A 288,358-nucleotide genomic window follows, 5' to 3' on the forward strand; every position below is an offset into this window, starting at 1 on the left:
ATGGAGCCTCTGCTCCAACTAGCTTGTCAGACATGATTTTAACCCCTTCATGACATGCGCCATACATGTACCACACATGTCGTGTCCCCCCTTTGATGTAGGCTCCTGCGGTGAGCCCACATCTTTCCCGGGACATGTCAGCTATTAGGGATGTTGCGTGCTGGTAAATCCTGTTCCTCCCCTGCTGACTCTTTCAGTTAGGAGTTTTCGGACAGACTCTTCTGTATCCAGGGAGCTGTGAGCCGGCTACTATTTACAGAGTCGTAGTGATTGCCTCTCAGGTTCCCTTCCCTCTACTATGAATTCTGCTCAGTCCTTCAAGACAGCTTGAACAAAGAAAAACTAAAGAAAGAAGGCATCCAGAGTGCGAAACATGGAGAAGTCAAGTAAGGTTTTCCACATTTGCCTGTTGTGATTTGGTCTGTGCATAAAGTGTAGCAGGTGTCCTGACTGGGGACTTGCTGTGTAAGCTCCTGTAACCATATGCTGCAGAGATATCTGCTCTCTGTATTGTCCCATAGACACATATTCACACACTGTGACAGATGGAAGGAACTGATATGCACTTCTGTACTTTTATAACATTTTCCAGCTGGTAGATTAATGTCATTTTCACTGGTTTTGGGTGTTTTATTCTATTTCATGGCAATTGCTACTTTCGTTGCAATGGGCAACGATAACTTATGAATCTACTAATTATTGTTAACGGAAATAATGTAACTTTCAAGATAACCTGGTGTTTCAGGTCCACATAGTTTTCTAGATCTCCACTTGTTGTCAATGAATGGAAGCATTCCCATATACATCCAAAATCTTAAAAAATATCCTGATTATGTTCAGTTAACACAAGTCCTTGGTAATTGTAAGAAACAGTTCCAGAAAACCCCAATGAAACGTTCAGCTGTGTGAGCAGCATGCAATCCGGAAGGGTTTTAAAATGAAGAGAGTCTCAAGCAAGTTTTACACAAAGTATATTAGAAAGTTTTGCAGTTTTCTGTTTATTAATAAAATCCGAAGTGTCCTTGAAACGTACAATACTTGTCATACAATTTAATAACTCCGTCAGGAGTCTCCGTCGCAGATTCCATTGTACGAGGCAGGAAGAAGAGCAATACGCGGTGCTATTCTTACTGTCAAAATGATAGACACCACAAGGGAGTTGGCCAAAACCCAATATAGATGAACGAGATCTAACTAATAATGTGGGGTGCTTACAGAACATCTGAGTTCGTTCCTTTCTATCTAATCATTAGCAGTAATAGGTGCACATTAATTATAATTACTCTTCCTGTATAACTTCATCATCCCTATATCGTTGTACTGATAGAAGGGATTCTTGGTAAACAGCGCTTGACTAATAGAGTGCATGTGAGGCTCTAACCTCTATATATCACATGGGAGAAGCAGGAGACGGGCAGGGGACTGTATACCTATATTCATTCTTACTGTCTGCATTGCTTTCCTATTTTCCTCTTGCAAATTCTTGGTTAATCACTGGTATTTGGTTTGGAGAGGTCTACCCATCGCCTTAGATGCAGGAGTAATTTGGTTTGAAGTAAGGAATGTTTTAGAGTCAGTTGAAAACAGTGATGAATGAAGTCAGGGTCTGTGCTTGGCATTTGATTAGAGTATGTTAATGTTCAGATGGTGTATTTCAGTTCAAAATGTGAATTCAAGATGGTGTATTCCTCAGTTCAAAATGTAATTTAGAAATGACAGCTAACAGAAATAGTGGAGGTCAAGATAAGGTTTGGTAGACCAAGCAAAATTTCAGTGAGAGCTGTTCGTAGAATTGCTAGAGAGGCAAATCAGAACCCTCGCTTGACTGCAAAAGACCTTCAGAAAGATTTAGCAGACTTTGGAATTCTGGTACATTGTTCTACTGTTCAGACACACCTGCACAACTTTGGCCTTCATTGAAGTCATCGAATAAAGCCTCTCTTGCATCCTCACCATAAAATTCAGCGTCTGAAGTATGCAAAAGAACATCTATACAAGCCTGATGCATTTTGGAAACAATTCCTGTGGACCAATGAGGTTGAAATAGAACTCTTTGGCCACAATGATCAAAGGTATGTGTGGAGAAAAAAATAGCAAAGAATTTCAGGAAAAGAACATTTCGCCAACCATTAAGCATGCTTTGGGGTTGTATTGCAGCCAATGGCACAGAGAGCATTTCACAGGTAGAGTGAAGAATAGATTCAATGAATTTTCAACAAATTCTTGATGCAAACATAACATCATCTGTAAAAAGCTGAATTTAAAAAGAGCATAGCTTCTACAAATGGATAATGATCCAAAATCCACAATTAACTACCACAAAAGGCGCAAGCTGAAGGTTTTACAATGGCCCTCACAGTTCCCTGTTTATTGAAAATCTATGCCTAGACCTCAAAATAGCAGTGCATGCAAGACCACCCAGGCATCTCACAGAACTGGAAGAATTTTCTAAAGGAAGAATGGATAAAAATCACTCAAACAAGAATTGAAAGATTCTTGGCTGGCTAAAAAAAACATTTACAATCTTTGATACTTTCAAAAGGGGGTCCTACTAGCTACTAACCATACAGGGTGCCAAACTTTTGCATTGGCCCATTTTCCTTTTTGTAATTTTTAAAATTTGTTTTATATATGAGGCACACACAAATGCCATTTTCTTATTACAAATACGATGTCTTGAGAAAGTATTCACCCCCTTGGCATTTTTCGTGTTTTCCTACCTCAACCTGAAATTTCAGATTTTTTTTAGGGTTTGCATCAGTTCATGTAAAGAACATGTTTTCAACTGTGAAAATTTAGTTTTCTTTTTAATTTTTTATTTAAAAAAAAACAAAAACACAAGTCTGACCACAAGATTTTCAATTGGATTAAGGTCTGGGCTTTGACTAGGCCACTCCAAAACATTTACATGATTCCCCTTAAACCACTCGAGTACTGCTTTAGTTAGTTTTGGTTATTGTCTTCTTGGAAGGTGAACCTCTGTCCCAGTCTGAAATCACTGACAGACTGAAACCGGTTTTGCTCAAGAATATTGCTGCATTTTGTACCATCCATCTTCCCTTCGACTTAGACCATTTTCCCTGTCCCTGCTGCTGAAAAACATCCCCACAGCTTGATATTCCCACCACCATGTTTCACTGTGGGGATGGTGTTTTTGGGGTGATGAGCTGTGTTGGTTTGGTGCTAGACACCTTCCTCCATACATTTGGGGAGTCTCCCACATGTTGTTTGGCAAATTCAAAACAAGCCTTACAATTTTTGTGTGTAAGTAAAGGTTTTGTTCTGCCCACTCTTCCATAAAGGCCACCTTTATGGAGTATATAGCTTATGGACACATACTTCAATCTCTGCTTGGGAACTCTGCAGCTCATTCAGGGCTACCTTTGACCTCTCTGCTGCCTCTTTGATTAATGACCTCTTTGATCGGGGGGGGGGGGAGTTTTGTTGGGCGGACCTCTCTTGGCAGGTTTGTTGTGGTATCACGTTTTTTCCATTTGATGATAATTGGTTTGATGGTGCTCCAGAGATTGGGATATTTATTTATTTATTTTTTTATAACCCAACCCTGACTTGTACTTCTCAACAACTTGATTTGTTTGGAGATCTCCTTGGACTTCATGGTGACGTTTGGCTAGTGGTCTATCTTGCTTAATTGTGTTGCAGCCTCGGTGGTCAAGACTATTTAGTGCTGATGCACCACACATAAATCTGATTATAAAAATATTTAAACACAGACTGTAATGTAATAAAATAGGTAGAAACCTAAGGGGGTGGTGAATACTTTAGCAAGCCACAAAATATGGGGTAACTGCATAACTTCAATGATATATGCCCACTATTGTCTTTTTTTTGTATTTACCACTCTATATGGAAGAAAATGGTGCACTGGTTGTGCATGATGTTTCATTTCAGTAGTTTAAATTTCATTGGAATAATGACATCTATAAATAGGACAGATCTGATAATAACCGTCAACTTTCTTGGCTTATTACTGGACAACTCCTAAATCTCCTGAGAGCAAATGTATTAAGATATTTCTATTCTTTTTCAATGTGACCCTGTTAGCATCAAGAGGAACACATTATTGAGGTCATGTGAACAGTTACAGCAACATTTAAAACCACATGTTGGCATTGCAATGACCTTAGCTAGCGTGAGTTCGGTTTAGTTTAGCTTGTACTTTGGCATGATCTATATATATAGAATCATAGAATCGTAGAGTTGGAAGGGACCTCCTGGGCCATCTGGTCCAACCCCCTGCTCAAAGCAGGATTCACTAAATCATCCCAGTCAGATGTCTGTCCAGCCTCTGTTTGAAGACTTCCATTGAAGGAGAACTCACCACTTCTCGTGGCAGCCTGTTCCACTCATTGATCACTCTAACTGTCAAAAAGTTTTTTCTAATATCTAATCTGTGTCTCTTCCCATTCAGTTTCATCCCATTGCTTCTAGTCTTTCCTTGTGCAAATGAGAATAAAGTTGATCCTTCTACAATGTGACAGCCCTTTAGATATTTGTAGACAGCTATTAAGTCTCCTCTCAGTCTTCTCTTTTGCAAACTAAACATTCCCAAATCCTGCAACCTTTCCTCATAAGACAGGGTTTGCAGACCGGTCACCATTCTGGTCGCTCTTTTCTGAACTTGCTCCAGTTTGTTGATGTCTTTTTTAAAATGTGGTGCCCAAAACTGGACACAATATTCCAGATGAGGTCTGACCAAAGAGGAGTAGAGGGAAATTATGACTTCACGTGATCTAGACTGTATGCTTCTGTTAATACATCCTAGAATTGCATTTGCCTTTTTTGCTGCTGCATCACACTGTTGACTCATATTCAGTCTGTGATCTATTAGTATACCCAAGTCTTTTTCACATGTGCTGTCACTTAGCCCTATTCCTCCCATTCTATATATGCTTTTTTCATTTTTATTGCCCAGATGTAGTACTTTGCATTTCTCCCTGTTAAAAACCATTCTGTTAGTTGCTGCCCACTTCTCCAGTTTATTTAAATCTTTTTGAATCCTCTCTCTCTCTTCTCTAGTATTAGCTATCCCTCCTAGCTTTGTGTCATCAGCAAATTTAATTAGTTTACCCTCAATTCCTTCATCTAAATCGTTGATAAAGATGTTGAACAATACAGGGCCCAGGACAGAGCCCTGTGGTACCCCACTTGAGACATTCTTCCAACTGGATGTGCAGCCATTTACGACCACTCTTTGGGTCCGATCACTAAGCCAGTTATGAATCCACCTAACAGTTGCCTTGTCCATTCCATACTTAGTCATTTTTTCAATAAGGATTGTATGAGAGACTTTGTCAAATGCTTTGCTGAAGTCAAGATATACTATATCTACAGCATTTCCTTGATCCACCCAATCAGTGATACCGTCATAGAAGGAAATTAAGTTAGTCTGACATGACTTATTAGTTAGAAACCCATGCTGACTCTGTTTAATCACTTCATTCTTATCCAGGTATTGACATACATGTTGTTTAATAATTTGTTCAAAGATCTTTCCTGGTATAGAAGTCAGACTCACCGGCCTATAGTTGCCTGGGTCCACCTTCTTCCCCTTTTTGAAGATAGGAACAACATTTGCTCTTCTCCAGTCTTCTGGCACTTCTCCTGTTCTCCAAGAATTTTCAAAGATTATGGAGAGGGGTTCAAAAATTTCTTCTGCTATCTCCTTCAGTACTCTGGGGTGTAATTCATCTGGACCTGGAGACTTGAATTCATTTAGGTTAGCTAAGTGTTTCCTCACTATCTTTCTGTTTATAGATATCCTGGATTCTTCTATTCCCTTAATAGGACAGTGAATAACAGTTGATGTTGCATTTCCTTTCTGAGAGAAAACAGATGCAAAATAGGAATTTAAAAGTTCAGCCTTCTCAACATCCTGTCTTACCATTTCATCATTTTCATCCTGTAAAAATCCTATAGCATCTTTGACTTTTCTTTTACTTTTGACATATCCCCAAAATCCTTTATTATTGCTTTTGACATCTCTTGCAAGCCTCAGTTCATTTTCAGCTTTAGATAATCTGATTTGTGCCCTGCAGGTTCTGCAGACAGCATTATATTCTTCTTTAGATATGCCTCCCTCTTTCCATTTTATAAACATTTTTTTCTTCCTTTTTAGCATGTGCTTAAGTTCTGTGTTCATCCATCCTGGTTTCCTTAAATGCTTCCTATTCTTCCCTCTTTTCGGAATTGTTAACAACTGTGCTTTGAGAATTTCATTTTTCAAGATTTCCCATCCTTCCTGGACATTTTTGTCTTTAAGGATATCCAGCCATTGGATCCCTCCAATTCTCTTTCTGAATCCCTTAAAATCTGCCTTTCTGAAATCTAACCTTGACGTCTGAGTCTTCACAGGTCTTCCACCTCTAGTAATCCAAAATTCTAAAATAGCATGGTCGCTACCTCCTAGGGTCCCAGCCACTTTTACCTCCTCAACCATTTCCTCCCTGTTTATAAGGATTAGATCCAAGGTAGCAGTTCCCCTTGTTTTCTCCCTTACCTTTTGGAAGATAAAGTTGTCAGCAAGAGAGGATAAGAATTTCCTTGACCTGTTAGTTTTGCCTGAGAGAGATTCCCAACAAATGTCTGGATAGTTGAAATCTCCCATGACAACTATGTCATATTTTTTGGAGAACTTGGCCATCTGATGCATAAAGAGTTCATCTATATCTTCGGCTTGCACAGGCGGCCTGTAGTAAATGCCTACAATGGTGTCCTTTCCATTGTTCTGTCCTTGTATTCTTACCCAAACAGTTTCCACAGAACTCCCAGTCTCTGAAGCTTCAATCTCTGTGCAGATATACGCGTTTCGAACATACAATGCGACACCCCCTCCTCGTTTATCAAGTCTGTTTCTTGCAAATAAGTTGTATCCTTCTAGTCTTGTATTCCAATCATGTGTATTGTCCCACCAAGTTTCAGTGATTCCAATTACATCATATTTCTGTTCCTGTGTTAGTAGTTCCAATTCTCCTTGTTTGTTGCCCATGCTTTGTGCATTAGTATAGAAACATTTTAGTTTGTGATTGGTTTCTCTTTCTCCAATATTTTTATTAATTAGATTCTTTCGTCTTTGTTCTTCCTTTCCACTTCTAATAGCAGAGTTCTCAATAGCATTTGTCAGGTGTATGGCTTTTTCTGGTCTTTTGCTTCCCTTCCCATGTTGTTCTAGTTTAAAGCTCTCCTTACAAGCGTAGCAAGGCGACTTCCAAATACATGCTTTCCAGTCTTCGTAAGGTGCACCCCATCTCTAGCAAGTAGTCCATCGTATAAGTAGTTCACTCCGTGATCCAGAAATCCAAATCGTTGCTGACGGCACCATCGACGTAGCCAGTTGTTCACCTGCAGAATCTTATTCCACCTCCTTGTTCCATGGCCATCCACTGGGAGGATGGAAGAGAAGACCACCTGCGCTCCCAGTTCTTTCACTTTCTTGCCTAAGTCTTCAAAGTCTATGCAGATGGTTTCCAGGTCGTTTCTTGCGGTGTCATTTGTCCCCACATGTAGTAGCAGGAATGGGTAGTCATCTGTAGGTCTGAAGAGTCCTGATATCCTGTCAGACACATCTTTAATTTTTGCACCTGGAAGACAGCACATTTCTCTTGTAGTTATATCCGGTCTGCAGATAGCGGCCTCTGTTCCTCTCTCAGCAGGGAATCCCCCATGACCACCACTCTCCGTTTCTTCTTCACAACATTTTTCTTTCTCCATCCAGGAGGACTCTGAGGGCGTACAAGGTTGCTGTTTGTTGGCAAAGTCTTATCCTGATGTATTTCTTCATCGTTTTCCTGCGTGAGAGCCTGGTACTGGTTCCTGAGCAGTATGGGTGCTGACTGCCTCCTGATCCTCCTGCTTCTCTGGGTCACATGTCTCCATTCCTCTGTTTCTTCAGGTGCACTTCGAATTTCTTCTCTTTCTGTAACATGAAGAGATAATTGTGCTCTGTCCAAGAACTCTTCACCTTCCTTAACGATCTTCAACGTAGCTAACCTCTCTTCGAGATTTTGCAACTTTTCCTCCAACAGGGACACAAGCTTGCATTTGTGGCATGTGAAGTTTGGCTTTTCCACTGGTAAATCTGTGAACATGTAGCAAGAAATGCAGCTCACCAAATGGCTCCTGGCCTCTTCCATCTTGAGATTTCTTAGAAACGATGAAAGATGAGCCAAATTTCGCGCGCCTATCGGCGCGCGGTTTTTCCAATTTCCTCTTTTCAGCTGCAATGGCCAAAACCCAGTGATCGTTGAGCTCGCGGAGACTCTTCACTTATCCCAGAAGGCACTGGGAATATGCAAATGATCTCCTCAAGACTCTTCCCCTGGTTTTCCGATTTCCTCTTTTCAGCTGCAACGGCCAAAACCCAGTGATCGTTGAGCTCGCGGAGACTCTTCACTTATCCCAGAAGGCACTGGGAATATGCAAATGATCTCCTCAAGACTCTTCCCCTGGTTTATATAAACGCCTTGCCATGTCTGTCTATAACGGAAATCGCGGGTTGCTGTGGCCGCGACCTATCAGCGACAGGCGCAGCTGTTTGTAAGCGCTCAATGGGGCAGCAGGCCTTGATCTGTAAAAAAAGAGAATTAAAATTAAAAAAATGTTATTCTCACCTTCCGACGGCCTCCGATCTTCTTTCCACGCGCCCAGCCTCGCAGTCCCAGTAATCCCTTGCGCCTTAGACCAGAGATGACGTCACTGTCAGGATCCTGTCAGCGCCGGCGTGCAGCCTCCGCTGAGCAGGGACTCACCCGCACTGTAGGGAGGCCCGCGGTCAGGTACAGCTGGAAAGTGCAGATACACAGGACCTATGGACGCTGAAGTTTAGCAAGCAGTCACAGGACCTACGGTCATGTGACTGCAAGGGGGCGGGGCTTAACATCCTGCTTTCAGAGATGGCAGGACACTATACAGAAATACTCAGAGTCAGGCAAAACGGAGGTCATACACAGAGATATCAGTAAAGCACCAGGGATGAGACAGAACGGATAGTCAAGGCCAAGCAGAAGTCAAAACCAAACAGACATAGAAGGTACCCAGCAGAATCCAAAGCAATATCCAGAGAACAGACCGAGACGTACACAGAGAATCAAGCAACCAGAACACAGCACAAACACACTCAGGGGTCACCACACAATGCCAAGGGCGAAAGTATAACTGACGGGGATGGGAGCGTCCTGAGGCTATAAGAAGCCTATCCCAGAACCAGGGAGAGGCCACAATCATAGCCCCAGGTGTGCAGGTAAGCCTGCACTGGGATCACAACCTTTAACCCCAGGAATGTCAGTCATCAGCACTGGTTCCAGACATTAACCCCACGTGTGCGAGTCAAACCCGCACTGAGATCATGACAGACACTCTCGCGAGAGTGCAACATCGTCAGCGGTGTTTGGCACAATGCATTACTGGGACTGCGAGGCTGGGCACGTGGAAAGAAGATCAGAGGCTGTTGGAAGGTGAGTATATAACTATTTTTTTTTTTTTAACAGAGACCACGCATACCAGGAAAGGGGGGTGAGGGGGACCATGCATACCAGGAAAGGGGGGTGAGGGTGACCATATATACCAGCTAAAGGGGGTGAGGGGGACCATGCATACCAGCAATGGGGGGGAGGGAGACCATGCATACCAGGATAGGGGGGTGAGGGGGACCATACATACCAGCAATGGGGGGTGAGGGGGACCATGCATACCAGCAATGGGGGGGAGAGGGACCATGCATACCAGCAATGGGGGGAGGGAGGGGGACCATGCATATCAAGAAAGGGGGTGAGGGTGACCTTGCATACCACCAATGGGGGAGTGAGGGGGACCATGCATACCAGCAATGGGGGGAGGGGCACCATGCATACCAGCAATGGGGGGAGTGGGACCATGCATACCAGCAATGGGGGGAGGGGCACCATGCATACCAGCAATTGGGGGAGTGGGACCATGCATACCAGCAATGGGGGGAGTGGGACCATGCATACCAGCAATGGGGGGAGGGGGACCATGCATACCAGCAATGGGGAGGAGGGGGACCATGCATACCAGGAAAGGGGGGGTGAGGGTGACCATACATACCAGCAATGGGGGGGAAGGGGACCATGCATACCAGTAATGGGGGAGGGAGGGGGACCATGCATACCAGGAAAAGGGGGTGAGGGTGACCATACATACCAGCAAAGGGGGGTGAGGGGGGACCATGCATACCACCAATGGGGGGAAGGGGGCCATGCATACCAGGAATGGGGGGTGAGGGTGACCATGTATACCAGGAAAGGGGGGGTGAGGGTGACCATGCATACCAGGATAGGGGGGTGAGGGTGACCATGCATACCAGGATAAGGGGGTGAGGGTGACCATGCATACCAGGATAAGGGGGTGAGGGTGACCATGCTTCCCAGGAAAGGGAGGTGAGGGGACCATGCATATCAGGAAAGGGGGGTGACGGGACCATGCATACCAGGAAAGAGGGGGAGGGAGACCATGCATACCAGGATAGGGGGGTGAGGGGGACCATGCATACCAGCAATGGGGGGTGAGGGGGACCATACATACCAGCAATGGGGGGTGAGGGGGACCATGCATACCAGCAATGGGGGGGAGGGGGACCATGCATACCAGCAATGGGGGGAGGGAGGGGGACCATGCATATCAAGAAAGGGGGTGAGGGTGACCTTGCATACCACCAATGGGTGAGTGAGGGGGACCATGCATACCAGCAATGAGGGGGAGGGGACCATGCATACCAGCAATGGGGGGAGGGGCACCATGCATACCAGCAATGGGGGGAGTGGGACCATGCATACCAGCAATGGGGGGGAGTGGGACCATGCATACCAGCAATGGGGGGGGAGGGGGACCATGCATACCAGCAATGGGGGGGGAGGGGGACCATGCATACCAGCAATGGGGGGGAGGGGACCATGCATACCAGGAAAGGGGGGTGAGGGTGACCATACATACCAGCAATGGGGGGGAAGGGGACCATGCATACCAGTAATGGGGGAGGGAGGGGGACCATGCATACCAGGAAAGGGGGGTGAGGGTGACCATACATACCAGCTAAAGGGGGTGAGGGGGACCATGCATACCAGCAATGGGGGGGAGGGAGACCATGCATACCAGGATAGGGGGGTTAGGGTGACCATGTATACCAGGAAAGGGGGGGTGAGGGTGACCATGCATACCAGGATAGGGGGGTGAGGGTGACCATGCATACCAGGATAAGGGGGTGAGGGTGACCATGCTTACCAGGAAAGGGAGGTGAGGGGACCATGCATATCAGGAAAGGGGGGTGACGGGACCATGCATAACAGGAAAGGGAGGTGAGGGGGCCATGCATACCAGGAAAGAGGGGTGACGGGACCATGCATACCAGGAAAGGGGGGGGGTGAGGGGACCATGCATACCAGGAAAGGGGGGTGAGGGGGACCATGCATACCAGGATTGGGGGGTGAGAGGACCATGCATTCCAGGATTGGGGGGTGAGAGGACCATGCATATCAGGATTGGGGCATGAGGGGACCATGCATACCAGGAAAGGGGGGTGACGGGACCATGCATACCAGGAAAGGGGGGGTGAGGGGGACCATGCATACCAGGAAAGGGGGGTGAGGGGGACCATGCTTACCAGGAAAGAGGGGTGAGAGGACCATGCATAACAGGATTGGAGGGTGAGAGGACCATGCATATCAGGATTGGGGGGTGAGGGGACCATGCATACCAGGATAGGGGGGGGAGGGGTACCAAGCATATCAGGATTGGGGGGTGAGAGGACCATGCATACCAGGATAGGGGGGGAGGGGTACCATGCATATCAGGATTGGGGGGTGAGAGGACCATGCATACCAGGATAGGGGGGGAGGGGTACCATGCATATCAGGATTGGGGGGTGAGAGGACCATGCATACCAGGATGGGGGGGAGGGGTACCATGCATATCAGGATTGGGGGGTGAGAGGACCATGCATATCAGGATTATTGCATTATTATTAAAACTTCGTAAACAAACTACATACATATTCTAGAATACCCGATGCATTAGAATGGGGCCACCATCTTGTACATACATAATAGGTTATCTGTAATGTTTATGTGCATCCGTTCTTAAGTGAGGATAATCTGTTCCATGAACATTTCACTTCGGAAACTCCCCTCTCAATTCGAGAGCATTGGATTTCCAAAATTTAGACTGTTGGTTTCAGTTTCCCAACTCGAATGTGAAATTGTCATTTTACCCCGCTATAGTTGTGTTATACTTGGAAGGTCAATATGTTGGTTAACCATTTAGACAGATTTCTTTACCAGTTAATATCATCCTAGTTCTACATTTTCCTCCTATGTGGTATTAAATGGAAGAACATTTACACATTTAGGCCCCCATTCATCCAAGCTTTTTATGGCAAAAAAGCGGAGTAAAAACTCTTAAAAGCTGCAACATTTTGAACAACTATGAGTTGCGCAAAAATGTTGAAACTTTTAGAATTCTCACTCCAGTTTCCCCCAGCTTCACCAAAATGGGCAGGGGTTGGGGCAGGGTTTGGGCACGGCGGTCGCGTGATACCACAGCATAACACAAGAAAAAGTACCACTGTAGGGAATGCACACCACAATACTATATAAAAAGGCAAAACTTTATTAACAATAACAGTTTAAAACATACTTAAAACCAAAGCGAAGTTCCCCCCCATGTGATACCCCAGCATAAAATTATTGAGAAATTCCAAGATCTTTTCTTACACGTTATAACAGAGCTCAGCGGTGATGCCAAAGTAGCCAGAATGAGACGGGTGTTACGATCGTGGTTTGTGGAACCACTGTGCCACGGACAGCGGAGAGCCTGGAGGGGTGTGACTAAGCGATCACCTGACTATTCACTAGAGCCTCTGATGGTGAGGTTAGACTTGACTGCCGATGAATGCCAGATGCCACTCCAGGACAGACCAGCGGTCGCATAGCAGTTGGACCCAGAAGGACAGGCTGGATGGAGCAGCAGGCAGAGCTTGCATCAGAGTGCAGCTGACCAAGTTTGTATCCGAGTGCAGCAGACAGAGTTAGCGTCAGAGTGCAGCAGACAGAGTTAGCGTCAGAGTGCAGCAGACAGAGTTAGCGTCAGAGTGCAGCAGACAGGATTTGCACTAGAGTGAGGCAGGTAGGATTTGCATCAGAGTTCAGCAGGCAGGATTTGCATCTGAGTGCAGCAGACAGGATTGGCTTATTAGTGCAGCAAGCAGGATTTGCACTAGAGTATAGCAAACAGGACTTGTAGTGGTATGCGACCTTACACAATTTAGACTGAAACAGGAAGGTTGCTCAGGCACCTCCCCAGTGGGAAGGAAGCATAGCTGAGATGCCCTTATGGAATAATAGTTATTTTCCGGTGCTGCTTGTCCACCCGTCTGATGAATTCTGGTCTTGGTGCAATGTTTCTACGATAGGGGATTTATGTGACCGCGGTACACTATTATCTTTTGAACAATTGCAAGTTAAATACGATGTTCGGAGGTCGCAGTTCTTTCGATATTTGCAACTGAGATCAGCCTTTCAATCGCACATGAGATATGTGGGTATGAATAATGCTATCTCGTTTCTACCCTTGATAGGTATTCTCAAATCACAGGGTCCCCAGGGTCTCGTCTCCTCCTTGTACACATACATGCTGTCAGTAGGGGTGGAATCCGCCATATGCTCGGTTAGAGGGAAGTGGGAAAGGCTCATCCCTGATACACAGGGAGAGGAGTGGGAGGAAATTCTGGAGTCACCAACTAAGGTGTCTCCGTCCATTAACAACAGGATGATACAATTATACATTATAAACCAATCATATTTGACTCCGACTCGACTTTTTAAGATGGGCCGATTCCAATCTTCGGAATGTCTGAGATGCCATACATTAGATGCAGATGTTATCCACATGATCCGGCAGTGTCCGATTATAGCACATTATTGGAAAGAGGTGATATCATTATTAACTTCCCTGGTACAAATTCCTGTTCCCCTTGAGCCATTAGTTTGTTTGTTTGGGGTGTGGGACGACGAGACGTGGGGACACTATACGGGGATTTTCTTGCGGGAGACGTTGTTTATGGCACGAAAGGTGCTGGCACTGCGGTGGATGGGAGGTTCGGGTCCATCCCTTAGGGCCTGGATTGAATTGGTAAACTCGATTATACCATACGAGCGTACGCTGTACCAAAACAGAGGGTGCCCGGGTAAATTTGAGAAGATATGGGAGAGGTGGAATTCCTCTCATCTCACTTTGTAGGATGGAGATATTGCATAATCAAGAGCTAATTATGTGGACGCAGGCTGCAAATAGTTGTTTTGTAGTTATAGTAATGGTTTAGAGGTTTGACAGGCTTTATTGTTGAATAATACCATGCAGACTAATGTGAGGTAATTGACATTATGTTTTATTCTATAAACAACTGGTATACACACACTGCTAAAAATTAATGTTATGTGAAACATATACGTTTTTATATGGTATTTCTCATTATTTGCCAATTTGCATATTGTATACCCTGTCTATGGTTTAATAAACGAATTTAAAAAAAAAAAAACATTATGGGAGTAGCAAATTAAGAAAAATGGGAACTTTGTGTCACAGAGTGAGTGGCCCAGTATGACAACGATTGGTCAGTAACTCTACACCGATGGAATAGGGGAGAGGAAGGCCCTAACAATAGGGAACCAGGGACCGTCACCACCTGAGCTCCAACCTGAGCCTGTCCCTGATCTCACCTATCACCCTATGCAGGTCCTTACCCCTTTCGACATCAGGATACCTCATCCCTAAACTATCACCTCAAACTGCCCTTGCTAGTGCACTGGCCGGCTGAGGATGATAACCTAGCCACTACTGCTAAGAAACACAAGGGGAGGGGAACAGACACAGAAAGGATGAGGTAACAAAAGTACAGCACTTAGCTTACGCACCGCTGCAAACTCCACCCGACAGCACAGCAACAGGACTCAAATACACCAGACTTGGCTGTACACCAGAGAGCTGCTCCTGCTGGTTGGTCTCCAGAAAGCACCTGCATCACCAACAGTCAGCTGATGCATCAGGTGACCTTTTGAAGGAAGGTCGGAGTGGTCACCACAGACATCAGCAAACCAAGCAGCAATAAAATTACACCAGCAGGCCACTGGGCGGAAAAACTGACATTAACCCCCGATGGCCTGAAAGGAAAAAAAGTTTTAATATGAAAAGCAAAATCTGCCACAGATCCAAAAATGGATTGTGACAGTACTCCCCTTTCAATGAGGGGCCTCTGGACCCTCAACACCTGACCTTACCAGAAAACAGCCTACGATGAGGATGCCTCGATCCACCAAAGTTCACCTAGGCAGTCACCTGACCCTTAGGTTTATGGCAAACGCGGACTGATGGAAGTGACAACAACGTTTGCTCTGAAGGCGCCACAAATCTTCTGAGCGCCGACCTGGGAATGAGTTGTGTATGGGCATTACTGGGGGTAACTCCAGCTGGTAAGATCCCGGGCCGAGAATGGCCGACACGGCCCGATCACCCGAGAACTCCAGGCCCCAGCAGCACACTTCCATCTGATGTTTTTGGTGGACACCCATACGTACTCATTCACACACAGGTCCGGACCTGAACGTTTATTGCCACGCATGTGTCTGCCACAAGATGGTGAACTCCATACAGAACAACAGAGGTGTCCCACTGTGTCACCACACTCATACCCCCACTATGCTCAGAGGGAACCACCACCCTCCCCTGATCCCTCCTCCTAAGAGGACTCTGACACACAGGGTTATCTTGTAGTGATGGTAGAGTCTTGCCCCTGCTCCCTGGCAGCACCTCTGCTGCCCTCACCGGAGAAGAAGGGGTAGGTTGTAGAAGGACGGCAGAGATCGTAGCTCCGGGGCAGCAGTCCTTACACGACTGGTCCCAGCTGACTACTTCCCTGGACCGCCAATCTATGACCGGGTTGTGTTTTTTCAACCAAGGGAGTCCTAAGACCATTGGAGTTGGCATACCCTCCAAGACGTAGCACGACAGGGACTCTTCATGACAAGCCCCTATACGCAGGTGTATATTATCTACGACTTAAATCACCCTCCCTTGGCTGAGTGGGACAGAGTCAGCAGGTCATCAGGGGGGAGGAAACTGACATTAACCCTCAATAGCCTGAAAGGAAAAAATGTTTTAATATGAAAAGCCAAATCTGCCACAGATCCAAAAAATGGATCGTGACACTTTGGTTTCATGTGGCCATCAAGTACATTGGTTCAAAGGGTTATTGGGTTGCATGTAACTTTGGGGCAGGGCAGGCCTTGCATTCAATGCATAGGCTAACATTTTGGGAGTAGCCAATTAAGATGAATGGGAACTTTGGTTTCATGTGGCCATCCAGTACGTTGGTTCAAAGGTTTATTGGGGTTCGTGTAACTTTGGGGCAGGGCAGGCCTTGCATTCAATGTATAGGCTAACATTATGGGAGTAACTAATTAAGAAAATGGGTACTTTAGTTTTATGTGGCCATCTAGGACATCTGTTCAATGGGTGATTGGTGTGTGTTCAAATTTGGGGCAGGTCTTACATTCAATGCATAGATGATAACAGTATAGGAGACCCACTGTTTAATAATGGGAACTACAAAGCATAGTCGACTGATGACTCTCTGAGAATAGTGAGGACAAACTGCTGTTCCTTTAAGAAGATTAAAGTCCGCCTGATGGCGCTCCTCCTTTAACAGTCCCTCCTTCATAAATGAAACAGGATGTGTCTGATGATGAGTCACACAATATAAGCGGGGGTCTACTTTACCAATACCGATCAAAAATGCATCTCAGTTAGTGTGTGGTGTGAGCATTGTCTGATCGACGTGTTCACATGTGTGCATGTCACATGTGTGTTTTTAATCCGTTTTTTTCCTTGCTTAGCATGGTTTGGGAGACCCTACCCCTCTCTTGTGTGAAGTGCACATAAGAGCTGTCTCAGACCACAAGCCCATACTAGGGAGCGGCCTGTCTGAATCCTGTTCATATTAAACACTGTTCATATGTTCAGGTTTTCAATACATTAGATAGGGACTGCTTCGATAGGGGTTACGTTGACTTGGTGAAGCAGCTTGGTGTACATTTTTTTGTGCAAAAAAAAGTATCAACTAAATACCCTGTATTTGTTATCCAGCACTTGCTGATTACTGCCATTTTTTATTGCAGAGCATTTTTGCAAATCTGTCACTTATAATCATAGTGACTTGTTATGGTTTTCCAATGTGTTCTTAAAAAAATATTGTCCTCACGTGATTTTTCGCTAAGCTGTCAAGAAAAAATAAAAAGTAAATTTGACAACCCTAAAGGCATCCCTAAGCATAGTTATGACTTTGTGTGGCTTATATCTAAGAATCCCAAGAAGCTTGCAGTTCCAGAAAATGGTGGCACTGGATACTAAAGTTTTTCTTCTCAACATTTTTTTGTAGTGATATTATATTTTTTCTACTAGTACGGACAACTCCTGTCCTTACTTCTGGTGATTCTGGCACATGTGGACCCGTTGAATCCATGCATACCACACTTTACATTCATTTGTAAGGCAGACATATAATTTTATACTTCCTTCATAGGGGTTGTTGAATTGCAAATATGTAGCTGCTCATTGATCACCATGGATCTTTTCTAGAAAGAGCTTGTTGTCATGAGGCTACCAGTGCAAGGATCGGTGGAGTTCAGCGTTACAACTGTGAATAACCCTCCAATGGTTACCAAAGTGACTGTTGCCTATTAAAATTAGCCATTCCCCTCCTATCACAAAATCATCCATACAGCTCTGTTGGTAAATCATGCCCCTGCTGCCCTGAAGGAGACACTATGGGACATCAATAACCTACAACTCCATTATTGTCTTCCTACTAGAAAGGTAGAGGATGAGATCAAATATACAGTAATTATTGAAAACAGTCAGACTTGCCCTTGATGGCAAAGAAATATCATGATGGCTGGATGTAGTAGGTCTCCTATGAGAGCCCTAACCACGGCCCTGTCAGTCTTCTTCTCTACCTTTTATTAATATGTGTAATTCACATATGGATACGAAATACTGACAAAACTAGAGACTGAAATTAGCACCTATACTTGAAGATGACACAGTGACTAATGACGTGAATATCACAAGTAGAGCAGATTCCCGGGATGTAGAAACACCAAGACTTGTGTAATGGGGATATGTATGTTGCTAGGCAGCAGTTTGCATTATGGCGTGGGAGTGCTCGCAAAGGAATAAGTATACCATTCAGGACGGTAACATTATTCACCGTGTGCCACATTCAGCACAGAATGTAACATATTTCCAACCCCCGTGGCATTCATTTTCATTAGTAGCAGTATATGTGTCTGATCATAATATATATATAGCAGAACATTCACTGCTATTGTCCTGTCTCATGGTCCATAATTAAAAGTACAGTATGTTTGTACATTATCACAGAATATAATAACTATAAACGACAGCAGTAGTCAATCATTATCTATTGATATTGTGCCAACGCAGTTCTACAAATGCAAATTATTAGTATACGGTATGGCTATGTGTGATACTATACTTGTTGGAAGAGCAACATCTGTATGGAGTGCAGATACCGCAATGACATCCAAGCTGCTGAATGCAGCTCTTCACCAGGAGAGGATGGCAGAACTGTCAATTAGGAGATATCGAGACTTAAAAAAAGTGTGCCTAAGCAATAACAGGCATGTAGTTGCTAACAGAGGCAACTACCTACCTGTTGTACCCGGCATCGGTCAGTGACCACTCCTGCCAACAGAGCAGTGATTTGTCTTCCTGTTGACATGGCGGGACTACTGGAATCATGCTGATTGACAGCCGGCTTTCCCAAATTAGGAAGCGAGGAGCTGCTGTCGATCAGCATGACACCAGCAGTCCCACCCTGCTCTGTTGACATGATATCAGTGGAAGTCTGTGCCAGGCACAACAGGCAGGTAGGTAGCAACTAGCTACCTGTTAGGCTAGGTTCACATTGCGTTAGGGCATCCATTTAATGGATCCGTTAAACGGATACGCTAACGCTGATGTCATTTTTTACATCTTTTAGGACCTAGAGCTAACGATATGCGTTAACGCATGGTAGCGCTAAGGTACCATGCGCTACCATGCGTTAGCCCATACAGTTCTATGCACAGCGAACGGGTCCGTTCGCTGTGCGTTACTACCAATGCACCACCCAAAAACGCTGCATGCAGCGTTCGAGGGTGCGTCATGAATTAACGCATATTTAAAGCGCTGTGGAATTAATGGCGCTATATAAGCAATGCATAATAAATAAATAATAAATACTTGCTAATGCATGCCAATTTTGGCTTGCATTAGTATGCGCTACATTCATTGTGGGCAATGCCGGCGTTAACGGGTCTGTTACATAGCGTTAGTGCCGCTATGTAACGGATCCGTCAGCGCATTGCTCCCTAACGCAATGTGAACCCAGCCTTAGTGCTTTGGCACATTTGTTTTTTAAAGTGCCAGATACAGGCTTGGACTGGCCCACAGGAGAACAAGAAAAACCTCTGGTGAGCCCCTGTTCAAGAGTAGACCACCTCTTATACGAGCAGTACTTGGCACAATATACTTGAATCACTGTGTACAGACAAAGGTGTCATCTTATTCCATTAAAAATCTACCCAGTTCATTGTTATATAAATTTGTGATTGAGGATAACGTGAAATTTGCATGAAGCTAAAAAGTGGGGCCCTAGAGATGGTTACTAGTGGGCCCTTGACATCCCTAGTCCGACACTGCCCGAATGTCCCCTTTAAGGATCACTAGTGGCGTAACTTTCAGCTGGTGGGCCTCAATACAATATGTCCAACAGGGCTTTGATTAGTATTACTCTTCTTATATGGGCTAGAAGAACATATTGGGCCCACCTAGACTTCAGGGTTCAATTGCGTCTTCAACCTATGTACTCACTAGGGATCAGCTGATTTAAAAGTTGGTAAATTGGGGCCAGGAACTTTAAGCTTACGTAATGGCTTCTGACCTTTATTTTTATTACATAATACAATAACTGGTGTTATAGAAAATGTAGAAATAAAATCACAAATATTCTTCAGGTATGTGGAACATCCATGTAGCAATCACATGGTTGTGTGTGCGTGACCCATTCTGCTTCCATCAGTAATCCACCAGTGAAAGTGAAACTGTGGTCCTATAGATTGCATTTAGACAAGTTCACCTTACAGCTCAGCTATATAACTTGTATTAACCCCCAGACAGCAGACCGTAATTCAGGAAAATAGCCCTATCAATATTAAAATCAATGAGAAATTCTAGCATTCCAGTTTCCAGGTATATGTCTAGATTGGACCTATACTGCAGGAACAGGACAAATGGCAAGTAAGGTGATTATATTGACTGTGCCATTGCAAGAAACAGAATAAAAATCTCTAGATTATGAGAACAACTATATATGGGTTACATGTCTGGGCATTATGTATAAGGAAGAAGGAAATGTTACTGACTGCTCACAAGGTCAAAAAGATCATGTGACGTGAAATCCACCGTAGATCTTTTCTAGGAAACCATGACTTTCTAGAGCTCTGCATGTGCCTTTCAACTATATTGTATAAGTATTTATTTAGATAATATGCATTGTGGTACAATTTTCTATACTCTCTCATTTTTAATCATTATCTAATAAAGAAATGCATAGTTTAGGATAAATGGCCTGGCATGTTCAATGTTCCTGAGGTCAAATGTACATGACTTCTCAGATGTTGCATGCCTTTGAAGTTCTGGCATCATTTTGATGGCTTCCTGATGCTTATACTTGGCCAGTAAAGTGATGCCCCAAGCAAGTCTTTTATTATAAAGCTTCTTGGATTCCTTGCGACTTCTGAGTACAATAACTGACCCATTTTCCTCTTTTCAGCTTGTTCCTCCTTTGTAAGCATCGCTGCAATCCTGCTTAGCAACGTCTGTAAACACCCTTGTCTAGCGCAGATATTCACTAGGGGCTTTTATTCAATATACATTAATACTCTTACATTGACATGCATGTAAATAAAATGTGCATGATCAACAAGTTCTCATGTCTCTTTCCTATTATGAAGTGGTCCATAACACTCTCACTAATGTCAACTTACAAAAAACCTAAGAAGTAGAAGAGCAAATTGTACCTCCTAAACCTTTCTAAATATGGCCTTAATGCAGTGTAGTTTTATTAACATACAGAGCCTTGTGAAAGTATTCAGCCCCCTGGAACTTTCAGCCTTTTCCTACATATCATGCTTCAAACATAAAGATACCAAATGTAAATTTTTGCTGAAGAATCAACAACAAGTTGGACACAATTGTGAAGTTGAACGAAATATATTGGTTATTTTAAATTTTTGTGGAAAGTCAAAACCTGAAAAGTGGGGCGTGCAATATTATTCGGCCCCTTTAACTTAATACTTTGTTGCGCCACCTTTTGCTGCGATTACAGCTGCAAGTCGCTTGGGTTATGTCTCTATCAGTTTTGTACATCGAGAGACTGACATTCTTGCCCATTCTTCCTTGGCAAACAGCTCGAGCTCAGTGAGGTTTGATGGAGATCGTTTGTGAACAGCAGTTTTCAGCTCTTTCCACAGATTCTCGATTGGATTCAGGTCTGGACAGGGCTGCCACTAGGAATTTCGGGGCCCCATACTGGAAAAATATATGGGGCCCCCCCTTGAGACTCCACCCAGTCTCCACCCCCAGTTCCGCCTCCACCCTAGCTCCTCCTCCACCACGCAAACCTTCCAAAATCCCTCCGACCTTTCACTTCTAAGCTACTGGATTATCCTGAGCACTGCTGCCTTATGTTATCATTGCGCATTTGGTTTTCCAGCAGGTCAGGATCATCCAATAGCTTATATATACATTGCTACTGGGGAGTCGAAAGGGGAGGGGGAAGGAATCATTATACAATGATTCCTTCCCCCTCCCCCTTCGACTCCACAATAGCAATGTATATATACGGTAAGTACAATCACATACTGAAATGGTGGACAAACGATTACATGGACTTGTTACTTACTCACACAGCCAGTGTTGCTGCCGAGCCCACCACCCATTCAAGAAGAATCTAATGGTCGTCTCAGCCTGCTCACCGCTGCCGCCTCAGCCTGCCCACCAAATGAATGGAAAGTGTATATTATTGCATATATCATCACTGATTATACACTACAAAAAAATATCTTTATTGGTCATTAATAAAAACCGATAAATTATAGTACGTAAATACACCTCAAAACGTAACTGTAAGTGATTATGTAAAAAAAAATAAAATAAAATAGGAGTCAAGAGTAAAGGGCTGATCACCCCATTTAGTTTACTAACTTTTATACAGTCATAATTCAAAAACTCTTTAGGGTATGTTCCCACAATCAGTAAACGCTACGGTAAAGTAGACCCCTTAGGGAACTTATCTAGATGTGTGGTGAGCACTTTGAACCCCCAAGTGCTTGACAGTTTATAATGTAGAGCCATAAAAATCTAATTATATTTTCACAAAAATGATCTTTTCACACCCAAAGTTTGTTTTTCCCAAGTGTAACATGAGAAATTGGACCCTAACAGTAGTTGTTCAATTTGTCCTGAGTAGGCTGATAAACCCCATATAGGACTACGGGCTGAGCTGTACTGTAGGTGGAGACAGTCAACATGCTGGTACTGGTCAGCACAGTCTGTGATAACTAAAAGGATAGGACTATGGGCTGAGCTACAGGTGGAGACAGTCAACATGCTGGTACTTGTCAGCACAGTCTATGCTGACTGAAAGAATAGGACTACAGGCTGAGCTGCAGGTGGAGACAGTTAACATGATGTTGGTACTGGTCTCAGCACAGTGTGTGCTGACTAAAAGCATAGGACTACAGGCTGAGCTGCAGGTGGAGACAGTCAACATGCTGGTACTGTGCATGTGCCACACAGTATGTGCTGATTAAAAGGATAGGACTACGGGCTGAGCTGCAGGTGGAGACAGTCAACATGCTGGTACTGTGCATGTGCAGCACAGTCTGCTGACGAAAAGGACAGGACTACGGGCTGAGCTGCAGGTGGAGACAGTTAACAATGTGCCTACTAATCATGGATGCAGGAGATTTGTCCCCCTGGGCCCTGGCTCACCCCATCAAGCCCCCTGGCTCACTCCATCATCAGCCGGGCCTCCTGGCTACCCCCCCATGAACAGCCGGGCCCCTGGGTCCCCATAGGACCCCCTGGCTCCCTAGGACTCCACAGGATCCCCATAGGACCCCCTGGCTCCCCAGGACTCCATAGGATCCCCACAGGACCCCCTGGCTCCCCAGGACCTCACAAACAGCCGGACGGGCCCCCGGGTCCCCCACGAACAGCCGGGCGGGCCCTAGGGTCCCCCACGAACAGCCGGGTGGTCCCCCGGGTCCCCCATGAACAGCCGGGCAGGCCCCCGGGTCCCCCATGAACAGCCGGGCGGGCCCCCGGGTCCCCCACCATCAGCCGCTCGGGCCCCTGGGTCCCCCACCATCAGCCACCCAGGCCCCTGGGTCCCCCACAGGACCCCAATGTCCCTCATGATCAGACAGCAACTGCCTGGCCTTGCCAGGGCCCCCAGACTCCCCCCCATGATCACAACAACCGGCCCCGGGCCCCCAGACTCCCCATGATCAGCACAGCCAGGGCCCCCGACACAGACAGACATAAAAAGAATATTCACTGACTTACCTGCTCCCTCACCATCCACCGCACCATCAGACCGTCGCCCAGGGACCGACGTCTTCTGCTTTGCTGCAGCCGCTCGCCTCCCAGTCCCACGCCGACGCCATGTGCACACTGCTCTTCTGCTTGCTCAGGAATGAGGAAGTGAAGAGCAGCGTGTGACGTGAGCCGGGGGCGGTGCTGGAGTGGACCATGGTGCACTGGGGGTGGGGGAGAGAAGAGGAGGAGCCAAGCGCTGGCCGGACCTTCCCTGCTGTCTGTCACAGTGAGTGAATGTAACACCACAGGCAGAGCAGGCTGAGGGGGAGGACGGGGGGCCCCGAACCGCTGAAAAAATTGTAGGGGGGGCCCGGCCGGAACCCGAGCGGCGAGCGCGGACCAGGCTGCAGCCCCCAGCTTGCTCAGGCGCCGCCGCAGCCGCCGGGCCCGGGCGGGCCCCTCTAATCACCGGGCCCCATACAGGTGTAATGCCTGTCATGCCCTGATGGCGACCCTGGGTCTGGACTTTGACTTGGCCATTCTAGCACCTGGATACGTTTATTTGTGAACCATTCCATTGCAGGTTTTGCTTTATGTTTGGGATCATTGTCTTGTTGGAAGACAAATCTCTGTTCCAGTCTCAGGTCTTTTGCAGACTCCAACAGGTTTTCTTCAAGAATGGTCCTGTATTTGGCTCCATCCATCTTCCTATCAATTTTAGCCATCCTCCCTGTCCCTGCTGAAGAAAAGCAGGCCCAAACCATGATGCTGCCACCACCATGTTTGACAGTGGGGATGGTGTGTTCAGGGTGATGAGCTGTGTTGCATTTACGCCAAACATATCGTTTAGCATTGTTGCCAAAAAGTTTGATTTTGGTTTCATCTGACCAGAGCACCTTCTTCCACATGTTCGGTGTGTCTCCCAGGTGGCTTGTTGCAAATATTAACAACACTTTTTATGGATATCTTTGAGAAATGGCTTTCTTCTTGCCACTCTTCCATAAAGGCCAGATTTGTGCAGTGTATGACTGATTGTTGTCCTATGGACAGACTGTCCCACCTCAGCTGTAGATCTTTGCAGTTCATCCAGAGTGATCATGGGCCTATTGGCTGCATCTCTGATCAGTTTTCTCCTTGTTTGAGATGAAAGTTTAGAGGGACGGCCGAGTCTTGGTAGATTTGCAGTGGTATGATACTCCTTCCATTTCAATATGATCGCTTGCACAGTGCTCCTTGGGATGTTTAAAGTTTTGGAAATCATTTTGTATCCAAATCCAGCTTTAAATTCTCCACAACAGTATCACGGACCTGCCTGTTGTGTTCCTTGGTATTAAAGATGTTCTCTGTGCTTCAAACAGAACCCTGAGACTATCACAGAGCAGGTGCATTTATACGGAGACTTGATTACACACAGGTGGATTACGGTATATTTATCATCATTAGTCATTTAGGACAACATTGGATCATTCAGAGATCCACAATGAACTTCTGGAGTGAGTTTGCTGCACTGAAAGTAAAGGGGTCAAATAATATTGCACGTCCCACTTTTCAGTTTTTGACTTTCCACAAAAATTTAAAATAACCAATAAATTTCATTCAACTTCACAATGATGTCCCACTTGTTGTTGATTCTTCACCAAAAATTTACATTTGGTATCTTTATGCTTGAAGCATGATATGTGGGAAAAGGTTGAAAAGTTCCAGGGGGGCCCAATACTTTCGCAAGGTAATGTAAATCTCTTTGTTACAAACGATCCCTTTGTTACAAACGATCTCCATCCAACCTCACTAAGCTCGCGCTGTTTGCCAAGGAAGAATGGGCAAGAATTTCAGTCTCTCGATGTACAAAACTGATAGAGACATACCCCAAGCGACTTGCAGCTGTAATCGCAGCAAAAGGTGGCGCAACAAAGTATTAAGTTAAAGGGGCCGAATAATATTGCATGCCCCACTTTTCAGTTTTTGACTTTCCACAAAAATTTAAAATAACAAATAAATTTCGTTCAACTTCCCAATTGTGTCCCACTTGTTGATTCTTCACCAAAAATTTACATTTGGTATCTTTATGTTTGAAGCATGATATTTGGGAAAAGGTTGAAAAGTTCCAGGGGGCCGAATACTTTCGTAAGACACTGTATTTACACATTGCCATCTTCCCTGGTTTTGTCAGGAACACCGCACTGAACTTGCTCACTGACACAGTGCGTGTGTCCTGAGTAAAACAAACTGTGCTCACAGATACCTGTGGAGCGGGCAGCAGCAGAGAAGGTGTGTACTTCAGAACAGCAGGACCAGAAGCACGTGACTGCTGGGGGCATGGCCTAAACCTCAGAGAGCTAGGAGCTGCAGTAAAACTCCTAGCAGGGTAACTACGGGACAAAGTTACCAAGGGGCATAGACAGGGACGAAAACAGATCAAGCCGGGGTCAAAGCACGAGATAGCATGACAAAACCAGAGGATTAGACAGGAAGGATAGTCAGGATGTAGCCAATGAGTCATACACGGAGATAGATGCAAAGTACAAGAGGGGAGAGCAGAGAGTAGTCAGGTCACAGGCAACGAGTCATACACAGAGAGGGTAGCGCAGTACAGAATCAACAGGCAAACTCTCAATGGGGAACAGAACCGGGTCAGAACCATAAAAGCAAGCTATAAGACAACGAACAAGACAACACACTCGGCCAAAGGCAAAAGTATAACTGACGGGGATGGGAGTTTCTCAGGGGTATAAGAAGCTCTCCCTGAAGAGAGGCCACAATAATTAACCCCAGGCGTGCAGGTCAAAGCCTGCACTGGGCTCCAGACATTAACCCCTGACGTGCAGGTCAAAACCTGTACTGGGATCATGACAGTTTTCACTGGCATTCTGGTTCTCTTTTGTTTCGCATGATGGCTCCTCTCCTTTGCCAGTTCACACAGGGACTGATGTGTGGGCGGTATCAATGTAAGCTTATGAAGACTCAGAACAAGGCTCCATAGATATACATTGAGAAAGCGACTTCCTGTCCATGCATAACCCCCCTTGCCATTTGGCAAGTCTGATTTTAAGTCACGTGACCCAGAACTGCCCAAGAGAGACGTTAAAACCAGCAATCGGTAAGTATTTTAATAAAACTCCATTACACAATTGACATTTAAAAAGGTTATGGAGAAAATATTTTTTGTCAGGAGTGCTTCTTTAAGCACTGAGGAAACTGGGGGGATATTATAGCTAACAATGAGGCTGTGGTTGGCAGTTGAGGACATTTAGAACTATTGACACTGGGGGACCATGTAGGCTGGCACTTGTGTGCCTAATTCTCAGCAAAGTGGAGTTGTAGCTGACATTGGGGCTGCAATTGGCAAAGGGGAACATTGGACATGATATGTTTGTGGCTCATACTACATCTCGTTCTGGATGACACTTGGGCAATCCTTGCTCATTGTGTGGGCTTTCTCTGGAACTTGGGTAAAGTATTCAACAATTACACTATTTGCAAAAGTATTGAGATACACCTTTAAATGTCACCCTGTGACTGCATGTAAATACGGGAAAGGTACTCTGCACAGTCCCTATGGCTGGGACCTTAACTATGACTGCTCCCAAAGGTACCTATAAAGGTGAGGCGGTTTGGGCCACCAGCCTTACTGTTCTCATGTTATACCCTAAGCGGTCCCATCCCCCTCCCCAGGATACCTGGGACAGAAATGCTAGTTTATCAACACATAAGACAAACAGGGATAACAGAAAGCAAATAACATAAAACACTCACCCAAAGGTAGTAGAGAAGTATACAGGGAAGGGTAGGAATGTGCTAACCAAATGGGAATAGAACAATGATGAAAGCATAAACCCCAAACAGCATGCAACAATCTCCAGCAGCAACAAGGACGATGACGATTCCTAGCGACTCCAAGGAGCTAGGAATTAAAACTTTCACTGGCAAGGAAGAGACGATCTGGACAGTTTTTATAGGGAAAGGAAATGAGGAGAGAACAGTTCTGAGATGAAGCTGCAAGTTTCTATCCAGCATAGAAAGAGTTGTTAACCTCTTCAGCACTAAAGGAAACAAAATCCATTTAATATGAAAGACAAACGCTGGAAAATCTGCGATTCACAATAAGTAGTGATATTCTAACCCCAGAACCCCTAGGAGGACATGACCCACTTGTAACATTAAATCATTGAATTCAGGTTTTTCATGCATTGCCATTGCCAAAGCTGTATAAAATACACCCTGTAGCCATGATGTCTGCCTTAATAAAAATATAGGATGAGGCGTTCTAAAGAGCTCACTGATAACAGCATGGTACTTTAATATGAAGCCATCATTGTAATAATATTCCATGATCAACTGTGAGTGGTATTGAAAAAAATAGATATGTTTAGGAAACAGAGCAACAGAGCAGGGTCACCAACAGCTCCTTTGGCATTAACATCAGCATAAAACTGTTTACTGGGAGTTCAAGGTATGGATTTCCATGGCTGAGCAGCTGCATGCAATCCTTACATCACCAAGCACAATGCCAAGTGTCTGACTGATTGATGTAGAGCAACCGATGTTCTGTGGAATCATGTATCTCGCTTCTTTATGTGGCAGTCTAATGGATAAATCTGGGTTTGGCTAATACCAGGAGAACGCTAGAGTTGAAGAACTTAACTGAATGAACTAGAAGCTCTGTCTGCAAACCAAATCCTCTCATCCAACAACAGTGTCGGACCTGACAAATCTTCATCTAGACAAATAAGCAAAAATTCTCAGAGTCACTCCAAAATCTTGTAGAAAACCTTTCTAAAAAAAGAGTGGAAGTTGTTTTATCTCCAACAGGGGATCAAATTCATATTTATGACTATGGATTTAGAATGAGACGTCATACAAACTCTTGTAAGTGTAATGTGTAGGTGTCACAATAGTTTTCTCCATATAGTGTTCTGGCTTATGTATCACTTCTGCTTGAAATTATATACCGTAATAGCTATGAATGAATTCCTTATTTTTCATAATGAGTACATAATTATCAGTGATAACTCATATATCCATGAAACTACTTTCTTTTTTGAAATTTCTGCACATGGGTAAAGCTATGTAAAATATGGTAGGGGTTCGCCTTCCTGCAGCATCACAACATGAAAGAGTTTCATAAAATAATCTGTGAAATAATATGGATTTTTCTTCAGATGTTCCTGCTATCTTTATGTCCTTTGTATCCATCTCCCAATATTTTTTTCAGTGTTATTTAGTACAACCTCATGTATTAACCCTTACATGCCACTTTCAAAAGACTTGTTCATCTTTTGCTTAGAAAAAGGTTGCTTTCTTAGGCCATATGAGCACTTTGAGTAATTTCTTGCAGACATTTTGCAAGGTTTCTGCATCTCTTGGCAGCAATAACGTTGCGGAAAATTCCGCTGCTTTTTTAGTGCATTTTTGCATGCGTTTTTTTTCCGGTGCATTCAATGTGTCAAAAATGCAGACAAAAACGCACAAAGAATTGACATGCTGCAGATTTAAATGCACAACAAATCTTGGGAGGAAAAATACTGATCACGTGCACAGCTCTTCAGGATTCTCATTGACTTTGCTGGCATCAGGATTACATAGCAATTTTGAGCCAATTGTGCGTGGAAAAAAACGCACCAAAAACGTATTGTGTGCACACAACTTAAGTGGGATTTTTATCGCTCACCTTGTTTCATACCTTCAGAAGTCATCTGGAGGACCTTACATAGATAGAAAGCAGAGAGAAGAGGCAGCACTCCCAAGTTTCAATATGGAAGTATATTTTTAGGTAAAAGACTAAGCTGTAAAACGAAATGTCACATATTGCATTATAGAATACTCTACGTACAAACTGGAACTTGGGTGTGCTGCTTCTTCCCTTTGCTTTGTATTACTTCACTGGGTGGTTTGTTTGACGTTTTCTACCATGTGTCATGCACCCCATGTCATATATTGAGTAAAGCGTGCTGCTCAAACAATCTAGGTTTATATACATTTCATCATTTGTACGCTGGTCTGAATGTGCAGTTGTGGCCAAAAGTATTGACACCCCTGCAATTCTGTCAGATAATACTCAGTTTCTTCCTGAAAATTATTGCAAACACAAATTCTTTGTTATTATTATCTTCATTTAATTTGTCTTAAATGAAAAAACACAAAAAGACTTGTCCTAAAGCCAAATTGGATATAATTCCACACCAAACATAAAAAAGAGGGTGGACAAAAGTATTGGCACTGTTCGAAAAATCATGTGATGCTTCTCTAATTTGTGTAATTAACAGCACCTGTAACTTACCTGTGGCACCTAACAGGTGTTGGCAATAACTAAATCACACTTGCAGCCAGTTGACATGGATTAAAGTTGACTCAAGCTCTGTCCTGTGTCCTTGTGTGTACCACATTGAGCATGGAGAAAAGAAAGAAGACCAAAGAACTGTGTGAGGACTTGAGAAACCAAATTGTGAGGAAGCATGAGCAATCTCAAGGCTACAAGTCCATCTCCAAAGACCTGAATGTTCCTGTGTCTACTGTGCCCAGTGTCATCAAGAAGTTTAAAGCCCATGGCACTGTGGTTAACCTCCCTAGAAGTGGACGGAAAAGAAAAATTAACAAGAGATTTCAACGCAAGATTGTGCGGATGTTGGATAAAGAACCTTGACTAACATCCAAACAAGATCAAGCTGCCCTGCAGTCCGAGGGTACAACAGTGTCAACCCGTACTATCCGTCGGCGTCTGAATGAAAAGGGACTGTATGGTAGGAGACCCAGGAAGACCCCACTTCTTACTCCGAGACATAAAAAAGCCAGGCAGGAGTTTGGCAAAACTTACCTCAAAATGCCTAAAATGTTTGGGAAGAATGTTCTTTGGTCAGATGAGACAAAAGTAGAGCTTTTTGGGAAAAGGCATCAACATAGAGTTTACAGGAGAAAAAAAGAGGCATTCAAAGAAAAGAACACGGTCCCTACAGTCAAACATGGCGGAGGTTCCCTGATGTTTTGGGGTTGCTTTGCTGCCTCTGGCACTGGACTGCTTGACCGTGTGCATGGCATTATGAAGTCTGAAGACTACCAACAAATTTTGCAGCATAATGTAGGGCCCAGTGTAAGAAAGCTGGGTCTCCCTCAGAGGTCATGGGTCTTCCAGCAGGACAATGACCCAAAACACACTTCAAAAAGCTCTAGAAAATGGTTTGAGAGAAAGCACTGGAGACTTCTAAGATGGCCAGAAATGAGTCCAGACCTGAATCCCATAGAACACCTGTGGAGAGATCTAAAAATGGCAGTTTGGAGAAGGCACCCTTCAAATATCAGGGACCTGGAGCAGTTTGCCAAAGAAGAATGGTCTAAAATTCCAGCAGAGCATTGTAAGAAACTCATTGATGGTTACCAGAAGCGGATGGTTGCAGTTATTTTGGCTAAAGGTTGTGCAACCAAGTGAGGGTGCCAATACTTTTGTCTGGCCCATTTTGGGGTTTTGTGTGAAATGATTAATGTTTTGCAGACAAATTAAATGAAGATAATAATACCAAAGAATTTGTGTAAGCAATCATTTTCAGGAAGAAGCTGAGTATTATCTGACAGAATTGCAGGGGTGTCAATACTTTTGGCCACAACTGTACATAATTAGCAGATGTAAATATAAACCCATTTTTCAGTGCAGCTTAAATGGAAACTGTCCTTTCCAAAAATATCATCTATCTACAGATGCAGGGTTAGGCCTGTTTCACACTTCCGTATTTTCCCGTCAGTCAAAATCCGCCAAGTTTTTAAAAAAACGGATCTGCCAAAAAGGGGCGGATCCGTTTTTTTCCCCCATAGACTTACATTATTGGCGGATCTTGACTGACGGTCGTCCGTCCCACCCTTTTTTTTACGGATCCGCCAAGATTTTAGCGGCTCCCGGGCGGATGAGACGGACCCTGCAACATTTTTTGCTTTGACGGTCCGCTATTTTGAGCATTAACCCATAAATGCCATTCCGGGAGCCGCTAAAATCTCTCTCTCTCTCCCCACCTCACGTTCCCGCGTCCCGTCCGCTCGATCTCGCTCCACCTCCCGATCTCGCTCCAACTCCTGATCTCGCTCCAACTACCGGAATTTCTCGATCCACCTCCCGGCCGACCGCTCTCGATCCAACTCGCGGTCGCTTTAAATTACGCCACGTCGCTTCTCCCGTGGATCCTTCCTTCAACAACTCCGCTGCCATCCGTCCGTCAAGGATCAGTTGCTCTCATCCTTTGGCGGATTTCAACTGACCGCCGCCGACGGAGGTATGAAACAGGCCTTAACCTGCAGGTAACTTTGACAGTCTGCTGTCAATCACAGTGCCAGGGAGTGAGTAAGTAAAAGCACCCTTTAAAAGCCACCGGGGACCGAGCTGCGCTTAAGACTAGTGAGACACACAAGTCCCTGGCGGCTCCTTTTGCCCCCTCCCCCCGCGCCGCTGCCAGTGATTGACATGTCTTTGCCTATATGTGCACTTAGGCAGAGACCTGTCAATCCAGGGTAGTGTGTGGGGACAAGCCACCGGGGACCCACCTGTCCGACTAGGCTCATGCGCCACTCAGTCCCTAGTGGCTTTTAAAGTGTGTTTTTCTCTCTAATGCCGCAACGTTTCGGAGTTAAACATATCTGGCTGAGATTATACAGCCAGTACTAGCTGTCAGGTTAACTTTATACAGTATTTACCTACAGATTAACTCTATATCTGCCGATTTCTGGATGTGACAAGTTCCCTTTAGTCATTAGACTGAATAGGTATTACATTAAGATTGCTACTACACGTTTTCTGTAACCATTCATGGTCTTTTGTTCAAATACATTTTCTTTTTTTTTTTTAAGAATTTTGCATTCCATTCTGTAAAGAACACAGTATAACGGTGAGCAGCAGCCAAAGTATTCCAGCTAAAATATTTTAGAATATACTTAGGTAAGAAGCCAAAAATAATATAGTTTTGTTTAGGATAGAATGCATGTGATATCTGTGATTACAGCCCCAAGGGACATGATTTTATTAAAGGGGTTATGCAGGACTTTTATTATTTTTGTGTATGGGGCTAAGAACTTACAGGCAGGTTGTTGCTAATGACCTGCCTGTTCTGTACAGGGACGATCTCTGCCAGCTCAGCTGGCGATTCCCCTGCTTCATTTCACATCTCGTCACCTAGCAGCGCCTTCTCTTTCAGTCAACTCCACATTATTGATGGGGCGTCACTGGAGATGTTGTGCTGATTGATAGCCTGCTACCTGCAGTTAAATAGTGAAGAACCAGATGTCAATCAGTGTAACATCAGTGGAAACACCTTTCAACAGAACAGAAGAGAAGATGCTGCTTTGTCAAAGTGACCGCAGCAGAAGCCTCAGAATCATAGGCAGGAGCAGTTTGTGACCGCTCTGAGCCAGCAGAAATCATGGTTGGGCAGAACAGGCAGGTAGTTAGCAACTACGTAGGTATTAGTTCTTAGCCCCATACGCAAAAATAAGAAAAGTCCCAGCTAACCCCTTACATAGACCATCTAATCAGAATGTTACCAACATACTTATTTAGAAGCGTTTGAGTCCGCAGCTTGTATGCGGATGCGTCAGCGTGCGGCAAGAAAATACAACATGTTGCATTCGACGGACACGTCAAAACGCCGCACGCGGACGCATCTGCATACAACGCATGTCCCTGCGTACCCAATTTTAAAGATAGGTACGCAGGATGCATGCAGAAGTAGGCGGAGCTTTAAGGAAAGAAGTCCGCAGCACCGCGCTGCGGACTCAAATGCTAATGTGAAACCGGCCTAAGTAAGCCGAAATAAGAAAAGTTGCATGTATTCCCCAACCTCAATTAGCTCATATTTAGTTGCTATGCTAATAACAAGTTATGACACTGTTGTAGAAGTCATACCATGGTTACCACCTTGGGGGTCTTCTACAGATCCACATTAGGTGTCCCATCTGGCCTTTACTGGTAAGGCTACTTTCACACTTCAGGTTTTCGGCGTCAGGCGCGATCCGGCGTCGTGCCGGAACGCCGGATCCGGCAAATGTTTAGTAAAACCGGATGTGACGGATCCGGTTTTCTGCCGGATCCGTCTTTTTCTTGACAGACAAAACCGGATCCGTCTCATCCGGTTCATCCGTTTTTCGACGGATTACGCCGGATCCGGTTTTTAAAATTGACCCTTGTGGCCTTCCGAACGGGATTGGCTACTGGAAAACTATATATAGCATGTTCCTACAGCCCTTCTTTGACAGGTTGTAGAGGAGAAAGTGCAGGTTGGAGAGAAGAGCAAGTTATTGGCGAAGATGGATGTTGTCATTGGAAATATTTTGAAGAATTTGGCGGATTTTATAGCGGAGGCGAATCGTTTGAGGGTGATTGTTCTGGAGAAGGAGAGAGCGAGACAGCAGCGCATCAGGCATCGTAGACGACGTTTGTGGATCCACCCCATCACAGCCAAGAGAATGACGCGTGGGGTCTATTCTACACTCTGCATGGACCTTCGCCGAAACCCGAATACATTTTTTGGATATGTTAGGATGAAAATGGAGAATTTTGATTACTTGGTGGAGCACATTGCACACCTCATAAGAAAAGCGGACACCTATTGCCGCTTCTCTGTTTCACCCACAGAGCGTCTGATGGTGACTTTAAGGTAAGCCACATTTATTGGATGTGATCGCATCAGAGCACACTTTCACTGCAATCTTGTTGGTGGTAGTTTGTATCTCCAAGTGTTATAGCTCAGTTTTGGTATCTAATGCTGTGATTTAAAACTAATTTATTGTTTTTTAATTCCCCACAGATTTCTTGCAACTGGAGAATCCCTTTCGTCACTGCATTTCCAGTACAGACTCGGGATTTCCACCATATCTGGAATAGTGAAGTACACATGCCGTGCACTGTGGGACTCCTTAGCTGAAGAGTTTTTACCAGAGCCCACAACAGAGAGGTGGATTGAAATTGCTGACAAGTTTCAACAGATATGTCAGTTTCCCAACTGCTTGGGCGCTGTGGACGGGAAACATATCCGCATTGTAAAGCCAGCTGGATCGGGATCGGAATATTTCAATTACAAGAAATATTTTTCAATTGTCCTCATGGCCATCGCTGACGCGGAATACAAATTTATTGCGGTTGATATTGGGGCCTATGGCCGCTCCAATGACTCTCAAGTTTTCAAACTGTCTGCCATGGGGCGTAAACTGTATGGAAACACCTTCCAGTTCCCACCACCTAGACCGCTGCCGCAAACATCTGGTCCACCTATGCCATTTGTCTGTGTAGGGGATGAAGCCTTCCAGCTGTCAGAACACCTTTTGAAACCGTACTCTAGCAGAGGATTGACAAGACCAAAACGCATTTTTAATTACCGCCTCACAAGAGCAAGAAGAATGGTTGAATGTACCTTTGGTATTCTGACAGCCAAATGGCGGGTCCTATTGACTGCGATCAACCTCAAGACAGAAACTGTGGACGAGGTGATCAAAGCGTGCGTGGTACTCCACAATTTTGTTATCTGCAAGGAACCCATTTCCATTGAGGACACCTCTGAAGAAACCACCTTGTAAGATTACCATGACATTACCACTAGAAGTTCTGTGACGGTTTCAGTAATGAGGGACAATTTTGCACTATACTTTATGTCACCTCAAGGCAGAGTACACTGGCAGGATGACAGAGTGTGAAAGATTTGTGCCCAACCAAACTTGTGTACCTTCTGTACCAACAGTATATACCTTTGCCAACCAAAGTTGGCTATCTTGTCATGGTCTCTATTTTTAGCTTTAGGCCACAGGTGTGTACCTGGTTGTGTTTTATGCAAAGTATTTCACCTTTTAACAAAAGTTGTGTACATTGTTAGGAAATCACCAACAATAAACACAACTTTTTAGGTGAAATACTTTGCTTCAAACACAACCAGGAACACAACTGTGGCAAAAAGCTAAAATTTACCCACAGTTATATACCTAGTTTTGAATACCATTTCACCTTTTAAATACCCTGTATTTAACCTTTTTCGCCGCAGAAAGAAATGACAGACAACCAGTGTAAAATAATTTAACTTTTATTGAAAAATGTTTTTTTTAGTAAACTTTTTTAAAATTTTAATAAACTTGTTTAATAAAGCTTTGAAACTATAAAACTGAAACCATAAAACTGGTCATTTTTATTTAAATACACACATTATAAATCTGTGTAGTGTGTGGTGGAAATACTGCTGTAGGGGCTGCGGGACACTTCGACACTGGGAGTGTGGAGAGAGGACTGGGATCGTGGTGGGGAAGGAACAGTTAGAGGTGAAGGTGTGGAAAAAACTACAGAATGGGTGGACATGTGGGAAGCAGAAGAGGTGGTGGGTGGTGGAGTGGAGGGTTGGGCAGGGACTGTAGGAGCAGATGATGTTGATGGCAAGTTGTATGGGGAAGGAGTTTGGTACGGGGCAGGTTGCTGGAAGTGGGGAGATGTCTGGTACGGGGCAGGTTGCTGGAAGTGGGGACATGTCTGGTACGGGGCAGGTTGCTGGAAGTGGGGAGATGTCTGGTACGGGGCAGGTTGCTGGAAGTGGGGAGATGTCTGGTACTGGGGAGGTTGCTGGTACTGGGGAGTTTGCAGGTACTGGGGAGGTTGCTGGTACTGGGGAGGTTGCTGGTACTGGGGAGGTTGCTGGTACTGGGGAGGTTGCTGGTACTGGGGAGGTTGCTGGTGCTGGGGAGGTTGCTGGTGCTGGGGAGGTGGATGGTGCTGGGGAGGTGGATGGTGCTGGGGAGGTGGATGGTATGTAATAGGAGGGGGAGGATGGAAAGTGGCTGGAGGGGGTGTAGATGTAATAGGAGGGGGAGGATGGAAAGTGGCTGGAGGGGGTGTAGATGTAATAGGAGGGGGAGGATGGAAAGTGGCTGGAGGGGGTGCAGGTGGAGGAACTACTGTGGTGGGAGGAGGAGGTTGGGAGGTAACTTGCTGGAGAGCAGCGTGGCATGAATGCATTACATGCATCTGCTGGGCAGGAGAGAGCGTTTCCATGCGCTCCACAACAGACCTGAAAAAGGTGTGGTTTGGCGAAGATCTTGCTTCTGAATGCATGGTTTGCAGAAGTGTCTTCACCTCCAGAATGCTGGAGTTGATCTGCTGATAGCCTGCGGAGATTTTCTCTGACAAGACTTTTAGACAGTTCTGGAAAGATGCATTCAGATGCAAGAACTCTGGCGCATAAGTCTTTTCCTGACCCCTCTGCCGCTGCCGCCCAGTACCCGCAGGTGTACTAGAGGTGGCAGGGGCAGAAGGGTGGGGTAAAGGGAAAGCGATCTCCTCACCAGCAGCTTCATGTAATGTAGGCGGCCACGATGCTCCTGTGCTGGTGGATGGCACTGATGGGTTGAATGTGATGGAAGGCTGGGAAGGTGCAGATGTACCGGGGCAGTCGAAGTCTCCCTCGGTGCCGGTCTCCTCAGGGATCGCCTCAGAAGGGTCCAATCGTGCAGGCTCCCGAGTGCTGCTCACCGTGCTGTGGAATAAAGAGAAAAAAAAACAATTAAAATAGTGACATGGTATGGCCCTGGCTGAAAAAAAAAAAGTTACATCTAAACATTTTTTTGTCACATGTGGTGTGTAATATTTACCTTCTGGTGAGCATTGTCTCCCGGAGGAACGACAGGGCTCGTGCGTACTTGTACTTGCTCCTGCGTCCTCCAGATCCACTCGGGGCCCGCATCTCTTTATTGAACTCCTTCTTGAAACGATCCCTCACAGACCGCCACCGCTTCACAATTCTCTCCCCTGAAACGAGAAAGGACAAAGTGGTTAGTATACAACATCAGTGTTTCCCAAACTCCAGTCCTCATGGTCCCCAGGGGTCATGTTTTCAGGATTTCCAAAGTAAATAGAAATCCTGAACACATGATCCGTGGGGACCACGAGGACTGGAGTTCGGGAAACACAGGTTTAAATCAAGCAACCGGTACTGTATATACTTACGCTCTTTAATCTGGGCCCGAGCTTCGAGGTCCTCCCAGCGGTCCACAAGGAGCGAACAGATTTCCTCCCAGAGTCGTCGGGTAACGATCAGGTCAGCGTGGCGTCGGTCAGCCATATTCCAGAGCGGCTCCCTTTCTCTGACGAGATCAATGAGGCGGTCGACATCAATCCCTCCATCCTCACCGTCAGAGTCGGGAGCACGCTGTGAAGGCTGTTAAAGAAAAAGACAAAAATAACATAATTAGCCTCCACAAAAGAAATGAAATAAAAAGTGCAAAAAAACCAAAGCAAAAATATTTATACTTACACGCTGGTGACCGCCGCGTTGCTGTCGCCGACGACCCTGGGAGGCACTGCGAGGACCTCTTGGCCGAGCACCAGATTGGGAAGACTAGAGAAGAAAACAAAAAATGTTATGTCTTTGGATGTAGGCATTTGTTTGCTGTGTGTGGTCTGCAGAACATTGTTTTCTATGTGTTGTGTGTAGTGTGATGTTGTGTTTCTGCGTTTGATGCAAAAAACTTACCAATTGTGAGCCCACTCCAAGTGTCTGTCCACCCCTTCCTTCTTCTTCTGGGAGCTCCTCTTCATCTTGTGATTCCTGTTTTGAAATAAAAGGCAATGAATACACATATATTACAGAGATGATGGATTTTGGAAATAAAAACTTACCGTCAAACGCTGACGATGCGAGGGAGGGCTCCCAGAAGATGTGCTGTCTTCCTCATGGCCAGACTCCATGGCTGTGGGTGGTGTTTCTGCTGCTGCCATTGCTGCTGCTGCTGCATCTATTGGGCGGCTGTTGAATAAAGAGAAACAAAGGGCCAATGAATATCTTGATATTCCATAGCCCTAGTTTGGAGGAATGGGGGATTTGATAATTACCGTCTCTCATCTGCTGCTGGACTCCCCTCCCGTTGTTCAGCATGCTGCTCCATTTGGGGTGGTGCTGATGGTGCTGCTGCTGCAGATGTCTGCTGCCTTCTCCTGCTCCTGGTTCTTGGCTTGGGTGGCATGTTGGGTGTGGCTGAGGGTCCCATTGTCTTGCTTTTATATATGTCCTGTGGGCAGAGCTACTGAGCATGCTCAGACCAAAAAACCGGATCCGGCGCATTGCGGCGCTCATAGGCTTTCATTGTATGAAAAAGCCGGACACGCCGGATCCGGCGTGTCCGGCTTTTTCGACGGATACAAAAAACGTTACAGTCACCGTTTTTTCCAGACGCCGGATCGCGTCACATTGCCGGATCCGGCGAAAATCGGATGAAACGCATGGCCATCCGGCTCGATCCGGCTCTAATGCAAGTCAATGGGGGGGAAACCGGATCCGGCATTGCATTTCGACGGATCCGGTTTTAGTCAAAAGCGCCGGATCGCGCCTGAAGCAGAAAACCTGATGTGTGAAAGAGGCCTAAGCGCTGTCCTGGTATAGCATGTAACTTTTTCTGGGCGGCTCACTGCTGAGACTGTGTTTCACATACTATCAGTATGGCTCACCGCAATGATGGGGATTTTTTCTTTATGGTTTTCATCCTGGGCGCAGTATTGACGTTTTTATAAAGGCTATTCTGGCCCCCAATTTTTGAGATTGTACACACGCTCTGTTTGTTTCAGGGCAACTAGCATACTATTTCTATGTATATATATTGTACGGGGTCCATATACGCCTGAATATTCATTATATTTTCATGTATACTGTGACCAACCTCCATGTTTCCTCCACCCCTATGTGTATCTTATATTGTGTCAATTTTTCTATGGAATTTTTTCACCATTCATATATGCTGTAATACGTATGATGTTAATAAATTTTTGCTATTTCATATGCTCCTTTGCCCTCCTATTTTTCATAGTTACCACCTGTGAGAAAAGTTCCTAAGAAACAATCTCTATCTATATATCATGAATTATACCTGATTGGATCCTATGGTTCTGACTCCCACACTGATGGTAGCCTCGCAAGTAGAGCAGGGGTTGCTATTCTGTACTGTGAGTTAACGGAGTTTATAATATATTGAAAGGGAATCTGTCAGAAGGATTTGATATGGCAAAGAACTTCCTCCCTGAAGCTCCGCCCACTTCCATAGGTCTTCCGTTTATGTCCGCTTACTTCTGCCTGGGTCCTGTGTACCTATATTTAACATTGTGTATGCAGGACATGCGGATGTATGCGGATGCGTTGTTTTGACGCGCCCGCCGACCATGCGTTCCCGTGCAGTTGGCGGGCTCGTCAAAACGACGCATCTGCATACATCCACATGTCCTGCGTACCAAATGTTAAAGATAGGTACGCAGGACGCATGCAGAAGTAGGCGGACCTAAATGTAAGAAGTGCGGAAATGGACGGAGTTTCAGGGAGGAAGTATGCAGCCGTCCACAGAGCCCCAGTACACAAGTGTGAACCCAGCCTTATATGTGCATGTAGCTTTTTCAAAGACAAGTTGAGCAATACCTTTTCCAGGACAGTCTGTTCCTCCAATTATGAAATCACTTGAGTTGATTTGCAAATGAGGCTAAAGGGCTATGGTAGATCATAACCCTCTGTCACTCCAGCTCTATTCCTCACCCAGCTCTTCCTGCTTGACTGATGGTTCCTTTGTATGAAGTCACGCAGTATAGAAGCTGTCAGTCAAGCAGAACAAGGCAGCGATGGGCGTGGAATAGAACTGGAGTGACCAAGTCTTCAGATTTACAATAGCTCTTCAGCCTCATTTGGATATCAATGAAAATGCTGATTTCTCAGGAATGGACTGGCCATATAAAGTTATCGCTGTACTTGTCTGTGAAAGGGCTATATCAATTAACCATTATTAACTCAAGCTATGGCTTGCTGTAAACATTGAGAGGTACAACATTCAAGTTGTAACAGCCACTACTGAGAATTGCAAATCAGCTCTTGTGTTCTTGTTTGACATCCACTGATCGATCTGATATTGGTGACCTATCCCTAGCATAGGTCATCAATTAGATGCCCGGACTACCCCTTTAACAATAAATTTCCCTTATATAATAATTTAGAGTGTTATATTGTCCTTCAGTATAACGGATTTTCCTATTAAACTAGAGCTACGCTTTAAAGGGGACTATTTTTTTTTACTTGGTGCTTAAAAACTAGCAGGCAGGTAATTGATAACAGAGGCAGCTACCTACCTGCTGACCGCTCTTGCCAACAGTTCAGCTGCTCCATGTCAACAGAGCATTTCTTCTTTTGGGCTGCTCTGTCGTCGGGGTGTGACTGCCGACTGTCAACACGACGTCGACAGTTATGCCCTATCAACAAGCATAGTGGAAGAGAAGCCTCTGCTCTATTGACGTGATGTCACCGGCAGGAGCAGTCTGTGCCTGCTCTGAGTCGGCAGAGATCAGTACCAGACCTAACAGGCAGGTCGTTAGCAATTACCTACCTATTAGTTCTTAGGGTGCTTTCACATTGCGTTGTGTGTCCCCGTTCGCTCTGTCGTCAACAATGCAGTCTATGGCCCCATCGGCGCATACATCTGGACCTTGTTCTGAGGGGGATTTCAGATGTATGCCCCAACAGGGAGAAACAACGCAATGTGAAAGAACCCTTAGACCTATAGTAAAAAAAAAAATAATCCTGGATAACCCCTTTAAGCATTTTCTGTATATCTGATTTCTGTAGCTGCCTTCCTACTCTTGTGGTCACATCGCTTATGGCTCCGTACAACAGAGGTACCTGCATAAAAGTATAAATGGGAGTTAGTATGAAGAGTAGGAATACAGGCCAGTAAAGACGTCAGTACGAACAACTGAAGATGAAGACTGCTCTGAATAAATCCTCACAGTGAAGTGGAAAATTCTGAAACAAAGTTCATCTTTGACATATGCTGTGACATGTTTTTTTTATACTAAACTAGCTGAAGAGCCCGGCGTTGCCCAGACATAGTAACTAACTAAGGTTAGTTATAACAAATTATAATGATTATATCTATATATATATAAAGCTGAGTGTATAGTCCCACCTACTCCGCATAGCCATACTCACCCTAATATCCCACATCATCCCGTCAGCCAGAGCCACCGGACTACAGCCACTAATATCCCACATCATCCCGTCAGCCAGAGCCACCGGACTACAGCCACTAATATCCCACATCATCCCGTCAGTGCCACCAGACTACTACCCCTAATATCCCACATCATCCCATCAGAGTCACCGGACTACTGCCCCTAATATCCCACATCATACGGTCAGCCAGAGCCACCGGACTACTTCCTCTAATATCCCACATCATCCCATCGGAGCCACTGGACTACTACCCCTAATATCCCACATTATCCCGTCAGTGAGAGCCACCTGACTACTATCACTAATATCCCATATCATCCCATCAGAGCCACCGGACTATTTCCCCTAATATCCCACATCATCCGGTCAGCCAGAGCCACCGGACTACTACCACTAATATCCCACATCATCAAGTCAGAGCCACTGGACTACTACCCCTAATATCCCACATCATCCCATCAGAGCCACCGGACTACTACCCCTAATATCCCACATTATCCCGTCAGTGAGAGCCACCTGACTACTATCACTAATATCCCACATCATCCCATCAGAGCCACCGGACTATTTCCCCTAATATCCCACATCATCCGGTCAGCCAGAGCCACCGGACTACTACCACTAATATCCCACATCATCAAGTCAGAGCCACTGGACTACTACCCCTAATATCCCACATCATCCCGTCAGAGCCACCAGACTACTACCCCTAATATCCCACATCATACCGTCAGCCAGAGCCACTGGCCTACTACCCCTAATATCCTACATCATCCCGTCAGCCAGAGCCACTGGACTACGATTACTAATATGCCACATCATCCCATCAGCCAGAGCCACGGGACTACTACCACTAATATCCCACATCATCCCATCAGCCAGAGCCACCGGAACACTACCCCTAATATCCCACATCATCCCATCAGAGCCACTGGACTACTTCCCCTAATATTCCACATCATCCCATCAGAGCCACCGGACTACCACCCCTAATATCCCACATTATCCCGTCAGTCAGAGCCACCTGACTACTATCACTAATGTCCCACATCATCCCGTCAGAGCCACCGGACTATTACCCCTAACATCCCACATCATCCCATCAGCCAGAGCCACCGGACTACTACCCCTAATATCTCACATCATCCGGTCAGCCAGAGCCACCGGACTACTACCACTAATATCCTACATCATCAGGTCAGAGCCACCGGACTACTACCCCTAATATCCCACATCATCCCGTCAGAGCCCCCAGACTATTACCCCTAACATCCTTCATCATCCCGTCAGCCAGAGCCACTGGACTACTACTACTAATATCCCACATCATCCCATCAGAGCCACCTGACTACTACCCCTAATATCTAACATCATTCCGTCAGAGCCAACATTGTCAGGTTGGCGCTGTTACACTGATTAAAATGATATCTGGGTTGGAGAAATCCGTTTTGTGCTTCTTTTTTTAATCTGTGTTGGAATTTTTAAGTTAATGAGGATGCTTCATGCCAGACAAAGATAAGTTCCTGATTCTAGGCTCCCCCTGCAGTCTGTGTGAGAGGGTGGTCTTTGTCAGCACGGTAATAAATTGTGTTATTTCCAGCTGTACCGAAGGATGATAACACCATAGAAATGATAAGAATACTAATAGGCCCAGTTGCCACAACTGTCTACAAGGAAAACTGTTACTCATAGCAACCAGTCATAGCTCAGCTTTCATCTTTTAAACAGCACTGGTGAAATTAAAGATGCTTAGTGATTGGTTGCTATGGGCAACACAGGCAGTATAACCTGTTGTGGGCAAGAAGATGTGACTATGAAATATATATATTAGATATTTAATACATACTGTATATTAGATTAGATATTTATTATATACTAGATGGAGGCCCAATGCTATCGCATCGGGAGGGCGGTAATGTCACGATGGGGGCAGGCTTTGCAGCCTTGAGAATCTCTCCTCCCCATGTGCTCACCCATCTATTCACTCTCTCTTTCCCCATGTGCTGACTTCTCCTGTCTGTGCTCTCTTTTTTGTCCTGTTTACCCCATGTGCTATCCCTCTTGTCTGCTGTCTCTCTCCTTCCTGTGCTGTGTTCTCCCATCATGTGCTGTCCCGTTTGAGCTGTCTCCCACCTGTGCTCTGTCTCTCTCACCCCTGTACGTTTTCGCTCTCCCCTATCTGCTATCTTCTCCTCTCATTGTCTGTGTCTGACCGTGTACAGAACATACCACAGCTCCTGGGCAGGGGAGGAAGCAAAAGAAAATACTGATATTACAGCAGGAGATCGCAGAGGATACATTTTGTGAGGTAATATATAGTTAAAAACAGTCAGTGAAATATTTTACCTCACAAAATGAATCGTCTGTGATCCCCTGCTGTAATGTCAGTATTGTGTTTTGCTTCCTCCCCTGCCCAGGAGATGTGGTATGCTCTGTACATGGTTAGACACAGACAATTTTTAAAATGAACTTTCGTTCGTGGGAAAACTCCTTTGTCAGGTAGAGTAAATCAGACCGCCGTACGGCGTATACAGTGTGTTTGTGTGTGTGTGTGTGGTGCGATGGTGTTCCGCTGGTGGTACTGTGGCGCCCCTGAGACTCATTCGCCACAGATGTACTGCACCTTCTCCTAAGGTGTAGTGCCCCACCAACTAGGTAAGTTGGGAACTCTTTTCCACACTCCAACACCTGCACCCACACACAGGATAGTTCAGCACTGACCATATTGCGGCTTCATGCTTAGAAGTTAGCAGAGCACCTTTCATGGGTCCTTGCTTTGTAACACGAGATGTGCTGGGAGGTGGGTGGAGTTAGATATAAAAGAGTGGGAAAGTTTAGAATTGGAGGTCAGATCAGTCTGGAGGTCAGTCAGTCAGGAGAGTCTGAGGACGGATCCCTGGAAGAGGGATGGAGGAAGGAGTGCTGCTGCTGCCTCAGTGACCTGAGACAGCTGGCACGGGAAAGGAACAGAAGGAGAAAGACTTAGAACTGCAACCTAAGCTTCCATAAGAGAGAGAAGGAACAGCGCGGAACGAAGGAGTAGGAGAACAGAGAGGAGTTGTGGGTTGGAAGAGGAACCCTGCCTATAGGTTCTCAGCGCAAGGCAGGGGCCCGGTCCCCGAGGTAGTATGGACACTTATGGTTCTGCAGCAGACACCGGTGGAGTAGTTGGCTGTAAATGCACTACTCCCATCTAAGACTTGGGACACAACAGCAACACGGATAGAGAGCCGGGATCCAGGAGGTCCCTGATCAGGCTACAGCTGTCTGTCATACAAGTAGAGTTGTTAGGAACATCTGACAGGAGGAACTTCAGATTAACCACGGTACTGGAGCTCTTCACACTAATAGGCGCAATAGCGGAGTCGTTCAGGAAGGGTACATGTTGGCGGAGTGTTGGAGAGGAGAAGCCTGACTTGCCCGGGAGGTTGATTGAGTCTCTGCCCCGGAGGACACGTCACGGAGGCAGGCACCAGTTTGCACCACGAACTGTGAGTAAAGCTTTGGAACTACAAGCCCTGGTGTCTTCCAGTCATTGTGCGCCAACACCGCCAGCACCGCTACATCTGGGTATCATCCTTTACACTACCGGCGCCGGACACTACACCATCAAAGTGTCCCCACATCTACACTGCCCTGGGACAGCAGCCCTGCCTGTGGAGGGCTATACCAGCATTGCTGCATCCCACCATCTGTCCCAGAGGATCTGTCTGCAGCGTCGGCTTGACATCTCCCTTGCCGAACACCACAGGTGGCGTCACGAACTATTCCATTCCATTAACTACAAACCACCATTGACATTGGGCGCCCAGGGCCACGGACTGGGTCACAGCTGCCGTGATACTTTCCCCCTGACACTGACCCGGTACCGAGTACCCCACAGCCCTGGGACGGGGGCGACCCAGTACCGCGCAAGACAGAGGGGCGAGCTAGGGTTTTGGTTCGGGGGGGCGAAACTTCTGAGTGGATCCCTAACCAGGTAAACTTGATCATAACTGGGTGACGCACCCTAATAGTGGAGGAGAACCTCAGCAGATGACCGCGCTGTTGCTGAAAATAATCGCTATATAAAGTCCAACAATGATATTACTGCCATATGGTCAGTAGTAGATACCAGTCCTACCAAACATACTGTTTAAGAGATCACAGCACAGCTACAGATAATGACTTACAGCTGACATTCTTTCTGAAGGAATTGTTCATTTTCACGCCTTTTTCCATTTTGCCCAGACCGACAAGACAACTCCTCCAGCGAGGACTCGGCTACAGAGAATACAACAAAGACACATTTCACTTCTCATATTTTCAGCACTGTCCAAAACGGGACTATCTCCAACCTGCACAAACTCCTCATCCTGCTGATACCCCAATGCTGAGCCGCTGCTGCCGTATGTGTCCCTATTAATGCACCTGCTGTGTGGCCCTGTGTGACCTCTAAATTTTAAAGCAACCCTCTAGAAAATACTAAGGCCGGGAGCAAGTGCCCTAGAAAACAGTGCCCACATTTTGTCCCTTAGAATGTAATATTGCCCTGTGTGTGCCCATTTGACAGTCACAATAACCTAAGTTTCCCTATAACAATAAGTGCCCACTTTACATTTAATAATGTCCAGAGTCCCCCCTGTATAGATCCCCTATACACAATATGATGCTCTCTTATACACAGCATACACAGTATGATGCTCTCTTATACACAGCATAATGCCCCCTTATAGTATATATACTGACCCCTTAATATCCCCCAAAACTATTTAATGGCTCCAACACTGTATGATGGCCCCATCACTATAATCACCACACTGTATGATGGGCCCCTAGATAGCCTCCATATAGCATAATACACCAGATAGTTCTCAATATAGTATAATGCACTCCCCATAGGCCTCCACATAGTATAATGCACTCTCTATATTTTTCCATATTGTATAATGCACTCCCCATAGGTCCACCATCTCCATATAGTATAATGCACTCCCCATAGGTCTTCATATAGTATAATGCACTCCACTCCTCATAGGTCTCCATATAGTATAATGCACTCCCCATAGGTCTCCATATAGTATAATGCACTCTCCATAGGCAGACTCTATATTGTATAATGCATTCCCCATAGGCAGACTATATTGTATAATGTACTCACCATAGGCAGACTCTATACTGTATATAATGCACTCCCCATAGGCAGACTCTATACTGTATATAATGCACTTCCCATAGGCAGACTCTATACTGTATATAATGCACTCCCCATAGGCATTCTCTATACTATATATAATGCACTCCCCATAGGCAGATTCTATAGCGTAATGCACCCCTATAGCCACCCTCTGTAGTATATGCACCCCCATAGCCATCTTCTGTAGTATATGCATCCCCATAGCCACCCTATGTAGTATATGCACCCCCATAGCCACCCTCTGTAGTATATGCACCCCCATAGCCACCCTCTGTAGTATATGCACCCCCATAGCCACCCTCTGTAGTATATGCACCCCCATAGCCACCCTCTCTAGTATATGCACCCCATAGCCATCCTCTGTAGTATATGCACCCCCATAGCCAACCTCTGTAGTATATGCACCCCATAGCCACCCTCTGTAGTATATGCACCCCCATAGCCACCCTCTGTAGTATAATGCACCCCCATAGCCACCCTCTGTAGTATAATGCACCCCCCATAAACTAAATACTCCCCTCTCTGTCTCTTCCTCCTGATTCCTGCGCTGCTCCCACTCATCTCCGACTGCAGGCACCGAGTACTGATGTCATCGCGGGCCACCTCCCCCTCTGCCCCCCCCTGGTAGCTACGCTACTGGCGCAAGAGGCTGGTACCACCAGCAGTTTCTATATTGAGACACCCATTATTTGGGTGTCTCAATATGGCGGTCGGTGAACTTCCGCTGCTTGGAAATCTGGGATCCGGACACATCTTGACAGAACAGGATGTGAAGACTGTAACAACCCTGCTGGCATCACTGCATGGCCTCCCATTCCCCACTCACCAACTTTCTCACTGCTCCAGCCCATGCTGTGATTTCTGTCTACTGCCAGCTCCATGTTCTGTCTCCTGTCTGCTCCGTGTATGTTTCCTGTCTGTGTTTATAGGGGGGGCGGCGCCAGAACTCTCTGGTTCTTATGGAGTCAGGGTGCACCTGTCTAATCTGTCCCTGGCCAATTACCAAGAGGCATCTAGTATTTAGGGCAGCTCCACCCACTGGAACCTTGCCTGTGCACTGTGTTAACTCAGTTAGTTTCTTGCAGCTGAGCAAGCCAGGCCCTGTCCTATGTCTCGCCTTCTCTGGAGGCTTTATTGCTAATCTCTGTGTCTCTGTACTTTGCCTAGAACTTCTCTGTCTGCCCTCCAGGAGACTGTATTTACTGGTCTCTGTGTCTCTGTCCTAGCTTTGTCTTGTACCTGTCCTGCTGCCCTCCAGGAGGCAGTATTTCCTGGTCCCTGTGCTGTAGCTCCTAGCCTTGCTTAGTATCTGTATTTACTCTGGTCCCTGTGTCCTTCGTCCTGTTCCTTGTCTCGCACTATTTCCTTGTCTGTACTTTGTCCTACCTCTGTCTGTCAGTCTCCTTGTCTTTTGCTGCTTTCCCTGCTGTGGCTTTCCTTGTGTTCTCCTTGTCTGCTTGTGTTCCGCACTCTTGCGGCGCTCTGCCTGTACGCCGCACTCTTGCGGCTCTGCTTGAGCTCCGCTCTCTGGCAACACTTCCTGCTCTGTACTCTTTTCTGCTCCGTACTCTTGCGCTTCTGGTTCTGCTGCTGCAGAGCCTCTTGCTGCTCTCCAGCTGTTCCCCACAGTCTTGCAGTCCTCTTTCTGTGTGAACAGGTCCAAACCTGTTCCTTCAATCTCCACTCCTTCCTGCCTGTATCCATACCTGCACCTCCTGTGTGAACAGGTCTAAACCTGTTCCTTCATTCTCCACTCCTTCCTGCCTGTATCCATACCAGATCCTCCTGTGTGAATAGGTCCAAACCTGTTCCGTCATACTCCACTCCCTCCTGTCTGTTCCAGTACCAGCACCCCTGTGTGAACAGGTCTCTACCTGTTCTCTCATACACCGTACCTGCTTGCCCTATCTCTCAGCCATGCCATCCTGCCCTTGCCTCAGCTGTGCCAGCCTGCCCGGTGTCTCAGCCGTCACAGCCAGACACCACCCTGGAGTGGCACTTGGTAGCTGCCTGCCGCAGAAGCCTGACCGCACCATCAGAGGCTCCAGTGAAAACCAAGGCAGCTGTCCTAGTTACGCCCCTTCCAGGGTAGTCTGGTTTGTGGCACAGAGGGGCCACAACCCCCTGGCTCACGCCCACCAGTTAGGGCGTGAGCGTGACAGTTTGGAGTGTGACAAAGACATTACAAGTTAATTATATATATAAATTAGATATTTATTACATGTGACTTTGCACGTGGAGTGAGTGTGGCTATGCAGAGTGGGCGGGGCTATATGAAGTGGGCATGGCTGATACATACACACACACACACATACATACACTCAGCTTTATATATTAGATATGATAATTCAGATTTCAGTTTGTAAGGCTTGATTACAGATTTTGTATTAGTCTATACCTGATCAAGAGACCTGAGTAGTCTAGAAAGCTTGCAATTTTTTACCATCTTTTCAGTTATCCATTACCCCCTGATTACCGATGACGGAATAGTACGTCATCGATAAGGTCTCCCGCTTTGGGGTGGGCTCCGGCGGTGAGCCCACTTCAAAGCCGCAACATGTCAGCTGTTATGAACAGCTGACATGTGCCTGCAATAGGCGAGAGCGGAATCGCCGTCCGCCCGCGCCTATTAACTAGTTAAATCCCGCTGTCAAATCTGACAGCGGGCATTTACATAGCATTTCCGGCTGCCGGTCCGGAAATAAGCTCATTGCTGACCCCCGTCACGTGATCAGGGGTCGGCGTCATGTTGCCTGGACAACCAGAGGTCTCATAGAGACCTCTATGGTTGTTCCAGGCAGATGGCTTTCAGCGCCACCCGGTGGACGGCGCTGAAAGCATAGGAGTAAATTTGCTACATATGGGCGATCTGCTCATCGCCCATATGTAGCAGAGCCGATCGGGTTGCGCATGCTTCTAGCCTCCTATGGAGGCTATTGAAGCATGCCAAAAGTTAAAAAAAATGTTTAAAAATAAAAAAAACCTAAAAGTTCAAATCACCCCCCCTTTCGCCCCAATCAAAATAAAACAATAAAAAAAATCCCACATACACATATTAGGTATCGCCGCGTTCAGAATCGCCAGATCTATCAATAAAAAAGAGCAGTAACCCGATCGCTAAATGGCGTAGCGGGAAAAAATTCAAAACGCCAGAATTACGTTTTTTGGTCGCCGCGACATTGCAATAAAATGCAATAACGGGTGATCAAAAGAACGTATCTGCACACGTGGTATCATTAAAAACGTCAGCCCGGCACGCAAAAAATAAGCCCTCACCCAACCCAAGATCACGAAAAATGGAAACGCTACGGGTCTCTCAAAATTGCGCAATTTTGTTTTTGTTTTTTTAGCATACTTTGGAATTTTTTTTCACCGCTTAGATAAAGAGCGCATAGACATGTGTGGTGTCTATGAACTCGTAATGACCTGGAGAATCATAATGGCAGGTCAGATTTAGCATCTAGTGAACCTAGCAAAAAAGCCAAGCAAAAAACAAGTGTGGGATTGCATTGTTTTTGCAATTTCACCGCACTTGGAATATTTTTCCCGTTTTCGAGTACACGACATGGTAAAACCAATGGTGTCGTTTAAAAGTACAACTCGTCCCGCAAAAAAAAAGCCCCACGTGGCCATATTGACGGAAAAATAAAAAAGTTATGGCTCTGGGAAGAAGGGGAGCAAAAAACGAAAACGAAAAATCGAAAAAAGCTCCGGGAGTGAAGGGGTTAAAAGCTATCAATCACTTAGGACTCTCAATTCTAAAGATTCTTCTAAGGTTTGTTTACAATGCTATGGAAAATGATGTTATGGGGCACACGGCTAGTGAGGTCTGCAGATTGTTGCCCTTTATTACGCAGAACACTGAAAGAAACCAGTTTGGGGCTATGTCAAGGAGGGGGCTGTCTGCTGCAAATAAACAGCCCTGCAAACAAGCTGCCAAAATATTGGGTAAGTGCCCATGTGAAGGACGGAAACAGCTGGCTATCAGTCAGGCGACTACAGCGTGGCTCGGCTTACTACACGTCACATTTGTCACAGTATATGATTTAGGTTACAGAAATGGGCCCTTACGAAACCAAAAACAGCTACGAATTTTAAGTGAGATCACTCTTGATCTCTGTAATCCTGTCACTGAGAAGAGATAAGCAGATGATTTACTAAACCTCACAAAGAATAGAAATGTGCTAATGTATAGAAATCACAGAATATGTTGCGATAAAGCTTCCAAAACTCAAGACATAATGGTAAATGCGAAATCCAGACACTTATCTAATGGCTTACCATTGCTTTCCCAAAGCATGCTCCAGCAAGGGTTCGTTTGAGAAAGAAGGTCGTAAGAATGGTCATATTATTACTATTAATTGTTAAATTACCATTTTGACTCTGCTCTCTACTGTATTGGGAGGTGGGGGATACAGATACCTGCGTTTGTGATTGGCATTTATTGTGCACCTGTCCCATTTATATATCTTCTTGATGGCGCTTTCATCCCGACAGGTATCTGCACAGGTGATGTCACCAGCACAGCTCACCTCACAATACAAAAGTGGACAGATGTAGCCGATTGGCTTTTTTTTATTTTGCTGAACTGCAAAGTGATCAGTGGTCAATTAATAGCCTATTTAGACAGGCAGAAAGCATTTTGATGTGTACAGAACAATTGTTAAAACAACAGTTTTGTGTGCAATAGAATATGAAACTGAATTTTTACGTAAGCTCAAAATTATTGTCATTTGACAAATTAGCTTTTTTCTCATTTGTTCTCAGTCTATTTAGACAGGCTAATAATTGGGACACTAGCTTTCCTAAGATCACTCATTCCCTATCTGCCAGTGTAGGCACACCCTTGAGCTACGTTCCCACTATGAGTTTTTGGTGCATTTTTGTGCATTTTTGCAGCGCCAGGAAAGGTCAGAGGGGTCCAGCACCTGCACACTGCAGTACTTTACTCTGCCCTCAACAGGGAAGATAAAGTACGCCTGCGCAGGAGCCGTGGCAGAATTAAGGAGAACGCCATCTCTAGAAGATGGGAGGCCCCCGGGTGAGTATAATCTAACTAATTTTTATTACATCAGAACTGCATGAGCTGATGGCAGTGGCCGCAGCTCATTTTGGAACAATGAGGTGACAGATTCCCTTTAAAGTTGTTCACTGCATTCAGAATGATAACTAGATCTGTATTTCCTGAAGGAACTACAGATAGTGCTTTGAAATGGTGCCCGGGCTGCCCCTTTAAGAGAGACTTGCCTGCTGCCCCTGCAAGACTTTCAACTCAGGATTCGTTTTAACTGTGGGTGCCTCTCAGGGGCCACTTTGGCCTCAGGGTCTGATTTGGTGGGTGGGGCCCCTCAGGATCTGATTCGGTGGCCTGAGCTCCTCAGGGCTTGAATTGGTGGCCGGGATCCCTCAGGGTCCGATTTTGTGGGTGTGGCCCTTCAGGGTCCGATTTTGTGGGTGGGACCCCCTCAGGGTCTGATTTTGTGGCCGGGGCCCCTCGGTTCGATTTTGTGGCCGGGGCCCCTCAGGGTCCGATTTTGTGGCCGGGGCCCCTCGGTCCGATTTTGTGGCCGGGGCCCCTCAGGGTCTGATTTTGTGGCCGGGGCCCCTCAGGGTCCGATTTTGTGGCTGGGGCCCCTCAGGGTCCGATTTTGTGGCTGGGGCCCCTCAGGGTCCGATTTTGTGGGTGGGGCCCCTCAGGGTCCGATTTTGTGGCCGGGGCCCCTAAGGGTCCGATTTTGTGGGTGGGGCCCCTCAGGGTCTGATTCTGTGGGCAGAGCCCCTCTGGGTCCAATTTTGTGGGCGGGGACACATTGGGTCCAATTTGGTGGGCAGGGCCACTCTGTGTCCGATTTGGTGGGCGGGGCCCCTCAGGGTCCGATTTGGTGGGCGGGGCCCCTCAGGGTCTGATTTGGTGGGCGGGGCCCCTGAGGGTCTGATTTTGTGGCTGGGGCCCTCAGGGTCCGATTTGGTGGGTGGGGCCACTCTGGGTCCGATTTGGTGGGCGGGGCCCCTCAGGGTCCAATTTTTTGGGCGGGGCCCTCAGGGTCCGATTTGGTGGGAGGGCCCCTCAGGGTCCGATTTGGTGGGAGGGGCCCCTCAGGGTCCGATTTGGTGGGCGGGGCCCCTCAGGGTCTGATTTGGTGGGCGGGGCCCCTCAGGGTCTGATTTGGTGGGCGGGGCCACTCTGGGTCCGATTTGGTGGGCGGGGCCACTCTGGGTCCGATTTGGTGAGCTAGGCCACTCTGGGTCCGATTTGGAGGCCAGGGTGGCTCAGCCGCCGATTTGTAGGCCAGGGTCGATCAGCCTCTGATTTGGAGGCCGGGGCGGCTCAGCCTCCGATTTGGAGCCTTGGGTCACTCAGCTTTTGATTTGGCGCGCCGGCCCTTTAAGACTCATTTCGGTGCGCCGGCCCTTTAATAATCACTTTGGCGCGTCGGCCCTTTGGCGCACTGGGCTTCTAAATCCACTTTGGCTCATATTCTCTCTCAGGGGCATGCATCATGTGATGAAGCTAGATTTGCATTTGTGCTGTGGGTTTCGCTTTAAGAGCTGATATTATCTGCCAGAAACTGTGTCCTGGGGGGGTCATGTATAGTTCGTAGGCGTTGGCATAGTAACTGGGTGTGCCTGCGCATTTCAATGAGCTTAACTGCCATCTCAATCGCCTCAGGGCATGTTTTCTCTGTGGCAACATTTTCCCATTGAAATGCATTGAGGAAAATGTTTTTTCAAACGCAAATTGCGCAAAAACTACAAATCTGATCGACACAAAAATTACTTAGCACACCACTCATGGACGCTGGCTTCGAAACGACACCTCAACGGAGTCTGTGCGTGTAGCGGTTCAGGCCGCATTAATTGTGGAAATCAACTGTATAATGATAACTAGATGTGTATTTCCTGAAGGAAGTACAGATAGTGCTTTGAAATGGTGCCCGGGCTGCCCCTTTAAGAGAGACTTGACTGCTGCCCCTGCAAGACTTTCAACTCAGGATCCGTTTTAACTGTGGGTGCCTCTCAGGGGTCACTTTGGCCTGTGGGGCCCCCTGGGTCTGATTTGGTGGGTGGGGCCCCTCAGGATCCGATTCGACGGCCTCGGCTCCTCAGGGCTTGAATTGGTGGGCGGGGCCCCTCAGAGTCCGATTTGGTGGGCCCCTCAGTGTCCGATTTTGTGGGCGGGGCCCCTCAGGGTCCGATTTTGTAGTCGGGGCCCCTCAGGGTCTGATTTGGTGGGCGGGGCCCCCAGGGTCTGATTTTGTGGGTGTTGCCCCTCAGGGTCCGATTTTGTGGGTATAGCCCCTCAGGATCCGATTTTGTGGGTGGGGCCCCTCAGGGTCTGATTTTGTGGGTGGGGCCCCTCAGGGTCCGATTTTGTGGCCGGGGCCCCTCAGGGTCTGATTTTGTGGGTGTGGCCCCTCAGGGTCCGATTTTATGTGTGGGGCCCCTCAGGGTCCGATTTTGTGGTTGGGGCCCCTCAGGGTCCGATTTTGTGTCCGGGGCCCCTCGGTCCGATTTTGTGGGTGGGGCCCCTTATGGTCTGATTTTGTGGGTGGAGCCCCTCTGGGTCCAATTTGGTGGGCGGGGCCACTCTGGGTCCTATTTGGTGGGTGGGGCCCCTCTGGGTCCGATTTGGTGGACAGGGCCAGTCTGGGTCTGATTTGGTGGGCGGGGCCCCTCATGGTCCGATTTGGTGGGCGGGGTCCCTCAGGGTCCGATTTGGTGGGTGGTGCCACTCTGGGTCCGATTTAGTGGGCGGGGCCCCAAGGGTCCGATTTTGTGGGTGTGGCCCCTCAGGGTCCGATTTTGTGGGTATAGCCCCTCGGGATCCGATTTTGTGGGTGGGGCCCCTCAGGGTCTGATTTTGTGGGTGTGGCCCCTCAGGGTCCGATTTTATGTGTGGGGCCCCTCAGGGTCCGATTTTGTGTCCGGGGCCCCTCAGGGTCCGATTTTGTGTCCGGGGCCCCTCGGTCCGATTTTGTGGGTGGGGCCCCTTATGGTCTGATTTTGTGGGTGGAGCCCCTCTGGGTCCAATTTGGTGGGCGGGGCCACTCTGGGTCCGATTTGGTGGGTGGGGGCCCTTCTGGGTCCGATTTGGTGGACAGGGCCACTCTGGGTCCGATTTTGTGGGCGGGGCCCCTCAGGGTCCGATTTTGTGGTCGGGGCCCCTCAGGGTCCGATTTTGTGGCTGAGGCCCTTCAGGGTCTGATTTGGTGGGCAGGGCCTCTCAGGGTCCGATTTGGTTGGCGGGGCCACTCTGGGTCCGATTTGGTGGGCGGGGCTCCTCAGGGTCCGATTTAGTGGGCGAGGCCCCTCAGGGTCCGATTTGGTTGGCGGGGCCACTCTGGGTCCGATTTGGTGGGCGGGGCTCCTCAGGGTCCGATTTGGTGGGCTGGGCCACTCTGGATCTAATTTGGTGGGCGGGGCCCTTCAGGGTCCGATTTGGTGGACAGGGCCACTCTGGGTCTGATTTGGTGGGCGGGGCCACTCTGGGTCTGATTTGGTGGGCGGGGCCACTCCGGGTCCGATTTGGTGGACGGGGCCACTCTGGGTCCGATTTGGTAAGCGGGGCCACTCTGGGTCCGATTTGGAGGCCAGGGTGGCTCAGCATCCGATTTGGAGGCCGGGGTGGCTCAGCCTCCGGTTTGGAGCTTGGGGTCACTCAGCTTTCGATTTGGCGCGCCAGCCCTTTAAGACTCATTTTGATGCGCCGGCCCTTTAAGAATCACTTAGGCGTGTCGGCCGTTTAAGAGCTAGTTTGGCGCACTGGGCTTCTAAATCCACTTTGGCGCACATTCTCTCTCAGGGGCATGCGTCATGTGATGCAGCTAGATTTGCATTTGTGCTGTGGGTTTCGCTTTAAGAGCTGATATTATCTGCCAGAAACTCTGTCCTGGGGGCGTCATGTGACGTTCGTAGGCGTTGGCATAGTAACTGGGTGTGCCTGCACATATCAATGAGCTTATCTGCCATTTGAATTGCCTCAGGGCACGTTTTCTCTGTGGCAACATTTCCCCATTGAAAAGCATTGAGACAATTCATTCCAATGACGGGAAAAAAAAATTTCTAACGCAAATTGCGCAAAAACTACAAATCTGATCGACACGAAAAATACTTAGCACACCACTCATGGACGCTGGCTTCGAAACGACACCTCAACGGTGTAGCGGTAAAGGCCGCATTAATTGCGGAAATCAACTGAATAATAAGAATAAGTTAGCAGCGTTCGGATTACAAGATAGTGCTTTCTTCAAATATATATTACCCAAGCCTCTACTAGGGTTGCTTTTTAGATGTGATGTGTCAATGGCAGAATATTTGCTACATGCCCAAAATATTGTAAAGTTCAGGTGCATTCACGCATATTATCTATGGGTGAACGAAGTGTTAAAATAACACAATTTACTTGTGCCTATGACAGCTTGGCAGTGAGCGCTGTAATATCAGCAGTAGTCATTTGCTGACTACAAAGAATGAGATATAACATCACAATATCTCCGTACGTTCTATAAGGTGACCGACAATATTGAATACGTCAGCACTTTGCTGAAAAGTAAAAATATCTTCTGATATCAAATAAGTTAATTGGAGTATGCCAGTTCTAGGGATCTTCTCATACATCTGACATGTCTCATCTTAGATAACATGACCAAAAGGTATGCAATTGCTGCAACTACAATAAGGAGCAAAATTAAAAGAAAGCTTCATAGGCATTTTACACCATTTAACCCCTTCACGATGGAGCCCCTTTTCGCTTTTGCGTTTCTGTTTTTCACTTCTTCCCAGAGCAATAACTTTTTTATTTTTCCGTCAGTATGGCCATGTGAGGGCCTGTTTTTTGCAGGAAGAGCTGTACTTTTTAACAACATCATTGGTATTACCACCATATTGTGTACTAGAAAGCGGGAAAAAAATTCCAAGTGCGGTGAAATTGCAAAAAAGTGCAATTCCACAACTGTTTTTTGGATTTCTTTTTACCATGTCCATTAAATGCTAAAACTGATTAGCCATTATGATTCTCCATGTCATTACGAGTTCATAGACACCAAACATGTCTAGGGTATTTTTCATTTAAGTGGTGAAAAAAAATCCAAAGTTTGTTAAAAAAGAAAAAAAAAAGGCGCCATTTTCCGATACTCGTAGCGTCTCCATTTTTTGTGATCTTGGGTTGGTTAAGGGCTTTTTTTGGCGCGCTGAGCTGACATTTTTAATGTTACCATTTTGGTGCAGATACGATCTTTTGATTGTCTGTTATTGCATTTTAATACAGTGTTACGGCGACCAAAATAATGTATTTCTGGGGTTTTGACTTTTTTCTCTTTACGCCGTTTAGCGATCAGGTTATTTCTTTTTATAGCTTGTGTGATACAGTAAAGGGTGTTTTACTGGATGGGAGATACATTTCTCCCAGCAGATTAGTGTTTGGCCGGGTTTTTCCCTAAAGACAGGACCTGCGATGATGTCATGGTCACGTGATCAGCCCAGGTGATGGTTACCTCACTTGTAGGAGGGGTTATGGGCTAAGTAATGGAGGTTGGTGTTTGGCACATGGTGAGTGTGTTTGGAAGCAGGGCTGTGGAGTCGGTAAGCCAAACCTGCGACTCCAACTCCGACTCCTCAATTTCCCTTACACCAACTCCGACTCCACGACTCCGACTCCCACACATATTGCTTATATTTAAGTGAAAAATGTATTGTAGTACAATGTGAACCTCAGACATTTAATAATTTTTATGATCCAATAATCAAGATATTTAGATAGAACAGAATATATATTTATTGGAATACAACTTTAGAACACACAAAACTGTAATAAATTGTAAATATGTAATACACTATGTAATATCGATTACATATATACAGTACAGACCAAAAGTTTGGACACACCTTCTCATTCAAGGAGTTTTCTTTTATTTCATGACTATGAAAATTGTAGATTCATTCTGAAGGCATCAACACTATGAATTAGCACATGTGGAATTATATAATTAACAAAAAAGTGTGAAACAACTGAAAATATGTCTTATATTCTAGGTTCTTCAAAGAAGCCACCTTTTGCTTTGATTACTGCTTTGCACACTATTGGCATTCTCTTGATGAGCTTCAAGAGGTAACCACCGGAAATGGTCTTCCAACAGTCTTGAAGGAGTTCCCAGAGATGCTTAGCACTTGTTGGCCCTTTTGCCTTCACTCTGCGGTCCAGCTCACCCCAAACCATCTCGATACGGTTCAGGTCTGGTGACTGTGGAGGCCAGGTCATCTGGCGTAGCACCCCATCACTCTCCTTCTTGATCAAATAGCCCTTACACAGCCTGGAGGTGTGTTTGGGGTCATTGTCCTGTTGAAAAATAAATGATGGTCCAACTAAACGCAAACCGGATGGAATAGCATGCCGCTGCAAGATGCTGTGGTAGCCATGCTGGTTCAGTATGCCTTCAATTTTGAATAAATCCCCAACAGTGTCACCAGCAAAGCACCCCCACACCATCACACCTCCATGCTTCACGGTGGGAACCAGGCACGTAGAGTCCATCCGTTCACCTTTTCTGCGTCGCACAAAGACACGGTGGTTGGAACCAAAGATTTCAAATTTGGACTCATTAGACCAAAGCACAGATTTCCACTGGTCTAATGTCCATTCCTTGTGTTCTTTAGAACAAACAAGTCTCTTTTGCTTGTTGCATGTCCTTAGCAGTGGTTTCCTAGCAGCTATTATACCATGAAGGCCTGCTGCACAAAGTCCCCTCTTAACAGTTGTTGCAGAGATGTGTCTGCTGCTAGAACTCTGTGCATTGACCTGGTCTCTAATTTGAGCTGTTAACCTGCGATTTCTGAGGCTGGTGACTCGGATGAACTCATCGCCCACAGCAGAGGTGACTCTTGGTCTTCCTTTCCTGGGCCGGTCCTCATGTGAGCCAGTTTCTTTGGAGCGCTTGATGGTTTTTGCCACTGCACTTCGGGACACTTTCAAAGTTTTCCCAATTTTTCAGACTGACTGACCTTCATTTCTTAAAGTAATGATGGCCATTTGTTTTCCTTTACTTAGCTGCTTTTTTCTTGCCATAATACAAATTCTAACAGTCTATTCAGTAGGACTATCAGCTGAGTATCCACCAGACTTCTACACAACACAACTGATGGTCCCAACCCCATTTATAAGGCAAGAAATCCCACTTATTAAACCTGACAGGGCACACCTGTGCAGTGAAAACCATTTCCGGTGACTACCTCTTGAAGCTCATCAAGAGAATGCCAAGAGTGTGCAAAGCAGTAATCAAGCAAAAGGTGGCTACTTTGAAGAACCTAGAATATAAGACATACAGTATTTTCAGTTGTTTCACACTTTTTTGTTAATTATATAATTCCACATGTGTTAATTCATAGTTTTGATGACTTCAGAGTGAATCTACAATTTTCATAGTAATGAAAATAAAGAAAACTCTTTGAATGAGGTGGGTCCAAACTTTTGGTCTGTACTGTATATATATATATATATATATATTGTGTGTGTATATATATATATATATATATATATATATATATATATATATAAAACACTATGACTTATCTCAGCTAAGACAAAGCCTAGATCCTCAGGCTACATTCACACCATGGGCGTAGCCAGGATCAAACCTGGGGGGGGCAGAACCTCATACTATTCCGCAGAACCTCATAATGCACACCTCAGCTGCTGCAGAACCTCATACTGCACACCCCTACACTTGAAAATGAAGCCTGCACCTTAAGAAGATGTGGTGGTGATGAATGCAGTCTATTTATTCCAACTATCAATTGATGTTGATGTGTTACTGAAGACGAGCAATGCCTGTCCTGGGCGTCCTATTGGGCAGCTATGAGGTGTACCTGACTGGTGCTAAAAAAAAGGAGTGTTAGTCTGTGTACTACCCGGTTTTCATTCTTTTTGGTACAGATACGATATAGATAGACAGATATGGATAAATGGATTGATAGAGCAGATTTCTAATCTGCTTTTGCTATTGAAAACATTAGCTATGAGCTCAAAAACCTTTCAGGTGATGCAGTTTTTTAAAAAGATGATCGGCTTTTGCGGCTGAAAAACGTATCCTCAAAAAACACAGGAAAAACGCTGTGTGTGAATGTAGCCTTAGATCAGGAATATAACAGCCATTTATAGGACATTTCATAACTTTCCCAAATTCCTATGAAAAAATATTCAGCATATCCTGCATTGAATTACTGTACCCAATTTATTATATATTTTAGGAGTCGGAGTCGGTCCATTTTATACCGACTCCAACTCCGACTCCACCAAAATGAGCACCGACTCCACGACTCCGACTCCACAGCCCTGTTACAGGAACTTGGCTGGACTTAGCCTGATCTTGTACACAGAATCCCCATGCTGCAGGACTATAGCAGCAAGACTCTCAACAACCCTGGGAATGGCACCTGGCGGATGCCGCAGACCTGGCAGCCGCTTAGTTAAGCCTGTTCCATGCAAGGGGTGGGTCTGGGACCATTGGTTCTCCAAGCTGGAGTATATTTATGCTTTTCCTTACTTTCTGTTAATCTGCTGTTTGCAACGTCACATTAAACCACTGAAATTGGACTTGAAGCCTGTGTGTTGCCATGTTACTGCAGCCCTGCCATTACCTACCAGAGCGAATCCCTACACTTGGTAGATTGGACAATTCTGAATGCAGCGAAACCAAATATGTGTTTTTTTCTCTTATTGTTTTATTTTGAATTGGGCGAAAGGGTGGTTATTTGAACTTTTATATATTTTTTATACTTTTAAAAATTTTTTTTTAGTTTTTGCATGCTTCAATAGTCTCCATGGGAGATTAGAAGCTGCAGTTGTCTGATCACATCTGCTACACACAGTCAATCATCAGATTGCCTGTGTGTAGCAGAAATGCTCACTTGCTATGAGTGCTGACCATGGGGTGGCGCTCATAAGAAACCGGCTATGACAGCTATAGAGGTCTGCTGGAGAACTGTGGTTGTCATGCCAACCCATTGGTGACCTGCGATCACATGACGGGGTCACCGATGGGCGGGATTTCCGGTGCGCTTTCGGTAAGGCCGGTTTCACATTAGCGCATTTTATGCGCACGCACGGCCGGGGGTAGCTCCGCCCCCGAGCCGGCTCTCTGCCCGGCGTGCCCGCCCCTTCCTTGTAGCGCCGCCTCCTAGCGCACAGCGGCACCTGCGATCGGCGCACCCTATCTTTAGCATAGGGTGCGCCGATCGTGCGCAGGCCGTACGCTAGTTGCGCTTTGACCTGCGCTGCGCACCTTTGACGGTGCGCCGTGCGCGCCAAAATCGAACTTTTCGGATTTTGGCGCGCACGGCGCACCGTCATAAGTGCGCAGCGCAGGTCAAAGCGCAACTAGCGCACGACCTGCGCACGATCGGCGCACCCTATGCTAAAGATAGGGTGCGCCGATCGCAGGCGCCGCCGTCCGCTAGGAGGCGGCGCTACAGGCAAGGGGCGGGCACGCCGGGCAGAGAGCCGGATCGGGGGCGGAGCTACCCCCGGCCGTGCGTGCGCATAAAATGCGCTAATGTGAAACCAGCCTTAGCGAGAGTTAAATGCCGCTGAAGTGCCGCAAAACAGCTGACGTGCTGGGAAAGATATGAGCTCAGCGCCGGAGCCCACATCAAAGAGGGAGACATGACATGCGCGGTACATGCACGGCGCATGTCATGAAGAGTATGAATCCCACTTCTTGACAGAAAATGTGAGATTTTACAAATGCATTAATCCCTTCCTAAAATAGGAAGTGATTTTTTTTTTTTTTACCTTCGACTCGGAAAAACTCTTACTATAGTGCTTATTAATTCTCGTCTGGACTATAGCAACTCTCCACTAATTGGTCTCCCTTTTCTTAAACTGTCCTCTCCATAATCCATACTGAATGCTGCAGCCAGGATCATATTACTGTCCAACTACAACACCGATGCCTCCACTCTGTGCCAGTTGTTGCACTGGTTGCCCATCTGCTACAGAATACAATATAAATTTATCACTCTCTCTCAAAATATTCCACAAGTACCACCCTACATCTATTCCCTCATTTATTTCGATCACCCTACCTGTGCTGCCCTCCATTCCACTAGTGACCTTAGACCTAACATCCTCAATAATTCGAACCGCCCACTCCTGTCTGAAAGACTTATCCCATTCTGCACCAGTTCTCTGGAATGAACAACCCTGGACAATCCTATTAATTCCCAGTATCCATAGTTTTCACAGAGATTGCAAGGAAACGATAAGTTACTATGCCAGTTGGGGACTGCCATATTAGTACTATTGGGAAGCTAAGTCACAGGCAGAGACCATGATTTTGACTATATACTGCAATACTGAGGTACTGCAGTATATAGTACAAGCAAGGCTCAAGTCCTCTAAGCAGACTAAAAAATAATGTAGAGAATAAAAAACGTTGCAAAAAAACCCGTAAAAGTTAAAATTAGCCTCCTTTTCGCCAGTTAAAAATTAAGAAAAAACAAATAAATTAATAAAATAGAATGAATCAATCAGTACGGTAAACACCATAAAGGGGAAAAAAAAAACACATCATAACTGCAGTTTTTCGTCTTCTCACCCCCCCCCAAAAAAAAATGCAATTATAAGTGTTCAAAACCCTGTATGCACAATGTTGTATCAGTAAAAAATGGCAGCTCACCAAGCAAAACTCAAGCCCCCGCTCTGTTAAAAGTAAGAATGTTACAGGTCTAAGTATGGCAAAATTGCAAAAAAAGGGCAATTCTACATTTTTTTTTTTTTTATCATGTTCACTATACGGTAAAAATGACCTGGCAATATGATTCTCCAGCTCTGTATGATTATGCAGATACACAGGTTTCACTAATGGTATGTCCGCCCCTGTCTCCAGCCATTATCAGAAAACAAATAACACTTTCTTAATGCACATGAAAAGATAGTGACTCAACAAGTCAGCGTAAGCAATAAAAGGGTCAAAGGCTGGTATTAAGCCCCCTTCACACATAGTGAGATCACTAGCGATATCGCTAAATCGTCATAGATTTTGTGACGCAACAGTGATATCGCTAGCGATCTTGCTACATGTGACACTTACCTCCGACCGGCCTGGTCAATTTCTCATCATCGGCTTCCTGCTGGCGCCGACGAGCGACTCCATCCATGGATGCGGGCGGAAGACGTCACCCTCGCTGCGTGTGACAGGTAAGTGACGACCACCGACTGCTGCTGCATTGCTAGTGAGGTCTGCCACTGTGGCAGCTCACTAGCGACCATTTAGCGATGCACCAGCGATCCTGACCGGGTCGTATCGTCGTCGGGATCGCTAGTGCATCGCTAAATGTAACAGGACCTTTAGATTTACTTCTGTCCTCTACAGGTGGAGTATTCAAACTTACTCAATTATGCCTTTATGGACTTTGGGATGTTCACTGGGGCACAATCATGCAAGGACAGAAGAGGGACTTCCTGAAACTTCCTTGACAAGTTAAAGCGGGATTTTGGTCGTTTTGATTAAAACCATCAGTCTCTCCACCATACCTGATATCTAAAATAAATACATGATTGCAGGCATGTTGGGTAAAATGGCCACAGCAGCCTTTATTAGACATTACACACAAACTTAGGGCGCCCTCCAGTGTCGGACTGGGATGCCAAGGGCCCACCAGAAATATTGACTTCGGGTGCCCACTTTTCACCTGCATACACATATTCCATTACCCTCGTTCGCAAATTTACCTCTACCTCTATATAATAAACTGGGCAGTTTGGTTAATGAATGATGAGATGCTGCTTTTTTCTGTGCTTAGTGAATCAAGTGAATTATGCCAAGTACTGCCCATACAGTAGGGTTGGGGACCCAGGTCTGCACCAAGGGCCCATCGGGGGGATTCCCCTGTTACCCTGTGGGCCAGTCCGACCTGGCGCCCTCAACCCTGGTACCCCAAAAACATTATAAACAATGTAAACATTATATGAAAATAAAGAGCTGATATCTCTGGTCCAGAGGCAAACCCCACAACCTAATGAATTTTCCCCTGAATTAACCCCTTAACATCCAGAGGTATTTTTGTGTTTTCGTTTTTCGCTCCCCTTCTTCACAGAGCCATAACTTTTTGATTTTTCCGTCAATATGGCCATGTGAGGGCTTGTTTTTTGCTGGATGAGTTGTACTTTTGAACCACACCATTGGTTTTACCATGTCGTGTACTAGAAAACTGGAAAACAAATTCCAATTGCGGTGAAATTGCAAAAAAATTGCAATCCCACACTTGTTTTTTTGTTTGGCTTTTTTACTAGGTTCACTAAATGCTAAAACTGACCAACCATTATGATTCTCCAGGTCATTACCAGTTCATAGACACCAAACATGTCTAGGTTCTTTTTTATCTAAGTGGTAAAAAAAATTCTAAACTTTGTTAAAAAAAAAATTGCGCCATTTTCCGAGATCCGTAGCATCTCCATTTTTCATGATCTCGGGTTGGATGAGGGCTTATTTTTTGCGTGCCAAGCTCACGTTTTTAATTATACTATTTTGGTGTGTAAACAATCTTTTGATCGCTCATTATTACATTTTAATGCAATGTTACGGCAACCAAAAAAACGTATTTCTGAGGTTTTGACTTTTTGTCTCGTTACGCCTTTTAGCGATCAGGTTAATCCTTTTTTTATTGACCGATCGGGTGATTCTGAACGCGGTGATACCAAATATGGGTATATTTGATTTTTTAATTGTTTTATTTTGAATGGGGCGAAAGGGGAGTGATTTCAAGTTTTGTATTTTTTTATATTTTTAAAAACTTTTTTTTACGTTTGGCATGCTTCAATAGTCTCCATGGGAGACTAGAAGCTGCCATAAAGGGGGTTTTACACATAGCAATATCGCTATAACGTCACCGATTTTGTGACGTTATAACGATATCGCTATGTGTGATACTTACCTCCGACCGGCTCCCCCGCTGTCCATCGCTGATTGTGCGAGAATGTCCGGCTCCATTTCTCGTCGTCAGCTTCCTGATGGCGCCGACGAGCGACGCGTGGAGGCGGGCGGGAGGACGTCAGGATCGCTGTGTGTGAAAGGTGAGTATCGTGCACTGCGTCGCTGCTGCATCGCTGTGAGATCTGCCTGTGTGACAGCTCACTAGCGATCATTTAGCGATGCACCAGCGATCCTGACCGGGTCGGATCGCTGGTGCATCGCTAAATGTAAAGGGGCCTTAACCCGATTGGCTCTGCTACATACAGACGATTATCAGATCACCTGTATGTAGTAGAATTACTCACTTGCTATGAGTGCCGACCACTGGGTGGCACTCACAGCAAGCCGGCAGTGACAACCACAGAGCTCTCCAGAAGACCTCCGGTTGTCATGCCAACCCACTGGTGACCCGCGATCACGTAACGTGGGTCACCGGTGGACGGATTTCTGGTGCGATTGCCAGAAGCGTTTGTTAAAAGCAGCTGTCCGAGTTTGACAGCGACAACTAATGGGTTTTTACCCGCCAGTGGATCGCGATTAAAACAGCTGACATATCCCGGGAATGATGTGGGCTCACTGGACCCCACATCAAAGGGAGGGAGTCCAACTTCAGCGTAAATGTACGATCGATGTTGGAAATAGGTTAATAACACTTAACTAACACCCCTATAACAGAGGCCACTTTTCCCTAACAGTGCCTTCCCACCAAAGGCCATCATCAATTTACCAGCCTCTACCCCAGACCTATCCCCCCGCCACAGACCAGGCTACGTGACACCTTACAAGACCCGATCCCGCCAAAAATACAAAGTTTGCTCGATACCATTCCTCACACCCAACATTCACAAATTAGTACCGATTGCATTGAGATGGACACAATCCAACCTCATATGCTCCAACAATAGTGTCTTCAAATCCTTATGCCTTACCACTATACCACCGTTCCTGGCAACAAAACGTGCCACCACCTTAAAGTCGAGGACAGCTGCCGGAATACTCACAACTCCAGAAGCCTGGGACTGTGTTGAGCAGTGAATATTTATTTCATTTTAATAGCAGGCACAGTGTTGGCCTCAGCCAATGGCTTCCTGCTGCTGGGAGATCACGTTTGTCTGCTACTAAAGGGAATGAATATTCACTGGACTCCACTCCCATAGAGGGCTCACATGATCACCCGGCCGCTGCACGAACTGGAAACTGCGCCTAACACTGCCCGCTATTAAAGAGAATGAATATTTACTAGTCTCCAAACCCATGGGAATGGAGAATAGTGAATATTCATTCTCTGTAGTAGTGGGCACACGTGATCTCCCGGCCCCAGGCTAACACTGTTCCCGCTATTAAAGTGAAATGAATATTCACTGCTTGCCGCGCCCATAGTCCTTCCCACCTCTTGGTGCTGACTTCAGTGCATAGAGGTGGGAGGGATTATGGGTGTGTGGAGCAGTGAATATTCATTTCACTTTTACAGTGAGCCCAGGTGTTAGCCGCAGCAGCCAGCTCCTGCCTCCTGGGACCTACCGCTCCTCCATCTCCTCATCCACAGCAGGTACATTCGGACTATAAGGAGAACCTCGCATTTTCCTCCAAATTTTTAGAGTTAAAAAGTTTGTCTTATAGTCCGAAAAATACGGTATGTTTCACTATAAAACAATGCACAGTTTCAGAGAAAACCATACTTTAAGAGCCACTCTGGAGATTAGTTGGACAGGCGGATCCCGGGCGACTTCTCCCCACCTTAGACAATTGTAGCTTCCAACTTTGTAGAAAGGCTGGGGAGCCCATAGGGTGGACAGGCCTCATGACAATTTAGAGGGGGGGAGTTAAGGTGTTAACTTGTTTGAAAGTAAGCACGGGGTGGATTTTGTGGGATATGTGCAGGGAATCTGAATGGTGGGGGAGGAATTAGGGGCAGGGTTATGGGGGGGCTATATAATAGGAAAGGATGATTGTTACTGCCTGTTGCCTCCCTGGATCCAGCTGCATCAGGACATGAAGAAGACGGAGGAATGGCAGATCTGGCTGCGTTATTGGAATAGGTATATAAGGATGTTTTTATGTATTGTTCATAGGATTCCTTCAAATCAAGATACAAATAGGGTCTCAAATCAAAAATCATGTATAATCCCTATTAAAATTATATTTTATTAAGTACAAAATTAAAATAACCAAAAATTGGTTCACACCAGAAAAAAGTGACAACAAAAAAAACAAAACGTGCTCAAAAAACCATATTGATAAAACTATGGGAGTATTCTAGAAGTCCCTGGTATGTCATCTAAGCTCACACCTTCCTGGCTGCGGAGGTTGGCACCCTAGGGGGAACGTTGTGGCGCCCCCGCTCCACGATGGCTGTCCCTAGGGACCCTGATACACAGCCACTAGGGAAACCCTCTACCCAATTCCTAGAGGGACCCCTAGCAATAGACATAGACGAATCCTGTGTCTAAAGGGGACCCTAGGCCCCAAGAAGATTAAATCAATGAAATAGAACACATTAGGCAATTGGTGACAATACTTATGCAAGACTATTAAGGACCTTCCACAATCCAACTTTAAAAATGGTTTAATCACATTGATAGTGGATCATCAAGTGGACAGGTGATACAAAAGTAGCAATGTTCCCAAAAGATAAGACATAACTGACCTTAAATCTTATATTTAACATGGTGCAATCAGCCCTCAATTGATGTCCCAAAATAGTGAGACAACACTGAATATTGATCCCTAGTTAAACACAGTGCAATCGGCACTTTGGATGATATCCCAGGCTTACGCCCGTATTGTCATGTACTGATATTAGAATTCTCAGATGTTCAAGCAACGCTTGCATTTGTCCACTTCATTCAATAATGTGCAATCTGCACTGTGATACATAATCTCAGGACTCTGCCCGTGCTGCCCCAACAATATACATCTCCCCGCCAATACAATGCAATACTGCAGAGTGGTGAATCGTAGATGGCATCGGATCCTCCTGTCATTCCCCCTGAGTCTGACGACAACAGATCAACAGACAGACTCCAGAGTCCAGTGGTGAAGATGGCGAGATATCCACAGGAGCATCGGGGAATGAGCAAGTTCCAACGAGCAAAAGGGTGGCTATTCTGAAAATATCTTTGAGGGCAGTATCACACGTCCAGATAATTCCGGTACCGGAAAAACCGGTACCGGAGCTATCCGTGTCCGTGTGCATACGTATGCCATCCGTATGTTCGTGTGTACCATCCGTGTGCTGTCCGTGTTTTTGAAAAATTATTTTCAATGTTAACCCTTTGACTTTTAAAAACGCACACAGACAGCACACGGACAGCATCCGTGTGCGATACGTGTTTACACGGACCCATTGACTTGTATGGGTCCGTGTGATCCGTGCTGTTGCACAAAAACGGACATGTCAGCGTGTTTTGCACAGGGACACACGGTCCGTGAAAGCACGCTGACATCTGCATAGACACATTCATTCGAATGTGTCTACGTGTGTCAGTGTCTCCGGTACGTGAGAAAACTGTCACTACACGTACCGGAGACACTGACGTGTGAAACTGCCCTGAAGCAGCTTGGTGAGGAGACGTTGGTAGTAACTGATTTACCTGATGTGGAGGTTTTTGGGTATGGTGTGGGGGTCAGTAAAGTCGGGATAGCTACACGGGATACCAAGGGCCTTAATGTTGGAGTTCTGAATTTATGGGGTCAGTATTGGGGGCGTTGCAGTGTTCAGTAGAGGAGCAGGCAGTAACTGGCAAATCGCAATCTCCGCTGGGGGCTTGACTGGGCCCTGCGCGTTCCGGATCAGGGGATGGGCAAGCAACGGCGGCTGAGCAGCAGAAGAGCGCTTCGGCAGTGGTGGTGGAAAAAAGCTCTGGTTAAAAGGAGAAAGCGGATGAGGTTGTGTGTTTGGCTGACAGGGCTAAGCGTGAGCTATATGTCTTCCGTAGGACTGGTATCTACCACTGACCATATGGCGGTAATATCCATGTTGGTCTTTATATAGAGACTAGCTGAAGAGCCCGGTGTTGCCCGGGCACAGTAACTAACTATGGTTAGTTATAACAAATTATAATGATTATATCTATATATAGCCACATTCACAATAATATCCCACATCATCCGTCAGCCAGAGCTACCTGACAACAACCCCTAATATCCCACATCGTCCCGTCAGCCAGAGCCATCGGACTAATACCCCTAATATCCCACATCATTCCATTAGCCGGAGCCACTGGACTACTACCACTAATATCCCACATCATCCCATCAGCCAGAGCCACGGACTACTACCCCAAATATCCCACATCCCATATCCCAGAACCAGAGCGCTAAGTGGAACGGTCCTAACTTCCATACTGGAGATCCCTTTAAGAGAGGCCTGGAGTCAGTACCAAAGCGCAGAGTGGATTTGCCCTCACTTCCATACTGGGGATCCCTTTAAGAGGGGCCTTGGGTCAGAACCAGAGCGCTGAGTGGATTTGCCCTGACCTGACTTGCATACCAGTGATCCCTTTAATAGAACCCTGGGGTCAGAATCAGAGCGCTGAGGGATTTGCCCTAACTTCCATACAGGAGATCCCTTTAAGAGAGCCTGGGGTCAGTACCAAAGCATTTAAACGCAATTGCCCTGACTTTCATACCGGGGATCCCTTTAAGAGCGCCTGGGGTCAGAACCAGAACGTTGAGTCGAATTGCCCTAACTTCCATACCAGGGATCCCTTTAAGAGAGGCCTGGTGTCAGAACCAGAGTGCTTAGTGGAACAGTCCTAACTTCCATACCGGGGATCCCTTTAAGAGAGGCGCCTGGCGTCAGAACCAGAGCGCTAAGTGCAACGGTCCTAACTTCCATACCGGGGTTCCCTTTAAGAGAGGCCTGGTGTCAGAACCAGAGCGCTGAGTGGATTTGCCCTGACTTCCATACCAATGATCCCTTTAATAGAAGCCTGGGGTGAGAATCAGAGCGCTGAGGGATTTACCATAACTTCCATACTGGAGATCCCTTTAAGAGGGGCCTTGGGTCAGAACCAGAGCGCTGAGTGGATTTGCCCTAACTTCCATACCGGGGATCCCTTTAAGAGAGCCTGGGAACAGAACCAGTGGATTTGCCCTAACTTCCATACCGGGGATCCCTTTAAGAGAGCCTGGGAACAGAACCAGAGCGCTGAGTGGATTTGCCCTGACTTGCATACCAATGATCCCTTTAATAGAACCATGGGGTCTGAAGCAGAGCGCTGAGGGATTTGCCCTAACTTCCATAGAGGAGATCCCTTTAAGAGAGCCTGGGGTCAGTAACAGAGCTTTTGAAGGCAATTGCCCTCACTTCTATACCGGGGATCCCTTTAAGAAAGGCCTGGGGTCAGTACCAAAGCGCAGAGTGGATTTGACCTAAATTCCATACCAATTATCCCTTTAAGAGAAACTGGGGTCAGAACCACAGAGCTGAGTGGAACGGTCCTAACTTCAATACCGGGGATCCATTTAAGAGAGGCCTGGGGTCAAAACCAAAGCCCTGGATGGATTTGCTCTGACTTCCATACCAATGATCACTTTAAGAGGGAAGATGTGTCTATGGGATGGAGGATGTGTGATGGGGATATGGGCAGGAAGGGGGGGATTCATTTCTGTCATGTGCTCTCTGCTCCTTTCTGGGGGGCAGACAATGGCTGAGAGCTTATGCTCCCGAAGATGCTAAATTTCTCCCACCATGTCAGTGTCTGCTGAGGTGGATGAACTCTTTATGCATCAAATGGCCAAGTTCTCCCAAAAATATGACATAGTTGTCATGGGAGATTTCAACTATCCAGACATTTGTTGGGAATCTCTCTCAGGCAAAACTAACAGGTCAAGGAAATTCTTATCCTCTCTTGCTGACAACTTTATCTTCCAAAAGGTACGGGAGAAAACAAGGGGAACTGCTACCTTGGATCTAATCCTTATAAACAGGGAGGAAATGGTTGAGGAGGTAAAAGTGGCTGGGACCCTAGGAGGTAGCGACCATGCTATTTTAGAATTTTGGATAACTAGAGGAGGAAGACCTGTGAAGACTCAGACGTCAAGGTTAGATTTCAGAAAGGCAGATTTTAAGGGATTCAGAAAGAGAATTGGAGGGATCCAATGGCTGGATATCCTTAAAGACAAAAATGTCCAGGAAGGATGGGAAATCTTGAAAAATGAAATTCTCAAAGCACAATTGTTAACAATTCCGAAAAGAGGGAAGAATAGGAAGCATTTAAGGAAGCCAGGATGGATGAACACAGAACTTAAGCACATGCTAAAAAGGAAGAAAAAAATGTTTATAAAATGGAAAGAGGGAGGCATATCTAAAGAAGAATATAATGCTGTCTGTAGAACCTGCAGGGCACAAATCAGATTATCTAAAGCTGACAATGAATTGAGGCTTGCAAGAGATGTCAAAAGCAATAATAAAGGATTTTGGGGATATGTCAAAAGTAAAAGAAAAGTCAAAGATGCTATAGGATTTTTACAGGATGAAAATGATGAAATGGTAAGACAGGATGTTGAGAAGGCCGAACTTTTAAATTCCTATTTTGCATCTGTTTTCTCTCAGAAAGGAAATGTGACATCAACTGTTCTTCACTGTCCTATTAAGGGTATAGAAGAATCCAGGATATCTATAAACAGAAAGATAGTGAGGAAACACTTAGCTAACCTAAATGAATTCAAGTCTCCAGGTCCAGATGAATTACACCCCAGAGTACTGAAGGAGATAGCAGAAGAAATTTTTGAACCCCTCTCCATAATATTTGAAAATTCTTGGAGAACAGGAGAAGTCCCAGAAGACTGGAGAAGAGCAAATGTTGTTCCTATCTTCAAAAAGGGGAAGAAGGTGGACCCAGGCAACTATAGGCCGGTGAGTCTGACTTCTATACCAGGAAAGATCTTTGAACAAATTATTAAACAACATGTATGTCAGTACCTGGATAAGAATGAAGTGATTAAACAGAGTCAGCATGGGTTTGTAACTAATAAGTCATGTCAGACTAACTTAATTTCCTTCTATGACGGAATCACTGATTGGGCGGATCAAGGAAATGCTGTAGATATAGTATATCTTGACTTCAGCAAAGCATTTGACAAAGTATCTCATACAATCCTTATTGAAAAAATGACTAAGTATGGAATGGACAAGGCAACTGTTAGGTGGATTCATAACTGGCTTAGTGATCGGACCCAAAGAGTGGTCGTAAATGGCTGCACATCCAGTTGGAAGAATGTCTCAAGTGGGGTACCACAGGGCTCTGTCCTGGGCCCTGTATTGTTCAACATCTTTATCAACGATTTAGATGAAGGAATTGAGGGTAAACTGATTAAATTAGCTGATGACACAAAGCTAGGAGGGATAGCTAATACTAGAGAAGAGAGAGAGAGGATTCAAAAAGATATAAATAAACTGGAGAACTGGGCAGCAACTAACAGAATGGTTTTTAACAGGGACAAATGCAAAGTACTACATCTGGGCAATAAAAATGAAAAAAGCATATACAGAATGGGAGGAATAGGCCTAAGCAACAGCACATGTGAAAAAGACTTGGGTATACTAATAGATCACAAACTGAATATGAGTCAACAGTGTGATGCAGCAGCAAAAAAAGCAAATGCAATTCTAGGATGTATTAACAGAAGCATACAGTCTAGATCACGTGAAGTCATTATTGCCCTCTACTCCTCTTTGGTCAGACCTCATCTGGAATATTGTGTCCAATTTTGGGCACCACATTTTAAAAAAGACATCAACAAACTGGAGCAAGTTCAGAAAAGAGCAACCAGAATGGTGACCGGTCTGCAAACCCTGTCTTATGAGGAAAGGTTGCAGGATTTGGGATTGTTTAGTTTGCAAAAGAGAAGACTGAGAGGAGACTTAATAGCTGTCTACAAATATCTAAAGGGCTGTCACATTGTAGAAGGATCATCTTTATTCTCATTTGCACAAGGAAAGACTAGAAGCAATGGGATGAAACTGAATGGGAGGAGACACAGATTAGATATTAGAAAAAACTTTTTGACAGTTAGAGTGATCAATGAGTGGAACAAGCTGCCACGAGAAGTGGTGAGTTCTCCTTCAATGGATGTCTTCAAACAGAGGCTGGACAGACATCTGACTAGGATGATTTAGCAAATCCTGCTTTGAGCAGGGGGTTGGACCAGATGGCCCAGGAGGTCCCTTCCAACTCTACGATTCTATGAGGTGTTGTCAAGTGGGAAAACTTGCTCATAGCAACCAATCACAGCTCAGCTACTTTTATTTTAACCAGCTCTGGTGAAATGAGAGATGCTTAGTGATTGGTTGCAAGGAAAACTGTTGCTCATAGCAACCAATCATAGCTCAGCTTCTTTTGAACAGCTCTGGTGAAATGAAAGATGCTTTGTGATTGGTTGGTGATACACACACACATACATTCAGTTTTATATACAGAGATTATTTTCAGTAATATCGCAGTCATTTGCTGAGGTTCTCCTCCACTATTAGGGTGCGCCACCATAGTTGTAATCAGGGTTACCTGGTTAGGGGGCCCACTCAGAAGCTTTGCCCCATGAACCAAATCCCTAGCTACGTCTCTGCGCGACCTACTACATATTGGGATAGGATTTTGGAGATGGAAATAAGTTCAACTGTTTTTGTCTCTGAGCCACTTTGGCTGTAGAGCAGATAGACAACATTCAGTGTGTGGCCTCATTCCAGTCTGGAGACAAATCCTTCTACTAAAAAGGCTAATAACAGAAAACAGATGACAGGACCCCTCAGGTGGCGACCTCGCTCCAGGCTGGGGAGGAATCCTTTGTCGTCAACGTCGTGTGTGATTTCGGGGCAGACCACGTGACACTGTGATTAGCAGCCTGGAGACACGACGCGCCACCTGGCGGTGACTGCAGGCGCTGCAGCGCTCTAGAGGTGTCAGGCACCCTGTGCTTCCAGTCTCGCTCCTCCTCCTCATCGTCTTCTCGGATCTCCCACCCTCCGTGCACGTAATCCACACTGGACTCTTCCACAGCATCCCGGCCCTGATCCCTCCGAGACCCCGGCGGATTACACACACAGCCCTGAAGTGAGAGGACATGTCCGCTCCTGGAGCACAACGGGGGGTGTCGCGCTATTGGGGTCCGTGATCTGCCCGCTCTGCGCTGCACAGGCCGCTCCAATCTGGGATCTGGACTGTGCGATCACTAGCAACCGCTGCCCTCTGATCTGCTGTGACGCCCCCCGCAGGTATGTGGGGGAGGATGGTCTCGGATTACGGCTCTGGGTTCAGCAGTTTCACCACAGGTAAGTGCTCATGACAAAGAAATGACTGTGCCCCCTCCCCAGGACCCCACATGTCCCGACCCCCCGGGACTGCGCCCCGCTATACAGGGGACCGTTATATAACGCCCGTGGGCTGTACATCTCACACATCGCCGCTGCTGGGCGCCCTCCTGGACGTGGCAGGGTGCTGGTGTACGGCAGACCCCGGTGCCATGTAACAACTGCTTCCCACTGTCCATTGTGTGTGTGTACATGTGTCCTCAGGACTGGGAGGACAACTACTTCCGACTGTCCATTGTGTGTGTGTGTGTACATGTGTCCTCAGGACTGGGAGGACTACTACTTCCGACTGTCCATTGTGTGTGTGTGTGTACATGTGTCCTCAGGACTGGGAGGACTACTACTTCCCACTGTCCATTGTGTGTGTACATGTGTCCTCAGGACTGGGAGGACTACTACTTCCGACTGTCCATTGTGTGTGTGTGTGTGCATGTGTCCTCAGGACTGGGAGGACTACTACTTCCCACTGTCCATTGTGTGTGTACATGTGTCCTCAGGACTGGGAGGACTACTACTTCCGACTGTCCATTGTGTGTGCATGTGTCCTCAGGACTGGGAGGACTACTACTTCCGACTGTCCATTGTGTGTGCATGTGTCCTCAGGACTGGGAGGACTACTACTTCCGACTGTCCATTGTGTGTGTGCATGTGTCCTCAGGACTGGGAGGACTACTACTTCCGACTGTCCATTGTGTGTGTGTGTGTACATGTGACCTCAGGACTGGGAGGACTACTACTTCCCACTGTCCATTGTGTGTGTACATGTGTCCTCAGGACTGGGAGGACTACTACTTCCGACTGTCCATTGTGTGTGTGTGTGTACATGTGTCCTCAGGACTGGGAGGACTACTACTTCCGACTGTCCATTGTGTGTGCATGTGTCCTCAGGACTGGGAGGACTACTACTTCCGACTGTCCATTGTGTGTGCATGTGTCCTCAGGACTGGGAGGACTACTACTTCCGACTGTCCATTGTGTGTGCATGTGTCCTCAGGACTGGGAGGACTACTACTTCCGACTGTCCATTGTGTGTGTGCATGTGTCCTCAGGACTGGGAGGACTACTACTTCCGACTGTCCATTGTGTGTGTGTGTGTACATGTGTCCTCAGGACTGGGAGGACTACTACTTCCCACTGTCCATTGTGTGTGTACATGTGTCCTCAGGACTGGGAGGACTACTACTTCCCACTGTCCATTGTGTGTGTACATGTGTCCTCAGGACTGGGAGGACTACTACTTCCGACTGTCCATTGTGTGTGTGTGTGTGCATGTGTCCTCAGGACTGGGAGGACTACTACTTCCGACTGTCCATTGTGTGTGCATGTGTCCTCAGGACTGGGAGGACTACTACTTCCGACTGTCCATTGTGTGTGCATGTGTCCTCAGGACTGGGAGGACTACTACTTCCGACTGTCCATTGTGTGTGCATGTGTCCTCAGGACTGGGAGGACTACTACTTCCGACTGTCCATTGTGTGTGTGCATGTGTCCTCAGGACTGGGAGGACTACTACTTCCGACTGTCCATTGTGTGTGTGTGTGTACATGTGTCCTCAGGACTGGGAGGACTACTACTTCCCACTGTCCATTGTGTGTGTACATGTGTCCTCAGGACTGGGAGGACTACTACTTCCGACTGTCCATTGTGTGTGTGTGTGTACATGTGTCCTCAGGACTGGGAGGACTACTACTTCCCACTGTCCATTGTGTGTGTACATGTGTCCTCAGGACTGGGAGGACTACTACTTCCGACTGTCCATTGTGTGTGTGTGTGTGCATGTGTCCTCAGGACTGGGAGGACTACTACTTCCCACTGTCCATTGTGTGTGTACATGTGTCCTCAGGACTGGGAGGACTACTACTTCCGACTGTCCATTGTGTGTGCATGTGTCCTCAGGACTGGGAGGACTACTACTTCCGACTGTCCATTGTGTGTGCATGTGTCCTCAGGACTGGGAGGACTACTACTTCCGACTGTCCATTGTGTGTGTGCATGTGTCCTCAGGACTGGGAGGACTACTACTTCCGACTGTCCATTGTGTGTGTGCATGTGTCCTCAGGACTGGGAGGACTACTACTTCCCACTGTCCATTGTGTGTGTGCATGTGTCCTCAGGACTGGGAGGACAGCTATTTCCCACTGTCCGTTGTGTGTGTGCATGTGTCCTCAGGACTGGGAGGACAGCTATTTCCCACTGTCCGTTGTGTGTGTGCATGTGTCCTCAGGACTGGGAGGACAACTACTTCCGACTGTCCGTTGTGTGTGTGCATGTGTCCTCAGGACTGGGAGGACTACTACTTCCGACTGTCCGTTGTGTGTGTGCATGTGTCCTCAGGACTGGGAGGACTACTACTTCCGACTGTCCGTTGTGTGTGTGCATGTGTCCTCAGGACTGGGAGGACTACTACTTCCCACAGTCCATTGTGTGTGCACATGTGTCCTCAGGACTGGGAGGACTACTACTTCCCACTGTCCATTGTGTGTGTGCACATGTGTCCTCAGGACTGGGAGGACAACTATTTCCCACTGTCCGTTGTGTGTGTGCACATGTGTCCTCAGGACTGGGAGGACAACTATTTCCCACTGTCCGTTGTGTGTGTGCACATGTGTCCTCAGGACTGGGAGGACAGCTATTTCCCACTGTCCGTTGTGTGTGTGCACATGTGTCCTCAGGACTGGGAGGACAACTATTTCCCACTGTCCGTTGTGTGTGTGCACATGTGTCCTCAGGACTGGGAGGACTACTACTTCCCACTGTCCATTGTGTGTGTGCACATGTGTCCTCAGGACTGGGAGGACAACTATTTCCCACTGTCCGTTGTGTGTGTGCACATGTGTCCTCAGGACTGGGAGGACAGCTATTTCCCACTGTCCGTTGTGTGTGTGCACATGTGTCCTCAGGACTGGGAGGACTACTACTTCCCACTGTCCATTGTGTGTGTGCACATGTGTCCTCAGGACTGGGAGGACTACTACTTCCCACTGTCCATTGTGTGTGTGCACATGTGTCCTCAGGACTGGGAGGACAACTATTTCCCACTGTCCGTTGTGTGTGTGCACATGTGTCCTCAGGACTGGGAGGACAGCTATTTCCCACTGTCTGTTGTGTGTGTGCACATGTGTCCTCAGGACTGGGAGGACAGCTATTTCCCACTGTCCGTTGTGTGTGTGCACATGTGTCCTCAGGACTGGGAGGACTACTACTTCCCACTGTCCATTGTGTGTGTGCACATGTGTCCTCAGGACTGGGAGGACAACTATTTCCCACTGTCCGTTGTGTGTGTGCACATGTGTCCTCAGGACTGGGAGGACAACTATTTCCCACTGTCCGTTGTGTGTGTGCACATGTGTCCTCAGGACTGGGAGGACAGCTATTTCCCACTGTCCGTTGTGTGTGTGCACATGTGTCCTCAGGACTGGGAGGACAACTATTTCCCACTGTCCGTTGTGTGTGTGCACATGTGTCCTCAGGACTGGGAGGACTACTACTTCCCACTGTCCATTGTGTGTGTGCACATGTGTCCTCAGGACTGGGAGGACAACTATTTCCCACTGTCCGTTGTGTGTGTGCACATGTGTCCTCAGGACTGGGAGGACAGCTATTTCCCACTGTCCGTTGTGTGTGTGCACATGTGTCCTCAGGACTGGGAGGACAGCTATTTCCCACTGTCCGTTGTGTGTGTGCACATGTGTCCTCAGGACTGGGAGGACAGCTATTTCCCACTGTCCGTTGTGTGTGTGCACATGTGTCCTCAGGACTGGGAGGACAGCTACTTCAGACTGTCCATTGTGTGTGTGCATGTGTCCTCAGGACTGGGAGGACAACTATTTCCCACTGTCCATTGTGTGTTTGTGTGTACATGTGCCCTCAAGACTGGGAGGACTACTACTTCCCACTGTCCATTGTGTGAGTGCACATGTGTCCTCAGGACTGGGAGGACTACTACTTCCCACTGTCCATTGTGTGTGTACATGTGTCCTCAAGACTGGGAGGACTACTACTTCCCACTGTCCATTGTGTGTGTGTACATGTGCCCTCAGGACTGGGAGGACAACTATTACCGACTGTCCATTGTGTGTGTGCATGTGTCCTCAGGACTGGGAGGACAACTATTTCCCACTGTCCATTGTGTGTTTGTGTGTACATGTGCCCTCAAGACTGGGAGGACTACTACTTCCCACTGTCCATTGTGTGAGTGCACATGTGTCCTCAGGACTGGGAGGACTACTACTTCCCACTGTCCATTGTGTGTGTACATGTGTCCTCAAGACTGGGAGGACTACTACTTCCCACTGTCCATTGTGTGTGTGTACATGTGCCCTCAGGACTGGGAGGACAACTATTTCCGACTGTCCATTGTGTGTGTGCATGTGTCCTCAGGACTGGGAGGACAACTATTTCCCACTGTCCATTGTGTGTTTGTGTGTACATGTGCCCTCAAGACTGGGAGGACTACTACTTCCCACTGTCCATTGTGTGAGTGCACATGTGTCCTCAGGACTGGGAGGACTACTACTTCCCACTGTCCATTGTGTGTGTACATGTGTCCTCAAGACTGGGAGGACTACTACTTCCCACTGTCCATTGTGTGTGTACATGTGTCCTCAGGACTGGGAGGACTACTACTTCCCACGGTCCATTGTTGTGTGTACATGTGTCCTCAGGACTGGGAGGACTACTACTTCCCACAGTCCATTGTGTGTGTGTACATGTGCCCTCAGGACTGGGAGGACAACTATTTCCGACTGTCCATTGTGTGTGTGCATGTGTCCTCAGGACTGGGAGGACAACTATTTCCCACTGTCCATTGTGTGTGTGCACGTGTCCTCAGGACTGGGAGGACAACTATTTCCCACTGTCCATTGTGTGTGTGCACGTGTCCTCAGGACTGGGAGGACAACTATTTCCCACTGTCCATTGTGTGTGTGCACACGTGTCCTCAGGACTGGGAGGACAACTATTTCCCACTGTCCATTGTGTGTGTGCACATGTGTCCTCAGGACTGGGAGGACAACTACTTCCGACTGTCCATTGTGTGTGTGCATGTGTCCTCAGGACTGGGAGGACAACTATTTCCCACTGTCCATTGTGTGTGTGCACGTGTCCTCAGGACTGGGAGGACAACTATTTCCCACTGTCCGTTGTGTGTGTGCACATGTGTCCTCAGGACTGGGAGGACTACTACTTCCCACAGTCCATTGTGTGTGTGTGTACATGTGTCCTCAAGACTGGGAGGACAGCTACTTCCGACTGTCCATTGTGTCTGTGTACATGTGTCCTCAAGAATGGGAGGACTACTACTATCCACGGTACATTGTGTGTGTACATGTGTCCTCAGGACAGGGAGGACTACTACTTCCCACGGTCCATTGTGTGTGTGTGTGTGTACATGTGTCCTCAGGACTGGAAGGACAGCTACTTCCGACTGTCCATTGTGTCTGTGTACATGTGTCCTCAAGAATGGGAGGACTACTACTATCCACGGTACATTGTGTGTGTACATGTGTCCTCAGGACAGGGAGGACTACTACTTCCCACGGTCCATTGTGTGTGTGTGTGTGTGTACATGTGTCCTCAGGACTGGGAGGACTACTACTTCCCACAGTCTATTGTGTGTGTGCATGTGTCCTCAGGACTGGGAGGACTACTACTTCCGACTGTCCATTGTGTGTGTACATGTGTCCTCAGGACTGGGAGGACTACTACTTCCGACTGTCCATTGTGTGTGTGTACATGTGTCCTCAGGACTGGGAGGACAACTACTTCCCACAGTCCATTGTGTGTGTAGTGTGTGTGTGTGTGTACATGTGTCCTCAGGCCTGGGAGGACAACTACTACCCACAGTCCATTGTATGTGTACATGTGTCCTCAGGACTGGGAGGACTACTACTTCCCACAGTCCATTGTGTGTGTGTGTGTGTGTGTACATGTGTCCTCAGGACTGGGAGGACTACTACTTCCCTCAGTCCATTGTGTGTGTGCGTGTACATGTGTCCTCAGGAGTCAGAGGACAACTACTTCCGATTGTCCATTGTGTGTGTACATGTGTCCTCGGGAGTCAGAGGACAACTACTTCTGACTGTCCATTGTGTGTGTGCACGTGTCCTCAGGAGTGGGAGGACACCTACTTCCCACTGTCCATTGTGTGTGTGTGTGTGTGTACATGTGTCCTCAGGAGTGGGAGGACACCTACTTCCCACAGTCCATTGCGTGTGTGTGTGTGTACATGTGTCCTCAGGACTGGGAGGACAACTACTTCCCACAGTCCATTGTGTGTGGACATTGTCCAATTATATATATTTATATATTATGTTTGTGTACATATATAAAGATATTTATACACAGGTGAGCTATGTACATATTACATGCGTGTATATATTGTAGGTGACGGTGTGCCTAGTGTCGTAACTCCTATGGGGAGAGCAGTGCTGATGGTGCTGCCTACAGAACGGTGTGATTTCAGCTCTCCGACCTGTCACAAGTAGACTTTCTATCTGCCGGCTCTCTGTCCTGCAGAGGGCACGAGGGTCGTCTCCAGGGTTTTCGCTGCTTGTCTTGTAGAGGAGACTTCTGGTGTCACTAGGAGGGTCCTCACATTAGGAAGTAGTTGTGCCCATCAGTAGATCTGTCCCCTGATTGCTAAATGTTGATTTCTCCATGACTCATGGACAGGAAGTGAGGGAGTCATGTTGGCCAACAAAGGACTGTCCTGCTATTAACATTCCTTCTTGAGAACTTCATCAACTCCTAGAAGTGTGTCCAAAAACCTGGACGGGAGGATCATTCAGGGTCAATAATGTTTGATTGCCTTAAATTTATTGTTTATTACATTTTATGAAATTCTTTAATTTTTCCATTCCCTTTTGCATGACTGTTATGCTTCTCTTCTGTAGCTTTTCTGTTCCTCACCATTCCCAACATCTCTTCTTGCTGTCAGTGTTTTTTTTGGGCTACACATCAAGACAATACAAACTGTGCTGACCTCTCTGGCTGACGCCGGTCTCCTTACTCTGAGGGTCTTGGAGCCTGTGGAGGAGATAACATAAAGGGTTCAAATCCAATTATTGGGTGACATGGCAGGCACCTGTATCACATGGACACGGTTCATCGCTGGATGGAAATGATGTTTCCACTCTCTGACCACAAGCAGAGGTCTTGATCATGGTAGTACACAACGTACATCAGAGAGCTGCAGCGCTTTTGATGATCTGGTAATGATTTATGTAAGTGGAGAGAACCCTATTATCAGTGACCGTTCTCAGACGTAGCAATAATGATGGATCCGACAGTTTCCGATGATAGGAGCTGTCAGTATGTACGGTACTGATTGACAGGAAGTTGTCCTGTATCAGTCGGTGCTAATTAATCCTATAGATCATAACCAGTAGGGCATGGCTGTGATGTAGATGTCTAGACCCTATACCACTGGTTCCCAAACTCCAGTCCTTGCGGACCCCAACAGGTCATGTGTTCAGGATTTCCTGATGCCTTGATGATACTTCCATCACCTGTGAAATACTAAGGAAATCCTGAAAACATGACCTGTTGGGGGGCCGTGAGGACTGGAGTTTGGGAACCACTGCCCTGTACTATGTTTGGTCCAGGGCAGATCTCCCGTCTGTGACCTTCTTGTTTACATGCCGGCTCTGCTTGGATGGTCGCTGACAATTGTGATGCAGGTGCCTGCCTTGATCTGTTGGTGGCCTTCACCCTACAATCCTATTTAGCCCTAATTGAGTGATTGGCAGGATCACAGGCCGCTTTGTGTGCTGCCAGCAGTTGTGGAGTTAATGCCGGCTAACGGCTCATTGTTCTCTCTCGTTCATTGGCGTGTGCTGATTTTGATGGAGCTTGTTGTCGGTCATGGTGACTTTTCCTGACATTGGTGAGATAGTGAAATCTGAACTTGAAGCGTGTGATAGTTTGGGGGTGGATCTCAAGGACTATCTGCTAGATCTGCGACTATGGGAAATGCAGCACCATAATGCGGCTCCACATTGCAAAGGAAAGGGTTAAATTCAGCTAGAACTTGGGCCTTTTGGCCAATAACCCTTGTGAATATGGTGCAAGTCTTGTTCCACAGCCTCCCTATAGGACCCAGACACTGTATCAGTCCATAAGTCATGGAACTGTGCTAGTGAGTATGGCCATGTTCACACCTAGTGTTTTTTTTCCCCGTAGTCTGCTCTCTTGATAGTAAAAAATGCTGCTTTCAAAACTCCGATTTAGCTGCGTTCTGTTTGTACAGGCCTAATTTGTCGACAGTACGTGTTAATAATCCCCCAAAATGTAGCGTTTTGCATTACTTTATAAAGGCGGCAAAACGCTGCAAAAAACATTGCAAGATGCAGTCAGGAGAAAAAAATCAATGGGTGTATGAGGTTTCTAAGATCTCATAGCTTTTGCCGATAAGGTAAAAGCAGCTTAAAAACTGCTTCATGTGAACATGGTCGAAGAGAGGTCGCTGACAACGAAGTTCGCCTGTAAGGAAACTCATCCAGTGTTACATCTGGTACTTGGTGCGGTCTTATTACTACAGGTCTGCATGTGTTTGACTAGAGGAAGTGGGCATGGAGTGGGGGCTGGGATGGCGGGCGGGGGGGGGCTGTGTCGCAGGCCCAGACAGTGCAGCCCTGTTACTGGGATGTTTCTCATTAGCCTTACTGCACTTGTGGGGAACGTATAGAAACGCACATACGAGCCGCCCGCACCCAACATGGGGCATTACTCCTGCAGGCTCTTAATAGATCTGTGCTTGAAACCATTATAAACCCTCCATGGTGTGATGCCAATTTCACAGCTTATATACTGCAGGTATGAGTCTAATAGAAGGTACCGTATATGTGTTGTCTGTGTTACAGTAGGTATTTTGGAATGATCCATTGTTAAAGGGAATCTGTCAGTAGGATCATCCCCTCCTAAGCCGTCTATGTGGGCATGTAGGTCATTGGAAGCTGAATAAGATGGCACCTTGGTATCTGCAATCTGATGTCTTATTCCAGAGAAATCCACCTTTTACTTTGAATGTAAATGAGCTGTTCAGATCTTTGTGTCAGGCATAGGTCTCGGCAAGCATCTGCTTCAAGAGCTTAGTATGAATGAAAGGATTCATTCCAGAGTGAGGCATGTAATGACCGACAGTCTGCTCTCCTGATCTATATGTCTCACACTGGTAGTGAACCTTTTTGGGCGTATGCACCCAAAAATGATTCACAACAGAGCCCACGTGGTCTCCTTCTGCACCATTACAGTAAGTGGACCTGTTGGGGCAGTCGTCCGATTCCAGTGTTGCAGGGGATCCGGACATAAGCCCAGATGCACCTCTGTAGGTGCCCTCTTTTGGATGCAGACATAATGAGGTGTACGGTGCCTAGCTCAGAGCATGTCCTGGAGTAAGGAGCAGCGGAGTTTGGCCCCCATTGTTAGCACCGCTGTAGTGTATGCGGGACGTGCCGTCACAGCCCGGGGAGTCCCCCCATCCCTCCCTAATATACTCTGCGCTCTCTCTGCCAGCTTGCCCTGTCTTTCTGCACTGACCGGAGTGTCCTTACTGGAATATTAACTTCTTGGCTCTTTCATGGCCTTTTAGTTGTTTTTAGCATCAATTTAGAAAAAGAGCTGTGCAAGGTCGTGTTATGGGTTCACAGTGCTAATCCCTGGCGCTCCAGCCTCGGCCTACCGCCTGCATCTCATTTATCACCCACACAAATAGCGTGTGACCGAGGCTACCGTCCATAAGGGAAAATAATGACGCCGTCCAGGTTCCTCTGATGTAACAAATCGTGCTTATTCTCGAACACAAGTACCAAAGTGCCATAATGGTGCCATTATATACTGCCGGCCTCCCCGAGTCAAGAACACTGCCGTCTTGTGTTAAGGCCCTTTTACATTTAGCGATGCACCAGCGATCCAACCAGCGATCCGACCCGGTCAGGATCGCTGGTGCATCGCTAAATGATCGCTAGTGAGCTTTCATACAGAAAGATCTCACAGCGATGCAGCAGCGACGCAGCGCACGATACTTACCATTCACACACAGCGATCCTGCGTCCTCCCGCCTGCCTCCAGCGTCGCTGGACGTCACAGCAGGAAGTCTCAGCAGGAAGCGCCCGACGAGAAATGGAGCCGGACATTCTCGCGCGATCAGCGATGGACAGCGGGGGAGCCGGTCGCTGGTAAGTATCACACATAGCGATATCACTAGCAATATCGCTATAACGTCACAAAACCGGTGACGTTTTAGCGATATTGCTAGCGATATTGCTTAGTGTAAAACCCCCTTTAAACCACTCGCTCCTAATTAGGTTAAAAACACAATTAACTCCTTGTAAAAAAGCATTTTCCTTGAAGAAATAAAACTCAGGTGTATGGAAAACTCTGAACTGTTATATTCTGTCTCCTCTGTCAAATGTTTGTAAGATTTTTGTTAACCCCTTCACTACCAAGGGTGGTTTGCACGTTAACTCCCGGGCCAATTTTTACAATTCTGACCACTGTCCCTTTTTGAGGTAATAACTCTGGGACGCTTCCATGGATCCCTGTGATTCTGACATTGATTTCTCATGACATATTGTACTTCATGTTAGTGGTAAAATTTCATTCAAATAACTTGCGTTTATTTGTGAAAAAAAATGGAAATTTGGCGAAAATTTTTAAAATTTCGCAATTTTCCAACTTTGAATTTTTATGCCCTTAAATCACAGAGATACGGCACACAAAAAACTTGATAAGTAACATTTCCCACATGTTTACTTTACATCAGCACAATTTTGGAAGCAAAATTTTTTTTTTGTTAGGAAGTTATAAGGGTTAAAAATTGACCAGCGATTTCTCATTTTTGCAACACCATTTTATTTTTACGGACCACATCACATTTGAAGCCACTTTGCGGGGTCTATATGATAGAAAATACCCAAAAGTGACACCATTCTAAAAACTGCACCCCTTAAGGTGCTCAAAACCACATTCAAGAAGTTTATTAACCCTTTAGGTGCGTCACAGGAATTTTTTGAATATTTAAAAAAAAAAAAAAAAATGAACATTTAACTTTTTTTCACAAAAAAAAATACTTCAGGTTCAATTTTTTTTATTTTACCAAGGGTAACAGGAGAAATTGGACTGCAAAAGTTATTGTGCAATTTGTCCTGAGTAAGCTGATACCTGATATGTGGGGGGAACCACTGTTTCGGCACATGGCAGAGCTCAGAAGGGAAGGAGCGCCGTTTGACTTTTTCAATGCAAAATTGGCTGGAATTCAGATCGGACGCCACGTTTGGAGAGCCCCTGATGTACCTAAACAGTGGAAACCCCCCACAAGTGACCCCATTTTGGAAACTAGACCCCCCAAGGAACTTATCTAGATATGTGGTGAGAACTTTTAACCCACAAGGGCTTCACAGAAGTTTATAACGTACAGCGGTACAATTAAAAAATCATATTTTTTCCAAAAAAAATTATCTTTTCACCCCCAATTTTTATTTTCCCAAGGGTAACAGGACCCTAAAAGTTATTGTGCAATTTGTCCTGAGTATGCTGATACCCCACATGTGGGGGTAAACCACTATTTGGGCGCATGGCAGAGCTCGGAAGGGAAGCAGCGCCATTTGACGTTTTTGGCTGGAATTGAGATCGGACACCATGTCGCGATTGGAAAACCCCTGATGTATCTAAACAGTGGAAACCCCCCCACAAATGACACCATTTTGGAAACTAGACCCCCCAAGGAACTTATCTAGATGTGTGGTGAGAACTTTGAACCCCCCAGTGCTTCACAGAAGTTTATAATGCCGGGGCGTGAACATAAAAAAATCATATTTTTTCCACAAACATGATCTTTTAGTCACCAATTTTTTTATTTTCCCAATGGTACCAGGAGAAATTGGACCCCAAAAGTTGTTGTCCAATTTGTCCTGAGTACGCTGATACCCCATATGTGGGAGAAAACTACTGTATGGGCACACGTCTGGGCTCTGAAGGGAAGTAGTGAAGTTTTGGAATGCAGACTTTGATGGAATGGTCTGCGGGTGTCATGTTCGTTTGGAGAGCCCCTGATGTACCTAAACTATTGAAACTCCCCACAAGTGACCACATTTTGGAAACTAGACCCCCCCACGGAACTTATCTAGATGTGTGGTGAGCACTTTGAACCCCCAAGTGATTCACAGAAGTTTATAACGCCCGGGCGTGAAAATAAAAAAATCATATTTTTTTCCACAAAAATGATATTTTTTCCCCCAATTTTTTATTTTCCTAAGGGTAACAGGAGAAATTGGACCCCAAAAGTTGTTTTGCAATTTGTCCTGAGTAGGCTGTGTGAGGAACTGAAATACTTTCCCAGCACAGATGACTAGTTACCTCAATTTATGTTGTATTTACATGCAATGACCTTATCTGGTGGGGGAATATGTGCCTTTCTTTCTCTCGGCAGGGGGGCCACTTGGGTTCACACCACTCCAGACTGGCCGGAGACTTCACTGGCTGTGAATGCAATGTACATTGGTGAAGGGGGTTGGAATGTTGGATTTAGTTAGGGGGTTGGGAGTAGAGTTGAGAGACTTGATGGTGGAGTGCATTTGTGTCTGGGGATCTGAAGCGAAAGGAGCAGAGTTAAGGCCACTCCTGGAACCCATGAATGGACTATCGAACTTGGAACTAAGTTTTCTCGGGCTTCGGTCATGAGATCTATATTCCCCTAGGAATTATCCCATGGTCTATTTTTACTGACTTGTTGCTGATCCCATGGACTGGGGGCATTACATTGGGGTCATCTACCTGGACTTACTGAAATGCTTGTATGGATACAAATAAAACTTGTTGCATCGTTAACCTGCCTAGGTGATTACTAACACCCACAACTCAAGATCTTCACAGGCTGATACCCTATATGTGGGGGTAAAACACTGTTTGGGCGCATGGCAGAGCTTGGAAGGGAAGGAGCACGATTTGACTTTTTCAACTCAGAATTGGCTGGAATTGAGATCAGACGCCATGTTGCATTTGGAGAGCACCTGATGTGCCCAAACAGTGGAAACCCCCAATTCTAACTCCAACCCTAACCCCAACACACCCCTAACCCTAATCTCAGCCCTAACCCTAGCCCTGACCCTAACCCTAATGGGAAAATGGAAATAAATACATTTTTTTTATTTTATTATTTTTCGCTAACTAAGGGGGTGATAACGGGGGGTTTGATTTACTATTTATGGCGGTTTTTATGTTTGGCAGCTGTCACACGCTAAAAGACGCTTTTTATTGTAAAAATAGTTTCTGCATCACCACATATTGAGAGCTATAATTTTTCCGTATTTTGACCCACTGAGTCATGTGAGGTCTTATTTTTTGCGGGACGAGTTGACGTTTTTATTGGTACCATTTTCAGGCACGTGACATTTTTTGATCGCTTTTTATTCCGATTTTTGGGATGCAGAATGAGCAAAAACCAGCGTTTCATGAATTTCTTTTGGGGGGTGCGTTAACACCGTTCCGCGTGCGGTAAAATTGATAAAGCGGTTTTATTCTTCGGGTCGGTACAGTTACAGCGATACCTCATTTATGTCGTTTTTTTATATTTTGTCGGTTTTATGCAATGAAAACTATTTTATAAAAAATAATAATTTTTGCATCGCTTTATTCTGCGAGTTATAACTTTTTTATTTTTTCGCTGATGACGCTGCGTAGCAGCTCGTTTTTTGCAGGACAAGATGACGTTTTCAGCGGTACCATGGATATTTATATGCGTCTTTTTGATCGCGCGTTATTGCACTTTTTGTTCGGCGGTATGATAATAAATCATTATTTTTTGCTTCGTTTTTTATTTTTAATCTTTAAGGGGTTCGCTAAAGGGGTTAACTAATGGGACAGTTTTATAGGGCATGTCGTTACGGACGCGGCGATCCTAATATGTGTACTTTTATTGTTGTGTTTTGTTTTTTTTTTATTTCCAAAAAATGAATTTATATATATATTTTTTTTTCTAATTTATTTAGCGATTTAAAATTATTTTTACACTTTTTTTTTTTTTCAACTTTATTAGGTTGTCCCAGGGGGGACATCACTGTCCTGTGACAGATCGCTGATCTGTCACATCACAGATCAGCGATCTGTCACAGGCATAGACGCACACTTCCTCATGCCTGCGCTTTGCAGGCACTGAGGAAGTCAGCTCCCTGCAGGCCCCCGAAGGTCCACGTCGCCTTCTTGGATCCGGGGCCCTGTAGGGAAAGAGACCCCCGCAGCAGCGCTGCACATTGTGCTGCCGTGGGGGGCTCAGGGAAGCATGGAGGGAGCCCCCTCCCTGCCGATACTTCCCTTTAACCCCCGATAGACCGCGATCGTGTTTGATCGCGGTGTGCAAGGGGTTAACGTGTTGGGGGCGGTCCGTGACTGCCCCTGACACATTGTGCCGGGTGTCAGCTGTGATATTCACAGCAGGGGTGGGCTGTGGGCTCATTGTACTGTGTGGAGGTGGGCTGTGGCGGTACAGGAGCTGAGTAGCTAGAGCATATGAGTTATGAACAGCAGTGCATTCTTTGGTGTTGTTTAGCTGTTACTATGACTACATGGTTCAATAAGCCCTATTGTCATATACCGTACACTCCCTGACGGAACTTATGTCGCTTATCCATGTTAAATGATCAATATTTCTGCATTGATGGCAATTTATTTTCTTAACCCTAAACCACATTTCGGAGGGTTTCAGCTTTCAAAAGAATAATTTCTACAACCAATGGATGAATGTAACGTCAAGTTATAAGCTCTTCTTTACGTAACCTGGAGAAGCGGCATAACTTGTCAGGGAGCGTATATTAGCAGTAGCAGCTGATCAGCATACTTCATTCTGCTCAATAGGCAGTGATACATTTAAGCTAAAATAATATTATCAGAATTAATTTCAGCCAGTTTTCTCAGCCCTCCCCACAGTTATCAGTCTCACAGGTGGCTCCTCAGAAGAATGAATTGCCCACCCTGCTTTAGTATTTCTGTATGGCAACCTCCAAGCGAGGAGTAAAAGGAGATGGGCGTTTCTGGGAGACGGCGCTGCTCTTAGTATCCAATAGTCATTTTATTATGCGTTTTGAGTTCGTACCAAATTCTTTTTCAAATATACGCTACACACGGGTGTAATTTTTTACAAAGCGTTTAGTACGAACTTGAAACAGGAAATAGCCGCTATTAAATACAATCACCGCGCTGAGAAACTACTTCTCCAGCAGCCGTGCAGCCAACCAGAAGTGTCCATCTCCTTTGGCTCCTCCGTATATATGCAGATGAAGATTTTGTTGTATCCCCCGGCATAAGTGCAGCAGCTGTGTACACTAGGGGCACACAATACACAGCCGGGTCAGGGGAGCCCACCCTCTGCCGTATCATCCTATGTGCGCTGGTCTCTTTTTCCTCTTCTACAGCCTTTACATGAACATGCCGTCCTTGCTGGTTGTCACTTAGCTTTGCCTTTACTTGCTATACTATCCTGTACATGGCACTACGACATTACTCTGAGTACACTGGCAAGTTTTAGAGCAATTGGCAACCCTAAACTACAGTCTCGGCGTACATCACTGTTTGCTCATACATGGATGGTTGGTGATCTCCTCTGGTCACAGGCCATTCCCGCCAAGGTTCCCATACACACGGTTGGCCAAGCCTGCATGTGTTTTGTTGGTGACAGGAGAGGGAATAAGACGCTCGCAGACGTCTGGCAGTGACTCGTCTCACATGAGGACATAGATCATGGCATAGCGACGTGGTGCGTTGAAATCTGTAAACGTGATCCCTGTTTCTCCGGACATCTGCTGTCATGTTCATGCAGTTTACGTCTCATAAAGATGAGCACATTAACCCCAACAGAGCACTACACCCTTTTTCACTTTTAATTTTATGGCTGTTACTTTTAGCAGATATTCATGGATCAATACAGCAGGTCTCGGTGGCTGCGCGGCCGGGGTCTCGGTGGCTGCGCGGCCGGGGTCTCGGTGGCTGCGCGGCCGGGGTCTCGGTGGCTGCGCGGCCGGGGTCTCGGTGGCTGCGCGGCCGGGGTCTCGGTGGCTGCGCGGCCGGGGTCTCGGTGGCTGCGCGGCCGGGGTCTCCATTATATTGCTCGGCAGAGTACAAGCCATCATAGATGCCAGCCACTGAGTGTCTACTTGCTGCCTTGCTCTTTAAAAGTATCTGTCACCAGATTTTACTATACAAACTGCATACATTATTTTATACATCTCTTAGACCTGATGGTGCTGATGTTCTTACTTTAAACATTCATTTCTGTCTGGCTTTGTAATCCTGATATTAGAATTAGCATTTTATGACACCTTCTAAAAAGTGAGACAACTCATGAGTCCAGTTGTCATCTGCCCACCCAGCCAGACTGCCAGCGGAAGGTCGTGTACTCAAGGGTGTGAGATATCAACAGTAGCAGGGACGAAGGTTGTAGCTGTAAAAAAAAGACTGTACACCAGCCTCAACAGGTCTGAGAGGTATTTAATGACATATTCAGTTTGTGTTGTGAAATTTTATAAAAGATCTGTTTTTAAAGGAAGTTGCTCTAAAAGTAGGACATTAAGTGAAATTCTGAGTATTAAGTCCGCTAATATACAAAATCCCGTTGAAGTCTAGATTCACATGAGCCAAGCGCCCAAAGTCCCCTCCGGTTCCGACAGTCTGCTGCTTGTTGATTCAGCAGATATATTTGGTTGTGATCTGATGTTGTTAATTTATATGAATGCAGACGGGTAATCTAACCTCGCCATGAGCGTGTTTTTATGTCTGTATTTAGATCCACATGCAAAGCTAGCCGGTTAATGGAGACCTTCTAAAATGAAGTAAGATGCCAGAAACAGATTCAGTACTTGGCCTTGTTTTTCATCAGCTGTTTGTGGTAACCTCAATGTCTGCCTCCTATATGGATGCTGGTGATAAGTTATCATGCAGTGGAGAGGTGATCGCTACTAGATTGGCGGCGGTCCGACCGCTGTCCACCAAGTCACCAGAACGTGGCTCCCTTTCCCTTGTATGAATGGGAATGGTGATAGAAGGGTCTAATGGATAGAGCTGCGGGCTGTTCCTGCACTGATGATGTCTCCTCTGTCATTCACTTGACTGCTGTAGCCAATCGCTGACATTAGTGGTAATGTTTGTGTTTGACGTGTGACCGCTGAGACCGGTGATTGGCTGCAGTGGTCACAGGAATGCAGTCTGGTATGTGATTGCTGCAGTACTAGCAGGGGACATTTTAGTGGTGGTGCTGGAGAGGCAGGGGGTTGAATAACTTATCGGTAGTTTAACCCTTGGTAGCTATTACGTTTTAAATCTGCACCATGATGTATATCTGTGGGGATGGTGAGGAATAGCTATCAGCCAAGCATGCTGTTGATCGCTTATGAAAGTGGCCACTTTAGTGTATTCCTCTTTAGCATTGCAGACATTGGGAGAAATATATGGTGCATTTTCTGAATTCTTTGACCCAACAAATAGCTGCTGTCTCCATTGTTGTGACTTTCTTCCAGTGTTGTGACTCTTCCTTATCTCACTTAACTCTCTTTAATCAATGACGGGAACATGAGGTTACCATTTACAGATATGTGGTCTTTTAGATGCTAACAATGTATTTAGGCCACCTTATGTATTAGGGTTCCAGTAATCGGATCACGCGAACCCTTACAAGTCTTTGTGCAGGCAGATGTCATCTGAGTGCAGTCCGGCAGCCACAGACGCAGACAATGGAGAAGATGGAGAAAGTAAGTTCTTCATCTTCTCTGGACCTGTACTCCAGTGTTCTCATGAGAGATAATCTGATCACAGTAAGCTAACACTCGGCTCTCTTCCCATCTTCCCAGACTCTGACAGAGTTTGAACTGAGTGTCCTTAACATAATCTGCCCGATTCTCTCACTTGAGGGACATGCGCTCATCTGAGCCCAACCGTAGATTAATTTCGGCCCATATCGACTGTATGATGATTGTCTGATAGATAAGGATCCTGCGTGTCTGATTTCTGACTGTTGCTCTTTAAGTTTTTAAAAAAATAAGCTACCACCAGAATGTCTGGCATCAGGCTCTCTTATAGAGAACACAGGAGCGCTCCTCTGTATGGGAAAGTCGGTCATTATTGCTCCCAGCTGAAGGACACATTTTAAAGGGAACCTGTCACTATGAAAACACAGTCCAATCTGCATGCCCCATAATCTAGAGCAGAGGGAGCTCAGGAGATTATGATATAGATTTGTGAGAGAAGATTTAGTATAACCTGTGTTTTGCTCATCTAAACCTCTGCTGTTTCGAAGATTTTCGGTCGAGTGGGTGGTGCTATCAGTGTTTGACACTTACCGCCTATACAAAGAAAGCTGTCAATTATTGATAGGACCGCCCACTGGATGTAAAATCCTAGAAAAATCAGACAAATTATTAAAACTCAGGTTATACTGAATGTTTTCTCACAAAGCTATGGATGAATCTACTGTGCCCCTCCAGCTCCAGAACATGGTGCCTGCAGATTACACTGCATTTTAATGGTGACAGGTTCCCTTTAATTCTTCATTCACATAAGCACCATGGGTAGTTATTTTTACAACGCTTGAGGCAATTTTTTTTCACCTTGAGTAGAGATGAGTGGATCGACTCACAGGTGATGGGCCTTTGGTCCAGTATCCAGGTCTGTGGCCCCCAGCAGATAGATGGTAGACCTGCGAATCTCTTACCTTACTGCGCCCACGGCACAACATTTGTTTTGTCAGGGCTGACATGATCTGTACGATGTGATGTGTAGATGACAACGTACCAGTTCTTGCTATTCAAATGTCAGCGTGGATGCCATGAGATTCGCCGGTCTCCCATCTAGCTGCCAGGTCCTGCTGGACTGGATCTGCTCATCTCTGACCAAGACTGATCCTTGAAGAGCTGGGTGGCTCTAATCGGAGTTGAATGTTTGTTGTGGTTATTTTTGCAGTCTTATAGGACAGGATTGTGGTGTTATGGAGTTCTGCAACATGTTTTCTGTTCTACACAAGATATTTTCCAGTGTTTATAGACCACACCAGATGCTGACAGCGATTTGAAATGTCTGAATGTGAAAAATAGGTCGCGCGATCTGTGTAATATATGGATTTTATCCCCTGGATGCAGCCGGGCAGATAATAAGCAGGGGCTGCTCGCTCACGGACTGTCTCTGCAGTGGAAAGTCTCGTTTTGTCTTAGTGCTCACAGACATATAACAACTACATCACAATGATGCCTTTTATCACTGAGGCGAGCAATTGTTGGGAAGTGTCCTCACGACGTAGAACACTTTGTACCCACGTGATTGCTTTTCATGGCAGGAGAATTGGCTGTTTTGTCCTATAAAATCCCACATTCTTTTCTAGCTATACACAAACAGGAGGATTTCTCAAGCCAACAAGCTTCGAAAAAAGACCAGGCTCAGTAGTCATGTCCTCGTGATCTCCGTCATGTATGTATAAGGTTGTGGTCCTGGGTCACCTCTCATGAATGATAACATTGCTGCTGAAGCTCCGAGGGTTTTATTTGCATCAAAAATCAAACGTTTCAGCAAAGTGTGCCACAATGATTGTAATCCATTGAGGGAGATGATTTTGAAGTTGTCTGTTATGTTAGACTCCTGAAATGTACAATTTGCCGATGCTGTTGTATGATTTCTATATGCTTCCTTAACCCTTTAACAAGAAACTTGTTCCAGGTGAATGCGCGCGGCTTTGAGGTTTCCATGAAATGTCACGTAACCACCCACGGGTCTCAGATGCTCATCAGACTGGCATTGGGGAGACTGAATCGCGTAGAACAGGCTCTTCTAATGAGATCCCTAGTGTACAGCCATACAGGATTACATGTCTACATCGGCTCCCTGGTCTCGCAGGGATCAGGTGGTCTGCTTTCCTCCTCCTCCTCGCCTGTACATTCTTCCTGCTTGATTAGGAGTCTTAGCCTTGCAAAACCAAAGATTCTCAAAGAGCACAGCTCTCCTGACGTGTCTGTCTTAGTAAATACGTGTATGGTCCATGAAATAACACATTTGGTGTCTATTTATATGTATAAAAAAAAATAAACGCAAACAGTCCAGAACGGACAAGCACACCAACATATACAAGTGGATAAATAATTGGTATAAATTTTGTTATGTAAAAAAACCCTCAACGCTCCAAACATGAAATGCATTACTAGAAAAATTGTGCATTTAGAAAAGCTAAATGAATATACATATATTAGTTCTGCTTTTCTATATACACAATTTTTCCAGTAATGCATTTCATGTTTGGAGCGTTGAGGTTTCTTTTTTTTACATAATAAAGTATGTACTAATTATTTCTGCACTTGTATATGTTGGTGTGCTTGTTAGTTCTGGACTGCTTGTGTTTCGTTTTTCCTACTGTATACTATGTATAGCTATGTATAGCTATATAGGTGAGGTCCTAGCACCACAGATTCTGATTACTTGCGCATGGGTAGCTAGGACTAGACCAAGGCCATGTGTTCACTGGTCCATCAGCTGGGGGAAGCTGAGTGGCTTGTGTTGGAGATTGAGAGACAAGCCAGGCCCTGTGCCAAACTGCAAGTATCACTGGGGCTATGGACAATAGCTGTCTTGTGTGACCAAACTGAGACTATCTCAGCCGTATCTGAATAGCCAGATCACTAATGCTGAACAGACCGTGCCTGAGGATGAGCGTTGCCTGTACTGCTCTGTGGCTGGGGCCGTGATACTTTATTGTGCCTACCCAGAGAAAGGACGGTGTCTTTCCTTTTTTTATTGAATGTTTTGTCTACCGTACATTATGTCGAAAGTTTATGCAAGAAAATAAACTTGAACCTGTTTTACATGGAAACTTGTACCTTGGTGAAGCTCAGTGGCTACCAAAGAGTGTGAGCCTCTACACTAATATATACACACACGTGAGGAGAGCTGGGTGGTCTACTTTAAAGGCTTTGGGATGGTGATATACGGTATATATCTAACATTCAGTAACATATTGATACTGGGAGGTCCTTGGAGGCTTTTAGATAGAGAGTGGTACCTCTCGCATTCATCTAATAGTACCAGGTAGTGGTCACTAAGCAATTTATGGAGCTGTGCTCTTCTCTCTGTACAGCTTACATCCAGCCGCCGTAGCACAATATAACTGATTGGTGGGTCCATCGGATGTCAGACCCCTATGAGCTGGTGTTGGGATAGGTCATCAATATATTAGCCCCAGATCAATCCCTTTAACTATTTTCCTTAGTTTACCTTGTCCATAGCCTGGTTAAACTATTACTGCAAATCCTGTTTTTATTCATGGATAGTTGTACACCCCCACTCCTGTATGGGACCTCAACCAGGAATAGAAAATGTCTGCAATCCAGGCTACTGTCACCAAACCCCCATATAATTACAGCAGTGTTTTCCACGTGGCAGCGTTCCAGTGTTGTGGTCAGCCGGCTCTGCTCCCCATAGGAATGAGGTCATCCCGATGGTATCTAGTGTTACGTCTGCGCAGTCTATTGTTCTTACATATATTTGACCCCGTGCTGATCTTGGCCATGGCTGCGCTACACCAGTTGTCTGTTATTTGGTTGTGTGATGAAAAAAGCAGATGAGTTACTGCTTTAATAATAGAAGATCCCAAATGGTAATTTCTGCTGTGATGTAGAGGAGCTGGAATAATAGAAGAGCAGGGTAAAGCGAAGGTGAACCCGCGTGGCACCCACTGCGCCACTCTGCGCCACGCGCCGCAGCCCTCATTTAACCTCTTTAATAATAAACATACAGGCTTTTACTCTCGTCCTGCTGGATGAAGTCATGAAATATAAATGTTTGCAGCCACAAATGATGTCATGCCATTGTGATCTCCGAACGTAATAAGTATCAGATGGACGCTCGGCTCAATCTCAGATCTGGAGCCATTTACAGTTTGTCATTAGTCCTATGGACCGAATCTTTTGTCAGCTGTACATGACCACGATGTGGACTGAGCACATTGCCACCATCAGTGTGCAGGCTGTTATTAAAATTGCAATGAAAAGGAGACGTTTTGCAATTTTATTTATTTTTTCATCCGTGCAAATCACTGACCAAACACTGATGGTAATAACTGACACACTGATGCAAATCATTGATGAAAATCAGACCGTTTTTGCATATGAGAAATGTCTGAATGAGGCCTTATTCTGGGGACATCTTGCAGAAAGAAGTAAATGACTCCCTGCATTAAGAGATTGCCACTCAGCAATTTCAGGCAGTCCCTTCCAGAATGAATGGAGTGGTGGTGCACATGCTCTGCCTCCTCTCTAAGTCACATGGGAGCGCCCTGATCGAGTTCTTCTGTGGTGGATCCCAGGAGTCGGACCACCCCTGCTCACACATTGATGTCCTGCTCACTTGGTATCCACAAATCTTCCTGGAAACCCCCTTTTGAAGTAATGTCGTGCTGTTATTAGGTTGTTAGTAGAATGTAATGATTTGGTTTTGGAATGCTTGTGTTGTGTGTTCCCATCGTACGATCCTTTGGTTAAATCCTTTTCTTTTCTGTCCTCAGGCGCCGATTTTCCCACATCTGGGTGGATTGCAAGTTCACTGTGGCATCCTTCAGTCGCCCCAACTAGTGGCAGGACTGGCCACACACGGAGACACAGCATTACATCTGACAGTGGTGATACCGGCATAGGTACCTCTTGTTCAGACAGCCTGGAAGGTGAGTGCACACTACTCTCAATTTTCAGGTTACCGATGGCTATACACGTAGGGATTAGTAGTGTATCAAGGCTGTGTGACTGTTAAACGTGCCTTGGTGCTCAGGGCCCTCTTCTGAAGGATGAACATTGCTTCTAGGAATGCTACTATTCTGTAAAATTCATAAATCTGGCAATATCTGATCCAGGTGCTGGATTGTTGAATTCTTGACAATAGAATATATAAAGTTGACTTGTGAGCATAGAGAACCTGATTATGATCTAAAGTAACGGAGCAGAACTGTTACATTTTTATAATTGCTTTGCTATGCTTGCTCTTACTTATGATTGGAAGATCCCACAATATTTTGTAGTTTTATGCCAGGACAAAGTGTTAGATATTTTAATTTTCTGTAAATTCAGATTCTCATATTAGGGATTTTAAGTACCGGTAGTTTTTTTTCATACAACTGCTACACTTCAGTGACCGGAGAATAGAGGTGGATAGAAACGGCAAGAACATTGTAAATGTGATTTCTCAGTGATTGCACATGATAGTAAGTAGGACATTTTACTGGCCTGAGTAATCCCTTCAATTGTTGCTGATCCTATGGTTCTGGAGCCTGAGTAATACCTCCAATTGTTTCTGATCTTCTGATTCTAGAGCAGTTGGTCTTTTTGTTCTGTGTACCGCGTTTTCAACGTTATCTTGCTCCATAATAAAGGTGCAAACAACTGGGCGTACATCACAGAAATTCTCTGTTGGCATTTTCTTCTTTGTTGCTGGCCAATCAATACATGGAAGTGCCTATAGAAGTGTTCTGTGATGTACGTCCTGATGGTTGAGGGGCAAATTATACAATTAAAACTGGGGGACATAATGGAGGATTGCAGAAGAAATAAAACGAAAAGCTGTTCCAGAAGCAGTAGACCAGCCCCAATTGGAGGAGATGCTCATTTTCAATTAGTAAAAGTAGTCTTATATAGGACTTTTTATTATTATTTTTTTCTGTGGTGTAGTGAAGCATCACTCATTTCCCATGCAAAAATCAGTATCAGGAATCCAGGTGTTGGATCCCCTTTATAACGCAGAATGTCCTCCTAAGTCACTGTCACCTTGGCATTTAATACCTTGTGGGTTACCCCTGTTAGATGGAGCTGATATGGCATGTGAGGTGGCGGGCAGAATCTGTTTGTGATTCTGGTAGCCCACCATCTCCATTTGTGTACAGTTTGCAAAGTTAGATGCTAAAAAACTAAGTGTTCCTATGGTTTCATACAAAGCCCCAGGCAACTACTAATGCTGCCACCTTCTCAGCCGTGGGACAACATGTATGTGGTGGTCTTTCTGGAATGGCCCTGATCCCCAGGCCAAACCTGAGGCTACACATTGTTAAAAAGTTGGGGTTTGTCCCGGAGACATGTAACACATTTAAGAAGTTGAGTGAAGGATTTTGGTTTGGACAGAACAATTAGCGACAGGTCATGGTTTTCATAACGACATCTGCCTATGCTTTCTGGGAAGGTAACGGTTACTGGCGGCATCTCCACATGTAAGGTGGTGTAGCCTGTTTTTCATGTTTCGCTGCCTGCACAGTTATTTCTCTACCGCTTCATTCAGATGAACATTTGTGGTATTTTGTGCACACGCCGACAGCACCCGAGCGGCTGCCGACAGTCTGAAAACTGAGGCTTCCTGTTCCTATAGTGAGGCAGGAAATCTGCATTGTTCTGTGCCACGTTACCACAGGTTTAAGATCCAGGACCCTTCTGATGCCCCCGCTCTGATATTGGCACTGTAATGAGCTGGACATGTATCGTTACAGACGCTTTACGTAAGTGCTTTCGCCTCGTGACAGATGAGAAGTTTTGAATTTCTATTATTCTGATGCCCTGTCTACATTGGGATATTGAAACCGTTCGTGTAAAGAAGATGAAATGTGTCGGCTACTCGATTATTTGCCTTTAATTCAGCACTCCTAGTCTGATCGTTTTATGGACTATATATCTGAAGGGCCGAATTTACACAGCATTTTGTACTGATGTGTGTGTGTGTGTGTGTGTGTGTGTGGGATTGGGACAGTAATCAATATCACTAGATTTTTTTTAACATGATTCTTGTGTAGAGGGGTTGTAACAGATCTTACTTTTAAAGTGGATGATGCAGTTTATAATGAAAGTATGGTGTTTTTTTTTAATGGTTTTCTTTTTAGGACTTAAAAAGATGGCATGAAAGGGGTCGTTCAGTTGAAGCTAATTACTTATCTATGGTCATACAACCGGTGGGACCTGCACAGATCAGCAAGACGAGGAATTATTTTCCTTGATGGGGCACTTTAATGCCAGTTAATAAATGGAGGGGCAGGTTGGATGCCTGGTCACCTCTCCATTAATTCTTTATGGGGCTGCTAGAAAAAGCCAAATGCAGCAATTGACGGCCCCATAGGCAATGTTGAGTGGTGGTCAACCACCTGCACTGTCGCTCTACTCTGCAGGGATAAAAGTTTCTTGCTCGGAGCACTACAAAACATTAAAGGGGTAGTCCACTACTAGGGCAACCCATTCTTAAACTAAATGTTCTATCCTAATAAAATAAAGCCTATACTCGCTTCCCATTCCAGCTCCGTTCCAGTGGTGTCGGCACTCGTGGTCCTGGGGCTGTGATGCGGTGGAATGATGCGCGATGCCTGACACCCAATCAGTGCTGGTGTCCCTGTCTTTGCCTTCGGTCAAACTGAATATGAAGATGAAGTCCTGGATGAGCTGCAGCTTGGTCTTCCTCTTTATGTTTAGTTTGTCTGAACGAGGAGACAGTGACGCCAGCGCTGATTGGGCGCCAGTTAGTTCTTCTCCAGCCAATTGACTTCTGTACAACACTTATCTGCTAACTTCCTGTCACTCTCTGCTCTCTTTCATCTTCTGAAGAGATGCAGTTATAAATTGCCAACCCAGCAGCTTCCAGGGCAGGTCTCTTCTCTTACTGTCAGGAGCTATGTGCTTGTTTGAATGCCCTTTTAGTAATAGCGTCTTCTCCAAAGCAAACCAATGATGGTTGTCTGTTACACCAGAACTTGTGCCGGGCTTTATATTTCTACTAATACTACAGCTCTACTGCTCACCAGAGCTGTCACTCTAGGAAGAGAGCCCACCCCACCATAATCCAGGAAGTGAGGAGACTATAGAGTTGTGTGCTGGTCAAGAGCCAACTTGAGAAAACCCCTTGTTGCCCTTTTTTATTTATCTGTTTACCGTCTTCCAGTGATGGCTATATAACTGAACATTAGAGTAGTGACTTTTGTCGCTGACGTATTCAGTGTCCTCCTACACATGATACAGGCAGTGTAGGAGGCCGCTCTCCTTATGAATCATGCCCTAATAACAAGCCGTACCACTCAAAGTAAGGTGAGAATTCTTCACCGTACTGCGCTGTACACCACATTACTCTCAAGAAGGTATCATACTGAAGTTCAGATTTAATTTGAAGTTTAAGCAAAAAATGTCAGAAACCACAATTTCTGTAGCTCAACTGAGGTTCTGTATGGAAGCCTTCCTAGACGAGAAGAACTTCTGTAAGAAAATATTGACTGCTTATGGTGGCACGGCTGCATGAAGCCATGGTGCGGCTGTTGTGGCCTTTGTGGTATTGGTGAGGCTGACTATGTGACGACACATTGTCTATTAATTAGACAGACCCTATTTATATTTTGGCAAGTTTAAAGGGGCATATTCTTTGGCCTATTCCCTGATCACAAGGTGTCCCATTACTGGGGCTTCCAATGAGTCTCTATAAATTGTGCTGGAACCTGAAAATCCAGTCATGATGACATACCATGAAGCCTAGGAACTAGTCTCTCGGCACGTTATCGTGAAGCACAGCCTCTCCTTTTTCCTGCCAATCCAACACAAACTTTTCAGGTCTCGGTCACTAGCTATACTACTGGCATTGTGGCTGCTTGCTGAGAGGTAAGCTGATTGACTGCAGCGGTCATATACTGGCATTGGAGTATCTGCTCTGGAGCTGCGTGGCATTTGCTGAACACCTATAACCTGAGGTTTAGTATGGCGCGGAACATTTCTTTGTGATTTTGCCTTTTCGTTTTTTTAGTCTATGATGGGTAAGGTCTAGTGACTTCATATCCCCCTTACAAGTTACGTAATGAAGCAATAATATGTCAGAAAACCACAGGAATTTCCACAAAGGACTTCATGCAGAAATGGCATTTTTTTTCTGGCGTTCAGACTTGTTCCGGGATCTTCCACATATTCTACGAGCAGGGTTATTTTAGGGAAGATTGGTGTTTCCAGCCTTTGTATGAAGATTGCTCACATTAGCTGGGGCCTGGGAAATAAATAACCCAAATACACTACATGCCAATCATTTCTCTTCCTTGGAATTCCAGAAATGCCCATCCTAACGCCCAGATGATCAGTGGACAATAATGGATATTACATGTGCTGTGCTGGGAGGGCGGCCAGAAATCTGCTGCTTATTGACCTTCATGGGGGTTAAAGGCTAGTAAGTGGAAATCAGCATTTTTGCCTCAGTCATTTTAACACAAATGTTTTTTTTTCTTGTTCTTTTTGCTCTTAGTTATGTAACTTTCTCTTATATAGAAAAATCCGGCCATAACAATCCTCTCATGTCCTATACATGGGAAGATCCCTTTAATGACCTCTATTATACCTGATCCTGTATGTATGGGGCAAATGAAAACTATTTAGTTTTTTTCGGGGTCTTTGACATTGATGGCCTATTGTTAGCACAGAACATGGATATCACACTGGTGGTCTGGTACCATACACAGATCCGTATTTTTGGTAGTGGCTGATGACTGTGGCTCAGTCCCAAGCCAGTAAATGTGTGTGGGTGAGCTTGAGAGGTACAGCCTATGCATGGCCGTCACTATCAATGTCCGGGATAAGCATTTTCACTCTTATTGCTGATAATGCAAAGAAGACGCAACGACCTAATGGTGCATTTACACCGGCCAATACTAGGCTGTTAAATGAGATCAGATTGACTATATGAGTCGTTTAGTGCTCGCTTCATTGGCCGTGTACAATGGAGTAGTGATGAGGGAACATGCTCGTACATGGTGTTATCTGATCTTGCTCATATGTAGAGTTGAGCGAATTTCTTCGGGTCCCTGCTTATTCGGCAAGCTATAGCGCTTACTGAATAAGCTGCAGAGGGAACCCGGCTTCTTGGATCACTCCAGCACTACACATGCATGGAGAGCCCAACACACAGGCTCTCCATGTGCTGTGACAGTGACACAGCCGCGTCACATGCAGCTGCGGCGCCGATCAGCCGGCGCGCTCCATGTATCCAGGTTCCCTCTGCAGCTTATTCAGTAAGCGCTATAGCTTACCGAATAAGCAGGGACTCGAAGAAACTCTCTCAACTCTACTCATATGCCAACAGTGTCTTCGGTGTGCTTGAATCCTATGTTCGAGTCCCCGCAGCTGCACGACAGCAGAACACATGCAGGGAGTTCCTAACAAACAGACTCTTGAACAGCCGTGAGACATGCAGCCACGGAGAAGACTCCAACATATTATTCAAGCAGGCTGAAGTCACTCTGTTAGCACCGGAGCGTGCTCCAATAACACCTTCTCCGAGCACATTCACTCATCACTAGTATGGAGCAATTGCTAATACGACTGTGGTGTCCCCATACAGTATAATGGCTGCACAGTGAAAAAAAAATTTTGTTTTTAGATGGCATAAATGATCCAATCGCCCTATAAATGAGCGTTTTGCTCGTTCCTCAGGCGATCGATCAAGAAAGGCCTTCCTACAAGCTCTGCTTCTCTCATTCATGGCCCACTTTGCACGTAAGCAAATGGTCTATTAAAAATCTATATTCTCCAAAAACACCAATCTCTCCCTCCTGTTATGCTGGTGCACGCACCATACTGTCCAGATGTTGTACCTGACCTGAGCAGCTTTCCTGCCCATTGGGCAAGTGACTCCATGGCTGATGCCAGATTGGGACAAAACAATAAATTATAGAATGAAATGAAACTAAGTAAATGACACCAGCCTAAAATGACTCCAGACACTTTTTTGTGACTTCTGGGACTTTTTCTCCCATGTGGTGATACTAGAACAGACACCACTTTCCTTTTATCGCCCTGGGACTTTGTCTCCCTATAGATGTCTATCCGGCCCTATCGTATATCAGTATTCGGAGCGCCATCACTTTTCCATGCCGCCACATTGTGAGCAGCCATCTTTTGTTCCTAATGGGACAATATAGGGTTCTGATTGTGATACGCAGTCTAGCATTCTGACACTTCTAAAGCCGCATGGAAGGGAGCGGCAATGCAGAGGGAAACCGGCAGTGTAAGTAGTTCATGTCTATCCCGAGGTAGGAGGGACCCTCTCTAGAGACTTGGCAGGCTTATGTGACGCAGAGAGATAGCTGTGCCAGATGGATCAGCTTCTTTTTATTCACTGCAACACAAATACAATTTAAAGAGGACTCATTGGTCAGATCCCTTCTGATTGTCATTACTTTACCCAGAGGTTATTTGGAAAAAAACCTGATAGCTGACAGAATGCTGCTTACACTTGTGGTTCTTGTGAGACCAGTTATTCAGAGTTTGTTATTATAACCCTTTTCTAATCTGAGATATTTGATGTGATTTGTGTCAGATTGAACTGTACCATCTTGCACTGTATTCCTGAATGTAATCTAGGAATGTGACAGTTTATAGTGTAACAGTGTTACATAGTGGTGGCAGCCTCGGCTTCTTTGCTGTTACTTGGTGCTGGCATCCTCGGCTTCTATGATGTTACATATTGGTGGCAGCCTTGGCTTTTTCGGTGTTACATAGTGGTGGCAGCCTCGGCTTTTTCGGTGTTACATAGTGGTGGCAGCCTCGGCTTTTTCGGTGTTACATAGTGGTGGCAGCCTCGGCTTTTTCGGTGTTACATAGTGGTGGCAGCCTCGGCTTTTTCGGTGTTACATAGTGGTGGCAGCCTCGGCTTATTTTCGGTGTTACATAGTGGTGGCAGCCTCGGCTTATTTTCGGTGTTACATAGTGGTGGCAGCCTCGGCTTCTTCGGTGTTATATGGTGGTGGCAGCCTCGGCTTATTTTTGGTGTTACATAGTGGTGGCAGCCTCGGCTTATTTTCGGTGTTACATAGTGGTGGCAGCCTCGGCTTATTTTCGGTGTTACATAGTGGTGGCAGCTTCGGCTTCTTCGGTGTTATATGGTGGTGGCAGCCTCGGCTTATTTTCGGTGTTACATAGTGGTGGCAGCCTCGGCTTATTTTCGGTGTTATATAGTGGTGGCAGCCTTGGCTTTTTTTCGGTGTTATATAGTGGTGGCAGCCTCGGCTTCTTTTCGGTATTTCATAGTGGTCGCAGCCTCGGCTTCTTTGGTGTTACATAGTTGTGGCAGCCTCGGCTTCTTTTCGATGTTACATAGTGGTGGCAGCCTCAGCTTCTTTTCGACGTTACATTGTGGTGGCAGCCACGGCTGTGGAGTCGGTTTAAAATGGACCGACTCCAACTCCTAAAATATATAATAAATTGGGTACAGTAATTCAATGCAGAATGTGCTGAATATTTTTTCATAGGAATTTGGGAAAGTTATGAAATGTCCTATAAATGGCTGTTCTATTTCTGATCTAAGGCTACATTCACACACAGCGTTTTTTGCTGCGTTTTTTGAGGATACATTTTTCAGCTGGAAAAGCAGATCAGCTTTTTAAAAAACTGCATCACCTGAAAGGTTTTTGAGCTCATAGATAATGTTTTCAATAGCAAAAGCAGATTAGAAAAACGCCACACAAACTGACATGCTCATTCAGCCCAAAAACGGATCCTCACAAAACAATGTGTCTGAATGTCATATCTTGAAACCCATTGACTTTGCTGGGATGCCCAGAGTCACTGCATTTAACTGCAAAAAAAGGATCCGCAAAAACGCTGTGTGTGAATCATGGCCGTAGCCAGCGAGGGGCAGGGGGGGCACGCACCTATCAAAACTCCCTTGTATGCTGCCGTGCTCCCGTGCTGCATCGGCTCCCGACTGCAGGGGGCAATCTCTCCTCCTCTGTCCTGTCTTCTGCCATCTTCACCGGAGGGGGAGGGGTGCCTGCCCTGCACAGGATCCGATTCCTGGGCCCCGAGCTGGAGAAAGTGAGAGAGTTGTGCACACGCTGCAGCTGGCAATAAGAGATCGTCTGCAAGAGAGACATGCTGGAAATTTGATTGGAAAAGTGAGGAAATTGGTTATTGCCGCCAGAACCCCTAAATTTGATTCCATCTTGAAGAGACGTGCTGGGAAAGGGGCAATTGTTGATCAAGCCACTCGGTGGGGCAGCACTTATTTAATGATTGAGCGATTGCTTGAACTAAAATCGTTTCTTATAGATATGGCGAACCCTCAGGTAACCCTAAATGAAGGTCAATGGACACAGGTGGCTGAATTGAAGGAATTGCTTAATCACCCATTTACCGTGACTAAAAAATTACAAGCAGAGGATTTAACTCCTGGTATTTTCATAAGGGAGTGGAAGCACTTGCTATTTTACCTGTCCCAAAAAGGAGGTTTAATCGCAGATGGCATTTCTGCTTCAATGAAACGGAGAGAGACACAGCTATTGGAAAATTCTTCTGGCAGCTGTTTATGTGGACCCAAGTCATCGAATACTGCTTGATGATCAACAGCTTACTAAAGGAAAAGAAGCTCTGACTGAGGTAACAGTTAGGATGAGTGGCCTACAGGAGGACTGCCAAGCGCAAGAGGACTTGGGTCCTGACAGTGCTACTGCTGCCATATCTTCATCCTCATCAGATGAGGAGTTTGACTTTGATAAGTATTTGGATGACATGGAGCAGGCAAAGCGTTGCTGCAAGGAAAAGATTTCACTCCGTCTCCTATAGGAAGCAGATTGACCATATTTCAGCAAAATGTTTCACTTGCTCTCAAAGAAATAGAAAAATTCAACCATTCATCAAAACTGACTGTGCATGAGGCAATTCCTTTATACCTGGAAATTGTTAGAGATGTTGCCCATGTGGTTACGGCTTTGCCTCCAACCCAAGTTAGTGTAGAGAGGTTGTTCTCTAGCCTTAAAATTATTAGGTCAGATTTGAGGTCATCTATGAAGGAGGATCTGATGGAGGCAATTCTATTTCTTAGAACAAATTCATAGACTGCACAAATGTATTTAGTATGTTTTTGTTTTTTGTATTACATATTTACAATTTATTACAGTTTTTTGTGTTCTAAAGTTGTATTCCAATAAATAGATATTATGTTCTATCTAAATATCTTGATCATTGTATCATAAAAATGATTAAATATCTGATGTTCACATTGTACTACAATACATTTTTCACTTAAATATAAGCAATATATGTGGGAGTCGTGGAGTCAGTCGGTGTAAGGGAAATTGAGGAGTCTGAGTCGCAGGTTTGGCTTACCGACTCCACAGCCCTGGTGGCAGCCTCGGCTTCTTTTCGATGTTACATAGTGGTGGCAGCCTCAGCTTCTTTTCGGTGTTACATAGTGGTGGCAGCCTCGGCTTCTTTTTGGTGTTACACAGTGGTGGCAGCCTCGGCTTCTTTGGTGTTACATAGTGGTGGCAGCCTCGGCTTCTTTTCGATGTTACATAGTGGTGGCAGCCTCGGCTTCTTTTTGATGTTACATAGTGGTGGCAGCCTTGATTTCTTCGCTGTTACATAGTGGTGGCAGCCTCGGCTTCTTCGCTGTTACATAGTGGTGGCAGCCTCGGCTTCTTTGGTGTTACATAGTGGTGGCAGCCTCGGCTTCTTTTCGGTGTTACATAGTGGTGGCAGCCTCGGCTTATTTTCGGTGTTACATAGTGATGGCAGCCTTGGCTTCTTTGGTGTTACATAGTGGTGGCAGCCTCGGCTTCTTTGGTGGTGTTCCTTAGTGGTGGCAGCCTCGGCTTCTTTGGTGGTGTTCCTTAGTGATGGCAGCCTCGGCTTCTTTGGTCTTACATAGTGGTGGCACCCTCGGCTTCTTTGGTGGTGTTCCTTAGTGGTGGCAGCCTCGGCTTCTTTGGTGGTGTTCCTTAGTGGTGGCAGCCTCGGCTTCTTTGGTGGTGTTTCTTTGGTGGTGTTCCATAGTGGTGGCAGCCTCGGCTTCTTCGCTGTTACATAGTGGTGGCAGCCTCGGCTTCTTCGCTGTTACATAGTGGTGGCAGCCTCGGCTTCTTCGCTGTTACATAGTGGTGGCAGCCTCGGCTTCTTCGCTGTTACATAGTGGTGGCAGCCTCTGCTTCTTCTTTGTTACATAGTGGCCGCAACCTCTGCTTTTCGGTGTTGCATAGTGGTGGCAGCCTCTGCTTCTTCGCTGTTACATAGTGGTGGCAGCCTCTGCTTCTTCTTTGTTACATAGTGGTCGCAACCTCTGCTTTTCGGTGTTGCATAGTGGTGGCAGCCTCGGCTTCTTCGCTGTTACATAGTGGTGGCAGCCTCGGCTTCTTCGCTGTTACATAGTGGTGGCAGCCTCGGCTTCTTCGCTGTTACATAGTGGTGGCAGCCTCGGCTTCTTCGCTGTTACATAGTGGTGGCAGCCTCGGCTTCTTCGCTGTTACATAGTGGTCGCAACCTCTGCTTTTCGGTGTTACATAGTGGTGGCAGCCTCTGCTTCTTCGCTGTTACATAGTGGTGGCAGCCTCTGCTTCTTCTTTGTTACATAGTGGTCGCAACCTCTGCTTTTCGGTGTTGCATAGTGGTGGCAGCCTCGGCTTCTTCGCTGTTACATAGTGGTGGCAGCCTCGGCTTCTTCGCTGTTACATAGTGGTGGCAGCCTCGGCTTCTTCGCTGTTACATAGTGGTGGCAGCCTCGGCTTCTTCGCTGTTACATAGTGGTGGCAGCCTCGGCTTCTTCGCTGTTACATAGTGGTGGCAGCCTCGGCTTCTTCGCTGTTACATAGTGGTGGCAGCCTAGGTTTCTTCTTTGTTACATAGTGGTGGCAGCCTCTGCTTCTTCTTTGTTACATAGTGGTCGCAACCTCTGCTTTTCGGTGTTGCATAGTTGTTGAAGCCTCGGCTTCTTCTGTAGTAAGTCTTTAGAAGCTGCTATATGATTTTCCCAGAACAGTCATTGTGGAAATTGATGGCATAAATGTTGTGCCCCTGCTTTTCTCCCTTGTGTGTCTAAGCACATAGTAACAGTTCTGATTGTCCGTGTCCGGTCCTGACGGCTGTCTATGCCCTGCAGTGTTTCTTAAATTAACCGTGTGCCGATACGTATTAGTTATTGCACAGTTGCTCGTATATTGTCATCTGCCCACGACAATAAATATATATATATTATTCACAAGAGACCGAATCAGGTGTCTGTGACCTGAGGGAACATGGATCTAGCATCTGGAGTCTTATATAGGTTTTCTCTGATTAACACACTTTCCAGGTCTGTAGGTCTGCCATGTGAGCTGAAGGTGCTCGTTGGCATTATATACATGCCTCATAGCTGCTCACATTTCTCAGCTTTTTGTATCTATGCTTGCTCTTGGATCAAGCTGTGTAATTTGTAAAGTATTTTTTATATTATATTGTAAAAGGTGCTTAATTGTTTGATTTTTGTACATTAAAGCAGATCTGTTACTGGATGTTTAATGCAAAATGTATGCATCTCTTTTACCCTGGTGAGGCTGTTGTATTTAAAGAGAATCTGTCAGCAGGTTTTTGCTTTTTAATCTGAGGACAATATAAGTAGGGGCTGTATTGTTCACTTTCAATTAATGTTTTATCACCAGGAGATTCTCACTGCCTGGGTTACAGCTCTTGTGAGCCCTCCTCTGACCACACCCATTCCTCTGATAAGCAGCTCACTGTCAATAGACAGTGTAAAAAAAACGCTGTGGTGTTGGCAGCCTTGGTTTTCGAAGCTCTGCTACATTTACATACTCTAATTGTGTCAAAACTGCTGCACCCAGTAAATTGAGTGATACATCGCTGGAATCAAGCTACCTCTTCCTATATTATGCTGCTCTCAGATGAGTAAACCGAAAAAAAATGAACTGGAGTACAAGGTGGTGTCCATGTAAAATAGGATCATGTTCACACTGGCTATCAAACAGACAAAACCAAAGACAGAAAATGAAAAATACCCCTTTTTGATCGAAAAAGCATAAAAGCCATCCCACCAGAGTCTAGTTGTACCCAAATCGGCATGGTTCTAACCTCGAATTTTAAAACCTTACTATGCATCGTAGTGATGTCCTCTGTGAATAAGGGCTGAGCAGGACTGGGTCCCAAACATGGCCACACGGTTAGAACTTGGGTACACCTTGACATTGGTGAGATGGTTTTTTTACGCTTTTTTTTGTATTTAAAAACTGTGTTTACAAAGTACCTGATGTTTTATATATGTGCTATTGCTTCTACTTACAGCAGGGTATATGTTCATTTTGTTTCTGTCTTGGGTTTTGCTCTCAGATGAGTCAGCAAAAAACTTGTCAGATTCCTTTTAATTTTTAAATCCCTATTAGAATAGCTGTATAAGGCCGGGATCACATATGTGAGAAACACAGCCGAGTCTCGCATTGCAGGAGCGTTTGGCCGCATAGCAATACATGGAGCCGCACTCTCCGCTCCAGAGTGCCGGTGGCAGTGCCGGGTGTTAAGATGCGAGACTCGGCCGAGTTTCTCGTATATGTGATCCCAGCCTTATCCTGATATAGTCCAGCTATAGCAGGAAAATGTTCTCATAGGTCCAAGTGTATTCAGTCTCCACCTGCCCCGCCAGACAGACTGCTGCAGTTTGTACTAAGCAGTGGGAGATCTCAGCAGCTGGGTGGAAGGGCACTGAGGAACTATCAGTCTCAGTGGATGGAGATTGAATTAAACTCTTAGAAATGATTATACAGCTTTTTGTCTGTTTTATCTATTCTGGCTATTTTTTAAGTGTGGCTTCCATTGTTCTTCTCTTTACATAAAGTGTCAAGTGGGTGTTACCATTCCCCTTGCCAATGGGTGTCCCTACACAGTCAATGCTGATTGGATAGTGTCAGACAGTGTAAACACGCATTTCCAACACCCAGCTGTCAATTCATACATACAATTCTATTAGGAATAGAACAGCACATTTTTTAACAATAAAACAAATTAAAATTCTTACGCCTTAGAGAATACAAGTATTTGCTATCAAAGGTCCGGATAACTGGCAGGACCTCGTTAAAGGGAGTCTGTCATCAGGTAAAGCCCCCTTCACACATAGCGAGATTGCTAGCGATATCGCTAAAGCGTCACCGATTTTGTGACGCAACAGCGATATCGGTAGCGATCGCGCTACATGTGACACCTCCGAGCCGGCTCCCCCACTGGATATTACTGATCGCACGAGATCGTCCTGGTCTATTTCTCGTTGTCCGCTTCCTGCTGGCGCCGACGAGCGACTCCATGGATGCGGGCGGAAGACTTCACCCTCGCTGCGTGTGACAGGTAAGTGATGACCGCCGACCGCTGCTGCATCGCTGGTGAGATCTGCCTGTTTGGCAGCTCACTAGCGACCATTTAGCGATGCACCAGCGATCCTGACCGGGTCGTATCGTTGTCTGGATCGCTTGTGCATCGCTAAATGTAACGGGACCTTATCTCATCTGAGAGCAGCATCATGTAGAAAAGAGACCCTGATTCCAGCGATGTATCACTTAGCTTACTGGGTGCAGGAGATGTAACACAGAGTCTTTGTTGTAGCAGAGCTCAAAAAGCTAACCCATCCCACACCGCAGCTTTCTGTGTACATTGTCTATTGACAGTGAGCTGCTTATCAGTGCTGGGGGCGTGGTCAGACCAAGGCTCATGCAGGCACCAGTCTAGACAGTGATAATCTCCGGCTGATAAAACATTCTTCGTTGCAGGGAAACAGCACATAGCCTATAAGTAACAGACCGCTGCCCTCAAATTACATAGCACAAACCTGCTGACAGATTCCCTTTAAACAGTTGTCCATCTTGCCTTGTCTGCTTTTAATTTGTGCTTTAGGTTAGATAATGAGGGAGTGATTTGATTGGCTGCTGTGGACAAATGTCCCCCTTTTGTCTGGCCTAGTATTTATACATGATCACTTGTGTGCTTTTATTTGAATTGCTAATATCGGTGCCTTTTGTATGGCTGGAAATGATTCATTACTAAGGGGGCACGTGGTTGTTATCTTGGTACAGCAATCTCTTAAAGGAATGTGGCTGAAAGCATTGCGTAAGGTCTGTCCCTGCACATGCACATAGCCCCCACACTTCTGCTTTTTCGGCAAGTGATTGGGGGTCGACAAAAGTTTTACATTTAAGAAGGATTCAAGTGTGATGGAAAACAGATACAGCAAGGTTTTCTTTTTTCTATTACCATAAGTCTAGCTTGCTTTACCTATTCCCAGTGGAATGCCAAAAAATAGAGAATAGACTAATGGCAGAATTAAAATAAAGATATTGCTGGATTCAATCCATACAAATCAGAAACCACTTTTTCCCATGGAATAAATAGAAAATAGCGAAAAATAAAGCTGTCTGCCAAAAAATGTCAATACAATAAATGAACAGGATGGTTCAACTCCTCTGGATTAATAAACGTGCCGTCATTTTAATGTTGTTGGTTTTTTTTTTGTTTTTGTTTTTCACATATAACTAGATGTGTAATAGTGAAGCCATACAGGGTTGTTTTTCACAAATCTTTCACAGGGATGTTCTGAAAATGTCTAGAAAGTGCATCAACTTACTCATCCAGTATCCAAGCTCATCACTACTAACAATCTATCAGACCAGAATGTTGGGAATTGAAGCCAAATGTGGTCAATAATCATTGTCTTTTATCAGGGTTTTCTATTACTGAACTCAGCGCATTTAAGCGGGCCACGGCTAGTTGCCTCTGGGCACATCCGGTGTATCCCGTCATCTGCTCAGTCAGTGACTCCGATACACAAGCGCCAGGATGGGTGGTCAGGGAAAGGTCACCATTTAGGTAGGATGATTGGCGCTCTGGCCTGTAAGCCATGTTGCCTCTGTTGGCCTGTAAGCCATGTTGCCTCTGTTGGCCTGTAAGCCTTATTGCCTCTGTTGGCCTGTAAGCCATGTTGCCTCTGTTGGCCTGTAAGCCATGTTGCCTCTGTTGGCCTGTAAGCCATGTTGCCTCTGTTGGCCTGTAAGCCATGTTGCCTCTGTTGGCCTGTAAGCCATGTTGCCTCTGTTGGCCTGTAAGCCATGTTGCCTCTGTTGGCCTGTAAGCCATGTTGCCTCTGTTGGCCTGTAAGCCATGTTGCCTCTGTTGGCCTGTAAGCCATGTTGCCTCTGTTGGCCTGTAAGCCATGTTGCCTCTGTTGGCCTGTAAGCCATGTTGCCTCTGTTGGCCTGTAAGCCATGTTGCCTCTGTTGGCCTGTAAGCCATGTTGCCTCTGTTGGCCTGTAAGCCATGTTGCCTCTGTTGGCCTGTAAGCCATGTTGCCTCTGTTGGCCTGTAAGCCATGTTGCCTCTGTTGGCCTGTAAGCCATGTTGCCTCTGTTGGCCTGTAAGCCATGTTGCCTCTGTTGGCCTGTAAGCCATGTTGCCTCTGTTGGCCTGTAAGCCATGTTGCCTCTGTTGGCCTGTAAGCCATGTTGCCTCTGTTGGCCTGTAAGCCATGTTGCCTCTGTTGGCCTGTAAGCCATGTTGCCTCTGTTGGCCTGTAAGCCATGTTGCCTCTGTTGGCCTGTAAGCCATGTTGCCTCTGTTGGCCTGTAAGCCATGTTGCCTCTGTTGGCCTCTAAGCCATGTTGCCTCTGTTGGCCTCTAAGCCATGTTGCCTCTGTTGGCCTCTAAGCCATGTTGCCTCTGTTGGCCTGTAAGCCTTGTTGCCTCTGTTGGCCTGTAAGCCTTGTTTCCTCTCTTGGCCTGTAAGCCATGTTGCCTCTCTTGGCCTGTAAGCCATGTTGCCTCTCTTGGCCTGTAAGCCTTGTTGCCTCTCTTGGCCTGTAAGCCTTGTTGCCTCTCTTGGCCTGTAAGCCGTGTTGCCTCTGTTGGCCTGTAAGCCGTGTTGCCTCTGTTGGCCTGTAAGCCGTGTTGCCTCTGTTGGCCTGTAATCCGTGTTGCCTCTGTTGGCCTGTAAGCCATGTTGCCTCTGTTGGCCTGTAAGCCATGTTGCCTCTGTTGGCCTGTAAGCCTTGTTGCCTCTGTTGGCCTGTAAGCCTTGTTTCCTCTCTTGGCCTGTAAGCCATGTTGCCTCTCTTGGCCTGTAAGCCTTGTTGCCTCTCTTGGCCTGTAAGCCTTGTTGCCTCTCTTGGCCTGTAAGCCGTGTTGCCTCTGTTGGCCTGTAAGCCGTGTTGCCTCTGTTGGCCTGTAAGCCTTGTTTCCTCTCTTGGCCTGTAAGCCATGTTGCCTCTCTTGGCCTGTAAGCCTTGTTGCCTCTCTTGGCCTGTAAGCCTTGTTGCCTCTCTTGGCCTGTAAGCCGTGTTGCCTCTGTTGGCCTGTAAGCCGTGTTGCCTCTGTTGGCCTGTAAGCCTTGTTGCCTCTCTTGGCCTGTAATCCATGTTGCCTCTCTTGGCCTGTAAGCCTTGTTGCCTCTCTTGGCCTGTAAGCCTTGTTGCCTCTCTTGGCCTGTAAGCCGTGTTGCCTCTGTTGGCCTGTAAGCCGTGTTGCCTCTGTTGGCCTGTAAGCCTTGTTGCCTCTGTTGGCCTGTAAGCCTTGTTGCCTCTGTTGGCCTGTAAGCCTTGTTGCCTCTGTTGGCCTGTAAGCCTTGTTGCCTCTGTTGGCCTGTAAGCCTTGTTGCCTCTGTTGGCCTGTAAGCCTTGTTGCCTCTGTTGGCCTGTAAGCCTTGTTGCCTCTGTTGGCCTGCAAGCCTTGTTGCCTCTGTTGGCCTGCAAGCCTTGTTGCCTCTGTTGGCCTGCAAGCCATGTTGCCTCTGGTGGCCTGTAAGCCATGTTGCCTCTGGTGGCCTGTAAGCCATGTTGCCTCTGGTGGCCTGTAAGCCATGTTGCCTCTGTTGGCCTGTAAGTCATGTTGCCTCTGTTGGCCTGTAAGCCATGTTGCCTCTGTTGGCCTGTAAGCCATGTTGCCTCTGTTGGCCTGTAAGCCATGTTGCCTCTGTTGGCCTGTAAGCCTTGTTGCCTCTGTTGGCCTGTAAGCCTTGTTGTCTCTGTTGGCCTGTAAGCCATGTTGCCTCTGTTGGCCTGTAAGCCTTGTTGCCTCTGTTGGCCTGTAAGCCATGTTGCCTCTGTTGGCCTGTAAGCCATGTTGCCTCTGTTGGCCTGTAAGCCTTGTTGCCTCTGTTGGCCTGTAAGCCATGTTGCCTCTGTTGGCCTGTAAGCCATGTTGCCTCTGTTGGCCTGTAAGCCATGTTGCCTCTGTTGGCCTGTAAGCCATGTTGCCTCTGTTGGTCTGTAAGCCATGTTGCCTCTGTTGGCCTGTAAGCCATGTTGCCTCTGTTGGCCTGGAAGCCATGTTGCCTCTGTTGGCCTGGAAGCCATGTTGCCTCTGTTGGCCTGGAAGCCATGTTGCCTCTGTTGGCCTGGAAGCCATGTTGCCTCTGTTGGCCTGGAAGCCATGTTGCCTCTGTTGGCCTGGAAGCCATGTTGCCTCTGTTGGCCTGGAAGCCATGTCTCATCTGCTGGCTTTTGTGTGTTCGTGGGTCTTTGTCGGCATCAGGTGTAGACCCTTCCATTAGCGTAATTACATTCTTCACACATTCATGAGATTTTCCTATGAATAGACCCTGCTCCCAGGTTGGGGCTGGAGTACGGATAATCGCCTTTTGCTGGTCCTCCGGGAGCTGCAGGATGATTGTTTGTCTAAATCTGGGATCAGCGTGAGTCATCTCTGTGCTCCGGACCCCCGGCTAAGAGCTTTTTATCCAGTGCTGCGGTAACCTAGTGTTTTCTGACTGCAGTCCTCTTCTGGTTTAGTCTTCCTGTTAGGTCTTTCTGCTTTTTTCTCATGGAAGCTTAGCTACCAATGATTTAATATCTAAACTGTTGTCTTTTTCAAGCACAGATAGCTTTTACAGAACTAGCTTCCTGAATGCATTATTCTCCGCTTGGTGGGATCTGTGCCTGCTTAAGGAAAAATAAAAGGAGGAATTTGGCGCTATAGGAATCCTTTTTATTTTGTGTATCTCCATTGTGTCTGACATGGTAATGATCCCAATATTGGCTTTAAGGATATGCTCACTTACCTATGGCAAATCTGAAATGTGTTTATAAGGCAGCAGAAATAATAGGCAAAGATGTGTCGTCCGATCCTTATGGGTAGGCCCCATTCATCGGGCCAGTCTGTGGCTATCCTGTTCACCATCTGTAAGGACAGGGCTAATAGCCAGTACGTGTGGACTGTGTTTGAGCTCCTTGCTTGGTTGTCTGACCACTTTTTCTGCAAGACGCAAAAGTATAGTAGTCAATTTGTAACCACTTGCATGAACATAGCCTTGATCGCCTTCCGGTTTGCTGATCAGTAGTTGTTCAGTAGCCTATCTAGACAGGCTGACTGCACTTCCCGTGCACATACAGTGGGGAAAAAAAGTATTTAGTCAGTCAGCAATAGTGCAAGTTCCACCACTTAAAAAGATGAGAGGCGTCTGTAATTTACATCATAGGTAGACCTCAACTATGGGAGACAAACTGAGAAAAAAAAATCCAGAAAATCACATTGTCTGGTTTTTTTTCATTTTATTTGCATATTATGGTGGAAAATAAGTATTTGGTCAGAAACAAGCAATCAAGATTTCTGGCTCTCACAGACCTGTAACTTCTTCTTTAAGAGTCTCCTCTTTCCTCCACTCATTACCTGTAGTAATGGCACCTGTTTAAACTTGTTATCAGTATAAAAAGACACCTGTGCACACCCTCAAACAGTCTGACTCCAAACTCCACTATGGTGAAGACCAAAGAGCTGTCAAAGGACACCAGAAACAAAATTGTAGCCCTGCACCAGGCTGGGAAGACTAAATCTGCAATAGCCAACCAGCTTGGAGTGAAGAAATCAACTGTGGGAGCAATAATTAGAAAATGGAAGACATACAAGACCACTGATAATCTCCCTCGATCTGGTGCTCCACGCAAAATCCCACCCCGTGGGGTCAGAATGATCACAAGAACGGTGAGCAAAAATCCCAGAACCACGCGGGGGGACCTAGTGAATGAACTGCAGAGAGCTGGGACCAATGTAACAAGGCCTACCATAAGTAACACACTACGCCACCATGGACTCAGATCCTGCAGTGCCAGACGTGTCCCACTGCTTAAGCCTGTACATGTCCGGGCCCGTCTGAAGTTTGCTAGAGAGCATTTGGATGATCCAGAGGAGTTTTGGGAGAATGTCCTATGGTCTGATGAAACCAAACTGGAACTGTTTGGTAGAAACACAACTTGTCGTGTTTGGAGGAAAAAGAATACTGAGTTGCATCCATCAAACACCATACCTACTGTAAAGCATGGTGGTGGAAACATCATGCTTTGGGGCTGTTTCTCTGCAAAGGGGCCAGGACGACTGATCCGGGTACATGAAAGAATGAATGGGGCCATGTATCGTGAGATTTTGAGTGCAAACCTCCTTCCATCAGCAAGGGCATTGAAGATGAAACGTGGCTGGGTCTTTCAACATGACAATGATCCAAAGCACACCGCCAGGGCAACGAAGGAGTGGCTTCGTAAGAAGCATTTCAAGGTCCTGGAGTGGCCTAGCCAGTCTCCAGATCTCAACCCTATAGAAAACCTTTGGAGGGAGTTGAAAGTCCATGTTGCTAAGCGAAAAGCCAAAAACATCACTGCTCTAGAGGAGATCTGCATGGAGGAATGGGCCAACATACCAACAACAGTGTGTGGCAACCTTGTGAAGACTTACAGAAAACGTTTGACCTCTGTCATTGCCAACAAAGGATATATCACAAAGTATTGAGATGAAATTTTGTTTCTGACCAAATACTTTATTTTCCACCATAATATGCAAATAAAATGAAAAAAAAACAGACAATGTGATTTTCTGGATTTTTTTTTCTCAGTTTGTCTCCCATAGTTGAGGTCTACCTATGATGTAAATTACAGATGCCTCTCATCTTTTTAAGTGGTGGAACTTGCACTATTGCTGACTGACTAAATACTTTTTTTCCCCACTGTAGACTGTCATTGTGTTCGGCAGCACATGGCCTTTTTACACAGGACCATGTGCTGCTGAGAACAATGATTTTAATGGAGCCTAAAGAAGCACTCCTTTCACCAAAGCTTTTATCTTCTTATTATATTGCAATCACCATGTTATCTAGCACTGTGTACTTACAATTGCTCATTTTGCCTTTCTACCCAGCTAATTCTTCTCTTCTCTATGTAGAAAAAGGAAGTCTCTTGTCCCTGTATTTATCATCCTCTTTATCAACTCCTGATCCAGCTGCTGCCTCATCTCTTTTGCAGTAACTCATGACTCATGCAGGGATAATTAACTTCCTGTTTCTACATATAGCTTTGAAGGATTCAGTTAGGGTCCAGTTTCACATAGCGACGCAACAGTGATCCCGACAACGATACGACCTGGTAAGGATCGCTGGTGCATCGCTACATGGTCGCTAGTAAGCTGTCAAACAGGCAGATCTCTTCAACGACGCAGCAACGATCCGGCGATCCGTATAGCGACCTCGGCGGTCATTGGGACCTTGTCACACAACAGCTATTCTGACAACTCACGCCTGTGTCCCTGAGTTCTGCGTCGCCAACGAGGTCGCTCGTCGGCGTCAAACACAGCAATGCACTCTGGCCAGCGGGACGCCAACGATCAAAAAATGGCCCAGGACATTCGAGCACGATCAGAGATATCCAGCGGGGGGGGCGGTCGCCGCTGCGTGTCACATGTAGCGAGATCTCTGGCGAGGTCGCTGTTTGCGTCACAAAATCTGTGATGTTTCAGCGATCTCGCTAACGATCTCGTTATGTGAGACGGGGCCTTTAGTTTTTAATCACGTGATGTCATAGACCTAATGGAAAAGAGAAGAATTAGCTGGGTAGAAAGACAAAATGAGTAATTGTAAGTACACACTGCTGTACATTATGATGAGTGCAATATATTAAGAGGATAAAAATGTTGATGGCAAGTGATCCTTTAAAAAATCATTTCTCCTAGCAATCGAATGTCATTTTTCAGGTGTCTTAAATTACTTTGTCAGCCTGATTACAATATGTGATAATCGGGAAGTGTACATTCCCAGGAATACTCATTTACACTAATCGACCACTGCAAATGCTCCATTGTACATGGTGTTACTGCTGCACCATCAAATGTTCGGCCTGGGGGGGTTGCCGCACCTTTGCGTTTAGGATGACCTTCATTGTGACCCATCCCTTTAGTTTTGTTAATGTGTACATACGGTGAGATGGCCATTGTTTTCTATGTCATTCTCTCATTATTATGCCGGTCTTTGCCCCTCTATTCAGTCTCCTTTGCTGACCTGGTTATTTGTATAGATACCTTTGCCTTGAAATACAGGAATATGTTATGTTTTCCGGTTTGTGTGCCATATGCCGCGTATTGGTGCCGCTGACCCCCGCCATAGCAATCTAATTAGTCCTGATCCTCTGCTGCTGTCACATTTTAGTTGCTGCCTCCTCATAGACACTGTGGGCCGACTAGGTTGGGACACATTAATATTTCTTTTGGAAGGCCTACAAAGAGATTGAAATCTGTCGTCTGTTGGAAGTAATATTGCCATGAATATTGAATAAAACGATAATCCTTATAGCGGGTGCATTTATTATTTATGGCCTCACTTTGTTCTATTCCCTAATTAATGGTAGCCTGACGTGAAATCCCTGAAGAGAACATGTAGCGGGGAGCGTTCACGTTGCAATTCTGTAAAAACTAACTTTAGTTCTAGCTTCTATCTAATTTCCCTGAAGCTGAGCATATTTGCGGGGTCTTTATGACTGATTGTGCAGTGGATGTCTATTGGGGTACGACTGATGATAATGTTAATTTCTCCCGTGCCCAGTTTCTAAAGAGAGGTGCACACTGCATTGGAGAACACCCTACAGTGGCCACCGTCTGGACCTGTCCCTCCATAGGGAAACCCTTTGCAAAAACGAAAAATGATACTGCATGGTATATATTAGAACAATGCATGACATACGGATGGTAACCCATACGTGATCCGTTTTGCTGCAATATTTTTATTTGTTTCACACCGACCATTGGTCTGTATGTACGGTAATAATGTTCATGTTACCACCACAATGACTTTAATTTTTCACTAATCTGCATGAGACTCTAGTGATTAGTGTAAATCAAATGCAGAATCGACATGAGAAAAAAAAATTGCAATCTGCACTGCCCCGTAGTATAACATTGGGCCGAGTGCTCTCCTATAAAAAGCATCTGGTAGCACTCGGCCATGTTATACACTCGCAGAAGTGAGCTTTGTCTCATTACAAACATTTATTGCATCACTTGACCTCTTCTAATGCTGGCAGCTCTGCTACAGAGCTGTGCCTGATTATAACCAACATAGCACAGCAGAGATGACCCTGGTCTCATTACAAACACATTTGTAATGATGTCAGCTCTGCCCATCTAATCCACACTGGCTGCTTGTGACATGGAAGCGAAAGCACTAAGAGGCAACTGCAGTACATATCGTATGTGTTAGTACAGCAGAAGTCAACTTTGTTTTATTACAGTGTCCGCTCCGTTGTACTGGGTCGGCTCTGATCTCACTGCAGCGTGTGATTTTTAGAGCACTGTCAGTCATTACATGTCTCATACTAGTAACGCCTCCTTTCATTTACAGTAACCTCTGGAGGCAGATTCTCAGGGAGATCTGTCCCACCCATAGTTTTTAACAGCTCAAAAGAAAGATGTGGATTTCTTTGGTACAAGATATTGGATCACGGGTATCAGTTTATTCACCTTCCTATAGACTGCTTAGGGGGTTTGATCCTACTGACAGATTCCTTTCAATAACCCCGGTGTTACTTCTATATATACCTCCTGAATCGACTCCATTTTCAGCCCTGTGTCCACTTGTAGTCTTCTGACAGTGGGTGCAGCGTGAAGGTATGGCGAAGGTGCAGGACAGGAGTATAGATTTTTTTATTTTTAATTATTTCTGCAGCACCCTAGGGATGGTATGGGAAGAGCCTTTTCTGGTGTATGCTTTTAGCCTCATTTTTAGTTGCCATAGAGGCTATCAGTCTTAAGTTCTCATAAAAAATCTGGCGTTTTGAATAAGGACATTTTTGTCCGTACGAAAGGGGCCATTGATTATACTGATCTATACGTAGTCACAGTGTGCTCTGTCGTGCATCATTTCTGGCTGTAGTCACCAATTTGAGGTGCGCGGTAAGATGCAGTAAATGACGTATAGTCAGTAGCCCCTTTGGCCCATACACCTGAATCCTACTTTGCGGGAGGGGAGTGCTCGGACGGAAGGCCTGACAGGGAAGCTGAATGTAGTGGAAAACGCTATATGACCCCAGCCTTAGAAGGTTTATTTTCCTTACCTTAGTGTCTTTGTCCTTCTATATAGATTCAAATTTTGTCCTTAGTTGGTAGATGTTTTTCTTTGGGGGATGCTCTATAAAGGACAATCTGATTTGGCATACATGTGCGCGAGTTCAGTTTGGCTTGGTTATTATTTCATATAATGAGTGAATATAAACCAGTGAGGGAACACGCTCAGCCAATGAAACTATTTGCAGCTGTTAACGCGTTTTACATACTACATTACTGGTGACTTCCCAAACAAGTGAAGGGCTTTGTTCTCTGCTGCAAGGGGAATATTCAATGAAAGCGTTGACACCAGAATCATCAGCACGGCACACAATTTTGCATTGAGATGGTAATTTTAGGTTTCTTCTTCAAGTGGAGTAGATGAAATTTGCAAAATGTATTATGTCTTCTTACACCTACGGCAGGATTAAAAAGCATTTAGAAGGTTCTTTTCATCTTGGCTGCCTCCTAACTTCCAGCTTGCTGGGGTGATGGACCTTGGGGGTGGTAGTGGGAGGGGAGGCTGTGTGATCGATAGTACGTGTCCGTAGCATTGACGCACCACTGGCCCAGACTGTACTCTCCTATGTTGCCACATGAGGCAGCATTGCCTGGAGAACATCACAGGAGTGCAGTGACACTGAAGCTGGCCAGGATCAAGGGATGACCCTGAGCACCAGCGATCCTGCCCCACTTCATTAGGCCTCTTTCACACTTCAGTTTTTTGCATCAGTCATAATCCGCCAAAAGGACGGATGGCGGATCCGTTTTAGTACTGATGACAACGGGTGCCACCCGTCCGTTTTTTTGACGGATCCGACAAATGAAGAATTTTAAAGGAATCGCATCCGAGAGAGAGAGAGAGAGAGAGAGAGAGAGAGAGAGAGAGAGAGAGAGAGAGAGAGAGAGAGAGAGAGAGAGAGAGAGAGAGAGAGAGAGAGAGAGAGAGAGAGAGAGAGAGAGAGAGAGAGAGAGAGAGAGAGAGAATTTTTTTTGGTCCGGCACCCAGAAAGAATTTCGGGTTAAAACAGTGTCTGGAGGATCCGCCACAGAAAAAAACGTTGCAAGCTCCGTTTTGAAATCTTTGAGGATGGTGACGGACAGCAACTTTTGGCGGATCCGCAAAAAAAAACGGATGCAACGGACGGCAATCCGTCACAATCCGCCAATAATGAAAGTCAATGGGGAAAAAAAACGGATCCTCAAAAGAAAATTGGGGATCCGTTTTTTTCAAAACCTGGCGGATTGTGACTGATTGTAAAAAACTGAAGTGTGAAAGAGGCCTTACAGTGCTTAGTAGCCAGGACATAAAAGCTGCTGTTCTCTCGCTTCCTTCGAATGTATGTGAAATATCTCAAGGTGGGGAGAGTGAAGCAGCAGGGATTGCGTGACATAGGGAGAGTGAAGCAGCAGGGATTGCGTGACATAGGGAGAGTGAAGCAGCAGGGATCGCATGATGTAATGTCATGCAATCCCTGGGAGAGCCAGTGTCGACACTGCTGGAACGGCGTCGGAGGTGAGTAAAGGTGTTAAATACGACTCAAAAAGGGGTTTTAATAGAAGTGCTTTTTTTGGTTGAATGGATTAATCTATGCAAAATTTGACGACACTGCTAATTCATCAGATCACTTTAGTCATCTTTATACATTAGAAACATGGGACAAGTTTATCAAAGCTTACAGCATAACTATCATTAGTGTCCATAGCAGCCAACCACAGCACAAGTCTCATTTATTGTGCTGCTGTAGAGAAATGAAAGCATCACTGTGATTGGTTGTTATGGGCGACAAAGATTGCACCGGTTTTCATAAACCAGACCCCTTGTGATTGGGGCCTGCTCGTGCAGATCGCAATTAGGGCTTATGGTGGCCGAAGACGGGCTGCATTCCAGACCACGTGTTGTTTACTCATTACATACATTCACCCCAAAACTGGTCCTGGCATGTAGCCATGTTGGATATTTCATGGCTGCCAAGTCCTTCTACGCAGCTTTTAAGACAGGATGATATCATGCGATTGTCATGTGCTCTGCCAAGAGTGAAAAATAAATGGCCATTACTGCAGAGTGACCGTGATCTCCCCTCCATGGAACTGAAATGTGCATGGCCTCAGATGTCATCTAAGAGATCTCGGGAAGCCGAGAAGATGTGGACCATGTCCTTACAGGGGTTGTCCACCAATTGTAGACTTTTTCCCCCCATTAAATACATGTATTTGGATGTCAAATTAATTTGCGCAATTACCGTAGGTTTCATCAGACCTTTAGCTTTTTGTTTCCCTGTACTTTTAATTGGTGTGTGGTCCTAAATTAGATAAGCTGACAAAAAGACCGATAAAAGCTCTACAAACTTTCTTGTGAAGCTATGTTCATGTGTCCAGTAATGAGCTGTTCTAACGGATCATTACTGGACATGTGAACATAGCCCATGACTGTCAGAACAAGCTCACTGATGGATTCTCGGTTAACTCATTCAGCAGCCAGCAATATGCAGTAAAATACAGAGGCTATAGAAGGGAAACTGGGCTACATTTTTAATTAAACCCAATTGCAAAAATGATTGCTTTTTTTGCCTCCAAGATATGCATTTATAGAAGAATAACCTAGATCCCATGAGTGTGCAGCTGCCTTTAGACCTGCATTAGAAGAGGTCCTTTCTGTGCATTTCTTGGCTGTGCCTGTGTGTGTCAGCCGCTGCTCTGCATTGGCAGTGACGTGTCAGATTCAAGACCAGGCTTTGTGCTGTGAATTGTGCTATTCTATAAATGGCTGCACAGCTGTGCCATGTAACACGCTACCGGTCTGCCAGGAGGGTGGAACACAGCTTCATTGTCTGACACGGAGCTGCGGCGTCCCTGACATGTGCTCCTCAGATTGCTGCCGAACCGTCCTGACATTGACTGTACCTCATACAGACAGTATTGTCGATCACTCTTCTGTCCCCACCAGTGCCTGCCTCCGGTCAGCAGGTTATATAGCCTGGCAAGGAATCAACCAAGCAATGGGCACTGAGGAAATACTGACACAGATGGTTCAATGTCGCCTGATTAATGCTAAGGTGGCATCCAAGTTCTTGCTCCCTCACTGGAGGATGGTATACCGCGTCACACAGACATATATATATATATATATATATATATATATATATATATATATTCTACACACAACCGCCCACCCTCACAGTGTAACGCTCCCATGGCACCTGTGTCGGCAGCACCATCGCATCACTAATCTGGAGACCCACAGTGCGATCTGTGCTTCATAAGATTAAAAGGAATCTGGCAGCAGGTTTCTGCTATCTTATCTGAGAGAAGCATAATATTGGCAAAGATACCCTGAATCCAACAATGTATCACTTAGTTTACTGGGTGCAGCAGTTGTGACGCAATCAGAGTTCTTAGATTTAGCAATGCAGCAGAGCTGAGAAAGCTAACCCCACCCACACCAGTCTCTCTGTGTACATCGTCTATAGACATTGAGCTGCTTATCCCAGGAGGGGGCGGAGTTGGACCAGCTGCAGTAGTACAGATCATGATAATCGCCAGATGATAAAACCTTTGTCAGTAAACAGCATTATTGAAATCAGAATTTAAACCCCAACCTCATGCTGGCCTCAGATTACATAGCAAAAACCTGCTGACAGATTCCATTTAAGGCACAGAACAAGCCGAAATATCTCATTGTGTGACATACTGAGTACTGTCACAAATGGACATCTATTTTATCTTCTTGATTTATATGATCCTCTAAAATAAACTTCTGAAGTCACTTGAATCAAGGATTTGAGGGGACTGCGTTCTCAAAGACTTGCCTTTACACTGTCACCCCCGGCATCACTTACATACAGAGTTCAACATCAGAAGAAGCAGAGGCCAACCATTTATTTTACTCATTCTTATAGCACCATTAATTCCACAGCGCTTTTTTTGACTTTTTATCATGCTTTTGACGCTGCGTTTTTTGTCTCTTTTTGCTGTCATGTTTTAAATTAAACGGCTTTGTTTTTGAGACTTTTAGATATTCGGCAACACTTAATTGATACAGTCACATTGCATGGATTTTCCACATCTAGTGTAATTCTCTGGGGAAAATCCTTATGTAAAACTCTGCGTACCCACAAGAGAAATTGACCTGTGGATTTGAAGCTCAGTTTGCACAGCGGGAATGAAGTTTCTGTAAATCCCAGCCACTTTGCTGGAACTATCAGACTGTGTGCACATGTTTCTCCAGGATGTGCTTGGATTTCTGCAGACCCCCATTCACTTCTGCTCCCCCTTGTTGTATTTCTCACATTATAAATGGTTTTCTGATTAATGGCATGGTAAGATTCCCGGTCAGATCAGCTGTTGTGCCCACGTGTCGGCCATGGAAGCCTGCTGCTGTTGGCACATGGTTCGTATCTTGATGTTCCACATCGCAGAATGCCAAGTATTTCTATGTGTCTCTTCATTTCACACATTGGAAAAGTCCAGACATTCACGGCCTTTGCAGGGATTTGGTCTTGGGGAAGGCGAGGATTTCCAGTATTGCCCAGAGGTCATGAATGACATGGCTTCACGCCGACTGGCGGTGGAGGCGTTAAGTCCCTAGGGGGCATGGTATTACTTGGATTGATTCATTCTCAGTATTGATCTGTTCCTGCCATTACGAGAAGGTGCACAACTTCAGGTTTCCAAAGATCTGGGCTACAGGATGTGTAAGAGCGGATAGTGGCCATACGGCTACATATGACTTTCAGCAGCCTTCTTCCCTCCATTATACTGGAAGGTGGAGCACATATCGGTGATGTACAGATGAATGAATACGAGGCCAGTGCCGTCCTAGCCATCTTTTCACTGGGCCACAGTATGTGTAGGTACTGTGCCATCTTTTGTCCTAATAATACCCCATGCCAATCTGTTCACATGTCTGCAAAATGGAAGCTGATGAAAGGCAAGTATTGTAGGATAGTACAAAGTGTCACATCAGCTCACCACTTATGTGTTAGAGAAAAGTATCTCAGGAGACTGCCAGGAGAACTTTCCTGACCTCCCCATACACTGGAGTGCTTCCTGAAACTCTCCTGACCTCCCCATACACGGGAGCGCTTGCCTGAATCTCTCCTGACCTCCCCATACACGGGAGCGCTTGCCTGAATCTCCCCTGACCTCCCCATACACAGGAGCGCGTGCCTGAATCTCCCCTGACCTCCCCATACACGGGAGCGCTTGCCTGAATCTCCCCTGACCTCCCCATACACGGGAGCGCTTGCCTGAATCTCTTCTGACCTCCCCATACACGGGAGCGTTTGCCTGAATCTCTCCTGACCTCCCCATACACGGGAGCGCTTGCCTGAATCTCTCCTGACCTCCCCATACACGGGAGCGCTTGCCTGAATCTCCCCTGACCTCCCCATACACGGGAGCGCTTGCCTGAATCTCTTCTGACCTCCCCATACACGGGAGCGTTTGCCTGAATCTCTCCTGACCTCCCCATACACGGGAGCGCTTGCCTGAATCTCTTCTGACCTCCCCATACACGGGAGCGCGTGCCTGAATCTCTCCTGACCTCCCCATACACGGGAGCGCGTGCCTGAATCTCTCCTGACCTCCCCATACACGGGAGCGCGTGCCTGAATCTCTCCTGACCTCCCCATACACGGGAGCGCTTGCCTGAATCTCTCCTGACCTCCCCATACACGGGAGCGCTTGCCTGAATCTCTCCTGACCTCCCCATACACGGGAACGCTTGCCTGAATCTCTCCTGACCTCCCCATACACGGGAGCGCTTGCCTGAATCTCTCCTGACCTCCCCATACACGGGAGCGCTTGCCTGAATCTCTCCTGACCTCCCCATACATGGGAGCGCTTGCCTGAATCTCTCCTGACCTCCACATACATGGGAGCGCTTGCCTGAATCTCTCCTGACCTCCCCATACACGGGAGCGCGTGCCTGAATCTCTCCTGACCTCCCCATACACGGGAGCGCTTGCCTGAATCTCTCCTGACCTCCCCATACATGGGAGCGCGTGCCTGAATCTCTCCTGACCTCCCCATACACGGGAGCGCTTGCCTGAATCTCTCCTGACCTCCCCATACACGGGAGTGCGTGCCTGAATCTCTCCTGACCTCCCCATACACGGGAGCGCGTGCCTGATTGCTCCTGTGTTCTCCATTAGAGAGCCACTGGCAGGTTTACAGTATCTCTGCAGGTATTGAAATGGAACAGGCTGGATCCTTCACGCCACCATATACATTAGATGATCCGGTTTGGCTGACTCTTTTCTAATCTGTATTGTGGTCGTTAGGGTCCCCAGATATTATCCCGAATCCCACTGCTGGAAATTATAGTGAGTAGCTAAGAATTTTACAGCGATAGTTCATCTTTTCTGCAGCGCCACCACAGGGTAGATGAGGCATTACACAAAGCCCCTACCTGCAATTGGTTCTCCCATAACCTAGTCTGCTTGTGACTAATAGCTAAGTATGCAAAATGAAGTACACCCTCTATTAGTTTGATTAAAGAACATGGCTGACCCTCCTGTCCATGCATTATTTGTGTTACTGCTGCTTGTCCTCATTCACTTCAGTGCAGTTGATCTGTAAGGTCTATGAATGTGACCGTAAGACTGCCATTAGCAGGCTGATTAGCGGCTTAGTCTCCTGTAATCCTGTAAGGCGCTGCTGAGGACTGCTTATTTTAGGAGCTGAGTAGTGAGGGGCGAGCGTGCGCGGATAAGGTGTTAGCAGAGCATGCTCGAGTGCTAACAGAGTATCTTTGGCGTGCTCGAATCCTATGTTCGAGTCCTTGCAGCTGCATGTCCCATGGCTGTTAGACAGCAGGACACATGCAGGGAGTGCCTAACCAACAAGACGCAAGACATCTATATGTACAGTGGGGAAAAAAAGTATTTAGTCAGTCAGCAATAGTGCAAGTTCCACCACTTAAAAAGATGAGAGGCATCTGTAATTTACATCATAGGTAGACCTCAACTATGGGAGACAAACTGAGAAAAAAAAAATCCAGAAAATCACATTGTCTGTTTTTTTTTCATTTTATTTGCATATTATGGTGGAAAATAAGTATTTGGTCAGAAACAAGCAATCAAGATTTCTGGCTCTCACAGACCTGTAACTTCTTCTTTAAGAGTCTCCTCTTTCCTCCACTCATTACCTGTAGTAATGGCACCTGTTTAAACTTGTTATCAGTATAAAAAGACACCTGTGCACACCCTCAAACAGTCTGACTCCAAACTCCACTATGGTGAAGACCAAAGAGCTGTCAAAGGACACCAGAAACAAAATTGTAGCCCTGCACCAGGCTGGGAAGACTGAATCTGCAATAGCCAACCAGCTTGGAGTGAAGAAATCAACTGTGGGAGCAATAATTAGAAAATGGAAGACATACAAGACCACTGATAATCTCCCTCGATCTGGTGCTCCACGCAAAATCCCACCCCGTGGGGTCAGAATGATCACAAGAACGGTGAGCAAAAATCCCAGAACCACGCGGGGGGACCTAGTGAATGAACTGCAGAGAGCTGGGACCAATGTAACAAGGCCTACCATAAGTAACACACTACGCCACCATGGACTCAGATCCTGCAGTGCCAGACGTGTCCCACTGCTTAAGCCTGTACATGTTCAGGCCCGTCTGAAGTTTGCTAGAGAGCATTTGGATGATCCAGAGGAGTTTTGGGAGAATGTCCTATGGTCTGATGAAACCAAACTGGAACGGTTTGGTAGAAACACAACTTGTCGTGTTTGGAGGAAAAAGAATACTGAGTTGCATCCATCAAACACCATACCTACTGTAAAGCATGGTGGTGGAAACATCATGCTTTGGGGCTGTTTCTCTGCAAAGGGGCCAGGACGACTGATCCGGGTACATGAAAGAATGAATGGGGCCACGTATCGTGAGATTTTGAGTGCAAACCTCCTTCCATCAGCAAGGGCATTGAAGATGAAACGTGGCTGGGTCTTTCAACATGACAATGATCCAAAGCACACCGCCAGGGCAACGAAGGAGTGGCTTCGTAAGAAGCATTTCAAGGTCCTGGAGTGGCCTAGCCAGTCTCCAGCTCTCAACCCTATAGAAAACCTTTGGAGGGAGTTGAAAGTCCGTGTTGCCAAGCGAAAAGCCAAAAACATCACTGCTCTAGAGGAGATCTGCATGGAGGAATGGGCCAACATACCAACAACAGTGTGTGGCAACCTTGTGAAGACTTACAGAAAACGTTTGACCTCTGTCATTGCCAACAAAGGATATATCACAAAGTATTGAGATGAAATTTTGTTTCTGACCAAATACTTATTTTTCACCATAATATGCAAATAAAATGAAAAAAAAAACAGACAATGTGATTTTCTGGATTTTTTTTTTCTCAGTTTGTCTCCCATAGTTGAGGTCTACCTATGATGTAAATTACAGATGCCTCTCATCTTTTTAAGTGGTGGAACTTGCACTATTGCTGGCTGACTAAATACTTTTTTTTCCCCACTGTATATATGTGTCCATTGGTGGCCAACAGTCTGTGGCTTGGACCGCATTAGTAATGTAATGATTACATTAATTGCACCACTTATGTTAAGTTAATGACACTATAGAAATGTAGTAGTGTATAAATAATCTATACCTAATAAAATGTAAATAATATTGTCTTTAGAGGGGAAGCTAATTTATCTTCATACTAGTGTGTCTGCTTTTCATTGGGGTGAAACTTAAACCGTTGTAAAATAATGCGGTGTTTTCGCCTTTGACCTTAGTACAATTTTGTGTTACTCCAGTTGATTTCTTTGTTCTTTTTCCTCCTTAGATCATTCGACTTCCAGTGGTACATCCACATTTAAGCCAGTGAACCCACTGGTGTGTCTTCCCGCTGCCCATGACATGCCCTCTACGGCCAGGACGTCATTGCCCAGACACCGAGAGGACAAGCTGGACCCTTCCTGTTGGGATAGCGGCTATGCTTTGCCTGGGGGAGGTAGGACCTATGGCCATGCTGACACTCCGCTTGACATGAAGGACTCCAGGCCCATGAAGAAGTGGTCATCTCTTTCTAAATTGAGCACACCGGATGCTTTTGTTCAGGATAGCCGGGTGGACAAGCCTGGGTCAGGCCATAGCCTTGAGCGCATGGGTCGGGAGAGTTCTCTGCGCCAGCAGTCCTGCGCCTATAGGCCAGCATGTCTGCACTTTAGCATGGAAGCTCTTAAACTGGACGATAAGGAGGCAGATAAGAAGGATTTTATGGACATAGACCTCAAGTATAAATATGACAGCTGCAGCGGGAGTGACTTTACGAAATCTGCTCCACAAAGTAGGAGGCATACCTTGGATATGACCTACAGTGCCTTACCGGAAAGTAAGCCTTCTGCTAGTGACTCATATGTGCAGAAACACAGCTATTTTGGGTACCAGGCTGGAGCCCCCCTTCAGTCTTCCCTAAGAACTCAAATGTGGCTTTCAGATCAGCTCCATGCGAATTCTCAAGACAGGAGAACTCCCGAGGAATCGTGTTTGTCCGCTTGGAATCCATTAGAACATCTCCACCAGGACGAGGTACTGGAGACATAAGTGTGATTGTGCTGCCACCTTGTGGTCAATCCTTATTATTACAAGTGTAATTTTACCCTTCTTGTGTTGACAAGGAAACTGAAATCTGATTCTAGCAGAATGTTATTCCTTAGTTTGGCAGTATACGCGAATTGTAGAAATTTCTCAGCCTTTCTGTAATACACAATTCTCATGTTGTAAGCCACCGTTAACGGATTGGATAGCCGAGATCCTTGTGAACGGACAGTCAGTGGCGGAAAGAAACCATTTTATTCATCAATCATTTGATTAGCGTTGTATGGAAACTCTTAGTGCCTTCACTAGAAGCATTTCCTGTCTCATATGCCTAAGGTAGGGTCCACACGTGATGTGAACAGAACCGCCGGCTGCGGCAACAGTGATGGATGTAACTCTTGGTTTTAGCTAACTGAGACCGCCCTGGCGTGGTACGTGCAGTATTGGGGTCCACTCTAAGGCCTCTTTCACACATCAGTTTTTCGCCGTCAGGCGAGATCCGGCTTTTTTTTGTAAAACCAGAGCCGGCAAAATGCAATGCCGGATCCCGTTTTTCCCCATTGACTTGCATTGGCGCCGGATGGCATTGCGTTTCATCCGTTTTTTGCAGGATCCGGCTACTTGTCTCATTCCGGCGTCTGGAAAAAACGGCTACTGTAACGTTTTTTTGTCTCCGGCGAAAAAGCCGGAAGCGCCAGATCCGACGCCACAATGAAAGTCTATGGGCGCCATATCCAGAAAAAGACGGATTCAGCCTCCGCATGCTCAGATCCAATTGGCCAGCCCCCAGGAAACAGATATAACCTGCTAGACGGATCCGGCAGAAAAACGGATCCGTTTCTACAGTTCTCCAAAATTTATGCCGGATCCGTTTTTCCTAAAAATAGCCGGATCCTGCCTGACGGCAAAAAACTGATGTTTGAAAGTAGCCTAAGGGCTCAGTATGGCGGCACACAGGGTACTATGGGCAGTCCTTCTGTGGGGTGTCATTGCATTCTCTACCAAACAGCACATGATAAAATATGTCACTTGCTTTCTTTGCCCTACAGACCTTTATATAAATGCTTGAGTATGCCCATAGTAGATTAGGAGCTGTATTTTAGTGCTGTACAAACCTGATCCTTCATCTGCAGCCCTTGCCCCCTTTTTTTCAGCATTCCACCTCTGCCATGTTTGTTTTACTCCTAGTTTTGGCTTGCAAATACTGATGCATTAAACTGACCAAGTACTGCCATGGGAAGCGGACCTTAGGCTGGAGTTACACACCTTTTTCTTTTTTTTTTTTTTTCGTGTGGGATTTTTAACAACCTTTTTGTTTTTTCCAAATCTCAACGGGCAGATGATACGTTAAAAAGGGGCCTTTAGTCGCTGCCATTTGGGGTGTTGTTTGTTTTTCTTTTCTTTTTTTTCAAAACGTGCCTGCTCTGGGTATGGAGTTTTTTCCCCATTTTCCCTGACATTGGAAAAATGCTTGAAAAAATGTACAATATATGACAACATAAAAAAAAGCCACCAAAAATGGTTGAAGAAAACAATATAAACAAAATGCTCTAAAAAATTGGGGCGGGCAAATATTTTTCCTAAGGGGCCACACGAGAGACCGTGGTGGTTGTGGAAGGCCGAACCAATAAGCTGAAATTCTGCTCAATAGTAATATTAGCATGCAATTAATATAAATAATTATAACTTAATATTGAGCAGAATTAAGTATGCTGACATCCCCCTATATACCGTATGAGACCGCACACAGCTCCCATATATACCGTATGAGCCTGCACACAGCCCCCTATATACCGTATGAGACCGCACACAGCCCCCTATATACCGTATGAGACCGCACACAGCTCCCATATATACCGTATGAGACCGCACACAGCCCCCTATATACCTATGAGGCCACACACAGCCCCCTATATACCGTATGAGACCGCACACAGCTCTCATATATACCGTATGAGCCTGCACACAGCCCCCTATATACCTATGAGGCCACACACAGCCCACTATACCGTATGAGCCCACACACAGCCTCTCTATATACCGTATGAGCCCACACATAGCTTCTCTATATACAATATGAGCCCACACATAGCCTCTCTATATACAATATGAGCCCACACATAGCCTCTCTATATACAATATGAGCCCACACATAGCCTCTCTATATACAATATGAGCCCACACATAGCCTCTCTATATACAATATGAGCCCACACATAGCCTCTCTATATACAATATGAGCCCACACATAGCCTCTCTATATACAATGAGCCCACACATAGCCTCTCTATATACAATGAGCCCACACATAGCCTCTCTATATACAATATGAGCCCACACATAGCCTCTCTATATAGAATATGAGCCCACACATAGCCTCTCTATATAGAATATGAACCCACACATAGCCTCTCTATATAGAATATGAACCCACACATAGCCTCTCTATATACAATATAAGCCCACACATAGCCTCTCTATATACAATATGAGCCCACACATAGCCTCTCTATATACAATATGAGCCCACACATAGCCTCTCTATATACAATATGAGCCCACACATAGCCTCTCTATACAATATGAGCCCACACATAGCCTCTCTATATATAATATGAACCCACACATGGGCTCTCTATATATAATATGAACCCACACATAGCCTCTCTATATATAATATGAACCCACACATAGCCTCTCTATATATATGAGCCCACACATAGCCTCTCTATATACAATGAGCCCACACATAGCCTCTCTATATACAATATGAGCCCACACATAGCCTCTCTATATACAATGAGTCCACACATAGCCTCTCTATATACAATATGAGCCCACACATAGCCTCTCTATATACAATGAGCCCACACATAGCCTCTCTATATACAATGAGCTCATACATAGCCTCTCTATATACAATATGAGCCCACACATAGCCTCTCTATATACAATGAGTCCACACATAGCCTCTCTATATACAATGAGTCCACACATAGCCTCTCTATATACAATGAGTCCACACATAGCCTCTCTATATACAATGAGTCCACACATAGCCTCTCTATATACAATGAGTCCACACATAGCCTCTCTATATACAATGAGTCCACACATAGCCTCTCTATATACAATGAGTCCACACATAGCCTCTCTATATACAATGAGTCCACACATAGCCTCTCTATATACAATGAGTCCACACAGCCTCTCTATATACAATGAGCCCACACATAGCCTCTCTATATACAATATGAGCCCACACATAGCCTCTCTATATACAATATGAGCCCACACATAGCCTCTCTATATACAATATGAGCCCACACATAGCCTCTCTATATACAATATGAGCCCACACATAGCCTCTCTATATACAATATGAGCCCACACATAGCCTCTCTATATACAATGAGTCCACACATAGCCTCTCTATATACAATGAGTCCACACATAGCCTCTCTATATACAATGAGTCCACACATAGCCTCTCTATATACAATGAGTCCACACATAGCCTCTCTATATGCAATGAGTCCACACATAGCCTCTCTATATGCAATGAGTCCACACATAGCCTCTCTCTACAATATGAGCCCACACATAGCCTCTCTATATATAATATGAGCCCACACATAGCCTCTCTATATACAATGAGTCCACACATAGCCTCTCTATATACAATGAGTCCACACATAGCCTCTCTATATACAATGAGTCCACACATAGCCTCTCTATATGCAATGAGTCCACACATAGCCTCTCTCTACAATATGAGCCCACACATAGCCTCTCTATATATAATATGAGCCCACACATAGCCTCTCTATATACAATGAGCCCACACATAGCCTCTCTATATACAATGAGTCCACACATAGCCTCTCTATATACAATGAGTCCACACAGCCTCTCTATATACAATGAGCCCACACATAGCCTCTCTATATACAATATGAGCCCACACATAGCCTCTCTATATACAATATGAGCCCACACATAGCCTCTCTATATACAATGAGCCCACACATAGCCTCTCTATATACAATATGAGCCCACACATAGCCTCTCTATATACAATATGAGCCCACACATAGCCTCTCTATATACAATATGAGCCCACACATAGCCTCTCTATATACAATATGAGCCCACACATAGCCTCTCTATATACAATATGAGCCCACACATAGCCTCTCTATATACAATATGAGCCCACACATAGCCTCTCTATATATGCAATGAGCCCACACACAGCCTCCTATTTACAGTATGAGCACCAGACAGCCTACTACAGTCAGTATGAGCCCCCACATAGCCTCTCTATATACATTGTGAGCCCCACATTTCCTTTTTTTTTCACTCCAGTGAACAGTGAAGGAACCACTATAATTTTTAAATGGTTATATGTTGCAAAAAGCTTTCTCATTGACTTGAATTATAAATTGCACAACATCTTCAGAGGGAAAAAGCCAGAAGAATGGGACATGTCTCTTTTTGTTTAGAAACCTGAAATTGTTAATAAGACTTCTAAAAGTCTGACCATGTGCACAGTGAGCTGTTCATTCTTGTGAGTTTTCAGGCTGCTTCTGCAGGGGAGTCCTCCTGATGAATGCCTTTCGCTCACACATACCCTAAGGGTCGCTGTTTGGTCAGATGTAGAGCTGTAGGTGACAGACTAGTTCTCTGAATGACCTTGGTTTTGGCTGTTGTGCGGTGTCAGATTGTAGGGGAGCCTTTTGTCGTGGTCTCCGGATGGCGCTGTCTGATTTCGAGATGAAGGCTGGTGTACGCAGAAATGTTTTTCCCATATTCTCCTTCCAGAAATATTTTCGTACTGCTGCGCTGTGGACGTGATTAATGTAATAGGATTACCATGTAAATAGCAGAGATTGTTAAACTGTAATCTTTTATACAATTCCCGTCTTATGGGAGCCCAGTTTACAGCGGGCAGAGTAAACCAGTGTCACTGGGGTGACATTAATGGGTTAAACATTGGCAGAGAGCAGATTTCTGGTTACATTGATGACATTATACTCTAGTAGAGCTTCTGGGAACCCAGAACAGGGTCCACTCGTTTCCCGATTATCAACCTGCCTAAATAGGCCGATGGTCACCTGAAGAACCAGCAGAACACTACTTCTGTGAGTGAATGATTAATGGGCTTGTCCACTACTCGGACAACATCTACTCTGTCCCTATTTTTGCCCCTTGTAAAATAATAGCACCTATACTCCCCTCCGCTGCTGCCTCCATTCCAGCGGTGTTGGCACTGACTCTCCCAGTGATCACTCAGCAACGAAGGAGCTGCAGCTCTCACTTCCTCCGTATACATGCGATTTGTACAAAGGAGGGGAGAGTGACGCCAGTGCTGATTGGCCGCAGGGGTCATGTGACAAAGTGACGTGATCCCCAGGAGAGCCAGTGCCGGTACTGCCGGAACGGTGTCTGCATTGGAGAGGAGTATATTAGTGTTACATGGAGGAAACCTAGTGATTGAGATGGTATTGTTTGAGTAGTTGCTTGCTTGATGTGCTGACGCTATGTTCTCATCAATCGTTAAGTGTGCATGAAATTGCTATCTGTCTAAACAGGCTGTTGAATAGCCGGCCATGTTCTTACATGTCGCTGATTGGTGGTCATTCACCAGCTGATATCAGGCAGTCTAAATGTAAACCACCGCCAATCGGCTGCATAATCTGTTACGCTTAAAGCTTAAGCCATACAGGGGACTTGGCCTGGAGTACAGGTTTCAGTTTATTAGGTTTTCTGAAAAAGCGTCTAATTTATATGTACATGTGGGCTCCGGAGCCTGATTGGCGGTGCCTCTCGGTTAGCATGCTGATCACATAGTAGTGGGCGGCCAATGTGAGCGAGATGGAAGCGCAGCCACCTTGACACTTGTGTGTGCTGACTGCGCTCCTGCATTGCCGGTGTGGTCAGGTAATCACGGCAGGACTCTGGGCAATTAAGTCTAGTCATTATGTCAGCCAAGCTAAGGTGACATGCGCCGCATGAGGGGATGGATTGGTGCGCTGAGACCTGGGTCACGGCAAGGGGGCTCCAAGGAGCTCTGGTTTACATATGAAATAAAGAAGGGAGATCTATCCTGCAGGTATGTGTTTCACGGGCGCATCACTTTAGGGGAGGTAAGGCTCACTTTATTGTCTTGTTTGTACAGGCTTACCTGTATCTCCATTGCCTACAGAACAATCTAGATTGTTCTATGCTTGCAGAATATGCTTGTTCTCTGCAGCACATGGTTCTCTTTCACAGGATGATAACAGTGAAATTATCAGCACGCTAAATGGTCATTTCACCCGACAACTAAACATTTTGCTCATTGGTTGGCGGATCGGCAGCCTGTTGATTCTGAATGATTATCAGGAACAAGCATTCCTTGCCGGCGTGCCGATATCCTGCATTGAAAGTACACAAGAATGACATGTTGACTTTATACCATATAATGTAAAGAAAGCCTGCTATTAGCTATAGTTTAGCTTTCTGCTTGGTTGTAGGGCGTTCATATTACTAGGGCGCCTCTCTTATTCTTATCAGTGAGACTTGGTGGCCATGCACATTAGTATTATGTTGGCGAAGAAGAAGAATGATTGGGCATGCTGAAATAAAGAAGACCAATCGTTTTGTTTTTAGGCAATAAGCTGCTGCCAGGGATGTGTGCCAGCAGCTCGCACCTCTCTTCTTATCGAGCACACTATGCCAATCCTTCATGTTGGTGGCAGTCAGGAGGTCTACTGCCTTTACAGCCAGCTGTTGCCTAAGGTATATGGCCAGAATAACCTTTTCTCGGTTCATTGGGGGACACAAGAACCATGGCCCCTGCTAACATTTTTTATTTCTTGGTCGCTTCATTGGGGGACACACGAACCATGACACTCAGGAACCATGGTTTCTGCGCACCCCAATGAAGGCTACAAGAAATATATTTTGTGGTGAGTACCAAAAATCTTTATATTTTTCCACAACCTCACTTTTCCAATAACAGCCCCTCCGATGCCAGTGGGTGAAACTACTAACAATCCTTAGCATCTACAAAACATGCTTTCATTGTCAGATTTGGTGAAAATTGGGTAGTAAAATTGCTAAATGACAATGGATCCAATAGTGATCTGCTCTCACTCTGACGCGCCGTCCTCCCTTGGCATAACTAGTAAGAAGAAGTTACAATATTAGTGCTGGTTATGTTTACTTACAGTCAGTGGGATCAGAAGTCCAGGACCCCAATATGGCTGGGTTCTTCCATAGATGAATCTCCCCCCAATCACGTGAACGGTTACCTCTTCCTCCCTTGGCATGTTCGCACACAATGTATAATGGGAAACCAATGATAAACCCGTCCTATCCTATGTAAGATTATGTGGAGAAGATTTGCTGCAGATTTTTTTTTTTTTGGTTTTGCTTCTGATCTGTAGCAAAATTCATATGTTGTGGGGGAAAGAAAGTTGCTGTAGACATTTGACCTGCATTGTGAATTGGGAATCTGCAACATGTCAATTTAGGCTATGTTCACCTTGCGTTTTTGCTGTTATTTTTTTTTCTGCAGGTAAAACCTGCCAAAAGCTGCTACAAAAAAAAAGATGGTTTTGCTGCTTTTTGTTGTTGCATTATTTGCAGTGTTTTTGCTGCCTTTTTGTTGTCTATTTTGCATGCTGATAAAATTTTGTGTCTCCCCCCCCCCCCCACAAAAAAAAAAAAAAAAAAATCAAGATGCAACGTCCTTAAGGTTTTTGCACCAAAAATGCAGCAAAACCTGATGCCTGCGGTTTTTCATGCGTTTTGCGCTTACTCATCGTTTCCTATGGGTGAAAAACTACTGCATGAGATCTCTGAAATCTCATAGGCTTTGTTGGTACTGTAAAATGCAGCTTAACATTTGCTTACAAAATGCAGCAAAAACACAACGTGTGAACGTAGCCTTGTATTAAATTTTGTAATAAATGGAGTGACGTGCGTAAAATCCGCGCCAACATGCCATTCACAGAAAATCCACAACAACTCCCCAACATGTGAGCATAGCCTAATGGTACATTCACACTAGTTCTGATGCTCTGTATTTGAGAAAACCATTTGGCTGTCTGCGTAATGGTTAGATGGATGTATGTGAGGATGTAGATTGCTTAAAGGGAATCTGTCACCCCTTTTTTCGAATATGAGCTGTCGGCACCGATATCAGGGGCTTATCTACAGCATTCTGTAATACTGTAGATAAGGCCCCCCCCCAATGTAACCTAAAAGATAAGAAAAAGGAGTTAGATTATACTCAACGGGGGGCGGTCCGGTCTTGGGGTACCGTTACACCTAGCGACTCACCGGCGATCCCGACCAGCGATATGACGCGGTCAGGATCGCTGGTGAATCGCTGGATGGTCGCTAGTGAGCTGCCACTCAGGCAGATCTCACCAGCGACATCGCTGGGGACGGGGGTTGCTACTTACCTGTCACACCAGGCGATCCTGCGTCCTCCTGCCCAGCTCCACGCGTCGCTCGTCGTCACAGCAGGGAGCGCCGCAGGAAGTGGACGACGAAGAATGATCCAGGAGCTTCTCGCGCGATCAGCGATAACCAGCGGGGGAGCCAGTCGGAGGTAAGTATCACATGCAACGATATCGCTAGCAATATTGCTGCAACGTCACAAAATCGGTGACTTTACAGCGATATTGCTAGCGATATCGCAGTGTGTAACGGGGGCTTAAGTCCGATGCGGTCCGGCGCCTCTCTTCTTCTAACGGTGACGTCTTCTTCTTTGCTGCCTGTCGTGGCTCCGGTGAAGGTGCACTGCTCTGCCCTGTTGAGGGCAGAGCAGAGTCCTGTAGTGCTCAGGTGCCGGGAGAGGTCCGGCGCCTGCGCACTGCAGTATTCTGCTCTGCCCTCAACAGGGCAGAGCAGTGCGCCTGCGCCACGACAGGCAACAAAGAAGAAGATGTCACGGTTAGAAGGGAGGCGCCGGACCGCAACACCAATTGGACCAAGACCGGAACGCCCCCCCCGGTGAGTATAATATAACTCCTTTTTCTTATCTTTCAGGTTACATTGGGGGCTTATCTACAGCATTCTGTAATGCTGTAGATAAGCCCCTGATGTCGGTGCCGACAGCTCATATTCGAAAAAAGGGTTGACAGATTCCCTTTTGGCTATGTGCACACGTATGCAGAAAATTTCTGCATAAAAATCGGACTCCTTCCCAGAAAACGCGCACTTTTTTCCGTGCGTTTTTTGCGCATTTTTTCCGTGAGTCCCCAGACACATAGAAAATAGCTAGAAATGCGGAATTTTCCGTGAAATTAATGAGCATGCTGCGTTTTTTACGTCGAAGCGTTTTTTTCGTGGAAAAAAAACCGCATCAATATGCACAAAAAGTGAAAAATGCATTAAAATGAATGGGAAGCTTCTTTTAAGCGTTTTTTGGGCTGATTTTTTTGGTAAATCCGCGGGAAAAACGCGAAAAAAAAACCGCTGTGTGTGAACACAGCCTTAAACTTCCGTCTGCTGATACTAATGAACGCATCAATATGCACAAAAAGTGCAAAATGCATTAAAATGAATAAGAAGCTTCTTTTAAGTGTTTTTTGAGCAGATTTTTTTGGTTAAAAACGCAGGAAAAATGCGAAAAAAGCCGCTGTGTGGGAACACAGCCTTAAACTTCCATCTGCTGATACTAATAAACATCAGAATACTCTTTGGCTTTTATTAATTTATGGATTTTATCCCTCTTGTTATAGAAGTGAATTCAGAAGAAAAAAAGGACTATACAAAAGTGCAAGTAGTAGATGTGGGTGCTTCCTGGCATGCCTTAGTACTAGTGCCCTCTAACCTGTGAAGGAATAGCTAAGGTTATTACAGTAAATTATACGTTCTGCTTTCTGGAGACGACTCAAGGATGACAAATATATGCAAGCAGTTCTTTCCAGGATTCACTTCTCTATGAACTGGGATATGTAGATGGAATAGGTAAAGGTTGTTGAGACCAATCCAGTCCAACGTCCGGACAGACGATCCAGCATGGTGTCCGTCATGCCGGTGGTATGGTCACGTATGATGTTGTGTAATAGAGGAGCTCTGGTAGTTGGTTGAATGTGTACAAAGACCCATTGTCCTCTCTGTTGTCAGCAATGAGGAACCGTCTGAGGAAATGTCCTTCTAACTTGTACTTTAAGTCCCAGATGGTATATACCCTCTTTGATGCCATCGAGTGGTCATGATGCGGTATTCAAACTCCGGATCTCACAGTAGTTTTACCAGAATAAACAGAAGGAGAAGAACCATGATGATCAACACAAAATTGAGCATGAGGTTGAGGCCTCTGTTGTTGGCGAGATCCATGGTGGTCAGCCTCCGCAGTGAGTGTGCCTCCGGCTTTCTAGGTTTTCTTTCTCTAGGAAGAAAGTACATTTTATATATTTTCTGCTTAATGAGTTTCTGGGTCAAGAGACAGCTATCCTATATCTAAGTCCTTTCTTTCTCAACTCCATTTCACCGTGAACGTACTTGATGGCCCCTTAGAACTTCCCAAAATGAATAGTCTGTTAGTTCACAGTATACTGATGAGTTTGGTCAATAATAACTTCTACACATCCCCCATGTCCTGTCATTGAATGGCTTGTTGGAAATGTTACCTTCTAACCATATGTGACATTTCATAGAGTTGGCATGTGTCCTGTGATGACCGGTGAGTGTTTCCAATTATAACCCTTTGTGTTATGGTGTTTGTGGTATTGTTTATGTAGTTTTGGTGGGAGGAAATGGCCGTCAGACTCCTCTGGGACAACTTTTTATTGGAAAATTAGTTACCGTATGTAGGATTCATTCTTTTCATGAGCATTTATTGGCCCTCAGAATACTGTGTATGTGCAGTACCATTTACAGTAGCGCATATGAGAGTCGTCACATGGCATTAATGATGCTCCCATAAAGTGGAATAGTGTAATAATTTTTCAAACTGCTGATTATCTGTGGTTTAAAGCTCATCTGTTGTGCGTGCAGTCCGTTCATTGGTACAGAGAAGACGCTGAACGGGATGATATATAGGTTTGTTGGAAAAGATTCAGTGTAACTTGTAGTTTAGTCATTGAAATCCCTTGTATGTACAGGAGTCCAGTGGGCGGTCCTAATCCATGCCTGACCACTGTCTCTACATGCACAGTCATACACTGTCAATCACTAAATAAGACCGCCCACTGGACTCCTAGCTCTCTCACTCCAGGGATTTAATTGAATTAAAGGCAAGATTTACTGAAACGTTTCCCATATAAAAAAAAATATAGTGTGTGTATGTATGTGTATATGTATGTATGTGTGTGTATATGTATGTGTGTGTGTGTGTGTATATATATATATATATATATGTATGTATCAATCTGATCAGCTCCTCCTGCTCTAGAACATCCTGCCTGCAGATCAGACGCTATTTTCTATATGGACAGGTACCCTTTCAAAGGTGGCCATCCACATTTAAGGTTGTTCTGCCTGCTGAAAAGTTGTCTGGCAGCAACAAGTTGTCCAAGGATGAACAATGGTTAGTGGTTTATGGGTGCTAAGACTCCCCCACAGATTGCCTGTCTTGATTAGAGTGGTGGTCCATATGCACGATTGCTCTGCTCAACCTCTATGGGACTGCTAGTGCTAGCTGGGTACTGTAAATAGAGCCAGCTTTGAATACATGCGAGCGTGCTCAGATAAGGTGTTATCTGAGCATGCTCTGATTCTACCAGAATGTCTTCAGCCTCACGGCTGTTTGACAGCCACTACACATGCAGGGATTGCCGCGGGGACTCAACATATTTTTCAAGCACGAAGAAGACATTCTGGTAGCATCAGAGCATGCTCAGATAACACCTTATCTGAGCACGTTTGCTTATTACTATTTACAACCAACACACAGTTCGAATAGGGGAAAGAAGCCCCTCATTCTGGCAATCAGTTGTATTACTGGCGATGTACTACTAATTTTACTGTAAGTACAAAACTTTGTAGCAGGATTTCAAGGAAAAGTTGCTTTTTCCTTTTTTGCTTCCCCTTGATTTTTTGGATGCCGTTCATCAATGTGTTACCATGGTTCTTGAATAATATTTTGTAGGGTTGAACTTTTAAACTGGGAACATTTTTCATTCTCTTCATCATTTTAAGAATCCCAGCTAATGGTAAGACTGATTTGTGTACAGAGAAACGTAAGCCATTTGTCTCGCCTGATAAATGCACTTTAAAGGTATGTTCCCATGGTCAGTAAATGCTGCGGGTTGGACCCGCAGCGGCCAGATGTTACAGCGTAGTGGAGGGGATTTCATGAAATCCATTCTCCACTATGCGTCCTGAGACACCTCCGGCTTCCCTGTGAAGTCGCACATGCGGCACGTCTTTCCTGACCGCAGCATGTCTATTTATCTTGCGGAGACGCTCAGTCTCGCAGTGTAAATTACTCATTCACTATTATTAGATGCGGTATAACCCATTATCTTCTTAGTCACATGCGTATTAAGTGCGGGAATGTGTACTAATTTAAATAATGTTATTATCTTGTGCCACAGCCGGAAGTTAAGGCCCAGTGCAGTTCTCGTGATGAGCTGAGCTGATCGCGAGATCTGCCGTGCACGTGACTGCAGGGGATGGGGTTATCTCCGGTCATCAGCTTCAAGCTGTCTGGATGTCAGGCTGGATGATGGCATAATGCCACCGTTCAGTCAAAAGCATCCAGATGTAGCAGAGCTGGACTCCTTGTGAGACAGTATGTATATCTTCTCGGTGGACAGGTATGGTATATTGTTGCTTTTTTATTTAATTTCTCTTACAGGAAATCAAGGGCGTCAGTGGAAATAGGCGATGCAGTAAGTATGGTTTACTTAATATCTATTAATGGAGTCTGTGTCATTATTTAAATTAAAATTCTTTATTTTGGCTATATCTTTATTTACCATGTACCTATAGAATTAGTAATGGATAGGTGTCTTATTGAGGCCTCTCCGTTACTAATCCGTATGCTTGATGTCACCAGACAATAGAAAGGTGACATAAACCCCACAAATATTACCCCACTTGCCACCGCTACAAGGCAAGTCAGAAGAACCGGGTAAAGTGCCACAATTGGCGCATCTTTGGATGTACCAATTGTGGGTCAGCTGCGGGCTGCTATTTTTATTCTGGTGAGGGCCAAAATCCATGGGCCTCGCCAGCCGGAGAATACGAAGATGCAGCTGTCTGCTTTTTCCTTGACTGGTTAACAAAAATAGGGGGATCCCACGCTATTTTTTTTGGAGGGGATCCCTCTGTTTTTGCTAACCATCCAAGGTAAGCAGACTGCTGCGGCCTGCTATTATCAGGCTGGTAAGGTTCATGGATAGGTTCCTTACCAACTTGAAATACAAGTCCCAGTAGTCTGCTTTACGCTGGCTGGTTAACAAATATAGGGGGACCCGACGCTATTTTTTTAAAAAAATTATTATTAAAAAGGAGGGGGCTTCTCTCTGTGCTTTTCTTCGCTTCCTGTGTCATGTACGTCCGGCTGTGTCACAAGATTTACCTTTGTTTAAATTAGTACATCCACAGCGTCCAGATGTTACAGCATATTGGATGGGATTTCAAGAAATCCCATGCCCACTATGCGTTGCATGGCTGCTCCCGGCGGAGATTCACGTGTGGCGCATCTTTCCAGACCGCAGGGAGACGTTCAGTCTCTGCAAGATAAATATCCCCAGTACAATGTATTGGACGTAGTGATTCAACACGGTTCAATGAACACATTGGGATTCACCTGCGTTCAAAAAATTCTAACCACAGCATAGTATATGCCGTATGTAAAATAGGGGGCAGGTAGCTGAGGGATCAATGACCTGTCATAAGCTCATACAGATGAACATCTAATCAGAGCCCCACAGGCCGCCCCATATCATTAACTGAAAACTGAGAATAAAGATTATACCACAACCACAAGACGGATTTCATCACCAGGTATCCTATATTAATCAGCATAACGGCGCTGACCTGACACTGTCTGTAGGTTACTGTGCACAATCCTGCTGACAGGTTCCCGCTAATAAAATAAATAGCAATGTAGCTTTTTACCCTAAATTTTAATTATCACTGCTAGTCTTTCTAAACCGAACCTTCATTAAGGTCCGTTTATCCTGCCCTTATCCTGCTTTATTCACATGGACGTGGAGCTTTGATTTCTGGTGTTTGTGGATCTGTTCATTTTCATTATTGCAGGGGATGTGCTGCAGACAACTACACCCTTTTTACCTACATAAAATGCAATTAAGAGCCAAGGGTGAGCATGTTTGCCCAGGGCATTGATTGGGAACATACTTTCAGTTGATCACCGTGTTTACGAGCCTTTAAAATGTTTTACCCTGCAAGTGTTCCAATGCTCATTTAGGTTGCGGGTGGCCAACATGCACAAATTAACTGCGTGCTTGCCACTTACTATAATATGTCCAAGATAAGTCATCCAAGATGGCCATTGATGCTGGTGGGAATTTGGCACCACAATAAGGTCCATTTGGATTCATGAATAGAAAAAAGTTGATTCAGCTCACCCTTATATTGGTGTCCACACCGCACATGAATGGTTTTGTCCGAGCAAGGAAGCGTCTCTGCTTGACGTTGACTACTTGTAGAAAAAAGGTGTCCAGCTCAGGAAATAAAATCCAAAATCTTTATTGAAACAAAATAAAAAATAAGCTGCTTGATAACCAGTATATACTGAAGGAAGGAATGTCCTGAACGACTGGACGCGTTTCGAACACATGTAGTGCTCTTAGTCCTCAGTTTCCACTACACATGTTCGAAACGCGTCCTGTCGTTCAGGACATTCCTTCCTTCAGTATATACTGGTTATCAAGCAGCTTATTTTTTAATTTGTTTCAATAAAGATTTTGGATTTTATTTCCTGAGCTGGATACCTTCTTTTTTCTACAACCATTTGGATTCATGACAAACTGGAGACTTGTTTGACTCCATGGCGCTCCATCCATTCACATAACCAGAAGAAGTATGCTCCACATCAGTGACTACTATACAAGGTCATATGCCTTACATATTTCTGTAGGCATCTAATGCAGGACGGCCCAACTAGCCCTGGTCAGTGAAAATAAAGATCAGAGGGATTGGATTCTTACCTGTTCCATCCTTTTCTTCCCCACAAGGTGAAATTTCCCAGAGTTGTCTGGTGTCCTCTACCTACTTGAATGAACGTTCCTACATGGCCAATTCACAGATGACTATCGTGTATGTCTAACTATGGGCCCATTTAGATGAGCCAATAATCATGGGTAACCAGTGTTGGAAGCCTATAAATGCTTATTCCAGAATATCTGCTCTCCCGACTAGGCTTGTAAACTGCTGATCAGTCTTGCTCGGCAGGGGCAATAATTTTTAAGTTGACTTAAAAATTGTTATTGGCAACCCATCAACCCAAGTATACAGGAGGTGTTACCGAGAACAGTGATACTCTATGGAAACAGACTTATTGTATTGATGATTGTTCTGTGGAAGCATGACCGTAAATTTCCTCTGAACCCACGGCCCTTTAACTGCCGCTATCAGCTGTATCTAAGTGGGCTTGTAGAAATCAGAAGTCAAGAGTCATAGGTACGTGTGAAGTGATCTGTATTGGGTAAATGTCTCCTGGTACTTGTGGACTGGAGAGGAGCCTCCACTTATGGAAAGTCCCATAATTGGCACTTTCTTGTCATTTGACCATGTGTAAAATGTAGGCAAACCCCTAATCTCTTCCAGTAAAGATACATACATAAGACAGGAGTAACTCACTAGAAAGAAAAAACAATGTAACCCTTTCACTAAAGATGAATTACACTGGACGATCGTCATGAATAAGTGCTCCAAGGAACCCTTGTTTCTTGATAATCATGCAGTCTAAAAAGGCTGACGATCACCTGACGAATGAGCGAAACACTGGTTCATTGGTTAAAATGATCTTTTGGTTAGATCAAAAGATCATCGTTCTCGGCAGCATGTTGTTGTCTTGTGTACATGGGACCTGCACTGCTGAGAACAGTGGCAATTTCTGTCTAGGGCGACTTTTACCACTTCCCATGCCTTCCGCTCCCTGGCAGCTCATCGATATGCGCCCTGAACAAGCCAATACTGATCGGTCAGTGCACATGTGATGCCGGGTCCGCCGGTGTAAACAGGCTATTAAATGACTGCCCACTAGCAACCATTAGCACCGCGCAAAATAGTTAAAGGAGTGGATTTTGGTGTGTGGATCTCCCACTGTATCAGCTCAAAGGACAAGATGCAGACACTAGGTTCCTGAGAAATTAGTTACAAGAAGTCGTAAGTCAGATGTCGCATTATGTTGTGTGATCATACTTTTATTTAGGTGATATCACTCCATGGGGACACACTACAAATCCACACACCTATATTAGACCACATTATAGGCGGCAATGAAAATGCTACGGTAGGTTTATTGCGCAATAACATAAATGTCAATTTACAAGTGAAAAGAAATGACACACTGCATACAAAGCCAAGAACTGGTGCATGGTGGTAAATTTTACATCACATCTTTATAGTGGTGCTTGGGGGGGTGGGGGGCAGTATAGTCTTTCTGTTGGGGTATCTACAGCAGTGGAGAATCTCAGAGGAGCATCACAATGATACAGATGAGAAGAAGACAGATGAGAATCAGAGAAAAATTCACAAAGAGTTCCTGGAGGTTTCGGCGGGTCTGCGGGGTGACCTCAATGTTTGAGGCTTTCCTCATGGCAGATCTTATGTGCTGGACTTTATCCATGGCTAGAGAAGGACAGAGAGGTGCAGGTGATGGGTTATAGAAGTGCAGAAAGAGAGAGCGAGTGCTTCCCGTACACAGAGTGTAAGGAGGACCTTAGTCTTCTGACTGGAGATCCAAAGGTGAAGCTGAGTGAGCAGGAGAGTGAAAATTAGAAAACTCACAGTGACAGTGAATCATGCAATTAATACATGCCATTCCCAACTGAAAGACACATCTAACCATTTCCTTGCATTAATACTTCTCTATCCAATGACCGTGTAGAACTCCAGTTTGTCTGGATGGATGGTGGTGGCACAGTTAGCGTTTCTCCTATACTCCATAAACTAGCATTAATAATGTTAGTGTATACAAATAACCTATTCAACTAGAAATAGGACTATAGTGTCACCTACTGGATATAGCATTCCTAAAAGTCAATATTGACCCTTTAACAGGCCTTACATGACTGGATTGTAAGTCCCACCACAAACACTTGATTTGCAGACACGTTTTTCAGGGTTTTGGCTCTCATCAGATCTGATTTGGTTGCGTGTGAGACCTCTGACAAAAGGTCTAAGGGATATGGTTTGTCCTTATGCAGCGTGCCGAGTTGACCTAAGGAAACTTATAGGTAAGCAAACAGTGATCTGTAAAGCATGCAAATCAAAGCCCTAAATGTGGCCACTGAAGAGAGAGGTTCCTGGCTTTGTCTTACAGACACGACATATTTTACATTCTCGTCTGCTGCTTCCTTAGGCCAGACATAAAGGTTTATCCCAGTTATGTAGTGTTGAGCACTCATCTTGTGAATTTTCCTGAATGTTCTCGGCATTACATGTGAAGTATAGTGTAGTCTCTAGTCCATATTAGGCTACGAAACACATGCCATCAGTCTGGGCACTGTGATATTTCAGCTTTCTGCTGGATTCTCAGACAGAGACACAAACCAGAAGCATATATAGACTTACTGGTTCACATACATGTCTCCACGTTCACCTTGCAACACGAGCAGACCAAGATGGAGACTGATAGTGGACATATTTTCAGTGGGGTCTTGATTATAGCTATAGGATGTTTATTATTTTTACCTTTTTGAGAAATCTCTTATATATTATGAGGACATGCAACGTTTGCCATTAAAGATTTCCTCTCTGAATATTATGGTGATACATGCCACACAGAAGATCTGGTATCTAGTTACCTAAGTCTACGTAGACCAGGTGGCTAGTCTCAGGTCTCCTATTATATTTTCGCTAATCCCATGGTTCTGAGTTGTGTGCTTGTGCCCTCTAAACCCACATGAGCATGTTAGGGATAATAAGGGATTTTGAGAAGGTCACGAGTGGGGAAAATACGATGCTTAAAAATACTTAGGTCCTTTGTTCTGATGAGCCTTGGCGGCACTCCTGCTGTTATTCCTGGTAAACGTTGGATTATTGCATTAGCTGGTAATTCTAGCAGCTGCCCTTGAAGTTCTATGCTGCACAGTATCTCTAGGTCTGTAATGGACGGTCCCTTAGACATAGGTAAAGAGACTCTTGCTGTTTCCAAGAGGTGTATACAAGCAGTTTACTGTAGGACACTAGGTCTTGGTGGCATTCCTTCAATTTCCTCTATACCAGGGAAGGAAAGCTCGGAGGAAGCGGCTGATGTGTCGTGTGCATTTGACCAATACGACCTCTACACCCTGATGGGGTAACGCCACCAAATCCGCCTTATCACTGACGGGTCAAGCACTGAACCAGAATCTCTGATATTGGGTAATGGTGGAGGACAAGTATCTGATCCCTCAGCTTCTTGTAGTTATATAGCTGTTCTACCCTGTGCACTGTAAGAAGCTTCACCATGGTGACTTCATTTATTATATAAATCACTATGAAGATGCCTCTATAACAATGAATAGAATACCATCAACAATTCATAAATCACAATGTCAACCCTGGAGAAGTGAAAAAACCGGGCTATAGACCAATGGTATTATAAAAAGATATATTTTTATTTATCAAAAACATTAAAATGTATATGTGGCAAGAGAGATGTACATATCAAAAAAGGGGCGGAGGGACGCCCGGGGGACTCTACATCAACCACATGGTACGATTGCTTCATTCCACATGAATATTTATTATTGCTCCGTGATTAATGCTGTACCGCCAGTCCTTGTGTGCATATGCTGTCATTTGGGGCACATATTTCTAGCTATGCAGTAATTTATATCGCCATTATAGGATGTGATTGCCATTCAGACAGCATCCACATAGTTTTTGCCACAGTTTAGGCACTCGTATATAGCGGGTATTTTTGTATGTTATAACAATGACATTCTTTGGAGTGATTAGTTTACATCCCCACATGGGAATCTTTTATAAAATACACCATATATAGCGGTATTGCATTCCATTCATGTAGGTGTTTTTATAAGACACGGTTTTTGAAGTGGTATTTATTTACAACTTTGTTGAAATGTCAATATCCTTGTTGTTGATGGTTGTGAGAAACCTCATGGGTGATTTATATCCCTTTTTTGATATGTACATCTCTCTTGCCACATATACATTTTAATGTTTTTGATAAATAAAAATATATCTTTTTATAATACCATTGGTCTATAGCCCGTTTTTTTCACTTCTCCAGGGTTGACATTGTTATTCATGTATTATATGTAGAGGTATATCCTCCATACATACCATAGCTGTACATTACCCGACATTGATACATACATACATTATGGCTTATGTAGAGTTCAATTTGTGCTGCTGCCAGTGAGTGGAAATATTCCTACTACACTGAGAGGAGGGAAAACTACACTTATACACTGTGACAAGCACTTTTTCTGGATATCCTCCTAATTGTGGTTAGGAAGAAGCAGAAAAGCCTTTTTAGTACACATTAGCTGAATTATAATCCGGCTCGTACGGGCCGTTCCTCCCTATGAAAGGGAACTCTGCTTATTTCCTCTTGGATATGAAATGACAACTTCATGGAATTTTTCATCTCCAGGGAATTGACTAGTTGCAGTTCCTTTCTTATGGAGGAATTTTCCACCAAGCTGCCATATATTTTTCTGTGTCATATCATATTTAGGATTTTTTTTTTCTAATATGTTCTTTTCAGAATTTGGGTTGTGTCAAAATATTCATTACCAGTACATAAAAGGCAGTATGCACAATATGCCAAGTACTCAGCAGGTTCCTGGGCTAGACTATGACTAGAACAGAGAAAATGGTATTTAGATACATTGGCTATTATCAGACTGCTCCATTGCTTATAGAGGAGATGACCCGTCTCCTGTTTACCTTACCTTATTGTTTGGTGGCCGTGGAGAAGGTCTAGGTCAGTGTGCCTTGGGCTACAGCAAAGTCTTCATCCCACCCTTCCTGGAGTTGTGTGGCACCCTCTGAAGTTTGTCACTCAGTTTATGGGAACAATTGAGGAGGTGTGGAAGGAAGGGAGAGGGGACTGGCTATATAAAACAGATCTTTCGGAGGCCGGGCTATTGACATCACTGTGGAATGCTGCCTTTTGGATGTGTAGCAATTCGAAGCATTGTAGCAGTGAAGCCTCCTATTGATACTGTAGTTCTCAGGACTGAATATACAACTATATACAAGTGTATGTGTGTGTGTATATATATATATATATAATTTTATATATTTGTGTGTGTATATGTATGCGTGTGCGCTCGTCTCAGGACCATGTATATGTGTGCATGCTTGGGACCGTATGTTTGTGTGTATATGTATGTATGTATGTATGTATGCGATCTCTCCAAGCAGATGTTGCCTTTGGCCATATATAAACCCAGAACCCAGCATAGTAACAGTGGAAACTAGAAAGCATATGTCCCTCCCCCTGGATTTGCCTAGAAAATCATCTAACCTAAATATATTCACCTAATGATATTTTGCATGTATGGGGCAGTACTGCAGGGAAGGTTTCCCTGTAGTACTGCCCCATACATGCAAAATATTATCAGGTGAATATATGACTCCCCCCGCCCCCCATAACGGTACATCCACCTTGGTGGAATACCGTTCCCTGGTGTAACATCCATGATCAATTATAGCACCAGCATTATGAATGACATTTTCTGAAATCTCATCCACATACTGCAGAAATTGGCCAGACGTGTACATTTTTTATATTGATGTGGATTTCACTATAGATTCTAGCTGTAAGAATGGTACAGTGCCTTGCATAAGTATTCGGCCCCCTGGAACTTTTCAACCTTTTCCCACATATCATGCTTCAAACATAAAGATACCAAATGTAAATTTTTGGTGAAGAATCAACAACAAGTGGGACACAATTGTGAAGTTGAACGAAATGTATTGGTTATTTTAAATTTTTGTGGAAATTCAAAAACTGAAAAGTGGAGTTTGCTATTTCGACCCCTTTAATATAATACTTTGTTGCGCCACCTTTTGCTGCGATTACAGCTGCAAGTCGCTTGGGGTATGTCTCTGTCAGTTTTGTACATCGAGAGACTGAAATTCTTGCCCATTCATCCTTGGCAAACAGCTCGAGCTCCGTGAGGTTTGATGGAGATCGTTTGAGAACAGCAGTTTTCAGCTCTTTCCACAGATTCTCGATTGGATTCAGGTCTGGACTTTGACTTGGCCATTCTAACACCTGGATACGTTTATTTTTGAACCAGTCCATTGTAGATTTTGCTTTGTTTGGCATCATTGTCTTGTTGGAAGACAAATCTCTGTCCCAGTCTTGGGTCTTTTGCCGACTCCAACAGGTTTTCTTTAAGAATGGTCCTGTATTTGGCTCCATCCATCTTCCCATCAATTTTAACCATCTTCCCTATCCCTGCTGAAGAAAAGCAGGCCCAAACCATGATGCTGCCACCACCATGTTTGACAGTGGGGATGGTGTGTTCAGGGTGATGAGCTGTGTTGCCTTTACGCCAAACATATTATTTGGCATTGTTGCCAAAAAGTTCGATTTTGGTTCCATCTGACCAGAGCATCTTCTTCCACATGTTTGCTGTGTCTCCCAGGTGGCTTGTTGCAAATTTTAAACAACACTTTTTATGGATATCTTTGAGAAATGGCTTTCTTCTTGCCAATCTTCCATAAAGGCCAGATTTGTGCAGTGTATGACTGATTGTTGTCCTATGGACAGACTATCCCACCTCAGCTGTAGATTTCTGCAGTTCATCTAGAGTGATCATGGGCCTCTTGGCTGCATCTCTGATCAGTCTTCTCCTTGTTTGAGATGAATGTTTAGAGGGACAGCCGGGTCTTGGTAGATTTGCAGTGGTATGATACTCCTTCAATTTCAATATAAACACTTGCACAGTGCTCCTTGGGATGTTAATAGTTTTGGAAATCATTTTGTATCCAAATCCAGCTTTAAACTTCTCCACAACAGTATCACGGACCTGCCTGTTGTGTTCCTTGGTATTAATGATGCTCTCTGTGCATCAAACAGAACCCTGAGACTATCACAGAGCAGGTGCATTTATACGGAGACTTGATTACACACAGGTGGATTATATTTATCATCATTAGTCATTTAGGACAACATTGGATCATTCAGAGATCCACAATAAACTTCTGGAGCGAGTTTGCTGCACTGAAAGTAAAGGGGCCGAATAATATTGCACGCCCCACTTTTCAGTTTTTGAATTTCCACAAAAATTTAAAATAACCAATAAATTTTGTTCAACTTCACAATTGTGTTCCACTTGTTCTTGATTCTTCACCAAAAATGTACATTTGGTATCTTTATGTTAACAGCATGATATGTGGGAAAAGGTTGAAAAGTTCCAAGGGGCCGAATACTTTCGCAAGGCACTGTATTGTGTTCTGATCAGTATCCACGCTGTGGTTATAGTGATAACGGATAGTGTTTTTTCATGTTGCGGTATGATGGTCCATTCCCCAGGGCACTGGTCACATTCTGGATGGATACCCAACACTTATTCTAATGTGTAGCTTTTTTTTTCTCCTTTCTTTAGTCTTGCAGAACCAGATTTACATTGGAGTCTCCATTAAAGATTTGTGTAGGTTTTCCAGCTATATTACAGTGGGAAACGTAATGTCAGCTGAAGGTTCCCTTTTCATACCTTTCCTAAAAAGGAAAATTCATTAATACCACTACATTAAACAAAAACTTCTGAGACTGCTCATTCCGGCCGGATGGCTGCCATTAGTTCTGAGTTACCCTAGCAGGCTCATAGGATTATGTGTTGGGTGTACTTGTCAGACTTTTCAGATTTTTTTTTTTTTTTTTTAAATCCGATTAATTTTTATTCAACATTTTCAGAAACAAAAAAAGATTAATAATAAGATACAAACGTAGCAATCAAAATCGTAACCCATCGTAACCCCGTTTCTCAATACGTTTCATCAAGGAGATATCCAAGAGTCCTTTATTGTATCAGCGATGGTCTTTCGGATGCCATTCTGGTTTTCGCCTTTCCCTCCCTCTAAACAATAAATGCATCATAATAAATAAGGAGGAAAACAAGTACACATCTTCCTTCTTTAGATAAGGGTTATATCCCCATAGTCACTGCCAGCGACACTAGCCAGTTATCTAGAAAAAGAAGAGCATAAACCTCGTTCAATGCAATTTTCTCCTGGTGTGTCCTATAAGGGAAGCTCTGGATTTCTGAGGAAAGACAAATTGCCACTGCCAGCGGTTCCATAGTGAAGGCAAACAGCAGCGGAGACAGAGGGCAACCCTGCTTGTTCCTCTGTAGGGGAAAGGGTTCTGATTTAAGGTTATTAATTTAAATCCTAGCCTGGATGACCGAGTAAGGCCTCCTTCACACGTCCTGATATTTCCGGTACATGTAAAACCAGTACCGGAAATGTCCGTGTGTTACATACATGTGGCAATCGTGCGCCGCATCAGTATCACACGTTTTCTCAGTTCTCAGATTCTGGGTGCTGAAGACAGCTCACATCATTGTTCCCTGCTCTCGCTGCAGTCAGTGAGAGCAGGGGACAATGTTGAGAGTTGTATTCAGCCCCCGCTGTCTACATCGAGTGTAAAATTAAGAATAAAATAAAAAAAAATCACATTATACTCACCTTAATACCTAATTCCCAGAAGCCATTGTCCCCCGTAAACAAACAAAAATAAACAACAATATCCTTCAGTTCACCTTGAGGCCCATTCTCGCTGCAGCGAGTCATTCTCCTTTGGTTTTCAGCGTAAGCGGTCTCCTCAGGCCACCGCTCATGCTGTTGAGCAAATGTCGCATAGATGGATTACGACGTGGGACACTATGGATTCTTTCAACTTTGGAGAGGTGAGGGATATTATTTTTTTATTTGTTTGTTTTAAAGGTGAATAAAATGTTTTTTTTCTTTTTTTATTCTTAATTTTACACTTGATGTAGACAGTGGGAGATGAATGCAGCTCTCGACATATTCCCCTGCTCTTCCTGATCTCAGCTCGAGCAGGGGAAAGCGATGAGGGCTGCCTCCAGCAGTTGGCGTCGGGGATCAGCACGACTAGTACTGATGATTTCCAGGTGCCGGTACATGTCACACTGATGACACACAAATGTCAGCCATGTTTGATCAGTGTGCAGGACATTTTGCGGCCCATGCTGCTGCTAAAAATCGGACATGCCATCGTGTTTTGCCCATGGCTACTATAGAAACACTGACGTGTGCAGACCCATTCACTTTAACGTGTCTACATGTTTAAGTGTCTCCTATACGTGTGAAAATTGTGACCACATTTACCGGAGACACTGAAGTGTGAAGGGGGCCTAAAGCCGTTTAATCCATGAGATACATTTTTCCCCGAATCCCATATGAGATGGCGCACTCCAAAGACTTTTCTTATTTTAATCCATTTTTTTTTTTCATTTTAGTTGATTATATAAGTTTGATGGCCCTCACTTTATTTACTCTATTTACTGTCTGTATAGTTTATATAGTTTTTTTTTTAGCACAGAGTAGATGTCAGACCAAGTTAAGTTTGGCCCGCGTTCCAATGTATTTTCCCTCATTTGACTAATTGGATCATTTGTAGTTGAACCTAGCGTCATATACTTGAGAAGCTATAAAAGTAGTCGAGTTCCAAGCATAACAAAAAGCACTGACCATTGGTCAGTTTCCATCCTTTGAGTAGCACGTTGCAGCGTCCATGCCTTAATCTACTACAATTGACGTGCCAGCGTCACGCACTGAGCATTGCTCTGGCATGTGATGCGATGAAACCCGAAGAACAAACCGCTATATAAATAATTGCTAATGGGAAGACTCATTAGACAGGATGTCTGCTGGTTCAGATAGGATATGGTGGTGTTAATAACCTTGGTCACTTTACAACATAGGACAGAGAATCCGCTATAAAATCTTGGCGAGAGAGAGTTTTTCCCAAAAGTTTGCAGTCCAAGATTTTAATTGTATTTCCAGATCCAGTAGCACTTCCTATCAGGCATAGTCCATAACTACTTCTTGTGTCTGCTGTAGATATCTCCATGGGCGCACAACAATTCCAACACTGATGACATGTACTGTAGCCATCCATGAGACCTGTATATTTCAGGCCATATCGCTCATTAGCGTGCAGTCCCTTGAGGATAGGCATGACACTATAAATACTTTTAGTTGTCTGTCTGCACCTTCCCTCCGTGTGATAAAGCGCTTGGGTACAGAATATGAAGGTTATTTCAAGGTCAGTGGGTAAATTAGAGCTTGTAATAATTACAGCTTAAGGTAATACAAGTGTTGTTCCTTTTATATTTTTTATACCTTGCAGTTTTATTCCTTGGGTTTTTTTTTCCAGGTTTTCATGAGATTTTTTCTTAGTGCCTTTATTACACAACTAAATTGTACATAATCATAATGTGTTACCCTTGCAAGTTAAAATCATGGCATTTCATTGCATAAAGTATTAGAATATAAGCACCTCATAAAGGCAAGGTTTCTAAATCTGTGGATAGTGGTGTTTATATAGAGTTTCTACATCATCAGTATAGACCTTTGGGAACCCTGGGTGATGCCGTATTGGGTCTGCATGTGGCTATGGCCTGTTTCACACTTACGTTATTCCCGTCAGTTGCCAGCCACCAAAAAGGCGGAGAACGGATCCGTGTCCGTCGAGACACCAACGGGTGCCACTGGACCGTTGCTTTGATGGGATCCGCCGATGTAGGAATGTTAAAGGAACCGCAGGCATGAAAAAAAAAGTACCGCAGAGGTAGCGGGGCCGCGGGACCGGGACGAGCCGTGAGAGGACCGGAAGAGAGCGGGGCGACGGTAGGAGAGAGAGAGAGATTTTAACGGCTCCCGGGATGGCATGTATGGGTTAAAATGCCTCTCGGCCAGGCATGCGCACCTCAAAATAGCGGTCCGTCAAAGTAAAAAACGTTGCAGGGCCCGTCTCATCCGCCTGGGAGCCGCTAAAATGTTTGCGGATCCGTACAAAAACGGGTGGGACGGACGGCCGTCAGTCAAGATCCGCCAATAATGTAAGTCTATAGGAGGAAAAATGGATCCGCCCCTTTTTTGGCGGATCCGTTTTTTAAAAAAATTGGCGGATTTTGACTGACGGGAAAAAACTGATGTGTGAAACAGGCCTATGCTGTGTGCATGGAACCTTGTCGCAATGGTGAAAAGCAATAGATTTTCTTGGTTACTAGTACTGTACTGTAGTGTAAGTTGGTACACATGCAATGTGTAGGAGCATATTCACACTGTCCATTAAACAGGCAAAACCTAAGATAGAACCAAGATCAACATAGATCCTACTGTAAGTAAAAAGCAATAGTGCATATAAATAACATAAGATCCTTAGTAGACATAGTTTTTGAGTAGGTCTTTTTACTTGAGTTTTGGACCTTCTCAATTTGGGTACACATTGTTTCTGGTGGGATGGTTTTACTCATTATTTTTTTTTTTTTTTTTTTTTTATTTATCGCAAACAGTGTTTACTAAGTACCATATGTTTATATGCACTATTAATTTTTACAGTGTGTATGTTCATTTTGTTTCCTTTTTAGGTTTTGATACTCACACCTTTAGCAAAGACATGAGCGAGCATACTTGTTAGTAGAAGTACAATGTATAGGTACACATTCACACTGTGGCCATTAACAGACAGAACTTAGAATAAAACCAATGAGTAGATACACTGCAATAGTAAGTAAATATATAGTAATATATTTAAATAACATAGGGTACTAAGTTTTATCCCATTTTGGCCAAAAGGGCATAAAAGTTATCCGTCCATGACCAGGTGTACCCAAGCGGATGGTTTCTAACTCTAGTATCGCACCTCGCTATGTGTCAGTAGGCCTCAAAATAGACGCGGGCAGAGCCAGACCTAGATCTTATGATGATGAAAAATAGTAGGCACTCCAGTCGATATCGTGGTGCACGTGGAGGGAAAGATTCATCCAAGAAAAGAGGAAATCCCGGCACTCACGTGTGTTGATTTAATTTGCTTTATTCCACATCACAGCAAAACGTTTCATCTCATCCAGAGTCTTTGACAATTGACAAAGGCTCTGGATAAGCTGAAACGTTTTGCTGTTTGCTGTGATGCGGAATAAAGCAAATTAAATCAACACATGTAAGTGCCGGGATTTCCTCTTTCCTAGACCTAGGTCTGACTGTTTTGCTCCTACCTGTGAAAAAGCTAAAATAGACAAGATGCACTGCCAAAAAAGGAGCTCCCTCAGTTGTACAAAGTACAAAAAACTAAAACAAATCCAAGGACATGAGCCAGCAATACTTGTTAGTATAAGTGGAATATAGGTACACATTCATACTGTGACCATTTACACTCTTTTCATCAAATAGCGTCAACGAACTACCCTATGTTGGGGTCTCCCAAGGACCCAGGAGCAATTTGTTGACCAACAATGCTGTTTTTCCAGCATGATGGAGCACCCTATCGCAAGGGAAAATGGCACAGCGAATAAAACATTGAATTGTTGGGTCCATGGCCAAGAAACTCCTCCATTCTCAATCCAATTGAGAACCTGCCAATCACTGATTAGACAAGAATCGGTTACCATCAGTCAAGATTTGGCCCAGAAGCCGGAATCCAGCATGCCAGGGCGAATTGCAGAAGTCTTGAAAAATAAGTCAACACGCTAACTATTGAGTCTGTGCATAAACTTAATGTATTTTTCAAGAGAAGTATAAAAACTTATAAAATGCTTATAATTATACTTCAGTAACCATAGGTACATCCACTGGCGTACATGGACCAAAAACGGCCCCTGTGCAAGAACTGTATGTGGGCCTTTTGCAGACCAATAGCTCATCATAATGTACAATTTCTCCAGCTTTGTATGCAGGAATGGAGTCCCTTAACTCTTGGGCTACATTCCCATGATCAGGAAGTAGCAGCGCTTTCGATGCAGCGTATTTCCACTGCATTTTAATTGCGCAGGTAAATCCACATGTGTTAACTGAACAATGCGGATTTACCGTATCCAATACATATCTAGAGTGGAAATTGGCATGCTCGTAAACCCGCGCCGCAGGTGAGTTTATGCAGCGTCAAGTAGGAGCTCTATGGGCATGAGACTTCTATAAATCCCACCCATGGTACTTGTACTGTACAACGCAGCGTTTTTAACTCCGCAAGTGCCCTGCTATGCCTGATTGTGGGCACGCAGCCTTAGGCTCCTGTGCGGCTGCATATGTTGCGCCATATATGTCCGCCTCTGGGTACATCTGACTACAAGATCTAAAAAAAAACACTGAAGCAGTAAACTATGTGTAAACCAAAATTTGTTTCGTGCTCAAAAGTTTTGTCCATGACTGTATTAAGTCCATAGCTAAAATCCAGACGTTTAAGGCTCAGTTTTTTATTAAATAATGGCACATAGACCCAGGAAATCTGAGCATATATTCCTGATAAGCCACTATATATGCCTGTTAGGTCAATAGATGTCAAAGGGTATACAGCATATGGATCAGGGGTGTTTCTTGGTACATCAACTCAAAGTGCACACCAAAAGCTTAGCAAGATAGGTATAAAAAATATTAAAGGAGTTGCCCACTGTTGTGTTTTTTTTTTTTTACACATTAGTAATGGTCCCAGGAAGGTGCAACAATTGATACTTTCCTACCAGCACTGCTCCTCTGTAATCCACCCTGTGTCTTCCACAGTCTCCTGATTTTCTCTTCTGGCGTGGTGCTTGAAGTGACCACTGCAGCCAGTCACTGACTGTTAATTGACTGCAGTGATCACGTGACTCTGCTATTGCTGAGGAAGCCAGAAGACATACAAAGAAATGCAGAGGACTCGGTATGAAGTACGGAGGAATGGTGCTGGTCCAGTGGATGAGTACTGAACATTTATTGAATTGATTCTCGTGAATAGTGAACAAATTGGAAGTAAGAGTATTATCTATTCATTGCCTCTTATTTTTTTGTTATATACTTCCTACCACAAAAAATGTTGTTCACCTGGTATACTTTATACAGTGTTATGTTGTAGATGGGCTTCTCCAGCTGATAACATGTCTTTTTGCTTCTTTTTCACCTGTTTACCAGAAGCTGTTTGCCCCAGGGACCAGTAAGCAGCCTATGAATACACACGTGCGTTTCACAATTATGTAATCTCCTAAGTTCCATCTCTTCTGACCATACTGTTGTAGCGTTTTATTCTACAAGGCTTTCTACTAGTATGAAAAGTGTCCCAACATCTCCTGATTTGTCCTTTAAAGGAGATAACTTGGTCTCCTCCCAGATCTGTTTGCGTTGGAAAATAAAACCACTTGAACAGATTATCATTTTGAAAATGCTTTGCTCTGCTGTAAATCTGCTATAATTCGTGATGGCATGTTTTTGGCACTTGTCACATATTTTTTCAAATTAGTTTAGTGCTTATTTAATCTCCTAGTACTTGTGCTGGTAACCTAGTAAAGATGTGCCAGGAGTATATTCAAACTAAATCAGAACTTCAAGGGGCTGGCAAAAAAAGAGTAAAAAAATACAAATAAGGATTCAACTCTTCAAAACTCCTTCAAATCCTCTACGGTTCCCTGCAGGTATCTGCTTACTGGCTGAGCATGGCTGAGCATGCATTCGCTCTCTGAGAGAGGGGAATTGCTTGCAAATAATTAAGGCGTCAGGGCAGAGCGAAGACACCAACTTGCCTGGCCAACATCTACCTAATGTGTATGAGAACCATGAGGTAAAAGATTTGGAATATCCTCCCATCTTGTACATTTATGACATGACGACAGGATAGGCAATAAATGCATAATAGATGCTGGTCCCACCAATGAGACTTGTACCTTTCTCGACAACGAGGCCTTAACCCATGCTGCAGCCAGAGGCATTGTTATTCAGTTGTATCAAGTCAGATGCCGATTTCATCGACAAGACCCCCAATACACATCCATGAATGTGCAAGAGGGGAATACCTTTATGTATCCTGTTAGGCCATGGTCAGACATTCAGTATTTGGTCAGTATTTTACCTCAGTATCTGTAAGCCAAAACCAGGAGAGGAACAATCAGAGGAAATGTATAATAGAAACCCGTCACCACTTCTGGATTTATCACCCACTCCTGGTTTTGGCTTACACATACTGAGGTAAAAAAAAGTCACCAAATACTGAACATGTGCATGTGGCCTTAAAGCAAAAACGGTATTGCCTCCATTGAAAGCACGGATTCAGATACTGAGATAAAAAAGTCACCAAATACTGAACATGTGCATGTGGCCTTAAAGCAAAAACGGTATTGCCTCCATTGAAAGCACGGATTCAGATACTATTGTAATCAATCACCTGTCTGTGTACTGCACTGATGTACTAGCTCCTCCAGAGTTAGATATACTTTTTGTGGCTGCTCACCACATAGATGCATATCCTCTATTAACCCAGAGTTCATACATCGGGCCTTTGAGTTTTTTAGAGGGCAACCTCATATTGCACATGTTTTAATTGGTAACTGATTCTCTGGTGCTTGCGCTTCTTGCTCTTAAGCCCCCTTTACATTTAGCGATCCCGTCCATGATATGACCCGGTCAGGATCGCTGGTGCATCGCTAAACGGTCACTAGTGAGCTGCCAAGCAGGCAGATCTCACAGCGAAGTAGCAGCGGTCGTTACTTACCTGTCAGACGCGGCGATGAAGACGTCCTCCCGCCCGCGTCCACGCGTCGCTCGTCGGCGCCAGCAGGAAGCAGCCGTCGGGAAATGGACGTGGACGATCTCGCTCGATCAGTGATAGCCAGCGGGGGAGCCGGCTGGAGGTAAGTATCACACATAGCGATATCGCTGCTGCGTCACAAAATCGGTGACGCTTTAGCGATATTGCTAGCGATATCGCTATGTGTAAAACCCCCTTTAGGCTGGGAGTCACACTTGTGAGTGTGATGTGAGAAACTCTCATCAATACCCGGCACTGCCGCCCACGGCTGTGGAGTTGGAATAAAATGGACCGACTCAGACTCCTAAAATATATAATAAATTGGGTACAGTGGTTCAATGCAGAATGTGCTGAATATTTTTTCATAGGAATTTGGGAAAGTTATGAAATGTCCTATAAATGGCTGTTCTCTTCCTGATCTAAGGCTACATTCACACACAGCGTTTTTGCTGTGTTTTTTGAGGATACTGTTTTCAGCTGCAAAAGCAGATCAGATTTTTAAAAAACCGCATCACCTGAAAGGTTTTTGACCACATAGATAATGTTTTCAATAGCAAAAGCAGATTAGAAATCTGCTCTATCCATCCATTGGTGTTTCTCTGGAAAGAGAAAGTATTAGAAAATTAGTGATTGAAGAAGTCCTTAAACAAAAGGAAGATCTTAAAAAGACTCTCAAAAGACGCTTCATGTTTCTTAAAATGGATGCCTGCACACGTCACAGAGAGAACTATTTTGCCATCAGTGTTCGATATGTTTGTGACAACAAAAATTGTTACCAAGACACTGGCAGTAAAAGATACTAAAGCTCATCACAGCAGCCAGTTTCTCCAGGCCTTAGTGGAAAAAGTTCTGCAAGATTACGAATTAAAAAAAGAACAGGTTCTTGCTATTGTAACGGACAATGCTTCAAACATGACAAGTACAATTAAACTGATGAATGAGAGTAATGAACAACAGCTAGAAGAAAATTTAGGATTCAGTATGTTTGAGATGGAAGACCACAGTGCTGTTCATGTAACTGAGGAGCAAACTGATATTACAACAGAAGAACAGCAAAATTATACTGTAGAAATAGATGATTTTGTTGAAGCTGCTTCAAAACACTTTCTTATTCATCACATGCGCTGTGTTGTGCACACGCTGCAGCTGGCAATAAGAGAGTCTGCAAGAGGGACATGCTGGAAATCTGACTGGAAAAGTGAGGAAATTGGGTACTGCCGCCAGAACCCCTAAAATTGATTCCATCTTGAAGAGACGTGCTGGGAAAGGGGCAATTGTCGATCAAGCCACTTGGTGGGGCAACACTTATTTAATGATTGAGCGATTGCTTGAACTAAAACTGTTTCTTATAGATATGGCGAACCCTCAGGTAACCCTAAATGAAGGTCAATGGACACAGGTGGCTGAATTGAAGGAATTGCTTAATCATCCATTTACCGGTGACTAAAAAATTACAAGCTGAGGATTTAACTCCTGGCATTTTCATAAGGGAGTGGAAGCACTTGCTATTTTGCTTGTCCCAAAGAGGAGGTTTAATCGCACATGGCATTTCTGCTTCAATGAAACGGAGAGAGACACAGCTATTGGAAAATTCTTCTGGCAGCTGTTTATGTGGACCCAAGTCATCGAATACTGCTTGATGATCAACAGCTTACTAAAGGAAAAGAAGCTCTGACTGAGGTAGCAGTTAGGATGAGTGGCCTACAGGAGGACTGCCAAGCGCAAGAGGACTTGGGTCCTGACAGTGCTACTGCTGCCATATCTTCATCCTCATCAGATGAGGAGTTTGACTTTGATAAGTATTTGGATGACATGGAGCAGGCAAAGCGTTGCTGCAAGGAAAAGATTTCACTCCGTCTCCTATAGCAAGCAGATTGACTGTATTTCAGCAAAATGTTTCACTTGCTCTCAAAGAAATAGAAAAATTCAACCGTTCATCAAAACTGACTGTGCATGAGGCAATTCCTTTATACCCGGAAATTGTTAGAGATGTTGCCCATGTGGTTACGGCTTTGCCTCAAACCTAAGTTAGTGTAGATAGGTTGTTCTCTAGCCTTAAAATTATTAGGTCAGATTTGAGGTCATCTATGAAGGAGAATCTGATGGAGGCAATTCTATTTCTTAGAACAAATTCATAGACTGCACAAATGTTATTTAGTATGCTTTTGTTGAAAACTGTTTCTTGCCGCTTACATAGTTTATTACATAGTGTGTATATGTGCCTGTGTGTGTGTGTATATATATATATATATATATATATATATATATATATATATATATATATATATACACACACAGAATATGTAATCGATATTACATAGTGTATTACATATTTACAATTTATTAAACTTTTTTGTGTTCTAAAGTTGTATTCCAATAAATGTATATATATTATGTTCTATCTAAATATCTTGTTTAAGTAGCATAAAAATGATTAAATGTCTGATGTTCACATTGTACTACAATAAATTTTTCACTTAATTATAAGTCGCAGGTTTGGCTTACCGACTCCACAGCCCTGCTGCCGCCGGCACTTGGACCGGAGTGTGTGTCTGCATGTATTTCTATGCAGCTGCACACTCCGGTCCCGAGTGCTGGCGGCAGTGCCGGGTATTGATGCGAGAGACTCGCGTGAGTTTCTCGCATCACACTCGCAAGTCTGACCCCGGCCTTAGAGTATGTTTCTACCAATTCACCAATTTTCTCAGTAGGTTTTTGGTCCACTACAATAACCACAATAACCACATGAAAAAGTGCTCAGAAAATGCTTTTAAAGAATGTTCCTATTTATCTCTATGTAAAAATGATTTCATGTTCATATGCTTATTCTTTTAAGGCTTTGTGCACACGGTGCGGATTCTGCTGCGGATCCGCAGCGGATTTGGCCCTGCGGATCCGCAGCAGAACTGCAGGTGATGTACAGTACCATTCTAGCCTATGGAAAATTGAAACCGCTGTGCAGACAGTGTGGATTTTTCCGTGCGGTTTCAAATCCGCAGAAAGAATTGACATGTCATTCTTTTCTGCGGATTCTGAGGCAGTTTGCCATCTCCTCCATTGTGGAGGTGAAAAACCGCAGGGTAATCTGCAGGTCTTTTGACCTGCGGATTGTGAAAAATCCGCGGGTGAATCCGCACCGTGTGCACATAGCCTTAGGGTCTTACCTGTCTGAAGTTTCCAAAAATGTCAGGTAGTTGAAAGAAGTAATATGTACACTCTTCAGGCGGTTTCCTCTAGGAAGACTTTCCATACTTACGAAGTCAATAGGAATGCAAAAAAAAACACCCTAGACACCTGGGCATTTTTTTGAGCGTTTTGTCAGCATATTTCACGAAAAAAAATGTGTTTTATCCATTGGTTTAGTGGATGTCTAAAAAATGTCTTGAAATGGTTAAAATAAATGTTCTAAAACTTTTAAAGAAATGTCCAAAAATGTTAACGGGTTATTTAAAAAAAAAAAAAACAAAAACCTTTCAGGATAAAAAGAAAGGCAGGCATTACCTAAAGCAGTTTCCGCCTGAAAAAAAAAATCATGGGAACATAGCCTAACTCTCCCAAGAGCGTCATAAAATGCCAAAATGCCATTATATTAACCGACGACCATCAGCTGTATATATGTCTGGCACTGAGCCGGATGAGGTGTATGTCTTCTGTAGAGAGCACTTCCAAGAAAATAAAGATTAGTTAGGCTTTGTGACAAACTGAGAGTGACTGGCACCAGCAAAAGATAATGGAGTGGGGATACTAGTCATGGTCATTGAAGGTCAGAGTTGGCCTGAAAGGCAAAATGCTGTTCTGGATATCTTCTGTGATGATGAAAGCATTTCTGCTCTTGTTGAGTCTGACAGTTGTGAATAGTTTTCTAATCCTGTAACCTTCTCTGATCAGGGTGTTATAATAACAAAGTAATTACCCTAGGTGTTTATAATGATAAAAGTTTACTTTCTTGGGAGCCCCATAGATAATGGATAGATCTCAGTGGAACAATTGGCTTGTGGGTCAGCCAGCTGTTCTCTCTCCTCTATATACAAGGAAGGCTTGTTCTGCTGAGCACTCCTGTTTGAGAGGCACTGGCAGGATCCTATGGCAGCGGCTTATCTCGCCGAGAACAAAAGGGTCTGCAGTCCGAACTTAGACTGGCCAAATCCTTATGGTGGCTCAGTGGTTAGCACTGCAGCCTTGCAGCGCTGGAATTCTGAGTTGGAATCTCACCAAAGGCAGCAATCTGCAAGGATTTCTTATGTTCTCCCTGTATTTGTGTGGTTTTCCTCCGGGTTCTTCGGTTTCTTCCCACACTCCAAAGACCCAATGGGGACAGTGCCAATAATGTCTGTAAAGCCCTGTGGAATTAATGGCACTGTATGTGTGAGAAGATGGCGTCTGGTCACGTTCAGTGCATGTCTGAAGCCGGGAACAGAGGCGCAGTGGCACTGCCGAAATAAGCGGAGCATCTGCGGGAGATTTGCATGAGCTGGTGATGAGGCATGATAACATAGAAAGAGGGCCAACTATTGTGGGAGAAAACAAACACCCTATCGACTAGTCCAAGCCCTCATTAGCATAGGAAACGGGGACAATCTAAATGCTTTTTTATAGCATTTATTTAGCTGAATTGCGTTATACAGGGCCGGTGAGGCAGGGAGATTACTCATACATAAACATAGGTGGGTGCTGCTGGGTTGGAGGGCATGGGGCACCTGACAGGTTCCCTCTAATGGTGCATTTACAATGGCCAATTAGACTATCAGGACTGCCGAGTACAGTGCTAGGCTTTCTCCGGCAGTCCATAGACAACAAATGGAGCAGAGGTTGCACACGTCTACCTGCGCTCCATTGATAATGGGGCTCAAGAATCTTAATCTTGGGATTGCTGAGTGTCAGGACTAGTAAATCTGCTTCCATGTAGTCATCCATATTCATGAGCTCTCTATAACTCTGCTCCCACCACTGATTGTCAGCTTTCTGCCTATGTACAGTGTAAGCACAAAGCTACCAATCGGTGTTGTGGTTTTGGCAGGATTTTACACAGCCCGGCATTCAGAGAACTGGTAGATCTGCAGCAGATACTCAAAACTGCAGCAAGCAGCCTAGTAAGTGATGCATCATTGGAATCGGGGGCTTTTTCCCTATGTCATGCTGTTCTCATCTATTAACAAAAACGTGCTGACATATTGCCTTTAATAAAGATGTTCGTCATATATATTTTTACGAGTTAGCAATGCATCCGTTCTTCACTGTAGTTGTTACCAGAGTAGTTTTGTGTATGGCGTAAAATTGTGGAAACCCGGTGCACCCTGGCCTGCCCCATTACTGGATGGCTCCAATGTTGATGATTTCTATGTGCAGAGCTGTTCACTGGTGAAGTGTTAGTGGTGATGGGCTGATAATAGGAGCACTTGTATACAGAAGTGTTGCTAAACATAGTGTATCGTCTGATGTGACCCAGCTCGTGTGGAGCGCTACCCTATGGTAAAGAGTGACAGCTATACATCTGTGCAAGCAGATGAATGGAGGCCTGAAGATTGTTTTCTGCAGAAAGGCACAGGTTCAGTGCTGAGCTGACTTATTCACTGCAGACAATAACAGGCACAGAAACTCTGTACTGGACCTGGGGAGGGTGAGTAAGGCACGGTTTGTAATTTTTAGAAAATGAGGTGTTCCCGGGAAGGGTAAGTCTACTGTCACACTCCTTTATACATTAAAATTTCCATCGCCCACCATTTGCCAAATGGGGCCAAAAGTATGCTCTTTTGGCCTCCTTATGGCAATTGTTTCTGCATAGCATTTATAGGAACCTACACTCTACAATGCTATACACTCCTGTATGCTATATAGGGTCACCACAAACAAAAATGATGCCTTGTATTGTGCTTTTGTAAAGGTGAAGCCTAGGCGGCATCCCTACAGCCGGTGGCCGCCGTCGGGCATATACTTCCTAGATCCTGAATGTATATAGCCGACAGTGGCCACAGCTGCTTCATGTGATCCAAAGGATCGCCATCGTGGAAAAGAAGGGAAGCCTGAAGGAAAGGGCGGATAATATGTGGTCAGTGTTAGAAGAACTCTAGGCCATAACTTTCCCCATCTTCTAGTTTCAGATTAAATAACCAGGGAGTATTTTGTGATTTCCACTTACCAAGTCATAAAATCTGTCCTTTTTTCAGCCTCCAGATTCACTGTTGCGTCTGTATATAATTGTCCTGGAGCCCCGGGACAGAGTCCGTTCCCAGCAGTAGGAAGCATGATGGCATCAGCCAGTAATGTATGTTCTCAGAAGCTGTGTTTACATGGAACTTGGCACACTAGACATTTTCCAACCAAGAGACACTATCAAACTGTGGTCTTCTCAAAATACTCGTCACATGTATTGGGGCCATTATTCATCTGTGGAGCAGGTGAACATCTCTGATGGAGCTTCAGCATGTGGGCCACATCGTGCCCTTTGTATTGAGACTGACTGTCCAAATGCTATGACCACTCTTTTAAGCTGGAGTCACACATAGCAACTTACCAGCGATCCCGACAATATCATCAACATGTCAGGATCGCTGGTGAGCTGTCAAACAGACAGCTTCACCAGCGATTAGCACAGTGATGCCGAGCGCGCGGCATCGCTGTGTTCGTTAGCGCTGATGCCATGGATCCATGTAAAAAATAGAATTAAAATAAAAAAATATTGTTATTCTCACCTTCCGACGTCCCACGCAGCATTCCCGCCTCTCTTCATGCTCCGGTCCCAGTAATCCTTTGCGAGAATGACTGCGATGACGTTCGTTCTCGCGGGATCGCGAAGTCTCGCGGTCATTCTTGCAAACGATTACTGGGACCGTGGGCGTGGAGAGAGGTGGGATGGCTGCGCGGGACATCGGAAGGTGAGAATAGCAATAATTTTTTTTATTTTACAGCTGATCGCTGGTCTCCCGCCTGTCACACGCAGCGATGCGTGCTGGCCAGCGGGAGACCAGCGACGAAAAAAATGTCCAGAGGTTTCGTGCAGCGATCAGCAATACCGGCACGGGGGCCGGTCGCTGATCGCTGTCACACAGCGATCTTGCTGGTGAGATCGCTGTTGTGTCACAAAAGTTGTGACTCAACAGCGACATCGCTAGCGAGATTGCTATGTGTGACGGGGCCTTAAGTCTATAAGAGAAATTATTAATTTACAGTGAATGCCTGATAGAGAAAGAACCACATTCAGTACCAATCGGTCATCAATAGCAGATCTGTGGGGGTACGTATGATGACACCCCTACTGATTCGCTGTTTGCAGAGGTGGCTGGATGTGAACAGAACGGAGCCGTGACCGCACTGCTCTATACTTAGTTGTGGCTGATCTTGGGTACTGCAGCTCAGATCTTATTCACATCAATAAAAGCAGAACTGCAGTACTCTTGAATGGCCTCTACACAGTGTATGTAGGAGCTGTGCTATTCCGGCTCCTCACACTGTTTTGCAGAGGCCGGATGTAAACCGAACGGAGCCGTGACAGCACAGCTCTGTACTCTGTCGTGGCTGATCTCGGGTCCTGCAGCTCAGCTTTTCTTCATTTGAGAAGGGACTGAACTGCAGTACCTGAGAGCAGCCACGTCGGAGTGTATGACGCTGTTCCATTCCGGCTCCTCACACTGTTTAGAAAAATGGCTGGATGGAAATTGCTTATTGATGGATGCTGGCTTACTACCCCCCCACCACAGATTTGCTTTCGAAGGCCTATCCATCAATATCTGCAGCATGCAATAGACATTCCCTTTAACCATGCCTCCTAGTTATAAACACTAGTGTCGAAAGTCTCAGAATCAAAATCACTCACATTTATGTTGTTTTCCTGTATTTTCCTGCTTGTCCAGCCGCCAGCAGTACATTTATTTTCCCACCCTCGTGCTAAATGTTTGCGACACTTACTATAATCATAAAGCTTTTTTTTTTTTTTTTTTTTTTTTTTGTAGCTTAGAGTTTTTCTCTTAATGTGGTTATGTAACCCTGAGAATAATCAGCTTTTCATTTTACACTCAACACTTTCTAATCTTCCAGATCTAAGTAAGCCAAAGGTTCCTGTATATTTACTTCTCACACAGTGGGGGACACATCGTTGCACCTCGTACATTGCCGTAACTTATGTGGTAAGGAAGGTCGGGATTACCGGCAAGAAAATGGGAGTTTGCTGTTCAGGGATGTCGATTTGTGTAATAAATTAAAGATTTATCTCAAGCATTTAGTAGCTCAATATGCTTTGTTCATTGTCAATAGGACTTAAATACAATTGTATTTGGTTTCATGAAAGATTTAGGTGGAAAAAGTGGCTCCATATTTTCCCCTCCATTGTCTTGGTGATGGATAATATGACCCTATGAACGTTACCACCAGTTGTCAAAGCTGATCTTATTAGGTGTGTTAGTGGAGGGGACGCTGTGATAACCACTGTGGTTGTCATAAAGTTACGTCTAGAAAGAATGGAATAAATCCTTCACGGATTTCTCTGCAAATTCCGTGCCGCGGAAAGTGGGCGCAGATTTGCCATGGATTTCACCTTATGTATTGCACATAGTGTATATCCGTTGTAAGGATTGATCCACAACTCGTCAGCTGTATGTATTTGCGAATTCACCTGACCCAATCCCCATATCCGGATGGAAAAGCCGCAGCATTTCCTCCAAGTGTGAACATGTCCTAAAGTTGGAATCACAAATGTAGTTTTTATGTCCGTTTTCTTCTTTGAAGTGGCTTAGAATGGAATGGGAAATATAAAGGAATGATTTGTACATTTCCTTCCTGTTGGATCCAATTCTCACTTTGGCTCAAGAAGCTGAAACAAAAACTGAATGTGTAACTCCTGCATAAAAGCAAAGGCAAAACAAGACCCTTGGACTGGAACCATGGAAAGATCATTTGAGGGGGCCGATTTGTAATTCGAGTGGTTGGTTAGGTTTGTAAAAGGAAACCTTTTGATGTAGATTGTTAGGCCGTAATGGAATGCTCCTTGAATTGTCACAGGTACGCCGTGAGGCCCGCAGTGAAAATCCATCATTCTGTTAGCACTCATTTGGACTCCACATATTGCGCTATTTTGAAACGTGTCATCCACTAAGTATTTGGCAAGGCTGATCCTATAAATACAACCCTCTCTTAAGTGTGTATCTCATTTGTTCAAGCCTAAATACTTGACAACCTTTCCTGCTATATCGAAAGGTCACATTTTATTAGGTTTTCAGTATAAACATAACAGCCAGGATAAGAACTTAGACTAAAGGGATGGAAAGGATTAGATGATACATGTTGGAGACGGGTTATGATTAGAGTAAACATCGATTCGTCCTAGGTCCAAAATCTCTCAGCAAACAAGTTGTATGCTGATAACAGAAAATAAAGGCATTCCGTCTGGGAGCGAAAGACAGCATTTATCGGTCAGACTTCCCATGCCAACTCCATCCATGTGGCATTTCTGGCCCCTTCTTACTTTTTATGCCCCAGAGAAGGGGGGTGATTGTGCACTCCTGCTCGTGGCTGTTTTAGTGACACTATGGCTAGTGATCTTTAAACCCTGTGCAATATAAACATAATATTTGGTTGCCCCAATTTAAGGTACTACTGAATTATATTAGGCACACAGAAAGGGTTAACTATACACTATATTCTAGGAGGCCAGTTTAAACCCTGTGCAATATAAAATAAATACCTTGTCACCTCAATTTGAGGTGCTATTCTACTCAAATAGGCACATAGAAAGGGTTTATACCAGGTTACACCCTAGGCAGGTTGATTTGATCCTTTAGGGCTCACAGTATGGTTACGTTATGTAAATGAATATGTAAATGTGGAGAGTATTATAAATCGTTCTAATGTGGCACTTGTTATGTAACCCCACAACTATTGTATATTTATCGCTACTTTATTGACATTGTTCTATGTTAGAGTTGTTGGGTCAGGCGCGTCTTTTCAGCACTGTTGCACTTTATCTCCCCTGCACATGTTCCCCCACTTCCCTGTTCTGTCCATGTTTTCCAATAAAGGGATTTTTTGCTAATAATTTGGATCTGTATGTCGTATTTGTGTGGTTACCACACCCCCCTTCTCTGTTACATAACGACGGATCCCTAGTTGTCCATTTTCGAAACAGCATGTATTTACGAATATTCTTCTTTAGGACGCAGTTTTATATCTTTGCTGTAATATTATACTTTTTATGCCCCAGTAGTGGGATGAGTGCACAGAGAAACCTGTACTGCAGATTAGAGGCATTGGCAAGCATACTCCAGTCTTCCTACTTTTGCCTTGAAAAAAATATTCAGGGCCATAAAAGCCACATACCAAAGTATTGGCAACCTACATTTCCTGTGTTTTTCCAGACTCCTCAGTTAGTCAGTATTACTCGCGTGAGGATCGCATCACAATCCTCCGACTGGCCAGCAGCACTCCTGATGTAAGCGTGACATTTCTATGCAGCTGTCACTCTCGGGTCAAGAGATCCGCTGGCCAGTCCGAGGATTGCGATGCGGTATTTGCGTAAATATTACGGCAGTCTGACTACACCCTTAGAGATACGCTTCCTTCAGTATTTTCCCTGCTGTTTTGGGCTCATGGGTATAGAAGATATTCTAGATTTTCCGACTTGTCCAGTATCCCTAAAACCTGGTGTCACAGATTCCATTTTTAAATACTATTGATTCTTCAGTCCAGTAGTTTTCCATGTAGATATTCCCCCACCGATATCTTGTTAATTGAAATATATATTTTATTACGTCGCCAGATGTGATTGTTAAAATTTGATATCAGTTGCAACAATTGTGTCAGAGAATTTGTTTGCTATAATATTGTCTTTAGGACTGGTGTTGGCATGACATTTGTTTGGCTGACAGCTATCTCTCCTGCCACTTGTCTGAGAGTTCATATGTTTTTTTATGTAAAGAGGGAACAAGGCCTCTGCCAGACCCCCTGGCAACAGCTTATCTCCCCTGAAAACAAAAAGATCAGGTGTTAACTTTCCAACTGCCCAATATTTCTCTTCCCTGATAACATCGGCCCTGTAGCAATTGGTTGGTTGGCCGGTCCCACCAAATTGTGCAGTGAAAGATAATTTTATAAGTGCAGCACATGAACCTCAGGGGAATCCTATATATCCACTTTAACATCTTCCTTTTGACTTTTACACAATGTCTGTATAAATACACGTACCATAACAGTAAAGCTTGCTTGTTGGCTGGGTGCCATGAATGTACTTTACCCATATAGACGTGTGTACGTGTGAAGAGGGGGTCCTTGCGTTTGTCTCCAGGAATAGTTCTGTTCTGAAATTATTGGGTGAAATTTCCAACTGTAGTGAGATGTTCTGTTATTTCTAGACTTTAATCGGCTAGGGATGATGAGTGAATAGCTTCGGATAGGTGCTTATCCGAATATCTATAACCCTTCCTGAATAGCTGCCTCGGGAACCCGGATACCTGGAGCGCACTCAATAATCATCTGTTCGGTGCTGCAGGTGTCGCGGATGTGTGACAGTCACAATACATGCATGGACAGCCTGTTTGTTGTGACTGTCATACAGCCACAACTACGGCGCCGAACAGCTGATTATCGGGAGCGCTCCAGGTATCTGGGTTCCTGAGGCAGCTATTTGGGAAGCACTATAGCAATTCTGATAAGCACCTATCCAAAGCTATTAGATCAACCCTAAAGACAGTGGGTTTCCACTGTGCTACAGCCCACATACCTATAAAATAAATTGCTGAGTCTATCTTCCTAAGGCAATGTAATTAATTTACTCAAGTCACAGGGGGACAGGCTGAACCCCATGAAAATGTAGCCAGACATGGACATCTATTGGGAGAATCTCTCTCAATATTGTCCTCGAAAACTGAATAAAGGGTATGTTGTATGTCATATTAGAGTGCCATCCTTAATGCTTGACCCTTTGCATTAAAGGGAACCTGTCACCCCCCCCCCAGGCGGTTTTAAGTAAAAGAGCCACCTTGTGCAGCACTAATCAGGGTGGCTCTTTTATTTAGGGTACCTTCCACCGCAGAAATAATATTTTTTAAAATTGGTCAGACATACCTGATATTTGACAGGGGGGCAGGTCTTTCCCCATCTGACAGAGACGCCTCACATCCGTCACTCATGTCTTCCTGCATTTTTGGATCCGCCTCCACATTGTTCTTTTCAAATTCTGGTGCCTGCGCTGTCCTATTTATTCTTGGGCATGCGCAGTTACCATTGCCCATCCTCTCTCATGATTTCCTGGCCTTCCTATCGCGCCTGCATTAGTGCTGCACAAGGTGGCTCTTTTACTTAAAAACGCCAGGGGGGGGAGGTGAAAGGTTCCCTTTAGTATTTATGTGATGCTGTGTTTTCTTTAATCCACTATGGCAAGAGAGATTATTTAAAATGCATGAGCGGCGGAATGTGTCATACATGCTGAATTGATCAAATCCGGAGAAACTACATGGAAATTCACCATGGAAAATCCTCACCAAATCTTTGAATTTTGTTGCAAGTTTGCTGATGAGCTAAAATTAAAAAAAAAACAAAAAACAAAAAAAGCCTATGTATACTCAAATTCCCTGGTGATTCAGTGGTTACAAAATCTGATCCTTTCCAGTCGGTGAATCCTGGCCTACTGCGATGACATCTCATCACAGGTGTCACTGCAGGAGTCATATCTGATGAGATGTCATCACTGGAGGCTGGTGTGCATAGGCCAGTTGGGAGCCACGAAAGTCAAAAAAGGATATACAGATTTTTTTAATTTTGTTTTCCTGGACACCTGGGAATTCGTATCACAGATAATTTCCTAAACAAAACTTTCTTCTGCGTGTGCATGGCCTTTGCCCGCCTTGACATGACTGCATTCTGCTGCAGATGTATGATATGGGTTTTTTTTTTCCCTCGATTGAAAGTAATATTTGACTATGAATTCTTTACTACTGTGCATTTTGTGATGTGATTCTTCAAAACTTCAGTCTGGCGTGACAATTTTATTTCATCTAATGCAGGCTGGAGCGACCCTTACGCGGCCATCGTTTTCTTCATTGCCCCTGAGCCAAGATGTCTCCAAGTGGGAGTCCTTGTTGAAGAGCAAAGAAGGTTTACTACGACAGAAAGAGATTGTAATTGACAGGTAATTTCCTTTAACTTTAACTTAGGAGATTCATGCTATGTGTAGGTCTCTCAAGGTCCAAGCAGACTTGGGCAGTAAAAGATACAGATTTACCCCATAGCAGAAAGGATTCTTCGATTCTTGGACGTGAGTCCTGGAAAATGTTGAAAGCAATCATAAACACTTGGCATCAAGTGATCTGAAAAGCCTAGGAGAGATGGCATTTCTTGCTCCTTGTATTTTTAGCATCATCATTTATGAAACAATTATGATGACAAATTTCAGACACTAAATTCTGTGGAAACCATTAAGACAAATAACTTGCATATATCCATGGGTAAACATTGGGTTTGAGCATTGGTTTGGGCAGTATCATCAGACTTTAGCTCTACATTTGCAGCCAGGGATATTTCATAACCTATTCCTACAGCATTTAAAAGGGACGTGATATATATATATACAACTTTCTCCTATCCCTGCCGCTATTTAAAAAAAAAGACAATTTTGATGTTTTCACATTTTTATCTGATCTATCCAGTGTTATGCCAGCAACTTCCTTGCCACCTAAGGCATTCTTGCTATCACAGTCTTTTCTACTTCATTAGTTTCCAAGTCTTCTACAAATTCCAATATAGACAAAAGGGGAGACATGGATATTAGCAAGGTCCACATCAGTCACCTCCTTCCATAGTCTCTCCAATTCGGGGCAAGCCCAATATATGAGCATCAGGTCTGTCAGTGTATCTTGCATTTGGGCACTAGGAGTCCTCGCTTAACCTGAATCGTAGGGAAACTCTGACATTTTATGGACTTCGTTAAATATGTAGAAAAGTGACAATCTGTGTGCTTCACTTAATGACAGCTGTTGACCCTTTCTGAAATTTCTCTCTCAATAAGCCCTCTCATTTCTGATTTCATTGTACCGGATGAGAACATCCATTGTTTACACCCAGAAACAGAAGACCTGGCCTGATATTGTCCTATTGACACCAAGCATACAGCATGCTACAAGACTATATTCACATGATGTCGAAGACTGGGAATCTCAACTTGACATCTTGGGAATGCTTCCATGGGTATGTCCACTATTGGCGGGCTCCAGGGATTTCTTCATCTGCCCCACACATAGAATCATAGAATCGTAGAGTTGGAAGGGACCTCCTGGGCCATCTGGTCCAACCCCCTGCTCAAAGCAGGATTCGCTAAATCATCCCAGTCAGATGTCTGTACAGCCTCTGTTTGAAGACTTCCATTGAAGGAGAACTCACCACTTCTCGTGGCAGCTTGTTCCACTCATTGATCACTCTAACTGTCAAAAAGTTTTTTCTAATATCTAATCTGTGTCTCCTCCCATTCAGTTTCATTCCATTGCTTCTAGTCTTTCCTTGTGCAAATGAGAATAAAGTTGATCCTTCTACAATGTGACAGCCCTTTAGATATTTGTAGACAGCTATTAAGTCTCCTCTCAGTCTTCGCTTTGCAAACTAAACAATCCAAATCCTGCAACCTTTCCTCATAAGACAGGGTTTGCAGACCGGTCACCATTCTGGTTGCTCTTTTCTGAACTTGCTCCAGTTTGTTGATGTCTTTTTTAAAATGTGGTGCCCAAAACTGGACACAATATTCCAGATGAGGTCTGACCAAAGAGGAGTAGAGGGAAATAATGACTTCACGTGATCTGGACTGTATGCTTCTGTTAATACATCCTAGAATTGCATTTGCCTTTTTTACTGCTGCATCACACTGTTGACTCATATTCAGTCTGTGATCTATTAGTATACCCAAGTCTTTTTCACATGTGCTGTTGCTTAGGACTATTCCTCCCATTCTGTATATGCTTTTTTCATTTTTATTGCCCAGATGTAGTACTTTGCATTTTTCCCTGTTAAAAACCATTCTGTTAGCTGCTGCCCACTTCTCCAGTTTATTTATATCTTTTTGAATTCTCTCTCCTCTAGTATTAGCTATCCTTCCTAGCTTTGTGTCATCAGCAAATTTAATCAGTTTACCCTCAATTCCTTCATCTAAATCATTGATAAAGATGTTGAACAATACAGGGCCCAGGACAGAGCCCTGTGGTACCCCACTTGAGACATTCTTCCAACTGGATGTGCAGCCATTTACGACCACTCTTTGGGTCCGATCACTAAGCCAGTTATGAATCCACCTAACAGTTGCCTTGTCCATTCCATACTTAGTCATTTTTTCAATAAGAATTGTATGAGATACTTTGTCAAATGCTTTGCTGAAGTCAAGATATACTATATCTACAGCATTTCCTTGATCCACCCAATCAGTGATTCCGTCATAGAAGGAAATTATGTTAGTCTGTGGCTTTGTATCAGTCCTTGCACTTTCAGATGTATGGAGTGGATGGAATCTGCAGTAGAAATCCATGGCAAAGCCTACAGAAACTGTCGCGGGTCTGCCGCCCCATTAGTCTCATTATAGGGGATTAATCCTTGTTCCACTACCAGCTGTGATTTTCAGGCTGCACCCTCACGTACACCATTTGGATAGACATGCCATGTATTTAAGCATTTTTGTAAATCACATTGAAATGTATGAATGTAGTTTTAAGGGGGTTTTACACTAAGCGATATCGCTAGCAATATCGCTAAAACGTCACTGGTTTTGTGACGTTATAGCGATATTGCTAGCGATATCGCTATGTGTGATACTTACCAGCGACTGGCTCCCCCGCTGTCCATCGCTGATCGCGCGAGAATGTCCGGCTCCATTTCTCGTCGGGCGCTTCCTGCTGAGACTTCCTGCTGTGACGCCAGCGACGCGTGGAGGCGGGCGGGAGGACGTCTGGATCGCTGTGTGTGAATGGTAAGTATCGTGCGCTGCGTCGCTGCTGCATCGCTGTGAGATCTTTCTGTATGAAAGCTCACTAGCGATCATTTAGCGATGCACCAGCGATCCTGACCGGGTGGGATCGCTGGTCGGATCGCTGGTGCATCGCTAAATGTAAAAGGGCCTTTACTCTTAGCAGTGAGACAGGTTTTGTAGGCAGCTTTTATTTGCTTAAAACTGGGAAAACACCTTTAAAGGGATGGCAGTCTTTTTTAGATCGAATTCTCATTTATAGAAAGAAATGTTCATTTTCTTGTCCATGAGACCATTACAACATGGGACTCGTTAGTCCTAGGTGCCATCAGTCTCATAGTAGCATCCCCTAAACATAGAAGCAAGTGAGTGCAGTCAGGAAAATGCTTTCAATCATGGCGTATTTAGAAAAAGTAATAAGCGTTTAAGTATTTGGGTCACGAACCCGCTCAGCGTTTATTTGGAGAGTGATTGCACGCTGGTATGAATTATGCCAAATATCTGGACATGTGAGCTAGACCCTTGTAAATAACTCCTGTCTCCTGAGAGATCGGCCGGCGCACTGAATCCCCCTCGCTCGCCGGCCAGGCTTTACTGTTACAGCTTTTTAAGGCCAGGGAACAATGAGGGCTTTTTCCTAAGAGCTCCTTGTGCAGGAAGCATCTCCTGCTTGGTACTTTTCACCTCTGTGCCCATTACGATATGAGCCTGCCTCCTTGGAGCCGGTAGGTAATGATGGCTGATTCCTATCTGGCCACATGTCTTATCTCTGCATTGTGCTGTATCATAAGACCTATGGATCGTATCCTCATGTGCCATACTGATCTGCAATTCTATCATCTTGCAAATGCCAGTCGGATAGTGATCAATGTGAGTACACTATCCGTTTGGCATTTGCAAGATGATAATGCCACTGTAATGCAGTATACCCAGCTGTAGCACATAATGTGACACAAGTGAAGTATTTACACACATTTTGGAATCACAGCACGTTAGTGCAACTAATTTAGTTTTTAAAAAAGAAAACTATCCTTAAACTTAAAAATGTAAAGTGAAGTAAAAAAGAAATCCAGTCCCTCACTCCTTTCTCTTCTGAGGCTCATGTAATTATAATCTGGTTCACCATTGGGCTCTGTAGACCAGGCCTCTTCTGATGACATGGGTGACATGCTGCAGAGTCAACATGTGACAAAATGCCATTTCAGAGGGCCAGGGTACAGGGACTTGTGGTGGATCACCTTAGCGATACCACAAGAGCACCAAGTCAGTTAAATGGTCCCTGACATTTCATGAAACTTTGCATAAATCAACAGTGCAAGCAAATATAAGAAAATTTGTAAAATACCTTATCAGACAAATCTCTTTTCTCAATTTGTGAGCCACTAAGGTTCCTGTCACACCAAATGATGCACCAGTGATCCCGACAGCGATACGACCTGGTCAGGATCGCTGGTGCATCGCTACATGATCACTGGTGAGCTGCCAAACAGGCAGACACACCAGCGATCAGGACCAGCGAAGACGCTGGTATCCAAGGTAAATATCGGGTAACTAAGCGCGCGCATCGCTTAGTTACCCGCTGTGTACCTTGTATACCAGCGTGCTCGCGCTGAGAGCTGGTATTCAAGGTAAATATCTGGTAACTAAACGCGCGCGGCACTTAGTTACCCACTGTTTACCTTGGATACCAGCTCCCAGCGCAAGCACGCTTGTATCCAAGGTACACAGCGGGTAATTAAGCACTGTGCGCACTTAATTACCTGATATTTACCTTGGATACCAGCTCCCAGCGTCTGCTTACAGCGCTGGGAGCTCGCTAATCATTGGTCTTCCGCTGCCACACGCAGCAATGCATCCTGGCCAGCGGGAGACCGACGATCAAAAAATGGCCCAGGACATTCCTGCACGATCAGCGATACCTGGCGGGGGAGCCGGTCGCTGATGCGTGCCACACACAGCAAGATCGCTGATGCGTCACAAAATCAGCGATCTCGCTATGTGTGACGGGCCCCTTATTCCCTTCCGCTGTCTTCTGAACTCTACATCCACTCTGAAACAAACACTGTAATTTGTCTTGAGTTGACTTGCCAGCACATTGAGGTTCTGGGTTATACACCTCCTCTTATATGCTATGGTAAGGGTATGGTGCAGGAGCTCTGTAAACTCTCCGCACAGAGAGAAACAGGCAAATGGTGCTGCAGCTTGTTTAACCTCACTCCATTGATTGATTCACAGCCACACAGCTCAGTAGTTTTATAATTTCCTGCATTTTGTCTTATGTGCTAGAGAGAAAGAAAAGCAGGGATCCTTCACTTTCTGTGCGCTTTGTATGGGAGACATCATAGTAGATAGTTTCTTCCCACCAGTTTAGAGTAAACTAAGAATAAGAGGGCCTGCCGAGAAGAAACTGGTGAAAAATGTGGGATACGAATTATACTGTATAATGGCACAGTACTATGGTCTGTTATTCATAAAAGGACCTCTAGTGATCGTAAGAATAGGGAAAGTGACGTTTTACCCATGCGCATTGGACCCCTGGCGGACAGTGTACAGCCACATTACAAAAGAAGAATTTTGCACTCTCTATCATCCTGGCCACAGAATCTCCATTATGGGCATCAATGATTGACAAGTAGGTAGAGAAGACTTTGGCACTCAAGTGATGAAGAAGAAATAAATTCTTGCCATATCATTTTTATTTTGACTTTAACCAACCCATGAAAAACAGAAAAGACTGAGGTTTCCGCTGTTTTTATTCAAGATACATCAAAGTGTATACATGAAATTAATTATAAAAAAATCATACGTTCAATCATAATATCATGCAAAATTAATGATAAAGATTAAGTACATACAAAATATGTGAAACGGCAAGCATCATTAGTACATATAACAATGCATAGGAGCATCTGGGGATTCAATATGTGGCCATACTTACCAATCAAATAATAGTACAGTACTGTCTCTTTAAGGGTATGTAAGAGGTCTTATAGGAAACCAACACCCTCATCAAGGTCACAAAGATAATTCTAAAAGGATAGCCTTTGTCAGTACATATCATCCTCTCATGCCCCAAATAATAATAATCTTTATTTTTATATAGCGCTAACATATTCCGCAGCGCTTTACAGTTTGCACACATTATCATTGCTGTCCCCGATGGGGCTCACAGTCTAAATTCCCTATCAGTATGTCTTTGGAATGTGGGAGGAATCCGGAGTGCCCAGAGGAAACTCACGCAAACACGGGGAGAACATACAAACTCCTTGCAGATGTTGTCCTTGGTGGGATTCAGCCAGCGTATCAGAAAACACTGGGTACATCTTAAAAAATCCTACCCCTCTATCCATGAATTCTCTACCCCACCATTATGCAACAAAAGAACTGACAATCTAAAAAAAAAATCACCTTGGTCGTGCAGATATAGGCCCAAAAACGATGAGATTAATCCAGAGCATCCTGTCTACCCAACGGAAAGGAACATTCCTATGTGTAGGTTGCATTCAATGTTTGCGGTTTCATATATTTTATGTGTACTGAATTTGTCATTAATTTTGTCTGTTATTTTGATTGAGTGTATGACTTTTTGTTTTCTTTTTATTTTATCTATAAACTTTGAGGTACCTTGAATAAGGTTTAATAAAGCCCACCAAGGACAACATCTGCAAGGAGTTTGTATGTTCTCCCCGGGTTTGCGTGGGTTTCCTCCGGGTACTCCGGTTTCCTCCCACACTCCAAAGACATACTGATAGGGAATTTAGATTGTGAGCCCCCATCGGGGACAGTGATGAAAAATGTGTGCAAACTGTAAAGCGCTGCGGAATATGTTAGCGCTATATAAAAATAAAGATTATTATTATTATTATCGGTCTTTTCTGTTTTTCATGTGTTGGTCAAATTAAAAATAATATATCAAGACTTTTTCTTCTTAATTACGATTGTCTATCTACTTATGATAGCATCGTTCTTTAGAGCACCAACTTCTATTTGGCTGTGAGGGAGCTAATCTATCTTTCCTATCAATGGCTGATGACACATTTTCCATAAGCCTCCTGAGGAACCATATGACTGGGGGAAACGCGTAGAGGGCTGTGTGTAGCAAGGGATCCAGATGAGTAGACATTGAATCTGGGATGCTTGCTGTTCTTTCTTTCACTAATGTTGATAACTTGAGCAAGACCTGGCCTTTAGCACAATTTTTTTTTTTTAAAATATTTAAAGCTATTTATTGAATTGGTTATCCGTTTAGTCCCTGGTCTTACTGTTATCCTAAGATATTTATAGTGTGTATTAGGATGAGACAGGGTAAGCCATCGCTGAGTGCATATAACGTACAATATAGGATGCCAACATCCATGGCTAGGCAGGGCCACCTTTTTCAGGGCTGTGCAAGGAAAGGCATAAGTTTATCATTTTATGGCATAGGGAACATCCAACCTTTACTGTGGTTATTCTTGTGTATGTATATGTGTATAATCTTGACCATCATATTTTGTTTGTCTTTTGTGGGAGAGATTTGAATATTTAGAATAAAGGTAAATTTGTAAGGGTAAACATTTTTGAGTGCTGAAAAATGCATGATACAAATTATATTGTGTAATGGCCAGAAATGATTATTCCTCATGTACACACTCAGCGCAGAATATTGTGCAAGGTTACTTGTAACAACATGGAAACTTGCCTGCAGATTTCTTGTTTCATTTTCTCCTATTCTTAACAGTGACTCTGCAAGCAAGTTTGCATAAAAAATGGTGCTGTTTTGCTGAATTTTCTGCAACTTTCTCTGTTAATTTCTTCATCAGGTCCATTTAAATTTGAACCCTTTCCATAGGTTACACTTCATACCAGGGTTTTTGTTTTATTACTCTTAGTAGCTAAAGGAATGAAATGTTATAAGCCACTATTATTGTTGATGCTGCTATGTATACACTGTGTTCCAAATTATTATGCAAAAAATATTTCCTCATATTTTCTCTAAATTACCTATATGAATTGCAGTCATTGTTATTTTCCAGTCATCTAATATTCTAGTATAATTGCAATGTTTTTGAACAAACTGCCTATGAAAACAGTATATTTTTAAAAATAAGAAACACTCAAAATGCATGTTCCAAATTATTATGCACAGCAGAGTTTTCAACCTTTTTATTTTGAACAAATAAATGGTCAATTGTGAAATTATAAGCATTATCAGCTTATTACAAAATGAAATCAAACAGTTTTCAAGTCAAAACTTTATTCTAGATGATGTTACACTTGCACATAGGACCCCTTGTTCGAAAGAAGCTTCTGAACTCTCTCGTCCATTGAATTTGTCAGTTTTTGGATGGTTTGTGCTCCAATTGTTTTGCATGTGGACAGAATACCCTCCCAGAGCTGTTGCTTAGATGTGAACTGCCTCCCGCCATCATAGACACTCCTTTTGATGATGCTCCAGAGGTTCTCAATGGGGTTGAGGTCAGGGGAAGATGGTGGCCACACCATAAGTTTGTCCTCTTTTATGCCCATAGCAGCCAGAGATGCAGATGTGTTATTTGCAGCATGAGACAGTGCATTATCATGCATGAAAATGATCTTGCTGCGGAAAGCACGGTTCTTCCTCTTGAACCATGGCAGGAAGTGCTGTTTTAGAAACTCCACATAGATTATGGAGTTCATCTTTACCCCTTCAGGGATCCTAAAGGGGCCGACAAACTCTCTCCCCATGATTCCAGCCCAAAACATTACCCCACCTCCTCCTTGTTGGCGCCTTAGTCGTGTTTTCATGGGGTGTCCATTAACCAGCCATCCTCCACTCCATCCATCTGGACCATCGAGCGTTGCACGGCACTCATCGGTGAACAAAACAGTTTGGAAGTCAGTCTTCATGTATCGTTTGGCCCACTGGAGCCGTTTCTGCTTGTGTGCAGTGGATAGAGGTGGTCGACAGGATGGCTTACACACAGCTGCAAACCTCTGAAGGACCCTGTATCTTGTTGTTCGGGGGACGTTGGAGGCACCAGCAGCTTCAAAAACTATGACCAGGCATTTTTGCAGCTGCTCTTTTAACCTGATGCAATTGCCTGTTGGAAAGAGTCCTCAATTTTTCCTTATCAGCACGCACACGTGTGTGCTGGGAATCAACTACATACTTCTTGATTGTGCGATGATCACGATGAAGTGTCTTGGCAATGTTGATTGTAGTCAAGCCTTGACCTAAATACTCCACAATTTGTTGCTTCTCAGCAGCCGACACATCCTTTTTCTTTCCCATTTTGGCAAAAAATGTAGGCTGCTTAATAATGTGGAACAGCCTTCTTAAGTAGTCTTGCCTTTATTTGGACACACCTGCCAAACTAATTTGCACAGGTATCTGCAATTGCTTTCAGTGATATAAAGAGCCCTGACACACATCACCATCAATGAGATTAAATGACAAACCAAAAAATTCTAACCTTATCACTCCTAAACTCTTTTTGCATAATAATTTGGAACACAGTTTATTTTACTGGAAAGTTGCCATTGCCTTGTCTGTAAATATGGGTTTAAAAGTGTAATAGTTACTGACCATATGACGATAGAGTGCACATCGCCTAGGATAGCCTCTCCTGGATGGGATCTTCCCCCTCATATGCTGATGGCACAAGAAGAGAAGGTTGCAGGAGTTCAGCTGTAGATAGGACACTCGCGTGCATGTAATGTGACTACAAAATGCAAGAGCAAATGGTGCCGCATGTACTGAGCCACTCTCCTCTGTACAGATTGCATCTGATGGGGAAACGCCATTTTATTCTTTCTGTGCAAATCTGGAAGAAAAAGCCTCCATGTATCAACATTGAAATTATAAGCAATACTGGGGCCTAAGCACTACAATGACTTTCCAAAAATGGACAGAACAAGATGGAGCTATAATGTGCATGTGTGCATGAGGCCTTATACACCAGGTATATTCCTGGCAGTGTAGGAACTCGCCATTCTGTATTGGCACTAGGGAAGCCTGCAGTCTAGCTACCTAACCTATGAAAACCATACAAGAGGAAGCGAAAATGTCAGCGCTGATCATGTGGGAACTATTTAGTGTGTGCTCATGTTTTCTTTATCAGACACAAGTGTCATTCCCGGTGGTTAAGATATGGATTAGCAGATCACAGCAGCTGTGCGGTAGAATAAATGTGGAGCTATTTTTGTGTGTGCCCACATTACTAAAGAAATGCACGTGTTACAAAGCATTCCATTGTTGGCGGCCCCAGGTCAGTGGGATTAGGGCATCTGGCGGCATGCATCACATAGGTCTGCCTTTACTGTTCACTGCCTGATAATTAGGGGTCTGCATAGCGATGGTAAAAAGGATCCCAGTATATAGAGATATACATGTACCTAAATGTGAGTGGAGATGACTGGATTACAGGAATCATTTTAACTTGTTAGTCTTGTTCAGAATTTGAACAATTATGTTTATTCCTAGTATTGCTGTAAAATAAAGTCGTCATACGTCTACAATGCATGTTAGACATAATGCATTAGTGGTGTTGTTGTGTGTCCATTACCAGTGTCCTACCACTAGGTGGCAGCATCTACTTGTGTAGAATGGGATGGCTCGGACTGGTTTGGAAATCCACCTGTAAGGCTGTGTGCACACGCTGCGGATTAGGTGCGGATTCATCCGCGCGGATTTTGTAAAATCCGCAGGTGAAACCGCAGGTCAAAAGACCTGCGGTTTTACCTGCGGATTGCTCTGCGGTTTTGCCCTGCGGTTTTTCATCTCCTCAATGGAGGAGATGGCAAACCGCAGGAGAATCCGCAGAAAGAATTGACATGTCAATTCTTTCTGCGGATTGAAAACCGCAGATAATCCGCGCGGAAAATTCCGCACCGTCTGCACTGCGGTTTTTGATTCCCATAGGGAATCATGGTACTGTACACCGCAGCAGAAACTGCTGCGGGTCCGCAGCGGCCAAAACCGCTGCGAATCTGCAGCGTGTGCACACAGCCTTAGTGCTGGTTGTGTGTAGTTCAAGTCTCTCCAAAGGTAGAGGTTGAAATTTTTAAAATAGAAAATCAATGGTAAACGGTGCCCGGTTGTTACACATTGTTTTGTAAAATGCCATTTCAGGACAGAGAATTGTGTACCCAAAGTACCATCAAATATGTGTGTGTGTGTGTGTGTGTGTGTATGTATGTATATATATATGTGTGTGTGTGTATGTATATATGTGTGTGTGTGTGTATGTATATATATATGTGTGTGTGTGTGTGTGTGTGTATGTATATATATATATGTGTGTGTGTGTGTATGTACAGTGGGGCAAAAAAGTATTTAGTCAGTCATCAATAGTGCAAGTTCCACCACTTAAAAAGATGAGAGGCGTCTGTAATTTACATCATAGGTAGACCTCAACTATGGGAGACAAACTGAGAAAAAAAAATCCAGAAAATCACATTGTCTGTTTTTTTTTCATTTTATTTGCATATTATGGTGGAAAATAAGTATTTGGTCAGAAACAAGCAATCAAGATTTCTGGCTCTCACAGACCTGTAATTTCTTCTTTAAGAGTCTCCTCTTTCCTCCACTCATTACCTGTAGTAATGGCACCTGTTTAAACTTGTTATCAGTATAAAAAGACACCTGTGCACACCCTCAAACAGTCTGACTCCAAACTCCACTATGGTGAAGACCAAAGAGCTGTCAAAGGACACCAGAAACAAAATTGTAGCCCTGCACCAGGCTGGGAAGACTGAATCTGCAATAGCCAACCAGCTTGGAGTGAAGAAATCAACTGTGGGAGCAATAATTAGAAAATGGAAGACATACAAGACCACTGATAATCTCCCTCGATCTGGTGCTCCACGCAAAATCCCACCCCGTGGGGTCAGAATGATCACAAGAACGGTGAGCAAAAATCCCAGAACCACGCGGGGGGACCTAGTGAATGAACTGCAGAGAGCTGGGACCAATGTAACAAGGCCTACCATAAGTAACACACTACGCCACCATGGACTCAGATCCTGCAGTGCCAGACGTGTCCCACTGCTTAAGCCTGTACATGTCCGGGCCCGTCTGAAGTTTGCTAGAGAGCATTTGGATGATCCAGAGGAGTTTTGGGAGAATGTCCTATGGTCTGATGAAACCAAACTGGAACTGTTTGGTAGAAACACAACTTGTCGTGTTTGGAGGAAAAAGAATACTGAGTTGCATCCATCAAACACCATACCTACTGTAAAGCATGGTGGTGGAAACATCATGCTTTGGGGCTGTTTCTCTGCAAAGGGGCCAGGACGACTGATCCGGGTACATGAAAGAATGAATGGGGCCATGTATCGTGTGATTTTGAGTGCAAACCTCCTTCCATCAGCAAGGGCATTGAATATGAAACGTGGCTGGGTCTTTCAACATGACAATGATCCAAAGCACACCGCCAGGGCAACGAAGGAGTGGCTTCGTAAGAAGCATTTCAAGGTCCTGGAGTGGCCTAGCCAGTCTCCAGATCTCAACCCTATAGAAAACCTTTGGAGGGAGTTGAAAGTCCGTGTTGCCAAGCGAAAAGCCAAAAACATCACTGCTCTAGAGGAGATCTGCATGGAGGAATGGGCCAACATACCAACAACAGTGTGTGGCAACCTTGTGAAGACTTACAGAAAACGTTTGACCTCTGTCATTGCCAACAAAGGATACATCACAAAGTATTGAGATGAAATTTTGTTTCTGACCAAATACTTATTTTCCACCATAATATGCAAATAAAATGAAAAAAAAAACAGACAATGTGATTTTCTGGATTTTTTTTTCTCAGTTTGTCTCCCATAGTTGAGGTCTACCTATGATGTAAATTACAGACGCCTCTCATCTTTTTAAGTGGTGGAACTTGCACTATTGCTGGCTGACTAAATACTTTTTTGCCCCACTGTATATATGTGTGTGTACGTATATATTTGTGTGTATGTATGTGTGCGTGTATATATATATATATATATATATATATATATATATATATATATATATATATATATATATATATATATATATATTGTGTGTGTGTGTATATATACATATATATATAGTGTATATACTAGATCAGGGCTTTGTTGGGGGTATTATCATCAGTTTCAGGAAATGAAAAAAAAAAAAAAATATATATATATATATATATATATACATACAGTACAGACCAAAAGTTTGAACACGCCTCATTCAAAGAGTTTCCTTTATTTTCATGACTATGAAAATTGTAGATTCACTCTGAAGGCATCAGAGTATGCAAAGCAGTAATCAAAGCAAAAGGTGGCTACTTTGAAGGATCTAGAATATAAGACATATTTTCAGTTGTTTCACACTTTTTTGTTAATTATATAATTCCACATGTGGTAATTCATAGTTTTGATGCCTTCAGAGTGAATCTACAATTTTCATAGTAATGAAAATAAAGAAAACGCTTTGAATGAGAACGTGTCCAAACTTTTAATCTGTACTATGTATATATATATATATATATATATATATATATATATATATGTATATATATATATATATATATATATATATATATATATATATATATATATATATATATATATATATATAGATCAGGGCTTTGTTGGGAGTATTATCAGTTTCAGGAAATTTGCTGATAGGTATACCTATCTTGTCTTGTTGATGTACTCCGTGTTACCATGTTGTATGACCTCTGACCTGAAAATGCCTTCCACAACCTCACCTTCTCACCTTTGCGTAACAGTTTGGCTGTTCCTCACCCAGTGTTTAGCCACAATATACAGCTGGTTTTCATTTAATGAATGTGTTTCAACCTACAGATAAAAATGGTTACTCCTCATAGACCTGACTAAAATCTCTGACTGTGCAAGTGTACCTAGAATTGAGGCCTTTCTGGGTACACCCAATATTCATTTGAGGTAGATTTCTTTTGTTCATTCACTTTGCGTTTTGTTAATTGATATGAGTCTATTAACACTTTTATGTTTGAAAGCATTCTTAAGGGGGTTTTACACTAAGCGATATCGCTAGCAATATCGCTAAAACGTCACTGATTTTGTGACGTTATAGCGATATTGCTAGCGATATCGTTATGTGTGATACTTACCAGTGACCGGCTCCCCCGCTGTCCATCGCTGATCGCGCGGCTCCATTTCTCGTCGTCAGCTTCCTGCTGTGTGAGACGAGCGACGTGTGGAGGCGGGCGGGAGGACGCAGGATCGCTGTGTGTGAATGGTAAGTATCGTGCGCTGTGTCGCTGCTGCATCGCTGTGAGGTCTTTCTGTATGAAAGCTCACTAGCGATCATTTAGCGATGCACCAGCGATCCTGACCGGGTCGGATCGCTGGTCGGATCGCTGGTGCATCGCTAAATGTAAAAGGGCCTTTACTGTGCAGCATTCTTCCGGACTTGCCTACAACGTTTGTACAGTATATGTAATATGTATTGCTGACTCTCAACCTGCGGAGATCAGTTTGATAAATTAGCATATATAAAAAGTGCAACTAAAATGTCCTTTGTTTTTTTTAGGCAAAGACAACAGATCTGCCACTTACAGCAAGCTATCAGGGGCGGTGAGGTGCGCACCCATCCAGCATCCACAAGTCCTGTTATGAATGGACAAGACAGCTATGCTCATGGAATCAAGGTAGCCTCTTCTAATATTTAAAATCTGATGTTAAAAATCTGGAAATGAACAGTGAGGTTATACCAAATGGCCCCCACCACCTAATTGTCACATTCACAAGAATTGGTGATGCCCTTCTTTGATGCAAGCTCAGAAACTTGAGTGCTTTATTTTTGTCAAATAATGCTTGTAGTAAGCAGGATCTGGCTTGATCTGCATCGGGTGGAGCCTTTGAAATGCCACTGTCCATCTTTAACAGCAGCATTTAAAGTGCATGGACTGGGAAGTGCAGTGTTCCACGCATGTGTTGGCCCCAGCGTGGCGCATTCACGAGCTGCCAATGGGTTTTCTTAACAACGGGGTCTTCTGAACGCCCTCATGCCAGTCATACTTTTATAAAAGCCAGCCTGTGGCTAAACTCCATAGGAAGCCATAGCTTTACTATAGCTTTACTATACTGCGATCCAACGGTATCATAGTATTTAGTGTAAGTGTTTGGGCAATCACAGGTTTAAGTCTCCCTAAGGGGACTGACAATTAGAGTAAAAAGAAATGTTTTAAAATACATAAATAAAAGTTTGAACCTCCCCATTTTTCCTCTATTAAAATTAAAGAAATGGCAAAAGCAAAAAGAAAATAAACATTTGGTATTGCAGCTTCTGTAAAAGTCCCATCTCTCAAAATGTAAAATGAATTGATCTGAAAGGTAAAGGCTGTAACGAGAATAATAATCAAATTGCCCAAATTGCGTTGTATTTTTTGTTTAGTTGCTTCTCAGCCCCCCCCCCCAAAAAAAATGAATAAGTGATTTTTCTACTCCAAAATTATATCAATAAAGACGCTCGTCACTCAAATAAACAAGCCCTCACATAGATTCACTGACCAGTACATGAATACATAATATCACTGCACGTGGACTATTTTACCTCATCATATTGTATGCTAAAATAAATTGTCATTTAAAACTTCAACTTATCCCGCGAAAAACAAGACTTAGGGTACCGTTACACTTAGCGATACACCAGCGATCCCGACAACGATATGGATCGCTGGTGCATCACTAAGTGGTCGCTAGTGAGTTGCCACACAGGCAGATCTCACCAGCGACATCGCTGGGGTCGGGGGTTGCTACTTACCTGTCAGACGTGGCGATCCTGACGTCCTCCCGCTCGCGTCCACACGTCGCTCGTCGGCGCCACAGGAAGCGCCCGGCGAGAAATGGTCCAGGGCCTTCTCGCGTGACCAGCGATGAGCAGCGGGGGAGCCGGTCGGAGGTAAGTATCACATGTAGCAATATCGCTAGCAATATCGCTGCGACGTCACAAAATCGGTGACGTTACAGCGATATTGCTAGCGATATCGTTATGTGTAACGGGGGCTTTAACTACTAATATATCGACAGAAAAGTAAAAGATATAACTCTTGGAAGACTGGGGGAGATAAAAACGAAAGCTCAAAAATGGAATATAGTCATGTCTGGAAGATGTTAAATAGACTTTGCATGATTGGGTATTATGGACAAAAAAGACCATTTTTGTTTGGGAAATTTTGATAAAATAGTAACTGTTCTTGGTAAGTTGTAAATACTTTTTCTATTTTGTGACTTTTCCAATGGTTCGCCTCATCGGAATTCTAAATATGGAGTAGCAGCCATTTACTTAGTTGTCATTCATTCTTTCTCCAGAGTTCCCCATGTGAGAGCTGTAAACCTCTACAGAACTTCACTTCGGAGAGATTGAATCCCCTCCTTCGAGAGAGAGGTGAATTCGAAGGGAAACTTTCTCCTGGTGAAAAGGGTGTCACACCACTCAATGAGGCCCTGAAACCGAGCACTCTCCGACCCAGCGATGACCTGAAGAAGATGGAGGAGAAGGTACAATGCTCTGGTAGTAATTGAGGCAGAAACCATTCATCTGAAAACAAACGAAAGTCCGACTGGAGATAATGAGCTAACCTAGCACAGGATTATCACGTTCTCCTGCTTAGTTAGGCCTGTTTCACACATCAGTTTTTTTGGTCAGTCAAAATCCGCTAAAATGGCAGATAACGGATCTGTTCCTGTACTGACCACAACGTTTGGCACTGGACAGTTATTTTAACGGAAAACAACGGATCCAACGGATGGCCATCCGTCAAGATCCGCCGGTAATGCAACTCAATGGGAAAAAAACGGCGGATTTTGACTGATGGACACAAACGGATGTGTGAAACAGGCCTTAGTTGTGACATAAGTATTTCCGGAAAGCTATTAACAGAAAATTATCTATTGTTTAAATCATGTTTTTGTGTATAATTGTATATTCTTTTTTTCAATGTTTGCCTGTTTTTTTTCTCTATCACAATCTGTGAAGAATTTTACTAAAAAAAAACAAAAAATAAAACATGCAATTTTCACACTGGGGCTTTTTTTTTTGTAAAAGTCTAACTTCCTGTTGTTTTAGGAAACAACACATGTACATAGCTACAATAGGGCAAAAGTGATAGTGAAGGGAAAAGGGAGCAGGGTCAGGTGTGACATAGCTTATTGTAATTGGTGGATGCTGTGTAATCAGCTGTGCATAGAGGTGTGACCTGTGATTGTAGTCCTGCCTCTGATAATATGGAGCCTTGCAGTAAACGTTTTTGGACATTACAGGAAGTATCTGTCTATTAAAGCTCCAGTGGCCAGGTTATACATTTTAATATTGTCATTCTGCAAAAAAATAAAAAAAAATGAAAATGCATAAAACCTGATTTAAGCAATAAATAATTTTCTGATGATGGCTTCCCTTTAAATTCCTAAACCCAGATATCCCTCCGCTCTGAAGTAGCAAATGCATGTTCATGAAGACATTTGCTCTTGATTTTCACCGTGTCTTGTAAAAATAAAATCCATAAACCTGTTACTGTGGGAGAAAAGCTCCGCAGGTATCTGACTGTTATCATACGATGAAATTGCCAGCTCTGAATTGAGATCCTGATTAAAAGAACGCTTGCTATAGACTTCTGAGTGTGCTGCTGAAATACCACTGATTATCTATGGAGCGAGATTACCTTCATGGCCAATCAGGGATTACTCCATGGCTGCACTCGCGGCTTTCATGCCATTGTAGGATGGTGGTAAGAAGACGAGCGCTAGCGTTTTCCATTATAGTTGGGGCCGGGGTTATGTCTCCTTATGCTTTCTGTTTTTTGCATAACTATTAGACATTAGTGCTTGATGAGCATTATGATATACTGTGAGTATCTAGGAAACATCTGTTGTGATCAGCCGTGCTGAAACATTTCTATGGTCCCGTACGTGTGAGAGATTAGTCTCTTGTTTAATAATGTAGATGGAGGATGTGCTGTAAATACAGAGCACGCTTCGGCTTTGCCTTTTTTTTAAAGTTTCCCTCTTCTTTTCTAAACATCCAGTCAACAACTTCTTTGGTAGGTCTTATATAAGGAAGTCTGAGAATATGACCATTACCACGTATAAGGGTATGTTTCCATGAGCCGGATTACATCCTGAATTGCTGCAGATTGGACGCTGCATACAGCCACAGCGTCCAGATGTTTCAGCATAGTGGAGGGGATTTTATGAAATCCCATCTCCACTATGCGTGCAGGGACGCTTCTGGATTCCCTGCGTACCCGGACATGCATACACCACAGCATGTCTATTTATGTTGCGGAGACACTTAGTCTCCACAAGATAAATAGCCCAGTCTATGGATACGATGCGGTATCCCCACGCGTACAAAAGGGGGCAGCGCTTTGGGTGGAGTGGGGTTTCCGCAGCGTCCAAAGCGCTGCAAGTACGCTATGTGGAGACTCACCCTAAAAGACAGACACTCAGCTATTTTATTTATTTTTTTAGTATTTTTAAAGGCATCAATGAACACATGCTGAATTACCGCGCTTACAAACGCTGGCACAGCTTTGGACGGTGCAGACATTTGCTGTGTCCAAAGTGCTGCCTTTTACGGAACGTGGAAACATACCCTATCATTTTGAATATCTGGAACCTAAGAAAATCTGGTTCACAGTTCTTGTAAAACTGTACGTAGAAACCTGAAGAGAACAATTTGTGGACCTCACAGTACTTTACCAATCGTCTGATTTGCAGAAAGTTATTTTTGCAAGATGCAGAAATTGATTTCCTGGCACAGACATTTCATCCAAAAAAATTCTGCCATAAGTGAATCCACCCATCTATTCCTAGCTGCTATATATGAGCCAAAAAGAGCTAAACCATGAGCCTAATCTTCCACTTACTACCCCTCTTCTTTTTTTTAACCAGGGGGTTATTTTTTTAGTGCATTTGCACAATCTAGCTTCTCTTTATAATGGCACATTTTACATACGGTAATCTATAAGGCAATAGAAGGGATCATGTTGCCAGGAGCAATGTCTCAGTTTTCTTAGGGAATCATAGAAAGACCCAATGCAAAGTCAGCCTGTTCTGAAGTTTAGTTTCCAGTGACTACGCAGCGCTTAAAGGGGTATTCCCATGTCCAAGATCCTATTCCAATATGTAGTACCGTAGTTGTAATAAAAATATTAGCAAATACCTCCAATTTGAAATGTCGTACAGTTCTTCTGATTTGCTGTCGCTTACCCCATGTGCAGGACATTGCAGTAGCTTAGGTATCCCTGCACATGGGGTAAGCGACATAGCGAATCAGAACAATTATACTACATTTCTAATTGGAGGTATTTGTTAATGTTATTATTACACCTATAACATAATGGGATCATGGAGATGGGAATATCCCTTTAATGATAAACTAACAGTAGTACAATTTTTCTTTAATGTAACTTAATTTCTTTGCTCAGTCACATGACTTGACATATCTCTTCTCTTTTTTTTTTAGGCTTATTAGCGTTTGACTCTAACTAGATTTAATAGAAATATGGATATTCATTTAATTGTTTGAATCTTACACTTAGATAAAAACTCGAGACAAATACATTAACAGCCTAAGGAAGAAATGTCAAAAGGAAAATGAGCTTAACCGGGAGAAGCAGAGGCGGATTGAGACTCTGGAGAACTACGTGGCTGACCTGCCAACGCTTGATGATGTACAGAGGCAAAGTGAAAGGGTACGTAGCTTATTCATAGCAATCTCCTGCTTGGTATGTGCTACCGCCGCAGCACGACTTGCTTTATGAAGAACTCCTGCTCTATCTGTATTGGGGATGTCAGAGGTGCGCCCTCCATTTTTCAAATTAAATTGACTCTAAAGTTCAGTAGTGGAGTTTGTTCTAAGCTTTTGTCAATGAGCAGAAATGCTCAGCTTGTGAAATCCTGGTGATGTTGTGTTTTGGGCACCTGCCTAGAAACATGTCTGCTTTTAAGCAGGCAATTTGTAAAGGGTGAACATTGTGGGTACCGTGAGCACCCACTTAAAGTTCCCCAAGGCAGAATGGAACTGTACACTTAGATGCCGAATAGCTGTACTTGTGTAGTCTCTGTATAGTTTGTACTCATGGAAAGAAGGAGAACGTTGATGGATCTATACATCAGGATCCATACATGGACCATGAATTGTGGATGTGTGAAGCCGTAGGGTTTCTAATAGACCTTACATGGACTGCTAAACAGAAGTAACATTAGATGGCAGTGCTGCAATCATCAGTTTGTGACTTGTGCTTCTGACTGTCACCCTTTTTTGAGATATCATATAATGATATCATTCAATTGTGTGTCACATAAGGATTCTCTAAGTACTTTTGCTTCCCCCTGACCCCGCACCTTTCATGCATATATACCTTTTTTATATCGGTTCAGATGCGACCTGATCCAACCTGCAATATAAGAAAAATAGGTTTTATTACACTCACCCGGGGCGACGGTCCAGTCCGATGAGAGCCGCAGGTCCTTGCATCATGGCCCCCCGGCATTGCTCTTCTGCGCAGACGTACTTCTCTGCCCTGTACTGCAGTGCGCAGGCGCTGGGCCTCTCTGACCTTTCCTGGCGCCTGCTCACTGCAGTTCTTTGCTCTGCCCTCAACAGGGCAGATCAGTACGCCTATGCAGAAGTGCGATGCTGGGAGCGTGAAAACAACAGGAGGGCGGCATCTCAAGAAGATGGTAGGCGCTGCACCTGCGACACCCATCGGACCGGACCGCATCGGACTGCCCTCCCCAAGTAAGTATAATAAAACTTATTATTATCTTTCAGGTCGGACCGGGGACTTATCTAAAGCATTATGGAATGCTGTAGATAAGCCCTGAAAGGCAGCGGCCATCTTATAGCTGACGAAACAGGTGACAGGTTTAATAATTTAATAATTTGAATTTCTTAGCTGGAGCCAATGGTGCAGTGAACACATGCAGCGATCAGTCAAACCCATCTATGGTCACCAATGTGCACATTAGATTTCAGTAATGCAAAGATGTTAGCTGCAAGCTAGTCCACCTATTTCACTGCAGGTGGACGGATTTGCTCTGCTGCATTTGGAAGCGCTGTCTGTGAATTATAGCTGTAGGGCATCTGTTAGAATTTAAAGGAAGCTGTGTCACCCCCCTGCACTGCCCCAAAGATTAGAAGCAGCGGCTAAAAGGAGGATAAAAGTTAATTTTCTCCTTAAGGCCGCTGCTCCAGTCAGGCTGCTTTTACACTTGCCGTGTTTTTTGCAGGCCTTCTCAGATCGCCATTTTTCCCTGTTATAACAAATTGCAGTGAAAAAAAAACGTTGATCCGCAAATATGGTGAACCATTGTTATAAATGGAGGCCGTGTCCGTGAGCCGTATAAAATATCAAGCAAGTTCGATATTTTTTCACGGCCGTGTATACGGCCCTCACGGCCATACGGCACACGGCGTTTCAATGTATTTTTGCTGCCCCATAGAAATCTATTGGGGCCGCAAAAACGGCCCGCAAAAACACGGCAAGTGTAAAAGCAGCCCTGCCAGACATGGACATGATTTTACTGCTATTTACCTGCAGGTTTACCCCAGATCTGCTGTTAAATGCCATTTCTGGACAAGAAATGTTTCCTTTAAAGAGTTCTGTCCGTATGACTGATTCAGTTATAGAGGACCTCTTGCTGGATTTTGTTTAACTTAGGCTACTTTCACACTTGCGTTTTTTTGCTGCGCGTTTTTTGAGCACACAAACGCATGAAAAAAACGCATCATGCATTTGTGTGCGGTTTTTTTGCGGGTTTTGGTGCATTTTTTTAAAAAACCGCATGCATTTTTTTGCGCATACATGCACACGTATGCACACCCATAGACTATAATGGGTGTTTTGCTGTAAAAAAAAAAAACGCATCGCGTTGCGCATGCGTTTTTTTGGGGCAAGTCGGACACACAAAATGCAACAGGATGCATTTTGTGCGCCCGAGCGCACCCTACAAAAAAACGCATGCGCGTACAAACGCATGTGTATGCGCACCCATGTTAAAGTATAGGGAAAAAAACGCATGCGTTTTTTTGCGCTAAAAAACCGCAAAAAAAAAAACGCAAGTGTGAAACCAGCCTTAGCATACCTCCCCTAATTTGTGCTGTCCTACTGGTTCTAGAACAATTTTTCTTTTTTTTTCTGCGCCCCTTCCTTCCCTGGTATTAACTAACTGCGCTTCATTTCCCTTCATCCAACTGGGCGTATACTACAGAACTTCTCTGTGGGAATTTCATTTTTCACCGCTTGATGCTGGCTAACAAAACATGGAAGTGCCTACAGAGAAGTTCTGTGGCATACATCTAATCGACTGGACAGAAAATCTGCATCTTTATTACTGTGGGGCATAACTCTGGAAAGGAGGGACACAGAAGGAAAATATAAACTGTTACAGAATCAGTGGAGCAGCACCAAATAGAAGATATGCCCAGTTTAAATTAATTTTAAAAAAAAAGATTGATACATTGGTTGAAAGTTATTTACGACATTGTCAGTTTGAGTGCATTGCCTCTGTATAACTGGAATGACGTAATGAACCTGACTTAATGGCTTGTCTAATGTGTCTAAAGCTACAGGTATTAGAAGAAGAAAACAAACAGTTGAAAGACACCATTAATTGTCTAGAAAAGCTCGCCAATGAGTCCAGAACACAGTTTCGAGAGAAAGAAGCACAGACAGAGTGTCAGAAACAGAGGGAAAAAGAACTGGTTTTCACAGTTCAAAGGTAAGACCCATCATTATTATATATATTTTTTATATGTAAGACAATGCATGTTTATTTTTCTGGGGTAATCATTCTTCCTCCACCAACAACTTTCCCATACTGTGGTGTGAACAATGTCTTAATGTATATATGTAATAGTCAGACACTACAATGACTATCTCACAGGTCTGCATACGAAATTTTGATGGATTTGATGCTTTTTGTTAGCCAGCTAACTCATCTTGTTAATATAACATGGTTTTTAAACATAAATTACCGTAATAGAAATATGATATGCCCAGCACCAGTTACATTACTATATACGCAAAGTTCTGTGTGGTCTCATGTTGTATACCGCAATGACCAGAACTTGGTATGACTGCAGCAGCCACTGTAAGCTGAGAACCAGCAAGGAGGATAGTGATGCGATACTAGAACAGCAGGGCTTAAATACAAGAGCATACATTTTATGCTTATTTTTCCGTGTTTGTGGCTGTGGGCAGCTTTTAAATAACTTAAGACCTTTTACATGGAACTTATTAGATTCATGCTGCCTGAATCCCAGGAAGCCTGACTCAGACACTGGCGGTGTGATTGTAGCCATATGTTTTAGGCCATGTGCACACGATGCAGATTTCCAGCGGATGCGCAGCGGATTTTGCCGCGCAGAAATGCTGCATATCCGCATTGTGATGTACAGTAGCATGTTAATCAATAGAAAAAAACACGCTGTGCAGACGCTGCAGATTTTTCCGCGCGGTTTTCTTGTGGTTCAAAATATGCAGCATGTCACTTCTTTTGTGCGGTTTTCCACCTGCTCCATTCTCCAAATCCGGGGGATTTCCGCAGGGTAAAGCCGCACAAAAACAGCAAGAAGGAAGGAAGAAATCCGCAAGAAAAATGCAGGTCATTTGACCTGCGGATTTCTTCAATTCTGTGCGGAAAAATCCGCAGGGCAAAAAAGTACGTGTGCACTTAGCCATACTTGGAAATGCTACGGATAGTCTAATACAGTCCTCAAATGTCTTTTCCCGTCCTACTTCAGTTTATTAACAAGTCTCTCCATGCACGTGGGAAACCCCTGACAAGTGTAGGAGGTTGGGGAGAAGCCGGATGGGGACCACATCAGACTAGACAGGTGTCTCCTTACAGTACTCTGCACGCTTTTCAAACTGAAGCGCCATAGTAAAATATACTTGGCTGCAATTGTTCTGCCAGGCTCTGATCCTTGATGCCTGTAGTTCGAGCAGCATGAATCTAATGACAGGCTCCCTTTTAACATGAAAATAATAAGGCTAGAGGGGATATTTAAGTTATTGAAGCGCTGCATAAGAAGAGACTGCAGTATATTTGAACTCCCTTTCGTTTATTCGCTTGCTTCTCTTAACCTATTTAATGCCTCTGTCAATCTCTGACAGCAGCATTTAAAGTGGATGTCCAGGACTTTAAAAAAAAAAAAAAAAAAAGGTATGTAGTTGATAACAGAGGAGAAGAATGGGAATGTGGAATGGCGCATGGTATAACATGTCTGTTGTACCCGGTGCTGGTTATTCACCACTCCTGCCAGAGATTCAGAAGCAGTCAGTGAATTCCCCCAATTATGCAGAGGAGATCAGGCTGTGAATCAGCATGACACCAGTAGTCCCGCCCTGTCAACAGCGAGTAGCTTAATCTCTGGCAAGAGCGGTCCTTTAACGTCGACAGGTACAACAGTTAGGTAGCTGCCTCTATTAGCAACAACATGCCTTATGTACATATATGTGTGTGTGTGTGTGTGTGTATATATATATATATATATATATATATATATATATATATATATATATATATATGTATGTGTGTGTGTATATATATATATATATATATATATTTATTTATTTATTTTTAAAGTCCCGGATATCCCCTTTAAGATGCACAATTTGAAAGGTGCGCCATTCCACATTCCCATTCTTCTCCTCGTTCCCCCCCCGCTGCCTGCTATGACTTCTCTCCTGTGAAGTCCAGCCTATGACCATAATTTTCTCTATATATTGCAGTATATAGAACAAGCAGTGAGATAATCGCAGGTTCAAATAAAAATAATAAAAAAAAATGTTGAATCGCCCTCTTGTTTTGTACCCCCCATTAAAATGGATATTAATAAAAATTAAATATATTCAATATATTTGGTATCCTTGCATCCATAAAAGTATGATCTATCAAATTACAAAATTAATTAATCTTGAACACCAGAATTGCTTTTTTCCATTACATCTCTGCAAAAGAATACAATAAAAGTTAGCAAAACATTGCTTTTATGCCAAGATGATACAAATACAAACCTCAGCTTTCCCTGCAAAAATATCAAACAATTCAAACACTCTTTTTTTTGTTTTTTTTTTCTTTTTATGACATTCATTGCGTGATATAAATGAGGCGGTAACATGATTCTATAGTTCGTTATGATTCCAGCAATAGCAAACTTGCCCGATTTTTAGTTTTGTTTTGTGTTTGATATACCGTACATATTTCTGAATTTGCGTCACAGCTTATAAAATTTTAAAAAATATATATTTTGGCATTGCTGTAATCATACTGACCTGAAAAGTCATGTTACCTTCTCATTTGCTGTATATCACGCAATGAATGTCCTAAAAACAAAATACTATCAATTGCGTTTTTTTCACCACACTTTGAATTATTTTTCCCAATGTATGGTAAAATAACAGCACAACTCGTCCTGCAGAATAACAAGCCCCCTTACTTCTACTTAAACAAGAAAAATGTAAAAAAGATACACGTCTTGGGAAAAAGCGGAGGGAAAAAAAAAAAATTGGCTACAGCAGGAAGGTTAATAAGACATTAGGTTAGGTGGCCTCTTATATGTCATCCTGTTTTCATATGCATGAGCTAGTTATCATGTGTCTTGCTTGACCCCCATAAGTTGTATTACCACTATTGTTCTTACAGCTTACAGCAAAAAGTCCAAAAATGTTTGGAGGACGGTGTCCGACTTCCAATGTTGGATACGAAACAGCTACAGAGTGAAAATGAACGGCTCAGAGAGCAAACTGAGCGTGCTAACAAGGTAAGGTACAGGAATCGGGGGCCAAACATGTCATTCTTACAGTTTTCTCACATTTGACATTGCACAGCAAATTTTGGGGTAATGCCAAACCAGCTTACTAGCATTTTAGATAATTAGAGGGAACAAATTTTTAAAGACAGACCTCATATTTAATAAATACTAAGATTTATAATTCCTTCAATAAAGGGTGTCATTTTGAATTCTACTATTATTATTTATTTTTCTTTAGGTAATCGACAATCAACAAAGTCAGATTGACACTATGGCTGCAGAAATACAGGTTAGATTGATCAAAAAAACAACTATAGTTTCTAAAGTTTTATTTCTTAAATAAAACTATAACATTATAACATGAAAATAACTGCTAAAGAGTCTGATCAATGATTTGCTAAATCAGGGAGGATAGTGCCTTTCAGTGTAGACGTCCACCTTTGGATTTCATCTTATATTTTTAGATAATCGGCAGGATTTCTGCTATGTGCTTGTCTGTTTAGCTTTAAAGAACCCTACTCTGCAAATACAATTTACCTGCCATTTTGTATTAACATATAGATCATGTCACAATTAACCCCTTTCTGACTGCTGACGGGATAGTACGTCAGCAGTCAGACTCCCATGCTTTGAGGTGGGCTCCGGCGGTGAGCCCACCTCAAAGCCGAGACATGTCAGCTGTTATGAACAGCTGACATGTACCCGCAATAGGCGTGAGCGGAATCGCCATCCGCCCGTGCCTATTAACTAGTTAAATCCCGCTGTCGAGCGCTGACAGCGGGCGTTTAACTAGAGCTTCCGGCTGCTGGGCCGGAAGTGAGCTCATCGCCGACCCCATCATGTGATCGGCAGTCGGCGATGCATTGTCTGGACAACCAGAGGTCTCAGAGACCTCTATGGTTGTTGCAGGCAGATTGCTTTGAGCGGTGGCTGGCGCTCAAAGTACTGCAGTAAATCTGCTGCACATGGGCGATCTGCTCATCGCCCATATGTAGCAGAGCCGATCGGGTTGTGCATGCTATTGGCTATTGAAGCATGCCAAAAGGAAAAAAAAATAAAAAAAAAACCCCTAAAAGTTCAAATCACCCCCCTTTCGTCCCATTCAAAATAAAACTATTAAAAAAAAAATCACACACATACATATTAGGTATCGCCACATTCAGAATCACCCGATCTATCAATAAAAAAAGTATTAACCTGATCGCTAAATGGCGTAGCGAGAAAAAAATTAAAAACGCCAGAATTACGTTTTTTTGGTCGCTGCGACATTACATTAAAATGCAATAACGGGTGATCAAAAGAACGTATCTGCACACAAGTGGTATCATTAAAAACGTCACCTGTTTTCAGCACAAAAAATGGGCTGAAAAACTCGGCATATACACGAATATATACGGTAAATACTTGATTTCAAAAATATAAAATTTGACAAACACAACATATATAAAAGGGTTGCCTCAAACGAGTTACCACTTAAACAGGGAGAACAACTACAGCAGCAGGGAAATAATTTAATATACAATTAGCCATATTTGGCATTCAAAATAATGTTTTTAATGTCCATTTACCAAACTCCATGCAGGTAACTTGTTCTTAGAACTATTATTGTTATCACCGGGGTCAAAATTTCAGTTATTTGCACAAAACTGCAATACAATATTTTCAGTCTGGACCTTGACATGCAATTAAATGAAAGAGAGACCGAAACCATTCCCTGTCATATCAAAGGCTATCCTTTCCCTTTCTGTGACACCATAACCCAATGACTTGAGAAAGGCTCAGAGCCGAAACGTCGCCTGGCCTAGACGTGGGTTGAATAAATTTTGCACATTTTTTCTATCATGATTATGGAGTGCTGGCTTCGTTTTTTGAATTTTGTATCCTATAGTTGTACATAGATTCATGTGCCCAATTCTAATTTAATAGCTGCAGTTGCAACAGTATTCAGTTGCATATTGCAGCACATGTTGCACATATTGCAGCGGTATGCAATCACAAATACCGTATATACTCGTGTATAAGTCGACCCCCTTAATTTTGCCACAAAAAACTGGGAAAACTTATTGACTCGCGAATAAGCCTAGGGTGGAAAATGCAGCAGCTACTGGTAAATTTCAAAAATAAAAATAGATACCAATAAAAGTAAAATTAATTAAGACATCAGTAGGTTAAATGTTTTTGAATAACCATATTGAATCAGGAGCCCCATGTAATGCTCCATACAGTTAATGATGGGCCCCATAAGATGTTCCATACAAAATGCACCCCATATAATGCTGCACAAAGGTTAATAATGGCCCCATAAGATGCTCCATAGAGTAATATGCCCCATATGCTGCTCCATAAAGGTTATGGCCCCATAAGATGTTCCATAGATTATGCCCCATATGCTGCCCCATAAGATGCTCCATAGAATACCCCCCATATTCTGCCCCCATAAGATGCTTCATTGTATATGCCCCCATATGCTGCCCCCATAAGATGCTCCATTGAATATGCCCCCACATGCTGCCCCCATAAGATGCTTCATTGAATATGCCCCCATAAGATGCTCCATTGAATATGCCCCCATATGCTGTCCCCATAAGATGCTCCATTGAATATGCCCCCATATGCTGCCTCCATAAAATGCTCCATTGAATATGCCCCAATATATTGCTGCTGCCGCTACTGCAGGTATTTAAAAAAAAAAAAAAAAAAAAAAGACATACTCACCTCTTGTTCCTGGGGGCCAGGTGCCGGTGTGCTGAGCAGGCGGAGACACCAGCACGCTATGGGGGACAGGTGTCGCCGCTGGCTCAGGACCCGGCACCTGAGATATTCACCTGTCCCGGTTCCAACTCTACTCGCTGCTGTCTGCCCGCCGGGTCCTTCTGTCAGTGACGTCAGACAGCAGAGGGCGCGCACTAACCATGTCACCGCGCCCTCTGCTGCTTGAACGTCACTGACAAGAGGACCCCGCGGGCAGACAGCGGCAAACAGCGTTGGAACCGGGACAGGTGAATATAGCATATAATTACCTCCCCCTAGTGCGTCTCTGCAGCCCTATTCTCCCACGGTCTTCCTTCCTTCCTTCAGCGGTCACGTGGTACCGCTCATTAAAGTCATAAATATGCGCATATTCGTGACTTCAACCCCTTCATTACCAAGCCTATTTTGACATTTTCCAGGGAGCGCTATTTGACTTTTGGAATTGAAAATTAGCTCCAATCGTTATCGGACACCATGTCATGTTTGGAGAGCCCCTGTGTGCCTAAACGGTGAAAACCCCCCACAAGTGACACCATTTTGGAAACTAGACTCCTTATGTAACTTATCTAGATGTGTAGTGAGCACTTTGAACCCCCAAGTGCTTCACAAAAGTTTATAACGCAGAGCAGTGAAAATAAAAAATAATTTTTCCTCAAAAATTATTTTTTAGCACGCTATTTTTTATTTTCACAAGGGTAACAGGAGAAATTGGACCACAAAAGTTGTTGTCCAGTTTGTCCTTAGTACACCGATACGCCACATGTGGGGGGGAACCACTGTTTGGGCGCACGGCAGGGCTCAGAAGGGAAGGAGAACCATTTGACTTTTTGAAATGAAAATTACCTCTAATCGTTAGCGGACTCCATGTCGTGTTTGGAGAGCCCCTGTGTACCTAAACATTGGAGCACCCCCACAAATGACCTCATTTTGGAAACTAGACCCCCTAAGGAACTTATCTAGATGCATAGTGAGCACTTTGAACCCCCAAGTGCTTCACAAAAGTTTATAACGCAGAGCCGTGAAAATAAAAATTTTTTTTTCCTCAAAAAGAATGATTTTTAGCCAGCAATTTTTTTTTCAACAAGGGTAACAGGATAAATTGGACCCTAAAAGTTGTTGTCCAGTTTGTCCTGAGTACGCTGGTACCCCATATGTGGGTGGGGACCACTGTTTGGGCACACGTCGGGGATCGGAAGGGAAGTAGTGGCGTTATGAAATGCTGACTTTGATGGCATGGTCTGTGGGCGTCATGTTACATTTGCAGAGCCCCTGATGTACCTAAACTGTGGAAACCCCCCACAAGTGACCCCATTTTGGAAACTAGACCCCCCAAGGAACTTATCTAGATGTGTGGTGAGCACCTTGAACCCCCAAGTGCTTCACAGAAGTTTTATAACGCAAAGCTGTGCAATTAAAAAATAATTTTTTTTTCCTCAAAAAATGATTTTTTAGCTCGCAAATTTTTATTTTCACAAGGGTAACAGGAGAAATTGGACCCCAAAAGTTGTCCAGTTTGTCCTGAGTACACTGGTACCCCATATATGGGGGGAGCCATTGTTTGGGCACATGTAAGGGCTCAGAATGGAAGTAGTGATGTTTTGAAATGCAGACTTTGATGGAAAGGTCTGCGGTCGTCGTTACGTTTGCAGAGTCCCTGATGTGCCTAAACAATAGAAACCCCCAAAAAGTGACCCCATTTTGGAAACTAGACCTTCCAAGGAACTTATCTACATGTCTGGTGGTATTGAAGCATAAATAAGTGCCGACACCCAGCTTTCCCTTTGTTCATATGTTCCAAATTATCCAGCTACCAATACATAGAAAAAGAAAAGGTACGTATTACCTAAATCCTTGCTGCAGAAAGTGTGAACGCCAAATGGCACGCCGTCTGCCTGCACCCCGACTCGCGTTTCGCCCGTGGACCCCCAGGATGAAGCATGGGTGAATCGCGCGTCAGGGTGCAGGGAGACGGCATACTATTTGGCGTTCACACTTTCTGCAGCACGGATTTAGGTAATATGTACCTTTTCTTTTTCTATGTATTGGTAGCTGGATAATTTGGAACATATGAACAAAGGGAAAGCTGGGTGTCGGCACTTATTTATGCTTCAATACCACTGCAATATGTGCAACATGTGCTGCAATATGCGATTGAATACTGTTGCAACTGCAACTATTAAATTAGAATTGGGCCCTTTTTGATTTGCATATCATTAGGTTTGTTCACGTAGCCATTGGGTTATGGTGTCACAGAAAGGGAAAGGATTGCCTTTAATTTGTCAGGGAATGGTTTCAGTCCCTCTTTCATTTAATTGCATATTAAGGTCCAGATTCTGTGAAAATATTGTATTGCAGTTTTGTGCAAATAACTGAAATTTTGACCCCCGGTGATAATAACAATAGTTTTAAGAACAAGTTACCTGTATGAAGTTTGGTAAATGGACATTAAAAACATTATTCTGAATGCCAAACATGGCTAATTGTATATGAATTTTTTTTCCTGCTGCTGTAGTTGTTCTCCCGTTTAGGTGGTAATTGGTTTGAGGAAACCCTTTTATATATGTTTTGTTCGTCAAATTTTATATTTTTGAAATAAAGTACTTATCTGATTTTATTCAAATATGAGTGACACTTTGCTCCTTGTTTAGGATAATGGGCTTAGGTGTTGTGCTTACTGCCATTTTGTAGTGTAGACCTCCATATACAGTCATATGTAAAAGTTTGGGCACCCCTATTAATGTAAACCTTTTTTCTTTATAACAATTTTGGGTTTTGCAACAGCTATTTCAGTTTCATATATCTAACAACTGATGGACTCAGTTATATTTCTGGATTCAAAAGAGGTTTATTGTACTAACAGAAAATGTGCAATCTGCATTTAAACAAAATTTGACCGGTGCAGAAGTATGGGCACCCTTATCATTTTCTTGATTTGAACACTCCTAACTAATTTTTACTGACTTCCTGAAGGGCTAAATTGGTTTTGTAACCTCATTGAGCTTTGAACTTCATAGCCAGGTGTATCAAATCATGAGAAAAGGTATTTAAGGTGGCCACTTGCAAGTAGTTCTCCTATTTGATTCTCCTATGAAGAGTGGCATCATGGGCTCCTCAAAACAACTCTCAAATGATCTGAAAACAAAGATTATTCAACATAGCTTTTCAGGGGAAGGATACAAAAAGTTGTCTCAGAGATTTAACCTGTCAGTTTCCACTGTGAGGAACATAGTAAGGAAAGGGAAGAACACAGGTACAGTTCTTGTTAAGCCCAGAAGTGGCAGGCCAAGAAAAATATCTGAAAGGCAGAGAAGAAGAATGGTGAGAATAGTCAAGGACAATCCACAGACCACCTCCAAAGACCGGCAGCATCATCTTGCTGCAGATGGTGTCACTGTGCATCGGTCAACAATACAGCGCACTTTGCACAAGGAGAAGCTGTATGGGAGAGTGATGCGAAAGAAGCCGTTTCTGCAAGCACGCCACAAACAGTCTCGCCTGAGGTATGCAAAAGCACATTTGGACAAGCCAGTTACATTTTGGAAGAAGGTCCTGTGGACTGATGAAACAAAGATTGAGTTGTTTGGTCATACAAATAGGCGTTATGCATGGAGGCTAAAAAACACATCATTCCAAGAAAAACACTTGCTACCCACAGTAAAATTTGGTGGAGGTTCCATCATGCTTTGGGGCTGTGTGGCCAATGCCGGCACAGGGAATCTTGTTAAAGTTGAGGGTCGCATGGATTCAACTCAGTATCAGCAGATTCTTGACAATAATGTGCAAGAATCAGTGACGAAGTTGAAGTTACGCAGGGGATGGATATTTCAGCAAGACAATGATCCAAAACACCGCTCCAAATCCACTCAGGCATTCATGCAGAGGAACAATTACAATGTTCTGGAATGGCCATCCCAGTCCCCAGACCTGAATATCATTGAACATCTGTGGGATGATTTGAAGCGGGCTGTCCATGCTCGGCGACCATCAAACTTAACTGAACTGGAATTGTTTTGTAAACAGGAATGGTCACAAATACCTTCATCCAGGATCCAGGAACTCATTAATAGCTATAGGAAGCGACTAGAGGCTGTTATTTTTGCAAAAGGAGGATCTACGAAATATTAATGTCACTTTTATGTTGAGGTGCCCATACTTTTGCACCGGTCAAATTTTGTTTAAATGCAGATTGCACATTTTCTGTTAGTACAATAAGCCTCATTTGAATCCAGAAATATAACTGAGTCCATCAGTTATTAGATATATGAAACTGAAATAGCTGTTGCAAAAACCAAAATTGTTATAAAGAAAAAAGGTTAACATTAATAGGGTGCCTAAACTTTTACATATGACTGTATATTGGCCCTTTACTTTCCTGACTGCTGGATGGTGTTTTTTTCAGTAATACCCCTACATTTGGAGTTTGGAGAGTGCCCTATTACCGTAATTCTGTGCAGAATAACCTCCAAAATGTTAGCACTCTCTGTGCTCAGAGAAAATGTATCTTCTACAGTATACAGTAGTCTATGTACCGGGCCTCAAGCCGCAATTCTTCATCATTATTAAGGTGTTAATTTGAAATTAAACTGCGGCAGCATTATTTTTTTTTACCCACAGCTTGATGTTTTAATACTTTTATGAAAATCAATAAACTTGAAATTACAAAGTTACTTTGAAACTAGGATCGGACATGATTGCTTTTGGGAATACCATAAACGTGTGCATAGGCAGCTAACGTTTCAGAAGCCTCAGAAGTGTTTTTTTGGCCAATGATTAATAACAGGAGGGATTTGGGTGTGTAGTTCATTATTCAATGTCTGGAAACATGGCCTGAGGTGGAGCAGACTCCTATAATTACCTGCCAGAGCACCAAGCTGTCCGCACTGCTTGATTAACTACATATTGTGTCTGTAAATCAGGTATTGCATGTTTAAATATTTTATGTAGGACATTCATCGGAAGTCTTTAGTGCTGGGCATTGAAAAATGCTAAATTTATTTAGCCACTTATCGCGCTTTATCAGGACATTGCAAATCAAAACAAAAACTATTTCTGGTTCTGCATAGGGGGACTACGAAGTTATGTATGGGAGGAAGACTCCTGCAGTGACATGAGGTCTGCTGTTCTATACACTGGACTTTTTAAGGATAGAAAGATGGTGTATAGCTCCATACTTTGGTACTTGACACCTACTGCAAAGCAGAGCTTTAAGACCCTACCCAAGCTGACCTGTATACTTTGACCAGCTAGTCATTACTAAATCACAATATTTTCATGCATATTTAGTTGTATTTAGGTCGGCTCTCTCAACTATTGATCACATGATTAAAGCTACAGTCCAATCAAAATTAGGCAAACCCCATTGCAATATTGGATTTTCAGGAAAATTTACAAACTTTATCGACATTCATCACAAAATGACACTTAATGACTACTACAGTCACAATTATTCAACCGATTCATATCAAGCGTATATAATAGTAAAAAATCTTTGTTTTATTATGACCTGCTGCAAAAGTGATACCCGTTTCTGCCAGTTTTCCTGAAGAATGTTAGCCCATTCTTCATAGGTAGTGGCCTCCAGTTCTTAAATATTCTTGGGTTTGCATCCTCCAATCATCATCTTTATCTTCCAACAAAGACTATCAAGGGTGTTCAAGTCAAGAAACTGTGACGGTGACTTCAGAATCTTTAAGGACTTCTGAAACAAACCCTTGGTGTCATTTGAACTATGTTTGGGATCACTGTCCTGTTGGAGGTTCAATGATGCCCAAGCTCCAGCTTTCTTACAGAAAGCATAAAATTTTCTCCTAGAATTCCTGGAGAATTGATTAAATCCATCATGCCCTTCCCACATTGCAGGTTTCCAGTGCCAGAGGAAGCAAAGCAGCATTAGTGAGCCACCACCATGCTTCATTGTAGGCAATGTGTTCTTTTCAGTGTATGCTTCATTCTTTCTCCTCCAAACACAATCATCTGATCCATAGTCCTGAAATTTTGCATGTATTTAAGACACTTTATTTCTTGTGCCTTTGGGTCAATACCGGTGTATGTCTTGGGAGTTCGGGCAGGAAGACCTTTAATTTTATTTATGCGTCAGTTTTTGGGACCATGCATTTTCCGTTATTTTTAGAGACAGATTGGAACCATTTCAGTCTATGTACTTTTTATGTGACCATTTTTTTTAATTGTTTGCAAAAATAGAAAAGAAAAAGGAAAATTATCCTACTTTGATCCGTGTTGCAGAATCATGTGAAATCTGCCTGGTTTCACACACCAGGTTTTTTTTTCTCATACAAGAACGTGTTTTTCTATTCAGGGGGTTGAATAATCATTCAGAAGTCTTTAAAAGTGACATTTTGTGATGAATATGGAAAAACCACTTGTTTTATTAGTTGTGTTGAGCTGGGTACATTGTCCTTGTTTGATTCATTCCAAACAGAAGAAAGTTTGTAAATTTTGCTAATAAACTTAATTCACAATGGGGGACGGTAGGTTGAGTAATTTTCCTTGCCGCTGTATATATACATGATTGTTTCTTTTTCTCTTTAGACTTTAAGAGCTAAGTTATTTCAAGAAGGTTCCTGTATTCAGGAGCTTGAGAAGACATTTGCAGAACAAGCAGACTGCACACAGAAGCTGCACACGCTTTCCATGGAAGTATGTCATTGCAACCTATTAACAATATATCAAGGTTTTGTTTATTTTTTTAACAATAAGGTTATTTGTGGAGGTTTTGTCAGGAAAGTGACTGTGGATTATGCTTGTTCTTCCACTGAATATGAATTTGCACATTGTAATAGTTTAATAATTGCTATTTTGTATTTTATTCTTAGAGCATTGCATGCATGATAACACGTACAGACAATTATTATTATTTTTGTTAACACTTGGCAATGTTTAAATCTGTCAGAAGGAGACATTGTATTGAGTTTCCTTACCTCACTCTTTTGTTTGCTAGAAACTTTGGTGATGCTATGGCGTTATGCCCACAGTACGTAAATGGCAGTGGTGCCCTGTATTAATCATCTTAAAGCTCTTTTATTATTCCCTAGTTAACCCATAAATGTATTTGCCTGGCAATGTTACCAATAAAATAAGTGTTTCTGAGCATATATTTAAAAGTTTTGTGCCGGAGTGGCTTACCAATGGCTCATTAATAGGATACACCATTTAAACACTCTTCCGTCACCTGGAACTATTTTATGTGTCAGAACACCAACCCCGTACTTTGCTTAGTGACAGCTGTAGATAAATACACGTACTGTAGTTCTCATACATCGCTTAGTTCCGACTTTTGCCAGAGCGGTTTTCAGCTAATTGCTACGGATGTCAGGTGTCGGACCCCAACTGATCTCCTCTTGATGGCCTGTTCCATGGATAAACCATCATTATGTCATTTTTGGACAACCTTTTTGAAATTGTAGCATGTTTCAAAACTAAAGCATGCGGGATTAGAATAGCCACATTGCACTTCGCAATTTCTATGTGCAGGTTTTTTTTTTTATTTGTTAGAGATTAATTTTGTAAAGGGGAGTAATGATAAGTGACGCGTTACAGCACTTCTTAAAATCCCTTTAAGTTATAAGGTTGCTACATACAACTGAGATGAACACAAACTATTGGGTGGTAGTGTACTATAAAAAAAAACGATTATTGGTGTTTAAAGTAAAACTATGCTTTGGGGCAACATTTAGCCATTTAATAGAACAGTAAGGCTACTTTCACACTTGCGTTTGTTTGCGCTGCGTTTTTTCCCCCCTATACTTAACATGGGTGCGCATTGTCATGCGTTTGTACACGCATGCGTTTTTTGTAGTGTGCGCCCGGGCGCACAAAATGCATCCTGTTGCATTTTTTGTGCGTCCGACCTGTCTCAAGAAAACGCATGCGCACGCAATGCGCATGAAATTCACCCAAAGCCCATTAAAGTCTATGGAACGCTGACGTACGCATGATCATGCGCACGTAAGCGCAAAAAAAGCATGCGGGTTTTTTTTGCAAAAACTATGCGCAAAAAACCCCAAGAAAACGCATTAAAACCGCATGATGCGTTTTTATGCGCGTTTGCACGGCGCACGCAGCGCAAAAAACGCAAGTGGGAAAGTAGCCTTAGAATGAAGGCTTCCTGATGCAATCACAAAGTCCCAATAGATATTGCAGCGTTCTAGCATATGCAATTCCAATGGCTCAAAAAAGTTGGAACAACATATTTCTACACAAGTTGGAGATGTCAACTCAATAAAATATCTCAAATGGATTTTCTAGGCACACAGATTATTAAAACATTGGAAAGGCTATGTGACCTGAGAAACTTCATAATTTACTTGGTCAGAATTCTGCTGTGTTCCTGAACGGTCACATGTGGTCCTCTGACATCCAGCTCCCTACTTCCTACTACCTTTTGTTCAAAGTACAGTGATTTCCTGCCTGTGCTTTCAATATAGCCTGTCGCTCAAGCACAGTTCTGCATGCAGGAGGTAGGACTCGGCTATTAGCATTCAGAGCGGTGCTCTCTGAAAAGTGATGTCATGGAGGCATAGACAGTGATCGTTGGCGAGTTTTACAAGGAGGTAAGGAGAGCAGATGCTAAAGAGGCATTGCATCGGCCAAACAGCTAGTAATCTTATCAACTAGTGACTACGGTCAAAGGGGTTAGTGTTCTGGACCTTCCAATAGAATAAATGAAATGTCTCCGCATTGATCCTGTGCATTGCCAGTATCTGCATTTGTAAGGCTATGTTCACACTGCTGCAGTGTGTTAGTGATTCCGTCTGAATCCCACAAAAAAATGGATTTGGACAGAATCGCCAGAATACATTGCAGAAATTCAGTCTGAACAGTGCCATAGAGTCTCAAAACCATGCATACTAGTGATGATAGGAGGGAGAATCTGTGGACAATGAATTATTCATCTTTAGACTGTATAAGAGTCTCAGGATGGTGCTTTGTATGTGAACTGTATGGCTAAAGCTGTATACCGTTCTGCCTCCTGGAGGCACAGAGGGAGAGCTGGTAGTAAATGTAAGCAGCCACAGACTACAAAGATGGCTGCAAGATGCTGGCGGGGAACTAAAAAGGGAAGGCAAAAGTAACTGTATGTGGAGGACTCATTACAGAGGCAGCCAAATGGTTGTTTTTTGTCATTTTTTTTTTTTTTGGTGCCCTGAAAACCCCTTTAATTACCATTTTTTCCTTTCATTTTCACGCAGAATCAGAAGTTAAAGGAAGAGAATACTTCTTTGTGCAAGCAGCTGGAGGAGTTACTCGTATCCAGACAGCCACTGTCGGAGAAAATGCCGGTGGCCGAGCAGCTGTTTAAGGAAATGTCCCAATGTCTGTTTGACTTGAAAGCACTCTGCAGTATTCTAAATCAGCGCATACAGGGCAAGGAGCCCAATCTTTCTCTGCTCCTGGGCATACGTTGTAAGTTATTTCAAATGTGAGACTATCTAATACAACTTATTCTCGCTGCTGAAGTATTTTTCCAGGTCTATGCAAAAAATCATATTCTTCATTGCTTACACTTTGTGCTTCAGTTACCTCAAGATCCTCTGTTTCTGAATATGTGCAGAACAGTTAATTAAAGGAAACAATAGTAAATGGTATAAAAAAGCATAACCCTGATCACCTCTTTAATTCTCCACCTATCTTGCAATGATCGTGTGCCACACTTTACTGGCATAGCTTCCGGGCTGTGGTGCCATCAGTATGGTCAGGGTGGCAGTTAAGGGTATTTATTCCTTAGCACCGTTTTTTAATGGTGCCGAGAAATAAGTGTATAAGCTCCGCCCAGCATCGGAAAATCTTTGGGGTCTCTGCTACCGGGGGTAGCTGAGACACCAGAAAATATGATTTGGATTGTTTTTTACCTTCTCCAGTCACGTGATCGCCGTTGTTCACCGAATAACTGCTATCACAAAAGAAAAAAGTCCGATTTTCCATTCATTTCTCTCTCCTCTGTTATAATCTAGCACATCAGAGGAGAGAGAAATTTGGTCCTCCAGTACCTCCGCCATCCCCGGACCCTCCTGCTCCATCCCCTGGCCCTCCGCGTCATCTTGGAAGAAAATGGCAGGCGCATGCCCAGTACGTCCACCACAATCTGCCGGCCGGTACCTGGCAACAATAGATTTTTTCCTATTGGTTCACTTTGATCACTGTGATAGATCCTATCACAGTGATCAAGAAAGAAAAAAAAGTAAATCAAACCCCCCTTTTTCACCCTCTTAGTTAGATTTTGCTAACAAAATTGTAATTTTTGTCATTCACTGCAGTTAGGGTTGGGGTTAGAGCTGTGGTTTGGCCTAGGGTTAGGTTTGTGGTTAGGGGTTGGTGTGGTTAGTGTTGGAGTTAGTGTTGGAGTTAGTGTTGGAGTTAGTGTTGGAGTTAGTGTTGGGGTTAGTGTTGGGGTTAGTGTTGGGGTTAGTGTTGGGGTTAGTGTTGGGGTTAGTGTTGGGGTTAGTGTTGGGGTTAGTGTTGGGGTTAGTGTTGGGGTTAGTGTTGGGGTTAGTGTTGGGGTTAGTGTTGGGGTTAGTGTTGGGGTTGGGGTGGGGGTTTGGGTTGGGGTTGGGGGTTGGTGTTGGGGTTAGAGTTGGTGTGGGGATTTGAGCTGTGTGGGGGTATGGGATATGGGTTGGGGTTGGAGATAGAATTGGAGGTTTCCACTGTGTGGCCACATCAGGGGTTCTCCAAACGCGATATGGTCCCCACCATCGATTCCAGCCAATTTTGCGTTCGAAAAAATCAAACGATGCTCCCTCCTTTCTGAGCCCTGCCATGTGTCCAAACAGTGGGCACAACAAATTGTGTTCCATTTTCTCCTGATACCCATGTGAAAATAAAATTTTGGGTCTAAAGTAATATTTGGTGAAAAAAGTTTAATGTTAATTTTTTCCTTCCACATTTCTTTAGTTCTTGAGAAGCACCCGAAGGGTTAATAAACCTTTTGAATGTGGTTTTGTGCACCTAGAGGGATGCAGTTTTTAGAGTGGTTTTACTTTTGGGTACCATATATACTCGTGTATAAGCTGAGTTTTTCAGCATATTTTTTTTGTGCTGAATATGCCCCCCTCGGGGGAGCGGCAGAGCAGCAGGTCACAGGAGGCAGGAGCCGGTGGCTGTAACTGTACCCGCTGCTGAAGAAAAATGAATATTCACTGCACTAGCAATGAATATTCAATTCTCTTATAGTGCACACAGTTACAGCTGCAGTGGTCGGCTTCCAACAGCTCCTGCGGCCGGCCGATCACATGTCACTGCTCATTAAGGTAATGAATATTCACCTCTCTCCACTCCAATAGGCGTGGAGTGAATATTCATTACTTTAATGAGCGGGAACACGTGATCGGCTGGCCGCAGGAGCTGCTGGCACCAGAAAAAGATGCTGTGAGAGCGCGCAGGGAAGTTAAGTAGGATTTTTCTCCTTTGCCTCATTGGGGGACACACATACTGTGGGTGTATGCTTCTGCCGCTAGGAGGCTGACATTAAGTGAAAAAAAGAGGTTAGCTCCTCCTCCGTAGTATACACCCTTGCCCCTATTGCGGGCGGAACTCAGTTTTTTGCTTAGTGTCCTTTGGAGGCACATACGTCTGGATGTCTCCAGACAATTTTTTTTTTCTCTTCCCATGAAGATGAGACAGGGGCGACGGATCCTATTGAAAGGGTCCGATCTCCCCAAACCATCAACGGGCGAGCACACGTTGAGTATCGTCTCCACGTATCCTTTCCCGCACTGTGGGACATATCTGTGTCTTTTTCCCCAGACTTCTATTTTTCTTTTTTATTGTATGAAGATAAGGCAGGGGCAACGCATCCTATTGAAAGGATCCGATTTCCCCAAACCATCAACGGGTGAGCACGTGCGAGTGTCCCTCCACGTATCCTCTCCCGCGACGTGGGACATAATGCCTTAGCCCTGTCCACCCCTAGGTATTGAAACCATGGGCTTGCACAGAGGCACAAGACTAGTCTGTGCGGCCCCCACTGCTCCACCAACGCTAGATGGCGGTGCTGCATAGCGGCGGACGGTCCCTCTCCTCGACCCTGCAGGGGGGACGGAGCTAGGGTGCCCGCACCGTCCAGAAAATTGCCCCATCCCCTCTACCTGGTGCGCTGGATCTGTAGCGGAGGTTATCGCAGGTATGGAGGACCTGGGGAGGGCCCTGTGGCAGCGTTCCGGGAGCTCCATTGAGAAGGCTCCAGGCGGAAGGTTGTGCTCACCTGGTCCAGCATTTCCTTTCTTCCCTCCTACCCCCCCAGGCGGGGGCCGCCAGCGCGGATGTTGGTCCATGGAGCGGCTCAGAGAAGGGCCGGCGGGATCTATGATTCTATGATTCTATGATCGCCATGGTTGCGGGGCCGCCAGCGCGCAGGCGGGTGGGCAGGGGTAGAAATTTAGCCCGCGGCTTCAGCGTGACTAGGCCGCGGTGTAAGTCCTGCCCCCGGCGTGATGTCATTTCCGGCGCCGCCCCCCCGTGGCTAGGGCGGACGCGAACAAATTGAGCCCCTGGTCTCATTACAGGGTAGGCCACTACCGGGAGAGGACGTCTCGGCCTACTCAGGGGAGAAAGGAGCGCAGGAGAGCGCAGCGCAGATGCAGCGGCAGGAGTACGTGGGGGACACAGGATCAGGGTAAGTGCGACCCCGACCTTAGAGCCACGCTACGTGCGATAAAAGGGGGTTTGTTTCCTCCTCCTCCCTTCTCTCAACCCTCTTATAGAAAACAGAGGGGGTTATTGAGCCTGGCAGCAATATGACCGGAAAAGGGAAATCGCACACGTTCCTTTATGCCGCATGCATTTCCTGTGGGGCCAGTTTGTCCACGAGCGCAGAGTTAAAAAAATTATGTGAAACCTGTGACTCCGAACGCGCCCAGAAGCCCTCCCCTGCGACCGAACCAACAATGCTGGTGTGGGCAGACCGCAGAGGACAAGGCTCAGGATTCCCGCTGTGCAGCGCCCGGAACCCGACGCCTAACAGAACCTCAGTGTCCGTCCTCCACTGCGACCGCGACCAATGTGCCAAGTCCCCCAGAGTGGGCCCTATCACTGTCTCAGTTCATGCAATTGAGTCCCTTCAGGCCTCAGGTGGGGGCAAGGACAGTGGCTCGCCGGCCTTAGAGGGGACCTCCACCTCACAAGAGCCTCCGGCCTGCAGGGGCCGCTCTCACTCCAGGCAGACCCGAGGGAAACGAATCCACACGGTGTCGCCCAGTCCATCCGGTGCCTTGGCATCCGTAAGTTTTGCTTCTCGCTCCCCGTCACCAGTGGTTGATAGCGAGCAGACCTCAGATTGCGATTCAGACGAGCCCCTTGACCTGGATACTCCAGCGTCACTCGAAACAGGGTATCTGTTTGCTCCGAACCTTCGTAAAAAATGGATGGAATCACCGATAGTGGATCCTCCGGTTTCGCTCCTAGCCACTAAGACCCTGCTGTCCATCCCTAGTGTTTCCTCAATTAAGGATCCCACGGATCACCTCATAGAGAGCTTAGCTCGCTCAGTATATGAGGCGTCAGTGTCAGCGCTCGCTCCCTCATTCACAGCAACTTGGCTAGCCAAGGCTATGATATCATGGTCAGAAACATTAAACAAGGTCGTGCAGGAGCAGGATCTACCTGCAGAGATTTGGGAGGTCGCAGGTCAGATGGCGATGGCCGGAGACTATGTAATCATTGCGTCTTTGGATGCGGACAATTGCTCAGCACTGGCTGCCCCTAATGCAATTTCTATCAGAAGAGCCCTATGGTGAAGGACATGGCGAGCCGAGTCTACTTCTAAGAAGTCTTTGACTTCCCTGCCTTATCAGTGCGGCCACCTATTTGGGGAGAAGTTGGATCAACTTATCTCTGTCTCCACAGGAGGGAAGAGCGGGTTTTCTCCCTCAACAAAGGGTCAAAACGCTTTTTAGTCACCCGTTTTCAGGCACGTTTCGGGCCTTTTCGCAACCCCGGGTGGACTACAGCGGCCAATTCCGCTGCCCCAACCACGATAGGGAGCGGCAGGTCTCATATGGAGCCAACCCATTGGGGAGAATGCATACTCAGCAGCCCAGATCGAGGGTATCCAGATCCCAAAGATCGTCGGCCAAATGACTCGAGACCTTTGCCAGACGACACCAGCAAAGTGGGCGGCCGCCTACTCTGGTTTCACCACGTCGGGATCAATGTCGCTCACGACGCATGGGGAAAGGAATTGGTGGCCTCAGGTTACAAGATAGGATTTGTCAGATATCCTCCAAGATGGTTTTTTCTTTCCCGGATTCCCAGGGTGGATACCCAGGCAAGGGCTCTATTGGGAGCCATCAAATCGCTCCAGCACAACGGAGTCATTGTTCTAGTGCCGGAACATGAAAGAGCTCAGGGGTTCTATTCTAACCTTTTTTGCGGTTCCCAAAAAGGACGGGTCTGTCAGGCCTGTTTTGGACCTGAAGCTTCTGAACAAATTCATCAGGATCAGACATTTCCGGATGGAGTCTTTCCGTGCAGTCATATCGGCCATGAAGCAGTGAGAATACTTGGCCTCAATAGGCATCCAGGACGCATATCTTCATATTCCCATTTTTTCTCCTCATCAGAGGTTTCTACGCTTCACCATCAGCGATCAACGTTTCGTAGCGCTACACTTTGGGCTAGCCACAGTTCCCAGAGTGTTCACAAAGGTTATGGCAGTTGTCATGGCCACACGGCATTGTTGAGGCATAGTCGTCTTGCCTTATCTGGACGACCTCTTGGTCAAGGGCCCGTCAATACGGGCATGCGAGGAAAAGCTCAACATCACGCTAGATACTCTGGCCCGCTTAGGATGGTTGTCAATGCAAAGAAGTCATCCCTTGTGCCTGCTCAGAGGATCTCCTTCCTAGGAATTATCTTCGACACTTGCCGAGGGTTGGTAATTCTCCCTCAGGGAAAGGCGCTAGCTCTCTGGCAGGGAGTCCGGACACTTCGCCAACCAATCCCTCATACCATCCGATCCAGGATGAGGATTCTAGGGAAAGTGGTGGCAGCAATGGAAGCGATACCTGTCACCCAGTTCCACCTTCGCCCCCTGCAGCACGCCCTCTTGTCAGCCTGGGACAAGAATCCTTTCACGCTCGATTGGCGGGGCCGACTGTCCTCTCAAGTCAGGCAGTCGCTCGGATGGTGGATAGCCAGTTCCTCTCTGGCCCAGGGGAAACCTTTCCCCCCCAGATCATTGGCTGGTAATGACAACCGACACCAGTCTCCTCGGTGGGGGAGCGGTGTTTTGCCACCACACAACCCAGGAACGGTGGTCGCCACAGTAGGCACGCCTCCCAATCAACTTATTGGGGATACGAGCTATTCGGCTGGCTCTGCAGAAGTCTCATCACTTTATAGCAGGCAGCCCCGTCCGGATTCAATCGGACAACGCCACGGCGGTGGCTTACATAAATCATCAAGGGGGCACCCGCAGCAGAGCAACCATGCGCGAGTTGGGGCTCGTTCTTCAGTGGGCCGAAGCAAACCACTCGGTGATTTCGGCTGTCCACATTCCAGGGCGTAGAAAATTGAACGGCAGACTTTCTCAGCCGGCAGGGTCTTGCATCCGGAGAGTGGTCTCATAGAATCATAGAATCGTAGAGTTGGAAGGGACATCCTGGGCCATCTGGTCCAACCCCCTGCTCAAAGCAGGATTCGCTAAATCATCCCAGTCAGATGTCTGTCCAGCCTCTGTTTGAAGACTTCCATTGAAGGAGAACTCACTACTTCTCGTGGCAGCTTGTTCCACTCATTGATCACTCTAACTGTCAAAAAGTTTTTCTAATATCTAATCTGTGTCTCCTCCCATTCAGTTTCATCCCATTACGTCTAGTCTTTCCTTGTGCAAATGAAAATAAAGATGATCCTTCTACAATGTGACAGCCCTTTAGATATTTGTAGACAGCTATTAAGTCTCCTCTCAGTCTTCTCTTTTGCAAACTAAACATTCCCAAATCCTGCAACTTTTCCTCATAAGACAGGGTTTGCAGACCGGTCACCATTCTGGTCGCTCTTTTCTGAACTTGCTCCAGTTTGTTGATGTCTTTTTTAAAATGTGGTGCCCAAAACTGGACACAATATTCCAGATGAGGTCTGACCAAAGAGGAGTAGAGGGAAATAATGACTTCACGTGATCTAGACTGTATGCTTCTGTTAATACATCCTAGAATTGCATTTGCCTTTTTTGCTGCTGCATCACACTGTTGACTCATATTCAGTCTGTGATCTATTAGTATACCCAAGTCTTTTTCACATGTGCTGTTGCTTAGCCCTATTCCTCCCATTCTGTATATGCTTTTTTCATTTTTATTGCCCAGATGTAGTACTTTGCATTTTTCCCTGTTAAAAACCATTCTGTTAGTTGCTGCCCACTTCTCCAGTTTATTTATATCTTTTTGAATCCTCTCTCTCTCTTCTCTAGTATTAACTATCCCTCCTAGCTTTGTGTCAACAGCAAATTTAATCAGTTTACCCTCAATTCCTTCATCTAAATCGTTGATAAAGATGTTGAACAACACAGGGCCCAGGACAGAGCCCTGTGGTACCCCACTTGAGACATTCTTCCAACTGGATGTGCAGCCATTTACGACCACTCTTTGGGTCCGATCACTAAGCCAGTTATGAATCCACCTAACAGTTGCCTTGTCCATTCCATACTTAGTCATTTTTTCAATAAGGATTGTATGAGATACTTTGTCAAATGCTTTGCTGAAGTCAAGATATACTAAATCTACAGAATTTCCTTGATCCACCCAATCAGTGATTCCGTCATAAGTTAGTCTGACATGACTTATTAGTTACAAACCCATGCTGACTCTGTTTAATCACTTCATTCTTATCCAGGTACTGACATACATGTTTAATAATTTGTTCAAAGATCTTTCCTGGTATAGAAGTCAGACTCACCGGCCTATAGTTGCCTGGGTCCACCTTCTTCCCCTTTTTGAAGATAGGAACAACATTTGCTCTGCTCCAGTCTTCTGGGACTTCTCCTGTTCTCCAAGAATTTTCAAAGATTATGGAGAGGGGTTCAAAAATTTCTTCTGCTATCTCCTTCAGTACTCTGGGGTGTAATTCATCTGGACCTGGAGACTTGAATTCATATAGGTTAGCTAAGTGTTTCCTCACTATCTTTCTGTTTATAGATATCCTGGATTCTTCTATTCCCTTAATAGGACAGTGAAGAACAGTTGATGTTACATTTCCTTTCTGAGAGAAAACAGATGCAAAATAGGAATTTAAAAGTTCGGCCTTCTCAACATCCTGTCTTACCATTTCATCATTTTCATCCTGTAAAAATCCTATAGCATCTTTGACTTTTCTTTTACTTTTGACATATCCCCAAAATCCTTTATTATTGCTTTTGACATCTCTTGCAAGCCTCAATTCATTGTCAGCTTTAGATAATCTGATTTGTGCCCTGCAGGTTCTGCAGACAGCATTATATTCTTCTTTAGATATGCCTCCCTCTTTCCATTTTATAAACATTTTTTTCTTCCTTTTTAGCATGTGCTTAAGTTCTGTGTTCATCCATCCTGGCTTCCTTAAATGCTTCCTATTCTTCCCTCTTTTCGGAATTGTTAACAATTGTGCTTTGATAATTTCATTTTTCAAGATTTCCCATCCTTCCTGGACATTTTGGTCCTTAAGGATATCCAGCCATTGGATCCCTCCAATTTTCTTTGAGTCCCTTAAAATCTGCCTTTCTGAAATCTAACCTTGACGTCTGAGTCTTCACAGGTCTTCCTCCTCTAGTTATCCAAAATTCTAAAATAGCATGGTCGCTACCTCCTAGGGTCCCAGCCACTTTTACCTCCTCAACCATTTCCTCCCTGTTTATGAGGATTAGATCCAAGGTAGCAGTTCCCCTTGTTTTCTCCCCTACCTTTTGGAAGATAAAGTTGTCAGCAAGAGAGGATAAGAATTTCCTTGACCTGTTAGTTTTGCCTGAGAGAGATTCCCAACAAATGTCTGGATAGTTGAAATCTCCCATGACAACTATGTCATATTTTTTGGAGAACTTGGCCATTTGATGCATAAAGAGTTCATCCATATCTTCAGCTTGCACAGGCGGCCTGTAGTAAATGCCTACAATGGTGTCCTTTCCATTGTTCTGTCCTTGTATTCTTACCCAAACAGTTTCCACAGAACTCCCAGTCTCTGAAGCTTCAATCTCTGTGCAGATATACACGTTTCTAACATACAATGCGACACCTCCTCCTCGTTTATCAAGTCTGTTTCTTGCAAATAAGTTGTATCCTTCTAGTCTTGTATTCCAATCATGTGTATTGTCCCACCAAGTTTCAGTGATTCCAATGACATCATATTTCTTTTCCTGTGTTAGTAGTTCCAATTCTCCTTGTTTGTTGCCCATGCTTTGTGGATTAGTATAGAAACATTTTAGTTTGTGATTGGTTTCTCTTTCTCCAATATTTTTATTAATTAGATTCTTTTGTCTTTGTTCTTCCTTTCTACTTCTAATAGCAGAGTTCTTAATAGCATTTGTCAGGTGTGTGACTTTTTCTGGTCTTTTGCTTCCCTTCCCACGTTGTTCTAGTTTAAAGCTCTCTTTACAAGTGTAGCAAGGCGACTTCCAAATACATGTTTTCCAGTCTTCGTAAGGTGCACCCCATCTCTAGCAAGTAGTCCATTGTAAAGGTAATTCACTCCGTGATCCATAATTCCAAATCGTTGCTGACGGCACCATCGACGTAGCCAGTTGTTCACCTGCAGAATCTTATTCTGCAGGTGAACAACTGTCCCAAAGTTTTTCAGCAGATTTGTCAACTGTGGGGAGCTCCGGATGTGGACCTGATGGCTTCCAGAGTGAATGCCAAGTTGCCCGCATATGTCGCTCAGGCCAGGGACCCGCAGGCATTCCCGGTGGACTCGTTGATTCTGCCATGGAACCAGTTTCACCTCCCATATCTATTTCCCCCACTGCCACTACTTCCGAGAGTCATCAAAAAGATCAAGACGGAAGGGGTGCCGGCGATTCTGCTGGCCCCAGACTGGCCCCGTCGAGCGTGGGACGCAGATCTAATGCAGCTGCTCGCCGACGTTCCTTGGCGCCTGCCAGAGCGCCCAGATCTACTGTCTCAAGGATCGATTTGCCACCCAAACACAGGGACCCTGTGTTTGACGGCATGGCCGTTGAATCTTGGATTCTAACCCAGGCAGGGTTCAGGAGCGAGGTGGTCGCTACAATGATTAGCGCCCGGAAGCCTGCTTCAGCACGAATTTACCACCACACCTGGAAGGTGTTCTTTGCTTGGTGTCGAGGCCGCTGTGTTTCTCCGCTGAGATTCTTGATCCCCCAACATCTTGGCTTTTCTCCAGTCGGGCTTAGAGAGCCTGGATAGCTCAGTCGGTAGAGCATTAGACTCGGGCTTTGCCCCAAGTTCCCTCGAGACAAATATCGACCTTATCCATCCTGTTCCAGCGCAGAATTGCTACCAATTTGCAGGTGAAGACTTTTCATTCAGGGAGTCTCCCACTTGGTACCTCCCTATAAGGCGCCTATGGACACCTGGGACCTTAACATGGTCCTAAGTGTTCTGCAGGAAGCTCCATTTGAACCACTTCAGGATATCTCTTTGAGGTACCTTTCCTGGAAAATGGTGTTCCTAGTGGCCATCACTTCCATCAGGCGGGCTTCAGAGCTGGCGGCCCTATCCTGCCGAGCTCCGTTCCTCACTTTCCATAAGGATAAGGTGGTCCTCAGACCAGCCCCTCCTTTTCTGCTGAAAGTCGTGTCCTCTTTTCACATTAATGAAGAGGTTGTTTTGCCTTCATTTTGTCCAGCACCGGTGCACCGTGTGGAAAAGGCTCTTCACACGTTAGACCTGGTAAGAGCCCTCCGGAGGTACGTGTCGCGGACGGCACCCTTTCGTCAGACAGACACGCTGTTCATGCTCCCCGAAGGGTGAAGGAAGGGACTCGCTGCCTCAAAATCGACTATAGCCAGATGGATTCGTTTGACTATTCAGGAGTCCTACCGCATTAAAGGCACGCCGATTCCAGCAGGGATCAGAAGACACTCTACCCGGGCAGTGGGCGCTTCGGCACCATGCTTCGACGGAACAGATTTGCAAGGCAGCAACCTGGTCCAGCCTGCACAAATTTATCAAGCATTATAATATCCATGCTCTGGCATCGGCGTATGCGAGCCTGGGTAGAAGGATTCTCCAAGCAGCCGTGGCGCACCTTTTAAACAAGAGGTGCATGTAGCTTGGATCGGTGAGTCAATTCTCCCACCCAGGGACTGCTTTAGGACGTCCCACAGTATCTGTGTCCCCCAATGAGGTGAAGGAGAAACATGGATTTTTGTGAAAACTCACCGTAAAATCCTTTTCTCCGAGACGCTCATTGGGGGACACAGCACCCACCCTATTAGCCAGTTGGCTCTGTTTTTTGTTTAGCTAATACGCATTTATTTATGTGATATAAGGGTGGTCCTTTTCTGGACATGTTTTACCTGTATTAAGGCTGATTTTGTTGTCCTCCTACTGCTTTGGCACCAAACTGAGTTCCGCCCGCAATAGGGGCGAGGGTGTATACGACGGAGGAGGAGCTAACCTCTTTTTTTCACTTAGTGTCAGCCTCCTAGCGGCAGAAGCATACACCCACAGTATCTGTGTCCCCCAATGAGCGTCTCGGAGAAAAGGATTTTACGGTGAGTTATCACAAAAATCCATGTTTTTATGTTTTTCTCATGGGGGGCCACGCATACAAGGATAGGGATGAGGAAACATACATACAAGGATAGGGATGAGGAGACACGCATACTAGGATAGTGATGAGGAGCCATGCATGCAAGGATAGGGATGAGGAGCCATGGATGCAAGGATGGGGATGAGGAGCCACGCAGACAAGGATGGGGATGAGGAGCCACGCAGACAAGGATGGGGATGAGGAGCCACGCAGACAAGGATGGGGATGAGGAGCCACGCAGACAAGGATGGGGATGAGGAGCCACGCAGACAAGGATGGGGATGAGGAGCCACGCAGACAAGGATGGGGATGAGGAGCCACGCAGACAAGGATGGGGAACCATGCATACCAGGATAGGGATGAGGGTTCAATGCATACCCGGCTTATGCTCGAGTCAATAAGTTTTCCCAGTTTTTCGTGGCAAAATTAGTTGCCTTGGCTTATACTCGGGTCGGCTTATACACAAGTATATATGGTATTTTCTGTCAATTGAACCCCCGAAGTTTTGTAAATTTTGTTAGAAAAATGAGAAATTGTTGGTCATCTTTTAACCCTTATAACTAGAGTTGAGCGAAACGGGTCGAAAAATTTCAAAAGTCGCCGACTTTTGGCAAAGTCGGGTTTCATGAAACGAAACCCGACCCTAGGATGAGGTCGGCCACGAGGTCGGCGACTTATGCGCCAAAGTCGCGTTTCAAAAGTTTGTTTTGCGCTCTTTTTCAGCCAATCAGGATCCACGGACACTGTGGGCAACGTGATGACATAGGCAGGGGTCACCACCATCTTTCAGAAGGGCATGCAAGTGATTGGCTTGCTTTGGTGGGCGTCACAGGGGGTATAAAAGGGCGTGCATGCCGACCGCCATCTTACTTATGCCGATCTCAGTATAGGGAGAGGTTGCTGCTGATTCTGTAGGGAGAGCGTTAGGCAGGGAAGAAGACAAAAAAACTGCTTCTGCTGCTAGCGATTTGGCCTGCACAACACACCAGTCACTGTGTGTGCAGTGCAAGGGGAGGCTATATAGTGGTGTATCAGTGGTGTTGGTTGTTGAGCTGCCTTCTAAGGCTTCCTGACATTCCTGCATTGCTGTTTACCCACTGCTCCGCAAACTGCTTTTTTAAAAGCAATCCCAATTTTTTTTTTTTTGTCCTGCTGAGAAGAAAAAAACACTGCTTCTGCTGCTAGCGATTTGACCTGTACAACACACCAGTCACTGTGTGTGCAGTGCAAGGGGAGGCTATATAGTGGTGTATCAGTGGTGTTAGTTGTTGGGCTGCCTTCTAAGGCTTCCTGACATTCCTGCATTGCTGTTTACCCACTGCTCCGCAAACTGCTTTTTTAAAAGCAATCCCAATTTTTTTTTTTTTTGTCCTGCTGAGAAGAAAAAAAAACTGCTTCTGCTGCTAGCGATTTGGCCTGCACAACACACCAGTCACTGTGTGTGCAGTGCAAGGGGAGGCTATATTGTGGTGTATCAGTGGTGTTGGTTGTTGGGCTGCCTTTTAAGGCTTCCTGACAGGCTGGCATTGCTGTTTACCCACTGCTCTGCAAACTGCTTTTTTAAAAGCAATCCAATCTCCCTTATCCTCTAGTCACTTTGGTCACAGCTGTGCCATCGAGCCTGTCACATAGCGCTCAGATATTCATTGGGCCTCACACAATCCAAAAGTGTCCAGTGTCCACAAGTGTGTGCAGAAATTCAAAATCTCCCTTATCCTCTAGTCACTTTGGTCACAGCTGTGCCATCGAGCCTGTCACATAGCGCTCAGATATTCATTGGGCCTCACACAATCCAAAAGTGTCCAGTGTCCACAAGTGTGTGCAGAAATTCAAAATCTCCCTTATCCTCTAGTCACTTTGGTCACAGCTGTGCCATCGAGCCTGTCACATAGCGCTCAGATATTCATTGGGTCTCACACAATCCAAAAGTGTCCAGTGTCCACAAGTGTGTGCAGAAATTCAAAATCTCCCTTATCCTCTCGTCACTTTTGTCACAGCTGTGCCATCGAGCCTGTGACATAGCGCTCAGATATCAGTGGGCCTCACACAATCCAAAAGTGTCCAGTGTCCACAAGTGTCTGCAGAAATTCAAAATCTCCCTTATCCTCTAGTCACTTTGGTCACAGCTGTGCCATCGAGCCTGTCACATAGCGCTCAGATATTCATTGGGCCTCACACAATCCAAAAGTGTCCAGTGTCCACAAGTGTGTGCAGAAATTCAAAATCTCCCTTATCCTCTAGTCACTTTTGTCACAGCTGTGCCATCGAGCCTGTCACATAGCGCTCAGATATTCATTGGCCCTCACACAATCCAAAAGTGTCCAGTGTCCACAAGTGTCTGCAGAAATTCAAAATCTCCCTTATCCTCTCGTCACTTTTGTCACAGCTGTGCCATCGAGCCTGTGACATAGCGCTCAGATATCAGTGGGCCTCACACAATCCAAAAGTGTCCAGTGTCCACAAGTGTCTGCAGAAATTCAAAATCTCCCCTGTCCTATAGACACCTTGTACCTTGTTTTACATTACTATATAGTTTGTTGGATTTTGTCTACATTTCTACCAAAAATGAGAAAGGCTGGTGGAAGAGGCCGTGGAATTGGGCGGGGGTTGGCAGCTGGTAATGATGGTGTTGGTGATAGATCTGATGGTAGTGGCAAGAGCAAAATAGGACCGAATGCAGGAGTTGTTGAGCCTGCGTCATCGTCTGGCTACATAAGGCCTCGAACGCTTAGTTTTCTAGGAGTTGGCAAACCGCTTTTAAAGCCAGAGCATCAGGAAAAAGTTTTGTCTTACATTGCTGACTCAGCCTCCAGCTCTATCGCCTCCTCTTCTTCAGTTGTAAAAAGTAAAAGCACTGAGTCGTCATTGGAGGCTCATGTTCATGAACCACACCTTTCCTTGTGTCCTTCACCCCAACCAAGATTGAAGGATGACGCAGGCCATACTACTGATTACTCCATGGAGCTGTTTTCACATACCATGCCTGGATTATCAAGTCAAATGGTGAATTACCCAGGCCAAGATGAATCTGACATGGAGTGCACTGATGCACAGCCGCTGATGGATGATTCTGCTGGTACATTCACTCAGAGCACTACATTGTCCTCGCAGTGTACAGAGCCAGATTCTGACCCTGATGAGACTCAGGTGCCCCTTCCCGCACACTATACCACCATACACGGTGACACAGAGGAAGGTGCACATGACATAGAAGAGGAGGTGATGGATGACCCAGTTGTTGACCCAGATTGGCATCCATTGGGGGAAGAGGGTGCTGCTTCCAATAGCTCAGATGAGGAGCATCCACAGCAGACATCGACATCGCAACAGCTGTTATCTGGCAGGCCCGGAGCACTCCAAAGATAGGTTCCAAGCATCAAAAGAGTTGCTGGACAGCTTGTCCAGAGGGTCAAAAGATCACAGCGTGCTAGGCTGCAAAATGTCTGCCAAAGTAGGAAGAGTGCAGTGTGGCACTTTTTTGACCAAAATCCTCATGATCAGGCCAAGGTTATCTGTAAGAAGTGCGCAAAGACCTTTAGCCGAGGGAAAAATCTGAAAAATTTGAATACCAGTTGCATGCTTAGACATTTAACCAGCATGCACTTGCAAGCGTGGACACAACACCAAACCTCAAGTGCCACATGTGCAACTGATCACAACGAAGGTAGTCAGCAACGCTACATTGTTTCCCCCACTGTAAGCCCACCGGTTAGCACAGCAGCAAATGTTGAGGTGTCGTTGCAAGGCCACAGCAGTCAGGGAATCCCACTGTTATATCAACGAAAGACTGATTCTAGGCCATCAGAAAGAACACCAACTCCATCACCATCATCAACCCTCTCTCAGTCCGCCCTGTCCACCGCTACTTCCACCATATGCAGCTCTCAAGTCCAGCTCACCCTCCCAGACACTATGAGTAGGTCAAGAAAGTACTCAGTCTCTCATCCGCGTACACTGGGTTTGAACGCCCACATTGCCAACCTAATCTCATTTGAGATGATGCCCTTTCGGTTGGTGGAAAGCACAGCTTTCCGCGAACTCATGGCCTATGCAGTACCACGCTATGACCTACCCAGTCGCCACTTCTCTCGCAAAGCCATCCCAGCCCTCCACCATCATGTGAAAGACCGCATTGTCCATGCACTCAAGCAGTCAGTGAGCGGAAAGGTGCACCTCACAACTGATGCATGGTCCAGTCGGCATGGCCAGGGCCGTTACGTGTCCATCACTGCGCACTGGGTTAATGTGGTGGATGCAGGGTCCACAGGGGACAGTGGTGGTGGGACAGTGCTGCCTAGCCAACGGTATAGGAAACAGTTGGCTGTAGGCGTTCGACCCTCCTCCTCCTCCTCCTCCAGAAGCGAAAGCTCGTCCACAGAGCGCAGTCGTACGAGCACTCCATCTGCAGCTGCCACTGTTGCACACGATGTGTCCCCCTATCGAGCAGCTAGTGGAAAGCGTCAGCAGGCTGTGTTGCAGATGATGTGTTTGGGCAACAGACACACCGCCGAGGTGCTGGCCGAGTACTTGAAGCGACAAACTGAGTCATGGCTGGGCAGTGTACATCTTGAGGCAGGCAAGGTAGTTAGTGATAACGGCCGTAATTTTGTGGCAGCCATAGCCCTTTCAAAACTCAGCCATATACCTTGCTTGGCTCACACCTTGAACCTGGTGGTGCAGTGCTTCCTCAAAAATTATCCGGAGTTAACAGCCCTGCTCCAGAAGGTGCGAAGACTGTGCGCGCACATCCGCCGGTCGCCTGTACACTCCGTTCGTATGCAGAAGCTGCAGCGATTGCTCCACCTTCCCAACCACCGCCTCATTATCGACATTGCAACAAGGTGGAACTCCACCCTGCACATGGTGGAGCGGCTGTGCGAGCAGAGGCAGGCCATAATGCATTTGTGGGAGGATACACGGCCAGGCACTTTGAGAGCAGACATGGAGTTGACAGGTGTGCAGTGGTCGAAGCTGAAAGACCTCTGTAAAGTCCTTCAGTGTTTTGAGGAATGCACACGGCTGGTAAGCGCAGACGACGCCATCCTAAGCATGAGCATCCCACTTATGCGTCTGCTCATGCAAACTTTGACGCACCTTAAGGAGCAGGCGTCTGCAGCCAATGTTGATGAGGAGGAAGAGGAGGAGGGAATCCTTGATGACATTCAGCCATTGTCTGCTCAGGGACCTCTCCTGGACAAGGTGGAGGAAGAAGAGGAGGAGGAGGAGGATGATGGGGATGATTACTTAGGGGAGGAGGATGCATCTCGTGGGGCAAGTGAAAATGTTGGCGTGGCAAGGTCTGGTACAGGGTTTGTGCGTGACTGGAGGGATGTGGATTTGCCAGAAAGTGCTCCTCCACCCAGCACTCGCAGTGCATCATTGACACCGGGAACATTGGCCCACATGTCAGATTATGCCTTGCGGATCCTAAAAAGGGACCCCCGCATTGCCAAAATGATGAACAATGACGACTACTGGTTGGCCAGCATCCTGGATCCACGCTATAAAGGCAAATTACAAAACATCATGCCACAGGAGAACCTTGACCTAATATTGGCTAATAAACAAGCAACTCTGGTAAATCGGTTGCTTGAGGCATTCCCAGCACACAGCAGCGGTGATGGTTCTCACACGAGCCGTACGGGCCGGGGGAAGCTTGGCAGAGGTGTTCGTGGTGCACACAGCAGAAGTGGCATTGGAGACAGGGGTTTCATGACAATGTTGTGGACTGATTTTTCAAGTACCGCTCACACAACTGGTAATACTGCATCAATGGAAAGTGACAGGAGACAGCAGTTGTCAACTATGGTTACAAACTACTTTTCCTCCCATATCGATGTTCTCCCACACAGGTCATTCCTCTTTGACTATTGGACCGCTAAACTGGACACCTGGCCTGAATTGGCCCAGTATGCCTTACAGGAGCTCGCTTGCCCAGCTGCAAGTGTGCTATCGGAAAGAGTCTTCAGTGCAGCTGGATCAATCCTGACAGAAAAAAGGACCCGTCTGTCAACCCAAAATGTGGATGATCTAACCTTCATTAAAATGAACCACGCATGGGTTTCCAAGGATTTTGTCCCACCTTCCCCTGATGACACATAGGGTGACAGAAAAATGGCTTGCTTTGGTCCACCTCTTCCTGCGGCTTGACCTTTTTCACCTTTTGCATCAGCTGAATGTCCAACATCAACATATGCCACTTTCTAAAACTCCCTAACTGTGCTGCCTCCCCCCCCATGGCCGCGGTCACCACCTAGCGCACGACACCGTGCGAGTGCCGTTGCCCTGGACAGGTGGGTAGGCCGACTCTTGGGCGCGGGCACTGGCACAGGGTCCTTCATAGTGCAATCAAGTGTCTCTGACGGTGGTGGTGCACACCCACCGTCAGACACACCACCGTACTATGAGGGGCCCAGTGCCAGTACCGACGCCCACGAGTGGGCCCCCCTTGCTTGGGCAGGGCCCCAGCATTTGCAATCTTTACCTCTCCCTGCTCCTCCTCTGTGTAATCTGGGCCGTCAAATCCATACTGTGCCTGACACCGTCTGAGCCTGCCTCCTGATGTATAGACATATATTTTGAATGTGTACGCTATCCATACATGTTATCTGGGGATACGGTACCCTTTTTAACCTTTGTGCAATCACGTGCAATCCATACTGGGCCTAACACCGTCTGAGCCTGCCTCCTGATGTATAGACATATATTTTGAATGTGTACGCTATCCATACATGTTATCCGGGGAAACGGTACCCTTTCTAACCTTTGTGCAATCACGTGCAATCCATACTGGGCCTAACACCGTCTGAGCCTGCCTCCTGATGTATAGACATATATTTTGAATGTGTACGCTATCCATACATGTTATCTGGGGATACGGTACCCTTTCTAACATTTGTGCAATCACGTGCAATCCATACTGGGCCTAACACCGTCTGAGCCTGCCTCCTGATGTATAGACATATATTTTGAATGTGTACGCTATCCATACATGTTATCCGGGGAAACGGTACCCTTTCTAACCTTTGTGCAATCACGTGCAATCCATACTGGGCCTAACACCGTCTGAGCCTGCCTCCTGATGTATAGACATATATTTTGAATGTGTACGCTATCCATACATGTTATCCGGGGAAACGCTACCCTTTCTAACCTTTGTGCAATCACGTGCAATCCATACTGGGCCTAACACCGTCTGAGCCTGCCTCCTGATGTATAGACATATATTTTGAATGTGTACGCTATCCATACATGTTATCTGGGGATACGGTACCCTTTCTAACCTTTGTGCAATCACGTGCAATCCATACTGGGCCTAACACCGTCTGAGCCTGCCTCCTGATGTATAGACATATATTTTGAATGTGTACGCTATCCATACATGTTATCTGGGGATACGGTACCCTTTCTAACCTTTGTGCAATCACGTGCAATCCATACTGGGCCTAACACCGTCTGAGCCTGCCTCCTGATGTAGAGACATATATTTTGAATGTGTACGCTATCCATACATGTTATCCGGGGAAACGGTACCCTTTCTAACCTTTGTGCAATCACGTGCAATCCATACTGGGCCTAACACCGTCTGAGCCTGCCTCCTGATGTATAGATATATATTTTGAATGTGTACGCTATCCATACATGTTATCCGGGGAAACGGTACCCTTTCTAACCTTTGTGCAATCACGTGTAATCCATACTGGGCGTGAGAACGGCTGGCGAGCTGTTAAGCAAGCTACAGCACCTGTGATTTGCACACGTAAGTTTTTCATTTTTTCAGGAATAACGGTTAGGCCTAATTCCGGAACTGCGGTTGACCTGCACTTACTGGGAAATCATTGTTCGCGGGTAATAATTGTAATCAGTGATCCCCATCACTAACGTTGTTCAGCGGGTTATCTGCACCTGTAAGCGACAAACGCTGGTCTTTTCAGTGTAGCGCACATGCAGCCACGGACATGTAAGGGCATGACACACCAGTTATTGGCCAATCTCATGTGCCAGAGCCTCACGTGTCCCTCTAGTAAGCCGGACTCGGACCGCGGGGCATGACTGAGTCTCGTTCGTTAACGGAATTAAGCTTGCAATGTGTGCATCTGTTCTGTAGCTGGCATGGTTGAGGTTTCCCAGGTGGAGTCGAATTTAACCGTAGGCTCCACTCCTGGTGGTGCCCTTCTGGACATTCCTTTAAGGTTCAGCTTTGCAACCATACTGCCCACGTAAAACAAACACTTTGCCTTCATGAACGCTGTTTGGAGGGTCATGACTCGTGGGAATAACGCCGCCCAATCAGTTAACCTGCTAGAGAGATCGTTCGTTGCTCCCAAGCATGACATCACACTCCCTAGGAAGAAGGTAATGCCACTGTGGCGACCGTACTCCTGGGGGCGACACAAGTGCACTGATGCCCAGCCACTGCTCGATGAATCTGCTGGTACATTGACCCAGACCACTACATTCCCCTCGCACGCTACACGACCTGAATCTGACCCTGATGAAACTCAGGTTTCCCTTCCCATATACAGTTCCATCTTACACGGTGACAAAGAGGAAGCTGCAGATGAAAGTGCAGGTTCGGCCCACCCGCCATCAGACACACCACCGTACTATCAGGGGCCCTGTGCCAGTGCCGTCGCCAACGAGTGGCCCCCCCCTGCTTGCTCAGGATCACAGCACTTGCAAAGTTGAAATACTGTGCAGTGAGATGGAAGATGGGGACGACGAGGAGTCCAGACAAGTACAGGGATTCCCTAGCGAGGAGACTTATTTGATTGTTTTCAATGTTGGGACAGCAATTTTTGGGGAGCACTATACTCTGGAGAATGATAGATGGGGCCCACCATACACTGGAACATTCCAAAGGTGGACATCAGACACTGGAGCAGCATTTACAGGGCCCATTATACACTAGAGCATTAGAAATGGGGCCCATTATGTTTGGAGCATTATTTGGGCCCATAAGACAGTGGAGCTTCATCCATGGGGACCAACATATACTGTAGCATTATGTGGAGCTCATCATATACTGTTTCAAACATTATATGGGACCAATGATTCTGTATGGAGAAATAGATGGGCCTCGTCATGAGATGTAAAAAGTGAAGTATTTTTCATTGTACTATACCGCTATTTCTCTGCCGTATCGGAGCATGATGAGTTGTGATATGTGTTAAAGGGGCGCTCTTTCGCCCAGGGCACATGAAAACCTGCAGCCAGCCCTCCCCCCCCCCCACAACTTTAGCCAAATAACCCCCATTTTTCAGTGCGTAACTTGTATTATGAAGTTAATTAAGGTTGACAAGCTTAAGTAAGAAGAATTGATGCTTTTGGCATTCAAATGGGCACTGTAGGTGTGTTTCCTGTCCTCCTCTCACTGCCGACTTTTATTCCCCATTGACTTACATTGGGTTTCATGTTTCGGGACCACCCCGACTTTTCCCTATAGTCGGACGATCTTGCTCGACCCGACATTTGGAAAAGTCGGGTTTCACGAAACGAAGCGCGACCCTAAAAAAACAAAAGTCGCTCAACTCTACTTATAACGTCCTAACAAAAAAAAAAATAGGTTTCCAAAATTGTGCTGATGTAAAGCAGATGTGGGAAATGTCATTTATTAACTATTTTGTGTGACACCACTCTCTGATTAAAGAGTACAAAAATTAAAAGTTTGAAATTTGCCAAATTTCCATTTTTGCCCATAAATAAGCGCAAGTCGTATTGAAGAAATTTTACCACTAACATGAAGTACAATATGTCACAACAAATATTCTCAGAATCAGTGGGATCCGTTCTAGCGTTCCAGAGCTATAACCTCATACAGTGACAGTGGTCAGAATTGTAAAAATTGGCTTGATCATTAAGGTCAAAATTGGCTCTGTCACTAAGGGGTTAAATGTCAGTGAATGAAAACATTCATTTCTTTTTACACACAGTTGGTGAAAACTGCTTCTGACCATGTTCATTTGAGAAAATTGATTACAAGCGAGAGTTCTGTTGTCAGAAAGTTGGCTAACCGACTAAATGCAGAGGTCCTGACAATGGTGAAGAATGTAGACACCTAGGTATATCCATTGAGGAACATTTCAGAATACAGTGACTAGGCTTCATTTATATTAGACTGGACAAACTGATTAAAGACAATTTGCCAGCACAAAATGACTGCTGAAACCAAGCACAGGTGGACAGTGTATCCCTGGTAACTTTCAACTTACTGGCTGTAGATTTATCCCCGTGCCCCTCCACCTTGATTTTCAGATGGGGTTGTACAGGAGCCACAGAGGGGTAGTGAAAGATAGAAAACAAGTAGGTTGGAAGGTGTCCTGAATCGTTTGGTCATGCTAAGTAAGGGTACACCAAGTGCCTGTGCTTGGTTTGGACAGTCATTTTGTGCTGACAAACTGCCTTAGAACGAACCAGGGATAAAATTATTGCAACTAAGAGATTAAGCCGCTTCAGTTGGAATCCATATTGACATCTTCTCATGTAGAGCAATCACTGAAGACATGCATATTGGTGTAGCTTGATCTCCATCCCCTGGTCATCCTTTTGGAAGACTTTATGGATGCACCGAGTGCGGATGTCTATCCACACTATTAGATTTCATACCCTGGCATTTTTGAGTCTCACATCTAAATTTGGTTACCATTTTGTGAGCTGGTTGTGGGTGCTCTTTTTGTCAAATTCACAGTATAGTAGCTGGTCAAGGGTAAAACATAATGCTTTCCATTAAAGTGGTTGTCCATTACTGGACAACCCATGGTCAACTGCCTATGTGCTCCGCATAGCGACAAAGAAAATGTGCTTACCTTCCGGACAGAAATTGCACCTGTGATGTCAGTGCTGCGATTGCGGTGGTCTATGCAATACACAACTTCCTAGCATGGCCTTTAGAGTTAGGCTACAGCAATTCTATGTAGACCTCATAACTGGAGTTGACAATTTTTTAAATGAGTTTTCTCTTGTTTTCTTCAGCCACCAACTCCTGTTCCGACGAAATTGAAGCCAGTAGTCACAGCACGGAGGCTCTGACCAAGAAACTGACAGATGTGTGGCAGCTTCGAAAAGACATTGATGAACTGCGGACGACTTTGTCAGACTGCTATGCTCAGGATATGGGGGATAATTGCATCACCCAATGAGCGACCGAGACATCTCACAATAAATGCTTCACCTACATTTCAGTCTGGGAGCCATATATACTGGAGCATTACTATGCACAACGCCTCAGGTGCTTTGTCCACATTTCACCACTCCTCTATGTTTCATGGAATAGCCTACTCCCCGGACACTCCGGAAAAGAATGAACTAAAGAATGAAAAACCAGTGAATGTATAAAAAGATGTCATGAGTGAATGTGCTTGGAAAAGTGGAGGCTGCAATTTGGTATTTTCTAGGGATCTTTGATATAATGGACAAAGGCAAAGCTAATCTTGGAGTCGCTTTTATGTTTCACATTTATTGTCATTTTTTATGTAGCCGAAACCACGGTCATATTCTCTCAATAGCAAAAGTTTCCTGTGTTGACAGTACTGTAATGTTAGCCGTGTTCCTTTTTCAGACAGATTGACCTGGCAAAACTAGTCCATTTATAAAGCCACCAAAACGTGAAGAAAGCCATTATTTCAAATGGAAGCTTTACCGTCCCATTAAGCACACTCCATCGATGTTACATTCTGGTGGTTTAAAGGCCTAAGAACTAATCCCTTTCTCTTCCAAGTCATTTCCAGCAGCAGGGTCAGTAGGATTTTAATTTTGCTCTGTTGTGCAGTAATCACAATCTCTCCCGACTGCCAGGCAATCGCTTTGTTCATTCAGGATCTAGCTGTAGAAGAACACACTGTAGTACAGCTTGTTGATTTAAACATAAAACAGAACAGTGCACTTTTCTTTATGGTTGCAATACAACAATTTGGTGTCTTCCAGGCACTGAGAGCATTTAGTATTAGATATTTAAACCTAGATCTAGTTACTATGACACCAGTAGTCCTGTAAGAGCACTTCGCTGCCAGTACTGAAGCAGGAAGTGTTATCATAGGGAAATAGGCATAGAGGTTGTAATTGCTGTTACATGTTATATTTTTTATTTTAGTTCTTATACCTACTTTACCAGATTTAGCATCCAAACCTCTGATATTCCATCCAGAACAGTTCAGAGGTGATTGATAATATTTTTGCACGAAAGGGGCTTGGTCAGGTAAACAATACATATGCTGAAATGTATTTCTTTTAAGGGTAATTAGCCACATTAAAAGTTACCCATTCACAGGAAGATAATTTGTTAATAAGAGGGGCTTTGACTGCTGCCCCCCCCCCCCCCACAGAAATGCCTAGTTAGACTGGAGCTTTATTCATGGCTGGAGAAAGAAAGATGGCAGTACTCGGATCTTTGTGGATCGGTGATTGCTTAAAATGTTGGGAAGCTATAACAGCAATCCCAGCTTGGCCTAAGAGAAGCAGCATACACAAGGGACTGTACACGTACTGACTACAGGGCAATATTACTAATCCTGGATTTGTCAGACACTTCAATGTTCAGAAACAGTGTAGTAAGTAGGATGACGGACAATCAAAGGTAGTTCTTCAAATTTCACAAACAATTTCTTAAAGGGAATCTGTAACGGTGTTTTTGCTACCCCATCTGAGAGCAGCATTGTGCAGAGACAGAGAACTTGATTCCAGTGATGTGTTACTTTGTGTCATTTTTTTTTTTTTTTTTTAATAAAATCATTGTCTTATCAGCAAGAGATTACCACTAGTTCAGCCATGTCTCACCACTAACAGCTTTCTATGTACTGTGCATATACAGAAAGCTGCCAATCAGTCGTGGGGGTTATACAGCGCTCAGCTCTGTACGTCTACAGCAGATAAAACCGTTTTTAATAAAAAATGCAGCACCCATTAAAGTTAGTGTTACATTGCTGGAAGCAGGGTCTCTGCGCCCACATCATGCTGCATTAGAAGGGGGGAGTTAAAACCTGGTGACATTTTTTTTATTTTTTTCATTTAGATCGTCTGCTTTCTTTGTGCAATACGTGATCAACAGAAAACTGGAAAAATGGCTACAAGTTATGTAGCTTAAAGTGGACCTGTCACCGGGTGAAAAGTGGCCAGTATTAGCTCTCCTGATTATTCAGATTTTTTTTTTTAATCTATAAACCATTTTCAAACTTCTAAGCTTTTTATTTAGTTTATTTTCTTTAAAAGATAAATTGCCTCCCAGGAGTCTCTGCATTATTGACTTGTGAGCAATGTCCTCTTAGTAATATCCTAAAAAATTAGGGCCAAACAAAATGCCGAGTGATGAGCGAACGTGCTTGGATAAGACGTTATCGGAGCTCGCTCGAGTGCTAACAGTGTCTTCGGCTTGCTCAAATACTATGTTCGAGTCCCTGCGGCTGCATGTCTGACGGCTGTTCAACAGCCCCAGCACATGCAGGGATTTCCTTTTGTTAGGCAATCCCTGCATGTGTCCTGCTGTCGAACAGCTGTGAGACATGCAGCCGCAGGGACTCGAACATAGTGTTCAAGCACGCTGAAGATTGATACTCTGTTAGCACTCGAGCGCGCTCCGATAACGTCTTATCCAAGCGCGTTAGCTCATCTCTAAAATGGCCCATATTTTTGGAACTGTATGGCGAATTTTAAAAAAATTGGATAATCAGTAGAGCAATGGGGATAAAATAGGAACTCGCCACTTTGACCTGGTGAGAGGTCTTCTTCAGGCGTGAGCCACTGTGTATACCGTTTTCATATTCTTCTCATTAGAACCACTTTGTATAACTTCAGTTGTACAGTACGTTCCCACTTTTACCTGTATAACATGGAGCAATGTTTGTTTCGGTGGTTTTTTTTAATGATGGCTACACAAATGTATTGTAAGGTAATAGGATCACTCTGTTCTCGAATAACTGCTAAGACAATCGTAATCCTGACTAGAATCCTTACCTAGAACCACACCGCACCTCCGACCACCGTTATATATACTGGCATGTGATGCTTTCTGGCTGTGCCCACTAATATATGCACCGGTGTAGTAGACCTAGTGAAATGAGAGGGGGAGGGATAATTTATTGACTAAATATGCTACTTATAATTTGATATTTATTACGTTTTCTCGTTCTAGTTGTTTTTGCCTTGTGCGCTGTTACGTCCTGGTTCTAATTTGCATGCACAGGGAGATGATGATAAATATGTTTTTCCTGAAAGCAATGAAACAGAACACATTAGACTTCATGTTGGCCGTCTAATGGCTGACCTTCTGGGCAGATGAACTCTGCATGATGGGGGTCTTCATTAAACCTTGCTGCGTCTCCCAAGCATACCGACACTGTATTAATAACCAGTAACTAAGGACCTTCAATGCGCTTTCCTATCTCCTCTGCAGCCATGGCACTGAATGAAGGCAGAGCATGAGATATATTTAACAAATTTTTCCTTTTTTTCACTATAGTTTGTACTTTTCTTTAAGAGGCTAAGCTGGCTCAACAGATTTGTGACACATTTTTCATGTTTTTACTTCAGAACATTGAAATTTTTCTCACTTTCCCATGTTCCTGAAAAGAAGGGAAAACCTCACTACTGTGTCTCATGAGGTAAAATGTCAGTATTGCCTACATTAGCCAATCAGATTCCAGCTTTCTCTTTTCCAGAGCAGGTTTTTACAGTACAATAACTGATTTGATTGGTTGCTGTAGACAACACTTATGTTTTATCGTCAATGGTTTCTGTACGAGGCCTACCTAGTACTTGGTAAAATGAGTAGAAAGTGGAACGTTTGCTCCTAGCAACCAAGCTGCTTCTTGATTTGATTTACAAAGGGTCTCTGAAGTATTAGGGAATAGGTTTGGTTGATATTGGTGACTGTGATACTTTTAATTCCAGCATTTTTTCCCTTATTGCTTTTTGCCTTTTTCTGGCTCCTCCATTCTGACAGTAGCCGGTGTTTTGCATTGTGCAGAAAACCATGAGGTTAGCAGATGGCGATATAGCGGTTAGCTGACCTTTCAGGCATTCATGCCATTGACTAGTATTTATAGTCTGGTTTCTTGGTTTTACCAATGATAAATGGTAACATATGATATTCTCCTACTTGTGCCTTGCGCCAGCCCCTGTTTATCCCAGCTATGCCCAGTCACCCCGTTTCAATTAGTCTATGTTTTTAGTCTCATTTTTCCCTCCATTTTCCTCACCTTCTTACAATTAGCACATTATTCTGCAAAGTCCAGGTCGGCACACTCAAAGAGAAGCCATCAGAACACCCTTTAACACCCTTGTCCCCTCCCAAGCCAATAATAAGTTTGTGTAGCCCTTTAGAAGATAAGCCAGTCATTCCCCTTATGACTTCAAGGTAGGGAGCAAATCAGTATGTTGTAGTTTTCTAGAAATGCATTGAGGCGTTACAATCCATTTCTAGGTTCTCAGCCTCACACTGTATTTCTTACCTAGTAGCACCCTCCCCTGGCCGAATGACACATCAGTGGTCATGTACCAGAGCAAACGACCTGTCAATTGGCCAGGGGAGGGTGCTACTAGGTAAGAAATACAGTGTACGGCTGAGATTCTGGAAAGGCATTGTTACGTCCCAATGCTTTTCCAGACGCTACACAGTCATATACATAGTTTTGGGGGTGGTGTGGTGTAAAAGTTTCCCACAGGTTCCCTTTACCTTAAGTTACCATGTGGTGGTGTTGCCATTTTCAACCATTTATTTTGTTTTCTGATCTCTGGTTACTTGGGAAAACCACTTTTTCCTCCATTTAACAATCTCTTAGCGGTGGCTGATTGAAGCAGAATTAAGAGTAGTTGCTAACAGCAACCAGTCAGATTCCAGCTTTTATTATTCAGAGGCTCTCTGATAAAAGAAATAAATACGTAATTGATGCATTGGGCAAATCCACTGCTGAACTGCAATACTTTTCATAAATGTTCCCATAAAAGCTGTAAGAAATGATGGCCTTCCTACATGGTTTCATCACTTTATGGGATCTATTTCCTGTAAGTGAACCTGTCCCTAAATCACATAAATATGTCCCTTTTTTTTTTTTTTTTAACTTGGTGGAAATGCGGCATTTTTATGAATCTGCCATTGTTTATTTTTCCTGAACCCCTGTGTATAATATATGTGTATGTTTGTCATTTAGCAATTGGGTGTGGTATTCAAGAAGCCTGCCATGGAGAAGAGTTGGAACCACACTCAATTGGCTGAAATGGCTCGGTTTCAATATAGGGAAGAGAAGGCCATACCTCGGGAATGGAGTGGTGCAGGACAACAAGAAAATCAATGTCATATTCAGGAGAACAGTGACATTTACACCAGGCAACAAAATTCACATATTTATGGCCAATGATGGGCTGTCTTTAAGTTCTAGACTGATTTACTTTACCTGATAAATATATATATCTCGCTGTAGCCTCAGACATTTTTGTACCTCATTGCTCTGTAATTTTTTTTACTATTATTTTTCTGTTGAAAGTGACACAGACACGGATATAGCTATTGTACATAACTGTATTTTAATTTCTCCGTATATGACTTGCTATACATAGTGTGCATTGCGTGTGTTACTATTTATTTGTGTTTTACCAATATATGGCTGTATGAGGGCAGTTGCTATTTTAAAGCACAGCTTTGGTTGTGAGAATTGAAAATGGTGTTTGTTTGCGGGTTCCTTATGTGGATCCTTGAAAATACCTCATGTAAATACAGTTTGTCATGTTGTTATAAGTAGATGGACGCCACTGGATGGTTGCCAATTTAGCCTTTCACTTTTCAAAGGCAGCATTATTATTTTTTTGTAATTTTAGATTTACAGCTAGAATTTTGAATGCCAAAGTTCTATTTATGAGAAAAGAAATCTTACATTTTAGCAAGTACAACTTTTTCACTGGATTTTGTTTATGCTTTTCAATATGTTATTGCAGAGTAAAATGCATTTTGTTACAAACCAGTGTGTCTCGTTTATTTTTTTTGTTTGTGTTTGCAGTATATTTTGTTTATATTTTGATGCTCTATCTTACTTTCATTGATTGCTGATAGCAGGCCTATTAAACTTGTAAGTTTCTCTGAACTAGTGGGAGGATTATAGCTGTGATGATGTATCCCAGACGCAGAACAACACAGTTGGATTCCTGCTCTTCATTCCTTATTTAACACATGTTAAATGCTAGCAGGAACGCGGGATGCAGTGACGAATAAGAGGCAGAGCAAGCGTTAACAGGTACTTTATGCAAAGTAGTGTACAGTCAGTACTCCACACAGGGAGTTTGCTGTAATGATATAGTACGAATGCAGGAAGGGGAACAATGGATAAAACAATGTTAACCAAAAATAGCACAAAACGATTCAAATTATCAGTCTGTAGCTTCCGGACGGACGAGGTTGAAAGATCCCACGATGGCGACACAGGTGCCACGAGACATCTCTGAAGCAATCCCGGATGAAGTTAAGGCACTGTCTCTATACCGCAACGACGTGGCCTAGCTCGTCCCGACGTAATCCCTCAGTCCTGGAACACGGTGTTATGTGACAGACAGCAGTTGGCTCAGTGAGTGTGAAACAAAGTCCCGGGGTGGAGGCCACAGCAGGACCCTGCGGAAAGGCGTGCACTGTAGGGTCGGAACGGTACGGCACGTCAGTAGTCATCAGAGGTGCTGACCAGTGAGGTGCTCAGTCTTGTAGGTGCACATGTAGTGCACGCATTGGCAGACAGGCTGCAGAGTAAGGAAAAAGAAAAAAGGTCCAGCTTTGCAAATTCAAGTCCAATTTATTGTTAAAAACAAGTCCAAAACAGAGCAAAAAATGGTGTGTTCACATGAGTAACAAGTAGTAGATTACGCGTTTCAAACAATAGCTTGTTCTTTCTCAAAACTACGTCCCTTGGGTGTTACTGCAATATATACTCTTTACACCCAGTAAATTACAAACACATGGTGTGAAGGGAGAAAAAAAAAAAAAAGGGGAGAGGGAAACGTGTGAGATATAAAAAATAACATTACAAAGAAAAACACATTTTTTGTGAAAAGAGGGGGAGCCAAGAAAGAAAACAAAAAAGAAAAATGAAAAAAAAAAACAAAAATTGTTTTTAAAAGTTTTTTTGTGCATATATATATATAAATGCAATTATAATAACATCAATAATGAAACATAATTTCTCTTCTGGCATTCAATCCATTTGGAAAGCATGTATTTAGATAGAAAATCCAATATGCTTCGTGTGTTAGAAGACGTTTTTTCAGATCTCCACCTCTTATATGTGGTGTTATTCTCTCAATGCCCATGACACGAAAAAATTCAGTACTTCTTTGATGTTCATTAATGAAGTGTCTGGATGCAGATGAGATGGAGCGATTGATACTGGAAGGAGATAAGATGTCAGTTATATGTTCAGATATGCGAGTCTTGAGCATGCGAGATGTGCAGCCCACATATCTCAAGTTGCATTTGGAGCAAGCAATCACATATACTACATTTTTACTATTGCAATTGATATATTGTTTTATTTTATGTTCATTACACTTAGTACCATCAAAAAAGGAATGAGCATTATTAGAATGTGCACATGTTCTGCATCTGGAAGTACCGCAGCGGTAAAAACCGCAGCAGTATAGCCATGTCCGAGATCCAGTTTTAGAGCTAAAAAAGCTAGGAGACACTATGTCTGATAAGGTGTTGGCTTTTTTAGCAACCACTCTGCAGCCATTAGATAAAATGCTAGACAAAACCTCATCTTCAAACAGAATAGGTAAATGTTTCAAGAAGAGTGCTTTAATGGTGTTAAACTGAGAACTATATTGGATAGAGCAAACCATCTTATCTGGATTTTTATCATTATTATATACCTTTGGCAATAACAAATCATGTCTTTTTTTCTTTTGTACAATTTTCTTTGCTCTATCAAGACACCAATTAGAGTAACCCCTCTTGCTCAGCTTGTTGCAGCATGACTCAATTTCTCCTTTCAGGGCATTGTCATCACTGTAATTTCTAGTGATTCTAGTGAGCTCCCCCACTGGTATAGATTTAATAGTGTGCCCGGGATGGCTACTAGATGCATGTAAGATGGTGTTACCAGAAAGTGGCTTGCAGAATGTAGCAGTGCTGATGACAGCACCTGCAATACCTTTTAGTTTAAGATCCAGAAACGAAATTACATGTGGATCCGTCATAAATGTAAATTTGAGATTGAAATCATTAAAGTTGAAATATTCTATTAATTCTGGTATGGCAGATACATCACCACTCCAAATAAGGAGTGTATCATCAATGAATCTGCCATACCAAAAAATACTAGACAAAAATGGATTATTATCAGAATACAAAATTACCTCCTCCCAGTGCGACATAACAAGATTAGCCACCGATGGCGAATGTTTGCCGCCCATTGATACTCCTCTGCATTGTAGAAAAAAATCTCCATCAAAAAAGAAATAATTGTGAAGCATTAGGAAATAAATAACCTGCATGATATAATCACACAATTCATTAGTATAGTTACTATATTTATGCAGGTGAAATTCCAATGCTCTGATTGCAACATCTTGAGGAATAGAGGTGTAAAGAGCAGTAACGTCACAGCTAATCCACTGAAAATCACTATTCCAAACTACATTAGAAAATTGATGCAATACGTCTTTTGAGTCCCTCAGGAACCCCGGCACTCGTGTAACCAGAGGCTGTAGCAAAGAATCTACCCACTGGCTGAGGTGTTCCGTGAGAGACCCAATGCCTGAAACAATTGGGCGCATAGGGGGTGGTGATATATTTTTGTGAACCTTAGGAAGCCCATAGATTGTAGGAATATGGGCGGCAAACATTCGCCATCGGTGGCTAATCTTGTTATGTCGCACTGGGAGGAGGTAATTTTGTATTCTGATAATAATCCATTTTTGTCTAGTATTTTTTGGTATGGCAGATTCATTGATGATACACTCCTTATTTGGAGTGGTGATGTATCTGCCATACCAGAATTAATAGAATATTTCAACTTTAATGATTTCAATCTCAAATATAAGCCAACACCTTATCAGACATAGTGTCTCCTAGCTTTTTTAGCTCTAAAACTGGATCTCGGACATGGCTACACTGCTGCGGTTTTTACCGCTGCGGTACTTCCAGATGCAGAACATGTGCACATTCTAATAATGCTCATTCCTTTTTTGATGGTACTAAGTGTAATGAACATAAAATAAAACAATATATCAATTGCAATAGTAAAAATGTAGTATATGTGATTGCTTGCTCCAAATGCAACTTGAGATATGTGGGCTGCACATCTCGCATGCTCAAGACTCGCATATCTGAACATATAACTGACATCTTATCTCCTTCCAGTATCAATCGCTCCATCTCATCTGCATCCAGACACTTCATTAATGAACATCAAAGAAGTACTGAATTTTTTTCGTGTCATGGGCATTGAGAGAATAACACCACATATAAGAGGTGGAGATCTGAAAAAACGTCTTCTAACACGCGAAGCATATTGGATTTTCTATCTAAATACATGCTTTCCAAATGGATTGAATGCCAGAAGAGAAATTATGTTTCATTATTGATGTTATTATAATTGCATATATATATATATATATATATATATGCACAAAAAAACTTTTAAAAACAATTTTTTTTTTTTTTTCATTTTTCTTTTTTGTTTTCTTTCTTGGCTCCCCCCTCTTTTCACAAAAAATGTGTTTTTCTTTGTAAAGTTATTTTTTATATCTCACACATGTTTCCCTCTCCCCTTTTTTTTTTTTTTTTCTCCCTTCACACCATGTGTTTGTAATTTACTGGGTGTAAAGAGTATATATTGCAGTAACACCCAAGGGAAGTAGTTTTGAGAAAGAACAAGCTATTGTTCGAAACGCGTAATCTACTACTTGTTACTCATGTGAACACACCATTTTTTGCTCTGTTTTGGACTTGTTTTTAACAATAAATTGGACTTGAATTTGCAAAGCTGGACCTTTTTTTTTTTTTTTTTTTTTTTTTTTTCCTTGGTTACTGCGTGAAGACTGCACGTGGTCCGGGCTATCCACTACACATGCCTTCAGGTGAGCTGGCTTTTTTTCTCTTTTAGGCTGCAGAGTAAGCCCGCTGGTTGGAGACAGTCAACCTTCTCCTTCAGTGTGTACTGTCTTCCCACCAGAAGCCCAGTTTTCACGCCCTTGGCTCCTTTTATAATCACCCCACCCACTATAGTAGTCCTACAGGAAGCCCTTCCCCCGGCAACACTGGTGACAGCCCCGACAGTTCCAGCCCAAGCAGGCAAGAAGCTGCCGTAGCCCGTTCCATCCTCCTACACACACAGTGGCAGCAGAGGCATGGAAGAAATTCTACAACAGTACAGTGCGGTGTAGATGTGAATCCTGCTCCGTGTTCAGGCAAAACTTTTTAGATCAAAGCAATATTATTTCTTCATTTTCATCTGTTTCCTCACTCCTACTTCCATTCCCTACTCCATAGTGTATAATAGAAGTCAATCTTCGCGCTGAGCGGTTTTTTTTTGTTTTTTTTTCCCCCAGAGTGGATGACAAGCAGGAGGTATGTCTCAAAGGTGAGGGGAAAGAAGATATCTCTGATGGCTATATACTGTATATATAAAAAGTATAGTTCCCATTTATGTTCAGTAACTTTAGGGAAACCGAATAAGGTGGAATGGATAATTAGTATTTTCTGAAAAGGAAACTATAATGTGTGATTTCCAGGACATCCCTCCTGACAGCCGCATAGAGGTCATCCTCCTCCTTACAGCAACAGGAAACACACGAGAGGTTAAAATGCCCCTCCCCACCCACCTCCCTTAGTGTTTTTCCTGTCCCTGCATGAAGTGACTTGCGAGAGGAGCAAGCAGGAAGCTTACAGGAGGGCTCAGGGGGGTTGTGCGGCACAGCTAATCCTTCCCCCTGTCAGGCTCGGGACTGACACTCTGACAGGGAGTCCCTCAGCCACAGAGATGGGACAGAGGCCTCCTGAGTGAAGCCGCTTTCCTCCGATGGTGAGCTCTCAGCTCCGGCCGGCAGTGCGCTGCATATTCCGGAAAACGTGTGGTGAGTTTAGCTGTCGCACTCCAGTGACGTCAGAGAAGCGCCGGATTCCGGGGTCAGCATGCGTTCCAGGCTGCAATACGGAAGGGATTGAAGATGGGTAATAAGACTGTTACCTGAATCTCATAGTGCACGGGGGCACTATGAAGGAAGCGGGCAGAGGAGAGCAGGATTGTGTGCTAAGTGTGATTGATGCAGTCCCACCTTGTTAGTAGCAGCCTGGTTTTTCCCTTCTCTTTATACTAAAATACGGTAGGATACGGAAATCCCTGCTATTTCCCTACCTTCACCTAAGAGGTCTGGCAAGGACTCTGTAAAGTCCAAGCAAGCAGTGCCCTATATGTAGTGTAAAGTTGCCGGAGGTATATGGAGGAATGCTCTGTGAGGGCTGCACCACTAAGGTGGTGAGGGAAGAACATCTGACCCTGCTGTCTGAGATGAGGTCCTTAATCCGTGAGGAGGTCCAGGCCTCTATATCTAGTCTCACCCTACCACAGTCTTCCAATCCAGATCCAAGAACTAAAAGACCTTGATGGGAAATGGAACTAAGCTCATAAGAGGAGTTCCAGTTCCCCGGATCAGCCCAGGAGGAAGAGGGGGAAATAGTGATGGAAAATCCAGAAAGGGGCAGGAGATATTTATTTGCCTCTGAGGATACTGACGAGCTGGTTGAGGCGGTCAGAAATACGATGCAGGTGGAGATCCCAAAGCCGCAGTCCATACAGGATGAGATGTTTGGGGGTCACAGATCCCAGAAGCAATGGGTGTTCCCAGTGAATGACCATATCCGGGCTATGATCCTGGAGGAATGGGAGGATGCGGAGGAACGCCTGGTGATACCCTGAGACTTTAAAAATCGTTTGCCCTTTGAACCAGATGACATTAAGATCTGGGGGGAGGTTCCCAAGATAGACGTACCGGTGGTCAAAGTAGCTAGGAAGACGTTGATTCCCTTTGAGGACTCCTCGTGTCTGAAGGAACCTATGGACAGGAAGGTAGATAATCTGCTAAAGCGGGCTTGGGACACGTCTGTGGCATTGACTAAGACAAATATAGCTGCTACTTCAGTTGCTAGGTCTATGTTTCTATGGATGGCACAACTGGAGGAGCATTTGAATAGTAACTACTAGGGAAGACGACATAGCCTCCCTCCCGCTGATGAAGTCGACCACAGCATTTTTGGTGGATACATCCGCTTAGTCAGTAAGGTTCTCAGCTAGAAATAGTTCTTTGTGTAATGCAGCCCGCAAGGCCATCTGGATGAAGACCTGGTCAGGGGACCACACCTCTAAGAATAAATTATGTTCCATTCCCTTCTCAGGGTTCAGGGTGTTTGGGCCAGCCGTGGACAATATTTTAGAGAGAGCGTCTGATAAAAAGAAAGGATTCCCGTAGGATAGATTTAGAAGGACTCGGTCCTTTTGGAAACCTGGGCTGTCTCGAAGACAGTCGGATTATAGGGGCCAGGGGAGGTCCAGTAGAAGGACCTACCACAGAGGAGGAAAAGGTAGAGGTTCCCTTTTTGGGTCCGTTTCTAGATCAGGAAGGCAATGACACCATCCTGGCCTGGGTGCAACTCAGACAGTTTGTAGGAAATTGTCACTATATTACCCAGGATCAATGGGTTTTAAGGACCATTGTGGAAGGGTATGCAATAGAATTTTCAGTGCCTCCCCCTGAAAGGTTTACTGCTCCCCCGTACCTTGTCAGCAGGTTCTCTTATGGTCGCAGGCATAGGAGAGCTTGTCGACACAGCTGTTATAATTCCGGTCCCTCGGTTGGAAGAGGGCAAAGGGCATAATTCAGCATTATTTTCCGTCAAAAAACCCTCAGGCGAAGCCCGCACTGTAATAATTCTAAAGCCCTTAAATTTCTGGATAAAGTACAAAAGATTCAGAATGGAGTCAAGAAAATCTATGGCACCCCTTAGAGAGGGACGCCATTTATGCATCCTGCGTAGCCATCTTTAACATTGGGTACGCAGGCCATGCGAATGTATGTGGATGCCTCAGCATGCGTCGTTTTAACACTGCGCCGAACTGCATCGAATGCAGCATGTTACATTTTGTTGCGGTCGGCGCAGCGTCAAAACAACGTATGCGGAGGCATCCGCATACATTCGCATGGCCTGCATAACCAATGTTAAAGATAGGTATGCAGGACGCATACCGATGTAGGCGGAGCTGAATGGAAGAGGTGCCGCAGTGGGCGGGGCTTAACGGAGGAAGTACGCAGCCCTCCGCAGCTCTGCCCAACGCAAGTGTGAAATCAGCCTTACTTGAGCAGACAGAAGGTCTGGGAAACGGAATGGGAACTGAATGAGGAGGTATTCTAGCACTTATGCCATCTTTGGGGTACACCTCAAATAGACATATTTGCGACAAGAAAGAACTCAAAGCTTGACAAATTTTAAAACCTGAATCCCGTGGACAATCCAGAAGCGGTCGACGCGCTGAGTCAGAGGTGGGACAGGTCACTGGCATATGCCTTTTCACCGGTGGCTCTTATCCCAAGACTACTCAGGAAGTTCCTGGAGGATCAGGCCAGGGTACTTCTGATCGTTCCGTATTGGCCAAAGAGAAATTGGTTCCTGCTGCTGAAAGCCATGGCCTTGGATGATCTTGTCATGCTTTCCTGGAAAGACTTCATCTATCGGCCTGGATCCTAAACAGAACATTCTAAGGGCCCAGGGGCTATCGGACCAGGTTGTTACCACAATTCAGGCTAGTAGGAAGCCAGTCACTTTGGCAATCTACAACAAGATCTTGAATAGTTTCTATTTAGAAGGTGGCAGGTCCGATGTAGTTCCCGGTAGGCCTGATATTCCAAGGATCTTAGATTTTCTTCAGGTGGGATTTAATACGGGTCTCATACCAAGCACCCTTAAGGTCCAGATATCTGCATTACGCATATTTTTTGATCATCCGTTGACTTCTCATCCGTGGGTAGCTAGGTTTGTTCGGGCAATACAGAGGTTGAGACCCACCATAAGGTGGTCAATGCCCCTGTGAGATTTGAATCTAGTCCTTAAAGCCCTTTGTAAAAATCCTTATGTACCTGGGGAAAATATGTCCATCTCCTGTCACACCATCAAAATGGCGTTTTTAGTGGCCATTACTACCGCAAAGAGGATAGGGGAGATTCAGGCCCTGTCCACACGGGATCCATATCTTCAGATATGGGATGATCGTATAGTCTTTAGATTAGATCCTGCACTTCTACCAAAGGTAGGGGCCACTCAAAATCGGGAAATTATCTTACCTTCCTTTTGTGAGAATCCGTCAAAACAGAAAGAGCGTTGAATGTTAGACAGGCGGTCATTGAGTATATCTAGAGGCCACTCGTAGTTGGAGGTAGGATGCTAATTTGTTACTTTTGTTCGGGGGAATAAATAAAGGGAAGAAAGCCTCGAAAAACCACTATTGTGAGATGGATCACTTCGGCAATTTCCCTAGCTTACCATTCAGAAAGGTTTGTTTCCCCTGTAATTTTAAAGGGCCTGTCACACTAAGCGATATCGCTAGCAATATCGCTATAACGTCACTGGTTTTGTGACGTTATAGCGATATTGCTATGTCTGATACATACCTCCGACCGGCTCCCCCGCTGGCTATCGCTGATCGCGCGAGAACGTCCTGGGCCGTTTCTCATTGTCAGCTTTCTGCTGGGCTTCCTGTGGCGCCGACGAGCGATGCGTGGACGTGGGCGGGAGGACGTCAGGATCGCCTCGTCTGACAGGTAAGTAACGACCCCCAACCGCTGCTATGTCGCTGGTGAGATCTGCCTGTGTGGCAGCTCACTAGCGACCACTTAGCGATGCACCAGCGATCCTGACTGCGTCATATCGCTGGTTGGGATCGCTGGTGCATCGCTAAGTGTGACAGTACCTTTAGAGCCCACTCGACAAGAGCAGCCTCCACCTCTTGGGCTGAGAGGGCGGGGGCGTCAGTCGACCAAATTTGTAAGGCTGAAACCTGGGGAAGATTAGATAGATTTCAGATTTTGTAAGCATTATAAATTAGATGTATTATCTGGTCAGCAAACAGCCTTCGTGAGAGAGGTTCTCCAGGCAGTGATCCCACCCTGAGGAGGTACTTTGGTATTTTCCATGGTGCTGTCAGGAGGGACGTCCTGGAAAATAGGTATTAGACCTAACGGTAATTATGTTTCCAGGCGTCCATCCTAACAGCACGGTTAGTTCCCTCCCGTTTTATGTTGCTTCATGATGTCTTAATATGATGGCAAATGAAATAAATTTTTTAAAGTTGCATCAATTCTGGTGTGGTACTTCCTAAAGAACTAAGGGAGGTGGGTGGGGAGGGGCCCTTTAACCTTTCTTGTGTTTCCTGTGCCTGTAAGGAGAAGGAGGATGACCTCCATGGTGCTGTCAGGATGGACTCCTGGAAACATAATTACTGGTAGGTCTAATACCTATTTTCCAACTTTAACAAGTAATAGCATATGATTAGAATATAATACTACATGGATTTCAACTGCTGGGTCAATTTCAGAAGGAAGTAGTTCTTTTACAGTTTATCCATACACATCTGTTGAACCAGAGTGCCTTTTTGCAGAGAAAAAGATAACCGGATCTCGGCAGTTGGACCCTAATTACAGTTGTAAGGGTATGTGCACACGTATGCGTTTTTTTTGCGGTTTTACCAAATAAAACGCTTAAAAGAAGCACCCCATTCATTTTAATGAATGCCGCACTTTTTGTGCATATTGATGCATTTTTTTCCCGCAAAAAAAAAAGCATCACGGAAAAAAACGCAGCATGCTCATTAATTTTGCGGAAAATTCCACATTTCTAGCTATTTTCTATGAGGCTGGGACCACTCTGGGAAAAACGCATTAAAAACGCGCATTTTTTGAGCAAAAAACACACAAAGCTTGCAGAAAAAAATGCGCGTTTTCTGGGAAGGAGTCTGCATATGTGTGCACATAGCCTAAGAAGAGAAACCGGGTTGGGGGTACTTTTCTTGCGCCGGGTCTGAAACTGTCGGGGCTGTCTCCTCTGTTGTCCGGGGAAAAGATTAAGCAACCAGACTGATCTTTACGCTTGGTGACAGGGGGCGTGGCTAAGCATGACCAGGGACAGCGCAGTGCCCGGACAAAGGGGGAATTGGTGGGAAGGAGCAGCGCGCGGCTGAGGAGAGAGAGAACTCCTGCTGCAGAGACAGTTAGTGTGGCAGATTCTCATTCGGCCGTGACACAAACCTACCGGAAGGACTCGGACCGGAAGCCCGCCGGTTGTAGGTTGACTCCGACCATCGAGGTGCCAACCGCACTGCTACATTCAGGGGTGCTTTCATGATGCCTGATAGAGACTGTGACTTTTACCGGGGACGGTTTTTTGAACTCTCGGTGAATAATCGTCAAGCCTCGCTTAACTCTTGTCAGCACAGTTGTAACGAATGGAAACGGAGGCACAGGTGGTGAAGTTCATTCGTTTGTTTTTTGAGTGGAACCTTGGGACCACGGTCCGGGGGTATCCGAAGGGGGCGTGACTAGTGAGCCCCAGGTATCCATAGTAAGACCCCTCAAACAGGATCTGAATGGAGTACCGGGGAGGACACAGGTGCTACCTCCAGTTAGACCCTAGACACGTGGCAGCTGTCCCAGCGAGACAAACGGGTAACCAGAACATACAGGTATGACAGAGCTGACCGGCGGGAGCCGGGTATACGGGTGAAAGCTGACACCGATGGTGACAGAATAATCTCAGGTATCCAAGTGGAAGCTGACTCCAATGGTACTGTCTTGGTGCAGAGGTTCAGATGGCTGAGTGGCGAGACGAGGCAGAACTGAAGCGGCTGGTACAACCGTCATCCTGGATAGTCAAATAACAGGTCACTGATGTTCTGTGAAAAAAAACAGTGTAAGCAGAGTATGAGACGGAATACTGCAGAAGGGCGGACACAGAACCAGAACTAGCAACACTAGATACTCGTTGCACTAGTGCCATCCCGATGGCGGCGGGGCCAGAAATAGCACTCAGTGTGCTGCTATTGGTTAATTACTCTTTTTGAAAAATGCGCGCTGTCTCTTTAAGAGACCTAGAGAGCATGGGCATGGCCATAATCTCATACCAGGGGATATGCTGACCACATGCCAGGAAGCAGGGGGAGCAGCAGGCAACAGATTGAGAGTGAGGGCCCCATCGGGGGGGGGGGTCTCGCAGAGGTACGACCCTCATAGCACGAGGACTGGAACCCCGGAGAGGGTCTCGCTGAGGTACAGGCACAGATGTAACAACAGTGACCAGTACCCTGCCAGGTCACAGGAGTGTCCATATTGAGGACTCCACAGGACGCTTCAAAGACTCAACGTTGCCGACCTGACACGTATTGTCGCCTCCTTCAGTACCACACTGGATCCACGTTGTGCAGACGGCTGTTGGTGCCGTCAATTACTCCGGGAACTTTTCTGTCAGGAAGACGTCCGATCGATAAGTGACTTCTTTGAGAACGACTTTATTTGTTATTCCTGCATTGATTTTTTTTCCCCTACTACACCCTTGTATTCCCTATACTGCCTGCATTTTACCTCATGTTTTCCCTATCTCCCTGCGTGGCGTAATACCCTGTTACGTAAAAAACGTATTAACTCTTGATCTGCCTCCTGATTGTCACTGCATCTGCCAATCTGTTCACACTGTATCAAAATGTTATTGCTTATCTTTACTCTTTCTGCTTTCCTCCAGGAGATATTAAGAGGATTGGACAGCAAACATGGACAGAGGAAGAAAATATTCAGAAATAAATTACAACTAGAAATACTAGAAGAATATAGTAACCATAATCTCTATATATAAATCTGAATGTGTGTGTATCACCAACCAATCACGAAGCAGCAGAGTGGGACGCGGTTGGAGAGCAGGGCTGAGAACGGATACAGCAGGACAGTGCATGGAGAGCAAGGCTGTGAGGAAGACAGTCTTCAGGACGGGCCGAATAGTGCCGGTACCCTCCCAGCCCTGTCCCGCCTCAGTCGGCGCTCCCCGTCGCCAACTGCGCTATCCCCCCTCTCCCCTGCAGCTTCCCGGCCTAAGTTTAGTCCCCGGCTTCTATTGCGGCCTACTACAGCACTAGGCCACGCCCCGCCCCCCGCAGGCCGCCAAATCACACACGCTGCAGCTCAGCTCTAGCTCCATCCGCGTGCGCTAGGCCACGCCCCGCAGGCCGCCCAATCACATGCGCTGCAGCTCTGCCCGAGTAAACAATCTGCATAACTCTCTCCTGGTCTCTGTGTCACCGCGTGTGGTGCATGGAGAGCGGGGCTGTGGATTCTGCCTGCAGGGGGAAGGCACGCATTCAGGAGCGGCGATGGGATTGGCTGTTCTGTGTGCGCACACTGCACAGAACCTGTGATGAGGTCACAGGAGGGGGAGGAGTCAGGGGTCACATGATCAGGGGCCTCAGTGTGTGCAGGACGGACGCTGCTGTCTGTGTGCTGGTTGTCAAGGTACTGGATGCAGGTAAGTTTATGCGTGGGGTCAGGAGGGGTTTACAGGGTGTATGGAGCGGAGCCCTGTGTGTACGAGGTGTATGAAGCGGAGCCCTGTGTGTACGAGGTGTATGGAGCGGAGCCCTGTGTGTACGAGGTGTATGGAGCGGAGCCCTGTGTGTACTAGGTGTATGGAGCGGAGCCGTGTTTGTATGAGGTGCACGGAGCGGAGCCCTGTGTGTACGAGGTGTACGGAGCGGAGCCGCGTGTGTACGGGGTGTATTAAGTTTGAAAGGAATGCGGGGCCCCCGAGCTCAAAATTTTTTTTATGTGCGTCCCATTTACTCTGCCGAGTTTGAGACCCCTGCTGTGAAGGAAGAGAACGGGACTGTGGACGGGGAGAGCAGGGCTGTGAAGGAAGAGAATAGGCTGTGGACGGAGAGAGCAGGAGAGCAGGGCTGTGAAGGAAGAGAACGGGGCTGTGGAGGGAGAGAGCGGGAGAGCAGGGCTGTGGACGAAGAGACCGGGGCTGTGGAAGAAGAGAGTGGGGTTGTGGAGGGACACCGGGACATAGATGTAGAGCACGGCTGCGGAGGGATAGAATGGGACGGCGGGTGGAGAGCGGGGATGTTAAGGAAAACAGTGGGACCCACAGTTAGGTACTATGCCCGGACAACGCCGGGCTCTTCAGTTAGTTACCATATAAAAATCACTTTATTCAGAGAAGCCTCATTATTGGTCATCAAGTTTTATTAGAATCTAAATCAGATTGTGTAGAAAACCAAGGAAATGCTTCATAAAGTGTTTATTCATATGGCATTTGGACTATACAACTGCCTATTGAATAAGGTATTTCGTTGTTTTTTGGGGGGGAGGGAAGGAGGTGGAGGGGGGGGGTTTGCCATAAATCCCCATATATTTTTTCTACTGAGTTTCACATTTTGGTTTTTTTTTTATTCCTTCCTCCTCTACTTCCTGTTCCTGGCACAAACTTTGCGGTCACAGCCACCACTTTCTCTTCATACTCTCGTCTGACTACATTTTCCATCATCCATTGTGCTGGGCTACAAGCCAGCTGTGAACACAATCCCTGTAATGCTACATAAACCCATCCCACTCTTCCCCCCAGCATCACACCCAGCCTCAGCATAATGTCATGTCCAGGAGACTACTGCAGACAAGTCACTGATACATTGGATAGAAGGAACACACAGCACCAGGATACCTTGGTAATAAAGATTGTTTTGCCCTCTCTCACTGACTAATCATCTAATCATGTTCTACTGTAACAGAATGGGTGGAGAGCGATGTCTGAATGTTCTATTTATTAGAGGGAATGTAGTAGGGTGTACAGTGGAGAAAAAAAAAAGTATTTAGTCAGCAATTTTGCAAGTTCACCCACTTAAAAAGATGAGAGAGGCCTGTAATGACATCATAGGTAGACCACAACTATGAGAGTCAAAATAAGAGAATAAATACAGAAACTCAACTTGTCTGATTTGGCAAGATTTATTTTTCACATTATGGTGGCAAATAAGTGTTTGGTCACCTAAAAACATGTAAGATTTCTGGCTCTCACAGACCTGAAACTTCTGTTTTAAGAGGCTCCTCTATCCTCCAATCATTACCTGTAGTAATGGCACCTGTTTGAACTTATCAGTATAAAAGACACCTGTCCACAACCTCAAAGAGTCACACTCCAAACTCCGCTAGGTTAAAGACCAAAGAGCTGTCGGAGGAAACCAGAAACAAAATTGTAGCCCTGCTCCAGGCTGGGAAGACTGAATCTGCAATTATCAAGCAGCTTGGTGTGAAGAAATCAACTGTGGGAGCAATAATAAGAAAATGGAAGACAAACAAGACCACTGATAATCTGCCTCAATCTGGGGCTCCACGCACAATCTCACCCTGTGGGGTCAAAATGATCATAAGAATGGTGAGCAAAAATCCCAGTACCACACGGGGGGGACCTAGTGAATGACCTGCATAGAGCTGGGACCCTGTAACAAAGGCTACCATCAGTAACACACTACGCCGCCAGGGACTCAGATCCTGCAGTGCCAGACGTGTCCGCCTGCTTAAGCTAGTACATGTCCGGGCCTGACTGAAGTTTGCTAGAGAGCATTTGGATTACCCAGAAGAGTATTGGTAGAATGTCATATGGTCTGATGAAACCAAAGTAGAACTTTTTGGTAGAAACAAAACTCGTCGTGTTTGGAGGAGAAACACTTTTTTTCCTCACTGTATATACATTGCACAGGGTGTGGAGAAGGGTGGGTGAGTGGGTATACATGCATATTCATAAAGAGGGTAGCACGGTGGCTTAGTGATTAGCACTACAGCCTTGCAACGCTGGGGTCCAAGGTTCAAATCCCACCAAGGACAACATCTGCAGGGAGTTTGTATATTCTTCCAATGTTTGTGTGGGTTTCCTCCAGGTACGTCCAAAGACATACTGATAGGGAATTTTGATTGTGAGCCCCATCGGGGGCAGTGCCAGTAATGTCTCTAAAGCGCTGTGGAATTAATGGCACTATATAAATGAGTAAAATAAATAAATACAAATGAGAGCCCTGAAGCGAGAAATATGTAAGTTAAATCAGAGAACAGTGTATGTGTAAGGAGGTCAAGGGCCTCGCCCTGTGAATAGTAACATTATTGTGTATTATCTGGGTGTTGTATGTTGAGCCGGGGGTAGCTACACTGGATAGAAGTGAAGAACAGCATATACCTACAGCAGTACCTAGTACGTCGTGGTACTGGAGGTCCTGCAGTTAGAGACTGGGAATTGCTGGACTAAGGAGACGGAAGAAGGAGTCTCAGTGGTCAAGTCAACTAGCAAGGAAGAGGTGAAGTGACAATCCAAGCCAGTCTATTAATTCCAGCCCATGACTGGAGTAGTGCAAGCCAGGGAGGTCCGTGGAAGAGCCCCCTGTGGTAGTAGCAGCTGGTGTACAGGAGCTTTGTGGAGAATACTGCAGTGCGCAGACGCCAGACCTCTCCCGTTGCCTGCGCACTGCAGGACTCTGCTTTGCCCTCAACAGGGCAGACCAGTGCGCCTGCGCCGGAGTCACCACAGGACGTGAAGAAGAGGGCGGCATCGTATGAAGATGGGAGGCGCCGGACTGGACCGATCCCTCCTGTGAGGATAATCTAACGTGTTTTTCTTCTCTTTCAGGTTACATCGGCGGCAGCTGATAGTCAAAAAAAGGTGAAAGATTCCCTTTAAGTAGATTTAGGAATTGTACTTCATACTATTAGAACCACTTCTGATTTTGTCACAAAAGACTAATGTGTGAAACCACCTAAGATAGACATTTTCTCTGCTTTGGTTAAAGATGAACAATGCCTGGAGAATCACTGAGATTTAAGGTCAATTCACACCGAGCATTGCGCAGAATGAAAAGGCTGCCGACCAGCAACATGTTTTCCAGTTGGCAGTTGTTTAATAGGCAGTTTACACAGACTAATCCAACTTCAGATGCACAATCAATGATCTGTACACAGAATAATGTGCTGCCGAAAATGATAATTGTGTAAACTTTACCCCTTAATGACCGCCAATACGTCTTTTTACTGACCTGAGATATGAGAATAGTCTCCCCATACAGGTGACAATTCAGCAATTGTCGGCAGTACACTATAGCTGACAACTTGCAGCATCAGTCACGATCAGTGTTGGCACCGTCCATATCTGCTTAACCCCTTAGATGCTGCTGTCAATAGTGACTACATCATATAAATGGTTAACAGAGTATGGGGGCTCCCTCTTTATCCCCATCAGTGCCCTCAGATCATGATTGTGTGGTCCTGATGTTTGCCATGGCAATTCACGACCAAATAGCGGCCTTAGAGTCTGCCGGCTATAGCGGTGTGTTCAGAAGTTACCGACCTTTAGGTGGTAAAAATACACGTTTTTATTTCTGTCATGTCACTTTGCATTAATTCCTGAAAATCATCTGAAGGGTAAATAAAGTATGTGACAGAAGTTTTCAATATGTCAGGGGGTGGTGTTTTTAAAATGGTATCACTTTTGGGGGCTTCTCAATATATGGGACCCCCAAAGTCACTTTAAACCTGGATTGGTCCCTAAAAAAAATAAATGTTGTAAATTTCCTAGAAAAAATGAAAAATTACTGCTACATTTTTAAACCTCCTAAAATGCTAACAAAATAAAATAACATTTTACAAATGGTGCTGATGTAAGGCATACATGGGGGAAATGTTATTTATTAATGTTTTTCTATGGTATGACTGAACGATTATCCGTTTAATCCAGAGTTTGAAAATTGCAAATTCTTTTAACATTTTTCTCAAATTTCTGATATTTTTTGTAAACACAAAACATATCAACCTAAATTTACCATTATCATAAATTATAATGTGCCACGAAAAAGCAATCTCAAAATCACTGGGATTTGTTGAAGCATTCCAGAGTTATTACCATATAAAGTGACACTGGTCAAATTTCAGAAATTTACTCATAAAGATGTTTAACCATGCAATTCATTAGAATTCACCAACCTCCATCTTATTGATCAGCAGTTGTGCTTAATTGCTGTTAATCAGCCAAATGGCTTATCATATTTAGCAGTGCTTAAATCAGAAAAAAAAGTGATATTATTGGCTTACTTTCCTAGGAGCTGAATGTTAATCCCTTCTTAAAACCAGGGGAAGAGTCTTGAGGAGATCATTTGCATATTCCCAGTGCCTTCTGGGGTAAGTGAAGAGTCTCCGCGAGCTCAACGATCACTGGGTTTTGGCGGTTGCAGCTGAAAAGAGGAAATCGGAAAACCAGGGGAAGAGTCTTGAGGAGATCATTTGCATATTCCCAGTGCCTTCTGGGATAAGTGAAGAGTCTCCGCGAGCTCAACGATCACTGGGTTTTGGCGGTTGCAGCTGAAAAGAGGAAATCGGAAAACCAGGGGAAGAGTCTTGAGGAGATCATTTGCATATTCCCAGTGCCTTCTGGGATAAGTGAAGAGTCTCAACGATCACTGGGTTTTGGCGGTTGCAGCTGAAAAGAGGAAATCGGAAAACCAGGGGAAGAGTCTTGAGGAGATCATTTGCATATTCCCAGTGCCTTCTGGGATAAGTGAAGAGTCTCCGCGAGCTCAACGATCACTGGGTTTTGGCGGTTGCAGCTGAAAAGAGGAAATCGGAAAACCAGGGGAAGAGTCTTGAGGAGATCATTTGCATATTCCCAGTGCCTTCTGGGATAAGTGAAGAGTCTCAACGATCACTGGGTTTTGGCGGTTGCAGCTGAAAAGAGGAAATCGGAAAACCAGGGGAAGAGTCTTGAGGAGATCATTTGCATATTCCCAGTGCCTTCTGGGATAAGTGAAGAGTCTCCGCGAGCTCAACGATCACTGGGTTTTGGCGGTTGCAGCTGAAAAGAGGAAATCGGAAAACCAGGGGAAGAGTCTTGAGGAGATCATTTGCATATTCCCAGTGCCTTCTGGGATAAGTGAAGAGTCTCAACGATCACTGGGTTTTGGCGGTTGCAGCTGAAAAGAGGAAATCGGAAAACCAGGGGAAGAGTCTTGAGGAGATCATTTGCATATTCCCAGTGCCTTCTGGGATAAGTGAAGAGTCTCCGCGAGCTCAACGATCACTGGGTTTTGGCGGTTGCAGCTGAAAAGAGGAAATCGGAAAACCAGGGGAAGAGTCTTGAGGAGATCATTTGCATATTCATTTGGGTCATCTTTCATCGTTTTTAAGAAATCTCAAGATGGAAGAGGCCAGGAGCCATTTGGTGAGCTGCATTTCTTGCTACATGTTCACAGATTTACCAGTGGAAAAGCCAAACTTCACATGCCACAAATGCAAGCTTGTGTCCCTGTTGGAGGAAAAGTTGCAAAATCTCGAAGAGAGGTTAGCTACGTTGAAGATCATTAAGGAAGGTGAAGAGTTCTTGGACAGAGCAGAATTATCTCTTCATGTTACAGAAAGAGAAGAAATTCGAAGTGCACCTGAAGAAACAGAGGAATGGAGACATGTGACCCAGAGAAGCAGGAGGATCGGGAGGCAGTCAGCACCCATACTGCTCAGAAACCAGTACCAGGCTCTCACGCAGGAAAACGATGAAGAAATACATCAGGATAAGACTTTGCCAACAAACAGCAACCTTGTACGCCCTCAGAGTCCTCCTGGATGGAGAAAGAAATACGTTGTGAAGAAGAAACGGAGAGTGGTGGTCATGGGGGATTCCCTGCTGAGAGGAACAGAGGCCGCTATCTGCAGACCGGATATAACTACAAGAGAAATGTGCTGTCTTCCAGGTGCAAAAATTAAAGATGTGTCTGACAGGATATCAGGACTCTTCAGACCTACAGATGACTACCCATTCCTGCTACTACATGTGGGGACAAATGACACCGCAAGAAACGACCTGGAAATCATCTGCAGAGACTTTGAAGACTTAGGCAAGAAAGTGAAAGAACTGGGAGCGCAGGTGGTCTTCTCTTCCATCCTCCCAGTGGATGGCCATGGAACAAGGAGGTGGAATAAGATTCTGCAGGTGAACAACTGGCTACGTCGATGGTGCCGTCAGCAACGATTTGGATTTCTGGATCACGGAGTGAACTACTTATACGATGGACTACTTGCTAGAGATGGGGTGCACCTTACGAAGACTGGAAAGCATGTATTTGGAAGTCGCCTTGCTACACTTGTAAGGAGAGCTTTAAACTAGAACAACATGGGAAGGGAAGCAAAAGACCAGAAAAAGCCATACACCTGACAAATGCTATTGAGAACTCTGCTATTAGAAGTGGAAAGGAAGAACAAAGACGAAAGAATCTAATTAATAAAAATATTGGAGAAAGAGAAACCAATCACAAACTAAAATGTTTCTATACTAATGCACAAAGCATGGGCAACAAACAAGGAGAATTGGAACTACTAACACAGGAACAGAAATATGATGTAATTGGAATCACTGAAACTTGGTGGGACAATACACATGATTGGAATACAAGACTAGAAGGATACAACTTATTTGCAAGAAACAGACTTGATAAACGAGGAGGGGGTGTCGCATTGTATGTTCGAAACGCGTATATCTGCACAGAGATTGAAGCTTCAGAGACTGGGAGTTCTGTGGAAACTGTTTGGGTAAGAATACAAGGACAGAACAATGGAAAGGACACCATTGTAGGCATTTACTACAGGCCGCCTGTGCAAGCCGAATATATAGATGAACTCTTTATGCATCAGATGGCCAAGTTCTCCAAAAAATATGACATAGTTGTCATGGGAGATTTCAACTATCCAGACATTTGTTGGGAATCTCTCTCAGGCAAAACTAACAGGTCAAGGAAATTCTTATCCTCTCTTGCTGACAACTTTATCTTCCAAAAGGTAAGGGAGAAAACAAGGGGAACTGCTACCTTGGATCTAATCCTTATAAACAGGGAGGAAATGGTTGAGGAGGTAAAAGTGGCTGGGACCCTAGGAGGTAGCGACCATGCTATTTTAGAATTTTGGATTACTAGAGGTGGAAGACCTGTGAAGACTCAGACGTCAAGGTTAGATTTCAGAAAGGCAGATTTTAAGGGATTCAGAAAGAGAATTGGAGGGATCCAATGGCTGGATATCCTTAAAGACAAAAATGTCCAGGAAGGATGGGAAATCTTGAAAAATGAAATTCTCAAAGCACAGTTGTTAACAATTCCGAAAAGAGGGAAGAATAGGAAGCATTTAAGGAAACCAGGATGGATGAACACAGAACTTAAGCACATGCTAAAAAGGAAGAAAAAAATGTTTATAAAATGGAAAGAGGGAGGCATATCTAAAGAAGAATATAATGCTGTCTGCAGAACCTGCAGGGCACAAATCAGATTATCTAAAGCTGACAATGAATTGAGGCTTGCAAGAGATGTCAAAAGCAATAATAAAGGATTTTGGGGATATGTCAAAAGTAAAAGAAAAGTCAAAGATGCTATAGGATTTTTACAGGATGAAAATGATGAAATGGTAAGACAGGATGTTGAGAAGGCTGAACTTTTAAATTCCTATTTTGCATCTGTTTTCTCTCAGAAAGGAAATGCAACATCAACTGTTATTCACTGTCCTATTAAGGGAATAGAAGAATCCAGGATATCTATAAACAGAAAGATAGTGAGGAAACACTTAGCTAACCTAAATGAATTCAAGTCTCCAGGTCCAGATGAATTACACCCCAGAGTACTGAAGGAGATAGCAGAAGAAATTTTTGAACCCCTCTCCATAATCTTTGAAAATTCTTGGAGAACAGGAGAAGTGCCAGAAGACTGGAGAAGAGCAAATGTTGTTCCTATCTTCAAAAAGGGGAAGAAGGTGGACCCAGGCAACTATAGGCCGGTGAGTCTGACTTCTATACCAGGAAAGATCTTTGAACAAATTATTAAACAACATGTATGTCAATACCTGGATAAGAATGAAGTGATTAAACAGAGTCAGCATGGGTTTCTAACTAATAAGTCATGTCAGACTAACTTAATTTCCTTCTATGACGGTATCACTGATTGGGTGGATCAAGGAAATGCTGTAGATATAGTATATCTTGACTTCAGCAAAGCATTTGACAAAGTCTCTCATACAATCCTTATTGAAAAAATGACTAAGTATGGAATGGACAAGGCAACTGTTAGGTGGATTCATAACTGGCTTAGTGATCGGACCCAAAGAGTGGTCGTAAATGGCTGCACATCCAGTTGGAAGAATGTCTCAAGTGGGGTACCACAGGGCTCTGTCCTGGGCCCTGTATTGTTCAACATCTTTATCAACGATTTAGATGAAGGAATTGAGGGTAAACTGATTAAATTTGCTGATGACACAAAGCTAGGAGGGATAGCTAATACTAGAGAAGAGAGAGAGAGGATTCAAAAAGATTTAAATAAACTGGAGAAGTGGGCAGCAACTAACAGAATGGTTTTTAACAGGGAGAAATGCAAAGTACTACATCTGGGCAATAAAAATGAAAAAAGCATATATAGAATGGGAGGAATAGGGCTAAGTGACAGCACATGTGAAAAAGACTTGGGTATACTAATAGATCACAGACTGAATATGAGTCAACAGTGTGATGCAGCAGCAAAAAAGGCAAATGCAATTCTAGGATGTGTTAACAGAAGCATACAGTCTAGATCACGTGAAGTCATTATTTCCCTCTACTCCTCTTTGGTCAGACCTCATCTGGAATATTGTGTCCAGTTTTGGGCACCACATTTTAAAAAAGACATCAACAAACTGGAGCAAGTTCAGAAAAGAGCGACCAGAATGGTGACCGGTCTGCAAACCCTGTCTTATGAGGAAAGGTTGCAGGATTTGGGAATGTTTAGTTTGCAAAAGAGAAGACTGAGAGGAGACTTAATAGCTGTCTACAAATATCTAAAGGGCTGTCACATTGTAGAAGGATCAACTTTATTCTCATTTGCACAAGGAAAGACTAGAAGCAATGGGATGAAACTGAATGGGAAGAGACACAGATTAGATATTAGAAAAAACTTTTTGACAGTTAGAGTGATCAATGAGTGGAACAGGCTGCCACGAGAAGTGGTGAGTTCTCCTTCAATAGAAGTCTTCAAACAGAGGCTGGACAGACATCTGACTGGGATGATTTAGCGAATCCTGCTTTGAGCAGGGGGTTGGACCAGATGGCCCAGGAGGTCCCTTCCAACTCTACGATTCTATGATTCTATGATTTGCCAAGATAGTGTTGTAACTAGGTTTTCTGGGATTTTTTTAAAAATTGGAGTACAGAATGATCTTAAATCTGTCATCTTCTTGCAGTCTGTTAGGCTGTGTGCACACGCTGCGGATTTTGCTGCGGTTCCGCAGCGGTTTTGGCCGCTGCGGACCCGCAGCAGTTTTTGCGGCGGTGTACAGTACCATGATTCCCTATGGGAATCAAAAACCGCAATGCAGATGGTTTTCAATCCGCAGAAAGAATTGACATGTCAATTCTTTCTGCGGATTCCCCTGCGGTTTGCCATCTCCTCCATTGAGGAGATGAAAAACCGCAGGGCAAAAACGCAGAGCAATCCGCAGGTAAAACCGCAGGTCTTTTGACCTGCGGTTTCACCTGCGGATTTTACAAAATCCGCGCGGATGAATCCGCACCTAATCCGCAGCGTGTGCACACAGCCTTACTGTCAGTGCTGACGTTTGCATGTGTGGCATTTGACCACAGTATCCAGTGACCGATTACAGTGGTCAAATGACCAACGTATGGGATGTCATCACCTGTAGCATTACAAGTGAGTGCTAGATCTGTGTGGGTTTCAAAGTGTACTTAAGCATATTTCTATTTTAGATTGTACCCTAGTCTACTTTAGCGACTAAGCCCTTTAAGGTTATAAATCAGATGGTTCAGCAGTCTTAAAAAGTGCCTTACTGTATTACAACCGAGATATTAGAGGTTGCATATGATTTACTGCAGAAATTTTAAGTTTTTATGAGAAAAATGCACTCCTCAACATTGAAATTGTGTCACTAACATTGTGAAACTTAACACCAAGAAGGTAAAAACTTAAAATTATGGAAATCACAAGATCGATGGACATGGAAGTGATGGAAAAAATGGCAACAACATTTTCAAAACCTTTTGATTTATTCAATATAGAGAATAAACACAATGCACAGAAATACAAGTACTTACATGCTGTGGCATGCTATCCATGAGGTTATTAATAGTTGTCTTAGGAATGTTCTGCAGCGCTGTATGTGTTAGGGACGGCGGAACGCACTAAATAATAAGTGTGTTCGCTGCCCGGGGTCCACCGTGCAGAAGGTGTTACTCTGCTGTTAGGTAATGGTGGACACTCAATATGGCGGAATATCGCACGCGGGTTGAACGTCACACGGTGTGCGCTGGGCGTACTCTCTTGATTCACAGAGGCACCAAAGCAATAAACATAAATACTGAGCCTGTTGGACTCACAGGTCTCAGCGCAATGCACGCATGGTATATGGTCACAGGACTAGGGCCCAAGACACAGGGTCAGTGTCCGTCTAGACCTACCGTGCGTGCGGAGTCGCTACCGCGGACACCGACAAGTGCTGCTGACTGCAGCGCGGCGACTGACACTGCCGCTATACGACAATGCCCAGGAGAGTGCGCACTGTCGGATGCTAGTTGTCTGGAGATATACACTGTGGCCTGTAGCATGCCACTGACTGGAGCTGACTGTAAGACAGTCCCTATTCACACACGTAATATCAGAGGGAGGGGAATCTTAATGAGTCATTCGTAGGTTCATGCATCCGTCATCATTCACACAGGTAGCAACTAGAGTCTATACTAGCGCATGGCCGAGTGGCCATGTGAACCTTTTATAGCCAGAACCTTCCGGAAGCTTCCAGATCCCTGAGATGGACCAATCAGATCTGGAGAAGGACCTGTGCATGTGGCTCCCGATCACCAAAGGGAGATCGTCTCATGAGCATGCTCAGTGGAGCGACAGAAGGACTTAGCCTCTGGAGCGGTTTTCTGCTGAGCAGCCTGCATTGCTATTGCTGGCCCAGAGGTGGCAGCAACAGCCAGACCCACAGAGCAGGTCTGAGCAGAACGTCGGGAACGACAGGGCTGCTGAGCAAGCTCCTCTGTGGTCAATGGAGCATGGGAGACCACAGAATGTGAGGCTCTGGATTCCTGCTGTGCCGCTGCAGGAACCCGAAGCCTAACAGTATGCACTTGGACAAGCATATCATCAAGATCTGCTGCTGGCACCTCCTTTACATCCCTGCTATGCTCAATGACAGGCAAGTCTTGAAGCACTGCAGGCCATGGTAGTGCGTTTAGATCATGTAGGCTGTTAACAGTAGCATGAACAAAATGTGGCCTGTCATTGGTTTAAAAAAGTTGCTCCTGACATAAACAAAAAGGTGGTGCACAGCCATTATGTCACCACAGGGTGCCCCATAATGTATGAAGACTACAAGTTTTGAGCAAAACAAATACACTGTAACAATTTGCACAAGTGAATAATGCAAATTCATTACAAGTGAATGACAATAAAATTACAGTAACAAACTCAATTCCACCTAAATATAGAATACGATGGGCTAAGTTACTCTATATAATACAGTTGGTACTTAACCATATAGTAATATACACAAAAAGACATGCATCAGCCGAAGAAGTCAACAGTAACCGGACTGAATAGTTTGACTGTTGTGCGCAACTGAATATACAGCAGATCTATATCAACTTACAATAATTTATCATTTATAAGTATATTTAGATATTTATTGAGAACCGCATAGAGAATGGAGGAAAAATAATGTAGGTTAAGTGACTAGGAGGCTCCAGTCGTCTCATCCCCACAATATATATATGTGGTCATTCCAGTGGTCATAGTAAACATATATAATGTACAGGTGCATCTCACAAAATTAGAATATTATCAAAAAGTTAAAGAAGTTGTCCAGTACTATAACTTTTTTTTTCATAAATCTTGCTCTTATGTGCCGCTCAAAACATCCACTGTGTTTATTTTAGCAATATTACCTTTTATCATGCTCTAGCAGCGCATTTTCAGTGCTGGCTCCAGCTCTCATGGGGTTAATTGACAACTTCCTTTCTCCTGACTTACTGTGCTCTAATACTACAAGTTCCATGATGCATTGCACTGGTCTGTAAGCCAGCAGGTAGCACACCCACTCCTAAACACACCAAAACCCTTCCCTCCTCTCCCTCCTATATTGTAAAACATTGCAAGCACCTAGAGCACACACACACGCACGAGCATGCACAAACACAGACCTTCTTTTTTTAATATATAATGAATATGTACCCATGTACATACCTTTATAGTGCTGAAAGCTATAAGGGTATGTGCACACGTTGCAGATTCCAGTGAGGATTTTTCTGCACAGATCCCGCATCTCTTGGCAGAAAACGCAGGTGCGTTTTTGATGCGGTTTTTCATGCGGATTGTATGCGTTTTTGTAAGCTAAATAAAGATATGTTATTTAACAAAAAAAAAAGATTTGTAATGTCATTTCTTGTCCAACCTCCTCTTTTACATTTGTCCAACCCACACTCCATTACACACACAGACAGATAGATATAGATATGTGAAAAAAGGAAAAAGCACAAAAATTGAACAAACAATGTGGGTGCAAGCCTTCCAGGCATATATAAAACCTCAAAAATAGTCCTCAAGATGAAAGCAGCACACCAAAAGAAATCCAGTCAAAGTGCTATCTATTATCCCATCTGGCTAGTTGCCCATACAGCAACGTTTCGGTCCTGGTAGTTGTTGACCTTTCTCAAGCCTAGATAGATATGGGATGGATAGATAGATGGATAGACAGATATGGGATAGCTAGATATGGGATAGATAGATACAGTTGTGGCCAAAAGTATTGACACCCCTGCAATTCTGTCAGATAATACTCAGTTTCTTCCTGAAAATGATTGCAAACACAAATTCTTTGGTATTATTATCTTCATTTAATTTGTCTTAAGTGAAAAAACACAAAAGAGAATGAAGCAAAAAGCAAAACATTGATCATTTCACACAAAACTCCAAAAATGGGCCAGACAAAAGTATTGACACCCTCGTCCCTGATATTTGAAGGGTGCCTTCTCCAAACTGCCATTTTTAGATCTCTCCACAGGTGTTCTATGGGATTCAGGTCTGGACTCATTGCTGGCCACCTTAGAAATCTCCGGTGCTTTCTGTCAAACCATTTTCTAGTGCTTTTTGAAGTGTGTTTTGGGTCATTGTCCTGCTGGAAGACCTATGACCTCTGAGGGAGACCCAGCTTTCTCTGGGCCCTACATTATGCTGCAAAATTTGTTGGTAGTCTTCTGACTTCATAATGCCATGCACACGGTCAAGCAGTCCAGTGCCAGAGGCAGCAAAGCAACCCCAAAACATCAGGGAACCTCCGCCATGTTTGACTGTAGGGACCGTGTTATTTTCTTTGAATGCCTCTTTCTTTCTCCTGTAAACTCTATGTTGATGCCTGTGCCCAAAAAGCTCTACTTTTATCTCATCTGACCAGAGAACATTCTTCCAAAACGTTTTAGGCTTTTTCAGGTAAGTTTTTGCAAACTCCAGCCTGGCTTTTTTAAGTCTCGGGGTAAGAAGTGGGGTCTTCCTGGGTCTCCTACCATACAGTCCCTTTTCATTCAGACGCCAACGGATAGTACGGGTTGACACTGTTGCACCCTCGGACTGCAGGGCAGCTTGAACTTGTTTGGATGTTAGTCGAGGTTCTTTATCCAACATCCGCACAATCTTGCGTTGAAATCTCTTGTCAATTTTTCTTTTTCGTCCACATCTAGGGAGGTTAGCCTCAGTGTCATGGGCCTTAAACTTCTTGATGACACTGCGCACGGTAGACACAGGAACATTCAGGTCTTTGGAGATGGACTTGTATCCTTGAGATTGCTCATGCTTCCTCACAATTTGGTTTCTAAAGTCCTCAGACAGTTCTTTGGTCTTCTTTCTTTTCTCCATGCTCAATGTGGTACACACAAGGACACAGGACAGAGGTTGACTCAACTTTAATCCATGTCAACTGGCTGCAAGTGTGATTTAGTTATTACCAACACCTGTTAGGTGCCACAGGTAAGTTACAGGTGCTGTTAATTACACAAATTAGAGAAGCATCACATGATTTTTCGAACAGTGCCAATACTTTTGTCCACCCTCTTTTTTATGTTTGGTGTGGAATTATATCCAATTTGGCTTTAGGACAATTCTTTTTGTGTTTTTTCATTTAAGACAAATTAAATGAAGATAATACCAAAGAATTTGTGTTTGCAATCATTTTCAGGAAGAAACTGAGTATTATCTGACAGAATTGCAGGGGTGTCAATACTTTTGGCCACAACTGTAGATATGGGATGGATAGATAGATAGATATGGGATAGATAGATAGATAGATAGATAGATATGGGATAGATAGCATAAAAAAGTTATGCACAGCACTAAAAGACAGGGTGCAGCGTTTCATAGGTATATACCAAACCTTCTAATTAAAGTCTAAACACATAAAACAGCACTCCATATAGCAAAAAAAAATTGTGCTCTTTATTGGCCCATGTGGCGACATTTCGGTCCTGAGTGCAGACCTTTCTCAAGCCAAGGCTTGAGAAAGGTCTGCACTCAGGACCGAAACGTTCCCACATGGGCCAATAAAGAGCACAATTTTCTTGCTATATGGAGTGCTGTTTCATGTGTTTGGACTTTAGATAGATAGATATGGGATAGATGGATAGATAAATCTATCCATATATCTATCTACATCTACAGTCATATGTAAAAGTTTGGGCACCCCTATTAATGTTAACCTTTTTTCTTTATAACAATTTTGTTTTTTGCAACAGCTATTTCAGTTTCATATATCTAATAACTGATGGACTCAGTTATATTTCTGGATTCAAATGAGGTTTATTGTACTAACAGAAAATGTGCAATCTGCATTTAAACAAAATTTGACCTGTGCAAAAGTATGGGCACCCTTATCATTTTCTTGATTTGAACACTCCTAACTACTTTTTACTGACTTCCTGAAGCACTAAATTGGTTTTGTAACCTCATTGAGCTTTGAACTTCATAGCCAGGTGTATCAAATCATGAGAAAAGGTATTTAAAGTGGCCACTTGCAAGTAGTTCTCCTATTTGATTCTCCTATGAAGAGTGGCATCATGGGCTCCTCAAAACAACTCTCAAATAATCTGAAAACAAAGATTCAACATAGCTTTTCAGGGGAAGGATACAAAAAGTTGTCTCAGAGATTTAACCTGTCAGTTTCCACTGTGAGGAACATAGTAAGGAAATGGAAGAACACAGGTACAGTTCTTGTTAAGCCCAGAAGTGGCAGGCCAAGAAAAATATCAGAAAGGCAGAGAAGAAGAATGGTGAGAACAGTCAAGGACAATCCACAGACCACCTCCAAAGACCTGCAGCATCATCTTGCTGCAGATGGTGTCACTGTGCATCGGTCAACAACACAGCGCACTTTGCACAAGGAGAAGCTGTATGGGAGAGTGATGCGAAAGAAGCCGTTTCTGCAAGCACGCCACAAACAGAGTCGCCTGAGGTATGCAAAAGCACATTTGGACAAGCCGGTTACATTTTGGAAGAAGGTCCTGTGGACTGATGAAACAAAGTGTTTGGTCATACAAAAAGGCGTTATGCATGCGCTGTATTGTTGACCGATGCACAGTGACACCATCTGCAGCAAGATGATGCTGCAGGTCTGTGGATTGTCCTTGACTGTTCTCACCATTCTTCTTCTCTGCCTTTCTGATATTTTTCTTGGCCTGCCACTTCTGGGCTTAACAAGAACTGTACCTGTGTTCTTCCATTTCCTTACTATGTTCCTCACAGTGGAAACTGACAGGTTAAATCTCTGAGACAACTTTTTGTATCCTTCCCCTGAAAAGCTATGTTGAATAATCTTTGTTTTCAGATCATTTGAGAGTTGTTTTGAGGAGCCCATGATGCCACTCTTTATAGGAGAATCAAATAGGAGAACTACTTGCAAGTGGCCATTTTAAATACCTTTTCTCATGATTTGATACACCTGGCTATGAAGTTCAAAGCTCAATGAGGTTACAAAACCAATTTAGTGCTTCAGGAAGTCAGTAAAAAGTAGTTAGGAGTGTTCAAATCAAGAAAATGATAAGGGTGCCCATACTTTTGCACCGGTTAAATTTTGTTTAAATGCAGATTGCACATTTTCTGTTAGTACAATAAACCTCATTTGAATCCAGAAATATAACTGAGTCCATCAGTTATTAGATATATGAAACTGAAATAGCTGTTGCAAAAACCAAAATTGTTATAAAGAAAAAAGGTTAACATTAATAGGGGTGCCCAAACTTTTACATATGACTGTATCTACAGATATATCCATATCCATGTTAATTACTGAACAATATGTTTCATTTAAAAAAAAAAAAAAAAAATGGCATGGGCTCCCACGTAATTTTCTGTGCAAGAGGGGGAAAGCCGACGGCCGGGGCCAATATTTGTAGGCTGGGAAGGGGGTAATATCGACTGCAGAGCGACGGGGCTGTGAGGTGTGGTGCAGCACCGCCCACAGACTGCTGGCACTCTTGATGAGTGACAGCAGTCTATGGAGGCTGGGTCACGCCTGCTGATGATGTCACGGCAATTTCCAGAGTCAGGAAATTGACGTGATATTAGCGACGGCTGCAGCCTGGTGGTCATGTGACCTGGACTCAGCCGCCGGCATAGCACCGCTCAGAGGCTGTATTGGCAGCGCAAGGTATTTACAAAATTCATTAGGGGCTCCGGGGGAATACATTGGGGGGTTACTATAAAGTAGTGGACAACCCATTAACCCCCAAGGGTGGTTTGCACGTTCATGACCAGGCCAATTTTTACAATTCTGACCACTGTCCCTTTGAGGTAATAACTCTGAAATGCTTCCATGGATCCCGGTGATTCTGACATTGTTTTCTCGTGACATATTTTAATTCATGTTAGTGGTAAAATTTCATTGATATAACTTGCGTTTATTTGTGAAAAAAACGGAAATTTGGCGACAATTTCACAATTTTTCCAACTTTGGATTTTTATGCCCTTAAATCACAAAGATACGGCACACAAAAAAACTTAATGAATAGCATTTCACATACGTTTACTTTACATCAGCACAATTTTGGAACCAACATTTTTTTTTTTTAGGAAGTTATAAGGGTTAAAAGTTGACCAGCGATTTCTCATTTTTGCAACACCATTTTAATTTTACGGACCACATCACATTTGAAGTCACTTTGAGGGGTCTATATGATAGAAAATACCCAAAAGTGACACCATTCTAAAAACTGCACCCCTCAAGGTGCTCAAAACCACATTCAAGAAGTTTATTAACCCTTCAGGTGCTTCACAGGAATTTTTTGAATGTTTTAAAAAAAAATGAACATTTTACTTTTTTTCACAAAAAATTACTTCAGGTCCAATTTTTTTTTATTTTATCAAGGGTAACAGGAGAAATTGGATTGCAAAAGTTATTGTGCAATTTGTCCTGAGTACGCTGATACCTGATATGTGGGGTGAACCACTGTTTCGGCGCATGGCAGAGCTCATAAAGGTACTGTCACACTTAGCGATATCGCTAGCAATATCGCTATAACTTGTGACATTATAGCGATATTGCTAGCGATATCGCTATGTCTGATACTTACCTACGACCGGCTCCCTCGCTGGTTATCGCTGATCGCGCGAGAACGTCCAGGACCGTTTCTCGTCGTCAGCTTCCTGCGGCGCTTCCTGTGGAGAGACGAGCGACGAGCGTGGAGCCGGGCGGGAGGACGTCAGGATCGCCTAGTGTGACAGGTAAGTAGCGACCCCCGACCCCTTCGATGTCGCTGGTGAGATCTGCCTGTGTGGCAGCTCACTAGCGACCACTTAGCGATGTACCGGCGATCCTGACCGCGTCATATCACTGGTCGGGATCGCCGGTGCATCGCTAAGTGTGACAGTACCTTAAGGGAAGGAGCGCCGTTTGACTTTTTCAATGCAAAATTAACTGGAATTCAGATCGGATGCCAAGTCACGTTTGGAGAGCCATTTTGGAAACTAGACCCCCCCAAGGAACTTATCTAGATATGTGGTGAGAACTTTGAACCCCCAAGGGCTTCACAGAAGTTTATAACGCACAGCCATACAATTAAAAAAATCATATTTTTTCCACAAAAATGATCTTTTCACCCCCAAATTTTTATTTTCCCAAGGTTAACAGGACCCAAAAAGTTATTGTGCAATTTGTCCTGAGTATGCTGAAGCCCCATATGTAGGGGTAAACGACTAGTTGGGTGCATGGCAGAGCTCGGAAGGGAAGCAGCGCCAATTGACTTTTTTGGCCGGAATTGAGATCGGACGCCATGTCGAGTTTGGAAAGTCCCTGATGTGCCAAAACAGTGGAAACCCCCCACAAATGACACCATTTTGGAAACTAGACCCCCCAAGGAACTTATCTAGATGTGTGGTGAGCACTCTGAACCCCCAAGGGCTTCACAGAAGTTTATAACGTTCGGGTGTGAAAATAAAAAAATCATATTTTTTCCACAAACATGATCTTTTAGTCCCCAATTTTTTATTTTGCTAAGGGTAACAGGAGAAATTAGACCCCAAAATTTGTTGTCCAATTTGTCCTGAGTACACCGATACCCCATATGTGGGAGAAAACTACTGTATGGGCTCACGTCGGGGACTTTAAAGGGAAGTAGTGACATTTTGGAATGCAGATTCTGATAGAATGGTCTGCGGGTGTCATGTCGTGTTTGGAGAGCCTCTGATTTGCCTAAACTGTTGAAACCCCCCACAAGTGACCCAATTTTGGAAACTAGACCACCCAAGGAATTTATCTAGATGTGTGGTGAGCACTTTGAACCCCTAAGTGCTTCACAGAAGTTTATAACGCCCAGGCGTGAAAATAAAAGTCATATTTTTTCCACAAACATGATCTTTTAGTCCCCAATTTTTTTATTTTCCCAAGGGTAGCAGGAGAAATTGGACACCAAAAGTTGTTGTCCAATTTGTCCTGCGTAGGCTGATACCCCATATGTGGGGGTAAAACACTGTTTGGGCACATGGCAGAGCTTGGAAGGGAAGGAGCACCATTTAACTTTTTCAACTCAGAATTGGCTGGAATAGAGATCAGACGCCATGTTGCATTTGGAGAGCACCTGATGTGCCTAAACAGTGGAAACTCCCCAATTCTAACTTCAACCCTAACCCCAACACACCCCTAACCCTAATCTCAGCCCTAACCCTAGCCCTAACTCTAATGGGAAAATGGAGAGAAGTACATTTTTTTAATTTTGTTATTTTTCCCTAAGGCTGGTTTCACATTAGCGCTTTTTAAGCGCACGCACGGCCGGGGGTAGCTCCGCCCCCGAGCCGGCTCTCTGCCCGGCGTGCCCGCCCCTTGCTTGTAGCGCCGCCTCCTAGCGCACAGCGGCGCCTGCGATCGGCGCACCCTATCTTTAGCATAGGGTGCGCAGATCGTGGGCAGGCCGTGCGCTAGTTGCGCTTTGACTTGCGCTGCGCACTTTTGACGGTGCGCCGAGCACGCCGAAATCCGAAAAGTTTGATTTTGGCGTGCACGGCGCACCGTCAAAAGTGCGCAGCGCAGGTCAAAGCGCAACTAGCGCACGGCCTGCCCACGATCTGCGCACCCTATGCTAAAGATAGGGTGCGCCGATCGCAGGCGCCGCTGTGCGCTAGGAGGCGGCGCTACAAGCAAGGGGCGGACACGCCGGGCAGAGAGCCGGCTCAGGGGCGGAGCTACCCCCGGCCGTGCGTGCGCTTAAAAAGCGCTAATGTGAAACCAGCCTAACTAAGGGGGTGATAACGGGGGGTTTGATTTACTATTTATGGCGGTTTTTATGTTTGGCAGCTGTCATACGCTAAAAGACGCTTTTTATTGTAAAAATAGTTTTTGCATCACCACATATTGAGAGCTATAATTTTTCCGTATTTTGACACACCGAGTCATGTGAGGTCTTATTTTTTGCGGGATGAGTTGACGTTTTTATTGGTACCATTTTTGGGTACGTGACATTTTTTGGTCGCTTTTTATTCCGATTTTTGGGACTCAGAATGAACAAAAACCAGCGTTTCATGAATTTCTTTTGGGGGAGTGCGTTTACACCGTTCCGCATGTAGTAAAATTGATAAAGCGGTTTTATTCTTCGGGTCAGTACGGTTACAGTGATACCTCATTTATGTCTTTTTTTATATTTTGGCGGTTTAATATAATAAAAACAATTTTATATAAAAAATAATTATTTTTGCATCGCTTTATTCTGCGAGCTATAACTTTTTTATTTTTTCGCTGATGATGCTGTATGGCAGCTCGTTTTTTGCCTGACAAGATGACATTTTCAGCAGTACCATGGTTATTTATATCAGTCTTTTTGATCGCGCGTTATTGCACTTTTTGTTCGGCGGTATGATAATAGAGCTTTGTTTGTTTGTTTTTTTTTTAACGGGTTTGCTAAAGGAGTTAACTAATGGGACAGTTTAATAGGGCGAGTCGTTACGGACGCGGCGAAACTGAATATGTGTACTTTTATTGTTTTTTTTTTTTTTATTTCCAAAAAATGAATTTATTAGGGAATATTTTTTTTTTAAATTTATTTAGTGATTTTTTTATAAATTATTTTTACACTTTTTTTTTTTTGTACTTTATTACATTGTCCCAGGGGGGGACATTATTGTAATATGTCAGATCGCTGATCTGACACCTTGCACAGTAGTGTGACAGATCGGCAATCTGCAGGCACTGCTGGAGGCTTTCTCAGAGCCTGCTCTCAGCAGGCATTGGGAAAGACGCCTCCCTGCAGGCCCCCGAAGGTCCTCGCCGCCATATTGGATCTGGGGACCTGCAGGGAAAGAGGCCCTTAGATTGCACTGCTGCGGGGGTCTCAGGGAAGCACGGAGGGAGCCCCCTCCCTGCTGATGCTTCCCTAAACCCCCGGTACACTGTGATCATGTTTGATTGCAGTGTGCCAGGGGATAACGTGATCTGTGACCGCCCCTGACACATAGTGCTGGGTGTCAGCTGACACCCGGCCGCGATCAGCGGCGCTCCCCCATGAGCGCCGCTGATCACGATAACGTACTATCCCGTCCCCGGTCATAGGGTCCCGGGTCCCGTGGACGGGATAGTACGTCACATGTCAGGAAGGGGTTAAAGCATTTTAGGACCTACCTAAAACAAGGTAAGTTTTGTGTTTTGAACACGATGCAGAATTTCAGAGAAATTACTAACTAATGCAAAAATGCTAAAAAAAAATTTTATTAATTCCTCGGCTTTTCAGCTGCTTAGTCTACTTAAGCTTTTTATGTTAATTACCAGTCTTAGTAAATCAGAGAGCAGCTCTCTCCAGAGCACAGCATTCCCTTATCTGCCCTCAAACACTGCTTCTATTAAGTGTGCATGATGTATTGCCAGCTTGAGAGAAAAAACATAAGGCACAAAGAAAGCAAACGTGGAACATAGTGCTGTGTTCTCTGTCTGCCATTTCTACACTTGTATAAAGCTGTCCTGTTTATTCTGGTCCATGCTTATACCGATATAGAGGTCTCATAGTAGAAAATTTGTCTCTACTTTGAAAATCTCTATGCATTCATATTGCCTCACTATGACAATCCCTCGCCATACACCCCAATGTGGCATATGGAAATCTCCAATGGGGACTCATTTTGTATGCTGGATCTTAAAACTGCCCTGTAGAAGTGGTCCTTCTTTGGTATAGCAAGAAAGATCCCCATATTACCATAGCCATACTTCTGAGCACCTGTCTTGACTCCAGGACATGGCTTTGCTCCATTCCCATTGATCGCACCCTTTGCTGTGCTCCACATCAGGTTTCACAAGTTGCCTGGTAAACTTCAGTGACATAGCCATCCAAGCATTTGTAAATGGGGTTGTCAAGGTTTTGGATAGAAGTCTTAAGTCATTTAATGTTACTTCTGAATCCTCATTGCACATTTTCAGGGTTCTTCGTTGCAAGAGCGAACAGACATGTGATTGCAGGTAAATGAGTAGTTCTGAATAGATGAGCATGACCTCACTCAGTTCACTAGTATCGACTGAGGTCGCGCACGTCTAGCCAAAATGTGGCGAGAAGTATGCAAATCACATGATCTTGCCCTTTTGCCGCCAGCACCAGGGAATCTTGATGGCATGCACTATCTTCATCCCCAACCTGGACAAATCCTTTAAGGCTGACAGACTCTCATTTGTATCAGTATTGAGTAAGATTTCTATTCATTTTCCTTGTTCTTTGGAGTTTGCCACCATCCAGTTCTCAGCTGCAATCATCTTTGAAAATTTCTGCGGTTTCTACACCTTGTATCTACTTCCAGGCTCAGACCTGCTGCTTAAATCTTTGTCTTTTGTAAGCATAGCAAACTGTTCTGTGGACTTGTTTAAACTTTAAAAGCGCTGGCATCGAAGTTTATTTTTTCTAAAACAAGCTTGCCTTTTCACCTCTGTTGTGTCTATTGATCTATTTGCTGATTAGCTTCATTTGCAGTATGCATAAGAAAATTTCTGCTGGACTAAACCCCTATCTAAAGGTCAAAATCAATAATGGGCACTCCCATAATAATAAAAAAAAAAACTACAAAGAAACGGAATCATAAAGGTCCAATAATAGTAGAAAACTTTGAAGGAATTTACCAAAATATACATGATTGTTACATTTTTTTTTAATTAATGTTTTTTAAAGAGATTTACAGTGCCTTGCGAAAGTATTCGACCCCCCTGGAACTTTTCAACCTTTTCTCACATATGCTTCAAACATAAAGATACCAAATGTAAATTTTTGGTGAAGAATCAACAACAAGTGGGACACAATTGTGAAGTTGAACGAAATTTAATGGTTATTTTAAATTTTTGTGGAAAGTCAAAAACTGAAAAGTGGGGCGTGCAATATTATTCGGTCCCTTTACTTTCAGTGCAGCAAACTCACTCCAGAAGTTCATTGTGGATCTCTGAATGATCCAATGTTGTCCTAAATGACTAATGATGATAAATATAATCCACCTGTGTGTAATCTAGTCTCCGTATAAATGCACCTGCTCTGTGATAGTCTCAGGGTTCTGTTTGAAGCACAGAGAACATCTTTAATACCAAGGAACACAACAGGCAGGTCCGTGATACTGTTGTGGAGAAGTTGAAAGCTGGATTTGGATACAAAATGATTTCCAAAACTTTAAACATCCCATGGAGCACTGTGCAAGCAATCATATTGAAATGGAAGGAGTATCATACCACTGCAAATCTACCAAGACCTGGCTGTCCCTCTAAACTTTCATCTCCTACAAGGAGAAGACTGATCAGAGATGCAGCCAAGAGGCCCATGATCACTCTGGATGAACTGCAGAGATCTACAGCTGAGGTGGGACACTCTGTCCATAGGACAACAATCAGTCGTATACTGCACAAATCTGACCTATATGAAAGAGTGGCAAAAAGAAAGCCATTTCTCAAAGATATCCATAAAAAGTGTTGTTTAAAGTTTGCAACAAGCCACCTGGGAGACACACCAAACATGTGGAAGGAGGTGTTCTGGTCAGATGAAACCAAAATCGAACTTTTAGGCAACAATGCCAAGCTATATGTTTGATGTAAAGGCAGCACACCATCCCCACTGTCAAACATGGTGGAGGCAGCATCATGGTTTGGGCTTGCTTTTCTTCAGCCGGGACTGGGAAGATGGTTAAAATTGATAGGAAGATGGATGGAGCCAAATACAGGACCATTCTTGAAGAAAACCTGTTGGAGTCTGCAAAAGACCTAAGACTGGGATGGAGATTTGTCTTCCAACAAGACCGTGATCCCAAACATAAAGCAAAATCTACAATAGCATGGTTCACAAATAAATGTATCCAGGTGTTAGAATGGCCAAGTCAAAGTCCAGACTTGAATCCAATCAAGAATCTGTGGAAAGAGCTGAAAACTGCTGTTCACAAACGATCTCCATCTAACCTCACTGAGCTCGAGCTGTTTGCCAAGGAAGAATGGGCAAGAATGTCAGTCTCTCGATGTACAAAACTGACAGAGACATACCCCAAGTGACTTGCAGCTGTAATCGCAGCAAAAGGTGGCGCAACAAAGTATTAAGTTAAAGGGGTCGAATAATATTGCACGCCCCACTTTTCAGTTTTTGAATTTCCACAAAAATTTAAAATAACCAATAAATTTCGTTCAACTTCACAATTGTGTCCCACTTGTTGTTGATTCTTCACCAAAAATTTACATTTGGTATCTTTGTGTTTGAAGCATGATATGTGGGAAAAGGATGAAAAGTTCCAGGGGGCGGAATACTTTCGCAAGGCACTGTATGTGCCCTGTTTTTTTTTAAAATAATGCAACATAGTTCTGCAAATAAGTTCAGTAACACCCAGGACAAAAAAGGAAAACCGGCCTAAACTGGCCAAACTATGAGCACACACAGATATGAACTAGCACGGAGGTACCACACCGAAAAATGTGTGGCCTGTATTTTTTTATTTTCTTGCTAAATAGTGCTGTAGATAAGTACTGTGATACCCAGGACAAAAAAAGGAAAACCGGCCTAAACTGGCCAAACTTTGAGCACGCACAGGTATCAGCTGGCACGGCGATACCACTACAACAAATGTGTGGCCTGTTTTTTTTTTTTTTCTTTTCGGCTAAATAGTGCTGTGTGTAAGTACAGTGATATACAGCAAAAAAAATTGAATTTAGGGCTAAAAAGACCAACATTTTTAGCAGACGGATGGATGAGGCGTGTCACAGATATACCACACTGTAAAATATGTGGCTTGTGTGTATTTTTTTGGGGGGGTTCAGCAAAATAGTGTCAAGAAATTGTGTAAGACACTTAAAAATAAAACTACTCAACCGTATCACATAAAAATTAAATATTTCTCTGCGCACTCAAAAGGGATGTTTGGGACCCCTTTAAAATTGCTGGATTTTCACGCTGTGCTAGGAAAAGGATCTGGCTGTATTGTGCACTGTCAAAAAGCAAATGGAGGAAAAAAAGGGCTCTGGATTGCTTTGCAATAAAAAAAAAAAGCTCTATTATCCCAGGCCAAAATTTTTCAAAGTCAATTACACCTAGGGCTATGTATATACGGCCAATATATCCTACAGGTAGCAGCAGCAGCACCAGAACACAGGAAGGGAATGGACCTTCTTGATATATGCATGTGTATAGAGCGACGTACACTACCCTGCCTACCTAATACTGGAACCTATATACTCTGGAATTAGTCCTTAGAAGGACTGTTGGTTTATCTGGATTTGAGTAGTTTACGATGGTAGACCCCACACTGCATGGGCGTACCCAGGATCAAAATGGAGGGGGGGCAAGCCATGGTCATTCAGGTTGTAAAATTTTAGAACGAAAAACGTGAATGAAACTGCTCCGTACAGTATAATGAGCGCCATACCTATATATACAGCACCAGCCTCAGCCCACTAAGCCCAGCACCTGGATATAAATCATCATCAGCCCCAGCCCACTGAGCTCAGCACGTGTATATACATCATCACCAGCCCCAGCCCACTGAGCCCAGCACCTGTATATACATCATCAGCCCCAGCCCACTGAGCCCAGCACCTGTATATACATCATCACCAGCCCCAGCCCACTGAGCCCAGCACCTGCATATACATCATCCCCAGGCCACTGAGCCCAGCACCTGCATATACATCATCACCAGCCCACTGAGCGCAGCACCTGTATATACATCACCAGCCCACTGAGCCAAGCACCTGTATATACATCATCACCAGTCTCAGCCCACTGAGCCCAGCACCTGTATATACATCATCACCAGCCCACTGAGCCCAGCACCTGTATATACATCATCCCCAGCCCACTGAGCCCAGCACCTGTATATACATCTCCAGCCCCAGTGTCAGGAACACCACACTGCACTTGCTCACTGAGCCAGTGCACATGTCCTGAGTAAGACAAACTGTGCTCTAAGATACCTGTGGAGCAGGCAGCAGCAGAGAAGATGCGTGCTTCAGACCAGCAGGACCTGAAGCACGGGACTGCTGGGGGCGTGGCCTAAACTCCAGAGAGCTAGGAGCTGAAGGAAAACTCCTAGCAGGGTAACTATGGGACAAAGTTACCAAGGGGCATAGACAGGGACGTAAACAGATCAGGCTGGGGTCAAAGCACGAGATAGCATGACAATACCAAAGGATTAGACTGAATGGATAGTCAGGACGCAGCCAAGAAGTCAGAAACCAGAGAAACAGATATACAGTACAGAATCAACAGGCAAACTCACAACAGGGGACAGAATCGGGTCAGAACCATATAAGCAAGCTGGAAGACAACGAACAGGCACAGGCACACCGGGGTCAACACACTCGGCCAAAGGTAAAAGTGTAACTGACAGGGATTGGAGTTTCCCAGGGCAATAAGAAGCTCTCCCTGAACCAAAGATAGGCCACAATAATTAACCCCAGGCGTTCAGGTCAAAGCCTGCACTGGGCTCAAGACATTAACCCCTGACGTGCAGGTCAAAACCTGCACTGGGATCATGACACCCAGCCCACTGAGCCCAGCACCTGTATATAAATCACCAGCCTACTAAGCCCAGCACCTGTATATACATTAACAGCAGCCCCAGCCCACTGAGCCAAGCACCTGTATATACATCAGCCCAGCATCAGCCGGTCCCCAGCCCCTGTATATACATCAGCCACAGCCAGCCCCTGTATACACATCAGTCACAGCCAGCCCCTGTATTCACATCAGCCACAGCCAGCCCCAGTATACACATCAGCCACAGCCAGCCCCTGTATATACATCAGCCCAGCCAGCCCCTGTATACTTCAGCTCAGCCAACCCCTGTATATACATCAGTCACAGCCAGCCCCCAGCCCCTGTATACATCAGCCACAACCAGCCCCCAGCACCTGCATACACATCAGCCCAGCCAGCCCCCAGCCCCTGTGTACACATCAGCCAAACCAGCCCCTGTATACACATCAGCCCCCCCAGCCCCTGTATACATCAACCACAGCCAGCCCCCAGCCCCTGTATACATCAGCCCCAGCCAGCCCCCAGCCCCTGTATACATCAACTACAGCCAGCCCCCAGCCCCTGTATACATCAACCACAGCCAGCCCCCCGCCCCTATATACATCAGCCACAGCCAGCCCCTGTGTATATACATCAGCCACAGTCAGCCCCCAGCCCCTGTATACATTAGCCACAGGCAGCCCCCGGCCCCTGTATACATTATCCGAGCCCCAGCCCCTGTATATACATCAGCCACAGCCAACCCCTGTATATATCACCCCAGGCAGCCCCCAGCCCCTGTATACTTCAGCCACAGCCAGCCCCCAGCCCCTGTATACATCAGCCACAGGCAGCCCCCAGCCCTGTATATACATCAGCCACAGCCAGCCCCTGTATATACATCAGCCACAGCCAGCCCCTGTATATATCAGCCCAGGCAGCCCCCAGCCCCTGTATACTTCAGCCACAGCCAGCCCCCAGCCCCTGTATACATCAGCCACAGGCAGCCCACAGCCCTGTATATACATCAGCCACAGCCAGCCCCTGTATATACATCAGCCACAGCCAGCCCCTATATATACATCAGCCACAGCCAGCCCCTGTATATATCAGCCCAGCCAGCCCCCATCCCCTGTATACATCAGCCCAGCCCCAGCTCAGTACCTGTCCTGTCTTCTGTAACTGTAGATTGCCTCAGGAACACACGTGTACACTCCTCTGGATGCCTGAGCTGAGGCAGTCATTGACCTGATACGTTAAGGTTCAGCGGCGCGCTGCAGCCAGGGGCAGGAGGCAGGGAGAGCAGAGCGCTCTCTCTCTGCTCACAAAGAACGTCCTAACGTTCAATGTCAGGCATTCTTATTAACCCCCTATGTACAGGGCACCCAGGCCACTGCGCGCACCTGTAAAGCCGCTGTGCCCGAAGATTTTAAAGAGCCAGCGGCAGGAAAAACAGTTGGCCAGGCCCAGGCCTCATGATAGGTGAACGGCGCGCCACTGACTAATAAATCCCCATTTCTGATCCTATCTTGGCAGCAGCTCTCCCTACACTATCTAAATCCGGAGTTGAATGAGCCGAGCAGGGCGGCGTCCGGTCTCTTATACCGCTGATGGTGCTGTGCGGCCAGCCAATCACTGCACGACCACAACAAAGATGGCTGCTGTATTTCATTGCCTGGCAGACAATTCCTGCATCATGATTGGGTCTCTGAAGTCTGCCAAAAAAGCTAGGTGGAGACGAGACCAGAGTTCCTGCCGAGTAATCCCGGAAATGCTCGGTGCTCACTGAGTACACCAAGTACCGTGATACTCGGGCGAGTAACGAGTAGTGGTGAGCACGTTCGCTCAATAATACTGTCCATTATTAATCCAATAGTATGAAAGGGTTAAAAAAAGCACAAACATATTAGGAATAAAGTCTTTCAATGAAATAATTAAACACACAGGTTTTCCATCTTTATTACACTCCCATTCCAAGCAAAGCCCTCGTTCTCCTATAATAAATAAAAAAGCAACAATATACAATACATGTCCGCTGTACAATCAAGTCCCATCTAGCAATCCAAATCAAGGGGTTAAATAGTTTACAACCGGGAGTGGTGCTAATGCAACCGGCCTAGCTGTAACCAGCTGTGAAATGACTGAGAAGCTGCCTGTGCAGCCTCCCAGCCTGACCGGAGATGAACTCTGTAGCGTGGGAAAGTTTCTGCACATTTTCCCTGCCGAGTTCACCGTGGGTCAGGCGGGGAGTCTGCGCAGCTTCAGACCATCATTCTCATTTGGCCTGACATGCACTGTGAGCTGTGAGGTCTTATATAGACGGGTGTGTGCCTTTACAAATCAAGTCCTATCAGTTTAATTAAACAGAGCTGGACTCCAATGAAGGAATAGAACCATCTCAAGGAGGATCACACGGAAATAGAAAGCATGTGACTTAAATATGAGTGTCTGAGCCAAGGGTCTGAATACTTATGACCATGTGATATTTCAGTTTTTCTTTTTTTAATAAATTTGCAAAAATTTATACATTTGTGTTTTTCTTAGTCAAGATGGGTTACAGAGTGTACATTAATGAGAAAAAAATTTACTTTTTTGAATTTCCCAAATGGCTGCAAAGAAACAAAGGGTGAAAAATTTAAAGGGGTCTGAATAATTTCCGTACCCAATGTACACAATCGTACTATATACTGTGTATATGTACACACATACTGTAATACACATACACATTCACACACTCACTGTATACTGTACATGTACACACAGGTACACATATATATGTATACTTACCAGGTCCTGCTGCTTCACCTATGCAGATCCCAGGATAGTGGGTTAGGAGCAGCCATGATGAGGAAGAGGGGACACAGACAGGGCTGCAGACATTTTCCTGCCCAGGCGTCTGACCTCTTCTGTGCTGTGAGACGGCCCCTCCACCTCGCTCCCAAATTTTTACCTAACACTGAGGAGGGGGGGGAGTTTGGGAGAGACGCTCCGGGACTACCGAGGATTCACAGCATTATTCACTGTAAGTAATGCTGCTCACCCTCTGTGCAATTCAAAAAGGGTCTGCAGATGCAGGGGACCCCCTTTGTGGGTGGGGGCCCTAGGCATCTGCCTTGTTTGCCTGCCCGAAACACCAGCCCTGCCCATACTTGCAAGCTTAATAATACTAACCTGTATGTATGGTCTTCCAGTGAAGTTTTCTCAAGTGTTTCTTGTATGGCTGAGATATTTTCTGTGAAGTGCTATTAAAATACAGTAACTGGAAACATATAATTACAATCCAGCAAGGAATGTGTTATAATCGTGTGCTCAATAGTCTCAGGACTGTGTCGTTATGAGAAAATGGCATTCATGCAGTATTCTGTCGGATCAGACCGCCACTGCTGCTGACTAAACTGCATTATATCTGTTACGAACTCTTTCACAATGATTATCTTCCTACACTAGATGGCATCCTCTCCGATCACAGAGACCAATTAATTTTTCCTTTTTTTTTCCTAGGGCAGCCAGATAATTAAGCACAGGGGTCGGTACAGGTCACATTTCCAGTGTTTGATCCACATGAGAGTGTTCTGTAACACATACTGTATGTAGCATTGCATTGGAAATAGAAAGGTTCAGAAATAGAAGTAATTGATTCCAGCTGCCAGACTGTAAAAAAGATAAATTAGGCCTCATCATATTTTGTAATCCTCCGATGAATTGATATCTTGTTTGATGCACCAGCAGACTGCAGTGTCATCTGATAAGTCTGAATACACATGGAATTATATTCATTGTATGACCTTGAGGTGAATGAAACAAATAACAATAGACAGGTGACGGAAAATTATCATCTGATGGAGGCTCAGAAGAACAGAGGAGCAATGGATAGGTTATAAGGTAACACAACAGAGGAGGAGGAATAACTACAGAGGCAAATACAGGGGATGGTTTTGAAACTGATAGAAAAAAGGCCAACTCACAGGGGTAAAGGCAAAAATACTATAATAGAATCACTGTAATAAAAGAAAATATAAATGAAAAGATACTGTAACAATTGTGAGTTGGTAAGGTAATAAAACAGAAAACATGATTAACCCCCCTTTGTGACATTTGAGTAACTATACCTTCCATGTGCCCTGGGACTTAATGCCCATTAACAGTATAGTGCGTTATGTGCGAGCTGATCGCAGCTGGGTGTCAGCTGATTCTCACAGTTGACACCTGGCACTAAGTGTCAGGAGCGGTCACGGACCACTTCCGGCACTTTAACCCCCAGAACACTGCGATCAAACATGATTGTGGGGCTGACAGCCCTTCTGCCTTTGGATCGGAGACCCCGCATCATGATGCGGGTTCCCGATCGCTGCCATGGAGACCCGATGTCGTCATGACGACATCTGGGTCTCCAGAGCTGAGAGACTTCCTGTCATGTGCCGTGCATGTCAGGAAGTCTCTCAGGTTAGTGTTATAGAAGCTGCCGCACTGACAGCTTCTATAGCATGCAGATCTGCATGCTATAGAAGCAATCAGCCTGCACAAAATGAGTGTCCCATAGTGGAACACAGTGTAAAAGTAAGAGTTAAATAAAAAAAATTTTTTTAAATAATTGTAAAAATATTTTAAAAAAATAATACAAAAATCAATATTCATTCCATCAATAAATAAATATATTTTAAAAAAAAATCTAAACAATAAAAGTACACATATTTAGTATCACCGCGTCCGTAATGACCCGACCTGTAAAACTATCCCACTAGTTAACCCTATCAAGAACTCCCCAAAATGTGGGTTAAAACCATAGTTGACCAGGAAAGGAGACATTCCCATGGACTGACTCACACGACCGTTGAAAGCAAACTCTGCCCCCGGTAACGCATCACACCAGTCATCCTGTCTGGAAGATGCCAAACATCTCAGAATTTGCTCCAGGGACTGATTAGTGCGTTTGGTTTGCCCATTAGACTCCGGATGATAAGCAGAGGAAAAAGACAGAGTGATTCCCAACTTCTTAGGCTGGTTTCACATTAGCGCTTTTTAAGCGCACGCACGGCCGGGGGTAGCTCCGCCCCCGAGCCGGCTCTCTGCCCGGCGTGCCTGCCCCTTGCTTGTAGCGCCGCCTCCTAGCGCACAGCGGCGCCTGCGATCGGCGCACCCTATCTTTAGCATAGGGTGCGCAGATCGTGCGCAGGCCGTGCGCTAGTTGCGCTTTGACCTGCGCTGCGCACTTTTGACGGTGCGCCGTGCGCGCCAAAATCCGAAAAGTTTGATTTTGGCGCGCACGGCGCACCGTCAAAAGTGCGCAGCGCAGGTCAAAGCGCAACTAGCGCACGGCCTGCGCACGATTTGCGCACCCTATGCTAAAGATAGGGTGCGCCGATCGCAGGCGCCGCTGTGCGCTAGGAGGCGGCGCTACAAGCAAGGGGCGGGCACGCCGGGCAGAGAGCCGGCTCGGGGGCGGAGTTACCCCCGGCCGTGCGTGCGCTTAAAAAGCGCTAATGTGAAACCAGCCTTACAAAAAGCCCTCCAAAACTTGGCCACAAACTGCACACCTCTGTCAAACACCACATTCATAGGCACACCATGCAGGCGGACCATATGCTGCACAAACAACCTGGCCAAAGTTTCAGCAGACGGTAAAGCAGACAGAGGTACAAAATGAGCCTGTTTGGAAAATCTATCCACCAACAATCACACAACAGATTTACCCCTGGAAGGGGGAGATTAGTGATAAAATCCATGGACAAATGTGTCCATGGTCTATCCGGAATTGGTAAAGGCACCAATTACCCAGCCAACCGGCAATGAGAATTTTTAGAATGGTCACAAACCCCACATGTAGACATAAACCTTTTAACATCCGCAACCAAAGAGGGTCACCAGAAAACCCTAGCAACTGCCTCCCGGGTGGCCAAAATCCCAGGATGAGCACTCAATACAGACTCATGAAACTCCCGCAGGAGTCTATCACGGAATTATTCTGGTACAATTTACCCACCGGTTTATTATTGGGAGCCAGAGCCTGAGCCTCAAAAATTTCTCTCTCCAATTCAGATGAGGTTTTGGCCACCACCATTTCAGGCTGAAGCATGGAGGATGGGGGTTCAGGAGGAGACACCGGATCAAAGCTTTGGGACAATTCATCTGCCTTAACATTCTTAGACCCTGGGTGGAAGGTGAGGGAAAATTGAAATCTGGAAAAAAAGTGACCACCGGGCCTGCCTGGGGGTCAATCTTTTGGCTGACTCGATATAAGCTAAGTTTTTGTGATCGGTAATCACGGTGACCAGATGAATAGCCCACTCCAAAAAATGCCTCCATTCTTCAAAGGCCAACTTGATCGCCAGAAGCTCTCTATTACCCACATCGTAACTTCTCTTGGCAGAAGAGAACTTTCTGGAAAAGAAGGCACAAGGTTTGAGGTTGGTTAGAGTAGCGGGACCCTGAGACAACACTGCCCCCACTCCCACTTAGAAGCATCGACCTCCACGATAAAAGGTCTAGACGGGTCTGGCTGGACCAACACTGGGTCAGAAATAAAACACTTTTTTAAAGTCAGAAAATAATTTTTCGCAGAAGTCGACCAATTTTTCACATCAGCCCCCTTGAGTGTGAGATCAGTCAGGGGCTTAACCATCTGCAAAAATCCCTTCATGAGTTTTCGATAGTAGTTTGCAAAGCCCAGAAAGCATTGCAAACCCTTTAAATCATGAGCTTGAACCCAATCAATAATAGCCTGGACTTTTTTTGGATCCATGCGAAACCCGTCACAAGTAATAATCAAACCCAAAAAAGACAATTCCTGTACAAAGAATGAACACTTCTCTAACTTAGCATACAAACAGTTTTCTCTAGTGGCCCCGTTACATGCATCAATGTCCCAGCGATCCCACCAACGATCCGACGTGGATGGGATCGCTGGGACATAGTTAGACAGACTCACCAGCGATCAGGACCAGAGAGTAAGCTGGTATCCAAGGTAAACAGCGGGTATCTAAGAGCTGCGCGGCTCTTAGATACCCGCTGTTTCCCTTGGAAACCAGCGTGCACGCTGGTTTCTAAGGTAAACAGCGGGTAACTAATAGCCGTGCGGCTCTTAGATACTCATTGTTTACCTTGGAAACCAGCTGATCGTTGGTCTCTTGCTGTCACACGCAGCGATGCGCGCTGGCCAGCGGGAGACCAACGATCAAAAAATGGCCCAGGACTTTCAAGCGCGATCAGTGATACCTGGCAGGGGTCCGGTCGCTGATACATGCCACACACAGCGATATCGCTGGCAAGATCGCTGTGGCGTCACACAAAATCAGCGATCTCGCTGAGTGTGACGGGGCCTTAAGTCTCAGAAGAACAGTTCCCAGATGGTGTAAGTGGGATTGACTATCAGGTGAGCACACTAAAATGTCATCAAGAAAAATGACCACAAAGCGCCCAATCAGATCAGAAAGAATGACATTAATAAAATTTTGAAAAACAGAAGGAGAGTTAGTCAGACCAAAGGGCATGACTAGGTTCTCAAACAGTCCTTCAGACATAAGAAATGCACTTCTCCACTCATCCCCTTCACGAACCTTTATAAGGTTATAGGCCCCCCGTAAATCAAGCTTGGAAAACCATTTGGCCCCCGAAAGTTGGTTACACTGATCCGGAATGAGGGGGAGTGGATACGTGTTTCTCATGGTAATCTTGTTGAGTTACCGAAAGTTGAGGCATAGCTGTAAACCACCATCTTTTTTCTTAGCGAAAAAACCCAGCGGCTAAAGGCGAGACAGAAGGGCGTATATGCCCTTTGCGGAGACTCTCCACAATATACTCTTTCATGGCTTGGCGCTCGGGCCCAGACAGATAAAACAAACGGGCCTTTGGAAGTTTAGCCCCAGGAACTAAGTCAATGGCACAATCGAAAGGTCTATGTGATGGTAGCACCTCAGCCTTGCTTTCGAAGAACATGTCTTCAAAGTCTTTTAGGTACTCCGGAATACCCTCCAGACTGACAGACAACACAGATACATATTTTAAAGGGGTGGACAATGGCACAGAATTGCAACACAGACTGGTACAATTGGACCCCCATTGGACAATTTGCCGAGTTACCCAATCAATAATGGGGTTATGGCATTGGAGCCAAGGCATACCTAACACCAGACCCGCAGGCAAAGTATTCAAGACAAAACAGCTTATGTTTTCCACATGAGCAGGACCCACTCTTAGTGAGAAACCCTCTGACAGAAAACAGATTCCCGCTCGGGTGAGAGGAGAGGAGTCAATGGTCACCACCTGGACAGGGGATTAAAGCCTAACTGTCCCTATCTTAAACCCCCGTCACACATAGCGATCTCGCTAGCGAGATCGCTGCTGAGTCACAAGTTTTGTGATGCAACAGCTATCAGCGACCAGCCCCCCTGCCGGGTATCGCTGATCGTTGATGAAAGGTCAGGACTTTTTTTGGGTTGTTGGTCTCCCGCTGGCCAGCACACATCGCTCCGTGTGGCAGGCGGGAGAGCAACGACCAGCGATCAGCGCGCTGGTAACCAAGGTAAACGTCGGGTTTTTAAGCACCGTGCGGTGCTTAGAAACCCGATGTGTACCTTAGTTACCAGCACACTGGTGCAGGGAGCTGGTAACCAAGGTTCACATCGGGTTTCTAAGTGATGCACGCCGCTTAGAAACCCGATGTGTACCTTAGTTACCAGCTCCCTGCATCAGCGCGCTGGTAACTAACGTACACAGCGACGCGCCCGCTTGGCGTCGCTGGTGCTGATCGCTGGTGAAGCTGCCTGTTTGACAGCTCACCAGCGATCCTGACAAGTTGATATCGTTGTTGGGATCGCTGGTGAGTCGCTATGTGTGACGGGGCCCTTATAAAGAGTCACAACACGAGAGTCAATTAAATTGGTGGTAAATCCACAGTCAACAAAAGTGGTGGTCAAAACGGGGCCACCAACAACCTCTAACTGCAAATGGTTTGAATAGGCCTCTGCGGAACAGCCCTCTTAAGGTGGCATCATTCCAGGATATCTCAGCCGCCCAGCGTCTGAACTCGGAACAAAACCACTCCGCTGAGTGCTTCCCCTGTGTCACACTCATGACCATATCCTCAGCCAGACGCACTATTATCTATTATCATAAATTTGCCCAAGAGCCTCAAAAAAGAGA

General features: G+C 44.6%; 2 protein-coding genes across 4 annotated transcripts; one reads left to right on the forward strand and one right to left on the reverse strand.

The window, feature by feature from the left end:
• The first annotated feature begins 73,647 nt into the window (after nucleotides 1-73,647).
• Nucleotides 73,648-234,890, forward strand: CEP85L (centrosomal protein 85 like). Of its 2 annotated transcripts, none has more exons than XM_073575933.1 (13): nucleotides 73,648-74,082; nucleotides 96,641-96,796; nucleotides 128,990-129,735; nucleotides 173,581-173,705; nucleotides 188,014-188,131; nucleotides 189,795-189,983; nucleotides 193,025-193,177; nucleotides 196,060-196,208; nucleotides 199,137-199,254; nucleotides 199,484-199,534; nucleotides 208,546-208,653; nucleotides 211,206-211,419; nucleotides 233,680-234,890. In XM_073575933.1, exons 1-13 carry the CDS (start codon nucleotides 74,028-74,030, stop codon nucleotides 233,844-233,846), a joined length of 2,349 nt encoding a protein of 782 aa, XP_073432034.1. In that variant the 5' UTR covers nucleotides 73,648-74,027; the 3' UTR covers nucleotides 233,847-234,890. The 2 variants fall into 2 exon arrangements, with proteins under 2 accessions (XP_073432034.1, XP_073432033.1); XM_073575932.1 differs by having other exon boundaries at nucleotides 73,650-74,082; nucleotides 196,054-196,208.
• On the reverse strand, nucleotides 139,437-149,937 carry PLN (phospholamban). Of its 2 annotated transcripts, none has more exons than XR_012232305.1 (2): nucleotides 149,796-149,937; nucleotides 139,437-140,137 (listed from the first exon to the last, which is right to left on the reverse strand). XR_012232305.1 is itself a non-coding variant. In XM_073575934.1 (2 exons), exon 2 carries the CDS (start codon nucleotides 146,513-146,515, stop codon nucleotides 146,360-146,362), a length of 156 nt encoding a protein of 51 aa, XP_073432035.1. In that variant the 5' UTR covers nucleotides 146,516-146,640; nucleotides 149,796-149,937; the 3' UTR covers nucleotides 145,892-146,359. The 2 variants fall into 2 exon arrangements, 1 of the variants encoding a protein (XP_073432035.1); XM_073575934.1 differs by lacking the exon at nucleotides 139,437-140,137 and adding an exon at nucleotides 145,892-146,640.
• Nucleotides 234,891-288,358: the final 53,468 nt, after the last annotated feature.

The sequence above is a fragment of the Dendrobates tinctorius genome, unplaced genomic scaffold, assembly GCF_039654945.1.
Source record: "Dendrobates tinctorius isolate UK_male_01 unplaced genomic scaffold, ASM3965494v1 ptg000046l, whole genome shotgun sequence".
NCBI lineage: Eukaryota > Metazoa > Chordata > Amphibia > Anura > Dendrobatidae > Dendrobates > Dendrobates tinctorius.

Bases quoted from the DNA above. Each gene is read 5' to 3' on its own strand.
- PLN (XM_073575934.1), bottom strand. From the start codon at position 146,515: ATGGATAAAGTCCAGCACATAAGATCTGCCATGAGGAAAGCCTCAAAC.
- CEP85L (XM_073575932.1), top strand. From the start codon at position 74,028: ATGTGGGGGAGGATGGTCTCGGATTACGGCTCTGGGTTCAGCAGTTTC. The intron at 129,736-173,580 runs GTACTGGAGACA...CATCTAATGCAG, and splicing joins AACATCTCCACCAGGACGAG to GCTGGAGCGACCCTTACGCG. The intron at 199,255-199,483 runs GTAAGGTACAGG...ATTTTTCTTTAG, and splicing joins AAACTGAGCGTGCTAACAAG to GTAATCGACAATCAACAAAG.